The following is a 240,196-nucleotide window of genomic DNA, read 5'->3' as shown; positions in this document are numbered from 1 at the left end:
TGGAGAAGAATGTATACAATATTTTCTGTGTTCTCATAATTCTTGTTCTTCCCCCAGTCTTAACATTTATCACACTTTATAGATTTTGATGATTTATGTGACTGCAAGGAAGACTGAATCTCTCTCACCATTGTATCCCTATCACCTGTATCTGTACAATTTTGGGCAAGTCCTCAACTCTCACTGAATTTCAGATTCCTTTTACAGATTCATCTGTGAAAGGACAGAGTGGGCCAGATAATATCAGAGATCCCATCTAGTGTCAACATCCTTTGATTCTTAGTACTACTTTTTTTTTTTAGTTTTTAAACTTCTAAATAGATTTAAATGTTTGCAATTCCACAAACTATTGATACGTGCAACAACCTAGATGACTTTCAAAGGCATCATGCTGAGTGAAAGAAGCAAGTCTCAAAAGATTACATATTGTAAGATTTACTGTGTGATATTCTTGAAAAGGTAAAACTATAGCGACACAAAACAGATCAGTGGTTGCCAGGGATTGGGGGTGGGGGAAAGATGTGACCACTACAAGGACGTTTTTGTGGTAACAGAATTGTTCTATATCCTGATTGTGATGGTGGTTACACACATCTATACATGTATTAAAATTCATAGAGCTGTACACCAAAAAAGCTTACTGTATGACAATTTTCAAAAGTTTTTGCCTGGTCTCTTACTACCCTACTCTTAGAAAGGCTTCCTTAGCCTCATTCAGCATCATTAACATTTACTCTACACTTGCTGGGATTCAGGGAACTCTTTAGGTTCCTAGAGACATGGAAGTGGTTTCATCAGATGTATAATTATAAGAAGAGTAAGGGAGTACATGATGTATTCATTTTCTATTGCTGTGTAACAAATTATCACAAACTTAGTGCCTTAAAACTACACCCGTTTATTTGTTCACATTTCTGTAGGTCAGAAGGCTGGTACACGGTTCTCTTCCCAGGGTATCACAAGGCTGAAATCACTATGTTGGCAAGGCTGAAATCTCCTTAGGCTGAGGCTCTGGAGAAAAATTCAACTTCACATCCTTCTTGTTGTTGGCAGAATTTGGTTCCTTGCACTTGTAGGACTGGGGTCCCTGTTGTGTTGTGGGGGCCACCCTCACCTCATCTAGGCCACTCTCAGGTCCTCCCCACATAACCCCTGAGGACAGTTCGCACCACGGATGGTTGCTTTCTTCCAGATAGCAGAGTACCTCTCTCTGACTTTTTATTCTGCCACCAGCCAGAGAAAACTCTTTGCTTTTAAAGAGCTCATTAATTAGGTCAGGCTGTCTTGCCTGAGGGTTTTAGCCCTGGGCAAGTTCACTCCGGATTCAGTGAGATCTAGAAATGATAATGGAACATTCTTGGGGGTAAGAGGGTTTACACCTGGCTTTATTCTCCAAGTGATAGGTTGAACACTAGAATCATGTCTGCATTTAGCAGTCTGCAGGTCTGTAATCCACCTCCATCTCTGCCTCTGCCTAGAGGACTGGGCAGAGCTCTTTATATAGTGACTCAGTCAATAATAGCTTATTGCCTAGGGTGTGGAAGCATAAGCCTAGCAGTAAGCCAATTACATCATCAAGGTAGTTGAGGGGCAGGTGACGATCCTGGCCATAGGAACTTCCATTTTCCCCACAAAGGCTCACCCAGAGAATATCTTAACCTTAAAGTTAACTGTGCCATATAACAGGGGACTGATATCATATTTACAGCCCCAGGGATTTATGCAGGACATTTACACAGAGGGGGTGGGGAGGAAGGCAGTCCTGGCAGAGTGGAGAAAGAGAAGGTTCCTATGGCCAGGGTTCTCACCTGGCCCTGGTCGGCTTGCTCACTACATGAGTCTGGGCAATACGTTGTTACAGACTCTATATAAAGAGCTCCTCCCAGTGCTCTGGGCTACTGCAGGTCTTCAGGAGAGCAGAGACTGGAGTGGTGGCAGCACCAAGGACAGAGACTGAGACAGCTGTGGTGTGGGGATGTGGGGGGTGCAGAGAGGCCCAGAGTCAGAGACTGGCTTGCTGCATGCAGACTTGCTCTGAGCGAACAGGATTCTAGTGATTGCCCTGCCACTGTGGGAATAAAGTTGGGTATAAACTCTATCACCCCAGGAACATTTCACTGTCATTTTTCAGTCTTGTTGAATTCATAGTGAACTTGTCTGGGCTGAAACCCATTGGCAAGATGGGAGATTTTAGAATCCTGCCTGCCACAGGATATAAGGCAAAAGAAAAAAAATAGCTATTTTGGTGAACAGGATTATTGATCACCTTGTATAGTGTAACAAGCATGATCTGGGAGTCTAGGATTTATATTCAAGCTATAGCTACACCAACAAGCTGTGTTATCATGGTCAGGACACTTAATTTCTTTGGGCCCCAATTTTATCAAACTTAAAATGCTGATCATGTTACCTTCTTTACATATATCATAGAGTGATTGTGAGACTTAATTGAGGTAATGTAGGTGAATATGTTTTACTCAACTCTGAAGTACTATGTAAATATGTTAGTTATTACAGTTAACATTTTGGCTGACTGTGATCTGTTTTAACCTCTGCTCCAGTAATAAAAATGTTATTATTTCTAAAAGGAGAATAAAAGAGGAGCAAATTAGAGAAGGTCCTGGAAACCAAGATCAAGGAGCTTAGACTTAACTCAGCAGGTGATTCACAGCTGAAGGGAGACTTACATAGAGGGCTGGGTCAAAGAAATTGGCAAGAAAGAAGGTTCTTTAGACAATTGGTTTCTATGGTGATGAGAGACAAACGAGGCCACTGAGGACAAGGTTAAAATAATTAACATGGGAAATCAGTAAGATACAGACCAAGACTTGGGATGTAGGATTGAAATAAAGGTGGAGAAGAGCTTTTACAAAGCCTCTTTCATTTTTCACAGAGACATATCAGCGTGAGGCATTTTTACCAGCCATGGTCCCTTGCTGTCCTTGGGGTGTATAGAGAATAGTAACTGACTTTAATAGCAATCTTAGCAAAACATAATTAAGAAGGCAAATCTACTGTAAAAGTAATATGATATCATACCCCAAGGCCAAGTACTTTATTCAGATTTGTGGGGGAGGAGGTTTGTGTTCAGCTGTGCTGGATCTCCCTGCAGCGTCCACCCTTCATTATCATGGGTATTTAGCAGCTGCCTGCTCCTTATAGAGAATCCAGCACAGGCCAGAACTGGTGTCCCTCCAGGTTGCAAGGAACAATCGTCCTCAGGTGTTCCAGAGAGAAAGGTTAGGATTCATCCACAAAAAAATCTAGGGCCTAACTTGATTCCTAAGTAGCAGTGGCTCTGTAGCCACAAGCAGTTAAATGCACCAATTCTGGAGTCAGCTTTCCTGAGTTGCCACCCCAGCTCCCTTATTTACTAGTGTGCATCCTGGGCAAGTCACTTAACTTTTCTGTCTCAGTTTTCTGACTGGCGAAAAAACCTGGGAAAGTACATAAACCTAATTTCATAAAATTGGTGTGACAGTTGAGTTAACCATGTAAAGTGCTTAGAAGAATGTCCAGCATAGTGTGAGCACTCAAAAAATAATTATTTTCTGGCCTTAACTTAATTGGCCGTAACAATTATTAAGCTTCTTGAGTATCAGATTTTGCATTTGTATAGTGAGGCAACTGAACTCAATTTTATTTCTAGGGTACCTCCCAATTAACATTCTATTCTTCCATATGTTTTTATTTACTGCAATGCCCTTATTTTAGGCTGTGATGCCATTATGCTTTAGTTATTGCTACTTTATTTATATTCATTCTCTGATGAAAAGTAGCATTGCTCCACCTTGCTTTCACATGCCTTCCCAATCTATTTTTTTTAAGGATTTATTTTAAAAATTAAGGTATCATTGATATACAATCTTATGAAGGTTTCACATGGGCGACATTCACCCGTATTATCAATTCCCCCCCACCCCATTGCAGTCACACTGTCTGTCAGTGTAGTAAGATGCTATAGAATCATTACTTGTCTTCTCCTTGCTATACCGCCTTCCCCATGACCTACCTATATGGTGAGTGCTAATTATAATGCCCCTAAAGCCCCTTCAGCCTTTCCCTTTGGTAACTGCTACCCTTCTTGAAGTCTGTGAGTCTGCTGCTGTTATGTTCCTTCAGTTTTGCTTTGTTGTTAAATTCCACAAATGAGTGAAATCAGTTGGTACTTGTCTTGCTCCACCTGGCTTATTTCACTGAGCATAATACCCTCTAGCTCCATCCATGTTGTTGCAAATGGTAGGATTTTTTTCCTTTTACATGCCTTCCTAATCTTTAAAAAAAAATGTAAAGCAAAGTATTAGTTTGTATTAAACTATAGGTAAAACAGCCAGCCTTATAGATTACTGCAAGAGAAAAAAATGTACCTTTATACTTCCTTATAAAGTAATGATACGTCATTACTTTAGTATCACTACTAAAGAGACAATCTGACATTAGGTGATCTTAATTTCCCTAATTACCTGATCAAGTCAGACCTAACTTCCAGTTCATAAGAAATTCAAGAGATAGAGGAAAAAGTTAAATAGCATGACAGAAACAAACAGAAAAATCCAGAATGTGAGACATTTTACAGGACAATTGGCCTGTAGTAGACTATGTTACGGGATTTTTTCCAAGTTTTTCTTAGTTTTATTGACATTGTGGATAAGTAGGAGAATGACTTCATTCTTAGGAGATGCATGCTGAAGGACTTGGGGTTGAAATGTGTGCAACTTGCTTTCATACAGCTTAACTCAAAAATGACAAAAAAATGTATGTGTGTATTTATAGTGAGGCTGGGTGAGATGGGAAGGAAGGGAGAGAGAGAGACAGCAAATATAACAAAATGTTAAAAATTGTTGAACTTAGAGGGCACTGTATAGGTGTTTATTGAACTATTGTTTAAGCTTTTTAATATGTGTATGAAAATAATAAAAAAATCAGGCATGAAAAACAAAGAGGATTCACATTCCCCAATTTCAAAATCTACTGCAAAGCTATAGTAATCAAGACGGTGTAGGACTGGCATAAGGATAGATGTAGATTAATGGAATAAAACTGAGAGTCCAGAAATAAACTCACACACATGTCTGTGGTCAACTGATTTTTGACTTGCTACTACAGGGTGTTGCTACAGTATGAATGTGTTCATGTGTTGAAAGCTACCCCCCCCATGTGATGGTATTTGGAGGTGGGTCTTTGCGAGGGGATTAGCTCATGAGAGAGATAATAAGAAGAGATAATAAGAAGAGAGATAAGCCCTCTTGCATGGGATTAGTATTCTTATAAAAAAGAGATCCCAGAGAGCTCTCGTGCCTCTTCCACCATATGAGGACACAGCAATAAGGAGCCATCTGTGAACCAGAAAGTGGACCCTCACCAGACACCAAATCTGCTGGCACCTTGACCAAGATTTCCAGGCCTTCAAAGCAGTGAGAAATATATTCCTTTTATTTATAAACTATCTAATTTACAGTATTTTGTTGTAGCATCCCAGATGGAATAAGACAGGTGCCAAGACCATACAGTGGGGAAAGAATAATCTTTTCAACAAATGGTGTTAGTAAACTAAATATCTACATGCAAAAGAATGAGGCTGGAACCTTAATCTACACTACATATAAAAATTAACTAAAAATAGATTAAAAACTAAATGTAAGAGCTAAAAGTCTAAAACACTTGGAAGAAAGCAAGGGATAAATCTTCATGATCTTTGATTTGGAAAAAGATCCTTTGATATGGCACCTAAAGCATGATCTGTTAACAAAAGAAAAAATAAATTGGACTTCATGAAAATTTAAAATTTTTGTGCTTCAAGGGATGCTATCAAGAGAGTGAAAAGACAACCTACAGAACGGGGGAAATATTTGCAAATTGTATATCTGTGAAGGAGCTTATAGCCAGAATATACAAAGAACTCTTACAATTCAACAACAAAAAGACAAATGATTCAATTAAAAGATAGGGCAAAGGATTTGAATAGATGTTTCCTCAAAGGATACATATGAATTGCTAATAATCACAGGAAAAGTTGCTCAACATCATTAGCAATCAGGGAAATGCAAATCAAAACTACAGTAAAATACTAATTCATATTCAATAGGATGGCCAAAATAAAAAAGACAGATGATAACAAGTATTGATGAGGATGCAGATAAATTGGGACCCTCATATATTGCTGGTAGTATTGTAAAATGCTGCAGCCACTGGAAAACAGTGCAGCAGTTCCTCAAAAAGTTAAAAACAGCATTACTATATGACCCAGCAATTACACTCCAAGGTATATAACTAAAAGAATTGAAAACATGTCCACACAAAAACTATGCACAAATGTTCATAGCAGCATTATTCATAATAACCCAAAAGTAGAAACAACCCAAATGTCTATCAACTGATGAATGGATAAGCAAAATGTGATCTATCCATTCAATGGAACATCATTTCGCAATGAAAAGGAATGTAGTGCTAAAACATGAATGAACCTTGAGTGAGATTAACCAACATGTAAAGTTGGAGGGAGCAGTCCACAAGAGATTACCTCCACTTCTAACACCAACACCAAGTTAGGGGTTTCTTAAGCCATTCTGGATTTTGATAATTCATTAAAAGTGAACACAGAACTCACTGAGAAGTGTTTTACTCACAGTTTATTACAGGAAAATCATCCAAGGGCAGAAGGGCATACATAGGGTAGAGTCCAGGAGGATTCCAAACATGGAGAGTCCAGGTGTCCTCTGTCTGTGTGGCCAGGACATTACTCTCCTGGCATCAACGTGTGACAAAACACAGGAAGTACTGCCAACCAGGGATGCTTGTCTGAGCCTCAGTGTCCAGTCCCTCTAGATACCTACTGGTACGTGTGACCAAAAGCTCCCACAAGCAATCACATTACTGGGATTTCTAGCTAGTGCCAACACTAAGACAATGTGATGTAGTTAGCCCCTACCATAAATCATGTTTTTAGACTATCTAGTGACCCAAGGCTCCTAGGCAAACAAAGACACTCTTACTAGGCATGACATTTCAAGAGCTTAGAGATTACTTCCTAGAAGCTGAGGATCTCTGGGCAAGGTTAAATTCTTTATTACAGAAACCCTGAAAACATGCTAAGTGAGAGAAGCCAGTCACAAAAGGCTAGATATTGTATAATTCTGTTTATATACAATTTCTAGAATAGACAAATCCATAGAGACAGAAAGATTAATACTTACCTGGGGCCGGGTTGGTTGGGATGGGGAATGGGAAAGGTAAGTGACTGCTAATGTGGACAGGGTTTCTTTTCGGAGTGTTGAGAAATTACACAGTGCTGATGGTGGCACAACTCTGTGGATACACTAAAAGCCACTTGTGCACTTAAAAAAGGTGAATTTTATGGAATGTGAAATATATCTTAATAAAGCTGTGAAAGCAAAGTCAAGTAAAATGCAAAATTAATAAAATGAATAAAGTGAATAAAAAGTATGATGTAGTATCCCTTTATATTTTCCCTATGTTTTTTCTAGAAGGAATATTGATTGTCACTGAGTTGACCATAAATTAACTTAGAGCTGGTATCTTTACAGTTTTATGTCTCAGGAACACTGTTTAGGTTTCCACTTATTAAATCTTCTTTCATATCTTCCAATAACATTTTTTTTTAAGATAATTATTTTTTATTGAAGGGTAGTTGACGCACAGTATTACATTACATTAGTTTCAAGTGTACAACACAGTGATAAAACATTTATATACATAATTCTAGGTTCCAGCTATCACCCTACCAAGCTGTTACAATATCTTGACTATATTCCTTATGCTATACATTACATCCCGGTTACTTATTTATTTTACCATTGGAAGTCTGTCCTTTTTTTTTTTCTTTTTTTTTTTTGTGAGGGCATCTCTCATATTTATGGATCAAATGGTTGTTAACAACAATAAAATTCTGTATAGGGGAGTCAATGCTCAATGCACAATCATTAATCCACCCCAAGCCTAATTTTCGTCAGTCTCCAATCTTCTGAGGCATAACAAACAAGTTCTTACATGGAGAACAAATTCTTACATAGTGAGTAAGTTACATGGTGAACAGTACAAGGGCAGTCATCACAGAAACTTTCGGTTTTGCTCATGCATTATGAACTATAAACAGTCAGTTCAAATATGAATACTCATTTGGTTTTTATACTTGATTTATATGTGGATACCACATTTCTCTCTTTATTATTATTATTTTTAATAAAATGCTGGAGTGGTAGGTAGATACAAGATAAAGGTAGAAAACATAGTTTAGTGTTGTAAGAGAGCAAATGTAGATGATCAGGTGTGTGCCTGTAGACTATGTGTTAATCCAAGCTAGACAAGGGCAATAAAACATCCATGTATGCAGAAGATTTCTCTCAGAACGGGGGGGTGAGGTTCTAAGCCTCACCTCTGTTGATCCCCAATTTCTCACCTGATGACCCCCCTGCGACTGTGCCTGTCTTAGGTTGTTCCTCCCTTGAGGAATCTTACCCGTCTCTGGCTAACCAGTCATCTTCCGGGGCCATACAGGGAAATGTAAAGTTGGTAAGTGAGAGAGAAGCCTTATTGTTTGAAATGGTTAGCTTTTTATTTCTTTGCATATTTATGCCCTGTAACTTCTATGCCCAGCATTTGTCTTGAGGTATCTTTACCACTTGGAAGAATTATGATACTTGGTAAATTTGATATGAGGCACGAATTCTATTTAAGGGTTGTAATTAGGAAGGAAGAAGAAAAGCTATAGAAGTAACAGGCGGAAGAAAACATGGGAAGATTGATTATTTCTTTGACATATCTTCTTGTAGAGTAACTTCAGCATGTATAGGTTTTAAGCTACTACTTAAATTGTGCACACACATTAACATAATAGGAGTATAGTTACATAACCAAAGCATATCTGTAATTACCAGCCATCTCCAGTGAAACCAAGAAAACCAGTTAGGCACCTTAGGCATTTGTGAAAACTTATCTATGATATGGTGGATATTGTCCAACTGAACTTGAACAGTCTGAGAGAAATCAGACAAATTAAAACAACCCATTCCTGGGGAATGTTCACATCCCTTATGTTCTTTTAACAGTAAATAGTCTGTAGTTGTAAGATTTTGGAGTGCTACAATTTGCACTTCTCCTAATTCTTGGTTGAGTTCCAACAGTATAGATCCAGTCAAATTTGTTATTTTACTGTATGCACAGGCCAGCTTAGATATCTCCTTCATTCCCATGGCAAGTCCAGGAGCTGGTGGGATGAGTGCATCTACAGCTGTAGCAGTGCGTGGATCTTTGTTGGGGTTTTTTGATGATCATCTTCTGGCATGAGTCTTCCAGAGAGTGCTGATGTTGGAAGTTCTCTTTCATATCGTACCTTAGTTCATTTTCGGGGTAGCCCAATTAGGCTTTGATCTTCTGCATAAACGCAAACAGACCCTTTGCCTACACTTTTATATGCCCTTTATACCCTTGTGTAGAAATCATTGGAGGTTACCACACAGGAACTGCCCTTTTTTTGTTGTTTTTTTTTGTTTTGTTTTTGGTATCACTAATCTACACTTATATGATGAATATTATGTTTACTAGGCTCTCCCCTATACCAGGTCTCCCCTATAAACCCCTTTACAGTCACTGTCCATCAGCATAGCAAAATGTTGTAGAATCACTACTTGCCTTCTCTGTGTTGTACAGCCCTCCCTTTTCTCCTACCCCCCCATGCATGTTAATCTTAATACCCCCCTACTTATCCCCCACCCCTTATCCCTCCCTACCCACCCATCCTCCCCAGTCCCTTTCCCTTTGGAACCTGTTAGTCCATTCTTGAGTTCTGTGATTCTGGTGCTGTTTTGTTCCTTCAGTTTTTCCTTTGTTCTTATATTCCACAGATAAGTGAAATCATTTGGTATTTCTCTTTCTCCGCTTGGCTTGTTTCACTGAGCATAATACCCTCCAGCTCCATCCATGTTGCTGCAAATGATTGGATTTGCCCTTTTCTTATGGCTGAGTAGTATTCCATTGTGTATATGTACCACATCTTCTTTATCCATTCATCTATCGATGGACATTTAGGTTGCTTCCAATTCTTGGCTATTGTAAATAGTGCTGCGATAAACATAGGGGTGCACTGATCTTTCTCATACTTGATTGCTGCATTCTTAGGGTAAATTCCTAGGAGTGCAATTCCTGGGTCAAATGGTAAGTCTGTTTTGAGCATTTTGATGTACCTCCATACTGCCTTCCACAATGGTTGAACTAACTTACATTTCCACCAGCAGTGTAGGAGGGTTCCCCTTTCTCCACAGCCTCGCCAACATTTGTTGTTTTCCAATAACATTTTGAAGTTTTCTTTATATAAATTGTAAACATCTTTCAGGATATTGATTCTTAGGTGTTTCAATTCTTTGTTATCATGCACGTAATCTCTACTTTTATATCATTACTAGATTTAAGAGTAATTTTTACTAAGCAAGCCAAAAGTGTTCTGACATGCATCAGTTTATGAGTAGAATCCATTTCTTGACTGAGGATGACTTAAAAGTTAGAGTCAACTTGTATTTGATGAGAGCTGCTCCTACATCTTCCTCCTGAGACTGAAGAGTTGTTTGGGTTTTGATGCACTGGAAAGCAGCTTTGCTGTTAGCCTGCCTGAGCTCTGAGACTTCCTGTCTAAAAGCACTGTGAGACCTACTGACCCCATTTCGTTCCAGATTTAATTATTCTTTTTGAAAGTTGGATCTAACCTTAAGGGGATTTGAAACACAAGGCTCCAGTGGGGATGAAGCTTTAGATCCCAGATAACAATTCCTTTTTCTATTGAACAGCCTGGCAGGGGAACAATTTGCCCTTTGCCCTGAGCACTGTCATTTGTTTTGATCATTTTTATTCCTATCAAGTGTGCTGCTGGCTCAGAAGACAGCCATCTGATATCTAAAGTGACTCCTTACATTACTTCCTTGTCTTTTCTCTAATAACAAGATATTCCACCACAATATGCCTGTTTGTGGACTGGGGAGCTGCGGGGGGTGTGGATGGCTGTGATGTAATAACTCAAAGAGGAAAAATACTGGGACAATAGGAGAGTTATTATTTGTTGATGGGATCCTCAGTGCCTATTTATTTTAACCCTTAAAACAGCACTCTAAATAGTTAACTTTTTATTATCCCCATTTTACACATTGGAAAACAGAGGCTTAGAGAGGGTATGTAAATCGCCCAAGATGACAAATGGGAAGTGACTAATCAGGACCTTAATCCCAAAGAGTATGATTTTAACCACTCTTTCACACTGGTTCCCAAATGGAAGATTCTCCCTTGCTATGAAGTCTGGAGTCACACACACCTGAGCTGGAGTCCTGCCTCCCTTGCTTCCTAGCTCTGTAACCTTCAACAGGTCTACCTACCTCACACGGCTGGAAGGATGATGTGAGATAATGAGTGTAAAGTGCTTAGGTGCTTGACTCACAGTGAGTACTAAATATATATATATTTTAAATGTATAAAAAATGGGTGAAATTGCTTGTTATCAGAGAAATGCAAATTAAAACCACAATGAGATATCACCTTACACCAGTAAGGATCGCCATCATCAAAAAGACAAACAACAACAAATGTCGGTGAGGTTGTGGAGAAAGGGGAACCCTCCTACACTGCTGGTGGGAATGTAAATTAGTTCAACCATTGTGGAAAGCAAGATGGGGGTTCCTCAAAAAACTCAAAATAGAAATACCATTTGACCCAGGAATGCCACTTCTAGGAATTTACCCTAAGGATGCAGCACTCCAGTTTGAAAAAGACAGATGCATCCCTATGTTTATCGCCGCACTATTTACAATAGCCAAGATATGGAAGCAACCTAAATGTCCATCAGTAGATGTATGGATAAAGAAGATGTGGTACATCTACACAATGGAATATTACTCAGCCATAAGAAAAAAACAGATCCTACCATTTGCAACAACATGGATGGAACTAGAAGGTATTATGCTCAGTGAAATAAGGCAGGCAGAGAAAGACAAGTACCAAATGATTTCACTCATATGTGGAGTATAAGAACAAAGGAAAACTGAAGGAACAAAACAGCAGCAGAATCACAGAACCTAAGAATGGACTAATAGTTACCAAAGGGAAAAGGACTGGGGAGGATGGGTGGGAAGGGAGGGATAAGGGCGGGGAAAAAGAAAAGGGGCATTACGATTAGCATGTATAGTGCGTGGGGGGCCCGGGGAGGGCTGTGCAACACAGAGAAGACAAGTAGTGATTCTACAGCATCTAACTATGCTGATGGACAGTGACTGTGAAGGGGTATGTGGGGGGGACTTGGTGAAGGGGGGTATCTAGTAATCATAATGTTCTTCATGTAATTGTAGATTAATGATACCAAAATAAAAAAAATAAAAAAGGGGGGGAAAGTGGGTGAAGTGCTTTTTTCTGTACCAAACCAGATCCTGTGCTAATTTGGGGAAAGGCAGAGTTAAATACTGCATAGCATGAGTCTAAAAGACCAGGGGTTGGTAGATCTGGGGCTTGTGGGCTGAATCTGACCTTCAGAAGTGTTCTGTTTGTTCCATACAAACTTTAAAACTTTTGAGTTAGTTGCAGACACCTAAAAATGAGGAGACTTTAAGAAAAATCTGGATTTGCAGCTTCTTTAGAAAAGCAGAAATGCTGGCAACATTGGGTCTACATTCTCACGTGGCAGCAATCATCTAGAATGCAGTTTGCTAGGTGGGCATGTGGGCCGCAGTCCCCATCCAACTCCTGTTGTATCCAAAGCTGAGGAAGTGAGTCAGTGGTCATTCATTGCTCCCATTGCGCTGCTTTTCTTATGACAGAAGTAAAACACTTCACATACGTACAATGCTTTCAACAGAAAACAAAAGATAGGTCATGAAAACAGCATGATTTAAGAAAAATGGATGACATTTTTGTTTGTTTAAAAGCCAGCTTCACTTATGGAGGTATGCCCAAGATGCTTTGGAAGTACCCACTTAACCAGGCCTGGGGGTTCAAGAGATGCTCTCTGCAAGATCACCTGACCAGGAAGAGGTGCTCTTAGTAGGTGAGGCGCAGAAGGACAGCAGAGGTTTGGGCAGTGGGTGGAATGGGGGAGCCATTCAAGAACATGGAAGCAACAGCCTCTGTCTTCTTGACCTACTGTCCTGCCTTTGGTCAGCTTCCTCTCCAGACCTGTTCCCAGGAGGAGTGGTGTCTGTAGCTTTCTCATCAATGGCAGAGAAGAGACGACAACCCAGGCACTAGCTCCATACACCTGCTGGACGCATATCACCAGGTCTGCTTGACTCCCCAGGCACACATGTACCTGTGGGGATGACTTCAAAATCCCATCAACACAGGCTCCTAATGAAAAGAGTCTTTACACCTGTTACCCAGTCTGCACCAACAATAACATAGGGCTATTCAGATGAGAGGCTGAGAATATTTATTTTGAAATAATAAACTTCAGTCTGAGTGGCAGGTGGAATTTATATGCCCCTACAAAATGAACCACCTCTAAATAGTGTTCCTGACTAAAGCAAATTCAGTTCCTCCCAGGGCAATAAAGTGAAGCTTCCAGAGGTGAGTGTTTCTCTAGCAGGAATCCAGAAAAGTGGAGAGAGAAGGAATCTAGCTCCTGTCAACCTGGGAATGAAAACCTGTCTGAATGGGCAGTGCCAGGCTCAGCCCATAGGAAAAGTAAGTCTTTCTTCATAGTGGGTAGACCCTGTAAACTTTTTTTTTTTAGGGCATCCATTCAGCAGGCCTAGTGGTGGGAAGGTCAACTGAAAGTGAGGGACTTGAGCCTATCCTGCCTCACAGGCAGGAGCCCATTCTTGCCAGGGGTCTGAGAGACTTGGCAGAGGCTAGGTGAAGGCTGAGGATGGAGTTCCTTGTGGAGGTCAAGGCCAAGTTCAACTTAGAGTCAAAGAACTCTGCTCCAAGCTATAGTGAGTTACCACTCCACACTCACTAGGATGGCTCTAATAAAAAAGACAGACAATAACAAGTATTAGTGAAGATGTAGAGAAATCAGAATCCTCAGACTTGGCTGGGAGAAATGTAAATTGGTGCAGCCACTTTGGAAAACAGTTTGACAATTCCTCAAAATGTTAATCATAGTTACTATATGACCCAGCAATGCCACTCCTAGGAATATACTCAAGAGAAATGAAAACGTTTGTTCACATAGAAATTTGTACACAATGTTCACAGCAGCATTATTCATAATCGCTAAAATGTGGAAACAACCCAAATGACCACGAACTGATAAATGGGTAAACAAAATGTGGTGCAATCCATACAATAGGATATTGTTCTGTAATGAGAAGAAATGAAGTATCAATACATAATACAACATATATGCACCATGAAAACATTACACTAAGTGAAAGAAGTCAGTCACAAAAGACCAGATATTATGATTTCATTTACATAAATGTCCAGAATAGGCATATTCATAGAGGCAAAGCCACACAGAACTAGATTAGTGGTTGCGTGGGGCCAAGGCCAGGGTGGGAGGACAGAAATGGGGGCACTGGGAAAGAGAAGTGACTGCCAATCAGTATGAGTTTCTTTCTGGAGTGTTAAAAACTCCTAAAATTAGGTAGTGGTGCTGGTTGTACAATTCTGTGAATACAATAGAAACTGCTGAATTGTATCCTTTGAAAGGGTGAATTTTATGGTGTGTGAATTATATCTCAATAAAGCTGTTATTAAAAAAAAAATCTCTGCTCCAAGTTTCCTCAGGCTCCTTCTGAGATAACTGGAAACCACAATGGGCTCTCTGGTCCCTAATTTTAAAAATAATTTCTGAGTCTCACTTTACTTATTAACTCCTTACCTGCTAGTTTTTCTTAAGATTCTGCCTTAAACCCTTTTCTCGTGGTAATGCTCCATGAAGGCAGACTCCCTGCTTTACCACAACTAGTTGTGTGATCTTGAGCAAGGTAGTTAACTTCTTGACCTCAATTTCCTCATTTGAAAAATGGGGATAATAACTGTACCTTCTTCATTGGTTAACTGTGAGTATATGCTAAATATATGACTAAATATTTGGAGCCTGTTTAGAAAACTACTCAACACATAGTACATATTGTATTAGTATTTTTAATGATTACTTATATATTAAAACCCTAGAACAGTATTTAGCACATAGTAAATACCCTATAAGTATTAGCTGTAAATATTATTATTTACTTATTTTTATTAGAGTGGTTAATGGCCAACTTGTCCAATGCTCTCCGTTGGGCTGTTGATGAACATTTGAGCTGCTTGCAATTTGGAGTTATTAAGGAATGAAGCAGCTTTGAATATCTGGGCATCAGTTTCTCTAGGGTATACGCTTAGGAGTATGTTACTGAGTCATATGGTATGTGGCTCTTTCTATTTCCAGACAATGCCGAAGTGTTTTCCAAAATGGTTGATTCTTTTATTCATTTTACATTCCCACCTCCAACACTTGATATGCGCTTATAAAATTTTATATGATATAAGGGCATAAATTTTAATTCGCATTTCCCTGATAACTAATGAAGGGAGCGCCTTTGATTTCCTATTTGGTGAAGTTCCTGTTGGTGTCTTGTCCATTTCTTACTGGGTTATATGTCCTTTTCTTGTGGATTTGTGAAAATTCTTTGTGTAGTTTGGAAACTAGTCCTTTGTCTATTCCAATAGATCGAATCGGAGGGTAGTGGACAAAGAATTTTTCCTTCTAGAAGTGAAGCAAAAAGTATGTAGATTTAGTTATATCTCTTTTATTTGACAGCTGCTTTATTCTAGGGACGTCAGTATGGGGTTGAAAACAATAGAGAATGGCAGAGCCAAGGGAATCAATGAGACTCAGACTATATGTTTTGAATCCTTCTTATCTCTAGGTGCTGCAGCTCTATCAGTTTGACTTAGGGCTTCTTTTGAATGCAACCAAAAGCATCCTAACTTATCCATAAGCTATCTTAAATGCAGCCCTGAATGCAGAAGCAAGTAAAAAGCCCTCTTCATGAAAAGGAAAACAGCTGTCACAAAAACTGAATTTTATTCTATAGGAAGGCAATGTAGAATAATAATTAAGATGATGATAGTTATGGTTAATTATTATCAAGTAAGGTATTGGGCAAAAAAGTGTACAGATATTATATTTAGAATCTTATTCACTGGCTATGATATCCCAATGTTATTCTTTTCCCAGATCCAGAGATACTGACATTCATGATGTCATGCAGCTAATAGGATTCAAAGACAGGCCTGTCTGCTTCCAACACACTTATCAGTTGTTCTATTGATTTATGATTCTTTATTAAATTGGGAAAATTAAAAATTAAAAACCTCCAGAAGAATAAAGTTTTGGGAAAGGGGAAATTCTGCTTCACTACTGGCAGGATTTTCTAGAAAACAGCTTGGCAGTAAATTTTAAACACCTAAAAATGTTTATATTCTTTTAACTACCAATTCTATTATTAAAAAATGAATTGTGCCCCAAAATAAATTTCAAGGATGTTCACAGCAGCAAAATTTTTACTAGCAAAAATAGAGTTTTGATTAAATGTTAGGAACTAAAATACCATTGCAACTATGAGGAATAATGCTTTAGAATTTCAACAAGGAAAAATATACTATCTTAAGTGAAAGAAGCAGATGACAAAACAGTATTCACAGCAGGATTTCTATTACATTTATTATTTAAAAGGCTAGAAAGATGTACCATAAAATGATAGGAGTGATTGTCTCTGCAGGGTGGGATTTGGATGATTAAAACTTTTTTCTTTCATTTTTCTGAAATTTCCAAGTTTCAGCCATGAACTTGCAGAACATTTTATTTATGAAAATTTGGAACATATTCAAAAGTAGAGAGAATAGAAAAATGAACCTGGTGAATTCAGAATTAACAATTTTCAACACAGGGCCAACTTGCCCAGCATATCCTTTCCTACTCTCTTCTCTGGGTTATTTTGAAGCCAATTTCAAACATCTATCTCATTTCATTTGTAAACATTTCAGCATGTTTCTTTCTCTGAAAGATAAGGACTCCTTTTAAAAAACCAGAACCACAGTACCATCGTCATACCTGAATTAAAAAAGTAATTAATTCCTTAATATCATCAAATATTCAGTCAGTGCTGGCATTTCCCTGATTGCCTTAAAACTTCATGTGTTTTATATATATATATATATATATATATATATATATATATATATATATATTTACATATATAGTTTATTTGAATTGAGATCCAAATAAGGTTTGTCCACTATCATTGGTTGGTAGGCCATGTCTCTTAACTCTTTTACCTGTAGGCTCCCTTTTCATCTCTCTTTTTTTCCCATTTAATATTTTATTGAAAAAATCAGGTCATTTGTCTTACAGTTTCCTATAGCTTTGATTTTGTATCTTCATGCTGTTGCCCCTCTGATTGTTTCCTATAAATTCTTCATTGAATTTGGAGGCTTGATCAGATTCAAGGTTTTGTTTGGCTTTGTTTTTGCTGTGGGGTGAGGGGAGGGAACAAAGCAACTTCACAGACAGTGGTGTTTACGTCTATCAGGAAGATGCCAAGTCTGGTTATCTTTCCTGTGATGTTAGCGGCCATTAATGATCATTGCTACACTCATAAATTATTAGGAAACACGAATTGGTGATGTCTCACTTCTATCATTCCTTTTCCATTCTATTAGTTGGATCTTACGATGGTTTCACATAAACAACACTGTGGTTTCAACACTCACCCTATTATCAAGTCCTCACCTCCTCTATTGTAGTCACTATCTATCAGTGTAGTAAGATTCTATAGAGTCATTACTTGTCTTCGCAGTGCTGTATTGTCTCCCCTGTGACCCATTATATTATGATTGCGAATTATAGTGCCCCTTGATCCCTTTCTCCCTCCCCACCCATGCTCCCCCAAACCCTTCCCTTTGGTAACCAATAGTCCTTTCTCGGAGTCTGTGAGTCTGCTGCTATTCTGTTCCTTCAGTTTTGCTTTGTTTTTATACTCCACAAATGAGTAAAGTCATGTGGTATTTGTCTTTCTATGCCTGGTTTATTTCTTTCTCTCTTTCTTTATTTTTATTTTGGTATCATTAATGTACAATTACATGAGCAACATTATGGTTACTAGACTCCCCCCATTATCAAGTGCCCACCACATACCCATTACAGTCACTGTCCATCAGTGTAGTAAGATGCTATAGAATCACTACTTGTCTTCTCTGTGTTGTACTGCCTTCCCCATGCCCCTCCTCCCACATTATGTGTGCTAATCGTAATGCCACTTTTTCACCCTTATCCCTCCCTTCTCACCCATCCTCCCTAGTCCCTTTCCCTTTGGTAACTATTATTTCATTCTTGGGTTCTGTGAATCTGCTGCTGTTTTGTTCCTTCAGTTTTTGCTTTGTTCTTATACTCCACAGATAAATGAAATCATCTGATACTTGTCTTTCTCTGCCTGGTTTATTTCACTGAGCATAATACCCTCTAGCTCCATCCATGTTGTTGCAAAGGTAGTATTTCTTCTTATGGCTGAATAATATTCCATGATATATATGTACCACATCTTCTTTATCCATTCATCTACTGATGGACACTTAGGTTGCTTCCATATCTTGAATGTTATAAATAGTGCTGCAATTAAACATAGGGGTGCATATGTCTTTTTCAAACTGGGCTGCTGCATTCTTAGGGTAAATTCCTTGGAGTGGAATTGCTGGATCAAATGGTATGTCTATTTTTAGTTTTTTGAGGAACCTCCATATTGCTTTCTACAATGGTTGAATCAATTTACATTCCCACCAACAGTGTAGGAGGGTTCCTCTTTCTCCACATCCTTGCCAGCATTTGTTGTTTCTTGTCTAATAACCAGTTTTTAAAAATACTTAGGTGATTTAGCATTCTTTACAGATGACTTAATTTTTTGGAGTGTCAGTATAACCTCATGGAGATAAAGATTAATGTGCTTCAATCCATTGTGATTTCAGTCACTTTATGACCAAATCATAACATCTTTAGCAAGTGGGAGTTTCTTCGTGTTGACTTCTGAGTCCTTTTGTCCAGCCCCAGGTATTTTTGATAACATCCATGCTTTGTGGTATGACAAGATATTTCAGTATTTTATACATTCCATACCCAGATCTGGAGTGAGTCATTTCTCTAAGGAGCCCTGATTTCTTTTAGTGTGTCAATCTGTGTACAAGAGGTGGTAAATAAATGCTTTTTAAAATAAAAATAATAACCAACACTGGATGCTGAAAAACAGTACAAAATAGATAGGACTGTAAAAGTTTCACAGCCCAGGAACTCTTTAGAGAGGGGGACACAGTCTCATATAGCTCAGCCAGAATGTCCACACAGTAGCATGGGCATGACCCTCCAGTTAACCAAGAAAATTTGAAGTTCAGCAAACGTATTTTACAGGAATGCATAAAACTTTCATAGAAGTTGTATATGTGGATAAACTATAATAATCTGGAAAATTAATGAAAATAGAAAGCTTCATTCACCTTAACAGTGGTTCTCAGGCTTATGGTACAGAAAAGAATCATTTAAGGAACTTGTCAAAATACAGATTTCTGGGCCCCATGCCAGACCATCTGAATTCGGGGAGTAGGATTTGGAATTTGTATTTTGATAAGACTTCCAAGTGATTCTGAAGCAGCTGGTTCTAAAGACTACCCTGGGAGGAACACTGCCAGATAGATGACAGACAGATAAAGCAGAAGGAGGAGATATACCTTAAAAGAGTGCACCTTGGAGCATTCTTCTGAGAATTAAACAACATTAAAAAAATTTAGATTGAGAGAACCAAAATGGCGGCATGAGTAGAGCAGCGGAAATCTCCTCCCAAAACCATATATATTTTTGAAAATACAACAAATACAACTATCCCTAAAAGAGAGACCAGAAGACACAGGACAACAGCCAGACTACATCCACATCCACGAGAACCCAGCGCCTCGTGAAGGGGATAAGATACAAGCCCCAGCCTGGTGGGACCCGAGCACCCCTCCCCCCAGCTCCTGGCAGGAGGAGAGGAGTCAGAGCAGGGAGGGAGTGGGAGCCCAGGACTGCTAAACACCCAGCCTTAGCCATCTGCACCAGAGCACAGACACAGTGCATGCGTGGGGTGCTGGAAACTAGGGAAACAGGACAGTAAGACCTGTGAGCAGGTCCCCGCAGCTGGTGCATCTGGGACAAAGAAAAGCGAGTGCTTTTTGAAAGTCTTAAAGGAACAGGGAACCCACAGCTGGACGGAAGTGCCCCAGGACACTTAGCCCAGCAGCTGGGAATCACGGGGAACTCTGGGCACCCGAACCCCTGCAGCGCAGCTCCGAGGCCCCTCACCGCGATAAACAGCATCCCATCTGTTCCCCCTCCGATGCGGCTCCGCCATATTGGAGAAGCAGCCTGAGGCAGGCCACACCCACAGCAACTGCACGCTTAACTCCATAGCGGCCAGGCAAGATCAGAAGCCCTGTTTGCACACAGCTGCCCAGCACAAGCCGCTAGAGGCCGCTGTTCTCCCAGGAGAGGAAGGCCACAAACTGGCAAGAAGGGACTTTCTCTTATCCAACACACATGCCAGCTCCCCACAAATATATCTATCGCCATGAAAAGGCAGAAGAAATTGACACAGACCTCTTGGTCACACAGAGCAAACCCTGAGAAGGAGATAAACCTAACTAGTCTTCCTGAAAAAGAATTAAAAATAAAGCTCATAACCATGATGATGGAGCTGCAGAGAAATATGCAAGAGCTAAGGGATGATGTCCAGAAGGGGATTACAGAAATGAAACAATCTCTGGAAGGATTTATAAACAGAATGGATAAGATGCAAGAGGCCATTGATGGAATAGAAACCAGAGAACAGGAACGCATAGAAGCTGACGCAGAGAGAGAGAAAAGGATCTCCAGGAATGAAACAATATTAAGAGAACTGTGTGACCAATCCAAAAGGAACAATATCCACATTATAAGTGAACCAGAAGAAGAAGAGAGAGAAAAAGGGATAGAAAGAGTCTTTGAAGAAATAATTGCTGAAAACTTCCCCAAACTGGGGGAAGAAATAATCCATCAGACCATGGAAGTGTACAGAACTCCCAACAGAAAGGACCCAAGGAGGACAACACCAAGACACATAATAATTAAAATGGCAAAGATCAAGGACAAAGACAGAGCTTTAAAGGCAGCTAGAGAGAGGAAAAAGGTCACCTACAAAGGAAAACCCATCAGGCTATCATCAGACTTCTCAACAGAAACCTTACAGGTCAGAAGAAAATGGCATGATATATTTAATGCAATGAAACAGAAGGGCCTTGAACCAAGAATACTGTATCTAGCACGACTATCATTTAAATATGAAGGAGGGATTAAACAATTCCCAGACAAGCAAAACTTCAGGGAATTTGCCTCCCACAAACCACCTCTACAGGGTATTTTAGAGGGACTGCTCTAGATGGGAGCACTCCTAAGACTAAATAGATGTCACCAGAGAAAATAAAATCACAGCAAAGAAAGCAGACCAACAAAATACTAACTAAAGGCAAAAAATAAAATCAACTACCGACAAAAGCAGTTAAAGGAAGCACAAAAGAGCACAAAACAAAATACCCAACATATGAAGAATGGAGGAGGAGGAATAAGAAGGGAGAGAAATAATCATCAGACTGCGTTTATAATAGCTCAATAAGCGAGTTAAGGTAGACAATAAGGTAGTAAAGAAGTGAACCTTGAACCTTTGGTATCTACGAATCGAAAGCCTGCAATGGCAATAAGTACATATTTTTCAATAATCACCCTAAATGTAAATGGACTGAATGCACCAATCAAAAGACAGAGTAATAGAATGGATAAAAAAGCAAAACACATCTTTACGCTGCTTACAAGAGACTCACCTCAAACCCAATGACTATAGGAACAAAGAAAGACTGAAGGAACAAAACAGCAGCAGAATCATAGAACCTAAGAATGGACTAACAGTTACCAAAGGGAAAGGGACTAGGGAGAAAGGGAGGGAAGGGAGGGATAAGGGTGGGGAAAAAGAAAGGGGGCATCACGATTAGCATGTATAATGTGGGGGGGCATGGGGAGGGCTGTGCAACACAGAGAAGACAAGTAGTGATTCTACAGCATCTTACTACGCTGATGGACAGTACTGTAATGGGGTTTGTGGGGGGGATTTGGTGAAGGCGGACCCTAGTAAACATAATATTCTTCATGTAATTGTAGATTAATGACAACAAAATTAATTAATTAGTTAATTAAAAATAAAAAATAAAATAAAAAATTTAGTGATTCTTTTTTTCTGATTTCAAAAGGATTTTATTCTCTGTTGAAAAGTTTAAAAATAGAAAAGCAAACAGAAGAAAATAAAAACCACCTGTAATCCTATTACTCAGAGACAATGTCCATTAAGTTGGTGTATATCCTTTGAGACTTCTAAAGGGCATTTCAAATGCTCTTTCTCACCAGCACACACCATCAGTGATTTGCCTGGGGTCTCTCAGCTAGTAAGTGGGAAAGTCCATGCTGGACTCCATTATGTCCCACTGTAATCAGAACAGAGGAATTCACACTTCCTTCCAGTATTACTTTAAACATATGTCTATACAGCACTTTAAAAATTGATTGTAAAATTAAAAAAAAATCTGTGTCTATCACCAGAACTATGTGATAGTTCTGAGCAGGGCAAGAGCATTATCTTATTTATATTAGTTTCCTCCAAACATGGCCCGTTGCTTCATAGTAGCTCAGTACCTGGAACCTAGTAGACATCCAATAACTGTTCCTTCCAGGCAGGAGAGGGAGACAGTGAGGACTCCACAGCCTCTCGTGGGACTGAACTGCAGATGCCCTAGATTGTCCAAGACTGACCTGGTTTTCTCCCAAAGATACCACTGTAGCATCCCAGTATTCAAAAGACAGAATACCTCCCTGAAAGCATGATGTGTGGATGTGGGGATCTGTGAATGGGTAACCTTCCAGACATTTCCTGATGAGGCAGCTTTCTTCAGCCCTGTCAGTTTTCCAGAGAATGGGGCAGCTGAGAGCTGTTAGCAGCCCACACCCACAGTTGCTGAGTGATGGGTACTGGACTGCTAGCGGGCCCTGGGCAGGGCACTAACTGTGTGTCCTAGGCCACCTAAAATTACCTAGTGTGCCACTAAAGGTGCTTATACCACAGTGGAAAAAGTCCCAGTGTAGAGGATGGCACTGTGAATGTAGTGTTTTAGGTGGTGTTTTGTGGGGTATCTCTGAGGAAGGAGGACCAGATGGAAGTCTGTGGTCATGACATGGGATAGCACGGGATGTGTGGGAAGCTTGGCAGTGTTGTTGGTGGTTGAAGTGGTAAGGAAGGGAGAAATAGGAAGGGTACAGAGAAGGATGTTCAACAGGCTGGTTAGTGATGAAGGACTGAGGAGCATGAAGAGAGAAGGATGACCTGGGTTTGGAACCTGGGGCTGAGGAGAATAGTGGTGCCTGGGCAGGCATGGAGATTCGAGGAAGGGAAGCAGCTTGGTCCTGCTGTCAATACCAAGAGAGCAATTCTCTATCGCTAATGCTTGTGGGAATATCCTTAAAGATAAGGATTGGCTTCCCCTAGGATTTTAGCAAAAGGGGCAAGATAAGCAGACGCCAAAGCCCAACTGCCTCCTGCCTCTTCTTCCTACAGAAATGCCAACCTGCCCACCTGCCCATCAGCAGAGTAGGATCAGAGTGTCAGCAGCCTTCAGGGGAAGCTATAAAACCCTTTTCTCTATAAGGATTGAATTAGCCCTTGACATGTGTTACATTTCCGATTGCCTTTCTTTTCTGATGAGAGGGTACTTGCTGCCTCCCTTGCTCTCCTTTCTTGGCAACAGAAGGGTGGTGTGAGTTTTAATTTCTCAAGAAAACTAAAAAAGATACAAAGATTCCCAGTCTCCATCTCACGTGAGCCAAGATCTCTGAGTGTAGAGGGTCAGTGCAGACAAAGGCACTCTGATCACTTGTGATGGTTTTTCTCTCTAATTATAGAAAGTATTTAGCTATTGTTCCCTAATTGCTTGCTGCAGTTGGGTTTGAGCATTGTCTTTTTTTTTACAAAGGCTGATTTCTGATGAGTTGTTCTTTTCTTTTCTTTCTTTTTTTTTTTTTCTGCCTTGGTCCATTGCCATACAAGTTCCCGGCTATTCCGTTGGAGAACTGAAGGAGGTGGTATGGTGTTTCTGGAGAAGCCACTTTACCTCTTCGAATTGTTTTCATGGCTTCCCCTCTCCTCCTCCTAGTTGCCTAATAGAGGCCGGGAATTACCACTGACTGAGCATCTGTTTAGTAGGTGCCAGGCATTGTGCTAAGCCCTTGCATATGTGGTCTTCCTCAATCTTTGCAGCCTGAGAGGGAGCTATTATCCCCAGTTTAAAGATGAGGAATCTAAGGCACAGGAAGCTCTCACCACAAGTAAACTGAGCCGGGATTCAAGCTTAGGTTTATCGGACTCTGTTACTTCTCTCAAAAGAGCCTGAGAGTTTTTATAAACTTTGGCTACTGATGCTCCTACCACTATGGGAAAATGGGGGAATCCTGTTCCCTCACCCCAAAAGTGTCTATATCTGTGTCCCCTGCTAGTGGTTAGGGTTTGGTGGGGAGGCCTGAAGGTCGGGATTCCTGTGTTGGTTCATAACACGTGGAGAGATTTCCAATGCCACGGTAGCAGTGACACGGAGGAAAGCCACCTCACTACCCTGGGAGCTGCTGCAGTCAGGGTCCTACAGGAAATAGATGGCACATTCAAGGGTTTAAATACAATATTGAATGAATGGACTGCTTATAGGAGGTGTTGGCAATTAAGGGAACCAACATGCATGGGGAAGCAGCTGGGCACCTGCAGAGCAAGAAGCCATCACCACCCCTAGGTCTAAATAGGCATTGGCTGGGAAATGGGTTTCTGCAGCCCAGGGAATGCTGGGGCAGGGCAGAGGTGCCACAACAGGAACTGTGGCAGGAGAGGAACTCTGCCTGTGTCAGAAAGCGGACAGAAAGGGCAGGAGCACACTCAGGAAGGTGTGTGTGTGAACAGACATCTAGGTTTCTCTTCTTTGGCCTGCTTGTCTCCTGCTCATGCTTACCACTGGCTAAACCCAACTAGAAGAGAGACGTCAAGGGAGCCCGGGGCATGCAGCCTTGTCAGTCAGCCTCCTGGGCACCGGGCAGGGCAGAGAAGGGTAGTGACGACCTCAGGGAGGATACAGATGATATTTAGCACAGGGGCTTACTTGAGCACACCCTCTATATCCGTCTACTGGAGGTAGGACATTGCTTGCAGACTCAAAGAGTCATGGAATGTAAACGTTGGAAGAACCCTGAGATTCCTGCTCATAAAATCCCTTGATGCACAAAAGTGGATCTTGAGTCCCAGGGAAGAAAAATGACTGGTGCAAGGTCCAAGGTCAGCAGTGAATTAGTAGCATAGGTAGGATGGGAGCCCAGCTCACCTAACTTTCTGCCTCTTAATTTGAGAGCTGTGGTCAGTTAATGGTTGATAAGAAAGGATCATTGCTGAGCCAGCCTGCCTAGTCCCTGTTAAAACTGTTCAAGGACCTCAGGGCATAGTTTACTTTGGCCCCAGATATTTGCCTCAAATGATTGCCTATCTAATTGTATCTATGATGAGAGTAGGCTGCCCATTCTAGAGTGTGGACTCAGGTAGCTGAATCCCAGCTCTGCCCTTATGTAGTGATCTTGGACAAGTTACTTAGCTCTCTGTGCTTTAGTTTGCTAAACTATAAAATGAGAATAATAATGATATCTATCTCATGCATTATGAGGGCTATATAAGAAAATATACTCAAGGAACTTACAGTAGCACTTGGCAATAGTAAGTGCTTGATAAATTTTAGCATATATATGTACACATATTAGCATATATAAATATATGTGATATATACATTTATCTCCAATAACTTGACTGAGACTTCTGGTTAAGAATTCATATGGTTTTCACCCTTACTGAGCTGTATCAGCTTAAAAAAATTAAAAAAAAAATTTTGGTATCGTTAGTGTACAATTACCTGAACAACATTATGGTCAATAGACTCCCCCTAATATCAAGTCCCCCTCACATACCCCATTACAGTCACTGTCTATCAGCGCAGCAGGACGCTATAGAATCATTACCTGTCTTCTCTGCATACACTGCCTTTCCCATGTCCACCCCCTGCTACATTATGTGTGCTAATCGTAATACCCCTTTTTCCTCCTTATCCCTCCCTTCCCACCCATCCTCCCAGTCACTTTCCCTTTGATAACTGTTAGTCCATTCTTGGGTTCTGTGAGTCTGCTGCTGTTTTGTTCCTTCAGTTTTTTCTTTTTTCTTATACTCCACAGATGAGTGAAATCATTTGATACTTGTCTTTCTCCGCCTGGCTTATTTCACTGAGCATAATATCCTCTAGCTCCATCCATGTTGTTGCAAATGGTAGAATCTGTTTTCTTCTTATGGCTGAATAATATTCCATTGTGTATATGTACCACATCTTCTTTATCCATTCATCTACTGCTGGACACTTAGGTTGCTTCCATTTCTTGGCTATTGTAAATAGTGCTGCGATAAACATAGGGGTGCATCTGTCTTTTTCAAACTGGGCTGCTGCATTCTTAGAGTAAATTCCTTGGAGTGGAATTCCTGGGTCAAATGGTATTTCTATTTTTAGTTTTTTTGAGAAACCTCCATACTGCTTTCCACAATGGTTGAACTAACTTACATTCCCACCAGCAGTGTAGGAGCGTTCCCCTTTCTTCACATCCTCACTAGTTTTTGTTGTTGTTTGTCTTTTGGATGTTGGTCATCCTAACTGGTGTGAAGTGATATCTCATTGTGGTTTTAATTTGCATTTCTCTGATGATTAGCGATGTGGAACATCTTTTCATGTGCCTGTTGGCCATCTGAATTTCTTCTTTGGAGAACTGTCTGTTCAACTCCTTATTTGCTTTTTGTTTGTTGAGGTGCGTGAGCTCTTTATATAATTTGGATGTCAACTCTTTATTGGATGTATCATTTATGAATATATTCTCCCAAACTGTAGGATGTCTTTTTGTTCTACTGATGGTATCCTTTGCTGTACAGAAGCTTTTTAGTTTGATATAGTCCCACTTGTTCATTTTTGATTTTGTTTCCCTTGCCCAGGGAGATATGTCCATGAAGAAGTTGCTCATGTTTATGTCCAAGAGATTTTTGCCTATATTTTTTTTCTAAGAGTTTATGGTTTCATGACTTACATTCAGGTCTTTGATCCATTTTGAGTTTACTTTTGTGTATGGGGTTAGACAGTAATTCAGTTTCATTTATTACATGTAGCTGTCCAGTTCTGCCAACACCAGCTGTTGAAGAGGCTGTCATTTCCCCATTGTGTATCCATGGTTGCTTTGTCATTTATTAATTGACCATATATGTGTGGGTTTTTATCTGGGTTCTCTATTCTGTTCCACTGGTCTATGGGTCTGTTCTTGTGCCAGTACCAAATTGTCTTGATTACTGTGGCTTTGTAGTAGAGCTCGAAGTCAGTGAGCATAATTCCCCCTGCTTTATTCTTCCTTCTCAGGATTGCTTTGGCTATTTGGGGTCTTTCGTGGTTCCATATGAATTTTAGAAGTATTTGCTCTAGTTCATTGAAGAGTGCTGTAGGTATTTTGATAAATATTGCATTGAATCTGTAGATTGCTTTAGGCAGGATGGCCATTTTGACAATATTAATTCTTCCTAGCCGAGAGCATGGGATGAATTTCCATTTATTAGTGTCCTCTTTGATTTCTCTTTAGAGTGTAGTTTTTGGGCTATAGGTCTTTCACTTCCTTGGTTAGGTTTATTTCTAGGTATTTTATTCTTTTTGATGCAATTGTGAATGGAATTGTTTTCCTGATTTCTCTTTCTGCTAGTTCATTGTTAGTGTATAGGAATGCAACAGATTTCTGTGTATTAATTTTATATCCCACAACTTTGCTGAATTCAGATATTAGATCTAGTAGTTTTGGAGTGGATTCTTTAGGATTTTTTATGTACAATATCATGTCATCTGCAAACAGGGAGAGTTTGACTTCATCCTTGCCAATCTGGATGCCTTTTATTTCTTTGTGTTGTCTGGTTGCTGTGGCTAGGACCTCCAGAACAAATTGAATAAAAGTGGAGAGAGTTGGCATCCCTGTCTTGTTCCCAATCTTAGAAGAAAAGCTTTTATCTTCTTGCTGTTAAGTATAGTATTGGCTGTGGATTTGTCATATATGGCCTTTATTATGTTGAGTTACTTGCCCTCTATACCCATTTTGTTGAGAGTTTTTATCATGAATGGATGTTGAATTTTGTCTAATGCTTTTTCAGCATCTATGAAGATGATCATGTGGTTTTTGTCCTTCTTTTTGTTGATGTGGTGGATGATGTTGATGGATTTCTGAATGTTGTACCATCCTTGCATCCCTGGAATAAATCCTACTTGATCATGATGGATGATATATTTGATGTGTTTTTAAATTCGGTTTGCTAATATTTGTTGAGTATTTTTGCATCTATGTGCATCATGGATATTGGTCTGTAATTTTCATTTTTTGTGGTGTCTTTGCCTGGTTTTGGTATTAGAGTGATGTTGGCCTCTAGGAATGAGTTTGAAAGCATTCCCTCCTCTTCTACTTTTTTTTGTGTAATTTATTTCTAGTTTCATACCTTTGTAGTCTTAAAAGCTGGTTGCTACAATTTCAATCTTTTTGAATTTACTGAGGTTCTTTTTGTGGCCTAGTATATGATCTGTTCTTGAAAATGTTCCCTGTGCACTTGAGAAGAATGTGTGTCCTGTTGCTTTTAGATGAAGTGTTCTGTAGATGTCCGTTAGGTCCATCTGTTCTACTAAGTTGTTCAGTGCCTCTGTCTCTTTAATTATTTTCTGTCTGGTTGATCTGCCCTTTGGAATGAGTGGTGTGTTGAAGTCTCCTAAAATGAATGCACTGCATTCTATTTCCTCCTTTAATTCTGTTAGTATTTTTCTCACATATGTAGGTGATCCTGTGTTGGGTGCATAGATATTTACAATAGTTATATCCTCTTGTTGGACTGACCCTTTTATCATTATGTAATGTCCTTCTTTGACTCTTGTTACTTTCTTTGTTTTGAAGTCTATTTTGTCTGATACAAGGACTGCAACTCCTGCTTTTTTCTCACTATTAGTTACATGAAATATCTTTTTCTATCCCTTTACTTTCAGTCTGTGTATGTCTTTGGGTTTGAAGTGAGTCTCTTATAGGCAGCATATAGATGGGTCTTGCTTTTGTATCCATTCAGTAACTCTATGTCTTTTGATTGGTACATTCAGACCATTTATATTTAGGGTGATTATCGATAGGTATGTACTTATTGCCATTGCAGGCTTTAGATTCGTGGTTACCAAAGGTTCAAGGGTAATTCCCTTACTATATAACAGTTTAATTTAATTCACTGTATGTACTATTACAAACACAACCTAAAGGTTCTTTTTTTTGTCCTCCTTTTTCTTCCTCCTCCATTGTATATTATGAATCATATTCTGTACTCTTTGTCTATCCCTTGGGTGACATCTATTTAGCCTTAGGAATAGTTCCATCTATAGGAGTCCCTCCAAAATGCACTGTAGAGGTGGTTTTGGGAGGTAAATTCTCTCAACTTTTTCTTATCTGAAAATTGTTTAATCCCTCCTTCAAATTTAAATGATAACCTTGCTGGGTAGAGTATTCTTGGTTGAAGGCCCTACTGCTTCATTGCAGTAAATATATCATTCCACTCCCTTCTGGCCTGTAAGGTTTCTGTTGAGAAGTCTCATGATAGTCTGATGGGTTTTCCTTTGTATGTGATCTTTTTTCTCTCTCTGGCTGCTTTTAAAAGTCTGTCTTTATCCTTGATCTTTGCCATTTTAATTACTATATGTCTTGATGTTGTCTTTCTTGGGCCCCTTGTATTGGGAGATCTGTGCACCTCCATGGCCTTAGAGACTATCTCCTGATGTTGTCTTTCTTGGGTCCCTTGTGTTGGGAGATCTGTGCACCTCCATGGCCTTAGAGACTATCTCCCTCCCCAGCTTGGGGAAGTTTTCAGCAATTACCTCCTCAATGACACTTTCTATCCCTTTTTCTCTCTCTTCTTCTTCTGGTACCCCTATAATACGAAAATTGTTCCATTTGGACTGGTCACACAGTTCTCTCAATATTCTTTCATTCTTAGAGATTCTTTTTCCTCTTTGTGCTTCAGCTTCTTTGTAGTCCTCTTCTCTAATTTCTATTCCATTTACTGTCTCTAGTATGTCTTATCTGCTTTTAAATCCCTCCATTGTATTTTTCATTTCAGATATGAAATTTCTTAATGATTGAATCTCCGACTTAAATTTGTTCCTGAGTTCTTGAATATTTTTCTGTACCTCCATAAGCATGTTTTTAATTTTTATTTTGAACTGTTTTTCTGGATGATTGGTGAGTTCAGTTTCATTTGGCCCTTTTTCTGGGGTTTGTGAGATTTTGGTCTGGACCATGTTCTTTTGACATTTCATATTTCTGTGTGGTGCCCACTAGTGCCCAGAAGCTCCAGTCTCTGGAGCTGCTCAGCCCCTGGAGTGAGGTTGGGGGTCGTAAGGGAGCAGAGCTGGTGCCTGGGGGGAGGAAAGATCTGTTTCCTAATTCCTGCCTGCGGTGCCTGTCTCCAGTGTCAAAGCCAGTGGGCTGAGCACACAGGTGTAAGCCTCTGAGCTTTGCGTCTCTAGCTTTTGTAGGCAGGGCCTCCCTGTGGCTGGCCTGATGCCAGCACATTGACTACTGGTTTGGTGCCAGCAGGCTAGGAGGAAGGCGCAGCAGGCTGTGTATCACTGTGGGCAGCCTTGGAGCTGAGTAGGCAGCCAGGAGGATGGAGCACCTGAAGCTCCTCAAAGTTCCCAACCAGCTGGGCAGAGCGCCCTCAGATGACCTTGTCCTGCTCTCCCCTGCCCTGCGCAGCAAGCTCCGTACAAACCCCACCCCTTCAGCAGCCCTCTCGCTGCTAGGAAGCCTCTCAGACCTCCTGCCTTTCCTCTGACACAGAGCAGCCAGATGTGGATCCCATCCTCCACAAACGGCTGGAATCTCAGTCTCTCAAGCACTCTGCTTGTCCAAGCTCCCCAACGTCCAGACACCACACAATATAGGTTTCTTCTCATAAAGGAGACCTCCAGGGCCAGGTGTTCAGCAGTCCCAGGCTTCTACCCGCTCCCCTGCTCCATTTCTCTTCCTCAGGCCAGTGAGCTGGGGTGGGGGAAGGGCTCTGTCCACTGGATTAAGGCTTTCCTAGGTTACCTTGTTTCCTGAGGTTTGCTCTGTTCATGAGGTCTGTGTGCATTCTGGTGCAGCCTCCTTTCCTATTGCTGTTTTAGGGTTTGTTGTATTAATTAACTATATTTTCATTCTATTTGTGGTTTTGGGAGGAGTTCTCCGTCTCACCTCTCATGCCACCATCTTGAATCTCTCCTATCAGCTATTTTTTAGAAGGAGTTTTCCTCTCCTTATGACAGATAAGAAAACTGAAGGGTAAGTCAACTATATCTCCATAGAGCTGGAAAAAGAAGAGAAAACTTTGCGGCCCAGGTATTGTGCCTTTTGAGGGATTCTTCAGCCAGTCAGAAGAAGACTAAGAAATTCCTGTTCTCCATGTCCCTCCAGCCCCTGGCTTAGAAATTAATTCTAGATTACTTACCTTGATTTACTTCTTCCAAGGTATATAAAAAAAATCCCTTTAGCCTTCCATCAATTAAGTCCCGACCAGACCGACCACCTCATGGGGCAGGCCAAGCATGTTTCCATGCCATGTTCATTGATACCTAGAAGTGTGCAGAGCCAGCAGGCCTTGCTCTCTCTGTCCCACCAGACTGTCTGCTCTTCCACTCTAGCACACAAATGTGTATGGCACATAGATTGACCTGCCCATCCTCTAGCAAATGCTAAATTGCCCTCTTGGTAGCTGGACCCTGAAGTTCTGGCCCTGAGTAGAATTCGGGACCCAGAACATTCTCTGTCCAGCACAAGTGCTAAAATGCGAGCTTTAGCCCTCCACCTTGTTCTTCCTCTGCTGCTGTGGATTTGACCCCCACACATGGTGCTGATCACCTCTGGGATGCCTTGGGGATCCAAATTCTGCTTTCTGGATCCTTACAGATCCTAAGGCTTCTCCCTCCTGCATAGAACACAGTTCCTTTATTATGTTCCCTGAAGTGATCTTTTCTCATTGCCTTAAGAAAAAACTTTTAGCTTTGGTTTCTCTTGGTTTTCCTCTGGTTGGCTGTGTGATGATCTCTCCCAGATGGTCTGCTTCTGATGGAACAAGAAACACAGCATTCTGCATGAAAACGTCTCTGGGACAGCATTCTAAATACTCGATTTTCCCAACCACAGGTCTTGCTGCTCCAGAAATGCAGAACCCTGGCAGGTTCTGAAATATTTTAGTTGTTCTATGGTTTTAAAATCTTTTATGGCTCTGGTTGCTCAGTGAATTTTCTATTTAGCATTTTTGGTCATTCTATCTCAATTTAAAACCTTCAGTGGCTTCCTAGTGCATGTGGACTAAAATCTAAACCATTGAGCTCTCTCAGGACCTGTGTGGCCCAGCTCCTACCCATCCTTCCTACTTCCTCCCACATCATTCTCTCTGTTTCAGTTACACTGGGTTCCTTCCTGTTCTTCCAATATGCCAAGCTCTTTCCTACCCCTGGGCCTTTGCATTTGCTATTCCCTTCACTTGGAACATGCTTCTTTATCTTTTCTATGACTGACTTCCTTATCCATCATGTTGCACCTTCCTCAAAGCGGCCTGGTCTGACTACTCTAGTAAGACACCATCTTTGGTCTCTAACTCCTCTTTTTTTTTTCTTTCCACACCTCATGCTTTTTTCTTTCACAAGGTTTATTACATCATGCAACTATCCTGTTATTTCTTTGCTTGTCTATTTTCTGTCTCCCCTTCTCCCACCTCAGCCAAAAGACACTGTGCAAGGGCAGGGACTTTGCCTGTTTTAAGCACCATTAACATCTTCAGCACCTAGTACCTACTGTGTGTCAGGCACTGTTCTAGGCACTGTGGATCTAAATCTATGCTCTCTTGGAGCTTATATTCTAGTGGAGGAGACAGATAGAAGCCATCTAAACAAACATGATAAAATTTCAAGCATTTATGCATACTATAATAAATCAAGCAGTGTAAGGGGATAGGGTGTGTCTCAGGGAATGTGGAGGGATGGCATTGGTTAGATAAGGGTAATCTGGAGGGGTGACAATGGAATAGAGAATAGATTTCTGGGACAGAGCAGACCTTTGAAGTTATAGGGGAACACTAAGTGTAAGCGCTTCAAGGAGGCATCCAGCTTGGCAGGTTGAGGAGCAGAAGGGAAGCTGGTTTGGCTGGAGTGGTGCAAGTAGAGGGGAGAGAAGGGTAGGAGATGAGGTGAGAGACAAGAGGGAGCGGGAACAGCTAGGCAGAGCTGGGTGGGTTGGGTAGAGTTTGGATTTTCTTCTAAGTGTGATGGGATACATCTGCACAGTAATAGCCAGTTTCCAAAGCACACCTACCATCTCACTTGATCCTCATGAGAACCTCTGCAGTAGGTAAAAAAGATAATTTCTAATATCTTTCATCAAGAAGGTAACCAAATTTTATCAAGAAGGAAACTACAGTTCTGCCAAATTAGAGAATGTGCTTGAAGTCACATAATTCAAACAAGATTCTTTGACTGTAAATCAGTGGTGTTTAACCTTGGTTGTGCATTGAGATCTCTGGGAAACTCCACAAAATACTTATATATGGGTCCACCCCTAGAAAATGGATTTAAGAAGTCCGGGTGTGGCCTACGGAGGTTGTTAAAGGATTCTAATGTGCCCGAGAACCACTGCTCTCAATCCACCTGACCACTGCATGAACCATCTCTTCAGAGCCTTTCCACTAAGCTGTCCATTAAAATCACTGGGGGAGCTTTCTAAGAATTATAGAGGCCCAGGCCTCAGACTATAGTTAGCATACCATGTTGAACTGGAAGTTAGCTAAATTAAAAATTTTTTAATAATTACATTTTAATTATAAGTTATATACACATTCATTATAAAAAATTCAAATATTACAAAAGAGCATAGAGTGTAAACTGAAAGTACTCTAATCCCATCTTCCCCATTCCCATTCCTCAGGATTAACTGCTACCCTGCTAGTAACAATTTCATAGTTAAATTTAAGGTCCAACTGGAGTAATCACATTAAGTTTTTAATATATTTACTCTTTTGTCTATGGTTTAAAATTTTTCATCTTTCAGTATCTTTATGTCTTTTGCTGTATTCTATTGCATCTTTATGCTTTTTAATATGACTTTTCCTGTGCTTGGGCTGCTCCCCAACACCCTTCTCTTGGGAGCCCTTATTCATCCTTTAATTCCCAGCCTACAAGCCAGTTCTTAGTTTTTGGAGCATTCAAAATCTCCTGGGCAAAATGAATGCTCCCTTCTTTGTTTTCCTGTAATTACTTTGCTCATACTTCTATCCTGACACTTCTCACACCACTTACAAATTATTCATTTTCTTGTCTTAACATCTATACAGCACAAACTTGAGGTGACAGGGGCTGTATTATGCAACTCTACACTATCTCTGGGCTGCAATTGTCTTCTCCAGTTTGTGGCTTGTCTTTATCCCTCTGGTGAAGAGAGGTTCTTAAATTTAATGTGGCCCAATTTATCAAAGTTTTCTATACAGTTTGTATTTATGGCATTTAATAAACCCTACCCTGAAACCATAGGATGTTTTCCTTTATTTTCTTTCATAAATTCTGCTTTTGCTTTTTCCTTTAAAGTCTTTAATCTACAAGGAATTAGTTTTGTGAATTAGGAGTCTGTTAGATACCCAACAGATAATTGTTCCAGCTCATATGAATAATCTATCTCTCCCCATTGATTTATAACCCCAATTCTGTCATTTATCAAGATTCCATACATGCCTGAATCTGTTTCTGGGTTTTCTGGGCTGTTCCATTTTTCCCTCTGCCTATCTCTCTACTAATACCACATGGTCCTGATACTTATAGCTTAATAATAAATGTTGATATATGGAAACTTCTCAAGACATGTTAGTCTTCTTCAAGAGTACTTTGACTATGTTTTGCTCTTTGTTTTTGCATATAATTTTTAGGTTAGCTTGTGAAAGTCCAGAAAAAATCCTTTTGGAAATTTGGTTGGAATTGGGTAGCACAAGGGATGTTTGTAGAATGAATGAATGTCTGCGGAATGTCCCCAGATTAAATCTCATAAATATTCTAATAAGCAGAGGTCAATGAGTGAATGAGTAGGGGTCAAAGGTAACTTAAGGTTTATTGGCGCATTCTTAACGTCCATCGGGTGTCAGTAAATTTTCTTGTTCTAATAATCCAAAACTATCTTCCACTGAACACGAATATATGACCTATTTGGAAAGCCTTTGGAAAACAAGTTTTCAAGAAGATTCTCTGTCCGCAGCCCTGGCAAAAGAGGCCACTTGACAGGTAAAGTGTTTGTAGTCCCTCCGACTCTGCCCCGGTGGATCTTTCACCCAGGTCCTCCTGCTTAGGGAATCAAGAACTACAAGTCCCGGCAGGCCGCGCGGCGCTTCGGCTTAACCGAGCGCGGTCAGGGAGTGGTGGACAGCAAGGTTCTCTTGGTACCCCCGACGTGGAGGCGGCGGGAAGCCGGGCTCTGCGGCTCTGCTTCCCTCGGGGTGAGTAGGGGCAGCCCCTCGGAGGCCCGCGCGGAGCCAAAGGTTGCACAGCACGGGCCGCGCAGGGGAGCCAGTGTGGATAAGCCTGGTGCTCGCTTGTACTTAGGCCCTCGGGAGGAAGCCTCTCCCCCGCCCCCACCGGCCGGTGACCTTGTCACCTGACGTCCGGCGCGCGGTCACGTGGTTCGCCCGACTTGGCAGTGCCCCGCCCTTTCTGCGGAGACTCTCCCCCTCGTTCTCCAGTGGGGAAAGTGTGGAGTGGCTTCTGCGGGGGCGCAGTCCTGCGCGTAGGTAGAGTTGAGCTGGGGGAACGCTTGGGTGGCTCAGCCAGACGTCCTCACCCCACGGTGGCCTCTGGGCCCCGAGTCGCAGACGGCAGGGGCTGGAGAGTGATCCGTACGTGTGCAGCGCGCGACGCAGATACCCCACCTTCTGCCTGTATGTGCCCGGTGCTCCAGAGCGCTCCTTATCTCCAGCGCCTCGCAGGGCCCTTCGTAAACGTGTGCTGATGACAGCCCGGGTATGGAGAGCAGCCTTTAGAAGACACCTAGTACAGCCCTCTCCCCAGGTTAAGTGTCATTTACTTTCTACTAACTAGGAAGTCATTCAATTCAACAAATATTTATCGATCCAGGTCCATGATGCTTGCCATTTAGTGGGTACTTAAGAAATATTTGCCAAGTTAAAAGTGAATTAGATTTTATCTGTGTCTTTTCTTATGCAGTGGTTCTCAAAAGTAAGAATCACCCGGAGGGCTTGTTACAAAACACAGAATGCTGGACCCCATTCCCAAAGTTTCTGATTCAGTAGGTCTGGGGACATACTTCTGAATACTACTGTTTTTAGGAAAAAAATCCCATGAACTTAAAGCACTAACTCTTCACACTTGGTTATGGGCCTTTCTGTCCTTGTTTGCCAGTTTAACTTTTGTAGTTATAGTAAACACGTGCATATTACTTTGTACACTGTTAATTCCCCCCTAGATTACTTGATATACAGATTTTCATGTGTTTCCCCTGTCTACTCTGGTACCTTGGCATTAGTCAGGGATTCTATTTAATTAACATTGATTTGACTACCTTTTGGGCATCAGACATTACCTTTGGCAGATTGTAAACCTGCTCAGGCCAACTAGGTGGTCCCTGGCATAGACTCAGCATCTCTCCAGTCTTGAGACATGACCGTATCATCACGTTGTTTGCTTTTTATCTGTGTCAGTAACCAGCTTACCTTGAAAACCTCATCTCTCTATCTCCAGGGGTATTGTTGGGTCTTTTCCAGTCTTGGGAGCAGACCAGAAGAAATAATGCTTATTTACCTACTAGTTTCTCTAGGAAATGGCAGGAAGCTGTGGTCACTTTTTAGGATTAATGAAATCAGAACCTCGGGTGCCTTTCCTCTGTGCCTGTTTTCACCTATATACCAAGCAGGGGGAGGTGATTCCAGGCTTCTTGTCCCAGAATATGGCATGGACATTGGGCTGCAGATGGATAGTAACTGAAAAGGCCTAGCTGCTTCCTGGCCCAGGAACAGTAAGGGCTTAGAGCCCCATTTAGTTCTGTCCAGGGGATGGACCTGTCATGTGACCACCAACTTCCGTTTTGTAGAACTTGCCATACTCTCCTGTTGTCTTGTTTCATGACCTGCTGGGGTGTTCCTGTGGTCTAAGTGAGATGGATTCCATTCTTGTTGTAGATTTGACAGTAACAGCACTCCTAAATGTTTCATAGATTGTAACTGGTTGTTTCAATGAGGTGCTTTACTTGATAATGTGACAAGTAGTGGATTTCCAGAGCTCCAAGCAGTGTCTTCCACATGCCTGGCATTGTTGGGGGCTGGTAGAGGGTCAGAAATCATAGTCCAAGCCCAGAATGACTGATGCGGTTACTACTGATGCGAATCATGTGAACAGCGGTAAGAACTTTTGTGAATGGAGATTCTGGGAATACCTGTCAAGGAGGTCATGTACTCCATAAAGAGAAGGGCCCAAGCTCCTACTCTGCCCTTTACTAGCTGAGCCACCTGGAGCAAAGCAGCCACCCTTTCTGCTCCTTGGTTTCCTTTTTTCTGTCTGGGGATGGTAATAATATTTGCCCACCTCACTGGGTTGTGTGAAATATCTAATGAGATAATGAGCGCAAAGGACTTTGCAGAGGTTAGTTGTTGCTAATATTTTTATCTAGTGATTAGGTTTTAGGGTCTTGGTGAACTCAGGCCTTCCCCTACCTCCCTGAAAGTGTATGGTCTTATGAGAGAGAACTCAAGGGAAGTCATAAAGTCAAATAAACAGAACAGGACAGGTGATTCATTAGCAAAGGGTTTAATAATGAAAGGTGTTTTTCAACCACAGTCATATTTCACAGCTGACAGGATCTTTTAAGCTACCCAGAGGGAAGCAACTCATTTGCATGTTAAAGACTCATTGACACCTTATGGAAAACTTCAGCTCTGGTCTATTTAGACACAATTTGGCTCCAATATCATCTATTTTATGTTTTTCAATTTCCACCTGTTTTATTACTGAGGACATTTGCATTAAAATTGTGTCTTGGGAGTTGCATCTGCTTTGCTGACACTTCCCCATCCAGAGACATCTCAAGGCTGCTGGTGGCCTCAGTGCCTCCAGGGGCAGTCCTGGAGGAGGGTGCACCAGAGGTTGGGGTTTAGAGGAGGCAAGGGCTGGGAAGTGGTGCTGGAGGCGACTAGGAGAGGCTGGCTTTCAAATCGTCAGCCCTGGGTGTGTGAATCTATCTGGGAACCTGTGTTGTTAGTGGCTCTGCATGGCCTTCATGGGATATAGTTTATCGATTCATTGATTCATTCATTCGGGAAATACTTTTCGAGCACCTACTATGTGCTAAGCCAGGGCTTGGAAAACTATAGCTTGAGGTCCACACCCATTACATGTTGTCTGTGGTTGCTTTTTGTCTTGCACCACAATGAGGAGTTGAGTAGTTGTAACACAGACAGTATAACCTGCAAAGCCAAAAATATTTAGTATACAGCCTTCTCCAGAAAGTTTGCTGACCCCTGTTCTAGGCAGGGAGAGCAGCAAATGCAAAAGCTCTGAGGCCAGAATGTGCCGGGTGTGTTTCAGGAATGACAAGGAAGCCAGTGCTATTGGAGGGGAAGGTGGAAAGGCCTGAGACCCTGTGGGGCATTGGGGAGTCAGATCACATAGCCTTGGAGACCATGGGCTCTTCCTCTAAGTCAGGTGAGAGCCATTGGAGAGTGGAGAGCAGAGCAATGCTCAGTTGGACTTAGGTTTCAGAATAGACTGGGGAACATGTACTCAGTCATTTGTTCAATCATTTATTTATCAGCAGACTTATTAATTAATTAACAAATGCTGCCTTTTGCATTTAGTGAAACAGGCAGATGGGACCAGATCATTAGAGATAAAAGCAGTGCATAATAAGACCAGAGAGGAAGGAGTAACAGATTCAGAGTGATTGACTCATAGAAAGCTTCATAAAGGAATAGAAGGGGGTTGAGGGTGGAGGGATATTTTGGGAATTGAAGCTGGAAAGGTAGATTGAAAATGGTGTGGGCCTTGACCTCCTTGCTAGTGAATTGGACATTTTGGGTGGTGGTGGGGATGTAGGAGTGATCTGAATGCAGTGTGGGTTAGGATGAGGGTAAGTACAAAGTGAAGGTTGGTGGGATGGTCAGTTTGGAAGGGGGATGATTGAGTGGTTCAGGCAAGATGTGATGGCATTCCTCCCCACCTTTATTAATTGTACAAGGTTGTGCCAAATGCTGATCCCTGATGTACTTGGAGTTCTTCCACCCAAGCTCTTCAGCTTTTCACAGAAGAAGAAATAAAATTCAAAATAACATTAAGGAAAAGTCTCATGCTGAACATGTTGGGCATGATGTTAAAGTAGTGTCTCCATTGATTTTCACGATGACCTGTGAAATAGGTACTAACATTAATGCCCTTTATAGATGATTGCATGGAGGCTCCAAGTGGTTGTGACTTGCTCCAGGTCACACAGTGGTGAGCAGTAGAGCCGGGATTCTTCCCTGCTCCAGAGTTCCTGGCTACAGATGCTCCATACCACCTTCTTAATGTAGGCTTCTATGTAGGCCCCACAAGGAAGGTCCTTGGACCACCCCTCATGGACCTTGTCATGCTGATGATCTTGAAAAAGGAAAGTGTGAAAGGAGCTGAGGCTTCTCAGCCTAATTTAAGTCCTGCTTCTGGGTCCAGTTGGGCACCTGTATCTTGGCAGAGACAAAGTAGAGGGTGATCTAAGCATGCTGTCCCTTTTGATAGAAAATACTACAGGCGACAGTGTAGAGAGCAAGGTGAAAAGGGAGGGTTAGGCGGGGGCTTGCAGGATGTTAGAAGCAATGTGCGGCAGTCCTCTGGAAGCTGACAGGCAGGGGAGTAGATAAAATCCTTAACCAAAGCATGGCATTGGTGAGGAAATAACAGTGATAATAATAATAATGATGATAGGGTGAGTAGAGGACCATAACAGTAACAGTGTGGTCATAGTAGTTGCCCCTGTGTTCTTACTGTGTACATGGGTGCCTTGCTTAACATTTTGCATGCTTTGCTTGTTCCTTACCACCAGATCAAGTAGGCAGTGCTGTTAGGATTCGTGTTTTACAGACAAGGTCACGGGATTCAGAGGGAGTTAGCCATTTGTCCTGCTTACCCAGTGGTAAGTGACTGTATCAGCACTTCAACCCTGGCCTGGCAGGCATGCCCTCAGCATGCTTAAGTTGAGTAAACCCTTGGCTTACTAAAGTGTTGCAGAATGAGCAGTTTTCATAAATAAAGAGAATATAAAGAAAATAAAGAGTGTGTGACAAAGCAAGGTTGTAATTTACAAACCTTTTTTGTGCAGGGTTAGGAACCCATCCCAGGAGTTGGGCCAGAACACTTGTGTTTAGGAAACAAATGAGTTTCTTAAATTATTTTTTAAAAGTTAATTGTTTGCAGTCATACTGGTGGGTTGAATGCAGTCACCTGGGGTTGGGGATAGGTAGGATCAACTTGGAAGCCTTGGTTTTTGGGCATGGTTTCACTGATGGATTTGACCACATGAAGCCTCTCTGTATTAAAAAGAAGATACTTAGAAGAGTAGTTCTCAAACTTTAGTTTGCATATATACTACTATTATGTTATTAGAATATAGATTTCTGAGTTTGATCCCTGGAGTTTGTGATTCAGTGCAGCAGGGGGTGGACCTCAGAAATCTGCATTTTTGTGGGTTAAAAAATATTTTGATTGATATTAAATTTTTTTATTAGTATAATTGACATGTAACATTATGTTGGTTTTGGGTGTACAGCATAATGATTCAATATTTGTGTACATTGAGAAGTGATCACCATAATACGTCTATTTTAACATCCTTCAACACAGTTACAAATGTATTTTTTTCTTATGATGAGAACTTTTAGGATTTTCTCAGCAACTTTCAAATATGCAATGCAGTGTTACTAACTATAGTTGCCATGCTGTACATTACGTTCTCATGACTTGCATATGTTATAATTGGAAATTTGTACTTTTTGATCCTCTTTACCCATTTTGCCAACCTCCCACCCACTGTCTCTGGCAATCACCAGATCTGTTCTCTGTGTATGAGTTTGTCTTTTTTTTAGGTTCCACATGTAAGTAAGATCATACAGTACTTGTCTTTCTCTGTTTGACTTATTGCAGTTAGCAAAATGCCCTTCAGGTCCACCCATGTTGTCAAAAATGGCAAGATTTCATTATTTTTTATGACTGAATAGTATTCCAGTGTGTGTGTGTGTAGCACATTTTCTTTATTCAGTCATCCATCAATAGACATTTAGATTGTTTCTATGTCATGCTGTTGTAATGGTGCAATGAATATAGGGGTGTATGCATCATTTGGAGTTAGTGTTTTTGTTTTCTTTGGCTAAATACCCAGAAGAGGAATTGCTGGATCATATGATAGTTCTATTTTTAATTTTTTGAGGAACTTCCATACTGTTTTGCATAGAGACTGCATGAATTTACATTCCCCCCAGCAGTGCACAAGGGTCCCCTTTTCTCCACCCTTGCCAACACGTTATTTCTTGTCTTTTTATAATAGACATTCTGACAGGTATGAGGTGATATCTTGTTGTGTGGCCATTTGTATGTCTACTTTGGAGAAATGTTCAAATTGTCCATTTTTAATTGGATTATTTGTCTTATTACAGCTAAGCTGTATGAGTTCTTTGTACATTTTGGATATTAACCCCTTATCAGATAATATGATTTGCAAATATTTTTTTCCCATTCAGTAAGTTGCCTTTTCATTTTTGTCAGTGGTTTTGTTTGCCATGCAGAAGCTTTTTAGTTTGATGTAGTCCCACTTATTTATTTTTGCTTTTGGTGTCAGATTAAAAAAAATTATTGCCAAGATTGATGTCAAAGAGCTTACTGCCTATGTTTTCTTCTAAGAATTTTATGGTTTGAGGTCATATGTTCAAGTCTTTAATCCATTTTGAGTTAATATTTGTGTATAGTGTAAGATAGTGGTCCAGTTTAATTCTTTTGCATGTGGTTGTCCAGTTTGCCCTACACCATTTGTTGAAGAGACTGTGCTTTCCTCATTATGTATTCTTAGCTCCTTTGTTGTAAATTAATTGGTCATGGGGTGTGTGGGTTTATTTCTTGGTTCTGTATTTTGTTCCATTGATTCATGTTTCTGTTTTTATGCCAATACCATACCATTTTGATTACTATAACTTTGTAATGTAATTTGAAAGCAGGGAGCATGATTTCTCCAGCTTTGTTCTTCTTTCTTAAGATTGCTTTGGCTGTTCGAGATCTTTTGTGGTTGCTTACAAATTTTTGGGTTATTTAGATTTGTTCAATTTCTATGAAAAGTGCCATTGGAACTTTGGTAGGGATTCCATTGAATCTGTTCATTGCTTTGGGGTAGTATGGACATTTTAATAGTACTAATTTTTCCAATCCATGAGCGTGGAATATCTTTCCACTTATTTGTGTCATTTTCAGTTTCTTTCATCAGTGTCTTACAGTTTTTAGTGTACTGGTCTTTCATCTCCTTTGTTAAATTTATTCCTAGGTATTTTATTCTTTTTGATGCAATTGTAAATGGAATTGTTTTCTTAATTTCTCTTTCTGATTATTGGTTGTTAGGGCATAGAAACAACAGATTATTGTACCCTGCTACTTTGTTGAATTCATTTATTAGTTCTAACAGTTGTTTTGCTAGATTCTTTAGGGTTTTCTATATATAATAACATGTCATCTGCAAACAGTGCTAATTTTAATTCTTCCTTTCCAATTTGTATGCCTTTTATCTCTTTTTCTTGTTTAATTGCTCTGGCTAGGACTTCTAATACTATGTTGAATAAAAGTGGGGAGAATGGGGTTCTGTGTCTAGTTCCTGATTATAGAGGAAAAGTTTTCAGATTTTCACTGTTCAGTATGAAGCTAGCTGTGGGTTTGTCATATATGGCCTATGTTATGTTGAGGTATATTCCCTCTATACCTACTTTGCTGAGAGTTTTTATCATAAATGGATATTGAACTTTGTCAAGTGCTTTTTCTGCATTTAACTGATTATATGATTTTTATCCTTCATTTTGTTAATGTGATGAAGAAATCTGCAGTTTCAAAAGACACCCAGGCTGATTTTGCAGGTGTTCCTCTGACCATACTTTAGAAATACTGGGTTAGGAAAACAACAGAATTATAAAAAGTTCTAAGTCAGAAAGAGTCAAACAAGGACAGAAAAAGAAACAGAATAGGTAGGTAAAATAGCATAGATGGGAGACAGTAAAATTAAATTCATGTATACAAGTTATTATATTAAATACAAACAGAAAAGATCAACTACATGCTGTTCTGAGAAACTATACAAAATGTAAGTTAAAAGAATGGAAAAAGATGTACCTGTGAGTACTTACAAAAAAAACCCCACAAAAACTGTGGCTGTATTATGAGGCAAGAGTCAAAATCAACTTTAAAGAAAATGAAGACAAGGCTGTTTGTAGTAGTAGATTCCATTCAAAGGGGTGACAGAGAGGCATAGAACGGGGAGGGGATGGTCACAGACAGAGTCCAGAGCAGAAACAAATGGTGATGGCCCAGGTCTTCCCATTGTGTCTGTGCAGGGTTTGCATCTGCAGGTGGCAGTTGTCCTGGGTGGGACTTCTTCACTGGCAGCTGCAGCTGTGGTCAAGGATTTTAGTCTGTTACAGAATTTCCACAAATTGAAGGGGAGGCAGGCCATTGGGTGCAGTGATGCCAAAGAGTTCACCGGCTGAACTGAGCAGGTACAGGTTTGGTGGGGAAAGGTATCAGGGAAGCCAGGAGCCCACTTGATTCACTGACCTGGAGTGTGGATTTGGTTAAACAGATCAGCAGGTGGACACTGACTCCCAAACTGTAAAGCACCCTGTGGGACTGTGAGTGGGTAAAGAACTAAAGTCATTGTATTCATCCTCAAGGAGCTCACAGTTTAGATGAGGGGCAGTCTATTCTAACTGAAATAAATATACTGAAAGTCAGCCAGATGCAGCGAGCTTACCTGGCTGATTCTGACTAGCTGCCATTTTGGCTATGGTTTTAACCACTTCTACCCTAAGCACAGAGAGCTCATGACAACTGTGTGTACATGTTGATATAATAGTTACACATAATGATGGTTAATCTATATAAAAATAGCATCCTTTATCACATATTCACTATCCTTTCTCTTACCCTCTTTGATTTTCTTCTTAGCACTTAACCCTAGCTGCTGTTCTAATATATTACATGTCTGTTTGCTAATGATCTGTCATCTCATCTAGAGCGTAAGCACCACATGGGCAAGAATTTTGTCTGTTTTGTTCACTCTTCTTCCAGTGCCTAGAACAGTGCCTGGCACTCCTGAAGGAAGAATGACCTTGAGAGTTGTCTTGTGCCAGGTACTATACTAAGAATTTTATATCTCTATCAGATTTCATTTTATCAGCAATTTTGGAGGTAGGTAACATCCCATTTTACAAATGGGGAAATGGATATTAAGAAAATGAGTTTAAGAAAATGAGTTTTAGAAGGAGGGACATAATAAAGATTAGAGCAGAAATAAATAAAATCGAGAAGAATAAAACAATAGAAAAAATCAATGAAACAACTGCCACCTGCAGATGCAAACCCCCGCAGAGACACAACAGGAAGATCTGGGCCATCACCATTTGTTTCTGCTCTGGACTCAGTCTGTGACCATCCCCTCCCGACTCTATGCCTTTCTGTTCACCCCTTTGAATGGAATCTACTACAAACAGCCTTGTCTTCATTTTCTTTAAAGTTGATTTTGGCTCATGCCTCAATACAGCCACAGTTACTTATTCTTTTTTGTAAGTACCCACAGGTACATCTTTTTCCATTCTTTTAACTTACATTTTGTATAGTTTCTGTGAACAGCATGTAGTTGATCTTTTCTGTTTGTATTTAATATAACTTAAATATATGAAGTTACTTTTACTGTCTTCCATCTATACTTTCTATTTTTCCTACCTATTCTATTTCTTTTTCTCTCCTTGTTTGACTCTTTTGACTCAGAACTTTTTATAATTCTGTTGTTTTCCCCTTTGCATTCTCCTTTTCCTAATCCAGTATTTCTTCTTTGAGAAAATAAACAAAATAGATAAACTTAAGCCAGACTTATCAAGAAAAAAGAGTCTCCACACATAAACAGAATCAGAAATGAGAAAGGAAAAAACACTATAGACACCACAGAAATACAAAGAATTATTAGAGAATACTATGAAAAATTATATGCCAACAAACTAGATAACCTAGAAGAAATGGACAACTTTCTAGAAAAATCCAACTTTCCAAGGCTGACCCAGAAAGAAACAGAAAATCTGAACAGACCAATTACCAGCAACAAAAATGAATTGGTACTCAAAAAACTACCTAAGAACAAAACACCTGCAGCAGATGGCTTCACTGCTGAATTTTATCAAACTTTTAGTGAAGACCTAATACCTATCCTCCTTAAAGTTTTCCAAAGAGTAGAAGAAGAGGGAATGCTTCCAAACTCATTATATGAGGCCAGGATCACTCTAATACCAAAACCAGGCAAAGATACCACAAAAAAAGAAAATTACAGACCAATATCCCGATGAACATAGATGCAAAAATACTCAACAAAATATTAGCAAACCATATTCAAAAATGTATCAAAAAGATCATCCATCATGATCAAGTAGGATTTATTCCAGGGATGCAAGGATGGTACAACATTCGAAAATCCATCAACATCATCCACCACATCAACAAAAAGAAGAACAAAAACCACATGATCATCTCCATAGATGCTGAAAAAGCATTTGACAAAATTCAACATCCATTCATGATAAAAACCCTCAACAAAATGGGTATAGAGGGCAAGTACCTCAACATAATAAAGGCCATATATGACAAACCCACAGCCAACATCATACCTAACAGCGAGAAGCTGAAAGCTTTTCCTTTAAGATCGGGAACAAGACAAAGATGCCCACTCTCCCCACTTCTATTTAATGTAGTACTGGAGGTCCTAGCCATGGCAATCAGACAACACAAAGAAATAAAAGGCATCCAGATTGGCAATGAAGAAGTTAAACTGTCCCTGTTTGCAGATGACATATTGTACATAAAAAACCCTAAAGAATCTATTCCAAAAGTACTAGCTAATATCTGAATTCAGCAAAGTTGCGGGATACAAAATTAATACACAGAAATTTGTTGCATTCCTATACAGTAACAATGAACTAGCAGAGAGAGAAGTTGGGAAAACAATTCCATTCACACTTGCATCAAAAAGAATAAAATACCTAGGAATAAACCTAACCAAGGAAGTGAAAGACCTATCTATACTCTGAAAACTACAAGACACTCACGAGAGAAATTAAAGAAGACACCAATAAATGGAAACACATCCCATGCTCATGGATAGGAAGATTAATATTGTCAAAGTGGCCATCCTGCCTAAAGCAATCTACAGATTCAATGCAATTCCTATAAAAATACCAACAGCATTCTTCAACGAGCTAGAGAAAATCATTCTAAAATTCATATGGAACCACAAAAGACCCCGAATAGTCAAAGCAATCCTGAGAAGGAAGAATAAAGTGCGGGGAATTATGCTCCCTGACTTCAAGCTCTACTACGAAGCCACAGTAATCAAGACAATTTGGTACTGGTACAAGAACAGAAGTATAGACCAATGGATGAGACTAGAGAGCCTAGATAGAAACTCAAGCATATATGGTCAATTAATATATGATAAAGGATCCATGGACACACAGTGGGGAAATGACAGCCTCTTCAACAACTGGTGTTGGCAAAACTGGACAGCTACATGCAAGAGAATGAAACTGGATTATTGTTTAACCCCATACACAAAAGTAAACTCGAAATGGATCAAAGACCTGAATGTAAGTCATGAAACCATAAAACTCTTAGAAGACAACATAGGCAAAAATTTCCTGAATATAAGCATGAGCAACTTCTTTCTGAACGCATCTCCTCGAGCAAGGGAAACAAAAGCAAAAATGAACACTTGGGACTACATCAAACTAAAAAGTTTCTGTATGGCAAAGGACACTATCAACAGAACAAAAAGTCATCCTACAGCGTGGAAGAATATATTTGTAAATGACATATCTGACAAGGGGTTAACATCCAAAATATATAAGGAACTCACACACCTCAACCCAAAAAGCAAATAACCCGATTAAAAAATGGGCAGAGGATATGAAGAGACAATTCTCCAAAGAAGAAATTCAGATGGCCAACAGACACATGAAAAGATGCTCCACATCACTAATCATCCGGAAAATGCAAATCAAAACCACAATGAGATATCACGTCACACCAGTAAGGATGGCCAGCATAGAAAAGACTAAAAACAGCAAATGCTGATGAGGATGTGGAGAAAGGGGAACCCTCCTACACTGCTGGTGGGAATGTAAGCTAGTTCAACCATTGTGGAAAGCAATATGGAGGTTCCAAAAAAACTAAAAATACAAATACCATTTGACCCGGGAATCCCACTCCTTGGAATTTACCCAAAGAATACAACTTCTCAGATTCAAAAAGACATGTGCACACCAATGTTTATTGCAGCACTATTTACAATAGCCAAGATAGGGAAACAACCTAAGTGTCCATCTGTAGATGAATAGATAAAGAAGATGTGGTACATATACACGATGGAATACTATTCAGCCATAAGAAAGAAACAAATCCTACCATTTGCAACAACATGGTTGGAGCTAGAGGATACTATGCTCAGTGAAATAAGCCAGGTGGAGAAAGACAAGTGCCAAATGATTTCCCTTATTTGTGGAGTATAACAACTAAGCAAAACTGAAGGAACAAAACAGCAGCAGGCTCACCGACTCCAAGAAGGGACTAGTGGTTACCACAGGAGAGGGGTATGGGAGGGCGGGTCAGGAGGGAGGGAGATGAGAATTTAGGGGTATTATGTTTAATACACATAGTGTGGGGGGGTTACAGGGAAAAACAGTGTAGCACAGAGAAGGCAAACAGTGAATCTGGCATTTTACTACACTGATGGACAGTGACTGCACTGGGGTATGAGTGGGGACTTGATAATGTGGGTAAATATAGTAACCACATGTTTTTTCATGTGAAACCTTCATAAAAGTGTATATCAATAATACCTTAATAAAAATTGAAAAAAAAGTACGATATGTATAAAAAAATGAGTTTAAGAAAATGACCTGGGGTCATACAATCTAAGTGGCAGAGCCTGGATTTGAATCTTTGTCTAACTAGGAAGCTCAACTGTTCCTCTTTCTCGACTTTCCTTCTGCAGGGTCTGAGGACATGGCCAGAAGGGCTCTCAAGCTTGCTTCATGGACCAGCATGGCTCTTGCCGCCTCTGGCCTCTACCTCTACAGTAACAAGTACTTCGACCCTAATGACTTTGGTGCTGTCCGGGTGGGCAGGGCAGTTGCTACGGTAGGTTTTCTTATTTGGGGAGTAGCAGAGGATCTGCAATATTACTTGCAGGTGTTCATACTTGTAACAGGTAGACATGCTGGTCACACATTTGTGGAGATGCACATGTACCCATGCATGTGTAGACCTCCCTCTCTGCAGTTGCTTGGGCACGGTGTGCACCCTCATGCACCTGTAGTCCCATGTGCACATACTCGGCCATCCTGAAGTTAAACAGAATGGGATTGCACAGGGCCCCTGTTCCCAAGCCTTTACATGTAAGGTTTTGTATCTGATTGTAATGACAGACTCAGGGGTGGCACTGCTCAGCAAATGCACATGGAAAAAAGACTTTGCAGCTTTGATTAAATTCTACCAGAAAACTTGACTTCTCTCTAATGAGTTGGTGTGAATGGTGCCTGATGCAGGGTTCATATTTAGAGCCTCTAGGCCTCAGAGAACTTTGGGGATCCCCTCCAGTCCCCAAGCTAACAGAATCTGAATAGAATATTTGACAGAGGTTTTCTCCAGTGGCTCAGGAATGTCGTAGTGGTGTGATCATGTTCTCTTAACTCTGCAGAAAGCGACTGTCCCAGATGTGCCTCTGTCGTTGCCCCAGTGGTGGTAGGTTGCTACGTGCTTTATGCTCTCTCTCCTCCTCTGTCTGCTGCAGGAGGAGCTAGCTCTTCCTTTCTTCCCCTTGGTGTGGATGTGCTCTGATGCACAGTCTGTTTGGGTTGTTGTCTAAACATGTCCTGAAGTCTCAGTGTTGCCAGGTCTCCTCTTTAGCCTGGCTCAGAAGGGGAGGCCACTGATGTGGTGCCTGCTCTCAGGGAAACTGAGTCATAGAATCAAGGCAGACCAATAGATAAACAAGCCATGGAATGTGAAATGACTCCCAGGTGTTTCCTGAGTGCCTTGGCTCAGCATTGTCTTCTGTGTTTTGAGGGGTAGAAATGAACTGTCTCACCCAGACCCAGCTTTGAAGGACTTCTGGTTGAGGAGTGCTTATGTGAATGGGCCAAAGGACAATCTAAAACATGTGTTGGGTCAAGGTGTGTGACTCAGGTGCCTGCTGCTGTGGGACCTCAGACACAGGAGTGAGCACTGTGGGCTGGGAGTCAGGGTGAGTGCCCTGCGGGAGGCAGGGCTGGATGGAACCTCAGGGATTTGAGCAGTTGGAAATGAAGGAGGAAGGTATCAACCAGCACTTTCTAAACCAGCCACCTGGCTGTGCATTCTTTAAAGGCCAGGGCTCTGGTCTTGATCAGCCTTGTGCACTGCTCACTGATCAGGACTTGCTCACGGTTGGCCTTCAACAAGTTTATGTCAAATGGAATGAAGTTGGGGGTGTAGACAAAGGAATGGACTCCTCTCAATATCAGCCTTATAAATCCTTTAATTTCTAGGGGCCTCAGTTGCTCAGTTCCGAAAGGGAAGGTTGGGCTAGGTAATCCATGCCTGAGATATCTGAAAGCCTGTAGTTTTCTTCTTCTCCAAGGATAAGAGGGATTTCTCCTGGAGTTTTGGACAAGGAGCCCAGAACCAAAACTTATGCTAGTAAAGCAAATGTATGTATAAAATGATATTTGTTTGGGATACAGAGAGGTGGGATAAGTTTATCCAACACATTCATTCAGCTAGTATTTACTGAGCATTTGCTTATGTGCCTGACACTACAAAAGGTGCTGGGGGTATGGTGATGAACAGGAAGGACAAGTCCCTGAATGTATAGAGCTTAAATTCTACTGAAAGGGAGACAGTTTATATACAAAGAAGCACAAGAGCAAGGTAATTTTGGATGGTGGTTTGTCATGATAAGCAACTGGGAGTTCCTGGTAGGTGGGGCAACTTCAGATCAGGGCTCTCTGCAGAGCTGGCTTTTGTGCAGAGCCCTGATTGTCAGGAAAAAGCCAGCTAGGCTAAGATCTAGGGGCAGGGCATCTTAGGGACTGTACTCCTATAGACAAACCACCTGTGTCAGGGGCCTACAGCTGCAGGGCTTGGGCCGAGGAGTAATGTTTGATGTGGTGCTAAGCCTTTATTTTTCTTGGTTCATAGACAGCTGTCATCAGTTATGACTACCTCACATCCCTGAGGAGTGTCCCCTATGGCTCAGAAGAGTACTTGCAGCTTCGATCCAAGGTAAGGAATTCTTGGCACCCATCTGAACTAGGCCAGAACTGGGTAAGTCCCGATGTGGCTGCAAAGCCAGCAAGCTTCCCATGTGCAGCTGGAGCTAGGCAGGGGGCTGTGTGGGGATTGAGTTTGGGGGCTTGGGAGGAGAGAGGGGAGGATCTCCTCATTGGAGGTATTTTACTGCTGATCGGCTGGGCTGCCAGGTTGACGTAAAGCTGGATCCTGTGGGATTGAGGTTATTAATCTTACAAGGCACTGGCAGGGAGGTGTGTTTCTGGGCAGCACAAGTGTCTGGGATGACTAAGGAGGGATGAAGGCTTTCTCCCTGAGATAACTCAGCTGGCTTCCAAACTGTTTTGTCAGGCAAAACCCAATTGAAAGAGGTTAATTGCTTCCCTGTCCTTTGACGGCTACATTGGGGCCTTTTGTAGGCTTCTGAGTGGAGCTGTCCGCCCCACACACTGTCCTCACTTGGATTAGGGTAGTTGATTTTGATGCTACGACTAGATGTTCACAGAAAAGGACATCAAGCAAGAGGGCATTTCTGTTGGATATAAGTTAAGTTTAGGGTCAAGTGTAGATACCTTTGGTTCCTTCAGAGAGGTTTGTGATAGATCTGTGTGTTTTTGCTCAGCCTGGAATGCCTTTTGCCCTTTAGAAAATCCCTCCTCATCCTTCTGAACTCAGCTGAAACACCTCCTTTCTGTTATTATGATTTTTGTCTCAATCATCCTAGGTGGATGGAATAATTAGTTAAAATTTTCTTATTTAAACTTTTCATTATAGAAATTTCAATCATTAATAAGAGCAGAAAGAATAGTATAATGAACTCTTATGGAATTGTCATTGAGCTTCAGAAATTATCAATATTTTGCCAGTTTTATTTCATCTATTCCTCACTTTATTTATTCACTCATTCATTCTTAAAATTTATTTATTTACCAAAGTATTTAAAAGCAAATCTCAGGCATCATATTACTTCATTGGTAAATACTTCAGTATATATCTCTAATAGATGAGGATCTACAATACCATCATTATACTTAACAAAATTAAGAATAATTCCTTAATAACCTCGAATAGCTAGTCTACATTCAAGCCTTCCTTGTCGCAAAAATGTCTTTTTAAAGTTACTCTGTTCAAATCTGGAACCAAACAAAGTACATGTTTTGCATAAAGATTTGGTTTCCTAAATCTTTTCAAATCTATAACATCTCTAATATTTTCCCTCCCTCCCTCCTCTTTTTTTTTTTTTTTTTCTTGTAGCTATTTGCTTGTTGAAGGAACCAGATCATTTATCTTGTAGAATTTTCCACATTCAAGATTTGGCTGATTGCATCCACAGAGTGTCATTTAATGGGAAATAGATTCATAGCACACAATTCAAAATACATAACATTTGAACATACGAAACGATCCTTCTATCTCTGTTCCTCAGGTGCCCAATTTTCCTGCCTGGAGTCGACTGTTATTTTCTGTTCATCCTTCCAGAGATATCTTCCTACTTGAATTTAATCGCTCTATTTTTTTTATTCCTGTCACAGACGATAGTTGGTTAAATGTCTTTCTCTCTCTTTAGACTGTAGATTCCTTTAGGTCAGGGATTAGGTCTTCTTTTTTTGTATTTTCTCCCTCTAGTGATGATGCCCAGGACTGAGTTGATAGTATTAATGTTTGTGTCAATGCCAAGCTGTGCCCTGTTAGCTCCTTGCCTTGGGAGAGGCCTGAGGAAGGGTGCAAGGCTTTGTGGTTAGAAGGACTGAATTTGTGCCTTGCCTTTGGGATGGTCATTTAACCTTGTGCAGCTGCCGTTTTCCTTGTCTGTAGATTACAGATGCTTATGCCACTTAACTAAGGATTATACAGAGAATATCTGAGACAGTGCCTTGTGCAATGTAAGGGTAAAGCAGGTGTCATTACAAGTGAGTCAGATGTCTGCTGGCAGGTGTGCTCTGTGAGGACCAAGACTTGGTCTGGGTTGTGGGTCTCCATGTCTGCAGCACCTGCGACAGAACGCAGGACACAGTCGGTCCTGAATAAAAGTTTGTTGAATGAACAAATGAGTGAAATGTTTGTACTGGAAGCTCTCAAGGCCCTGTCTCTGAGACTTAAGGCCCCCCTGGCTTTCCCTGCCTCCCCTCCCCCTTTCTCCATGCACCAGAGCTATGGGCCCTGGAGCCCACCGGAGTGACATTCTGTGGAAGGGCTGAGGCCAGGGCACAGGGGCAACCCCTCCGCAGAGCAGAAAGTTGTCCTTCGCGTGTAAGTCATCTGAAAGGCAGTAGTGCTACAGTTTGTAGAGAAGCTGACAGCTTTGGGGGATGCAGTAGGGGAATTTCAGCCTGGCATTGGATAAGATGGGCAGTGTGTGGCAGCTGGCATCCGATAACAGGGGTTCAGTCTGGTGCCCAGGGCTTGTGCTGGGAAGGGGGAGCTGGCTGGCACTAAAGAGCATGAGTAAATACTGCAGGAGTGTTTCTTCCATCGGAACACTTCTCCTTTCTCATCTCCTTGACTGATAAAGGAGTGAGTGAAGGGGAAACATAATTATCTCTCCTGTCAAGCCAGCGTCCCCAGGTCCTGAAGTATGTCAGAGCCAGGAGATGAGCTCTGCAGACAGTGACTTAGAGAAGCACTTTAAAGGTTGGTGCTCAGCTGGCTGGGATCCAGTGACTCAGTTCCTCATCAGAGTGGGCTGGGAGTAAAGGAGTATTTTTTAGGGGCACAGTGGCACTTTGCTAGGCAAAGGAGGGAGTGGGTTAGGGCCTAGATGCTTTGGAGATCCAGACTCCTGGTGCCCACGATACCTATAAACAAAGACAATGGGTGTGAACCGGCCTCTCTGCAGCGCAGAAAGAAGTCATGGCTGGTACAGATATCCTGACAATAGGCTGGAGGAGGCAGAACTGAGTTGATTCTGACTGAGGGGTTGGGGTATAGTGGACATATGTTGATTTTAGAGCTCAGGAACCATTCTCATTTTGGGGAACAGCACCCAAACTTCCCTGTGGGGAACCACCCATATCTCATGTACTTGCCATAGGTTTGAGTGGGGCTCACCCCACCCTCAGCTCCAAGGGTGGGCATGTGACTTAGGCCATCTGTGGAGTCCATTCCTCTGGCCCTAAAGATGATTCAGGGTTGGGCATTCTGAGCCAGTGCTGGTCAGTGAACATCAATTCCAGGTCTTTTATGAGGGTCCCTCATAGGAAACTCTTTTCTGGTGGGTTAGCTAGGAGTATAGGATGTTTGCTTAGAGCTACTAGCAGCTGTCTGGCCACCATGAGGGGAAAGTCTGCCTGTGAATAGAGCCAGCATTGTAGAGAGATGAGTTGTTTGAGTACTTGTATCTTGCTGGAACTGAAGTCAGACTATCACTGGCCTTCTCAGTTACGTGTGCCAGGAAATTTTCTTTCTCCTTAAGATGGTTCGAGCTTGGTTTTCTGTTACTTGCAACCAAATGGGTCCTGTTATAATGGGGACTCTTGGAGAAGCATGCTGGATCTTGACACATAAATAGGATTTTGATAAGTCAAAGGACTCATGACTCAAGGGAGGAAATGAAATTCAGAAATCCCAAAGCCTAAACAGGGTAAGGAGTGGTATGGATGCTGCTGAGTAGAATTTGAGCCATTTTGGACCTTGAGCCAGGTCTGTAGGCTCTGGTCTGCCACTAAGTACCTCAACTTCCCTATCTGTGAAGTGGTGGCAGTGGTTTTGCCCCAGCTGAGTTTTTAAATCAGACTGAGAAGCTTTGCTTAAACACTGTGGATTATTTAATCTAGCCAGATAGGAGATCCAGAAGCATAGGTTTTCTCCCTATATTTTAACTAACATGATTTTCTGTTTCCCCTATTTCTACATTTATTTATTGGAATTATGCTATAAGGAAGAGCTGTACCTTCCTCCTCAGTTGTTCATTGAATCATTTTTTAATCAATACAAGTTCATGGATATTTTATTCTATGGGTTAAGATCCAAAACAATCATTATTTATTTTTATTGCTCAAATTGTTCCAACTGTGGACTGGAAGCTCCTTCAGCTTGATTCCTATGTCCTTTTGGTATAACCTTTTTATTTTTTGAGCACTATCTTAACTTTCTGGTACCATAAAATGTCCCAAACTCATTTAGTATTTTCCTTGCCCTAGCTCTGGAAGCAATTGCTTCTCCAAAGACCCTTGTTTCTGTTGTTGTAGAATGGTATTTAGAAACCAAGATGTGGGTGCTAGGTATGCATATTACTACTGGGAACAGTGTTAGGGAATATATGTATGTATTCTTATGCATACACATCTATTAAAAAACTGTAGGTTCATACTGATATCTCCAATTCTAATCTAATGTCACAGAGTTCATTTTAACTTTCTTTCCTTATATGTAACCTATTTCTCTCATGGTGAGAAACCTGCCTCATTATCTACAATTTATTTACTCATTTGTTCAACCCTAGTATACCCTAAAATACTTAAAACCCCTGGAGCATACAGGAACAGAGAGAGTGGCTCAGGCTGAGTGAGACTGAATGAGTTAAGTTATTTGAGCTGTGTTTGGAAAGGTGGGTAGGATGGAAATGTGCCATTGGGGACAAGTTGATCTTGGCTGATGTTGATGGGTAAAATTTGGGGGATTTACTGGAGACTAGGATTTGGGTGAGTGAAGGGGCATACTGTTAAACGGAATGAGGTAGGTTACAGAGGAACTAAAACGTCAGGTTTCATACCATAGACAGTGGGGAACCACGGAAAGTTCTTAAGTAAAGTTTTATTAGGGCTTCAATGAATAAGGATGCTTAATGTTATCAGTTACTGAATGTTTTTTTGAACTCTTACTCTTTCAGACAATGAGTAGAAGTGTGAGTGTGTGTGTGTGTGTGTGTGTGTGTGTGTGTTTGTGTGTGGAGAGAGAGATCTCATGTGCCTTTTCCTTTGTTAATCAGAGTCCTAATATCAGAGGAGTCCTCTGTTGCTGCTGTGATGGGGAAGCTTTTTAGCTGAATTCATTCACTTTCTTGTGTCCAAGTAGTTCACTGGCTCCTGTGGCATCAGATGCTTCAGGTCAGCAGGATATGTGTGTCATATTAGTTACTATAGTGCTTAACATTTGGGCTTGAGGAGGTAATGATTCATATGCTTTTCCTCTATGCCTGAGAAGCAGAACCAGGGAGATGCAAGACTGCTGGGTAGACATAAAAATGTCAGCTTTATTACTGATAAGTGCTGGGCTCCAGCATGTAGCTTGGGTCTGGGAGCAAGTAGGTTTGTTGAACTTCACCCCTGAATTTGACAGGCCTACCTACCTAGGCATAGACGTGGCAGGACGAGCCTCACATGGGGGCCGGGCGGAGCTGACTAGGAGCAGATCCCACCGGGAGAGGAGAGAGGAGGGCGTGAGCTGCGCATGCTCTGTTTCTTCTCCTAACTCATTAATCTGATTGGCGATTCCTCTTCCCACAGGGAGTAAGGGAGAGGGAAGAGAGAGGTCAGGAGCATTATGCCTCTAATAGGGCTCCCTCCACAGGCTCCTGTGACCCTTAGAGATAGAGTCACCTGTAGTACTTACCCTCAGACGGGGAGGTAGCTGTCAATTTGCTGTGTGAACCTTTGGAGCCCATTAAATCCTGCTCACCCTTATCACTGACCTTGCTTAGGGATACAGGCTGCTCTGGGCTGGAGTATGAGATAAATATTTAAGCATTACTGAAATCTGCGTTTAGAGGAAGAGGTCACATGCTGGCAACCTTTTGAGCCACGGCATACAGTAGGGTGTTCTGGGGGACAAGGGGTATTTCAGACGAGTGAATATTGGTCAGAGGAGTAGAGTAAGGGGCTAAGGTAGGGTGGTGACTCTATCTGTAATTACACAGTTGAACTTGAGGCAGACATCTTCGGCATCAGCCAGCTCAAGCCTAATGTACAGATGCAGAGCTGGAGGTCCAGAAGCATGAAGTGATATCTTTAAGCCCGCCCTGCAGGCTTGTGGCAGATCATGGACTTGGTCTTGGACATCCAGATCTTACCCAGTATCATGTTCTTTTCCCTTTGTCCTTGGTCTGTCTGTCCACTTGCAACTTGGGGAAAAGCACCAAGTTGGCAAGAAAGTGAACCCAAAGATACCTGTGCAACCGGTCTTGCCAACTAGTTGTTGCTGCTTCTGGGATTGCTTCTCCCCTGGCCCATCCCACAGGGTGTGAGCCCTGAGGCTGTAGTGCTGCAGGGGTGGGGGTGGGGGTGTTGGGAAACAGCGGGGAGGAGGGAGACTGGCAATAGAGCCTCCTCCCTGGAATTCCTTTATTTATTTAATCAATCAACCAAAGAGTTAATTCAACAAATATTTGGAATTTGCATTCCCCAGTGAGGGAAGTGTAGAACCCCCAGTAGCTCTTTGCTTTGGGAAAGGGTTTCAACTCTTAAGCTATTGAACAAATGCCAATTGGGGGATAACCATGCCAGTAGCAGCTTGGTGAAGATGTGATAATTCAATAAGCATTTTAAAGATCTTATTATTCTGCAGGGGAACTGGAGCAGTGCCTGGCTCTTTAGGAATATACTCTGAAACCTGGGGACTGTTCTGGCCAGACTGGGTCATGCCTTCACCAGTTTCCCACCCATCTGTTATTAACTGAGGCTGCTCTGTCCCAGGTCCCGTGTGAGGCTCAGGCTCAGAGGATAGAAAGGGAAATAAGGCTCCACCTCTGCCCTCCAGTTGCTTACAGTCTAGGAGGGCAAGCTTGTGAAATCACCACTTGGAGAAGGATCCATTTGTCTTCATCCCATCTCTGGCCCCTGACAGCAGCTAACTCCTAGCCAAGTGGAGCAGCAGCCAGAGCCCGCCCGGTGGGTTGTGGGGTGGGGTGGGTGCATGCCATGGAGGCCTCCTCTGGAGTAGTGGTCTCTGTGCCACTATTCTTTTGCATGGGCAGTGAATGTCAGCCTGGTGTGGAAGCTTGTCAGCAAGTTTTCATGCATCTGTCCCTCAGACTCCCTTTTATGCTTTCGTTCATCATCATGGAACATTTGCCTAAGAGTATTCTGCACCGAGGATGAGGGAAATTGAATCTTTGCTGTCTTGGTGACCAGCTTTCTCAGTTTGTGATAATTTCTGCAGGAGCATGAGCTGCATTTAATTTGCTCTGCTGGGATCATCTAAGGACAGGCCTGTGGAAAATGGCGACGGAGTCTGCGATGGAATTCAGTGCCTCCTTTTTAGCTCTATGTACCCAAACGTTTCTGAGTACTGCATCGCAAACCCGCACAACTTTCTGCAGTGGCCCTGACCCCAAAGTCTTTATGCTTCAGGGAGCATTCTGTAGTAGTGAGCTTTTGGGCCTTGGTGTGGTCTGGGGAGAGACTGGGTTGGGGTGCACTTCCATCAGTGGGGACTCTGGAGAGAATGTGGCGTGACTTGAGCTTCCCCCGGGAGATTGGGCTCACTGTGCAGCAGCTTCTCTGTAGTTCCCAGCAGTCCATGCGGATGCCAAGGTATCTTCTTGATTGCTCTGCACTTGTCAGTGATCTACGGATCATGGCCAACAACAGTGTCCCATTTTGCCATGGCTGCATACCCCTTGTATTTTTAAAAACGTGAAATATATAAGACCTAAGAAAAGGTATAAAAATAATTGAGTGATCACCTTTATGCTCACTGCTCAATTTCAGATATAATTCCTAACCCATATAATTGTATCCCATTGGGTATTCCTTGATTCTAGCCTTCCTCCCACATAACCAGAACTATATCTTGAATTTGTTCATTTTCATTCCCATGCACTTCTTTATAACCAACTAACTATTCATGTATTGTATATTTTTCATTCTTTTAACTTTTTCCTTTCTTTGGTTTTGTCCTGAGCAAACATCTATGAAATTACAGATTTGATAGACTAGCAATCTCTTTTTGGGGGTCCATGCATCTGCAAATAAGGAGTATTCTGGTTACTACCTGAAATTGCTTCTTGTACCACTTTTTTGCACACTGTTACTGGTACTGGGTCACACTTGGAGAAATGCATGCTGCACCATCTGTAGCAGACGCTGGGTCAAACTCTGGCTTGCACCCTCCATTTCCTCGGTCTGTCCTCTGCTGGGCTTGGCCACTGTCTTTCCAGCTCTTCTCCTAGCTCACCCTGTTTCTCTCCTGGGGCTGCTTCAGGCTTGCAGCTGTCTGATGGGATGGTATTTGCTGCTGCTGCTTAGAAGCAGTGATCCCTTTCCAAAGGCCACAGCTGAAATGAAACAAAATAAGCCCCTGGGTTTCCAGTGATGGGAGGCCATTGCCGTGTGCTGGGCATCTTTCCACCCTGATGAGCATGATTACGACCATTAGCCAGTTCATCATTTGCCAGTGTCTGTAGCTCCTTTGCATGCATGGGCTGCCTGGACACACAGGGCTGGCTTCCTGCTGCTGCAGGGCTGCTTGCCAACTGCCCTGCCACCTGGTTCTTGCGGGGCAGGTAGAGAGGGCAGAGAGCCCTGCTCCCCAGGGATGGTGCTGTGTTGAGAGTTGAGCCTGCACCTAATGGGACAATTGCTGGAGAAACCCTCACGTCAGCCTGTCCTTGCCCATCTCAGACCCCACCCTAGACCATGGCTGGGCTTCTCACTGCTGATAGCTGCTCACACTGAAAACCCCCCACAGTTTCCTTTCCTGCCTGGACTGGGTGCTTCTTTCTCGACTGAGCTATTTCTACTTTGCTGAGGGTAGCACAGGGAAATAGGATGAAGCCACATGATGCAGGACTTGGGGTAGACATAAGCAAGGACTTCCTTACCACTAAGATAGTTTAGTATTGAAGCAGGTTAACCAAGGACAGCTTTCCAGAAACAGGAGAGATTCTGTCTGTCTTTTATGGAGGTAGGAATGTGACAGCTCACCAATGGTTCCTTACTATGTCAGGTGGTCAAAGTCCAGATTCCTAAACTCTATACTCTTAAGATTTGTTTTCAGTGATTCTACAGTGAGGTCTGGAAACCATATTTTTAATGAGGTCCTCAGATGGGCTTCTGATGTGAAGAACAAGTGTTTACAGGGACTGAACACCATGGGACAGGTGCTGTACTGAATTCTCTATTATCTCCTTTAACTTCACAGCAACCTGAGGTAGATGCTGTTGTTACCATCCCCATTTTACAGATGAAGAAACTGAAGCACAGACTGAGTGACTTGTTCGAGGATCTGTGCTAGTCAGCAGGTATACTAGTAGCCTGTGATTGCCATAACCAATTACTGCAAATTGGGTGGCCAGGGATAAGAGAAATTAATTTTCTTACATTTCTGGAAGCCGGAAGTCTGAAATCCAGGTGCCAGCAGGGCCAATGTCCTTCTGGAGGCTCTAGGGAAGAATGCGTCCTTGCCTCTTCCTCTGGCTGCCGGCCTTTCTTGTGGTTGCCTCCCTCCAATCTCTGCCTCCATCTTCTCTTTCTTATACAGGTGCTTGCCATTGGATTTAGGGCCTGCCTGGGCAATCCAGGATTCTCTCATCTCAAGATTCTTAATTTAATTATTTCTATAAAGACCCTTTTTTCCAACTAAGATGACAATCACAGGTTCTAGGGGGCAGGACACGGGCATATCTTTTGGGGTACCACCATTCAGCCCACTACAGGGTCTTGGATTAATCCTGAACAGTGTGGCTCCTGGGCCTGAGGCTATAACCACTTGGCTTCCCAGCTCTCTCCTCTGGACTGGATGAGCTGCCAGGGTACCTCTAGGCCAGCAGTTGAGGCGTAGATTTCTTTGCAGTATCAGGGAGTTTGAGCTATTTGTCAAGCCGTGGCAGACCAGTGTTTCCCCCCACTCTCCCACCCCCTCAGCCCTCTGCCATTTCTCCTGAAGTCCTGTGGCCTGTCCCTCCCAGACTCTGAAATTCCCACACCTTAATGTGCTCAGGAGGTTAGGCCACAGGGACTATGAGGCCAAACTCATTCCGGCTTGGGTGAGATGGAGGCATTTCTCTTGCCTCAGTGTCTATGTCCCCAGAATGGAAGCTGCTGGAGTAGCAGGGGTAGATGGAAGGCCATAAGACCACTAATAAAGTTGATGGAAGGCACTTGGCAGCTGTAAGGGTGATCAAGATGCTTGTTAACAACACTAATAATCTAATAGCCTGTTCTTCATTTCCTGCTTCTCTCTGTCTTGGCCCCAAGCAGCTATTTTCTACCAAATTAAAATCCACTCAGCTCCCTTCCTGTCCCTGAATAAAACTATCCTCACAGCTCTTGCATGTTACAGCAAGACTTTTTAATAGAGTTTTCCTTGTAGAACCGTGAGACATATGTCCAATTAGCAGAATAATCTCACTTAAATATACTAATAAACTGCTGACTGATAATGGCAGGACATGTGGGGCTAATTTAAAGCAGTGTGGTTCGGGAACTGGGGCACTGCCCCCTCCCCGACTGTCTGCCTCCAGGCCTCTCCTTCCCTCCAGTGTCTTGCTTTTGCGACAGTCCTTCATGTTCCACACTCTATAGGATGAAGAGGGGTGTCCACGTGGTGCCCAGTCACAGTGCAGAGAACCCAAACCACTCACTATACATACAGTCAGTCGTGCAGCAAATATTTATTGAGTACCTACCCAGTGCTGGGCGTTTGCAAGGTGCTGGGTATACAGTGGTCTATTTTGGAGGAGTTAAGGGGTAACTAACAGTGGATGGAACTCGTAAGAACATCCGTTCCAGGAGATAGGGACTCAGTCTGTTGTGCTTGCTGCTATATCTTTAGCACTTAGAACAGTGCTTGGTACATGACGGGCTCAGTAAATACTTTTTAGTGAATCAATGAGATAAGTAAACAAGACATGTCAGTTCTTACTGAGTACCCCAAAAGAGATAAAACACCATTATGGGATTAAAAGCAATGGAAGCAGGGCAGGGGGATCAGCTGACATGAGGGTTTTCATTTGAAACTGAAAAGCAATGAAAGAACCAGGAGGAGCTGGGAGAATGTTGTTAGTGGTAGAGGCGAGGTGGGCTACGTAATTTATAGGGCCCAATGTGAAATGAAAATGCAGGGCTCTGGCTGGAGGTGGGGATGTCAATCTCGCCTTCCCAGGCTTTGCTGCCCCAGCCCTCAATGGATGGGTAACTCCCACGAGATTGCAGCCTGTGCTAGGGTGTGCTCGGGGTCTTATCAAGACCGGGTATGTGAGAGGTCCCTGCTGAGTTGCCTGTTGAACTTGTGATGCTGGTCAAGGATGGGGAGGGATGCTGCATGACATGTGTACCACCCTGACTCTTGCTATGCCTGCAGTGAGAACCACAGTGGAGGTGAAGGGCAGTGGCAGAATGCAGGCCTCCCCTTCCAGTGTGATCTGGTTGTCACCCTGGTGGAGAGCAGCTGTGACCGTGGGGTGGAGGCGAGGAGGTAGGGTAGAGACAGGGCATTGGGGGTGCAGTGAGGAGTGAGTAGCTGAGAACTCACTGTGGAGGTAGGAATGTGTGTGAGATGAATCGCCCAGTCCATACTCCATTATCCTTTCAGATTTCACTTGCAAAACACAAATTCAAAACTAAATTTAGGAATTTCAAGACAGCTACTGTATTAGTTTCCTATTGCTGCTGTAACAAACTTCCATCTAAATTTAGTGGTTTAAAAGGTTACAAATTTATTCTCTTACAGTTCCAGAGGTCAGAGGTCTGAAATGGTTCTCACTGGAGTAAAATGAACATGTAGAAGGGTTGCATTTCTTTTAGAGGCTCTAGAAGAGAATTAATTTCCTTGTGTTTTTGTAACTCTGGGGAGGGTGGGGTGGGGAATATTTTCCCAGCCTGGAGCAGATTACCTTTGAAACCAAAATCAGTCAATGGGAGAAATAAAGTGGGAGAAACCCACTTATTGCTTACAAGCAGCCGTCCACTTCTGCTCGCCCATGTGTGTCACAGATCAGCTGCAAAAAGGGACCCCACCCAACCTCTCTGGTCCAGATATACCCTCGCTCCCCCATGTAATCACCTATTGATATGGAGATGGACTACTTCTCTCCACCCCTCGGATATATCTGTCGATATGGAGATACACTAAGGCCAGGTGAGAGATTCTGGAAATACTGCAATTTTACCCACACTCTTTCAGCTCATAAAGGCTACCTGCATTCCTTGACTCATGTCACCCTTTCTCCATCTTCAAGGCCAGCAGCATCTGGCCAAGTCCTTCCCATGCTGCCTTCTCTCTGGTTGTCTTCTGCTTCCCTCTTGCACTTGAAAGAACCTTTGTGATTACATTGGGCCCACCTAGATAATCCAAGATAATCTCTCCATCTCAAAATTGGCTAATCAGCAACCTTAATTTCATTTGCAACCTTAAGTCCCCTTTGTTATGTAAAGTAGCCTATTTACAGGTTTTAGGGATTAGGTTGAGGGCATATTTGTTGGGTATTTTTCTGTCTTCCACATTCAACCACTGCAGGGCCCAGTGTGACTGTTGTGGTCACATGCCCAGGAAGCTGGCCCTGGAAGAGGAAATTGCAAGCCTAAAAGCCTTGAGATGGGAATGAGTTTGGCTAGTTCAAGGACCTGAAAGGAGGCCAACATGATGGAGAATAGTGAATGACAGGACATGTGGCACAAAATGAGACTGGAGAGGCTTTCACAAGACCTGCAGAGGGTTAAGAACAGTGGGCTGGGATCTGCCTTTGAATCCTTAAAACAAAAACTCTATATGAAAAATTTCAAATGCAATTAAAAGATAGAGATAATAGTAGACCTAGCACCTAGATCTAAAATACGTTGCCATACTTCATTTATTTATTTACTTTTGCTGAGGATCTTCAATATAAAAAAATCCTGGCATTTCACCTGTAATTTCAGTGTACATCTCTAACAACTGATGTTTTTCTAAGTATTCACATCTTTTTTATAATGAATGAAATTAGCAAGAGTTCTTCAACTTCATCTAATTTCTCTGTGTTCAGTGGCCCCGCCCCCAAGTGCCCCTCCCATTGCTTACATTGCCTGAGCTTTGTGCCTATTCCCTCTTTCTGAGATTAGAGTGAGGCCCTCCTTCTCTGTAGCTTTCAGGATTTTGTTTTCTGTTCCTTCCCACCAGCCTGCAAGATCTCACAGCTATGAGGAAATGAAAAAGACACTGTCACACACCCAGCCCCATGGTCCGAACAGGGATGCTGGGGAAGGGAAGGAAAGCAAGCTGGCTGGATATGTTATTCTGCTTGTGGCCTATCATTTGTTTTTCTTGTCTGTAATTGCCATTCCAGAAATGCCCTCACTCTTTTAGCCACAGATCAACTGTTGAGAACAAATTAATTATGCATCTTCTCAGTGTGTGTGATCAAGAGGCAGATGGAGGGAAGGGTTCTGTTCAGTTTTTCTGGCAACGAGGTTCCCAAATGGATGCTTTCCAGACCAAAGAGTATGTGTCCTGGGCTCCTGTGGGCATCTGGATTTGTCTGTATGGTGGTAGCTTTGCCCACTGGCAGGCAGAGTCACAAGTTGACAGTAATATTATTAATCTCTTAAATTTGTAGCATATTTTCTGTTTGCTGGGGGCTTGTACACTCACATCAGCTTGTTTGTTGGGATTTCAGAGTTGCTGGAACAACTTTCTTTGCTTAATACCTTCCTAAATCATTGCTGATGCTTGTAATTCTACCATTAGAGATTAATTCCTTTTGCTTATACTCTGTTCCATATTAAAATGCAAGTATCCTTGGCAGCTGTGTAACATGTTTTATTCATTAGGCTTTCTCAGCCACTAGCAGCTGCCCTCCTGAAATGTCCCCTCCTACAACTTTCTTTTTAAGATAGCCTTCTCTGAAGCATAATCTATATTTGAAACTTATCCCATTCCATAGAACTCTGCTCTCCATTGCTGAGGCTGGAAAAACAGAGAGGTAAAGAAACTCTTGCCAAGGTGGCAATGACAGATAACTCCCTATGTTACCACCTGTAGGGAGTATTTGCCTATTACCTAGAACTTTCTGGAAACATAGTGCTCAGTGCAAAGGAACCTGTACCTCTTCATCCTATCAGGTCAGTGGCTTTGGCCTTAGTTCTTCCCTTTATCATGTTCCCTCAGAGGAGCAGAGGAAAGAGAGGATCCTGGCAAGACCACATTGAGAGCAGATCTAATCTGTGAAACTCAGATTGGGCATTGGTCTGAAACATTAGATTGTTCATTATGGATAGGGGAGAAAGTGGAGCTGACCTCTTTTAACAATCAATGTCCATTTTACAGAAGGAAGATTGAGTTGTAAGGACAACAATATAGTTGGAGTGGGGCTAGAGTTTTACAATTTTGTCTTTAGAACTCCAGTAACTTAGTTGAAGATTTTGAGAGTCAGAAGACTCCTTAGAAACAATCTAGCTCAGGGAAAGCAAATGCATTTCATTTGCTGATTCCAATTGGTAAACAGTAGTTGTCTGAGTTCAGAGTAGAGAATAAGTGGGTCTTCACCCAGGCTCAGTGAGTGTGTTGAGGTTGATTAGTGATGTCTGATGTGTGCCATGGGTGTGATAATAGAGGGGAGACAAGTATGCCACACGTGCTATTCCTGCTTCTGTCCAGCCTCATTTTACTGATGGGCCTGCTGAGGTCCAGAAGGTGGGAGGATTTGTTCAGTGGGTGCGCTAATTTAGGGGAAGGATTGGCCTAGAGAACTGTAGGGTAGCCAACCTGAGGTGCAGAGAGAAAAAAGAATTTCTAAAAATGAGAAGATGCTAAGAGAGCTATGCTAAACAATATTTGCATAATAGAGGTCCCAGAATGAGTCTAAAAAATTCCCCAATCTGGGGAAGGAAATAGACATCCAGGTCCTGGAAGGCTGGCCTTGTCAAGTTGCTACAGTGGGAGACCTTATGTCTTCTGGGCCTACCTCACTTCCTTCTCCCAACAGCTCCCCAATCTCAGTTTGTTTGTGCTGGTACTTTCCAGGCCCCTGTGTGGTCATGAATGTCTTTCCTAATCTCAGTGTTTTACTGACTTACTGGAACAACTTCTAGAGCCCACACATGGCTAGGTGCCACGGTGGCTGCTTATTCCAGCCATGGGAAATAGCTGAAGCTCAGCAGGGGGTAGCAGTTGGGGGTTGTGAGCATGTTGGGAGGGCAACACTGAAGGCCCATAGCAGGCACTGGCTGCCTGGATTTTTTTCTTCTAATACATGAGGAATATTTAACAGTGTGTTTAGAGGAGTAGCAGAGTTTAATAGAGACAGGTTTTATAATCAGAAGACAAATGATGCAAACCTTAAGTCTTTTACTTATTGACTGAGTGATTCTGGCAAGGTCCCTTACTTTTCTGACCCTGTATTCCTGCGTCTGTGCAATGGGGAGAATGATAGTACCCTACCCCAAGGGCTCTTACCTGGATCAGGTAAGATGCTGTGTGTGAAAGGTTTCATGTAAAGGTCTGTGCATTCATTACAGAGTATGTGATGAGTAAGATTTTGTTTCCCAGCAGCTGATATTGTATGCTGGTACAGTGAACTAACAATTCAAATAGAAACTAATGATTATGGAGAAGAGTATGTGAAAATTATAAATCAGAGGGCTACTTGTCCTTGCATTGTGCTGACAAGTCATTTGGCAGCTTAAGTGTGATCCTCCTTTTAATATGAATTATGAACTGAGCTTAGATGTTAGTAAAACGTAAGATTGGAAACTTGAATCTTCACAACTTTTATCATCTGTAATTGAGTATTGCTAAATTGAATGAAGACAGCAATCTTTCATTCAAAAACTCAAGGTGGATATATATATATATATATATATATATATATATATATATATATATAGTATGACTAAAATAATTGATTTTTAGAAACAAAACAATTTATGTGTACTGGAATTAGATAGTGGTACTAGTTGCACAACTTAGTGAATATAGTAAAACCACTGAATTATGAATTTCATACTTTAAAATTAATTGTATGGCATGTGATTTTTATTAAGATAATAATCTTAGTTAAAAATGGAAAGACAGCTCAGGGGAGCCAAGATGGCAGCGGGAGTAGGGCAGTGGAAATCACCTCCCAAAACCATATGTATTTTTGAAAATACAACAAATACAACTATTCCTAAAAGAGCGACCAGAAGATACAGTACAACAGCCAGGCTACATCTACACCTGCAAGAACCCAGTGCCTCATGAAGGGGGTAAGATACAAGTGGCGGCCCGGTGGGACCTGAGCGCCCCTCACCCCAGCTCCCCAGCAGGAGGACAGGAGTCGGAGTGGGGAGGGAGTGGGAGCCCAACACTGCTAAATACCCAGCCCTAGTGGGCTGCACCAGGAGTGCAGACACAGTGCGTGGTGTGCTGGATACTAGGGAAGCGGAACAGTAAAACCTGTGAGTGGGTCCCCACAGCTGGCGCCCCTGGGACAAAAGAAAAGCGAGTGCTCATTGAAAGTCTTAAAGGGACAGGAGCCTCACAGCTGGACGGAAGCACCCCAGGACACTTAGCCTAGCAGCTGGGAAATCCCGGGGAACTCCGGGCACCCTAAACCACTGGGTGGCAGCGCAGCTCTGAGGCCCCTCATGGTGATAAACAGCCTCCCGGCTGTTCCCCCTCTGGTGTGGCCCCGCTGTAGCGGAGCAGCAGCCTTAGACTGGCCACGCCCACAGCAACCGTGGAGCTTACTCCACAGCGGCCGGGCAAGAATCAGAGACCCCGTCTGCGCGCAGCTGCCCAGCACAAGCTGCTAGGGTGTCGCCATTCTCGCAGGAAGGGAACGCGACTGGCAAGCAGGAAGGGACGTTGTTCTTCCAGCTGACACATGCGCCAACTGCCCACGACTACCTCTATCACCATGAAAAGGCAGAAGAATTTGATACAGACAAGAATAACCCAGACATCTCCTGAGAGGAAACCTGGGGAGATAGATTTAACCAATGCTCCTGAAAAAGAATTCAAAATAAAGGTCATAACCTTGCTGATGGAGCTGCAGAGAAAAATGCAAGAGCTAACGGGTAAAGTTGGGAGGGAGAATACAGAAATAAAACAGTCCCTGGAAGGACTTAAAAGCAGACTGGACAAGGTGCAAGAGGCCATTAATGGAATAGAAATCAGAGAACAGGAATGCAGAGAAGCTGACACAGAGAGGGATAAAAGGATCTCCAGGAATGAAGCAATATTAAGAGAACTGTGTGACCAATCCAAATGGAACAATAGCCGCATCATAGGGGTACCAGAAGAAGAAAGAGAAAAAGGGATAGAAGGTGTATTTGAAGAAATAATTGCTGAAAACTTACCCAGACTGGGGGAGGAAATAGTCACTCAGACCACGGAAGCATACAGAGCTCCCAACAGAAGGGACCCAAGGAGGACAATGCCAAGACACATAATAATTAAAATGGCAAAGATCAAGGAAAAGTACAGAGTTTTAAAGGCAGCTAGAGAGAGAAAAAGGTCACCTACAAAGGAAAACCCATCAGGCTATCATCAGATTTCTCAACAGAAATCTTACAGGCCAGAAGAGAATGGCATGATATATTTAATGCAATGAAACAGAAGGTCCTTGACCAAGAATACTGTATCCAGCACAATTATCATTTAAATATGAAGGAGGGATTAAACAATTCCCAGACAAGCAAAAGTTGAGGGATTTTCCTCCCACAGACCACCTCTACAGGGTATTTTAGAGGGACTGCTCTAGATGGGAATACTCCTAAGGCTAAATGGATGTCACCAGAGAAAATAAAAATGCAGCAAAGAAAGCAGACCAACCAAATACTAACTAAAGGCAAAAAATAAAATCAACTACCCACAAAAGCAGTCAAAAGAAACACAAAAGAGCACAAAATAAAACACCTAACATAGAAAGAATGGAGGAGGAGGAATAAGAAGGGAGAGAAATAAAGAATCATCAGACTGTGTATATAATACCTCAGTAAGCGACTTAAGTTAGACAGTAAGGTACTAAAGAAGCTAACCTTGAGTCTTTGGTAACCACGAATCTAAAGCTTGCAATGGCAATAAGTACATATCTCAATAATCACCCTAAATGTAAATGGACTGAATGCACCAATCAAAAGACACAGAGTAATAGAATGGATAAAAAAGCAAGACCCATCTATATGCTGCTTACAAGAGACTCACCTCAAACCCAAAGACATGCACAGACTAAAAGTCAAGGGATGGAAGAAGATATTTCATGCAAACAACAGGGAGAAAAAAGCAGGAGTTGCAGTACTAGTATCAGACAAAATAGACTTCAGAACAAAGAAAGTAACAAGAGATAAAGAAGGACATTACATAATGATAAAGGGCTCAGTCCAACAAGAGGATACAACGATTATAAATACATATGCACCCAATACTGGAGCACCAACATATGTGAAACAAATACTAACAGAATTAAAGGAGGAAATAGAATGCAATGCATTCATTTTAGGAGACTTCAACACACCACTCCTCTAAAGGACAGATCCGCCAGACAGAAAATAAGTAAGGACACAGAGGCACTGAACAATGCACTAGAACAGATGGACCTAATACACATGTATAGAACTCTACATCCAAAAGCAACAGGATACACATTCTTCTCAAGTGCACATGGAACATTCTCGAGAATAGACCACATAATAGGCCACAAAAAGAGCCTCAGTAAATTCCAAAAGATTGAAAAACTACCAACCAACTCTTCAAACCACAAAGGTATAAAACTAGAAATAAATTGTACAAAGAAAGCAAAAAGGCTCACAAACACAAGGAGGCTTAACAACATGCTCCTAAATAATCAGTGAATCACTGACCAAATTAAAATAGAGATCAAGGAATATATGGAAACAAATGACAACAACAACAAAAAAGCCCCAACTTATGTGGGACGCAGCAAAAGCAATTTTAAGAGGGAAGTACATAGCAACCCAGGCCTATTTAAAGAAGGAAGAACAATCCCAAATGAATAGTCTAAAGTCACAGTCATCGAAATTGGAAAAAGAAGAACAAATGAGGCCTAAGGTCAGCAGAAGGAGGGACATAATAAAGATCAGAGAAGAAATAAATAAAACAGAGAAGAATAAAACAATAGAAAAAATCATTGAAACCGAGAGCTTGTTCTTTGAGAAAATAAACAAAATAGATAAGCCTCTAGCCAGACTTATTAAGAGAAAAAGAGAATCAACACACATCAACAGAATCAGAAACGAGAAAGGAAAAATCATGATGGACCCCACAGAAATACAAAGAATTATTAGAGACTACTATGAAAACCTATATGCTAACAACCTGGAAAACCTAGAAGAAATGGACAACTTCCTGGAAAAATACAACCTTTCAAGACGGACCAAGGAAGAAACAGAAAATCTAAACAAACCAATTACCAGCAATGAAATTGAAGCAGTAATCAAAAAACTATCCAAGAGCAAAACCCCTGGGGCAAATGGATTTACCTCGGAATTTTATCAGACATAGAGAAGACATAATACCCATTCTCCTTAAAGTTTTCCAAAAAATAGAAGAGGAGGGAATACTCCCAAACTCATTCTATGAGGCCAACATCACCCTAATATGAAAACCAGGCAAAGACCCCACCGAAAAAGAAAACTAAAGACCAATATCCCTGATGAACATAGATGCAAAAATACTCAACAAAATATTAGGAAACCGAATTCAAACATGCATCCAGAAGATTATACACCATGATCAAGTGGTATTCATCTCAGGGATGCAAGGATGGCACAACATTCGAAAATCCATCAACATCATCCACCACATCAACGAAAAGAAGGACAAAAATCACATGATCATCTCCATAGATGCTGAAAAAGCATTTGACAAAATTCAATATCCATTCATGATAAAAACTCAACAAAATGGGTATAGAGGGCAAGTATCTCAACATAATAAAGGCCATATAAGATAAACCCACAGCTAACATCATACTGAACAGCGAGAAGCTGAAAGCTTTTCCTCTAAGATCGGGAACAAGACAGGGATGCCCACTCTCCCCACTGTTACTCAACATAGTACTGGAGGTCGTAGCCACGGCAATTAGACAAAACAAAGAAATACAAGGAATCCAGATTCAGAAACAAGAAGTCAAACTGTCACTATTTGCAGATGACATGATATTGCACATAAAAAACCCTAAAGAATACACTCCAAAACTACTAGAACTAATATCGGAATTCAGCAAAGTTGCAGGATACAAGATTAATATATAGACATCTGTGGCTTTCCTATACACTAATGATGAACTAACAGAAAGAAATCAGGAAAACAATTCCATTCACAATTGCATCAAGAAGAATAAAATACCTAGGAATAAACCTAACCAAGGAAGTGAAAGACCTATACCCTGAAAACTATAAGACACTCTTAAGGGAATTAAAGGGGACAATAACAAATTGAAACTCATCTCATGCTCTTGGCTAGGAAGAATTTATATTGTCAAAATGGCCATCCTGCCCAAAGCAATCTACAGATTCAGTGCAATCCCAGTCAAATTACCAACAGCATTCTTCAACAAACTGGAACAAATAGTTCAAAAATTTATATGGAACCACCAAAGACCGTGAATAGCCGAAGCAATCCTGAGAAGGAAGAATAAAGTGTGGGGGGGGATCTCGCTCCCCAACTTCAAGCTCTACTATAAAGCCACAGTAATCAAGACAATTTGGTACTGGCACAAGAACAGACCCACAGACCAGTGGAACAGAATAGGGACTCCAGACATTAACTCAAAGATATATGGTCAATTGATATATGATAAAGGAGCCATGGACATCCAATAGGGAAACAACTGCCTCTTCAACAGTTGGTGTTGGCAAAACTGGACAACTACATGTAAGAGAATGAAACTGGATCATTGTCTAATCCTATACACAAAAGTAAATTTGAAATAGATCAAAGACCTGAATGTAAGTCATGAAACCATAAAAATCTTAGGAAAAAACATAGGCAAAAATCTCTTGGACATAAACATGAGCAATTCTTTCATGAACATCTCCCTGGGCAAGGGAAACAGAAGCAAAAATGAACAAGTGGGATTATATCGAGCTGAAAAGCTTCTGTACAGCAAAGGACACCATCAATAGAACAAAAAGGCATCCTACAGTATGGGAGAATATATTCATAAATGACAGATCCGATAAAGGGTTGACATCCAAAATATATAAAGAGCTCACACACCTCAACAAACAAAAAGCAAATAATCCAATTAAGAAATGGGGAGAGGAGCTGAACAGACAGTTCTCCAAAGAAGAGATTTGGATGGCCAACAGACACATGAAAAGATGTTCCACATCACTAGTTATCAGAGAAATGCAAATTAAAACCACAATGAGATATCACCTCACACCAGTAAGGATGGCCACCATCCAAAAGACACACAACGACAAATGGTGAGGTTGTGGAGAAAGGGAACCCTCCTACACTGCTGGTGGGAATGTAAATTAGTTCAACCATTGTGGAAAGCAATATGGAGGTTCCTCAAAAAGCTCAAAATAGACTTACCATTTGACCCAGGAATTCCACTTCTAGGAATTTACCCTAAGAATACAGCAGCCCAGTTTGAAAAAGACAGATGCACCCCTGTGTTTATCACAGCACTATTTACAATAGCCAAGAAATGGAAGCAACCTAAGTGTCCATCAGTAGATGAATGGATAAAGAAGATGTGGTACATATACACAATGGAATATTATTCAGCCATAAGAAGAAAACAAATCCTACCATTTGCAACAACATGGATGGAGCTAGAGGGTATTATGCTCAGTGAAATAAGCCAGGCGGAGAAAGACAAGTACCAAATGATTTCACTCATCTTTGGAGTATAAGAACAAAGAAAAAACTGAAGGAGCAAAATAGCTGCAGACTCACAGAACCCAAGAATGGACTAACAGTTACCAAAGGGAAAGAGACTGGCAAGGATGGGTGGGAAGGGAGGGATAAGAGAGGGGAAAAAGAAAACTGACATTACCATTAGCATGTATATTGTGGGGGTGGGCATGGGGAGGGCTGTGCAACACAGAGAAGACTAGTGATTCTACAGCATCTTACTACGCTGATGGACAGTGAATGCAATGGGAATTTTGGTGGGGACTTGGTGAAGGGGAGAGCCTAGTAAACGTAATGTCCTCATGTAATTGTAGATTAATGATACCAAAAAAAAGTGAAAAACATAATTTATAAAAGTAATGAGTATATTACAAACAATTTTGGGAGTCAAGAAAAAATTACCTATAATTCCACCAATTCAAACGCATGATTTTTATATCCTTTCTCCTAACCCTTTTGTCCTTTATCCATAGTGTTCTGCCAATTTAATGAACTGTTTTTCACATTTAACATGTTATCCTTAGATTCTTCCCATGTTGTTACAGTCTTTATTTAAAATGGCCACTTTTAATACTCCATTGTGTGGCTGTTACATAATGTACTTAACTATATCATTTGTCCTCTTTTAGTATGCATCTACCTATGTTTTTCATTATAATTAACATGGTACTGAACATCTTTGTACATAGGGTTTTTACAAGTCTTGGGTTTATTTCCTTAGGAGAAATTTCTAAAGTGACATATATGAATCATGGTGAGAGAAATTAAAGAGAATCTAATAAATGGAGAGCGATCATCTTCATGGGTTGGAAGACTCAGTAATATTAAGATGTCTGTTTTCCTCAAATCTGTACATTCATGGTAATCCCAATCAAAATCTCAGTAAGCTTTTTTTTTTTTTTTTGTAGAAATTGACAAACTGATTCTGAAATTCACATGGCAGTACCGAGGGTTTTAGAGTCAATGCTAGAAAATAACACTGAAAAAGAAAAACAAAGCTGTAGGACTAATATTATCTGATTTCAAGACTTACTATAAATTATAGTAACTGGGATAGTGTGGTATTGGTGAAAAGACAGACAAACTGATCTGTAGAACAGAATAGAGAGTCTGGAAGTAGACCCACACCTATATGTACAATTAATTTTCACAATGGTGCAAAGGCAATTCAGTGTAGAAAGGTTTGTCTTTTCAGCAGTGCTGGAATAATTAAATATTCATATGCAAAGTTGAACTTTGATCCATACCACACTCCATATATAAAACTTGATTCCAAATAGAGCACACACACAAATGAAAAACCTTTTTAAGAAAGCTAAAAAACTTCTAGAATAGGAGAAAATAGTTGTAATTCTGGGTAGGCCAAGATTTCTTAGATACACCAGAAGCATTATCCGTAAAAGTAAAAATGGTAAATTTCACTTTGTCAAAATAAAAAACTTTTTGAAAGATGTTAAGAGAAAGAAAAGACAAGCCACAGTTTGGGAGAAAATATTTGCAAATCGTTTATCTGATTAAACACTTATACATGGAATAAGGAATTCCTAAAACACAGTAATAAGAAAACAAATAACCTATTAAAAAATGAACAAAAGCTTTGGACACACATTTCATCAAAGATGATACAGAGATGGCAAATAAGTATATGGCAAGATATTCAACATCATTAGTCTTAGACAATCATAAATTTAAACCTTAATGAAATAAAATAATATTACATATCTATTAGAATGACTAAAATGAAAAAGACTTATACCAAACCTTGGGAGGATGTGGAGGAATTTTCTTACACTGTTGGGAATGTAAAATGGCACAACCACTTTAGAAAACAGTTTCATCTTTTAAAAAGTTAAATATATACTAGCCATACAAATTGACCATTACATTCCTAAGTATTTACCCAGGAGAAATAAAAGCATATGTCCATACAAAGACTTGTAGGAAATGTTTATAGCAGCTTGATTTGTACCCCAAACTGGAAACAATTGAAATGTACATCACAAGATGAAGGAATAAACAAACTGTGGTCCATTTGTACAATGGAATACTACTCAGTAAGAAAATAAACAAACTTTTGATAAATGCAACAACAAAGGTGGATCTAAGAAAAGTTGTGTTGAGTGAAAAAGGCTAGACAAAAAAACAGTGGGTTGTATGATTCCACTTATATAAAATTCTAGAAAACTCTAACCTATACTGACAGAAAGCAGATCAGTGGTTGTCTGGAGATGGAAGGCATGTGAAGGGATGGGGCTGGAATTACAAAGGGTCATTGGGACTTGTGGGGGATGATGGTTATGTTTACTAGGCTGATTATGGGGATGGTTTCATAGGTGTATACATATGTCAAAAAGTATCAGATTGTACATTTAAATAAGTGTAGTTTATTGTGTGTCAGAATACCTCAATGAAGCTGAAAAACAAATAATGATAATGGCTTATGATCCACTGAAAAAGCAGAAGTCCATGAGTCCAAAATGATACAAATAAATGAATAAGTTGAAAATTTGATACAGAAATGGTTATTTATAAAATTTGAAAGTATTTCCCCACAAAATAATTATAAAGAGAAAACAAATAACTTTAAGTGAGGAAGTGAGGTAGATAACCATCATAATGAAGGGATCTCAGTTAACATTGCCTGTAAGGAGACAAATGAAAATTGTGCACCACCTGATAGGATGCAGTGAGAAGAATAGAGCTTTTTATAAATTGTTGGATTTGATTAGCTAATTTTTTTTCTCTATGCTCATGTCAAGATGAATATTGGTATATAGATTTGTTTTTTTCTTTGCTTTGTTTTTTTCTGTCTGGTTTTGATACTGGGATAATGTTGGTGTCAGAATGAGTTGGGAAGTATTCTGTCTTCAGTTTTCTGGAGTGTTTGTGTGGAATTAGTAATATTTCTTTCTTTAATGTTTGGTAGCATTCAACCATGATGTCATCTTGGATTGAAGTTTTCTTGTTTAATACAAACATATTTCAATTAGTGTTGGTATGATAAATCTTTTTTCCATTCTTTAACATTTAACTTGTTTCTGTTTCTTGTTTTTAAAGAACTCTTTTTTCCAGGCAGCATATATTTGAATATTTTTTATCCAAATTGACAGTCTCTGGCTTTTAACTGGAGAGGTCAGACCATTAATATTTAATGGAATTAATTGATATGGTTAGATTTTATGTCTTTCATCATGTTTGCTTTTTCTTTTCTTTTTTTAAATTTTGTTATCATTAGTCTACAATTACATGAAGAACATTATGTTTATTAGGGTCCCTCTTTCACCAAGTCCCCCCCACAAACCCCATTTCAGTCACTGTCCATCAGAGTAGTAAGATGTCATAGATTCACTACTTGTCTTCTCTGTGTTGCACAGCCCTCCCCATGCACCCCCCCCCACAATATACATGCTAATCGTAATACCCCCTTTCTTTTTCCCTGCCCTTATCCCTTCCTTCCCTCCCATTCTCCCCAGTCCCTTTCCCTTTGGTAACCGTTAGTCCATTCTTGGGTTCTGTGATTCTGCTGCTGTTTTGTGCCTTCAGTTTTTCTTTATTCCTATACTCCACATATGGGTGAAATCACTTGGTATTTGTCTTTCTTTGCCTGGCTTATTTCACTGAGCATAATACCCTCTAGCTCCATCCATGTTGTTGCAAATGGTAGGATTTGTTTTCTTCTTATGGCTGAATAATATTCCATTGTGTATATGTACCACATCTTCTTTATCCATTCATCTACTGATGGACACTTAGGTTGCTTCCATTTCTTGGCTATTGTAAATAGTGCTGCGATAAACATAGGGGTGCATCTGTCTTTTTCAAACTGGAGTGCTGCATCCTTAGGGTAAATTCCTAGAAGTGGAATTCCTGGGACAAATGGTAAGTCTATTTTGAGCATCTTGAGGAACCTCCATATTGCTTTCCACAATGGTTGAACTAATTTACATTCCCACCAGCAGTGTAGGAGGGTTCCCCTTTCTCCATAACCTTGCCAACATTTGTCGTTGTGTGTCTTTTGGATGGTGGCCATCCTTACTGGTGTGAGGTGATATCTCATTGTGGTTTTAATTTGCATTTCTCTGATAACTAGTGATGTGGAACATCTTTTCATGTGTCTGTTGGCCATCCAAATCTCTTCTTTGGAGAACTGTCTGTTCAGCTCCTCTCCCCATTTCTTAATTGGATTATTTGCTTTTTGTTTGTTGAGGTGTGTGAGCTCTTTATATATTTTGGATGTCAACCCTTTATCGGATCTGTCATTTATGAATATATTCTCCCATACTGTAGGATGCCTTTTTATTCTATTGATGGTGTCCTTTGCCATACAGAAGCTTTTCGGCTTGATGTAGTCCCACTTGTTCATTTTTGCTTTTGTTTCCTTTGCCCAGGGAGATATGTTCATGAAGAAGTCACTAATGTTTATGTCCAAGAGATTTTTGCCTATGTTTTTTCCTAAGATTTTTATGGTTTCATGACTTAAATTCAGGTCTTTGATCCATTTCGAATTTACTTTTGTGTATGGGGTTAGACAGTGATCCAGTTTCATTCTCTTACATGTAGTTGTCCAGTTTTGCCAGCACCATCTGTTGTATAGACTCTCATTTCCCCATTGGATGTCCATGGCTCCTTTATCATATATTAATTGACCATATATGTTTGAGTTAATGTCTGGAGTCTCTATTCTGTTCCACTGGTCTGTGGGTCTGTTCTTGTGCCAGTACCAAATTGTCTTGATTACTGTGGCTTTGTAGTAGAGTTTGAAGTTGGGGAACGAGATCCCCCCCCCCACACACACTTTATTCTTCCTTCTCAGGATTGCTTTGGCTATTCAGGGACTTTGGTGTTTCTATATGAATTTTTGAACTATTTGTTCCAGTTCATAGAAGAATGCTGTTGGTAATTTGATAGGGATTACATCAAATCTGTATATTGCTTTGTGCAGAATGGCCGTTTTGACGATATTAATTCTTCCTAGCCAAGAGCATGGGATGAGTTTCAATTTGTTAGTGTCCTCTTTAATTTCTCTTAAGAGTGTCTTATAGTTTTCAGGGTATAGGTCTTTCACTTCCTTGGTTAGGTTTATTCCTAGGTATTTTATTCTTTTTGATGCTATTGTGAATGGAATTGTTTTTCCTGATTTCTCTTTCTATTAGTTCATTGTTAGTGTATAGGAAAGCTACAGATTTCTGTGTGTTAATTTTGTATCCTGCAACTTTGCTGTATTCCAATATCAGTTCTAGTAGTTTTGGAATGGAGTTTTTAGGGTTTTTTATGTACAATATCATGTCATCTGCAAATAGTGACAGTTTAACTTCTTCTTTACCAATCTGGATTCCTTGTATTTCTTTGTTTTGTCTAATTTCCGTGACTAGGACTTCCAGTACTATGTTAAATAACAGTGGGGAGAATGGGCATCCCTGTCTTGTTCCCAATCTCAGAGGAAAAGCTTTCAGTTTCTCGCTGTTCAGTATGATGTTAGCTGTGGGTTTATCTTATATGGCCTTTATTATGTTGAGGTACTTGCCCTCTATACCCATTTTGTTGAGAGTTTTTATCATGAGTGGATGTTGAATTTTGTCAAATGCTTTTTCAGCATCTATGGAGATGATCATGTGATTTTTGACCTTCTTTTTGTTGATGTGGTGTATGATGTTTATGGATTTCCGAATGTTCTACTGTCCTTGCATCCCTGGGATGAATCCCACTTGGTCATGGTGTATGATCCTTTTGATATATTTTTGAATTCGGTTTGCTAATGTTTTGTTGAGTATTTTTGCATCTACGTTCGTCAGGGATATTGGTCTGTAATTTTCTTTTTTGGTGGGGTCTTTGCCTGTTTTGCTATTAGGGTGATGTTGGCTTCATAGAATGAGTTTATGAGTATTCCCTCCTCTTCTATGTTTTGGAAAACTTTAAGGAGAATGGTTATTATATCTTCTCTGTATGTCTGATAAAATTATGAGGTAAATCCATCTGGCCCGGGGGTTTTATACTTGGGTAGTTTTTTGATTACTGCTTCAATTTCTTTGCTTGTAATTGGTTTGTTTAATTTTTGTGTTTCTTCCTTGGTCAGTTTTGGAAGGTTGTATTTTTCTACGAAGTTGTCCATTTCTTCTAGGTTTTCCAGCTTCTTAGCATATAGGTTTTCATAGTAGTCTCTAATAATTCTTTGTATTTCTGTGGGGTCCATCGTGATTTTTCCTTTCTCATTTCTGATTCTGTTGATGTGTGTTGATTCTCTTTTTCTCTGAATAAGTCTGGCTAGAGCCTTATCTATTTTGTTTATTTTCTCAAAGAACCAGCTCTTGATTTTATTGATTTTTTACTATTTTGTTATTCTCAATTTTTTTTATTTCTTCTCTGATCTTTTTGTCCCTCTGTCTGCTGACCTTAGGCCTCATTTGTTCTTCTTTTTCGAATTTTGATAATTGTGATGTTACGCTATTCATTTGGAATTGTTTTTCCTTCTTTAAGTATGCCTGGATTGCAGTATACTTTCCTCTTAAGACTGCTTTCGTTCTGTCCCACAGAAGTTGGGGCTTTGTGTTGTTGTTGTCATTTGTTTCAATATATTGCTTGATCTCTATTTTAATAAATTTGTTCGTTAATCCATTGATTATTTAGGAGCATGTTGTTAAGCCTCCATGTGTTTGTGAGCCTTTTTGTTTTCTTTGTACAATTTATTTCTAGTTTTATACCTTTGTGGTTTGAAGAGTTGGTTGGTAGTTTTTCAATCTTTTGGAATTTACTGAGGCTCTTTTTGTGGCCTAGTATGTGGTCTATTCTGAAGAATGTTCCATGTGCACTTGAGAAGAATGTGTATCCTGTTGCTTTTGGCTGTAGAGTTCTATAGATGTCTATTAGGTCCATCTGTTCTAGTGTGTTGTTCAGGGCCTCTGTGTCCTTACTTATTTTCTGTCCAGTGGATCTATTGTTTGGAGTGAGTGGCATGTTGAAGTCTCCTAAAATGAATGCATTGCATTCTATTTCCTCCTTTAGTTCTGTTAGTATTTGTTTCACATATGCTGGTGCTCCTGTGTTGGGTGCATATGTATTTATAATGGTTATATCCTCTTGTTGGACTGAGCCCTTTATCATAATGTAATGTCCTTCTTTATCTCGTTACTTTCTTTTTTCTGAAGTCTATTTTGTCTGATACTAGTACTGCAACTCCTGCTTTTTTCTCCCTGTTGTTTGCATGAAATATCTTTTTCCATTCCTTGACTTTTAGTCTGTGCATGTCGTTGGGTTTGAGGTGAGTTTCTTGTAAGCAGCATATAGATGGGTCTTGCTTTTTTATCCATTCTATTACTCTGTGTCTTTTGATTGGTGCATTCAGTCCATTTACATTTAGGGTGATTATTGAAAGATATGCACTTATTGCCATTGCAGACTTTAGATTCGTGGTTACCAATGGTTCAAGGTTAGCTTCTTTAGTATTTTACTGTCTAACTTAAGTTGCTTACTGAGCTATTATAAACACTGTCTGGTGATTGTTTATTTCTCTCCCTTCTTATTCCTCCTCCTCCATTCTTTCTATGTTAGGTGTTTTATTTTGTGCTCTTTTGTGTTTCTTTTGACTGCTTTTGTGGGTAGTTGATTTTATTTTTTTGACTTTAGTTAGTATTTGGTTGGTCTGCTTTCTTTGCTGTGTTTTTATTTTCTCTGGTGACATCTATTTAGTCTTAGAAGTGCTCCCATCTAGAGCAGTCCCTCTAAAATACCCTGTAGAAGTGTTCTGTGGGAGGAAAATTCCCTCAACTTTTGCTTGTCTGGGAATTGTTTAATCCCTCCTTCATATTTAAATGATAATTGTGCTGGATATAGTGTTCTTGGTTCAAGGACCTTCTGTTTCATTGCATTAAATTTATCATGCCATTCTTTTCTGGCCTGTAAGGTTTCTGTTTGGAAGTCTGATGATAGCTTGATGGGTTTTCCTTTGTAGGTGACCTTTTTCCTGTCTCTAGCTGCCTTTAAAACTCTGTCCTTGTCTGTGATCTATGCCATTTTAATTATAACGTGTCTTGGTGTTGTCCTCCTTGGGTCCCTTCTTTTGGGAGTTCTGTGAACTTCCATGGTCTGAGTGATTATTTCCTCCTGCAGTTTGGGTAAGTTTTCAGCAATTATTTCTTCAAAGATACTTTGTATCCCTTTTTCTCTCTCTTATTCTTCTGGTACCTCTATAATGCGGATATTGTTCCATTTGGATTGGTCACACAGTTCTCTTAATATTGTTTCATTCCTGGAGATCTTTTATCTCTGTCTGCGTCAGCTTCTCTGTGTTCCTGTTCTCTGATTTTTATTCCATTAATGGCCTCTTCCACCTCATCCAGTCTGCTCTTATGTCCTTCCAGAGATTGTTTCATTTCTGTAATCTCCTTCCAGACTTCTTCTCTTAGCTCTTGCATATTTCTCTGAAGATCCATCAGTATGGTTATGATGTTTATTTTGCGTTCTTTTTCATGAAGATTGGTTAGGTCTTTCTCCTTCTCAGGCATTGTCCCTGTTATTTTGGTCTGGATCAAATTCTTCTGCCTTTTCACAGTGATAGAGGTAGTTGTGGCATGTGTCGGCTGGGAAAATGTCCCTTCTTGCTAGTTGTGGCCTTCCTCTCCTGGGAGAACAGCGACCCCTAGCAGCTTGTGCTGGGCAGCTGCGCGCGCATGGGGTGTCTGATTCTTTTTTTTTTTTTTAATAATTTTATTTTGGTATCATTAATCTACAGTTACATGAAGGAAATTATGTTTACTAGGCTCCCCCCTTCACCAAGTCCCCCCCACATCCCCGTTCACAGTCACTGTCCATCAACATAGTAAGATGCTGTAAAATCACTACTTGTCTTCTCTGTGTTGCACAGCCCTTGCCGTGCCCCACCCCACACTATACATGCTAATCATAATGCCCCCTTTCTTTTTCCCCACCGTTATCCCTCCCTTCCCACCCGTCCTCCCCAGTCCCTTTCCCTTTGGTAGCTATTAGTCCATTCTTGGGTTCTGTGCTTCTGCTGCTGTTCTGTTCCTTCAGTTTTCTTTTGTTCTTATACTCCACATGTGAGTGAAATCATTTGGTACTTGTCTTTCTCCGCCTGGCTTATTTCACTGAGCATAATACCCTCTAGCTCCATCCATGTTGTTGCTAATGGTAAGATTTGTTTTTTTCTTATGGCTGAGTAATATTCTATTGTGTATATGTACCACATCTTCTTTATCCATTCATCTGCTGATGGCCATTTAGGTTGCTTCCATTTCTTGGCTATTGTAAATAGTGCAGTGATAAACATGGGTGTCTGATTCTTGCCCAGCCGCTGTGAAAGAAGCTCTGCCTCGTTGTTGTGGGTGTGGCTGCTGGTGCTATGGGGGAGTCGCCCCAGAGGGGGAACGGGTGGGAGTCTGTTTATCACTGTGAGGGGCCTCCGAGCTGCGCTGCCCCCTATGGGGTTAGGGCGCCCGGAGTTCCCTGGGATTCCCAGATGCTGGGCTAAGTGTCCTGGGACCCTTCCTTCCAGCTGTGGTGTCCCTGTCCCTTTAAAATTTTCAAAGGGCACTCGCTTTTCTTTTGTCCCATGGACGCCAGCTGCGGGGACCCACTCACAGGTCTTACTGTCCTGTTTCCCTAGTATCCAGCACACCACGCACTGTGTGTCTGTTCCCTGGTGCGGATGGCTGGGTCTGGGTGTTCAGCAGTCCTGGGCACCCTCTCCCTCCCCACTCCAACTCCTCTCCTGCCGTCAGGAGCTGGGGGGAGGGGCGCTCGGGTCCCGCCGGGCCGGGGCTTGTATCTTACCCCCTTTGCGAGGCGCTGGATTCTTGCAGGTGTGGATGTGGTCTGGCTGTTGTCCTGTGTCCTCTGGTCTCTATTCTAGGAAGAGTTGTATTTGTTGTATTTTCAAAGATAAATGTGGTTTTGGGAAGAGATTTCCGCTGCTCTGCTCACGCCGCCATCTTGGCTCCACCCCCTGTTCCCTTTTGTTTTCTTTTTATTTCTGCAGTTTCTCATTGTCTCTTGTTTCCTCATGACTTATTTTGGAATGAATATTTTTTTTATGGTTACATTTTACCTCTCTTGTTGGCTTATGAGCTACAGTTCTTTTTGTCATTTTAGTGATTGCATCAGTGTATAGAATATGTCTTTAATTTGTCATAGTCTACATTCAAGTGACATTATACCATTTCCCAGAGTATAAGAATCTTCTAATGATATACTTTCCTTTTTCCAGCCTTTGTCCAATTGATATAATACATTTTGCTTTTACGTGTGTTATAAACTCCATATTACTTTGCAATTATTTTTAAGCAGTCACTTATCTTCTAAAGAGACTCAGAATATAAGAAAAATTATGTGTTTATGAAGTTACTATTTCTGGTCTCTTTTTTTCCTTTATGCAGATCCATGTTTCTCCCTATGGTATCATTTTCCTTCTTCCTGAAGGAAGTCTTTTAATATTTTCTGTAGTACAGGCAGATGAATTCTGTCAGCTTTTCGATGTCTGAAAGGGCTTTTATTTTACCTTTGTTTTGGACAGATGTTTTGGCTGGGTATAGAAATCTGGGTTTTCTTTCAGTGTTTTCAGAGATGTTCTATTGACTTCTGCTTGTATTGTTGCCAGTGAGAAATCTGCTATCATTCTTGTCTTTGTTTCTCTGTCCAAAATGTGTGTTTTTTTCTCTGGATAGTTTTAAGATTTCTCTATCACTGGTTTTGAATAATTTCATTATGTAGTTTCTTTCATGTTTCATATGCTTGGGCTTATTGAGATTCTTGGATCTGTTGGTTTCTAGTTTTTCTTCTAATCGAATTTGAAAAAAATTTCAGTCATTATTTCTTCAAGTATTTTTTCTCCACCCCCTCCCATCAGCTGTCCTTTCGGGACTCTGACTACATGTATACGAGGCTGCTTGAATTTGTCTCATAGATCACTGATGCTCTTTTCATTTTTTTAAAATTCTTTTTTCTCTGTGTGTTTTGTTTGGAATAGTTTCTATTGCCAGTTCTTCATGCTCACTTATTTTTCTTCTTCAGTGTTGTCTTCCCTTAGTCTCATCAAGTGTCTTTTTTTATATCACACATTACAGTTTTTTATCTCTAGAAGTTTCATTTGTATCTTATTTGCTTTCTCTCTCTCTCTCTCTTTTTCTTTTTAGATAATTATTTTTTATTGAAGAGTAATTAACACACAGTATTACATTAGTTTCAGGTGTACAACACAGTGATTCATCATTTATATGCATGATAATTCTAGGTACCAGCTATCACCCTACCAAGTTGTTACAATATTTTGAGTATATTCCTTATGCTATACATTACATCCCGGTTACTTATTTATTTTACAATTGGAAGCGTGTACTTTTTTTTTTTTTTTTTGTGAGGGCATCTCTCATATTTATTGATCAAATGGTTGTTAACAACAATAAAATTCTGTATAGGGGAGTCAATGCTCAATGCACAATCATTAATCCACCCCAAGCCTAATTTTCGTCAGTCTCCAATCTTCTGAGGCATAACGAACAAGTTCTTACATGGAGAACAAATTCTTACATAGTGAGTAAGTTACATGGTGAACAGTACAAGGGCAGTCATCACAGAAACTTTCGGTTTTGCTCATGCATTATGAACTATAAACAGTCAGTTCAAATATGAATACTCATTTGATTTTTATACTTGATTTATATGTGGATACCACATTTCTCTCTTTATTATTATGATTTTTAATAAAATGCTGAAGTGGTAGGTAGATACAAGATAAAGGTAGAAAACATAGTTTAGTGTTGTAAGAGAGCACATGTAGATGATCAGGTGTGTGCCTGTAGACTATGTGTTATTCTGAGCTAGACAAGGGCAGTAAACATCCATGTATGCAGAAGATTTCTCTCAGAACATGAGGGGGGAGGTTCTAAGCCTCACCTCTGCTGATCCCCATTTTCTCACCTGATGGCCCCCTGCGACTGTGCCTGTCTTAGGTTGTTCCTCCCTTGAGGAATCTTACCCGTCTCTGGCTAACCAGTCATCTTCCGGGGCCATACAGGGAAATGTTAAGTTGGTAAGTGAGAGAGAAGCCTTATTGTTTGAAAAGGTTAGCTTTTTACTTCTTTGCATATTTATGCCCTGTGGCTTCTATGCTCAGCATTTGTCTTGAGGTGTCTTTACCACTTGGAAGAATTATGATACTCGGTAAATTCGACATGTGGCACGAGTTCTATTTAAAGGTTGTAATTAGGTAGGAAGAAGAAAAGCTATAGAAGTAGCAGGCGGAAGAAAACCTGGGAAGATTGATTATTTCTTTGACATATCTTCTTGTAGAGTAACTTCAGCATGGATAGGTTTTCAACTACTAATTAAATTGTGCGCACACATTAACATAATAGGAATATAGTTACATAACCAAAGCATACCTGTAATTACCAGCCATCTCCAGTGAAACCAAGAAAACCAGTTAGGCACCTTAGGCAGTTGTGAAAACTTATCTATGATATGATGGATATTGTCCAACTGAACTTGAACAGTCTGATAGAATTCAGATAAATTAGAACAACCCATTCCTGGGGACTGTTCACATCCCATATGTTCTTTTAACAGTAAATAGTCTGTGGTTGTAAGATTTTGGAGTGCTACAATTTGCACTTCTCCAAATTCTTGGTTGAGTTCCAACAGTGTAGATCCAGTCAAATTTGTTGTTTTACTGTATGCACAGGCCAGCTTAGATATCTCCTTCTTCATTCCCATGGCAAGTCCAGGAACTGGTGGGATGAGTGCATCTACACCTGTGGCAGTGCGTGGATCTTTGTTGGTGTTTTTTTTTTTTTTTTTTGCTGATCATCTTCTGTCATGAGTCTTCCCAAGAGTGCTGATGTTGGAAGTTCTTTTTCATATCGTATCTTAGTTCATTTTTGGGGTAGCCAAATTAGGCCTTGATCCTCTGTATAAACACAAACAGACCCTTTGCCTACACTTTTATATGCCCTTTATATCATTGTGTAGAACTCATTGGAGGTCACCACACAGGAACTGCATTTTTTTTTTTAATCATTAATCTACACTTACATGACGAATACTTTGTTTACTAGGCTCTCCCCTACACCAGGTCCCCCCTATGTACTCCTTTACAGTCACTGTCCATCAGTGTAGCAAAATGTTGTAGAATCACTACTTGTCTTCTCTGTGTTGTACAGCCCTCCCATTTCTCCCACCCCGCTATGGATGCTAATCTTAATATCCCTCTTTTTCTCCCCCCCCCATCCCTCCCTACCCACCCATCCTCCCCAGTCCCTTTCCCTTTGGTACCTGTTAGTCCATTCTTGAGTTCTGTGATTCTGCTGCTGTTTTGTTCCTTCAGTTTTTCCTTTGTTCTTATATTCCACAGATGAGTGAAATCATTTGGTATTTCTCTTTTTCTGCTTGGCTTGTTTCACTGAGAATAATACCCTCCAGCTCCATCCATGTTGCTGCAAATGGTAGGATTTGCCCTTTTCTTATGGCTGAGTAGTATTCCATTGTGTATATGTACCACATCTTCTTTATCCATTCATCTATCGATGGACATTTAGGTTGCTTCCAATTCTTGGCTATTGTAAATAGTGCTGCGATAAACATAGGGGTGCATTGGTCTTTCTCATACTTGATTGCTGCTTTCTTAGGGTAAATTCCTAGGAGTGCAATTCCTGGGTCAAATGGTAAGTCTGTTTTGAGCATTTTGATGTACCTCCATACTGCTTTCCACAATGGTTGAACTAACTTACATTCCCACCAGCAGTGTAGGAGGGTTCCTCTTTCTCCACAGCCTCGCCAACATTTGTTGTTGTTTGTCTTTTGGATGGCAGCCATCCTTACTGGTGTGAGGTGATACCTCATTGTAGTTTTAATTTGCATTTCTCTGATAATTAGCAATGTGGAGCATCTTTTCATGTGTCTGTTGGCCATCTGTATTTCTTTTTTGGAGAACCGTCTGTTCAGTTCCTCTGCCCATTTTTTAATTGGGTTATTTGTTTTTTGTTTGTTGAGGTGTGTGAGCTCTTTATATATTCTGGACGTCAAGCCTTTATCGGATGTGTCATTTTCAAATATATTCTCCCATACTGTAGGGTTCCTTTTTGTTCTATTGATGGTGTCTTTTGCTGTACAGAAGCTTTTCAGCTTAATATAGTCCCAGTTGTTCATTTTTGCTGTTGTTTCCTTGCCCAGGGAGATATGTTCAAGAAGAGGTCACTCATGTTTATGTCTAAGAGGTTTTTGCCTATGTTTTCTTCCAAGAGTTTAATGGTTTCATGACTTACATTCAGGTCTTTGATCCATTTTGAGTTTACTTTTGTATATGGGGTTAGACAATGGTCCAGTTTCATTGTCCTACATGTAGCTGTCCAGTTTTGCCAGCACCATCTGTTGAAGAGACTGTCATTTCGCCATTGTATGTCCATGGCTCCTTTATCAAATATTAATTGGCCATATATGTCTGGGTTAATGTCTGGATTCTCTAGTCTGTTCCATTGGTCTGTGGCTCTGTTCTTGTGCCAGTACCAAATTGTCTTGATTACTATGGCTTTATAATAGAGCTTGAAGTTGGGGAGTGAGATCCTGCCTACTTTATTCTTCTTTCTCAGGATTGCTTTGGCTATTCGGGGGTCTTTGGTGTTTCCATATGAATTTTTGAATTATTTGTTCCAGTTCATTGAAGAATGTTGCTGGTAGTTTCATAGGGATTGCATCAAATCTGTATATTGCTTTAGGCAGAATGGCCATTTTGACGATATTAATTCTTCCTAGCCATGAGCATGGGATGAGTTTCCATCTGTTAGTGTCCCCTTTAATTTCTCTTAAGAGTGACTTGTAGTTTTCAGAGTATAAGTCTTTCACTTCTTTGGTTAGGTTTATTCCTAGGTATTTTATTTTTTTTGATGCAATTGTGAATGGAGTTGTTTTCCTGATTTCTCTTTCTGTTGGTTCATTGTTAGTGTATAGGAAAGCCACAGATTTCTGTGTATTGATTTTGTATCGTGCAACTTTGCTGTATTCCGCTATCAGTTCTAGTAGTTTTGGGGTGGAGTCTTTAGGGTTTTTTATGTACAGTATCATGTCATCTGCAAATAGTGACAGTTTAACTTCTTCTTTACCAATCTGGATTCCTTGTATTTTTTTGTTTTGTCTGATTGCCGTGGCTAGGACCTCCAGTACTATGTTAAACAACAGTGGGGAGAGTGGGCATCCCTGTTTAGTTCCCGATCTCAGAGGGAAAGCTTTCAGCTTCTCGCTGTTCAATATAATGTTGGCTGTGGGTTTATCATAGATGGCCTTTATTATGCTGAGTACTTGCCATCTATTTCCATTTTGCTGAGAGTTTTTGTCATGAATGGATGTTGAACTTTGTGAAATGCTTTTTCAGCATCTATGGAGATGATCATGTGGTTTTTGTCTTTCTTTTTGTTGATGTGGTGTATGATGTTGATGGACTTTCGAATGTTGTACCATCCTTGCATCCCTGGGATGAATCCCACTTGGCCATGGTGTACCATCCTTTTGATGTATTTTTGAATTCGGTTTGCTAATATTTTGTTGAGTATTTTTGCATCTATGTTCATCAGGGATATTGGTCTGTAGTTTTCTTTTTTGGTGGGATCTTTGCCTGGTTTTCGTATTAGGGTGATGTTAGCTTCATAGAATGAGTTTGGGAGTATCCCCTCCTCCTCTATTTTTTGGAAAACTTTAAGGAGAATGGGTATTATGTCTTCCCTGTATGTCTGATAAAATTTTGTGATAAATCCATCTGGTCCGTGGTTTTTGTTCTTTGGTAGTTTTTTGATTACCGCTTCAATTTCGTTGCTGGTAATTGGTCTGTTTAGATTTTCTGTTTCTTTCTGGGTCAGTCTTGGAAGGTTGTGTTTTTCTAGGAAGTTGTCCATTTCTCCTAGGTTTTCCAGCTTGTTAGCATATAGGTTTTCATAGTATTCTCTAATAATTCTTTGTATTTCTGTGGGGTCCATCGTGATTTTTCCTTTCTTGTTTCTGATACTGTTGATTTGTGTTGACTCTCTTCTCCTCTTAATAAGTCTGGCTAGAGGCTCATCTATTTTGTTTATTTTCTCGAAGAACCAGCTCTTGGTTTCATTGATTTTTGCTATTGTTTTATTCTTCTCAGTTTTATTTATTTCTTCTCTGATCTTTATTTTGTCCCTCCTTCTGCTGACCTTAGGCCTCATTTGTTCTTCTTTTTCCAATTTCGATAGTTGTGACAGTGGAGCATTCATTTGGGATTGTTTTTCCTTTTTTAAATATGCTTGGATTGCTATATACTTTCCTCTTAAGACTGCTTTTGCTGTGTCCCACAGAAGTTGAGGCTTAGTGTTGTTGTTGTCGTTTGTTTCCGTATATTGCTGAATCTCCATTTTGATTTGGTCATTGATCCATTGATTATTTAGGAGTGTGTTGTTAAGCCTCCATGTGTTTGTGAGCCTTTTTGCTTACTTTGTATAGTTTATTTCTAGTTTAATGCCTTTGTGGTCTGAAAAGTTTTGGTTGGTAGGATTTCAATCTTTTGGAATTTACTGAGGCTCTTTTTGTGGCATAGTATGTGGTCTATTCTGAAGAATGTTCCATGTGCACTTGAGAAGAATGTGTATCCTGTTGTTTTTGGATGTAGAGTTCTGTAGATGTCTATTAGGTCCATCTGTTCTAGTGTGTTGTTCAGTGCCTCTGTGTCCTTGCTTATTTTCTGTCTGGTGGATCTGTCCTTTGGCGTGAGTGGTGTGTTGAAGTCTCCTAGAATGAATGCATTGCATTCTATTTCCTCCTTTAGTTATGTTAGTAGTTGTTTCAGGTATGTTGGTGCTCCTGTATTGGGTGCATATATATTTATAATGGTTATATCCTCTTGTTGGAGTGAGCCCTTTATCTTTATGTAATGTCCTTCTTTGTCTTTTGTTACTTTCTTTAGTTTGTAGTCTGTTTTGTCTGATACCAGAATTGCAACACCTGCTTTCTTCTCTCTGTTGTTTGCGCGAAATATCTTTTTCCATCCCTTGACTTTAAGTCTGTGCATGTCTTTGGGTTTGAGGTGAGTCTCTTGTAAGCAGCATATGGATGGATCTTGCTTTTTTATCCATTCTGTTACTCTGTGTCTTTTGATTGGTTCATTCAGTCCATTTACATTTAGGGTGATTAATGAAAGGTATGAACTTATTTCCATTGCAGGCTTTAAGTCTGTGGCTACCAAATGTTCAGGGTTAGGTTCTTTACTATCTTACTGTCTAACTTATCTCGCTTGTTGAGCTGTTATAAATGCGGTCTGATGATTCTTTATTTCTGTCCCTTCTTATTCCTCCTCCTCCCTTCTTCATATGTTGGGTGTTTTGTTCTGTGCTCTTTTTAGGAGTGCTACCTTCTAGAGGAGTCCCTGTAGGATGCCCTGTAGGGGTGGTTTGTCTGAGGCAAATTCCTTCAACTTTTGCTTGTCTGGGAATTGTTTAGTCCCTTCTTCATATTTAAATGATATTCATGCTGGATATAGTAGTCTTGGTTCGAGGCCCTTCTGTTTCATTGCATTAAGTATATCATGCCATTCTCTTCTGGCCTGTAGGGTTTCTGTTGAGAAGTCTGATGATAGCCTGATGGGTTTTCCTTTGTAGGTAACCTTTTTTTTTCTCTCTGGCTGCCTTTAATACTTTGTCCTTGTCTTTGATCTTTGCCATTTTAATTATTATGTGTCTTGGTGTTGCCCTCCTTGGATCCCTTGTCATGGGAGTTCTGTGTACCTCTGTGGTCTGAGGGGCCATTTCTTCTCCTAGTTTGGGGAAGTTTTCGGGTATTATTTCTTCAAAGACACTTTCTATCCCTTTTTCTCTCTCTTCTTCTTCTGGTACCCCTATAATGCGTATTTTGTTCAGTTTCGATTGTTCACTCAGCTCTCTTAAAATTCTTTCATTCCTGGAGATCCTTTTATCTCTCTCTGCATCAGCTTCTCTGCGTTCCTGTTCTCTGTTTTCTAGTCCATTAATGGTCTCTTGCATCTCGTCCATTCTGTTTTGAAGTCCTTCCAGAGCTTGTTTTATTTCTGTATTCTCCTTCTTTAGTTCTTGCATATTTCTCTGCAAGTCCATTAGCATGGTTATGACTTTTGTTTTGAATTCTTTTTCAGGAAGAGTTTCTAAATCTATCTCCCCAGGTTCCTTCTCAGGGGAAGATGTAGCAGATGCCGAAGCCGTCTCGGTTAGTCTTGTGTGGATCATATTTTTTTGCCTTTTCATGTTGACAGGTTCTATTGACTGTCAGGTGGGAGGGCCAACCTTTTCACTTGCTACTTGCCTTTCTTTACTGGGACAACTGCGACCCCTAGTGGCTTTTGTTGGGTAATTGCGTGTAGGCTGGGTCTTTGTGTCTTCCCCGGCCGATATGGAGGAGTGGTTTGCCTTAGGCTGTTTTTCTGCTTTTGCAGCTCCCGGAGGGGTAATGGACCTGGGGGAGGGCTGTTTGGCTGTTTCCCTCTGTGAGGGGTCTCAGAGTTGTTGCCCAGGGGGTTAGTGCACCCAGTTTTCCCTGTAATTTCCAGCCACTGAGCTGTGACCTGTGTTGTTTCCGTCTAACTGTTAAGTCCCTGTCCCTTTAAGACTTTCAAAAAGCACTCGCTTTTCTTTGTCACAGGGGCATCAGCTTCGGAACCCGCTCAGAGGTCTTGCTGCCCTATTTCTCTAGTTTTCAGCCCTCTACGCATGCACTGTGTCTGCGCTCTTGTGCGGGTGGCTGGGGCTGGGTGTTTAGCAGTCCTGGGCTCCCTCTCTCTCCCGCTGGGCGCTGGGGGGAGGTGTGCTCCGGTCCCGCCGGGCCGGGGGTTGTATCTTACCCCTTTCACCAGTCGCTGGGCTCTCGCACGTGTTGATATTGTCTGGCTGTTGTCCTGTGTCTTCTGGTCTCTCTTTTAGGATTAGTTGTATTTGTTGTATTTTCAAAAATATATATGTTTTTGTGAGGAGATTCCCACTGTCCTACTCACGCCGCCATGTTGGCTCCGCCTCCTCTCTCTCTCTTTTATATTGCCCAAGTTTCTGAATAACTTTTTGAACATATGAAATGCAGTTATAAGAACTATTTTAATATCCTCCTCTACTAATTCTAATTTAGTTTCAGTTCTGGTTTGTTTTTGATTGATTGTTTTTTCCTCTCAGTGTATGTTGGAAATTCCTGCTTCTTTGTATGTCTGAGAATTTTTTTTTTATTAAGTGGCAGGTTTGATATTTTACATGTTTGTATTCTTAGAAATATTCTTGAACTTTGTTCTGGGACACAGTTAAGTTTACTTGGAAACAGTTTGTTTCCACCCCCATCCCCCCAAGTCTTTCTTAAATATTGTTAGAATGGAATGGAACAGTATTTAGTTTGTTATATTCTCCATTACTTAGACAAGCCCCTTCTGGGTATTATAACTAAAGCCTCAAATATTATATTTTTCTGTTCAGGCTCGTGGAAATAGGCCATAAGTGAGCTTGCTTACTGTTAACCCTAGTCTTTTTGAGTTGGTCTTTCTCTGACTCAGGTAGTTTTCTCATGTGCACTTGCTGATACTGAATATATGGGATGGACCCTCTGCTGATGTTCACTATTGCTTCTTAGCACAGCTCTATGTTCTCCAGTCCTCTGTTCTGTGAACTCCAGCTGCTGTGTTCTCCCCAGACTTTCATCTCTGTCTCCTCTACTTAAGGAGTCCTCTGGACACTGCCTGGTTTCCCCTTCCCTGCACTGTGTCCTGGAAACTCTCAATGCAGTGAACTGGGGCAGTCAGAGGATTCACCTTGTTTGTGTCCCATCTCTCAGGAGCCACTGGCCCTTGTTGCCTGATGTCCAATGCCTTAAAAACCATTGCTTCACATGGGAAAGGTAATTTTGGTCCCTGCTTTGGAAGAGATGTCAAGAATTACGTCAAAATTTATGACTTCAGCAACCCCAAGTTTAGAGTTTCAGTTTCCTAAGATGGGGAAGACTGGGAGGAGTATGTTTGGTGGTGGAGTGGGGGAAAAGTCATGCCAGGTTTGGGGAGCTCATTGGACATTGGAGTGACGTCAGGGAGGCAGTTGGGTCTATGAGTCTGGAGTCAGGGGAGAGGTCTGGGCAGGGGATACCCATGTGTGTGTCATCAGTGTGTAGATGATTTCTATAACCAGTGTACTGGGTGTGATCCCCAAGGGAGTATACCTAGAGTACTGCTGTATTGATCATGTTTTTTCATTTTCTGTGTTTTCTTATGCTTTGACAGCTTGGGGCCTTCTGACAGTGGAGGGACTGCCTTTCCCAGGGTTAACTAATTGCTAGAGATAGGAAACCACTCACCTTTGAGCATGCCTTTCATATGCAAACCAACCCACCCAGAGGTTTACTCACCAACCACCTTTTTTATTGAGCTTTTATACCCTGGGCCACTATCACTGCTTCTATCAGCTGCCCTAATCCCTACAGGGCCAGATACCAGACAACTAGGGACATCCCTATGCCCTAAAGCCCACTGAAGTTATTTAAACTACTTATTCCTAGGGCTGCTTACCTTGCCTCACCAATTCTTACCTATAGAATCCACAGTAAGAGCTCTTGCCCACCCTTTCCCCTCATTTCTTTTGTTTTCTGGCCAACTCTGGTGCTTCCCTGTGTGGTCCTTCATGGCATGCCAAGTTTTCTGCTTCTAGGGAACTGTGAATACAAACTCCTTCCTTTGTAATAGTCATTTCCAAGTCTGTGTGTCTTACTATAACTGATTAAAACAAATCCTAGGTACTCTTACAGTGAGTATAGAGATAGATGGCCTCTCTGGCTAAGTTGAGTATATACATTACCTCATCTCATTTAATCTTCACACTAGCCTTAGAGGTGGGTACTATTATCTTACTCATTTTATAGATGAGCAGACTCAATTAGACAAAGGTCATGTAATTCGCCCAGCTTTTGAATGGTGAAGCTGGGATATAGACTGCAGCAGTCTGATGGTGGCCCTGTGCTCTGAACCAGTCTATCCCACATGTGATCAAGAGAGACAGAGGGTACTCCTAAGGAATGGGATTCAGTTTGTGATCAAGCTCCTTAAAAACTTTTATAAACTGCAACTTGTTTTATTCCAAGATGTGATGAGTTTTACTGTGTTGCCTAAATGACAGCTTTAAGCAAAGGGACTTCAGAGGCAGTCCTGGCCCGATTTCTTGGGAATTAGGGAGGAGTTGCAGTTCCCTTTCCATAATGAAAAACACTCATGTGGATCATAGCACTCTGCTGAATTAGGGAAGAGATGCTGTTTTCTGCACTTAAGCTGGTCCAGTCTGCATGGCAGAGTCTTGTACATTTATTTATTATTTTTTAATTTTGGTATCATTAATATACACTTACATGAGCAACATTGTGGTTACTAGATTCCCCCCATTATCAAGTCCCCACCACATACCCCATTACAGTCACTGTCCATCAGCGTAGTAAGATACTATAGAATCACTTTTTGTCTTCCCTGTGCTATACTGCCTTCCCCATGCCCCAACCCTACATTATTTGTGCTAATTGTAATGCCCCTTTTTCCCCTTATCTTTCCCTTCCCACCCATCCTTCCCTGTCCCTTTCCCTTTGGTAACTGTTAGTCCATTCTTGGGTTCTGTGAGTCTGCTGCTGTTTTGTTCCTTCAGTTTTTGCTTTGTTCTTATACTCCACAGATGAATGAAACCATTTGTTACTTGTCTTTCTCCACTGAGTCTTGAACATTTAAAGCTGAAAAAAATGAGCTGGACTTTTTCACTTCCAGAAGATGTTGAAGAAGGGATTATTTTAAAAAATTCTCCCCCATTATTGCTATGTATTAGTTTTAAGAAATATGAAAATTACAGAAAAACCTATAAAAAATACTCTTGTAATGTTGCAGCACAGAGAGATACCACTGTTTACATGTCAATGCATGTAATAGGGCACTGGGTCTTGAGTTTTTGACCAGAAAAATTAATCAAAGGTCTTTTTCTGTTCTGCGATCTGTGACCTTCACTTTCACTTTCTCTCTCTTCCTGTGTTTTGTGGGGTATGTATGTGTGTCTGACTAACTGTCTCCTTCCTCTATGCCTTAACACACAACCCTAAACTCCATTGGTGATATTGTCCAGCTGGGAGAACCCTGTTGATTCGGTCTGACTTTGGTAACTTTCTGCTCTTGAGGATTTAGACATGAGTAAAGAGTTGCCCTCCTTGGGCCTTTGCTCCATCCCTCCCAATCAATAATTAATCAGCATGGAGTTGATCTTATTAGCTATTCATTGCTCCCCCTCCCAAGCCCCAACCCAAGCTGGCTATTGACAATGCTTTTAATTAATATGAGGCAGATTAAAACTCATTACAGCAAGGTTATTGGTAATGAGGTAATCATAAGGCAAGTTACTGAGCTGGGAGTGATAATGAAGTTGGAGGAGGGACAGGGAGACTGCACCAACTGTTCCTGACATATTTTGGCAGGGATGAAATGGGGAAGTTGGGGTTTTTCATTGAGGCCAGGCTGCAGTGACATATCCAGCCAGCCAATGAAACTAGGTGCTGGGTAAGGGCAGGACTCAGGGCCAGTGAGAAAATGGGTGGTTGGTGTTAGGGTAGTTGCAGAATCAGGGAATCTCTTGGAAGAGAACCCAAAGTCAGTGTATTTAGACCAAATACTCTATAGTTATTTGCATTTCTTATGCATGATGCTTTGCAATTTAGATGACGGATCATGAAATTCTTTCTGTCAGATTGTTGTCCAGACTTGTTGGACCAAAACTAAGTATAGGAAGTGGATGGTCCAGGAGTGTTTTGATTTTTTTTCCTAGGAAGATCGATCCCACCCCACCCCCTTTTCTTTACATTCCTTTTTTGAGCACTGACCATGTACTGGGCCTGTGCTGAGCTCTGTTTTTATGCATTGCTCCATTTGTTCATCACTGACAGTTACCAGTTTTTTCCTCCTTTTACTGATGAGGAATCTCAGGCTCCAAAGTTAATCAAGTTGCCCAATGTTTTATGACAGTTAAGTAGCAAGTAGCATTTGAACCCAGGTCTTTTTGATTCCAAAGGCAATGCTATTAATCTTTATATTTTGTGACCTTTTCTTGTTATATTCAAGATCAGCTGCAGGTTCCATTGGCCTTTTAAACTGTATACACTGGATTCAACTCCTATGGCCACTGTGGTGCCCAGCCTGGTAACCTCTCCAGCACACATCAGACCTGGGAGTGACTGGGCAGCTGTGTTCACTGCCTGCCATTGGTGATTCTCATTTCACGGGTGCATGCCCATAAGCTCCTTGCTTGTGAGGACCATGGCCATATTCCTTGCATCCCTACTACAATGCTTATACACAGAGAAATTCAGTTAATGCCTGCTCCCTGGCGTGTGGTTGAACACACCAGTGTTTCACCATTTACTGGTTCTGGGACCTTGAGAATGTGACTGAATCTCTCTGAGGTTATTTCTTCATCTTTAAAGATGCATACTAAGATCTATTTCACCAAGATAATGGACAGATTTAAAAACAACAACACCCCCACCACCTATATTTGTTTACTATGGACCAGAAATAATACTTAGAACATACAATAATAATAAATAATTCTAAATAATACTTAGAAATGGTTATTTATTTATTTATGGCTATGCATTTATGAAGCTGAGTTGTCTAATATTGTAGTTACTAGCCACGTGGTGATTTAAATTTAAATAAGATGCAAAATTCAGTTGCTCAGTCACACTAGCCACATTTAAGTGCTCAGTAGCCACTTGTAGCCATGTGGTTGGTGACCACTGTATTGGACAGTGCAGATGCAGAACATTTCCACCGCTGCAGAAAGTTCTATTGGGCAGTCCTGTTATAAATGAACTCCTTAACCTGCACATCCCTCCTAATGCTGTGCCTGTGTAGGTGCTCAAAGATATGTGCAATATGAAGGCCCAGATTCAAGGGCACACAGAAGTCAGGAGGCTCTGGAAGCCTTGCTTTTTTCATTGAGCAGACCCACATGGCTGGGGAAAGGTGCCTGGGTAGCCACCCAGAGAGCTGTGAGATTCTTGTAGATATTGCCTGCTGCCAGCAAGCTTAACCCCTCAAGGTGCCAAATTAAGTAAGTGAATGCTGATAGAGGGAGTTTGCACCAAGCCAGCAGTTTCTTGAAATTTTGAGTGGGACCTGCCTTCTGATCTTAGAGGAGCTGGAAAGAGACCCTGGAGATCTGAGCATCTGCTCTCTTATTCAGCATTTGTGTCTTTTGGCCTTAAAATAATACTTTAATTTTTTTGGTGGGTGGCAGTGTCCCTTACCTCCATACGACTGTGTATGTGTGTGTTTATTTAGAAGCTGGTTGAAGGTGACTTTGGGGTGGCTTTAGTTGAAATGTGGGTGCCATTTGAAGTAGATGCTCAGTTTCTTGTATGACTGTTTTGTGTGTGTGTGACCCATAGTCGTCATCAGTCTCTGTGTATGGCTCATTCATGGCTTGCTGAGGTGCACAGAACGCACAGGGGACACACATGTCTCTGTCCCCAGTGGCTGATGTGCCAAGTAACCAGTGAGTTGGAGGTAGACCAATCTTCCTAGGCTTGTGTGACCTGCATTGCCCAGTGTCCTGAAGGTTATGACCAGTTTGTCCCAAGAGACATTCTACCTGGGAATGGCTCAGGCCACAGGTGACGGGCAGCAGAGCTCTGACTCTGCTCCCTCGTGGGAGGTCTTGGCAGGGTGAGGCAGATGCTTTCTGAGGGTGGCACAAGCAGAGACAAATGCAGATGTGAGTCTAGTCTAAAGAAGTGGTGGAACAGATCTGCATCATGCACACATGTGCACACACACACGCACGCACACAAACACACACACATACACACAGACATCTTGACCTGAGATGCCCTCTTTTTTTATCCTAATCTAGTCAAATTCAATTTCAGGGGCTAATCCTGTGTATTAGCCAGGAGTCAGTCACCCATGTAATTTGAATGAGGAAAGTTTAATATGAAGACTTACTAATAAAGACTTAATTAATTAATTAATTAATCGAAAGGTAGTTAACTCCTAACAGGAGTAAAAAAAGATTCTAAAGGTACAGAAGAAGTAAACGCATAAAGCAGCTGCTCCCCCAGGGCCAACGGTTAGTGAACAAGGACAGAATGGAGGGCTCGGCTGAGATGCAGGGCTGCGCTGGTGGTGAGGAGGCTTGGAGGAAGGCATGGGCCATGGGAGCTGCCTGCTGGGTGCAGAGAAATTTGGAGGAGGGTGTAACCTGGAGTTGATGGGTAAGAGCCACCTGCTAGGTGGTCAGAATACTTGCTTGAGGATGTGGGCCTTAGCTGGTCCATGGGAGGGACTCACCAGATAGCAGAGAAAATTAGTGATGGAGGGGGCTGGTCTGTGAGGGCCACTGAAGTGGGCACCCTCAAGCCACTGACCTGCTGGTTGTGAGTTGAAAATGGCCTCACAGTGTCCCTCTACAGCTCCCTGTTGATTATGCTTAATAGTGAGTCATCTGACAAAGGAGTAATAACACAGGGTCCACCTCCAGTACCAGTGAAGGGCAAAGAAGGATGGATTTGGAGCTAAGAGGCCACATACTCATGAGTGGCTCCTGCCGGGCTCCTCTATTGTGAGCCAAGCTGGTCCTCTAGTTGCAGCCCTCTTTGTTTCTTCCACTCGTGAGCTTCCACCATTCTCACTGCAACCCTGCTGCCATGTGTCATTCTCTGTGCATGAGTGGCTGTGTTGCATTGTCCCAAGTGATATAGGGCACAGGGCTCAGCCTGCTGTCAGGCCTTAGTGCATACACCACGGTTGATGTCTTTACTGAGAGGAGAAGAATGTGGGGTGTGTCTTCACCCTGCCTTCCAGTCCTGTGACAGCTTTGATGTGGGGGCTGAGCGCACCTCCTGGGAGAGAAGGCTGCTAGTGCCAGGGCAGCCTCATGGCAGCATCTGGCAGGATCTCGGCTCTGGTCACACCGTACCTTGGGACTAATAGCTCCTGCCTGCCTTTCTGGCTGCCTGTTATTTTGCTGGGGATTGTGATCTCTCTTCTGCTGGGTTGGAACTGGGGGATGATTATTTGAGCTGCAAAAAGTCATTTGTTCACAACAGCCTGGACCCTTGTATCATGAGGAAATGCCTGGTTCCATGTTTGACCCTGTTTGTCTTCTTTCTCACTTCCCTAGAACGAGGGCTTGAGTGTGGCCTTGGCCAGCTGCAGAGCTCACCTGCCATCCGACACTGGCCAGCTCAGACACCAGTTCTTAAGAGGGAGCTTCCACCCCTCCCCCACAGTCCTTGACTCCACCTTGGGCTGTGCTCTCTCTCTTAATTCTTAGAGTTAATCTCCCTGCACCCTCCTTCAGAGAGGAACCCTCCTAGGCCCAGCTTGAACCTTGTATCCACATCCAGGTTGGAGGACTCTGCCCAGGAGGATGGAGTCATGTTTGTGTACACAGGGTTTCCCTAGAGTACAGAAGGGTGGAAGGCAGAGTCAGAAGTGGGTGGTCCTCGGGGGCGTCAGGACAGCCTGCTAGTGCCTGGGGTCCGGTGTCTGCCCTGCTGCGGTGGGAGGGGGAAGATGGGCCTCTGGCAGCCGGGAAGAGGGTGTTCAGGGCTGCTGCCTTCTCTTCTTAATTTCTAAAGCAGCAGCTTTCTGTATGGTTCACTTGGCAACTAATTATATAGGATCTTTGAACATTTCTACCATCTTTGTTGGCAACCGTTCTTTAACTCTTCAGTTGGTTTATTGCCTCTGATATATACTCAATCATGTCAGCATTTTTCATAGCACTTAAGAGAGTGTAAGTCCACCACAGATGTTCACACTGACTTGGTTGACTTCCCAGGTGGGAGAGGGCCCTGGGCTCCCTTGTCTCCTGTGTGTGCCCAAGCCCCCATCCTGCCTCAGAAGCTACAGCTCTTAGAAGGCAGGACCCTCATAGTTCCAAGGTCCTCTCAGCTGAGCTGGAGTGAAGACTGAGGATGCAGAGCCTTGGGGCAGATGGGGCCACCTCCCAGCTCTGGAAGGACAGTAGGCATCAGGCTGCAAGTTAAGCCGGCCCTGCCCTGGACAGCTGCCTACTCCATGCTCCCTATACTCCGAGTAAAATGTTTCCTCCAGTTAATAGGAGACCCCAGCTAAAGTTGGCTAAGTTAAAAGAGCTCTAGGTTTGGAGGGCTTTCTAGACCTTCCCTTGACATTTATTAGCTATTTCTTTGTAAGCAAAACATCTGAGTTTCTTATCTTTAAAGATAGCAATACCTTCCTCCCTGGGTGGCTGTAAGGATCAAAAGAAATAATGTATGTGACCAGGTTTTATAAATCGTAGACCTCCAAACAAATAGTATTCTTAGTAGGTCTGAGGGTTGGGTGGCGAATATGCTAACTCAGCATACCCTTGAATGAATCATTAGTAGGTTAGATTTGGCTAAAAGCCTTGAACAAATACTTGCTGCTGAGGGAGTGGGACCTGGGCCAGGTAAGTTTTGATGGAAAGATCAGAAGCATCAGGCCATGGGAGAGGCTGGCCTCGGTGTAAGGGTGTGATTGACTCTTCTGGGCACCTAGACCAAAGGAGAACACTGAGGGAGAAGGTGAATGAATGTTTGTAACTGGGCTGTCAAGCAGAGGCAGCAAGAAAAGGGAACAATGTCCAATGGCTAGTATGCACTCACACCTCTCTGGCCCTGGCCTTCTCTCCGTAGGTGCACCTGCGTTCTGCCAGGCGCCTCTGTGAGCTCTGCTGTGCCAACCGGGGCACTTTCATCAAGGTGGGCCAGCACCTGGGGGCTCTGGACTACCTGCTGCCCGAGGAGTACACCAGCACGCTGAAGGTGCTGCACAGCCAGGCCCCGCAGAGCAGCATGCAAGAGGTCCGCCAGGTCATCCGCGAGGACCTGGGCAAAGAGGTAGCTGCCTGTGCGGGGCGGGGTGAGCCCTGGATGGCCTGCTTCGGCAAAGGCCCTGGCAGAGTTCTTGCTGCCAGGTGCTGGGAACCCACTGCTGGCTCAGGGCCATACTTCACGGCAACTTTCAGTACTGAAATCAAAGAGGCTGGAAAGAACCTCAGTGGCCATCAGTAAAATAATACTAGTTGGACCATGTGAAATAGTTGATACTTGACCTTTTGATCTGCAACCTCATATGATTCATATGGTTCACCCTAATAATATTTATCAATTACTGAGGGTTGACTTCCTGCTGACAGCAATGCTGTATTCCATACATTATCCCACTTAAGCCTCCTGGCAAGCGTGAGGGAGGTACTGTTATTAACCCATTTTGCAGATGATGGGTGGAGGCTTTGGTGATAGAGTATGCAAGGGCACTTCAGGAAGTGATTCTGTGCACTGCTGTTTGATGCCATCAGTAAGCTGTCCAAATCATTCATTGCATTGGCTTTTCTGGGATGTCCCTGGCAGGCATTCATCCAGCCTCTTCTTGATTATCTCCAGTGATAGGAAGCTTATTTTTTCATCTGCTGCCCTAAGTGTTCCCTTCTGCCAGTATTCTCTAAATGTAAGTGCTTCCTCCTATGGGCTAAAACCTACCTCAAACCTCACCTGTCTGATCTTCATTCCACCTCCTGGGGCAACAGAGGAGGCGAAGGGCCCTTCTGTCTTACCCCTTTAGACTCATGCCAGTGCTCTGTAGGATATGTGGAACCCAGCCCGGGCACAGTGGTGTGGGTCCTCACTGCCTGTTTGGTCATCATGCTTCTGGGGATTGGGAGGGCTGTGAGTGGCTGTCTGCAGGCTGCTGATCTGTGGGTCAGGCCCAGCCCTGTGCTGTAATTTGAGGGTACCTCAGAGATCTCTACTGAAAAAACTTCCTCTCCACCTCACCTATTTGTGTATTTGAAATTTTCCTCTTTGAAAGAGAATCCTTTGGGTTTTCTAGAGTTTTTCTGAGCCAAATTATCTTCACGTTAAGCCTTGATCAGCTGATGCCTTTCCTGAGATTAGTTTACAACTTTTGATGCCTTCCAAGTTTCCCTAAAATAAAATCCTCAGCAGGGCTTTCAAGGGCCACCCCATTCCCTTTCAGCCTGCCTGTTTGTTCCATAACATAGGAGTGGCAGTGGAGTTAGAGCTCTGGAGCCAGAAGCTTGGACCTTGCACAGATTATTTCTCCTTTTGGCTCCTCACTTTCCTAATCTGCAAAAAGGGGCATAGTACTCACCTCGTAGGGTTACTGTGAGGATTAGAAGAGAGAATGAATATAAAGTGCTTAGTGCAGTACTAACCTGGAGCAAATGCTCAGCAAATGCTAGCTACTGTTATTGTTGGTATTTCCCTATGCTCTGGTCACACTGAGCCACTTACATTGGATTTGCTGTGTACCCTTAGCTCCAGGGCCTGTGCCATGGTCTTCTGTCTGCCTGGAACATCTTTACCCCATTCTGTTCCTGGCAGTAATACCCTGTGTTTCTAGGCCACTCACCCATCTATCCATCCATCTACCAAATGCCAGGCACTGTGCTGGCGTCCCAGCCAAATTGCCGCTCTTCGGTGAAGTCTTCTGTGACCCTCTGCACAACCTTGTTTCCTTCACTCTTGCATCCTGTGGCTTGCTTAGTAGTGTCTAGGTAGTTTTGCTGCAGGTAAAGTCATTAGGGATGAAGACTGTGACGACTCTTTTGCCCTGTTTGTACAGCACCAGAATAGTAGCTGGTATATAGCAGGTGCCAGTGTTTGTTTAATGAAGCAGTGGAGGAATGAGTGATGGCTTTGGCTTCCTTGCCCACTAAGGGCAAGTGGAGACTAGGGCAGAGGTTTCCTAAAGACCCGTTGCTCATTTTCACTGATCTGCATGGAGGTGGCCCAGGCTATCAATCCCTTAATGTAGAACTGGTATCAGGTGTCCAGCCAAAGATGTCCCACTCCTCAGTGGTAGCCTGGTCGGGAGGGGGCTTCATTAACTGCTCTGGGGAGCCTGGATCACACAGGAGGTGAGCATGGAAACCTCTGTCGGCTCCTTTCTTACTGAGGATCATCTACTCCAAAGTGGAGGAGATGGAGGGAAGGGTAAACCTGATTCAGGACTGGAGTCAGGAGCAGGCCACAGGCTGGCAGGAGCTGGGCTAGGATGGATGGACCCCAGGCAGAGGGGAGGGCATTAGCATGGTGTGGGCCTGTGTGTAGCTTTGCTTCTTGCCAAGACTATTGGCCTCCTGCTTCCTATAGCACGAGATTCACCCCCGAATTAAAACTAAATAAATCACTGTAATAACAGTGTGAAGTGCATCATTGCTGGCATGTGGCAGCTCAGTGGGGGCAGATGAAAGGGAGGGAAGGCAGCATGTTAACCCTTGGAGGCTGACTTGTCTGTGCAGAGTTAGAGGGGGAAGACAAGAGCAGGTCAGTGGCTCCCTCTAGGCCAGGGAGGAGCGAGATGAGAACTTTGGAGTGTCAGCAGTTGTGGCAGGCCCATTTAACTGGCCAAAGGATGTTTTGGATTTGGAAGATTTTGCCTGTGTCTTCGGGCATCTTCTCTAGGCCCCCCTGGCCAAGTAGTCCAAGTAGTCCTGTGCATGAGCCTCTGGGTCCAGCCCCACAGGTTGTCTTCAGCCCTCTGAAAAAGGGAGGTGAATATCAAAGTCATGGTTCTGAGGGGGTGTCCCTCACAGCTGGGAAGCTCAGAAACCTCTGGTTTCTTACCCCGGCCCCCAGGGCATACAGTCAAAGTCTTCCCTCCCCCCTTCCTCCTCCTCCGCCCTCCTGGGAAGATGGCATTTGTTCCCCGGTGACATACTTTCTCAGTCTGTGGGTGGAGGGAGGGGAAAGGGGCTGTGTGGGAACAGTGTAGGTGGGTGTGGGGGTGTGAGGGCGGGGGAAAGTCACTCACTTTGCACTTCTCTCCTCCTCCAGCCCCTCCTGTGACACTTCGCAGGGAGCAGCTCTCCCCACAGGAGGATGGTTGAGTGTGCCCCACTAATTCTGGGCTCCACACCTGCACTGGGACCCTCAGTGGAAGGCTCTGTTTTGTGCCTGGTTTCAGGAGTGTGGTTAACGGAAGCCAAGTCTGTCATGCACCACTATCTGCTTTCTTAACCTGAGTCCTTGGATGGGCTCTGAGGTTACCTGGAGCTCAATGACTGCATAACTGCCCCTAAATCTCAGCCTGAAAAGAGGAAAGAGTGGCTAGAGAGAGCTCCAGACTGGTGTGTCCCAGCCTGTGCTGGCTGATTGCATCTCTGCCTCCTGGGGCCCCCTCCCATCAGAAGAGGCCTTGGAGGGCTACTGGTGTCCTCAGGCCAGTTCCTGTTCCAGGCAGATGGAGCTGGCCCTGGGGGGTGTCCCTAGCATGGGGGTGGCAGATGAGAGCAGGGCTGTGGCGTTTCTGGATCCTATGCATTTAGTTCTGGGTCAGTCCAAATCCTCATACATCAGCTAGTGCCATGTGTAGAGATGAGAGCAAGTGATGGTACACTGTCCTGGCATAGGGGTTGGCTTAGGCAGGAGTGTGACTTAGGCTGGGATGGGGCTGGGGGCCACATAGCTGAGGGAGGGGCATGTGAACGACGGATGGGACCTCAGATCTTCTAATTCCCAGGCAAGTTCTTTGTCCCCTATTAACAGAGCTTCTGTTTTCAGAAATCCTTTAGGAAATCATTTTTCTGTGTATCTGTGTGACTATGTCTTGGAAATTTCTCAGCTAGTATTACCGGAAAGAAACCTATTTTTTCCTTTTTATTTTGAATGTTAGGCCTTAATTCTGAAAGACAGGCTCCAGGAAGCAAACAGAAACTCAAACTCTAGGAGGTGAGGTAATTTCTGCTGCCCCCAAATTGATCTGGGTCTGGAGGTGGTAAGGGATTTTCTCAGTCTTGGTCCTGTGATTGCTCTTGGGACTATGGGCCCAGGTGCAGTGCTGACCTTGACCAGCAGATGGCACCTGAGCTTGAGAGTCTGGGAGGGGTGGTGTTGAAGACATGGCCCTGCCCTGCAGAGGGGAGCCCTAACAGGTGGATGAACCTCAGATTCCTTCTGCTTCTGGGCCTGGTCCATGCTGTGGAAGGAGAATGGACTGATACCTCTGCACCTGGAATGGGGCATACCTAGGCCTCAGACCAAGAGGCTGTTGACCAGTCTAGTTCCCAGGAGCTCTTGGCTCTGTGCTGGAGGACCTGGCAGTGTTCTTCACATTGACCCCCCAACCCATCCTTATGCCTCCTTCAGGCTCTCACAGTTTGAAATTCTGTGGTTCAACATCTTTTCTTCATTCTTCCATTCCTTATTTCTGTTGTCCAAACAGCTGGTATTTAGTGAAAAAGACACAGTTGAGGAAGCTGTGGGTTTAGCCAAGAAGGAGTGAGAACTCTTTCTGGCCCCCATAATGTGGGGTCACCATGAGGTACACTCCTCATTTGTAATACCTGGCCATTTTGCAGGAGAGAGAGGTTACGTTTGGGTAGAGGGAGGCTCTTGAAGCAGGCAGCATCTGACCCAAGGCTCTCAAAGAAGGGTGAGCCTGAAGGAGGTGGAGGTCAGAGGAAGGGACTGCTGACTGACGAAGTGGGTGAGCAGGCGCTGGAAAGCACAAGGCATGGCCGGTGGTTGGTGGATAGTCTTGTTGATGGGCATATGGGCTTAGGTTGGTGGACAGTGGAGCTGAGGTTGTGTAGTGGGGGCTGAGGTCACATTATGAAGAACCTTTTTGTTCTTTTCATAAAGGGAGCCTGAGGAGAAGGAGAACTTGGAGAGGAACCTGTGCAAAGAAGGATGGAGTGGGACGAGGTTTTCTTAGTAATACGAGACATGAGGTCATCTTTTACAGGTGGGGGAAGGTGGAGGTAGGGGGGTTTGAGGTGGGTGGAGAAGCTCAGGTAGGAGTTACAGTGGGACCTGGGAAGAGGTGATAGAATTGCCAGCTGCACTGGTACAGTTATCTTTGGTTGTGGACACCCTCTCCCCCAAACACATACAGACAAGTCCAGTCTCGTTGCAGTATATTTCAATAACGGGCCAGTTTTATTTGTTGTTGTGGAATATAGTTGTATCAAATAAGGTTCCTTCTAGCTCTGAAATTCTATGAAAAACTGAAGGAAATGAGATCAGCTGCTAGAGTGGAGCACAGAGTACCTTCGTTAGGGGCAGGGCTAGGACTGTGTTGGGGTGTCGGGGTTTGGTTGTGTACTCTGAGACCTGTATTAGTCTTTTACTCCTCAGCTTCTGTGGGGTGGGGATCTAGACTTTGTTGTAATTTTCCACAGTACCTGGGGATAAGAGCTGTATGTCACAGGTGCGCAGTGTTCTTGGTGAACTGTCTGCCCACTGGGGCTCTGAGAATGCATCAGAGAACCATTGTTCATCAGGTGGGAGACTGCGCACCCCCTTGTTTCATGTGGACCCACAGGTACAGATGGAGGGCGACATTTTGTCTTCTTTCCCTCAAGGTGTAAGCAAGAATTCAGAAAAGAGACAAAGGAGCTCTCCCCCAAGAGCATCAGTAGTTTGTCAGGCTTGGTGGGGGTGGTCCAGAGAAGGCATTCTGGGTGCCAGGACCAGCAGGAGCAAAAGAAGGTGGGAGGTGAGACAGGAGAACACCTGCCCATGGGTGGGGTTCCTGGCGGGGTGATGCAGAGACAAGCAAGGGGCTTTTGTGGAGGTCTCAGGGCCGGGAGAGGGCATAGTGAACGGCAAACTCCGGGATGACCCAGATCATTCCTGTATGCCTGTACACAGGACCTCTGGTGGCCCATGGAGACCTCTGTAGCAACTAGGGAAAGGGACCCACTCTGGGCATCCCTTCCTCTAGGCTGTGGCTGCTCTGCCAGCGTTGGAACTCATTTTTCTATTAGGGTTTGCCAGAGAAATAGAGCCAGTAGGGGTGTAGGGGTGTGTGTGTGTGTGTGTGTGTGTGTGTGTGTGTGTGTGTGTGTGATGAACAGAGATTGACTGATTGATTTTAAAGACTTGACTTGTGCATTTATGGAGACTGACAAGTCAAAATCTTCAGGATGAGCCATTAGGCTGGAGGCCCCGGAAGAGCTGATGCAGTTTGAGCCCCAGGCCATCTGCTGGCAGAATGCTCTCTTGCTTGGGGAGGTCAGTGTTTTATTCAGGTCTTCAACTGATTGGATGAGGCCCACCTACATTATGGTGGGCAATGTGCTTTACTCAAAGTCCAGTGATTTAAATGTAAAACTCATGCAAAAACACCCTTACAGAAACGTCAGAATAATGTTTGACTAAATAGCTGGGTATGTGGCTCAGCCAAGTTGACACATAAAATTAACCCTGAGGGTTCTCCAAATGGCCTGTGGCTGTGACTCCACTTTAGTACCATCAGTCCTACTTTCATAGGACAACTTGAGCTTTACATTGAGCCTTTGAGGTGGGCAGGAACTTTGTGACCTTGGGCATGTTTCTTATCTTCTCTGTCCCTCAGTTTGCTCATCTGTAAAATTGGGGTTTGAGCAGTACTTGCCATATAGGCTTGCAGGGGTAAATGAATTAATGAATGTGGGGCACAAAGAGCATGTCTGGTACAGAGCCAGAGGCCAGCAAATGTTGGCTATTGTTTCTGTGTTATGATGATGCTTTATATGTGCTAGGAACAAAGGTTCTGAGAAACTTTCAATGGTAGAGTTGAGCTTAACCAGGTTTTCTGATACCTAATATGGTTCTGTGTCCCAGATGCTGTTTTGCTGGAAGAATCCCCCTCTCTGCACCTTCCCTACCACTGCTAGACTCTCCCGCAGGCTGCCTTGGGAGTCTGTCCCTGGGCTACTTGAGTGCGCCCCCAATGAGCCCCTCACCCTGGGCGCTGCTGGCAGCTCAGCCAGGCAGTTTTGACTGGCAGTTCCCGAGGTCCATCCGAAGCACCTGCTCTGTGCCCTTGCTCCCCAGGGCTGACCATGGGTGAACGCCTGGAGGTGGAGCCATGGGCACCCAGGGTCATGAGTCAGTGGCTGTATTGTGTGCCGGACTCACCTGGCCCCCTCCTCACTGGCAGGATGGCAGCGGACTCAGCTTCCCTCAGCTTGGAGGAGTTGGGTGTGGGGCATATGCAGGGATGAGCCGCCCTGGGTTGGGCTACACTAGGGAAGTGCTCAGGGCAGAGGGGCCAGAGGAGGCCCTCCCAGTCCCAGGGCTGACTCCACCTCACAGTTCTTTAGTGAATGCTCCTCTGTGCCAGGTATGGTGCCAGTCCCTGGGGGTCCCTGCCTTTTGGAGCTCTTGCCCTTATTCTTGCACACTAGGAGAGGCCTGGCCCCTTTACCACCCCCTAGGCTGCTCCCCCGGCCAGGAGCTGAGGACCACCTTGAGGGCTTCAGCTGTGTTTAGATTCACTTTTTCTTTGTCCTCAGCACAACCTTTGTTCCGGCGTCTGACTGCCTCCCCAGAGAAGGCTCTGGTGTAAGTGTTCTAGGAGTGGAGCTGGTGGCTGCGGGGCTGTGCGGGGAGCACTGCGGGGCCAGGGAGAGAGATTGTTCTCCCTCTCAATTTGACCTCATCCAGCCTTCCTGGCAGCTCTCAATAAAAAATACATTTATATTGAAGACATAATGAATAATAAAAAAAAGACTTTTCCCCCAATAATGCCAAACATTGAAAGGAGATTTTTATCAATTATGAGAGAGATTTTGGCCATAAAATGGTAATTTAAGGAGTGGGAGATGGATGGCGGGAAGCATTAATGTCAGGCGGGACGGATGGTGTGCCATTAGTCACGGGGTGGGGGGACCGCGGTGGCCTGGTGGCGCTGGCTCCTCTCCCCCAGGCGCGCAGGCCCGGTCCCAGCCCCGCAGCCACTGCCACCCCTCAGGCTCTGCACCCTTCCCTCCGGCGAGGCCACCTCCCTGGGGGCTCTGCTCAGACTCTGAGGACCCACAGTCTGTTACTCCAGGGCTGCCACAGCTTGAGCCGTGTCCCTGTCATGGCTGTGGAACAGTGACCCCCAGAGAGCCATGCCAGAGCTGCTCCCACCTTCCTTCCAGCCCCATTGCCTTCTCCAGTCGTCCCAAAGCTGGGCCCTGGCCGCATGGGGTGGGGGCTCACTCCGTAACCTGCACTGCACCCAGCCTGCCCCCTTATTTCTGCTTCTGAACTCGTTGGACTTGCTCATCCTTTAAGCTCCAGGTCTAACAGCGACCACACACATGCACGCACACACCCACACCCTCTCGTTCTCTCTCTCTGTCTCTGTCTCTCTCTCTCTGAAGGCTTGCCAGGTACCTGTTAAGGGCTGCACCAAGTCACTTCTCACTAAAACCCTCTGAGTTCGGTACTGCTAGTACTTACTTTGCAGATGGGAAACAGGCACAGCCAGTGAACGTGTCAGTGCTGCCTGTCTGCTGCAGCTCCCATTTAGTTATTTGCTGCGTTAAGGTTGGTTGCTTCTCCATCTTGGATCTCTCAGGGGGCTGAGTGTGGGTTCTGCCCACAGCAAGTGTTAGTAGATGTGGCTGAGTTGAACTGCAGGCTTATTCCCTTGAAGCCGTCACTGACCTCCCTGGCCAGGCTGGGCTGTGGCTCCAGAGCACTTGGTTTGACCACTGTGGTCCTCTCACTTAAGCCTTGTCATCTCAATGGTGAGGTTATGTTCTTGGGTTGGCTGGTCTCCTCCCACTCATCTTAGGGTTTCCTCAGAGCACTGCCCAGTGCCTGACATGCAAAAGGTGCCCCAAAATAGCGTGTTACATGATCAGACACACTCCCTCCAATGCATGACATCATGACATGGTGTCATGGGGCCTAGAGTCCTCAGGGGGGCCAGCTCTGCCCCTGCCTATGTAGGGCTGTGTGAGGGTGTGTCTGGGGCTATCCAAACTGTGGGCTGAGGGCAAGGGCATGGTCTGGCTTCTAGAAGGGGCAAAAGGATCATTTCTGATCCTGTATGGCGTTAAGGTTAATAAAATAAGCTTTGGAGTTAGAGAGCCTTGCAGAAATCCCAAATGCTACCATATTTTAACTGTATGATTAACTCTTCCTGAGACTTAGTTTCCTCATCTATAAACAGGGATGATGCTAGAACCTTTGCATTAGGAGGGCTGTGGCAAGGATTGAAAGGTACAACCCATATAGAATGCAGTGCCTGGCATGTAGGAAATCCTGGTAGCTGTTAGCTGTGCTTGTCATGTGCACATGTGCTTGTCGTAAGTGTTGGGTCCATGCAATCGACCTCCAAATAACCGGGAGATGCGTGGATGCAAAAGCAAGAGCGTTTATTGGGTGGCCAGCATGCTGGGGTCTCACACTCGCAGGTGGAGACCCCAAAGTACAAGTTCATTCTTCTTTTATACACAGGAATGGGGTTGTGCACAGAGCGGGCCATGCGCAGAGCGGGTCGTGCGCAGAGCAGAATGGGCCATGTGCAGAGCGGTCCATGTGCAGACTGGGCCATGTGCAGAGTGGACCGTGCACAGACTGGGCCATGCGCAGAGTGGGCCGTGCGCAGACCGGACCATGTGCAGAGCAGAATGGGCCCTGTGCGCAGACCAGGCCCAGATATGACCTGACCCTCATCACAACCAACCCCCTCACCAACCACCTGGACCAGTTCCCTCCAGGTGGAGCGACACTCCCAACTGCTGGGTGGGCGAGCCGTCCACCTTGCACTGGCCGGGAGCATCTGGCCAGCCCTGGCAACTGTGTTGGCCAAATCCCTGCAATTCCTGCAACCTCCCCCCGATGTGACCCGTCTCTCACAAAATAAAGTCACCTACAAAATGGAACAGCATTAGTCAGGACTCTTCAGTAAGGATGGAATGAAGTAGTAAGACCAGAACACTCACATTATAGCCAGCACCTCACCTGGTTTGCCTGGGGTTTGACAAACACTGGCTCTTCTTGTTCCCCTTAATCATTGTTCAGTGGTAAGTGCTTTAGGCAGAAGTTATCCAACAGAATCACTCACTCAGGCTATAAGGGCTTAGAAATTCTCTCTTTCAATCCGTGTGTTTCAGGTGAGGAAACAGAAGGGAAGTCACGGTCCCAGAGTGGCACAACTGGGTGGTGGCAGAAGCAGGATTAGAACTCAGGTCTCCTGACTCTCGGTCCAGTGCCTGTCCTCCTGGATGGTTCTACTCGGGGCTGGAAGCTTAGTGCCTGGAGTGAGAGGGCCAGCACTCAGGGAGAGGCTGGTCTTGCTGTCCCAGAACCCCAGAAGGCCTCAAGGAGCTTTCACCCTGCTTGGACCTTGTAGTACCCTGTGAACTTAGAGGAAGCCATATTTTCCTAAATTCTTCCATCATTGGTGATAGGATTCTAGAGTGTTCTTTGTGTCTAGTCTTTGGCCGGCCTTCCCACTTACCAGTGGTTTTGGGTGATTATACCCATGCCATTACCAGTTCATCTTCAATCCACAGACATGCTTGGGTACTTCCCCCGCTTTGGGATCTAACCCTCTGCTCAGCTGCTGTGTTTGGGCTGTTCTGTGGGGAAAGGGCTTTGGCTCATGGTGGCCCCATTCATTGACTCGGGAAGCTTGGGCCCACTGCTTGCTGTTTTGCTCACTCAGAAAACACAGATTTGTTGAGCAGCTGATATGTTCTTACCTCTGTGCCAATGCCTGGGGATATAGAAAATGTCAAAGCCACAGTCCTCCCTCCCTCCCAAAGCCAGGCAGACGGAACAACACAGAGAGGGACTAATTAGAGAGCAACTAAGTACTCAGCTGTGGGGCTGAGGCAGGAAAAGTTTAGGGGAAGTTCAGAAGGTTCTGGAGGAGGTGGGTCTTGAGCTGGCCTTTGGAAGATGAGTAAGATTTAAGGAGCAAAAGTATGGGGACATTTGAGGCTGGGTGTGGGGTGGTGAGTGCTGAGCACAGCTCATTTGGTGCCAGAGAGCAGGCCGGAGGGGCTGGAATGGCAGGGCACTTTGGTTGGGGGTATATGAGTTTCCTAGGGCTGTTGAAACAGAGCACCACAATCAGTGGCTTAAATAACAGAAATCTATTGCCTTGCGGTGCTGATGGCTGGAAGTCCAAGATCCAGGTGTCGGCAGAGTTGGGTCATCTGAGGTCTGTGAGAGAGAGAGTGTCCCAGGCCTCTCTCCTGGCTCCTGAGGGTTGCTGGCAGTCTTTGGTGTTCTTGGCTTGTAGAAGCATCACCCAGATCTCTCCTGAAGATGCTTACCTGGCATTCTCCCTGTGTACATGTCTGTCTCTGTGTCTGAATTTATCCTTTTCATAAAGAGATGGCCATATTAGAGTAGGGGCCCGACTTATGCCAGTATGACCTCATCTTGACTAATTACATCTGCAATGACCTTATTTCCAAATAAGGTCACATCCTGGAGGTTAGGTACTGGAGGTTAAGGCTTAAACATATGAATATTTGGAGGACATGGAAGGACATGGAGACAGGAGGATTTGTGGTTGTGAGGATCAGAACCCCAATGTGAATGAGCTGAAACGAAAAGGCAGATGTGCTGTGTCATGTAACCTCAGTCTGGGGAGGGTTGGGGTGGAGCTGTGCCCTAGGGGTGCTTTCAGGGCTCTTCCCTCTGTCCCTCAGCTTCTTCCTGCAGGTCAGCTTATTCTCAGCTGGTTCCTTCCAGAACCAGCAGCATCGGCAGCTCTCAGCCCCACTTCTTCCCAGCATTGCCCCTAGGAGGGTCTCCCGCCAGTTTTATTTTATTAAATTCTGGAACAGGACTCTGACAGCCTAAGTCAGACTGTGGGTTGAACAGTGTCTCCATGCCTCCCCACTCCACCCCAACTCCCCAGGCCAAATTCATATCTGTCTGGAACCTGAGAATGTGAAATAAGGTTTTTGCAGCAGATATAATTAGGTAATTTAAGATGAGTTTGTACTGGATTGGTCCTTATAAGAAGGCCATGTGCTGAGGAAGGCATAGGTTTGGGTGATTTGGCTACAGACCAAGGAACTTCTAATGACTGCTGGCAGCTACCAGGAGTCAGGCAGAGGCAAGGAGCATTCTCCCCTAGAGCCTTCAGAGGGGACATGGGCCTGCCAACACCTTGATTTCAGACATCTAGCCTCCAGAACAGCAAGAAAATAAATTCTGTTGTTTTAAGCCACCCAGTTAGTAGTAATTTGTTATGGTAGCCTCATGCACACAAATACAGATGTTCATTCTCAGACCAGTCACTGTGTTCAGAGGAGTTGGGGTCTGTATGATGTCCTCCATGTCATTAAACCAGAGTTGGGGTGGGGCAGCAAGGCAGAAAAAGGCATAAAGAGGGGTAAGGCAACAATACTGCAGATATTCATGTCAGTGGATAAATATGTTACAGTTTCTGTTTATTTGGTACAAAAAAAGTGTACATATTGGCTGGATGTTTTACAGATGTTTTTTCTAACACTTACAATAATTCTGCAAGGTTGGTAGAGTTTGCCATTCCAGTTTTGCAAAGGAAGAAGCAGAGTCCCTGAGAAGTTAAGTAATAGCCACAGTCACATAGCTACAAGCAGCACAGGCTTTCAACTCTGTTGCCTAAGTGCCTGCCCCTCCCACTGTGCAGCTGCTGGTTTCTAGAGGGCACTAGTGTGGGCCCAGGCATCGGGTGGTGATGTTCACATCAGCTAATAGTGTGTGTGCGCCAACCCCCATGGCTGGTGCACAGGGACATTTCAGGCAGAGGCAGCCAACAGTGCAGGATGGATGGAGGGGCCCATGGCAGGAGCTGAGCCGGGAGGCTCTGCCCACCATCTGTGCCGGGTAAAGGTGAACTCTCTCTTTGGAGCCTTTTTGCGCTGTGTTCTGGAGGAGTTAGGTGGCCACAAGCCCAGAAAAAAAATGTCACAGTTAGTGCTCTTGAAGGAGCTGATCCCACTGCAGAGGGGCCGCAGTGCCTCATCTTCTTGAATGGAACTCGAGGCCTTCCCTCCCCTCCCCAGGGAAGGGCGATGGGTCTCCCTTTGCAGGCTGCCCAAGGCTGGGGTTGGTGGCATGGGTGGGGGTGAGTGATTGCCCTGGTTTCAGATGCCTTCTCCCTGGTTTTGGGTGAGCCAGAGGGTTACCTTTCCTGGTGACGGCTGAGGTCCAAGCAGTGACTTAGAGGAGTCAGTGAACCTAATTGCCAACGTAAGCTGCGTGCTCATCTGTGAGAGGTGCTCATCCGTGTCAGGCGCTCCCAGGAGACCCCAAGAAAAGTATCGCATTGAGAGTGGTTTGTGGGAACCTCAGGTGCTGCCTGGAGGGAAGTGGGAACGTGGTTCTGGTTCGAGTAGGCAGCTAGTGACTATGTTCTTAGGCCAGCTGCCACAGTGGGAAGACTGGGAGATGGTGCCAAACTCTAGCCTTACAATCATCCCAGCCATGGGCTAAGGGAGCAGGTAGGGTGTTGGTCCTTCATGGGGGATGGTTGCTCCCAAGAAGTGTGAATTCCTGTGGCCATGAAGAAAGAGCCCCCGGGCACCGAGGGAGGTGCTGAGATCGGAAGCGGGAGCAGGAGGAAAGAGCTGAAGGGATCAGGCGGGCTCTGGGCATGCTTTGCAGGCATCATCTGTGGTCCTCGCAGCTGCCCTTAAGGGAAGTACTACCATTCGCATTTTACAGAGGAATGGGCCAAGGCCAGGGAGGCTGAGCCATGGGCCTGAGGTCACACAGAGAGTAAGGCCAAGTCAGCAGCAAGAGCCAGGGCTGCCTCCAGAGCCCAGGCGCCTAAGCCCTCCATCCTGCCGCTGTCTGGAGGGTCCCTGGGTGCTTCAGATTTACTTCCCAGAAGTTTATGGCTTCTCCCAGCAGTCCCGAGAGGGAGGTGGGACTGGAAGATGGGGAACCCCAACAGGGCAGGGACTGAACGTTTATTAAGGTTTTTATTCTTCCCTCGCATGTGTTAGATGTTTTCAAACACAAGGTCTCATTTTAGTCCTCACTGCAGCTCAGTGAGGTGGGTAACCTTTCCTCACCTCTGGAAAAGGTGCCACCCCTTGGTACTTGCTGGCCAGGGGCTGGTGATAGGGCTGAGAAGTGGCATGCTGTCCCCAGTACTTTCTTAGAGCCAGGCCTCCTCCAGGGAGGAGCCTCTTCTCCTGCTGCCCCCAGAGCACATCTCCCGACTTGCCATCTACTTGATGCTGCTCCTTGGCAGCAGAGGCAGGCAAGCCCTCCATGTCTGGCTGATTTATGTTCATCGTTGAAACAATAATGTTTAATCTGGAAAGGGCTAATCAATTTTTTATGCTGATTATGAATAGGCCAGCTGTGCCTGCTTCTTTATTCATGGAGCAGGAACAAGCCCCTGTCCCAGGCCAGGCTCCCTGGGTGGTTTCTGCCCTGGGGGTCCCTGCTTCTAGGGGAGTCCCTCAGGGGCCTTGCCTGTGTCACTTTGGAAGTGACTCCTTGGGTGTGTGTGCATGTGTGTGTGCCTGTGTTTGTCACCAGGACTCCAGGTGGAGAACCAGATTTGAGTGTGTATGTGTGCACACATGTGTGTAGAGGGTGGCAGGATGAAAGGTGGGAGTTACTGGGTCAGAGAATTAGGAAGGCTGTTAAGGGTCTAGTACTCCAACACCCTTCTTTTACAAGTGAGGAATGATGATCCAGAAAAGGTGAAGTAACTTCCCTAAGGTCACATGGCTAGTTGGTGGCAGAGGTGGGACTGAACCCCAGCCCTCGCTCAGAGGGCAGAACTTCTTCCGCAGAAGTACAGACGAGGCGAGAGAGTCAGCAGAAGGTACCACGGGACTCTTCTACTTGAGTTACCGACTCATCACACATATTTGCTGCCTCTGAGGAGCTGATATTTTAGGAACAGACCTAATAAGAGGCCCATCTGAGATGAAAGTTACCTGAGGTCTGGGCTACAGATTTCAGGAGCTCTTGGAACCCACAGTAGGGTCACAGAGAGGGGGACTTAGGGCCTTCTTGGGTGTGGAACCTGAGCAGGGGTGGAGTGCTGTCTAGAGGAGAATGAGCAGAAAGGTCTGGAGAGGGCCTCTGGGGTGGGTGGAGAGGCCTGAGCTCACGAGTGGAGGCGGGGCTAAGGTGGTGGCTGTGGTGGGTGTTGCCCAGCTGGATGTCTGGATGTTGAGGGAGACCAGGGGACCTGTCCAGGTGGGGCAGGTGCTGACTTGGACTGCTTGGCTGTCCCCCAGGCAGGGCTCTTGTGTGTTTGGACCCTCCGCAGCCTTTCTCCCTCCTGGAACTTCAGTCTTTTGTCTGTTCATTTATTGGCTCTGCAGATGTTTATTGAAGCTTTTGTGGTACACACCTCAGGGGTTATGTGGGTGAATAACTTGCCATAGTGATGCTGGTTGTCCTGGTGAGAGGTGGTGGTGGCTTGGACAAGGACTGGATGGTTACATTTTGGAGACTGAATCAACAGGATTCAAGGATGAACTCAGTGGGGGGGAGTGGAGGGGCTGGGAGATGCCACAGTGGGCTCCCAGGGCTCTGGCAGGGACAGTGGGGACCTCAGAACTGACCACAGCACTGGAGGGGACCGTGTCCTAGCAGGTCATCCTGTTAGCAGTTTGGGGAAGGATTTTTCTACAGGACTTGGATTTGCAAGTGACCCCTTCTCTCCTTACAGGCAGTAGTCAGAGGAGGCTGGCGAGCCCATGGGGGACCAGGCAATTTGAGGTTCAGCATTGGGAGGCTGGGATCCAGCATTGGGTTCCTGGTTTCCAGATATTTTTCTAAAAAGTCACCAGCACTCTGATCTAATGAGAGCTGTAGGAATATGTGTGTGTGTGAATGTGCACAAGTGTGTGTTGTGTCCCTGTAACCTGGTTTGTAGAGGAGAAGCTGTTACTTCAACAGCTGGAGTGACTCCTGCAAATTGGCTATGTTATCATCACTGTAATGAGAAATCTCTCATTGGCCCCCACCTTGGGGGGTGAGCTGATGACTGGTGGCTCCTGTGAGATTTAAGAGGAAACTGGGCATGTTGGGAAGACGAAGAGAAGATGTCATTTCAGGCAAGCAAGTCTTAGGATTTGACCTGGGGGCTGGGAAGGTACAACATGTGAGAGGCAGCCAGGGCAGCAGAGGACTCCTTGCCCTGTGCCGGGAGCAGGACTGGTTCTAGGTGTTGTCACTTGGCTGGCACTGCAGAACCAGAAGCCATCATGTGCCATGCCTTGAGGCTCACACTTGACCTGTGTTCCCCACATTGCCAGTGCAGCCTGGTGTTGCATTCCCCAGCTTTCTAGTCCCCCACTGCTCTGAAAAAATACAGTAAAAGAATAAAAATGGATGTATACTGAGAGTGTAACATGAATGTGCTACATTAGAGGTCAGTAAACTTTTTCTGTAAAGGGCCTGTACTTAGGTTTTCCCATTACTGCTACAACAAATTGCCGTAAATTTAGTGGCTTTAAACAATATACATTTATTATCACAAATTTACTATTTTACTGTTCTATGGGTCTGAAGTCCTAAAATTCAGGTGGTGGCCAGGCTGCATTCTTCCTGGACGTTCTAGGGAAACCGTCTTCCCTTGCCTTCTCCAGCTCCTGGAGGCTGCCTGCATTCCTTGGCTTGTGGCCCTCCCTCCATCCTCACGGCCAGCAGTAGCCCCTTTAAATCTGTCTCTCTCGTTCTTTCAGCTCTGCTTCCTTTGTTATATCTGTGCTCTGGCTCTGACCTTCCTGCCTCCCTTTCATAAGGGACTCTTGTGATTACGCTGGGCCTACATGATAATGCAGGATACTCTGTCCATATCAAGAGCCTTAATTTAATCACACCTTTGGGGACTAGGATATGGACATCTTTGGGGGGCCATTTTGCTGCCTGTCATAATCTGGAAAACTTCTTACTGGGTGAAACATACTCAGGTATACTAGAAAGTGCAAGGGCTTTGGTACCTGGACTCTTGTTTGGGCTCTGAGGCGTTGGAACTTGGCTTAGGCCCATTTGCTGTGTGACATTTTGTCATGTCTGAGAGGCTAAGGAAGTCTGTCCTGACAGCAAATGCAAGGATGTTTGTTGTTTATTTTCCCTTTTCCTGTATTTTTTAGGGTAGGAACAGCTGAAGGTTGTTGGGAAAGGCCTTTGGGGTTTTGTGAGGGTGAGCCTCCTGGGCCTCACCAGAAATGACTGTGAGCCTCTGTGCCCAGGCTTTCTTCCCAGGCCTGAGCTGTGGGTGAGGACCCTTCCCCAGGCAGAGACCCGGGGAGCCCATGTCAGCCTGGCCTCCAGCTTGGGAACTGCTGGTCCTCTTTCTGCCTCTCTCCCATCACCTTATCCCCCTTACGTGTGGTTCACACAAGCTCTTTGCTCTGCCTGGAAGGACCCTCACTCCTTTCTTCCACTGTAAACTGGCTTCTCATCCTTCAGATCTCAGTGCTTGGTCACCTCATCAGAGAAGACGTCCCTGACAGGGTTAATCCTCTGAACCCAGGCTATTAGACTTAGGGTACCAGCTGCCGCTCCCTTCATAGCACTTGTCAGAGCTGGCCTGTTTCTCCCCACTGGACTTCAAGGTCCGGGAGGTGGTGGCTCCAGTTTGGACTTGCTCCCTGTTGAGTTACTGGTGACTAGCATAGTGCCCTGTGTATGTTAGTCACTCAGTAAATATCTGATGGGTAAATAAATGAGTGACCATTAGCAAATATGTTCCTCTCTATCAAATGGGGGCAATTAGATCTCCTCTGTCTAATCTCGAAAGGAGGTTGAATATTAAAGAAGAGCACTTTTGAGGCAACAGCACTGTGCAAACTTTAGGAATCACCCATGAGGTTGAACATTCCGTCCCGAGAGAACAAAGATATTCTGACATCCCTTATACCAAATCAAGCTCAAGTTCAAGGCAGAGGTGGTGAGTCCTCACATGGGCAGGCTTGCAGGGCAGGTGGATCTCAGCCTGCCCAGTTCATGGGTCTGAGCTCTTGGTACACCACCTGTTTCTCAGCTCTGTGATGGGGAGTGAATGCTTGTCCCCTGGGCACTCTGTGGCTTTAAGGATGGCTCATTGCTTCTGTACTCAGAGCACCCAGAGATACCTACTGGGCGCTGCCTGTGGGGGTCCCCAGCTTTATGCTGTACTGTCTAGGATCTCTGGTCTCTTCGATCCCAGAGATCTCTGTCACAGGCAGAGACATAGACATGTCACCCTGTGAGGCTGTACAAGTTATTAAGATGGGGAATGTTGAAAGATCAGATTTATCACAGCCAACAGTGGATTATGAAGAATAATTTATCAAATGTCAGCGCCTATAGCCTACAATTTATAGAAGGTTTGCTTAAGCTGAGGAGATCTGATTGGACTGCCCCCTCCTCCACCTCTAATGAGTGACAGACCTAATGGATAGCTTCCCAGGCTGACCAGCCACACTGGGTGTTTATCTGATTTTTATTAATCATTATTATCATAATATTTCCATAGAGTCCCTTCACCCACAGCTCCGAAAGTGCCCAGTACCAAAGAGTCCCCTCAGCTACCTTGAAGGAGCTGTAGCCTCTGCTAGGGGGTGTTTTAGCTATTCCGGGTCAACTGGAAGGCCCGAAGGCCCCTCACCAGGCAGAGGACAGGGAAAAATCAGACCTTGCCTGCATTCATTCACTAAAAAATACTTACTGAGCATCAATTATGTGTCGGGGGCCTTCTGTTTGCTGAGCCAAAACAGAAGTCCATTGTCTAGAAGGGAAAGGAGATTAAGCTAATATAAATCAAGACAAAGTGCAGCTATAGTAGTTGCTCTTGAGAAGGGTATGTGAACTCTGAGAATGTACACAGGGAGGCTTCCCTGGGGAGGTGGCAGTTGAGCTGTGATTTGAAGAATGAGTAAGAGTTAACCTTCATGAGCAGGGAGAAGGGGAGCCTTCTGAGTAGAGGGGAAGGCATATACAAAGGCCCTGCAGTGGGCAGAGAGGGAATGTGCTGGTGGTTGAATGAGGCCGTCTGGTCAGGGTAGAGAGAGCTGGGGGCAGAGGGAGGAGACGGGTCAGGAGAGGTAGACAGGGTCAGACCCTGTGGGTTGTGTGAAGGATTTTGGCCCTGGGAAGCTGGTGAAGTGGCTTAGGTAGAGAGAGGTGACACGATCAGCTTGTTTGGAAAACTCACCTTGGCTGCCTGTGCTGAATGGATTGCAAGAGAAAGGAATGCAAATGAATGGGTCAGTTAGGAGGTCATTACAGTCTCTGGGTACAGAACAGAGCTGAGAGCCTAGAATTGCTGACTGTTTGTCCAGTGATCTTTTCCTTACTACTGTGTCCTCTTCATGGAGGCAGTAGATGAGGCGCCTGCTACACCAGCTACCATTATTGGGGGTCTCCTATAGGCTCTATTCTAGACCCTTTCTATGTGTTTAATACAACGACTCTATGAGGTAGGTACCAAAATTCCCATATTACAGTTGAGAAAACGTAGATATGGAAGGTTATTTAACTGCACAAGCTGGTATGCCATGGAGCCAGAATTGGCCTGGGTGGTTTGGTCCAGAGCTTACACTGGAATCACTATGCCCTACTGCCTCTCGGGTCTCCCTGCCCTGCCCAGCTGGTGGGCATTCTTGGGAGCCAGCCCATGGCCTTCCTAGGGTGTGGCTGCTCCTGGCTTCTTGCTTATCTAGCTGTCAGCTGCTTGTCACCATCCTGTGGGAGGAAAGCAATGTGGTCTGACTTGTAATGCCCTTGGCAGAGCCAAGTAGATTGGCTCTTCAGCAAATTGGTAAGAGTTGAGCATTGTGCCAGCCTCCTTGTGGAAATTTAGACAGGAATGCTGTTTTGTAATTTCTGGGGCTGACCCTTATCAAGAAGGGCCTCAGGTTCTGCCACTGGCCTTTCATTCTTTTTCCTCAGCTAGGCAGTAGCAATAGCTGATGGCTCTGCAGTTTGATCTTTCAGAACTTCAGAAAGAACACAGATTCTATGGAGACAGGGACTGTATGTCTTTGAGCTGTTACTGTTATTGTTATTTTTATTACAATTGTGCTGAGTGGGAAGCTGGAGGTGGGGGTATTCCTACCTTGAGGCAGGGCAGTTATGGAGTGGGAACACGGAGACCCTTGGATACCTTGTCCTCTCCCCTGACTCCGCAGGGTCTACATGGTAATATTGGAGGTCTCCTCTTCTTATTTTGCCAGAAAGTCCCTCAGGATTGGGTGAAGTCACACTGGGAGGGAGGCACTGTCTCCAGCAGGCCCTGTTAAAATGCAAGTGTGTTTTTCTTTGGGTGTTGCCTCCTTCTGCAGAACTAAAGTCTCCTCATGGCCAAAGACTATGTCTGTTTTGTTGACCCATATACCTAGCATGGTTTCTGTCATGTGACAGGCTTGCAGTAAATACCTGTTGTCTGATTGGCTTTAGCAAAGGAAATGGCAAATTGGTTTCATTTCATATATTAACTCTGGTCAATTGGGAGTGGCTGCCTGGAGCACTGGGTTGAGAGGGATTCTGAGGCATCATCTGGGCCCAGGAGAAATTAATGCTGTGATCAAATGGTGGTTTCTGGCATGGGTGTGCTTGGGGTGTATTTGTTAGCTATTGCTGTATAATAAATTACCCTAAAATATAGCACCTTAGAACAAAAAACATTTAATGTATTACACTTTCTGTAGGTGGGGAATTTGGGAGTGGCTCACTGGATGGTTCTCGCTCAGAGCCTCTCATGAGGTTGTAGTCAAGATGTTGGCTGCAGCTGGAGTCATCCGGGGGTTCAAGTGGGGAAGGAGGACCTGCCTCCAAGGTGGTTCACTGTTGGCAGGAAGCCTTGGTTTCTTACCACACGGTCCTCTCTGCAGGCTTTGGGAGTGTCCTCATGACATGGCAGCTTGCTTCCCTGGTGCAAGCGATAGAGAAGGCAAGGAGGCTGTCATGGTGACAGTCAGGAGGTGTACATTGTCATTTCCTTCTTATGCTGTTCGTTAGAGGTGGGTCATTAAGTCCAGCCTGCACTAAAGGGGAAGGGATGAGGCTCCACCTCTCAAAGAGAGAGTATTTAAAAACCTGTGAACATATTTAAAAAACACCACGGGGGAATGAGAGTGCATGTGCCACCTATTTTCTGTTACTGTCAGGTACTACCTTAGCAGGCACAAGAGTGACCCTGAAGAGGTGGGATACGAACTAGGCGTATTTAAAGGGCGGGAGCAAGACTTGCAGCGGAATAGGGTGTCAGCTGGTGGGTTGACTGTAAGATGTTGGGGTGCCTGGGGCAGGTCCCTGGGAACGTGGCTGAGAGGAGGGGGTGGGTTTCAAAGAGGGGCATGTAAAAGGTGATGGTGGGTTTTCTGTCCGAGGCAGATGTCAGTGTCCTTCGGAGTTCGGAGTTCTAGCTAGCTAGAGCTACCTTGTCTGCCTCAGGATGGGGGTGGGTTGGGGTGGGGAAGGCTTGTTCCATTAGTGTGGGGACCTGCTCCTGTCCCTGTCAGACTGCAGTGGGGGGCTGCTGGCACCCAGCCAGGTGTGGGGTGGGCCATCTCCAGACCTCAAGCCAGGCAGTGTTTGCTGGTGATGCTGTGGTGACTTGCCCCAGGTGCTCTGGGCAGTCTCACCGGCTCCCAGGTGGGGACTGCCTGGCCATCATGTAGGCCTGGACTTGCCCGCTTTGAGGAGGCAAGCAGCTGCCCTCACGTGGAGCCGGTCCGTTTGGGGTTTGTTAACTTTACCTTACAGTAATGTAGTTTCTGGACCCAGAATAGATCTGATGTGCATGATGTGGGGACAACAGGACGGCTATTTGAAATTGGGCCATCTTGGAAAATCCAGGGCACCCCCCATCCTGTGACTGGCAAGCCTGGTCCCACGAGGGGCCTGAAGCTGGTTGGCTGCAGGTTCTGGTGGGGCTGGCCAAGTGACTCAAGTGAAACTCCCCCCAGGAGTCATACTGTGGCTTCTCCAGAAGATCGCGACTTCCTGTCAGCGTCTTTTGGGTGGAATGAGGACCCTGGCCAGTGCCTTGCTGCTCAGTGTGGCATTATGGGACATCGCTCAGTGATCTGGTGTCATGGGGCTCTGCACAGCTTACCTTCTGGAGAGTCTCTCCCCCGCCCTGTACCTGGGTTTTTCACTGGTCTTCAGATTCCTGGACCCCTGCTGAAGCCAGGCTGCTGACGGCTTAACCTGAGCCCCTGGGGGATGATATCTTTCTTTGGGCCCTTCTGGTGTTTTCTGCCATAAAAGCCAAACTCCCTGCCTCCCTCCCACCCCCACCCCGCTTTACACACACATCCTGAAAAAAACAGACCATACTAGAGAAACTTTCTTCCTGATTATCTTTCTTTGCCAGACAGGGCCATCGATATACTTGAATCATGGACCAACAGTAATTAAAAAACACATAACTAGTCATTTTAAAATGCACTTGTTTTACTTAATTGATTTTGCCGCCAGACCCAGAGGAAAAAACAAAAAGGAACGGGGACAGAAAGCCTTAGAAGGGAGACAGGTTTCTGTGAGTGACTGGAGGCAGCTGAAGGCCCTGCTTGAATCTAATTGCTGCAAATTCTGCGGTTTGTTTCTGCTAATGGTTTTCTGCTGAAAGGCCTGGGGGACGAGGCCTGATTGGAGGGGGTGGCCATCATTTCAGCTGCACGGGGGTATAATTCTGTTTCCGGGACAGGGCCTATTTTTCCTTACTATCTATCAGCATGAAGTACTTCCACTGAACACTTTGAATCAAGGTTCCATTTAGAGATACTTTATTCATATTTAATTACAGGCTGCAGCACCAATCTTTAATTACCTTTTTTATAAGCCAGCTAGGAACATTCACTAGCAATCAATTATTGTGTGTGCGTGTGTGGAGTGTGTGTGGAAGCCCAGGAGGGTGTGGGTGTGTGACTTGCTTTCTGATAGAAGGGAAAGGCTGGCTGCAGGAGCACTGGGGAGGTGGTGGGTAGGCAGGGATGGGGTGGGGGTGGGTGGGGTATCTGCCCCACAGCTTCCCTGTGCAGAGTGAGTGGGGCATCTCATTTTCCATGCCTCTCTTTGCTTCCAGTGGCTGCAGAGTGAGATTGGGGCACATCCTCACAGCTGGGCCTTGTTCAGGGTGCTGAGTTGGTACCTGGGCTTGGGTGGTGTCTTGGGACCCCCTCTGTCTCCTGGTGGGAGCAAGGCATTGTGGGAAGCCCCCTTCCCATTCCCTGGGGATGTGGTGGGCCAGGCTTCCTCTGACCCTGGAGGTAGGATTGTGCTTGCCTTGTCCCTTTCCTTCCTCCACCTTCCCCTGGAGGGCTCCCTGCAGCTGTTGTTGCCGCACAGCCCTGGTGCTGCTATGTCACTCTTCAGTTGCAGTGACTCTGCAAACGTCCCTGCAATGACACTGCTTTGAATACTGGTGTCCTTCTCAGAGAATGACCAAATGTTCCCAGGAAATTAGGTGGAGGCTTGGGGTACACAGTGGGGTCAGATGACCCCCAAATTCCTTTGCACCTGGAATATTGAGCCATTCCTGTTCACTGCCTGAGAGGTGAGGGTCTAGGTTCACAGCTCTGCCTCAGAAAACATCTTCCTGGTCTCCTACCAGAGGGTTTTCAAAGGAGGCTGGTGTGGATCTCATTATGTAACAGCCAGAAATATTGCTGAAGCTCTACCTCCTTTCTGTTCCTGGATCCCAGTCCTGGCAAGAGGGTGAAGAGGGGATTTAACTCACACTTACTGAGCCTCTTGAGGGTACCAGGCACCAAGCCCATGTTTCTTTCATCCATCCCAGCTGGGACCTCAGAACCCACTGTATCATCAGAGCCCCTTTAGTTGTGTGTGACAGGAAATAACTCAAACTGACTTAAGCAAAAAAGGAGTTAAGGGTAGACATTCAGGTATGGCTAGATCAAGGGGCTCAACAATTGTGACCAGGATTCATTCTCCCTGTCCCTTGCTTCTGCTTTCCTCTTTGTTGCTACTGCATGACCCTTGGAGCTCCAGGCTTCAAGTTCAGTTTTAAGCTTCAAGATCAGCAGAATGAAAGAATCGCTTCTCCTATAGTTCAAACAAAAGTAAAACAATTGGGTCTGATTAGACAAGTTGGGTCACATGTCCATTTCTGAACCAATCAGTGTGGCCCAGGACATTCAGGGTTGTGATTGGCCATGCTGGGGTCTCACACCCACCATGGATTAACAAGTGGAGTCCACCTAGGTAAGTCTCATACATGATAAGTATTTTTACATTTGAGGTGTGTGTATTAGTAGGAGTGTGGGAGTAGGAAGTTCCACCATTTTGAAAGGAAGTATGAATTGATACAGTTCTTTTCCAATGGAAAGGATAGTGGATTCAGCAAATATTTGTTTGGCCCCAACTAGTTCTAGCCTTTAAGTGCAGGGAGTTCAGCAGCAAACTAAGCAGACAAAAATCCCTGCCCACTTGGAGCTGACATTTTAATGTAGTTTGTAATAAGGATGGTGGTCCTTTTGTTCTCCTATTCCAAGCCCAGGTCCAGGATAAAGGGTTCTTGTATGGAGTGACTCAGGGTTCTTTGGGGCAGAGGACATGGGAAAAGCTGGCCCTCAAGGAGCCTAGAACTCATGAGGGAGGGAAAAAGACAAGTGTGTGGTTGGGGGAAAAGCAGGAACGTTAGTACTGGGAGGGGCACAAATAAAAACCCAGTGAGGAAGAAGGGGGACAGGAAAGCCAGTCCAGACCCACACCCCATGACACAGAATTGGAGGCCCCTCCCATGTTGCTTGGACCTTTGGTCTCTGTAGGCTGTTGATAGATGGGATGGTGTTCAGTGAAAGCTCTCACACTGATGACAGGGCTGGAGGGATGATTTATGAGATGTTGCAGCCCAGCAAGCAGAGTGGCGGGATGGTGGCTGTGGTTACCTGGCTTCCAAAGCCCAAGGAGAGGAGGGGGGCTGAGGGGCAGGACCGAGTGGCTGCTGAAGAAGGGGAGATAAGGAGGCTGGAGGGTGTGGACTAAATAGGCCTCAGCAAGAGAGCCGGGGCTGGGGGTGAGAAGGAGGGGAGACATGTGACTAATTGCTCATACACACATTTGTCTGCACTTGTGTGTTTGTGTCTGGCCTTTCCAGAATTGTGGGGCTACCCAGGGACTTCAAGAAATGGAGGGGATGAGAATTTCAGCCTTGGTCAGTCTTGCAAAAGGCTTTTGGGGGACACCTTCCCATCTGGTAGACTATTCATATCTGGACCATTTAGGTGTGACCACTGAAGTCAGAAATTTTCCTCAGGAAAATTGGCATGACATTTTTAAAAAGGAAGGAAGGAAGAAAGGAGGGACGAAGGGAAGAGAGGATGGATGAGTAAGGGGTAAACCTTCCGTTTCATAGAGAAAGCGAGCGTAGAGAGGACAGGAGAGGTTCCCAAGGTTGCTTTTGGGCGGCATTGCTGGTTAGGACCGAAAGCAAGGCTCAGGTTGCAGTCCTGGGCTCTCTGCCAAGTGGCTGGGCTGACAGTGGGCTCAGGATCTGTGTTGAGGCTGCTGCTCAGGCAGGAACAAGAGGTGGTTTGGGGCCTCCAGCCTAGGGCTTCTTAAGAACATCTTCTGTCTGATCCCTGTCTTGGGCTGTCCTAGGCCCAGGTTCTGTTAACTTCTGATTATATCTGTACGTAAGAGCCCAGTGGTTCAATGGACAGATGAAACTCAGTTCTCAATACTCTAGACATTACTTTTTTGGCCTTAAATGGGGGTGCTTAGGGCACCCATGCATACATATGAGGACACACCCAGCATGTGTTTTCAGTCTTGCTCCCACCATATGCCTGGTGTGAATCTCCATGGCAGCAAAGGGCCCAGGCAAGGTGCTAGGTTGGTATACAACTGACAGAGCAGAAAATCCGTGGGATATCATTAGCACTGGCTCCAGCCAGCACGTCTTCCTGGGATCAGTTGGGTCGTGTGTCCAACCAGCATGGCCCAGGATATTTAGGGTTCTGATTGAGACTCTGTCCCTGAAGTGAGTGATCTAAATTGCTCTGTTCTCTCTCTACTCTTGACAGATTCATGATTTGTTTATGAGCTTTGATGATACCCCTCTGGGGGCCGCCTCCCTGGCTCAGGTCCACAAGGCGGTGCTGCATGATGGGCGGACGGTGGCCGTGAAGGTCCAGCACCCAAAGGTGCAGTCTCAGAGCTCAAAGGACATTCTCCTGATGGAGGTGAGAAGCTTCCCCTTTCTCCCTTCTTTGTCCTCATTCTGTATTTTCTGGGATCCCGGAACCCTCAGTGAACCTGGTTCAAGGCTGATGGGTGGAGTATGGGCCTTTGAGCAGCACAGTAGGAGAGGAGAGCTTGATACCATGGCAAAGAAGGTGTCAGGACAATGCTGTGGCCACGGGACCCATGACTGGGTTGGTCACCTCTTGATTTGCTCCTGGTCTCAGAGCACAGTGAGTAACTGCTGGGGCCAAGGAGACTTGAAGGGGATGTTGTAGAAATGAGATGAACCAAAGGTGATTTGCTTGGGGGGTTAAAAAAAAGTTACCCTTAAATTGTTAAATTATAACAGAAGAGTCAACCAAAGGGTATAAAAATGACAGGAAGATCACATAGAAATATGCAGTTTGTGTGCTTGCTTATCTGGTATGTTTTGAATGAACAAACTTGCATGCCTAAAAGCATTTCTGAGAAAAGCCCTAGTAGAGACCGCCTCTGGACTTTTCTAGCTCCATCCCTCGAGCAAGGGAGAGAGGGTGAGCCAGCCACTGCCTGGGTGATGGGTATCACCTCTATAGGGAGGCAGGGATCCATTTAATGTGCTGGTAAGTCCCTCTCCCCTTTCCCTTTCCCTTTCCTTTCTTTTGTCTTCTTTTCTCACTCTGGACTTGAAGTTTATTCTTTCAACTTGCTTTGCCTAAACATAACACATAATGAGGGTCTCTTCTGCACCATGCACTTGGTGGGTACTGGGGACACAAGAGTGAGTGAGCTCCATCCCCATCCTCAGGGGAGCCCCCTGTTTAGTGGAGGAGCAGGTCTTACACAAACAGCCATAGTGTGGGGATGTGAGCTCCGTCAAAGGGCTATTTGCCCAGTGCTGTGGACTGGTGAAGGCATCAAGGGGGCTTCACTGAGGAACCCATGAGACAGCCGGGCAATGGAAGGACAACCCAGCCTGTGCAACGGCCCCAGATCTTAGAGGAACTGAGTGTGTTTAGAGAGCTTCAACTGGTTCAGATGGTATGAGTTGGGAGTGGTTGCAAATGAGGTTGGGAAGGTAGGCAGGACAGAACACGGAGGACCTTGTTTTCCAGGCTACACATAGAATGGGATACGTAGTAAATATATATTTACTATGGAACTCAGCAGCTCTGATTTTCTCCTGTAGTCAGTGGGGAACCACTGAAGAATTTTAAATCAGAGGAATGTCATGATCAGATGTGCATTAGAAAAATCTGCGGGCAGTCTGGAGGATGTGTTGGAAGGCAGAAAGACTATAGCCAGGGAGACTAATTAGGAGCTGCTGCATTGGTCTGAGAGAGAAATAATGATGTGAACCAGGGCAGTGTAATGGGAGTGGAGGAGAGGAATGGGAATCTTCAGGACTTTGTGACCAGCTTTATAGGGGGTCGGGGCAAATACTGGTATGAATGAAAAGGAGGAGACTAAAACGAACTGTAGGTTTCTGGCTTAAATGATGAAGTTTGGATTCCTTTAACCATGTGCATCAGTCAGGGTCCAGTTGGGAAAAAAGAAGTTATTCTAGATATTTCAAACAGAGAGAACGTAAAACAGAAGATTGCTGAGAAGCCAAATGGGATGGTGAGACAGTTACCAATAGCAGGAAGCCACTGCCACCATCAAGGTGGAGGGACAAAGAGAAGCGGCCATTCTTTGGAGCCCAGGAGCTGGGACGTCCAGGCAGGGCTGGCGCACTGTGAGTTGGCCCTGTAGGAGGTGGATCACAGATGTGAGGTCTGTCACTGGGAGTGGGAGCCGTATAGATAGTGTTGGAGGCGGCAGGTTTTCATCTCCCTCTGTCACCCGGTATTCCACCAGCTGGAAGCCAGTTAGCAAGGGAGCCTGTGAAATGTACTTTCTTATGAGAGTATGGGGGTTGGATGGATCTCAAAGCAAAGTCAAAGGGTGATGGAGCAGCCATGTTGGATGAGATACTGGGGTAAGGAGTTCTGGACTGAGAGAGCTCCGTCAGTTTGCAGTTCATGCTGGAAGTACAGACTCAGGATCAAACAGCAAGGAGATGCACAGTAGCTGAATCTGGGGGAGTAGTTGAGATCACTTGGAAAAGGTATGTAGAGTAAAACAAGCAAGAGGGCAGGGAAAGAACTGTGAGGAGTGTCGTCATCTGGGGAGTGCGCCCAGGAAGGTAGGTTCCCAAGGGAACTCTGAAGCCGTGGTCTGAGGGATTGGAGGAGAGTCAGGATTGAGCAGAGCTACCACAGCCACTGAAAATGACTGTGAGAAGAGAGCATTCTCAGTTATCTAGAGCTGCATAAGGAACCACCTCAAAACGGAGTGGCTTTAAACAGTCATGTGTTTTGCTCATGAATCTGCAATCTGGGTAGGGCTTGGTAGATTCTGTTCTGGTTTATGTGGTGCCAGCTGGAGTGGCTTGACCAGAACTGGGGGACCCACTTCCAGGTAGCTCGCTTGAGTGGCTGGCAAATTGGTGTGGGCTGTGGGCCAGGGCCAGAGATCCTCTCCATGCAGGCCTCTTCATGGCTACTTGGGCTTCCTCACAGCATGGTGGCTGGGTTCTCAGAGTGAGTGTCCCCAGACAATAAGGCTCAACGTACATCACAGTTTTGTGACCTAGCCCTGGCAGGCATATCACATTACATCCTCCTTACTCTATCAGTACAAAGGCCCCCTTAGTTTATGAGGTGGGGTAGTAGACTCTGCTTATTGATGGGGGGCATGGCTAAGTTCTAGAAGAGTATTAGAATGGGAGGTGCTGTTGCAGCCATTTTGGAAAATATAGACTGCCAGAATTCCTCAATGTTGTCAAGTGGAAGATAAAATTAGTAAAGCTCTGAAAAAGGGATTTTGGATTTGGTGATTTAGAGTCCCTGGGAAGAGCACAGACAGTGGGTTAAGTGGGGAGGAAGAGAATTGAGGCTCCCGGGAATGGAGGCAGTTTGGACAGTGGAGTTAGAGCAAAGCCCAGGAGTAGAGGCTGGGGTCTCCAGTGGGCTACAGCTGATGGGGAAGGCGGCAGCGGAGCAGGGTACTGGCGATTCAAGAGGGAAGCAGCTGATAGGTCTGATCCACGAGGGCACTCCAAGTATTGGGCTCCAAGGACACAGGTGGAGACATTAGCCTTTGGTCAGCCTTTATTTTGAGATTAGAGGGAGGTGGCAGGGCTGGGAATGGATGAATGTGTGGGACAGCAGGGGAAGGCAGAGGGGGAAGGTGGAGGGAAAGTGGGCAGCTGAGTTGTATGAGCCTGATAGCCTCTATTTTTTCTCTGAAGTAGGAGGCAAGACCATCTGCTGAGAGTGAGGGGGTAGGAGGTGGCACTGGAGGCTCGAGGGTGGGGGGTGAAGGTTTGGAATAGCTGCTGTGTGTCATGACAGGAAAGGGAGCTGACCAGGACTAGGGACCAGGGTTGCTGAGGGGCACTGGGCTTTCATCTGGAAACTGGAGTTGTCTGGAGCACCTGTCAGTGGCTGTGGAGTGGCCATAACTGGGAGGGAACTGGGAGTCTCAGAGGATCCCTGCATGTCCTGAGACCCAGCAGCCACTTCTGCATCAGGTGGGAACCTGCCTCTGCTCAGTGATGCCATCAGGACCCACTTGGGCTGGGAGGACACTCAGAAAGAGCTGACACTGTTTCTCTGCTCAGAGCCTCACTGGCTCCCTGAGTAACGGTGGCCATAAGGTCAATAGCAATAATAGCAGTAATAAAGATTTGGCACCTTCCTCCTGCAGATAAGCATCAGATGCATTCCTTGGGAAGTACAGCCTAGCCGTGTGCAGAGTACAGAGTGGCTTCCTCACGGTGGCCGAGGCAGTGCTGGGAGTGAGGTTGTCAGGTGGATCAGAGACCTTACAACCTTCAGAAGAGAAACTGGAAACAAGGCCCGAGGTCACCACCTCCGTGGACCATCAACATTAACAGCAGTGTCTGATGGCACTGCGTGATCCCTGGACTTGGTCTCTGGTAGAAAAAAATCCTACTTGGGGCACTCTTCTTTGTAAAACTAAGAAGAGCCCAAATAGAAAGCTCATTTTATTTTTTATTTGAAATGAGTATTATAATTGTTTTTTCTGAGTCCAGACCTAAAGTGGTTCCTTGATTTTAGGAATGAAAACCCGAGAAAGGTGTTTGGGTATGCTTGGCAGAAGAATGATTTCTAGGGGACATTAGGGCTACCTTAGCCACCAGAAATTTGGAGACAGAAGGGAGGGAAAGCTACTTTTCTGCATAGCTTCTGGTGCTTTCTTTCATGACAATTCAGGTATTGTGTGCCCTCATGCTTCTCTCCCACTGCCCACTATTGTCCCTCTCTCCTCTCTAACAGTGATGGAACGCAGCATTGTGTTGAGAGGAAGACAATCTTATTAGAGTAATTCTTACTAAATAGAGAGTGACTAATAGGTTGAATCTCTGGATATTTGCAGTTTAAGAGGTGAGCTTATAAATCTAAACATGTATCTGCTGTAAGGATAAGTCTGCAGGAGTAAGACTTCTGAGAATGAATATGTGGGGACTACTGGTTGTATTAAGGTGCTTTTGGCTGCAGGTACCAGAAAATTCAACTAAAAGTGATGTAAATAATAGTAACCTATTATTTGGTAATTTCACATTTTAAGCCATATGGAAGTAGTGTTGACTATTCCAAGGCTGACTAATCCAGCACTTCATTGTGATTTTTAAGGACCTAGATTCCTTTTGTCTTCCAATCTGCCATCTCAGCTTCCTGGCTTGTCCTTTTAAGGCAATGGCCCCTATGGTCCCACAACAGCTGCGGCAGTTCCTGCTCTTACAAGTAGATGATATCCAGATGCTAAGAGGTCCTATTTCTTCCCCCAGATTCCTTATCAAAAGAATCCCCTCAGTAGAATTCCCGTGATTTCTCATTGATCGGAAGTAGGCTACCTGCCTAAGCCTAAATCAGTCTTGGTAACAGATATGAGACCACTTCGATTGTCCTAGACCAATCATGACTCACCTTCTCAGGTTAAGGGCTACCTTCTTGGAAGGACATGAAAGATGTACAAAGTTGAGGTTCTGTTAACTAGGAAGGTGGGGGAGATGGCTCTTGGGTTGGTACCTAATAGCAAGTGCCACCCTTAGTATTTTGTGTCCCTTGCAAAATTAAAAAAAATGGGGGGCACTCCTCTTGGGGAAGGGGACAGTCTGTGGGGTAGACTGTTGAATGGTGGCAGAGAAGTAGAGGCCAACTGTCAGTAAATGGTGCTTGATGAACCTGATGGTTGGTGACTTTGCACAAAAGAGAAAGGCACAGCCACGGGTGTTTTCAGCTTTGTCATTATCACCTGATATTGTCCCTTTAATAGTTGGGGCAACTCTACTTCCAGATGCACGGCCAGTGACTCTTATTGATTTGAGTGGCTGTCCAGAGCCAGACTAATTGGGCCCGAGATTGGAACAATGATTCAGCAGGAAGGGGTGCGCTGACAAGGCAGAGTCCAGCCGTCTGCTGGCGGGCTGGCTTTGCAGCAGTTCTTGCCTGCCCACAACAGCAGGGAGCTTGGCAGGCTGCATCTCACTGCCATTCTCACTGTTTGAGAGCAGGGTAGGACTCACCGGACCTGTGAGCTGGTGGTTAAATCATAATCCCTAGGTCCCAATAGCACTGCCCCATATCACTCTGTGTTATCTCTTAAGCTTCTGAAATTGATGATGAACACCTCCTTGCTCTATCCTTCCCTAAATCTATCTCATGGCCAGGTACCTGTCCCAACAGCACTCTTCAATATTGGGGTGGGACTCTGGTCTGAGTACCAGGATCTGATCCACTGTTTGATAGCATTTGGCCCATCCCATCTCTAAAAATCAAGATCTGTGACAGTTCTGTTTTTTACTTTTTTGAACAGTGTTTTCAGTGTGTGCTGTCATCTCGTTTCTTTTCTGAATGTGTTGATTGAATAGTGGGTGGCTAGGTAAAGTTTGTGCGGGCATGGAACCCAACAGCTGATTTTTATTTTTTAAAATACATTAAAAAAAAATTCAGAGCTGTAGACCATCCTATGGAAACTTCTCTTCACCCTATAATTCTGTTTTCTAAAACGTGTGTACTTTAATAGCTTATCAGAACAAAGATAAACCCCATGAATGGCAAGCTACTTACGTTACTCTAAATTGATTTTCGATCCTTGTCTAATATCCATTTTTACCAGATTTGATCCTTGCAGATGTTCTATTTACTGTGCTGTTTTCCCATAGAACATATTTCTTTTATAATATCTAATAACTTAATAATAGTAACTCACATTTCAGTTGCAGTTAACAGTTTACAAAGCTCCTTTTATGCCTTATCTCAAGCTGCATTGTATTGTCCTGCATGTATTGCATGAGGCAGGGCTGCAAAAGAAGGAAGTGAGAAAACCCTGGGTCCAAGTCCTGCATTTGAAATTTCCAGCTATGTGACCTTGAGAAGTACTTGAACCTCCTGAAACTGGTTTCCTTCTCTGTAAAATGGGCAAGAGGATTAAATGAGAGCATGTATATAAAGTGCCTTGTAGCACAGTGCCTGGTGTATAGTAGGTATTAAATAATGATAATTCCCATGTTTTTGTTATATCAGTAGCAGTCACTAGTTTTCAAACTTTTATGTGGCTCTCAATTTTTCCATTGTATTTCTGTCTGGCCCACAATGATTTTTCCTCCTGTGAGCTAGTGACCATCTAGGAAAATAATTTCATTACTTTACTTTGAAGGAAGTATTAATTGTTGAATATATCTCGATTGATTTAAAAGGTTCCAAATCAAGTAGAAAATTCTCAGACATTCTGAAACTGGTTCCTGAAAATTCCGAGGTAATCCCTTCTCCCACCAAAACATTGGAAACAGAAAAACCTAATCCATTTGAATAACATACAAGGGAACATATAATTATCTCTGGGGAATGACAAACCCTTTGAAATGTTCATTCATTTATTCATTCACTCACTCATTCACTCGAGTATTCAATAAACATCTGCTGAGTATTGTATGTGCTAGGCACTCGTGAAAACATTGGCTGTTGGAAGAATTTTATGGAGAAGATAGATTTTGGGAGAAAAATAAAAAAGCCAAATTGATAACAACACCTGTTTTATTTTAGTTGATTGCATCTGTTGTCAAAAAAGAAAAACTTAAATGAATCTACTTAGGGCAGGATCTTAAGAAGGGAATTGAATGAAAGCAGAAGGCGAAACTGAGTTTTATTTTATTCTCCTCAGCCAAGAAAAGTCTAAAATAGCAGCAGCCTAAACCATTTAGACTTGGGCCAGATGACTCTTAACCTGGCCTTGCTCCCTACCCCCCTTGAAGTTGAGAGGGTTGGTACACCCCTGAATTATGTGAGTATGCACATCTCCTGGGCTTCATGTCTGACATCAAATTTTCAAGTTGGTGACTTCCTATAAGGACAATGGTGTCCTCCTATAAAGCTAAGAACCCTGACTTCCATTCAAACAGACTCTCTTTTTAAAGGAAGCAAGAGAGTGACTCACCCATTACCCACATAATGCTTTAGAAACAGTTTTAAGAGTACTGTAAAGTTTTTTGGGGTTATGAATTAGTTTACTAATTAGTTACAGCATTTATTTATTTATTTATTATTATTATTATTTTTTAAATAATTATTTTTTATTGAAGGGTAGTTGACGCACAGTATTACATTACATTAGTTTCAAGTGTACAACACAGTGGTAGAACATTCATATACATAATTCTAGGTTCCAGTATCACCCTACCAAGCTGTTACAATATCTTGACTATATTCCTTATGCTATACATTACATCCCGGTTACTTATTTATTTTACCATTGGAAGTCTGTCCTTTTTTTTTTTTTTTTTGTGAGGGCATCTCTCATATTTATTGATCAAATGGTTGTTAACGACAATAAAATTTTGTATAGGGGAGTCAATGCTCAATGCACAATCATTAATCCACCCCAAGCCTAATTTTCGTCAGTCTCCAATCTTCTGAGGCATAACAAACAAGTTCTTACATGGAGAACAAATTCTTACATAATGAATAAGTTACATAGTGAACAGTACAAGGGCAGTCATCACAGAAACTTTCGGTTTTGCTCATGCATTATGAACTTTAAACAGTCAGTTCAAATATGAATACTCATTTGGTTTTTATACTTGATTTATATGTGGATACCACATTTCTCTCTTTATTATTATTATTTTTAATAAAATGCTGAAGTGGTAGGTAGATACAAGATAAAGGTAGAAAACATAGTTTAGTGTTGTAAGAGAGCAAATGTAGATGATCAGGTGTGTGCCTGTAGACTATGTGTTAATCCAAGCTAGACAAGGGCAATAAAAAATCCACGTATGCAGAAGATTTCTCTCAGAACAGGGGGGGTGAGGTTCTAAGCCTCACCTCTGTTGATCCCCAATTTCTCACCTGATGGCCCCCCTGCGACTGTGCCTGTCTTAGGTTGTTCCTCCCTTGAGGAATCTTACCCGTCTCTGGCTAACCAGTCATCTTCCGGGGCCATACAGGGAAATGTGAAGTTGGTAAGTGAGAGGGAAGCCTTATTGTTTGAAAAGGTTAGCTTTTTACTTCTTTGCATATTTATGCCCTGTGGCTTCTATGCCCAGCATTTGTCTTGAGGTATCTTTACCACTTGGAAGAATTATGATACTCGGTAAATTTGATATGAGGCACGAATTCTATTTAAGGGTTGTAATTAGGAAGGAAGAAGAAAAGCTATAGAAGTAGCAGGCGGAAGAAAACCTGGGAAGATTGATTATTTCTTTGACATATCTTCTTGTAGAGTAACTTCAGCATATATAGGTTTTAAGCTACTACTTAAATTGCGCACACACATTAACATAATAGGAGAATAGTTACATAACCAAAGCATATCTGTAATTACCAGCCATCTCCAGTGAAACCAAGAAAACCAGTTAGGCACCTTAGGCATTTGTGAAAACTTATCTATGATATGGTGGATATTGTCCAACTGAACTTGAACAGTCTGAGAGAAATCAGACAAATTAAAACAACCCATTCCTGGGGAATGTTCACATCCCTTATGTTCTTTTAACAGTAAATAGTCTGTAGTTGTAAGACTTTGGAGCGCTACAATTTGCACTTCTCCAAATTCTTGGTTGAGTTCCAACAGTACAGATCCAGTCAAATTTGTTGTTTTACTGTATGCACAGGCCAGCTTAGATATCTCCTTCTTCATTCCCATGGCAAGTCCAGGAACTGGTGGGATGAGTGCATCTACAGCTGTAGCAGTGCGTGGATCTTTGTTGGGGTTTTTTGATGATCATCTTCTGGCATGAGTCTTCCAGAGAGTGCAGATGTTGGAAGTTCTTTTTCATATCGTATCTTAGTTCATTTTCGGGGTAGCCCAATTAGGCCTTGATCCTCTGTATAAACACAAACAGACCTCTTGCCCACACTTTTATATGCCCTTTATACCCTTGTGTAGAACTCATTGGAGGTTACCACACAGGAACTGCCCTTTCGTTTTTTTTTGCTTTGTTTTTGGTATCACTAATCTACACTTACATGACGAATATTACGTTTACTAGGCTCTCCCCTATACCAGGTCTCCCCTATAAACCCCTTTACAGTCACTGTCCATCAGCATAGCAAAATGTTGTAGAATCATTACTTGCCTTCTCTGTGTTGTACAGCCCTCCCTTTTCTCCTACCCCCCAATGCATGTTAATCTTAATACCCCCCTACTTCTCCCCCCCTTATCCCTCCCTACCCACCCATCCTCCCCAGTCCCTTTCCCTTTGGTACCTGTTAGTCCATTCTTGAGTTCTGTGATTCTGCTGCTGTTTTGTTCCTTCAGTTTTTCCTTTGTTCTTATACTCCACAGATGAGTGAAATCATTTGGTATTTCTCTTTCTCCGCTTGGCTTGTTTCACTGAGCATAATACCCTCCAGCTCCATCCATGTTGCTGCAAATGGTAGGATTTGCCCTTTTCTTATGGCTGAGTAGTATTCCATTGTGTATATGTACCACATCTTCTTTATCCATTCATCTATCGATGGACATTTAGGTGGCTTCCAATTCTTGGCTATTGTAAATAGTGCTGCAATAAACATAGGGGTGCATCTGTCTTTCTCAAACTTGATTGCTGCGTTCTTAGGGTAAATTCCTAGGAGTGCAATTCCTGGGTCAAATGGTAAGTCTGTTTTGAGCATTTTGATGAACCTCCATACTGCCTTCCACAATGGTTGAACTAACTTACATTCCCACCAGCAGTGTAGGAGGGTTCCCCTTTCTCCACAGCCTCGCCAACATTTGTTGTTGTTTGTCTTTTGGATGGCAGCCATCCTTACTGGTGTGAGGTGATACCTCATTGTAGTTTTAATTTGCATTTCTCTGATAATTAGCGATGTGGAGCATCTTTTCATGTGTCTGTTGGCCATCTGTATTTCTTTTTTGGAGAACTGTCTGTTCAGCTCCTCTGCCCATTTTTTAATTGGGTTATTTGTTTTTTGTTTGTTGAGGCGTGTGAGCTCTTTATATATTCTGGACGTCAAGCCTTTATCGGATGTGTGATTTTCAAATATATTCTCCCATACTGTAGGGATCCTTCTTGTTCTATTGATGGTGTCTTTTGCTGTACAGAAGCTTTTCAGCTTAATATAGTCCCACTTACTCATTTTTGCTGTTGTTTTCCTTGCCTGGGGAGATATGTTCAAGAAGAGGTCACTCATGTTTATGTCTAAGAGGTTTTCGCCTATGTTTTCTTCCAAGAGTTTAATGGTTTCATGGCTTACATTCAGGTCTTTGATCCATTTTGAGTTTACTTTTGTATATGGGGTTAGACAATGGTCCAGTTTCATTCTCCTACATGTAGCTGTCCAGTTTTGCCAGCACCACCTGTTGAAGAGACTGTCATTTCGCCATTGTATGTCCATGGCTCCTTTATCAAATATTAATTGACCATATATGTCTGGGTTAATGTCTGGATTCTCTAGTCTGTTCCATTGGTCTGTGGCTCTGCTCTTGTGCCAGTACCAAATTGTCTTGATTACTATGGCTTTATAGTAGAGCTTGAAGTTGGGGAGTGAGATCCCCCCTACTTTTTTTTTTTTTTTAATAATTATTTTTTATTGAAGGGTAGTTGACTCACAGTATTACATTACATTAGTTTCAAGTGTACAACACAGTGGTAGAACATTTATATACATAATTCTAGGTTCCAGCTATCACCCTACCAAGCTGTTACAGTATCTTGACTATATTCCTTATGCTATACATTACATCCCGGTTACTTATTTATTTTACAATTGGAAGTCTGTCCTTTTTTTTTTTTTTTTTTTTTTTGTGAGGGCATCTCTCATATTTATTGATCAAATGGTTGTTAACGACAATAAAATTCTGTATAGGGGAGTCAATGCTCAATGCACAATCATTAATCCACCCCAAGCCTAATTTTCGTCAGTCTCCAATCTTCAGAGGCATAACAAACAAGTTCTTACATGTAGGACAAATTCTTACATAATGAATAAGTTACATAGTGAACAGTACAAGGGCAGTCATCACAGAAACTTTCGGTTTTGCTCATGCATTATGAACTCTAAACAGTCGGTTCAAATATGAATATTCATTTGGTTTTTATACTTGATTTATATGTGGATACCACATTTCTCTCTTTATTATTATCATTTTTAATAAAATGCTGAAGTGGTAGGTAGATACAAGATAAACGTAGAAATCATAGTTTAGTGTTGTAAGAGAGCAAATGTAGATGATCAGGTGTGTGCCTGTAGACTATGTGCTAATCCAAGCTAGACAAGGGCAATAAGACATCCACGTATGCAGAAGATTTCTCTCAGAACAGGGGGGGTGAGGTTCTAAGCCTCACCTCTGTTGATCCCCAATTTCTCACCTGATGGCCCCCCTGCGACTGTGCCTGTCTTAGGTTGTTCCTCCCTTGAGGAATCTTACCCGTCTCTGGCTAACCAGTCATCTTCTGGGGCCATACAGGGAAATGTGAAGTTGGTAAGTGAGAGGGAAGCCTTATTGTTTGAAAAGGTTAGCTTTTTACTTCTTTGCATATTTATGCCCTGTGGCTTCTATGCCCAGCATTTGTCTTGAGGTATCTTTACCACTTGGAGGAGTTATGATACTCGGTAAATTTGATATGAGGCACGAATTCCATTTAAGGGTTGTAATTAGGAAGGAAGAAGAAAAGCTATAGAAGTAGCAGACGGAAGAAAACATGGGAAGATTGATTATTTCTTTGACATATCTTCTTGTAGAGTAAATTCAGCATATATAGGTTTTAAGCTACTACTTAAATTGCGCACACACATTAACATAATAGGAGTATAGTTACATAACCAAAGCATATCTGTAATTACCAGCCATCTCCAGTGAAACCAAGAAAACCATTAAGGCACCCTAGGCATTTGTGAAAACTTATCTATGATATGGTGGATATTGTCCAACTGAACTTGAACAGTCTGAGAGAAATCAGACAAATTAAAACAACCCATTCCTGGGGACTGTTCACATGTCATATGTTCTCTTAACAGTAAATAGTCTGTAGTTGTAAGACCTTGGAGCACTACAATTTGCACCTCTCCAAATTCTTGGTTGAGTTCCAACAGTATAGATCCAGTCAAATTTGTTGTTCCACTGTATGCACAGGCCAGCTTAGATATCTCCTTCCTCATTCCCATGGCAAGTCCAGGAACTGGTGGGATGAGTGCATCCACAGCTGTAGCAGTGCGTGGATCTTTGTTGGGGTTTTTTGATGATCATCTTCTGGCATGAGTCTTCCAGAGAGTGCAGATGTTGGAAGTTCTTTTTCATATCGTATCTTAGTTCATTTTCGGGGTAGCCCAATTAGGCTTTGATCCTCTGTATAAACACAAACAGACCCTTTGCCTACACTTTTATATGCCCTTTATACCCTTGTGTAGAACTCGTTGGAGGTTACCACACAGGAACTGCCCTTTCTTTTTTTTTTGCTTTGTTTTTGGTATCACTAATCTACACTTACATGACGAATATTATGTTTACTAGGCTCTCCCCTATACCAGGTCTCCCCTATAAACCCCTTTACAGTCACTGTCCATCAGCATAGCAAAATGTTGTAGAATCACTACTTGCCTTCTCTGTGTTGTACAGCCCTCCCTTTTCTCCTACCCCCCCATGTATGTTAATCTTAATACCCCCCTACTTCTCCCCCCCTTATCCCTCCCTACCCACCCATCCTCCCCAGTCCCTTTCCCTTTGGTACCTGTTAGTCCATTCTTGAGTTCTGTGATTCTGCTGCTGTTTTGTTCCTTCAGTTTTTCCTTTGTTCTTATATTCCACAGATAAGTGAAATCATTTGGTATTTCTCTTTCTCCGCTTGGCTTGTTTCACTGAGCATAATACCCTCCAGCTCCATCCATGTTGCTGCAAATGATTGGATTTGCCCTTTTCTTATGGCTGAGTAGTATTCCATTGTGTATATGTACCACATCTTCTTTATCCATTCATCTATCGATGGACATTTAGGTGGCTTCCAATTCTTGGCTATTGTAAATAGTGCTGCAATAAACATAGGGGTGCATCTGTCTTTCTCAAACTTGATTGCTGCATTCTTAGGGTAAATTCCTAGGAGTGCAATTCCTGGGTCAAATGGTAAGTCTGTTTTGAGCATTTTGATATACCTCCATACTGCTTTCCACAATGGTTGAACTAGTTTACATTCCCACCAGCAGTGTAGGAGGGTTCCCCTTTCTCCACAGCCTCGCCAACATTTGTTGTTGTTTGTCTTTTGGATGGCAGCCATCCTTACTGGTGTGAGGTGATACCTCATTGTAGTTTTAATTTGCATTTCTCTGATAATTAGCGATGTGGAGCATCTTTTCATGTGTCTGTTGGCCATCTGTATTTCTTTTTTGGAGAACTGTCTGTTCAGTTCCTCTGCCCATTTTTTAATTGGGTTATTTGTTTTTTGTTTGTTGAGGCGTGTGAGCTCTTTATATATTCTGGACGTCAAGCCTTTATCGGATGTGTGATTTTCAAATATATTCTCCCATACTGTAGGGATCCTTCTTGTTCTATTGATGGTGTCTTTTGCTGTACAGAAGCTTTTCAGCTTAATATAGTCCCACTTACTCATTTTTGCTGTTGTTTTCCTTGCCTGGGGAGATATGTTCAAGAAGAGGTCACTCATGTTTATGTCTAAGAGGTTTTCGCCTATGTTTTCTTCCAAGAGTTTAATGGTTTCATGGCTTACATTCAGGTCTTTGATCCATTTTGAGTTTACTTTTGTATATGGGGTTAGACAGTGGTCCAGTTTCATTCTCCTACATGTAGCTGTCCAGTTTTGCCAGCACCACCTGTTGAAGAGACTGTCATTTCGCCATTGTATGTCCATGGCTCCTTTATCAAATATTAATTGACCATATATGTCTGGGTTAATGTCTGGATTCTCTAGTCTGTTCCATTGGTCTGTGGCTCTGCTCTTGTGCCAGTACCAAATTGTCTTGATTACTATGGCTTTATAGTAGAGCTTGAAGTTGGGGAGTGAGATCCCCCCTACTTTATTCTTCTTTCTCAGGATTGTTTTGGCTATTCGGGGTCTTTGGTGTTTCCATATGAATTTTTGAATTATTTGTTCCAGTTCATTGAAGAATGTTGCTGGTAGTTTCATAGGGATTGCATCAAATCTGTATATTGCTTTGGGCAGGATGGCCATTTTAACGATATTAATTCTTCCTAGCCACGAGCATGGGATGAGTTTCCATCTGTTAGTGTCCCCTTTAATTTCTCTTAAGAGTGACTTGTAGTTTTCAGAGTATAAGTCTTTCACTTCTTTGGTTAGGTTTATTCCTAGGTATTTTATTTTTTTTGATGCAATTGTGAATGGAGTTGTTTTCCTGATTTCTCTTTCTGTTGGTTCATTGTTAGTATATAGGAAAGCCACAGATTTCTGTGTGTTGATTTTGTATCCTGCAACTTTGCTGTATTCCGATATCAGTTCTAGTAGTTTTGGGGTGGAGTCTTTAGGGTTTTTTATGTACAGTATCATGTCATCTGCAAATAGTGACAGTTTAACTTCTTCTTTACCAATCTGGATTCCTTGTATTTCTTTGTTTTGTCTGATTGCCGTGGCTAGGACCTCAAGTACAATGTTAAATAACAGTGGGGAGAGTGGGCATCCCTGTCTAGTTCCCGATCTCAGCGGAAATGCTTTCAGCTTCTCGCTATTCAATATAATGTTGGCTGTGGGTTTATCATAGATGGCCTTTATTATGTTGAGGTACTTGCCCTCTATTCCCATTTTGCTGAGAGTTTTTAACATGAATGGATGTTGAACTTTGTCAAATGCTTTTTCAGCATCTATGGAGATGATCATGTGGTTTTTGTCTTTCTTTTTGTTGATGTGGTGGATGATGCTGATGGACTTTCGAATGTTGTACCATCCTTGCATCCCTGGAATGAGTCCCACTTGGTCATGGTGTATGATCCTTTTGATGTATTTTTGAATTCGGTTTGCTAATATTTTGTTGAGTATTTTTGCATCTACGTTCATCAGGGATATTGGTCTGTAGTTTTCTTTTTTGGTAGGGTCTTTGCCTGGTTTTGGTATTAGGGTGATGTTAGCTTCATAGAATGAGTTTGGGAGTATCCCCTCCTCCTCTATTTTTTGGAAAACTTTAAGGAGAATGGGTATTATGTCTTCCCTGTATGTCTGATAAAATTCCGAGGTAAATCCATCTGGCCCGGGGGTTTTGTTCTTTGGTAGTTTTTTGATAACCGCTTCAATTTCGTTGCTGGTAATTGGTCTGTTTAGATTTTCTGTTTCTTTTTGGGTCAGTCTTGCAAGGTTGTATTTTTCTAGGAAGTTGTCCATTTCTCCTAGGTTTCCCAGCTTGTTAGCATATAGGTTTTCATAGTATTCGCCAATAATTCTTTGCATTTCCGTGGGGTCCGTCGTGATTTTTCCTTTCTCTTTTCTGATACTGTTGATTTGTGTTGACTCTCTTTTCTTCTTAATAAGTCTGGCTAAAGGGTTATCTATTTTGTTTATTTTCTCAAAGAACCAGCTCTTGGTTTCATTGATTTTTGCTATTGTTTTATTCTTCTCAATTTTATTTATTTCTTCTCTGATCTTTATTATGTCCCTCCTTCTGCTGACCTTAGGCCTCATCTGTTCTTCTTTTTCCAATTTCGATAATTGTGACATTAGACCATTCATTTGGGATTGCTCTTCCTTTTTTAAATATGCTTGGATTGCTATATACTTTCCTCTTAAGACTGCTTTTGCTGTGTCCCACAGAAGTTGGGGCTTAGTGTTGTTGTTGTCATTTGTTTCCATATATTGCTGGATCTCCATTTTGATTTGGTCATTGATCCATTGATTATTTAGGAGCGTGTTGTTAAGCCTCCATTTTTTTGTGAACTTCTTTGCTTTCTTTGTACAGTTTATTTCTAGTTTTATGCCTTTGTGGTCTGAAAAGTTGGTTGGTAGGATTTCAATCTTTTGGAATTTTCTGAGGCTCTTTTTGTGGCCTAGAATGTGGTCTATTCTGGAGAATGTTCCATGTGCACTTGAGAAGAATGTATATCCCGCTGCTTTTGGATGTAGAGTTCTATAGATGTCTATTAGGTCCATCTGCTCTACTGTGTTGTTCAGTGCTTCCGTGTCCTTACTTATTTTCTGCCCAGTGGATCTATCCTTTGGGGTGAGTGGTGTGTTGAAGTCTCCTAGAATGAATGCATTGCAGTCTATATCCCCCTTTAGTTCTGTTAGTATTTGTTTCACATATGCTGGTGCTCCTGTGTTGGGTGCATATATATTTAGAATGGTTATATCCTCTTGTTTGACTGAGCCCTTTATCATTATGTAGTGTCCTTCTTTATCTCTTGTTACTTTCTTTATTTTGAAGTCTATTTTGTCTGATATTAGTACTGCAACCCCTGCTTTCTTCTCACTGTTGTTTGCTTGAAATATGTTTTTCCATCCCTTGACTTTTAGTCTGTACATGTCTTTGGGTTTGAGGTGAGTTTCTTGTAAGCAGCATATAGATGGGTCTTGCTTTTTTATCCATTCTGTTACTCTGTGTCTTTTGATTGGTGCATTCAACCCATTAACATTTAGGGTGACTATTGAAAGATATGTACTTATTGCCATTGCAGGCTTTAAATTCGTGGTTACCAAAGGTTCAAGGTTAGCCTCTTTAGTATCTTACTGCCTAACTTAGCTCGCTTATTGAGCTGTTATATACACTGTCTGGAGATTCTTTTCTTCTCTCCCTTCTTGTTCCTCCTCCTCGATTCTTCATATGTTGGGTGTTTTTTGCTGTGCTCTTTCTAGGAGTGCTCCCATCTAGAGCAGTCCCTGTAAGATGTTCTGTAGAGGTGGTTTGTGGAAAGCAAATTCCCTCAGCTTTTGTTTGTCTGGGAGTTGTTTAATCCCACCATCATATTTGAATGATAGTCGTGCTGGATACAGTATCCTTGGTTCAAGGCCCTTCTGTTTCATTGTATTAAATATATCATGCCATTCTCTTCTGGCCTGTAGGGTTTCTGTTGAGAAATCTGACGTTAGCCTGATGGGTTTCCCTTTATAGGTGACCTTTTTCTCTCTAGCTGCCTTTAACACTCTTTCCTTGTCCTTGATCTTTGCCATTTTAATTATTATGTGTCTTGGTGTTGCCCTTCTTGGATCCTTTCTGTTGGTGGTTCTGTGTATTTCCGTGGTCTGTTCGATTACGTCCTCCCCCAGTGTGGGGAAGTTTTTAGCAATTATTTCTTCCAAGATACTTTCCATCTCTTTTCCTCTCTCTTCTTCTTCTGGGACCCCTATAATACGGATATTGTTCCTTTTGGATTGGTCACACAGTTCTCTTAATATTGTTTCATTCTTGGAGATCCTTTTGTCTCTCTCTATGTCAGCTTCTATGCGTTCCTGTTCTCTGATTTCAATTCCATCAATGGCCTCTTGCATTCTATCCATTCTGCTTATAAACCCTTCCAGAGTTTGTTTCATTTCTGCGATCTCCTTTCTTGCATCTGTGATCTCCCTCCGGACTTCATCCCATATCTCTTGTGTATTTCTCTGCATCTCTGTCAGCGTGTTTATGATTCTTATTTTGAATTCTTTTTCAGGAAGACTGGTTAGGTCTGTCTCCTTCTCTGGTGTTGTCTCTGTGATCTTTGTCTGCCTGTAGCTTTGCCTTTTCATGGTGATAGGAATAGTCTGCAGAACTGGGACGAGTGAAGGCTGGAAGGACTTCCTTTCTTGTTGGTTTGTGGCCCTCCTCTCCTGGGAGAACAGCGACCTCTAGTGGCTTGTGCTGCGCAGCTGCGCGCAGACAGGGTTTCTGATTCCTGCCGGGCTGCTATGGAGTTAATCTCCGCTGTTGCTGTGGGCGTGGCCTGGCTCGGGCAGCTGCTCCAAAATGGTGGAGTCGCGTTGGAGCAGGAGCTGCTGGGAGGCTATTTATCTCCGTAAGGGGCCTCCCTGCTCCCTGCAGCCCAGGGGTTAGGGTGCCCAGAGATCCCGGATTCCCTACCTCTGGATTAAGTGACCCGCCCTGCCCCTTTAAGACTTCCAAAAAGCACCCACCAAAACAAAACAACGCCCACCAAAAAAAAAAAGAAAAAAAAATTTTTTTAATTAAAAAAAAAAAAAAGTTTTTAATCAAAAAAAAAAAAAAAAAAAAGGTGGTCGTTCGTTTTTCTTTATTCTCCGGTGCCAGCCTCAGGCCTCTGCTCACCGGTCTTTCTGCCCTGTTTCCCTAGTATTGGGGTCCCTATCCCTTTAAGACTTCCAAAAAGCGCTCGCCAAAACAAAACAGCAAAAAAGCAAAAAAAAATGGTCGCGCGCTTTTCTTATGTCCTCTGTCGCCCAGCCTCCAGTGCCTGCTCACTGTTCTTGCTGCCCTGTTTTCCCAGTATCGAGGGCCCTGCACTCTGGCCCGGATGGCTGGGGCTGGGTGTTCGGCAGTCCTGGGCTCCGTCTCCCTCCCGCTCTGCCTATTCTTCTCCCGCCGGGAGCTGGGGGGATGGGAGCTCAGGTCCTGCCGGGCCGGGGCTTGTATCTTACCCCCTTCGCGAGGCGCTGGGTTCTCTCAGGTGCGGATGTGGTCTGGATATTGTCCTGTGTCCTCTGGTCTTTATTCTAGGAAGGGTTGTCTTTGTTATATTTTCATAGATATATGTTGTTTTGGGAGGAGATTTCCGCTGCTCTACTCACGCCGCCATCTTCTGCCCCTCCTAGTTACAGCATTTATTATCAGTCAATAAAACTTTGACTGCTTCTATGATTAATGACATTAGGAATTAATAACCAATAGTACTACTAATGACTAATTATATAATCGATTAATAGAAAAATCCTTAAAGTGCTTTATAGTGCTGTTTGGATGTGAGTGATAATTAAACATTTCACAAATAACAGGGAGCATACAATAAATAATGAGGATTTATTGTTTGGCCAGAAGCTTCTTCATCCCCAGGTATAGACCTCACTAGGCTACATGTCACTCCCTGCTATACCCTGTCTGGTTGAGAGTAATTACCTAAGAGGTCATTTGTAAATATCGATTGAACAAATGAGTGAGCCTCATTGTGGCTCCTTCCCTTGTTGCTCCTGGGTGAGAACCTCTGGATTTTAGGCTGGAGCAAAAGGCCCAAGTGGCTTTTTGCCTGAACTTGGAGCTCAGAGAGTGGAATTCAGGTGTGTCAGGTGATAGGTACGCCTTGCCCTGGCCCAGGTGAGTTAAAGGAAGTAAGGGAGTGACTCAGTCACTACCCACATGGTGCTTCAGAAATCAGTTTGATGAGTACTGTAAAATTTTGGGGGGTTATAATAAGTTTATTTACTCTGTTTACTATGTGCCAGCTCTGCCTCCCCTCTGGTGGCAGCCGTGGGCCATCTGAGGCCACAGGGACGAGATGCGATACCTGGAGGCTGCTGTCCAGATGCCTGGGGTCTGATAGGTGCGGTCCAGGCCCTTCTGTTGTCACCTCTCCCTCCTAGTTTCCTGTGACACAAACAGAAACAAAACATAAACTAAGTCGATTATCATAAGGTCACAGGTCTAGCCCATGAACGATGAGACACGATTTAAAAGAAATTAGACTGCAGCCAAATGTAATTAAAAAGGGTTTTGATAGAAATTGATTATAATAACCCTGTGTGATGATTCTTTTAAAATGGCATCTGGTACATCATCTAGGACAGTGGAGTTTAAAAACAAAGCTGTAAATGCCTTGTAGTTAATGGCCCTGCTTTAGATTTCTTTCTTTTATATCACAATGTTTGTCATAATATTATAGACCAGGGCAAAAGGAAGCATAAGAACGGCTCATAGCTGGGGCTCAGTAAGCCCTCTGGGTGGTTGGATGGTGTCTCAGTCAGCTTGAGCAAACATACCATAGACTTGGGGGTGGCTTAGACAACAGACATTTACTTCTCACAGTTCTGGAGGCTGAACATCCAAGATCAAGGTGCTGTAAGTTCGGTTCCTGGTGAGGACTTTCTTCCTGGCTCGTAGATAAGCCTCCTTCTCTCTGTTCTCACATGGCAGAGAGTGAGCAAGCTCTGGTCTCTGCCTTTTTTTATCAGGACACTGATCATATGGGTCCCACTTTCATGACCTCATCTAAACCTAATTACTTCCCAAAGGCTCCACCTCCAAACATCATCACACTGAGGATTAGGGCTTCAACAGAAGAATTTGGGGGGATATAGACATTCAGTCCATAACAGATGGGGAAGGCCTTTTGGTCCCAGCAGCCCCCTAGTTTTTAAATTTTTGTTCATTGCCATCTGCTGTTACCAGGGGGTAGAGATGGGTGTTCTTGGAGAACTTGGATAATCCATAACAAGAATTACTGGGAGGGTTGGTCACTTTGAACACTGACTGGAGGGCTTGTAGGAGAGCAGGAGAGCTGCCTTCTGTGTTTCCCTCCTAGAATGCTGGAGCATCTCCCATGGCTCTGGCATCATCACCCTTGGTCACCCACTGCAGATCCATTGTCTGTGAACTTTCACGATTGTTTCAATCCAGAGCCCCAGTGGTGGGGTAGCCTCAGAACTGCATCCCAGTCCATGGAGAGGCTGTGGTGTGCTCTGCAGATATCATTAGGCTCTTGTTCTCTGCCAGTGACATCTAATTTCACATCCTTAAACTGAAAAATGCCAGAGTAGTCTTCTAAAATCTCCTTTTTCATTATGTCCTCACTCACATATCCACAGTGGAGTCAAACTGCCAAAAATCCAAGCTTTTCATCCCAGTGCTCAACTCCCTCCTCTTATCTTGTCCAACCATGCTTTCTTACTTCAATTTAGTTTTTTATTATGGTGTATTTTAGATGTATGAAAAATATAGAAAATAATATTATAAAGGCTCAGTTTCCAGTCACTCAGCTTACATAAACAGAACGCAGTTCCATTGCAGTGCCCTGCAGCCCTTGGTAAATGGGACCACGAAGAACAAATCTGGGAGCAGCACAGACAGCAGGCGGCATTCCAGTGCCGGGTGTAAGAGCAAGCGCTTGGGGCTGGGCAGAGCCAAGGGTAGTTCTGGCTCTGCTTCCTTGCTGGGCAAATTGACACAATTGTCTAACCCCCCAGATCCTCAACATCCTCATCTATAAAATGGGGAGAAGAATGTATACTGTGTTCTCCTGGGGCTGTGGAGACCAAGTGGAATGATAATGTGAGTAAAATCCTTAGCTCAGTGCTGGGCACATGGGAGGCTCAGCTGATGGTAGTTGGTGCTGGTGGCTGTTGGGCTTTTATCATCTTTGTTGTAGACTACAGAGGTGGGTCCCAGGGGAGCAGTTTTCCCACCTACCTTGACTCTGGGGAGGCCCAGGTGGTTGTCAATGTCTGGACCCAGGCAGGAAGGCAGCGAATGTACCTCCCTTGGTGGGTGCTGTGATCCAACTGATAGGGTGCTTGGTGGATTTCAGGTGCTTGTCTTGGCTGTGAAGCAGCTGTTTCCAGAGTTTGAGTTCATGTGGCTGGTGGATGAAGCCAAGAAGAACCTGCCTTTGGAGCTGGATTTCCTCAATGAAGGGAGGAACGCTGAAAAAGTGGCCCAAATGCTCAAGCACTTCGATTTCTTAAAGGTAGGAGGGCAGGGCAATGAGGGCATGATGGTCTGCTGGGAGAGTGCAGGGGAGATGTGGTCCCTGCCTGAGCATCCCCCTTTGTAGGACATGATATGGGACATCTCCTTCTAGAGTCTTCTTTATGAGGATGAATGATTTGTTCCTGGTAATGCACATTAAAGCCCTTGAAGGCAAGGTTACAAAGAAATACCAAATGTGATTGTTGACCTGTCAGTCAATCCAAAAGATGTTTATTGAATGATCTACAATTACAAGATGCTGAGTGTTACCCAAGGGCCAGTAAGCCGTGGTCACTGCTTCCATGAAGCCTGGGATGGGGACATTGATGATGATGGTGAAGATGATGATCACTAATGCTCCTGGGCTCTGGCACTGTTCCTCATGCTTCATGTATGTTATATTAGCTCAATATACAGTCAGTTCTGCTGTAACACAACATAGGTGTTCCTAGAAATCTCCCTAGAACGCAGAACCACACAACAGAAGTCACAAGGCTTATGGGGAAAATAGTGTTAGATTTACAACACTCAAAAATGTCTCTGTGGCACAGGAAATAAAAGAAGATAGGAACCTAATGAAAATAGCATGATTTTACACATTGAATGGCTGAGAAATACATAAGACCACAGTACACTTGGCACTTTGCCTTGACATATGCTTGTGGAAGTGGGCATCAAAAGGGTTGCTGCTTGTGAGTTACTGTGAGGTGGTGGAAGGAGGGCATCTGAAACAGGAAGGAAAATAGTAATGCCAGATGTGTTATAACACACGTGGTGATGTTTGAGGTGTGCGTGTTTCGTGTATTCCTATGTGGTACGTGGTTCAGCTGGGGATAGTTTTCTGCATTCACATGGTGTTTTTGTGGATGATAGTGCACATAAGCAAATGCAAAATTTGTGTCATGGTCAAACTGTTCCCTAACTTATCAGTTGACTGGAACAAATTTGCATTTTCAAGTATTAGAGCAGAACTGCCTGTGTAATAGAAGACGCTTACTGTGGGAAAGAGTATCACATGATACAGAGTGGCAGCTTTGTGTGAGGTCCTGCTGGTAAGTGCTCTGAAGATTCAGAAGAAGGGACTCCTGTGATGGATCAGGGCAGGGGAGGCTCTGTTAAGCAGGTGGCACTGGAGCTGGCCTTTGAGGATGGTCCTTATGTTCCCGATAGGGCACATGGGGTTGGACCGAGAGAGAAGCATGCCAGCACTGCTGTTCTCCCCCCACGTCCTGTCCTTAGCAGGGTGTGGACCCTTGTACCAGGGGCACCTCTTCATGGGGCAAGGGGTGGGCCCCTCAGGTAGTCGTCTACACAGAGAGCTTGGCTTTAGCTCTTGGTAGAGATCAGCCCATCTGTCTTCACTCAGGAGGCCTGGAGAACATGGGAGGGGGTGTCACAGAGCCCCTAGGAGCTCTGCGTGCTAGTTCCGGAGCCAGCAGTCAAGCAGTGCCCTCCTCTGTACACTGAATGGGAGGGCCTTTTGCTCTGAACTGAAGTATTCATGTGGCCTCTGAAAGCATCTTAAGAAATAGAGGTAGTGTTTATACTTCTGCTGTCCAAATTGCAGACATGTAGTGAACTGAGGGAGGGTCTGCACTAGCCCCCTGAGAATCCTAAAGCTCAGATCATGGGGCAAAAAAAACACAGCTGTGGATATCAGTGTAGTGTCTTGACACACTGATTTTGTTGAAAGGTGTTGCCGTAGGCAAAGTTGAGCTCTGAGTTGAGAGGTCTGTCTGGATGCCCCCATATTATGCTTGACTGGCTTTTCTTTGGCCCCCATCGCAGACCTGGAGGTACAGATCCTCTTGTGCCTATAAATCCGGATGTGCAGACTGGGTCTGGTAACACTGTCCAGCCTTGAAGTTCAAACCACCAGTTCAGTGAACACTTACATGGCTCTCAGACCAGTACTAATATTAATGAATTAGCATAATGTTCTCCTCTTGCATAGCCTGTTTCTTTGGCTCCTTTATTTCACATTTCCTGAGCCTGTTGCTGTGCTAGGAGCTGGGGGGTACCTAGATGAGTAAGGTATCATTGGCTCCCAGCCAGCAAAACTTTCCATCTAGTGTGGGACAAACTAGAAATGTGTTGTTACAGTATAGGTTGGTCATGCTTGTCTAGGACAGAGACTTATCTGTGTTTCTATGGATGCCTGAGAGAAAGTGCTTAATTCTATCCAGATGAGGAGCTTCAAGGGGGCTTCCAAGAAGTGCTGATTATATGAAGGGGTGGGTAGTATGTACTGAATGATTCTTCTGCTGCATTGAATCTACGAAGGTGCGATGACATTGAATCCTTCCAACTATCATCCCATTTTACAGATGGCAGATGTAGAGTAGAGGAGCGACGGCTATAACCCAAATTTTCTGACTTCAACTCTGGTGCTCATTTAAGGACATTTTGTTGCCTCTTCACTGTCAGGGGTGCTCCTCAGCACCAGAACGATAAGCCAGACAAAGAGAACCATCTCCTCTGCTGTTCCCATGGAAACAGCAAGATTGTCCCCTGACTGGGGCCAGCTAGCATCTGCCAGACCAAGACATGTAATAATAATAATAATAACAAATTTTTTAAACAAGGATGCCAAATGGGTAAATAATTAATATAACAATTCGAACTGCTGCTTCTAAAACCTGTACACCATCCCTAAGACAGTGTTGGAACGGAAAGCTCCTGAGTAATTAATTTTGCCTAAACACATAACAAGTAGGATGTGAATTTTGCACTGTGAACCCAGTTCAGCTCTTAAAAATGGAGATAGATTGCTTTTGCATGCTGGCATCCCATCACAACATCTGTGTGTAATTAAGCCTCAGCAAAGAGTTTACCTCTCAGTGTGTGAGGCATCTTCCAGGGGGGCTTTAATAACCTCAGCCCTATGCTATAAATCTCAGAGCCTCAGGCAAGCACTGAATGCAAACATGGTGTTGGGGAGACTAGGAGAAGGTGAGAGGCCAGCCAGCTGAACAGTCAAGACCAGGGCATTTGTGGATTTGGCACCAGAGTGTGTGTGTATGTTGTGGGGAGGGAACAGGGCGAGCAGTGCAGTTTGTGACTGGCCTGGGAGACAGCTCGGACAAGGTAGGAGGGAGAGCCCTGTGACCACCCGGTCTGGGGCTGGAAGAGACGAGAGGAGTGTGTCTGTGTAGATGGAGGTGAAGATGGATGTAGAGCTCATCTCTTGAGCAGGGTCCCTCCAGGTTCTTAGTGTGAGGTCAGGAGCCTGGGACTCTCTAGAAATTGGAGGCAAACCTTGAGGATATGTACATGCTTGGAGAAGTACCATAGCTTACCAAGAATCTCAGCGATTGAGAACCACAGGTGTATAATACTGACTAATATTTATATATATTTTTCTGACTAATGTTTTTTACATGCTTGTCCTGCTAGACATTTTTTAAAATGCTTTACATGTATTTACTGTTTAATCCTTACACAGTCCCACAAGAGAAATGCCATTATTCGTCCCATGTCAGCAGTGGGGAAGCTGAGGCCCAGAGAGATTAAACTATTTGTCCACAGCTTCCTGGTAAAGAGCAGAGGCAGGCTCTGCATGGAGGCAGCCTGACTCCGGAGCCTGCACGTTAAACCACTGTGCTATTCTGCCTTCATAATAATTTATGAGCAGACGTGAGTTATGCTGAGCTGTGTGTGCCATTACATCTCAGCCCTGATTGTGCATCATGTGAAACTCTACATGGCTGTCATACGGCAGCTGATGTTCGCTCAGCAGGTTCTACATGTGTGGTGCTGTGCCGAGCACAGGACTCCACACATACTAGTAGGAAGTAGGGATTCTTCACTGTAAATGTCATCACCATTTTACAGGTGAGGAAACTGATGCGCAGAGAGGTCATAAACCTTACCCACTGTCACACAGCTTGGAGGTAGCAGAGTCAGGGTCTAGCCTGACGCTCTGACTGCAGGTCTGTGCTCTGCTCCCTTGGGCTCAGGTGGTGGGTGCTGGCCCAGACAAGCCAGGGCCTGCTTCCCAGGGGTGCCCACAAAGCACAGGAGCAGGAAGCATGAAGTCAGGGCTGGACGCTGAGACTGAGGCCTGGGGTGTTGGTCTGGAACTTTCCGTAATCTGTGCCCTTCTTCTTGGGGTGGAAATTGGCCCCAGAGTGGGGGCAGGTGGAGTCCACAGGAGCAGGGCCTTTGCCTTGTGGCAGGGAGATGGACCCTAGGCCCAGAGGCCCTGATGGCCAGGGTGTGCCCTGTCTGTGGGGTCAGCAGGCACTCTGCCCTTGGGTCTCCCAGGGTTTAGTTTTGTTTGGGAGGGTGGGGGAGTTGGAGTGGTTCTTAGTGCCTGTTTAAAGTATTTCTCTTTCATCTTTCCCTTCCTTGAGAGAGGGAGCAGAGGAAGGCATGGTCATGGTGGGTGCTGGGATAAAGTGAATTTCACCAGGCATGCCAACCCTCCTCCCCACATGGTGATTTAGGGTCAAGTCACTTGACCTTGTATCCCCTTGTCAAGCCAAATTTTGCAATTTTTAGTCATTCCCATGTTCTAGCCAAGGTGAATTGCAGTTCTCGCTGAGGTCCATGACAAACCCCTCTGTTGCCCAGATTTGAATTTCTGTCATTTCAGATCAAAGCACCTGAAGCAAGGGGAACATTCTGTTGTTAGCCTGGGATGGTTTCATTTGGAGGGAGTGTTGGAGGGGACAAGATGGAAGAGGGGGAGCCCAGCACACCCGTGACCCTGATTGACAAGCCCGAGAGTGTCCGGCCTTTGGGTTTTCTCTCTGAGTCCTGTGGTTTTCATGGCTGTTTTCCAGGTTGCTCCAGGCAGGCTCAGATGGGGGTCTGACTTGGGTCTCCAGAGTCCCAGCTGTGTACTGCCAAGCTTAGGTTTCCAAACAGGCTGAGGGAAGAACTTAACCCCAAAATATGTCCCTGTCATTTGGAAGCCACAACAACAGCAAACCAGCACTCAGAATACTTTCTAAAAAATGCCAAGCAAAACTGAGTCTTAAGTTCAAAGTAGCAGAGAGTCATGGATTTCTTTTATTTTGCCATTTTTCAAATGGCAAAACTGCAGGGAAGTAACAACCCAAACCACACCTGGAGTTCAGTTGGAAGCTTTGCTCCAGGGGTCCCAGAGAATCTTCAGTTCTGTGTTCAGCCCCAGTTACCCTAGGACCCTTACCAGGGTGGTGCAGCAGCAAGCTCCTTTCACAGTAGGAAAACCGAGGGAGAGAGGACTTAAGTGGCTGGGTTAAGACAAAGCAGTTGTTAGCAGAACTAGGAAAGGAAACAGGTTTCTTGACTTGAGGGGCCATTAGCTTCCTGCCTGATTAGTTTTGGGGGTCAGGATGAGAAAAGTCCTTATTCCCCTAAACACCTGAAATAGCTGCCCTTGTTTTTCATTTGAAAGTGGAAGCAAGTCCATCAGGCTGTCGGGAAAACCTGGCCTGCTGCTGTCCAGGTAATTCTCCCCCCCTGGGCTGTGGTGGTACAGTACCGATTGTGTCGCTCACTCACACGGCAGCCTAGCTGCCCTGGTGCAGTTCGGTCTCTTGCCTGTTGGTGGGGAAATCTGTTCTCTTTTTAGCTGTTGGGTTTTCTCAGAGTCACAGGGGGTGGGAGAGCAAGTAAGTGAGGAATCCATTTGCCTGCAGGTAACTGACAGTCCAATTTAAAATGTCTTAAACAAAAAGGACTTATTTTCCTCATGTGATGAGAAGGCTTGCAGCAGTTGCCTGCTGGTGCTGTCTCAGTGCTTTGACAGTATCAGGGCTGGTATCCCTGTGACTTTCTTGGACTTTATGGTTGTAAGATAAGTGCTGCAGCTCCAGGTATCATATTCACTTCCAAGGTAGGAAGAGAAAGGTGAGAAGAGTTGCATTATCTACAAAAATCCCTTCTTATCAGGAAAATAAAAACTTTCCTAGACCCCCTAGCACACTTTCACTTATGTCTCCTGAGCCAGAATGTGTCACGTGACCATGGGTATGTGAGGCAGGTAAGGAAAGTATTTAGGTTTTCCTGTCTGTGGGGAAGAGGAGGGTTGGGAATAGGGAGTTAGAATGCATCACTGTCAGCCGCAGGGGGCTTGGAGGAAATGGGTGTGAGCAAACTCATGACTTCCTGACTGAAAAATTATCATCCAGTAAACATACATTCATGCATTCATACAAAGTTCCATATAATACACCCATTGCACAGATACAGAAACTGAGACAAAGTGTTGAGATTCACGTGAGGAGGGCCTGGGGAGAGGGAAATAGCTTTTAATGCCAATGCTGGCTCAGATATGAGGGGTGGCATACATTTTCCCCTAAGTACCAATTTCAGTTTCGGTTCTTAATTGTGCCTGGAAGGCACTGAGGAGGGCAGAAGCCATTCTCTGGCCCCCACATGGGAGAGTCTCTAGGGAGACGGCTGGGTCCTCGCTGGCAGAGGCAGTGTGTGCGCTCCTCTCCTGGCCTGCCTCCTGCTTTCCCCACTGAGGTCCCTCTGAGGCCTTCTCTCCTGCTCCTGGGGGGAGCAGCTGTGCTGTCTAGCTTGCTCTGTGGTCCTCGCCCCCAGCTCCAAGCTGCCCAGGCCCTTCTGACCTGCCCTTTCCTGTTCCAGGTCCCCCAAATCTACTGGGAGCTGTCCACCAAGCGGGTCCTTTTGATGGAATTTGTGGATGGTGGGCAGGTCAATGACAGAGACTACATGGAGAGGAACAAGATTGACGTCAACCAGGTGAGGTTGAGAGCTCACAGTTGCGGTGCAGGGGACACAGGCTTCGCTGGGACTGCCCAGCAGGGCAAGTGTGTCCAGGTGAGGTCTCACTGCCTTGAAAGGGGCCTGTTGTCTGAAGAATTATGAGATCACTGAGCATGAGGCATCCTCCAGATCATCAGTACAAGCCTCTGTCCCATCTCCTAAGCTGGGGCTGGCAGCACGCAGCAGCCACATGCTGACCCCTCTTTGCAGATCTTGCCCGGACAAGTGATTGCCATCTGTCCTCTTGCACCATCTGAGGCCCGCAGAGCTGAGCAGCCACAGAGGACTACAGTGTAAAATCCCCGCGACTTCATCATTCTGTCCCTGTGGGGTCTGGACACACCTCCTCCTCCTTCCTGCTCTCCCCTCTCCCTGCTTCTCCCCAGATCTCAAAGTAGCAGGTGAAAAGGGGACAGCAGTAGCCTACTGTTCCCACATCATAAAGCTAGGATGAAGGGGGGCTTCTGTCTCCCATGTCCCACCCCACTGGTCTCAGGGAAAGCAGGCCAGTGGGCTGGGGACTGTGCCCCATCTTCTCCTGGGTTGCCATGGGGTCCCACAGGTAGGGATGTAGTTGTACTTTTTCAACAATTTCATTGTCCTTATAGTCCCTATTATGTGCTAAGTAATGGGTGTTTCAGAGGGGAATCAGACATAGTTCCTTTCTTTAAGGGGTTCACAGCTTGGCACTGCAGTTAGACACACAGCAAAAGCCTTAGAGCTATCTCTTAGGCAGCAGAAAGGGTGAGAGAAAATCCAGGGGGCTGTGGGGAGGCGTGCTCTTCTCTGTCACAGGTCGGCTTCCCCAGGAAATGAGTAGAAATTTGCCTGTGTGTGTGTAGGGGGTGGAGGAATTGGGGGCAGGGATGGCATTGCAAGGAAGGGGAAGGGAACGGTGAGGGTTACCAGGGCTCAGGTCAGGGTTTCCAGGGGACTATGGAAAAATAGGGTGGGGCTGATGGTGAAGGCCTTGGGCATGACCCTAGTGTACTGGGGAGTCACTGAAGGGTGTTGAGGACTGCAGTGACATAATCTGTCACTCCAGCTGGGTGGGAGGAAGGAATGGAAGGGATCAAACCCAATAGAGGTAAATGCTCTTTCCTCCTCTCCCAGGCAACACCCAAAGATGAGCCTGTGGTCTCAGTGGTGTCATGGCCCAGAGGAGAAAGTCATACCTTGGCTCAGCAGATGAGCAAGTTGGAATGGCAGGAGGGTGTGAGGTTGTGAGCCCAGGTTTCTAGGTGCCTGTGTGGCCTCTGTCAGTGGCGATGATGATAGCCCCTACTTCTAAGAGGATTGTAGGACCATGTGAGTTAGTGTACAAATAGTGCTTAGCACAGTGCCTGGCACGTGCTTAGTGCTCCAAAATGGCAGCAAGATTGTTGTTGTTTTCATTTTTATCTGTGGGCTCTGCCCTTTCCTCCTTCCTCCATTATTTCCATTTACCATTAATGTTTATGGAAGGCCTAACTTCCCGAACTAGGCCTTTTTTACCATAATAAACTTAGGAGGGAGGTCTCATTGCTCCATGTTGCAGATGAGGAATCAAAGATTCAGGGAGAGAAGGTAACTTGCCCAAAGTGACACAGCTAACAGGGCTGGGACTGAAACCCAAGTCCCTCTGACTCCACTACTCACTCCATGAAAAGAGGGGGTGCATCTGAGTAGATGGGGCTACTGCCAGGTGCATGGCTGAGAAAGGTGCCAGCCTGGCTGGCCTTGGCCTCCTGGGGTAGCTGTTGTCCCCTGACTTAGGGAATGGCGCTCCTGGAACCCTCCGGGGGCCTCAGGCCGTGTGTGGTGTGTGGTTGGGTGGGGTGGCTGGACAGCACAGGGCCCACCCTGCTTCAGCGAGGGCAGTTCTGCCATCGCCTGAGCTGCCTGTGGGGCTTTCCTGGACCCATTCTGCATAGAGGTGGCTGGGGGCAGGGTAAGAAAACTACTGTTCTAATTCAACCCTCCACTTTATAGATGGCGGGGTGGGGGAGCTCAGAGAGAGAGCAAATGTCTTTCCTGAGGTCCTGACTTTGCTTCCCTCACTGTTGGTGTCTAGGATGGGCCTACGGAGCGTCTCAGGGCAGCGCTTCCTGCAGAGGAGGGAGAAAGACCTGCTTGCCTATCTTTTCCACTATTGGTGGCAGGGTCCCTGCAAATAGCCAGGGATCTTTTGCCCACCAGGACACTTAAGTACAAAGTCTTTGGCTTCAGTGGGTGTTGAGGGAGGGGAGGAGAGGGGAGGTGACGTCAGGCATTTCCTGATCTTCCTTGAAGCAGGGTCTCTGCTTGCTGATCAGGTAAGCCCAGAGGCCTCACACTCCCCTCAACCCCCACCAGCTTACTGACATTCCTTTACCACCAGCTGCCGTGGGATTTTCATTCCAGGAGCACTCCCAAATCCATTAATCGCTTTGGATCCAGTGAGCCCAGGGCTGGAATGGCGTTTAATCTGAGGCAGCTTTGATTTTCAAAGACAAATGCCAGCAAAGATGTGCTGTAATGTAGTCACTTGCTCATGGCTGAGTGAGGTGCCTGGGAGGAGGGGCAGCTGGTCTGGAGTGGTCTGTGGGAGTGGGGCAGGGTGGTGTCCTCTGAGGGCCTGGGCTCATCTACTCCTGCCTCCACCCTTCTGTAACAGCCCTCTGTACAGAATGGCTCCCTCAGGCCTCATGCTCTGGCTTGGCCTCTGTGAGGCAGGGCCCAGGCAGAGTGTTTTCATGGACATGCAGAGCTGTGCAGGCTTATAGGAGTGGTTTGGGAGAAGTAATAACAATAATAATTATTATAGGCAACTGATTTGTGCCAGGCATGTGATATGTACAATCTCATATGCTCTACTCTTTACAGCTGTCCTGCCAAGGATATATCATTAACCCTATTTATAAATGAGAAAGCTAAAGCTCAGTGAGGTTAACAACTTTCCCAACATCACACAGCTAGTGGGGCAGAGCCGGCATTTGAACTTAGGTCTGCATGACTTGAAAGCCCTGGCTCCTCCACCTGCTGCATCTCCCTCGCAGGGATGTGCCCCAGGCTGCAGGGGACGGCTGCAGGGGCCGCCTGGTTGACAGCCTCACCACTGGCTCCTTGGGGGAAGCTGGAGTACTGACTGAGAAGCTTTGTCAGCACCCAGGGCACTATCTGAGTGTGCCCTTTCTCTCTCTAGCTTACATTAAGGTGGTTTTATCCATTTTATTCAATCATTATTCTATTTTTATAGAGATGTGAGGATTAGGTAAGTTAATGCTTAGCCCAGCACCTGGCATGTGGTTAGTGCTCCAGATTGGTAGCTAATTAATCACTATTGTTGTTTTCATTATTATTATAATTCCTGGACCCTGTCCTTTCCTCCTTTCCCTCCTTTCATCATTAATGTTTATCAACTGCCTGACTCCCTGTGCCAAGGCCTTTCTGCATTTTCAACTTATAAGGGAGGTCTTATTGTCTCCATTTTGCAGATAAGAAATCAGAGACCAGAAAGGGAAGGTAACTATGGAAGGTCCAGGTCTTAATGGTATACTTTGTAAGTTTTCATATGGATATACTGTGTAGTCCATATAATTTCTAGTCCTCTGGCAGTCTCCCTTATTACCCTCATCCCCCTCAGAGCTACTGCTATCTGACTTCTACCCCACATATCACTTTTGATCATTACCGAACTTCATATAAATGGAATCATACAGTATATAGTCTTTTGGGTCTGGCATCTTTGTCATCAATCAGCTGTGGGGCTTTTCTAAAGGTCTGTTCTCTTCCATCGGTCTCTTGGTTTATCCTTGCAGTAATACCATACTGTCTTTAATTCCTTGATCCCCTGCCCTTGGCTTCTAGGGTTTGCATGACTTGGGAAGCTCTTTGGCATTCTGAGATGATGTTACTAAATACTTCCACAGAAACATCAGGCTGGGCCATGGGGTGTGGGCCATGTACTCTACTGTGCTGTCACTGACCATCAGTGGTGCTGGGAGTAGACCAGGGACAGACCCGACTTTGCAAAAAGCATCTATTATGTCCGTTACCAACGAACACCAAAGCCATGGCCTCCTGGAAGATGTGTATGTGTGTGCTTGGCATATGAGAGACTCCACATTACTTCAAGTTTTGAACAGAGTTTTAAAGTTTCCCAAAGACTGTGGGACCCAGCAAACTCATTGCTGGAGTGCCTCTTCCTCTTCAGGACAGCCTGGCTGTGAGTATTCCTTGGGGAGGGAGAGACAAGGGGCAGAGATCTCAACCCAAATCCCCAGTAGGGTGCCTCCTAGCATCTTGGCTGCTTCAAGCTGGTGACTTAGCTGGAAGGTGAGGCTCAGCGGGACATGGTTGCAGAAGAAATTGCTCTTGAGGTGGGTGGGGACAGCCCTGACTCTTCCCACCACTTATTAAGTTGTCCCCACTCCACTTTGGAGAGTTCCCCTCACCCTACAGCGTCGTGGCCCAGCTGGGCCTAGCCTGTGAGGACCTGAAGACCAGTCTAAGTAGTCAGTTCTCCACCAACTTAGGTAGGGACCTGCCAGGTTAGGAGGCAAGAGACCTGGGATCAAGTTCTAGCCCTGCTAGTGGCTGACTGTGATCATGACAAGTCACTCCCCATCTTTGAGCCTCAATTTTGCTTATTGAAGGCGTTGGGTTACCTGGGTTCTAAGGGTATGTCCTGCTTGGATAATTTACATAGCATTGATTCTTGGCTTGCTGAGAACTAAGACTCAGAATCACCAGGAAAGCTTATTTAACAATGCACATTCCTGGGCCCCACCCCAGATTTACTGATCAGAATCTGGAATGGGAAGGGTTGTAATAATCTGCATTTTAACAAAGTGGTTCAGACACTGACTGAAATTCAGGAACCACCTGTTGCAAGGCTGGAGGACCAGGCACCTCTGACCTTAAGCCCTGCCCAGGTGGGCTCACCTGCCAGGGAGCATGAGGCCTTGGGGAGCCAGCAGCCTGCAGGAGCCCTCATTTGTTTGGGTCTGTAGCCCAGCAGCAGCGTATTTCTGAGGCCCTGACCCAGTTGATCATATTTGCCAGTCACTTTTAAGAGCTGGTGACAATGACTGTCATTGATTTCATTAAAAGTAAAGGTCGTGCAGAAGCGTGCTTTCCCAGGCTGGATGGAGCCTCCTCAAACACAGGATGACTATTGATTGCAAGACCTTTATCGAAGGTTAATTGGATTTTAGTGAGTGTGTGGTTAAGACCCCTCCTTGGCTGAGGCCCAATTGAATTTGTGTGAAATTAGCTAAGAGAAAGGTAACAAAGTTCAGACTTTGTGGGAGATGGGGACAGGAACTGGAGGCCTGGTGGGCAGACATCAGTTATTTGAAAAATGGGGGTAGACACAGGGATGGGGGTCTTGCAACAGATGCCAGCTTGTCTGTTCTGGAAGCCTGGGAGCAGCTGTGGGGAGAGGGCCTGGAGCTCCCAGTGGTGTATACTTTTATTCAGTCCTTGGGGTGGCCCTCTGGTATGTGGGATGGCCTCCAGAGCCTCTCTTTTTACCTCTCCAGAGGTAAAATCTTGTCTTTTATCAGAGTCGGGAAGGGATTTCAGTTTAGCTCTTACTTTGAAAGTCTTTCCATTGCTCCTCCTTTTTCAGGACCTCCAGCTCCTGTTTTCTGAGGAGCCAGGGGCTTTCCATTGCCCAGCCACTCTGGGCTCAGAGATTGCAAACATCAAGGTCCCCCGTTCCCAGCTCCCTGTTGTCTGGCCTGCTAAGTCATTTCTCAGTAGCTGTCTGCTCCCCCAGCAAGAAGTCTCTTTTTGTCTGCCACTGTAGGCCCATCTGTGCTCTCTGTCGGGGCGGGTCTTTGTCTTCACCTTTTCCATTAGATTCATCTTAGTGGGGTTGGTGAGGGAGTGGGGTCAGTGCAGGGATTCAGGCTGCCACGTTGAGCCAGAAGCCCTTGCCATGTTTCTTCTTTCCAGTGGTTTTAAAATCCATTCTGTATCACTCTAGGAGCAGTGAAAGGGTCTCAAATGTATCTTTCAGCAAACATTTATCAGCCCCTACGATGTGTGGGCACTGCCTATATGTGCTGTTATAGAGGTGTGGACAGAAGATGGGCTGGACAAGGCTCCACTAGGCTGGGTGCTGCAGTGGGGGCTCAAAGTTGGGGCACCTGGGCTTGTTTCTGGCTCTACCATTTATTGGTCCGGTGCCCTTGGGTAAGTTACTTAGACTCTGAGTCTAAGCTTCCTTATCTGTACAGTCATAGTGATAACAATACATATTTGATAGGATCTTTGCGTAGGCTTTGCAGGCTGTGAAGTTCTGTTTTTAAAAAAAGTCATTTCTAATTCATGAGGTTATTATTCACAGAGGCTCGTCTTCCTCCCTTGATTTCCAAGACTCTTCTTTGCTCTCCTCCTGTGCACTACCTCGGTTGTCCATGAGTATGAAGTCTTGCGGGGAAGGGGTCATCGATCGATCATATGGTGACTCTCCTTCCTCATTGCTATAAGCCTTGCTGCAGCTAGGCCCAGATTTCCAGTGTCCCCCGACGCCACCTCGGGGTGATGTTTGGTGTCTGCTCAGCATCACCTCCCCCTTACTGGGCCTCTCTGGCTCTGTGGTAGAAGGTGCTCAGAACATCAGGGAAGAGAAGCTAAAGAGGCATGAAGACCCTGGGTACAGAAATCACTAGAAGAAAATCTCTTCTTCCATCATCCACCCCTCCCTAATTTCTCAGACCAAATCTTGAGAGGCTCTGGATGTACAAAACGGGTTCCTGGGGATTTGTTTCCTCAACAGCAGAGATGTCAGGAGTGGAGCTGGCCTTCCTGGATTCTGATGGTGGCTCTGTGATTTACAAGCTCTGCTGCCTTGGTGATGCCAGCCACTGTTTGGAAGCCCCAGCTTCCTGTTGTAAAGTGGGGTACAGAGAGTAACCTGTGGGAGTGTTTGATGATTGAAATGTGAAGTGTTTGGCACAGTGCTTCCAGTACGAGCTCAACACATGTTGTTACTGCGCTGGATTTCCAATCCTCAGCCCACTCTGTGGTGCTAGCTGTAAAATGTTTGCCAGAAGGGGGAATCATGTGGGGAAGAAACCCTTTCCCACCTTGTATATTAACCCAGGTAAGGTGGAAGGATATGGAAATACTTCTTTGGAGTGAGTTGTTGCCCGAGGTAAGGGATGTCAGATGGCACTAGCTCTTCCTCCCTTCACTGTGTCCTCCAGTAGTCACGACCCATGGAGCCCAGTCCCTCTGGTAGCTGTGACCTTTCTCTGCCTGGACAGGAGCCTTGAGGCAGCCTGGTTGGCCTTGTGGTGCCCCATGCCCTGGCTCCCAGGTGATGCCCTAGTTCAAGCCCGACATAGAGAAGCTTCCCCCAAGCACCTAGAAACTCCCCGGTTCCTGTAATTAACCTGGCCCCTCTTCCTCACTACCTCTCCTGGTACTGTGTGTTCTTGGCGGAGATTCCCAGTGCCTTCATGTTCAGGGATTTCATGCTGTGTTTCCTAGTGGGCTTGACACACTCCATGAGTAGACTTGATCTCGTGATCAGAGGTTTATATACCCCAGGGAGGTTCCTGGGGGTGGCGTGGGGGCAGAGAGTAACATGCTCCAGGCAGTGGTCTGGTCTGGACTTTCAGGCTGTTGTGCCTCAAGAAGCCTGGACAGAAACTGGAGGAAGGGTGAAGATGTTGTATATTAACCTCTTTTTATTTTATATTTGGGCTTCTCACGTGATTATTGATATCCTGCAACACTAACCTGCTGTTTCTTTCAGAAATCTTGGCCTTCCCCTCATGACAACCCCCAAGAACATAAATAGATTTTCCCTTGGGTGTGGGAATAAATTAATCCATGCAATTATAGAATAATTAAAGTGCTTTCAGCCAATTCCAGTTTTGAGAAAAATCCAAAAATAACTGCTTGATTTAAATTTTATTTACTAAATTAATTCTTTCCTCAGCCTTTTTATAGATTCCTGTTTTTTCCCCCTCCCGACTGTTAGAGAATAAAGGCATTGCATAGTTACTGAATTGCTTAACGTGAGTAGCACATTCTTTTTACATGGATTAGTTGAAAGACTTGTTACTGGCTTCTTTTCAGAAAAGACTTATACCATGGCTTGAGTTACCAGTGAGTTTTTGGTTAGACAGACAGTCCTGGATTTCCCACTGAGACTCTCCTCCCAGTGGAATGCCTTCTTGGATGCCATGGGGGCCTTCCGAGGGTTTTCCTGTGGCCCGTCCTCCAGGCAGGAGCTTCCCTGGGAGTGGACAGGCAGGATGGTCTGGCAATGAGGCGGTTGTTCTTTGGGCCCCAGCCACCTGGGTTCAGAGCCTGCTTTCACTGACTCCTGCCGGGGTGACCGAGCTTCTTCCCCTTTTTTGTATCTCGCCTCTTTCACCCGTCTGCTGCAGAGGGGGGCTGCAAGTTCATGGAAAGTGCCTGGAACGGTGCCTGTTACCATTACAAAAAGGTGGTGCTCCCTTATCTTTATACAGATGCCACCATCAACAGGGCAAGGGGCAGCCTCAGAGGAACTGAGCAGACATTTTTCCAAAGAAGACGTACAGATGGCCAACAGGTACATGAAAAGGTGCTCGATATTACTAATCAAACCAGAACCACAGTGAGAGAGCACCTCATTCCTGTTAGAATGACTGTCATCAGGAAGACAAGAGATAACTCTTGGCCAGGGTGTGGAGAAAAGGGAACCCTTGTGCACTGTTGGTGGGAATTTACGTTGATGTAGCTGCTATAGAAAATGGTATGGAGATTCCTCAAAAAATTAAAAATAGAGCTACCATATGATCCAGCAGTTCCACTCTGGGCATATTGCTGAAGGAAACGAAGTCAGTATCTGGGAGAGGTACCGCATCCCCATGTGCTCTTCAGCTTTACTTAAAATTGTTTGTTCTCAGTCATGAGACAGAGCTCAAGTATCACGGAAGGGCTGGGAGACAGGGTTGTGTGCCATAGGTTCTCCTGGGGCCCTTAGTGCCCCTAGTAGGAGGGGATGGCTGCCTTTCTAGGGGCAAATTCCCAGGGATTTAAGTGCAACTGTTGAAAGATGTTATGAAAATTACCCCAAATCTAGAAATAAGGCCAAGAGTGTACAGCGTGTCCTTTCAAAGTCATTCTTAGGCATTGCTCAAGAGGCCCACCCAAGGATTTTTTAACATCTGAGGGAAGGTACTTCTGTTTGCCTTTGCTATTGACAATTAATTAAGGGCTCAGACTGAAGTCATATGTCAACCTGTAGATCTTATCTGGTAGAGATACAAGTAATTTTGCCCTGTGGAAAACATAACTGCAAAGGTTATGATTTCCTTATTGTTCTGTATAACAATAACCAGTTTTGTATCTAATCTAGGAATCTTAGTTTTTTATTCCTGATTAAATGCTAATAAATACCTAGTCCCTCAAAATTCTCTTTGAATCAACTCTACCTTCTTACTTGCTCCTCATTGATGAGTTAAAGTGTTTGACATGCTCATTCTAAATTTGTATGAGAGTTGTGTTACTAACTTTTGAAAATTACACTTTGATGGTGATACTGGGTAAAATTTTTTCCATGTTTATATTTTAAAGCTCTACATTTTGCAAAAAACATGTCTGTGTGTCTTACATAGTATATAAGCACATTATAGTATAGAAAGTGCTTTCCCATATGTGATTGTATTTTGACCTTGAATCTTGAGGTTGCTGTGTGAGGAACTAGAGCAGATGGGGTTAGTCGCACTTTACAGCTAAGGGAACTTACACCCAGATTGAGAAGGGAGATGACTTGTCCACCAGGTCATCCATACCCTAAGTGGCAGTACCTCGATGGTCCAGAGTGAAGCTGGCAGCATAGCCTAGCTCCCCCTCCTGCCTCTCTGCCTTCCATACCTGTCTATGCTGGTGAAATCTGGTTAAAGTGAACATTAAGAGAAGCCCCCAAATGGAAAGACACCCAAGTAGGGCCAGCTAGATGGAGCATTGAAATGGGGGATGCTGTTCTGGTGTGTTTTTGACCTGGCTACCAGAAGCTCACTGCTCATGAGCAAGGGCTCCCCCATCCTGAGTCCCAGACCCCTAAGGTCCATCTTTCAATGTAGTAAAAGGGGGCCCAGAGCGATTAGCAATATTTCAGAAAGCTTAAGGGAAATCATACATCTCCCCATGACAGGTCTGCCCAGACTAAATGAAATGTCATTTCTCTGCTTTTGGCTGGAATTCTGTCAGCTCAGTCTGGCTGCGCTGCTTATCTTGGGCTGATCAGGAGCCCTGATTGGACCTTATATGAGTCCTTGACAAATAAAAATGAATTATTACTTAATAACTGCAATTGGTTTGGCAAATGCAGCCTTTCAGCACATGGCTCCATAGAGCCTAACAAAACGACTTCTGAGTGGTGCAGAGTGGGGACTCGCTGGCTTCTCCAGAATCAGCTCTGGCTGGGCCCCTCACCGAAGAAACAGCAGTGGTCGTGGGACCCTCCCACAGCTCAACCTGAATCTGAGAACTTGATGTGGGTCAAAGTCCTGTTCCGAATGCCAACAGACACTGAGTATGGGCATTCATTTTACCCAAGGACGTCAGGAGCTGGAGAACTGGCATGCTAGCAGGGCACAGTGTGACATCAGATAAATGTCAGGACTTTGGGAACCTCTTATACGATGGTTTCTTCATCTCTTAAAAAGGTGCAATGAAACCCAGTCTGCCATCCTCCCAGGAGTGTTAGGGGCAACCAGTAACAACAGGGGCATTTATGAGAGGTCACTAGGTTCCAAGTACTGTGATGTGCTTTTTTACCCCAGCAGTAGCCCTGGGGAGCAGCACTGTTATTATTTCCATTTTACTGAAGCGAGTGTTTAAAATCAACTTGTTTAAGGTTGCAAAGCTTAATGGAGAAGTGCAGGAGTTGGTGTGAGCCAGTATAGAGTAGTGGCTACTAGAAGGCTGTGGAGTCACATCTGGTTTGGGTCCTGGTTCCTACCTCTTTGTAGCCATATAGCTCTGGGTAAGTTAAACCTCAGTGAATCTCAGATCCTTATCTGCAAAATGGGGATCAGAATTGTACCTACTTTTAGAGCTGTTATAAGGATGTCAGATATTGTTACTAAAGTAGGGTTATTCTTGATGACTTTTTGGGAGGGTCAGTAATAATTGATTGGTATTCAGAGCAGATTAGTGGTATTAGGGTAAGCATCAGAGGTGGGAACCTCAGCATCTCAAAAGAATGCAGAGAGAAGGGTCTCACTCATGTTGAAGGCTTAGTCCTCTAGTCACATGTTTAGCCTGTTACAGGCAATTCTGTGCATAATAAACCAATCTATTGCATATAAATTATTTCTCAATAAAACTATTTAACAAAATAAAGCCAGTCCCTGCTGTCTTGGGAGCTTAGGTGGTGGGGTTACATGGTCATTAATCAAATAATGGCACAGATAGTATGCTGGTGTCATGAAAGGAAAGGGCTGTGTCTTATGAGAGTTTATGGCAGGAGAACCTCATCTGGGCTGGGAGGTCAGGGAAGGCTTCCCCAGGAAGGTTGCTGGGCTGGGATGGGAAGGAAGAGAGAAGTGAACCAAGTGAAGGTGAGATGGGAAGAATGCTCATGACAGAGGGAATATCATGTGCAAAGGCCCTGAGGTAGGAAGGCACAGGGATTAATGGAGAAGAGAAGGAGAGCATATGTGGCTGGAGTATCAGCATGGTACAAGATAGGACCAGGGAGGGAGGCTGGGTCTGGTCACGTAGGACTTTGTAGTTGGAGTTGAATCTTTTTTTTGAGATGCTGATCCTTTGTTCCCCACCCCTGGGCCCCAGTTCCTCTCCTTTGGCCAGGATATGTTTGTTAGTGACCATGGGGTCCGCCTGAGGCTGAGAGGAATGCCAAGGGCAGTGTGTGTCCTGGGGCATCAGCCTTTAGGTTGAGCATCCCTTTGTCCCACGGAAACCCATTGGCAGACCATCTGTGGGCCACGGTCTGGCTCTATTCAGCAGCTGTTCCCTAGCTGTGAAGAGGCTTTTAGTTTTAATAAAAAGGGAGTAGAGATAAGAAGACTGCTTTAGCAGGGAGAGCAGCAGTGACAGGATGATTTAAACGGTCTCTCCAGTGTCATTTCTTCTGTGCAGACATCATAAATCAGATTAGCATTGGGTTCTGGCAGGGAGGGGAGTAGAGAAAGGCGCCTGCAGGAAGATTGTGACTTGGTCCTTCTGGGCCTGGTTTGGAGTTGGTTGGGCAGCCCCAGAGGATGGTGGGGTCACCTCTTCCTAATCCTCACTAGCTTTGTCCACACAACCCCAGCTTTCTAGCCCATTTCAGCTTTGGGGTAAAAGATGAAGAGGGATTGATAAGACAATAGGGGGGAGAGAAATCAGGGAAGAATGGAGGGGTGGGCATGGGAGGTGGGAGTTACAGCCTTCAGAAAACACAGAGGCAGTGTTTCTTTTACCTTGCCATGCATTAAAATCACCTTGGGGACTTAAAAAAAATTACTCATGCCTGGGTACCATCCCCAACATTTCTGAGTTCCAGGTGATTCTAATGTGTGGCTAAAATTAAGAACTGGATTGGCACTCAGCTTCTATCTTAAACTCAAGAACTACACAATCTGAAGCCGTCACTTCCACCATGATTGCTCAGGTCCACCCAGTGCTTCTGGACTTGCTCGTGAAAGTGACCGGGTTGAGGGACCAGAGTGGAAGTCTGTGATAGGTGTTAATGGGGCACCACTTCCACCCACCTGCCTCCCTTCTCTTTCAGATCTCAAGCCACCTGGGCAAGATGTACAGCGAGATGATCTTTGTCAATGGCTTTGTGCACTGTGACCCCCACCCAGGCAACGTGCTGGTGCGGAAACGTCCGGGCACAGAAAAGGCAGAGATTGTCCTGTTGGACCATGGGCTCTACCAGGTAGTAGAGGTCTTTCACACCCAGCCAGCCCCAGGTCTGGTCTGGCCAGGTATCAGAGCCTGCTGAACTCCCCTATCAGCCACGGAGTTGGGGGGCCAGATAGCTAAGGGAGCTGGAGAGGGCCCTGCCCTACCCTTAGAGCTATCATTTTGTGCAGGTCAACAAATTCTCTGAACCTCAGCTTCCTTCAATCAAGTGAGGTTGATGATACCTCTGTTACTGGCTATTGTGAGGAGTACATGGGAACATGTGCCTCCATACTTGAAGGTGCTTTTTCAACTGTAAAGAAACCTTGCTACCCAGGGAAGCCCAGGCTAGCCCAGCCCCTTGGACATGAATTGCCCTTCGAGGACCTGGGCCTTCAGGGGGAGGCTGACTCAGCTCCAGCGAGGAGGTGATATATAGTGGAAAAGGGGATGGGAACTGATAAGAGGCTGGATGGCCCCGGACTCTGTCCTCTGGAGCTTGGAGCACAGAGCTGGTTGGGATGAACCATGAGTTCCTGCCTAGAAGCTGGAAGTTCACTGCCAATCCCAGAACCCAGGGTCTGGCTTGATTCCATGAGACAGATGATCCAGGGGAGGTTTCCCTGATGGTCTGCTGCTCTTCCTCTCAGGGCCCTGATCCCACAGCCCAAATCTTGGCCTCCTCTGAGAAGCTCAGTGATGGTGGGTACATTAGTTTAAGGTAGGCTAGCTGGTGTCACACACAGGCTGCAAGCAAATGATGGCCCAGCACACAGACGTCTCATTGCTCACATCCCGATGCCGAGTGGGTGGAAGAGTCTGAAGGCGGGGGCTGACTGAGGCTCTGCCTCCCAGGCCTCCCATCTGCCAGCAGCAGAGGTAGGGCGTGGGGGAGCATGCGTGGGAAGTTTTTCAGGAGCTGGGCCTGGAAGTGGAGCTTCTGTCTCACTGAAGCTCAGGCAGAGGGCCGTATCTAACTAGGAGAGAGGCGGGGAATGTGATTTTGGTGGGCAGTTGGTAGTCTGTGCTGCTCAGGACCAAGGCTGGCCAAATAGTGGCTTTGAACTTGGACCTTCAGGGATGGCTGGACTTTGGGCCAGAAGCACAGGTTGTGCAGGAGCCACGGTCTTCATCCACCGCCCCCCTTCACCATGGCCACGTGGGTCGGGGACCAGGTCTTTCACGGGGAGAGGTGACTCAGGTTCTGCTGCGGTTGCCCCGCCACAGGTGCTCACGGAAGAGTTTCGCCTGGATTATTGCCGCCTCTGGCAGTCGCTGATCTGGACTGACATGAGGAGGGTGAGGAAGTATAGCCAGCGCCTGGGAGCGGGCCACCTCTACCCCTTGTTTGCTTGTATGCTGACAGCCCGGTCGTGGGACTCGGTCAACAGGGGCATCGGCCAAACACCAGTCACCGCCACTGAGGTAGGTGGGCCGCTCCCGGCCCTGCCCTCTCCCGAATGCAAGGGGCAGGCAGGGATGGCCCTCGGACCCCTTCCAACCCAGGGTCTAAGATTCTAGACTGGTGGGCTCTAGGGGTAGGTGGTTGGCAGAATTGGAGGTATGCTGGGTGGGAAAGAGAGCAGAGGAGAAACAGTGTCCATCGATGGACTGAGGGGAAGGGAACTGTGTTCCGCTGTATCCTGCAGAGCCTCATCACCCGGAGTGGGGACGGGTCCTGTTGACTGTGTCATCCAGATCTCTGTGGCTTTTGCTTCAGTCTGCTTGTAGGTTCTTCTGCCAACTTCTCCCCCAGGACTTGTGGGACAGCCCAGGGACTGTCTCCTAAACAGGCTGGCACCCCCTCCTGTGTCTGGGCACTGTCTCCCTTGTGTGGCTCCTCTAGGGCACCTGACTTGGTGGGGGCGCTGGGTACGCTCCAGTTCCTCAGGCAGTGCTTCTTGTCCTGGTGTCCAATGGTTTTTAGGGAAGTGACTTTTCCAGTCGTCCTTTGCAGCTTGTTCTCCCTTGACTCTAGACAAGAGTGCCTTGGAGTCTGGGCTGAGACGAGCCCTCCCGGGATGCATACCCCCCTCTGCCCCCTCGGCAGGGACCTGCAAGGTGGCTCATTCTTCTGGCTCAGGGTGAGCTCCCTCCCTGACTTCTCAATCTCTCATGGCACTGACTGTCTTCCCAGTCTGTCAGTTTGCCAGACCATGTGCACTTGTCCATATGCACATGCAGACGGGTTCAGGCTCAGCTCAAGTCCCTTCTCATCACAAGGGACAGGGGCCTGCATGTATAGTCAGAAAGACCTGGATTCTAGTTCTGGCACCTGCTCTTCCTAGTGGCATGACCTTGGATAGATAGCTCTTGTCACCTCTTTGAGCCTAAGGGCCCCATAAGCTGCCTATGGAAGGGGGCTTTAAAAATGACTGGATCCAGGTGAAACAGGGGGCGGAAGATGGCGGCGTGAGTAGAGCAGCGGAAATCTCCTCCCAAAACAACATATATCTATGAAAATATAACAAAGACAACCCTTCCTAGAATAAAGACCAGAGGACACAGGACAATATCCAGACCACATCCGCACCTGAGAGAACCCAACGCCTCGCGAAGTGGGTGAGATACAAGCCCCGGCCCCGCGGGAGCCGAGCGCCCCTCCCTCCAGTTCCCGGCGGGAGAGGAGCGGGCAGAGCGGGAGGGAGACGGAGCCCAGGGCTGCCGAACACCCAGCCCCAGCCATCTGGGCCAGAGTGCAGGGCCCTCGATACTGGGAAAACAGGGCAGCAAGAACAGTGAGCAGGCACTGGAGGCTGGGCGACAGAGGACATAAGAAAAGCGCGCGACCATTTTTTTTTTTTTTGCTTTTTTGCTGCTTTGTTTTGGCGAGCGCTTTTTGGAAGTCTTAAAGGGACAGGGACCCCAATATTAGGGAAACAGGGCAGAAAGACCGGTGAGCAGAGGCCTGAGGCTGGCACCGGAGAATAAAGAAAAACGAACGACCACCTTTTTTTTTTAATTAAAAAAATTTTTTTTTTTTTTTTAATTAAAAAAATTTTTTTTCTTGGTTTTTTTTGTGGTCGTTGTTTTGTTTTGGCGGGTGCTTTTTGGAAGTCTTAAAGGGGCAGGGCGGGTCACTTAATCCAGAGGTAGGGAACCCGGGATCTCAGGGCACCCTAACCCCTGGGCTGCAGGGAGCAGGGAGGCCCCTTACGGAGATAAATAGCCTCCCAGCAGCTCCTGCTCCAACGCGACTCCACCATTTTGGAGTAGCTGCCCGAGCCAGGCCACGCCCACAGCAACAGCGGAGATTAACTCCATAGCAGCCGGGCAGGAAGCAGAAACCCTGTCTGCGCGCAGCTGCGCAGCACAAGCCACTAGAGGCCGCTGTTCTCCCAGGAGAGGAGAGCCACAAACCAACAAGAAAGGAAGTCCTTCCAGCCGTCACTCGTCCCAGTTCTGCAGACTATTCCTATCACCATGAAAAGGCAAAGCTACAGGCAGACAAAGATCACAGAGACAACACCAGAGAAGGAGACAGACCTAACCAGTCTTCCTGACAAAGAATTCAAAATAAGAATCATAAACATGCTGACAGAGATGCAGAGAAATACGCAAGAAAAATGGGATGAAGTCCGGAAAGAGATCACAGATGCCAGAAAGGAGATCGCAGAAATGAAACAAACTCTGGAAGGGTTTATAAGCAGAATGGATAGAATGCAAGAGGCCATTGATGGAATTGAAATCAGAGAACAGGAACGCATAGAAGCTGACATAGAGAGAGACAAAAGGATCTCCAGGAATGAAACAATATTAAGAGAACTGTGTGACCAATCTAAAAGGAGCAATATCCGTATTATAGGGGTCCCAGAAGAAGAAGAGAGAGGCAAAGAGATGGAAAGTATCTTAGAAGAAATAATTGCTGAAAACTTCCCCACACTGGGGGAGGAAGTAATCAAACAGACCACGGAAATACACAGAACCCCCAACAGAAAGGATCCAAGAAGGGCAACACCAAGACACATAATAATTAAAATGGCAAAGATCAAGGACAAGGAAAGAGTGTTAAAGGCAGCTAGAGAGAAAAAGGTCACCTATAAAGGGAAACCCATCAGGCTAACGTCAGATTTCTCAACAGAAACCCTACAGGCCAGAAGAGAATGGCATGATATATTTAATACAATGAAACAGAAGGGCCTTGAACCAAGGATACTGTATCCAGCACGACTATCATTCAAATATGACGGTGGGATTAAACAATTCCCAGACAAACAAAAGCTGAGGGAATTTGCTTTCCACAAACCACCTCTACAGAACATCTTACAGGGACTGCTCTAGATGGGAGCACTCCTAGAAAGAGCACAGCACAAAACACCCAACATATGAAGAATCGAGGAGGAGGAACAAGAAGGGAGAGAAGAAAAGAATCTCCAGACAGTGTATATAACAGCTCAATAAGCGAGCTAAGTTAGGCAGTAAGATACTAAAGAGGCTAACCTTGAACCTTTGGTAACCACGAATTTAAAGCCTGCAATGGCAATAAGTACATATCTTTCAATAGTCACCCTAAATGTTAATGGGTTGAATGCACCAATCAAAAGACACAGAGTAACAGAATGGATAAAAAAGCAAGACCCATCTATATGCTGCTTACAAGAAACTCACCTCAAACCCAAAGACATGTACAGACTAAAAGTCAAGGGATGGAAAAACATATTTCAAGCAAACAACAGTGAGAAGAAAGCAGGGGTTGCAGTACTAATATCAGACAAAATAGACTTCAAAACAAAGAAAGTAACAAGAGATAAAGAAGGACACTACATAATGATAAAGGGCTCAGTCAAACAAGAGGATATAACCATTCTAAATATATATGCACCCAACACAGGAGCACCAGCATATGTGAAACAAATACTAACAGAACTAAAGGGGGATATAGACTGCAATGCATTCATTCTAGGAGACTTCAACACACCACTCACCCCAAAGGATAGATCCACTGGGCAGAAAATAAGTAAGGACACGGAAGCACTGAACAACACAGTAGAGCAGATGGACCTAATAGACATCTATAGAACTCTACATCCAAAAGCAGCGGGATATACATTCTTCTCAAGTGCACATGGAACATTCTCCAGAATAGACCACATACTAGGCCACAAAAAGAGCCTCAGAAAATTCCAAAAGATTGAAATCCTACCAACCAACTTTTCAGACCACAAAGGCATAAAACTAGAAATAAACTGTACAAAGAAAGCAAAGAGGCTCACAAACACATGGAGGCTTAACAACACGCTCCTAAATAATCAATGGATCAATGACCAAATCAAAATGGAGATCCAGCAATATATGGAAACAAATGACAACAACAACACTAAGCCCCAACTTCTGTGGGACACAGCAAAAGCAGTCTTAAGAGGAAAGTATATAGCAATCCAAGCATATTTAAAAAAGGAAGAGCAATCCCAAATGAATGGTCTAATGTCACAATTATCGAAATTGGAAAAAGAAGAACAGATGAGGCCTAAGGTCAACAGAAGGAGGGACATAATAAAGATCAGAGAAGAAATAAATAAAATTGAGAAGAATAAAACAATAGCAAAAATCAATGCAACCAAGAGCTGGTTCTTCGAGAAAATAAACAAAATAGATAAGCCTCTAGCCAGACTTATTAAGAAGAAAAGAGAATCAACACAAATCAACAGTATCAGAAACGAGAAAGGAAAAATCACGACGGACCCCACGGAAATGCAAAGAATTATTGGAGAATACTATGAAAACCTATATGCTAACAAGCTGGGAAACCTAGGAGAAATGGACAACTTCCTAGAAAAATATAACCTTCCAAGATTGACCCAGGAAGAAACAGAAAATCTAAACAGACCAATTACCAGCAACGAAATTGAAGAGGTAATCAAAAAACTACCAAAGAACAAAATCCCCGGGCCAGATGGATTTACCTCCGAATTTTATCAGACATACAGGGAAGACATAATACCCATTCTCCTTAAAGTTTTCCAAAAAATAGAGGAGGAGGGGATACTCCCAAACTCATTCTATGAAGCTAACATCACCCTAATACCAAAACCAGGCAAAGACCCCACCAAAAAAGAAAACTACAGACCAATATCCCTGATGAACGTAGATGCAAAAATACTCAACAAAATATTAGCAAACCGAATTCAAAAATACATCAAAAGGATCATACACCATGACCAAGTGGGATTCATTCCAGGGATGCAAGGATGGTACAACATTCGAAAGTCCATCAACATCATCCACCACATCAACAAAAAGAAAGACAAAAACCACATGATCATCTCCATAGATGCTGAAAAAGCATTTGACAAAGTTCAACATCCATTCATGTTAAAAACTCTCAGCAAAATGGGAATAGAGGGCAAGTACCTCAACATAATAAAGGCCATCTATGATAAACCCACAGCCAACATTATATTGAACAGCGAGAAGCTGAAAGCATTTCCTCTGAGATCGGGAACTAGACAGGGATGCCCACTCTCTCCACTGTTATTTAACATAGTACTGGAGGTCCTAGCCACGGCAATCAGACAAAATAAAGAAATACAAGGAATCCAGATTGGTAAAGAAGAAGTTAAACTGTCACTATTTGCAGATGACATGATACTGTACATAAAAAACCCTAAAGACTCCACCCCAAAATTACTAGAACTGATATCGGAATACAGCAAAGTTGCAGGATACAAAATCAACACACAGAAATCTGTGGCTTTCCTATATACTAACAATGAACCAACAGAGAGAGAAATCAGGAAAACAACTCCATTCACAATTGCATCAAAAAAAATAAAATACCTAGGAATAAACCTAACCAAAGAAGTGAAAGACTTATACTCTGAAAACTACAAGTCACTCTTAAGAGAAATTAAAGGGGACACTAACAGATGGAAACTCATCCCATGCTCGTGGCTAGGAAGAATTAATATCGTTAAAATGGCCATCCTGCCCAAAGCAATATACAGATTTGATGCAATCCCTATGAAACTACCAGCAACATTCTTCAATGAACTGGAACAAATAATTCAAAAATTCATATGGGAACACCAAAGACCCCGAATAGCCAAAGCAATCCTGAGAAAGAAGAATAAAGTAGGGGGGATCTCACTCCCCAACTTCAAGCTCTACTATAAAGCCATAGTAATCAAGACAATTTGGTACAGGCACAAGAGCAGAGCCACAGACCAATGGAACAGACTAGAGAATCCAGACATTAACCCAGACATATATGGTCAATTAATATTTGATAAAGGAGCCATGGACATACAGTGGGGAAATGACAGTCTCTTCAACAGGTGGTGCTGGCAAAACTGGACAGCTACATGTAGGAGAATGAAACTGGACCATTGTCTAACCCCATATACAAAAGTAAACTCAAAATGGATCAAAGACCTGAATGTAAGCCATGAAACCATTAAACTCTTGGAAGAAAACATAGGCGAAAACCTCTTAGACATAAACATGAGTGACCTCTTCTTGAACATATCTCCCCGGGCAAGGAAAACAACAGCAAAAATGAGTAAGTGGGACTATATTAAGCTGAAAAGCTTCTGTACAGCAAAAGACACCATCAATAGAACAAGAAGGATCCCTACAGTATGGGAGAATATATTTGAAAATGACACATCCGATAAAGGCTTGACGTCCAGAATATATAAGGAGCTCTCACGCCTCAACAAACAAAAAACAAATAACCCAATTAAAAAATGGGCAGAGGAACTGAACAGACAGTTCTCCAAAAAAGAAATACAGATGGCCAACAGACACATGAAAAGATGCTCCACATCGCTAATTATCAGAGAAATGCAAATTAAAACTACAATGAGGTATCACCTCACACCAGTAAGGATGGCTGCCATCCAAAAGACAAACAACAACAAATGTTGGCGAGGCTGTGGAGAAAGGGGAACCCTCCTACACTGCTGGTGGGAATGTAAGTTAGTTCAACCATTGTGGAAAGCAGTATGGAGGTACATCAAAATGCTCAAAACAGACTTACCATTTGACCCAGGAATTGCACTCCTAGGAATTTACCCTAAGAATGCAGCAATCAAGTTTGAGAAAGACAGATGCACCCCTATGTTTATCGCAGCACTATTTACAATAGCCAAGAATTGGAAGCAACCTAAATGTCCATCAATAGATGAATGGATAAAGAAGATGTGGTACATATACACAATGGAATACTACTCAGCTATAAGAAAAGGGCAAATCCAATCATTTGCAGCAACATGGATGGAGCTGGAGGGTATTATGCTCAGTGAAACAAGCCAAGCGGAGAAAGAGAAATACCAAATGATTTCACTTATCTGTGGAATATAAGAACAAAGGAAAAACTGAAGGAACAAAACAGCAGCAGAATCACAGAACTCAAGAATGGACTAACAGGTACCAAAGGGAAAGGGACTGGGGAGGATGGGTGGGTAGGGAGGGATAAGGGGGGGAGAAGTAGGGGGGTATTAAGATTAACATGCATGGGGGGGTAGGAGAAAAGGGAGGGCTGTACAACACAGAGAAGGCAAGTAGTGATTCTACAACATTTTGCTATGCTGATGGACAGTGACTGTAAAGGGGTTTATAGGGGAGACCTGGTATAGGGGAGAGCCTAGTAAACATAATATTCGTCATGTAAGTGTAGATTAGTGATAGCAAAAAAAAAAAAAAAAGGGCAGTTCCTGTGTGGTAACCTCCAACGAGTTCTACACAAGGGTATAAAGGGCATATAAAAGTGTAGGCAAAGGGTCTGTTTGTGTTTATACAGAGGATCAAAGCCTAATTGGGCTACCCCGAAAATGAACTAAGATACGATATGAAAAAGAACTTCCAACATCTGCACTCTCTGGAAGACTCATGCCAGAAGATGATCATCAAAAAACCCCAACAAAGATCCACGCACTGCTACAGCTGTAGATGCACTCATCCCACCAGTTCCTGGACTTGCCATGGGAATGAGGAAGGAGATATCTAAGCTGGCCTGTGCATACAGTAAAACAACAAAATTGGACTGGATCTATACTGTTGGAACTCAACCAAGAATTTGGAGAAGTACAAATTGTAGCGCTCCAAAGTCTTACAACTAAAAACTATTTACTGTTAAAAGAACATATGGCATGTGAACAGTCCCCAGGAATGGGTTGTTTTAATTTGTCTGATTTCTCTCAGACTGTTCTAGTTCAGTTGGACAATATCCACCATATCATAGATAAGTTTTCACAAATGCCTAAGGTGCCTAACTGGTTTTCTTGGTTTCACTGCAGATGGCTGGTAATTACAGATATGCTTTGGTTATGTAACTATACTCCTATTATGTTAATGTGTGTGTGCAATTTAAGTAGTAGCTTAAAACCTATACATGCTGAAGTTACTCTACAAGAAGATATATCAAAGAAATAATCAATCTTCCCATGTTTTCTTCCGCCTGCTACTTCTATAGCTTTTCTTCTTCCTTCCTAATTACAACCCTTAAATAGAATTCGTGCCTCATATCAAATTTACCGAGTATCATAATTCTTCCAAGTGGTAAAGATACCTCAAGACAAATGCTGGGCATAGAAGCCACAGGGCATAAATATGCAAAGAAGTAAAAAGCTAACTTTTTCAAACAATAAGGCTTCTCTCTCACTTACCAACTTCACATTTCCCTGTATGGCCCCGGAAGATGACTGGTTAGCCAGAGACGGGTAAGATTCCTCAAGGGAGGAACAACCTAAGACAGGCACAGTCGCAGGGGGGCCATCAGGTGAGAAATTGGGGATCAACAGAGGTGAGGCTTAGAACCTCACCCCCCCGTTCTGAGAGAAATCTTTGCATACGTGGATGTTTTATTGCCCTGGTCTAGCTTGGATTAACACATAGTCTACAGGCACACACCTGATCATCTACATGTGCTCTCTTACAACACTAAACTATGTTTTCTACCTTTATCTTGTATCTACCTACCACTTCAGCATTTTATTAAAAATAATAATAATAAAGAGAGAAATGTGGTATCCACATATAAATCAAGTATAAAAACCAAATGAGTATTCATATTTGAACTGACTGTTTATAGTTCATAATGCATGAGCAAAACCGAAAGTTTCTGTGATGACTGCCCTTGTACTGTTCACTATAACTTATTCATTATGTAAGAATTTGTTCTACATGTAAGAACTTGTTTGTTATGCCTCAGAAGATTGGAGACTGGCGAAAATTAGGCTTGGGGTGGAATAATGATTGTGCATTGAGAATTGACTCCCCTATACAGAATTTTATTGTCGTTAACAACCATTTGATCAATAAATATGAGAGATGCCCTCACAAAAAAAAAAAAAAAAAAAAAAAAAAAAAAGGACAGACTTCCAATGGTAAAATAAATAAGTAACCGGGATGTAATGTATAGCATAAGGAATATAGTCAAGATATTGTAACAGCCTGGTAGGGTGATAGCTGGAACCTAGAATTATGTATATAAATGTTCTACCACTGTGTTGTACACTTGAAACTCATGTAATGTAATACTGTGTGTCAACTACCCTTCAATAAAAAATAATAATTAAAAAAAAAAAAAAATGACTGGATCCAGAGTCTCAAATACTATCATGAGGAGGCCACCTCTCATCATCTCTTGGCTCTGCTTTCCTCCAAGTTGACATTATTCCCCAGCAAGCTTGGTGGTGAAAATGACCACCAACTGCTACAGGCTTAAGTAGCTTTAAAGCTTGTCACCTCAAAAGAAGAGAGACAGTCTCCTTCCTTTGTTGATTAGGGATGATAGTTTTTGCTTTATTGATAAGGCATGTACAGTACCTCCCCGTAGTTCCTGAAGTTTGTTCATTAAACAAACATTTATCTTTGCCGGACCCCAGACTACATGCTGAGGATCTGGTGATGAACAGGCAGACAGGCCTTCGTGGAATTTGCACTGGAGTTGAGGGAGACAGACAGTAAACAAGTGAATAAACAGGTAAGTGGAGTAACTGCAAGTTGTAGGCGCCAGGGAAGAAACAAGCAGGGGGCCATGGTGGTAAGTAATGGGGGTGCTCAGAGAAGATGTCACTGAGGAGTTGACATTTAAGCTGAGGCTTGAAGGACAAGAAAGGTACTAGCCACAGGGAGAGCTTGGAGAAAGAGCTCCAAGCGGAGGGCACCCCAGGCACTCAGCCTGCTGGAAGAAAGACCCTGGTGTTTCTGGAGCGCAGTGGGGTGGATGGCGGATGAGGAGGACTTGGGGCACTGGGTGGGGGAGCACCACACAGGGCCTCATATGCCATAGGAAGAGGTTCAGATGAATTCTCAGTACAAAGCAAAGCCTTTGACAGGTGTTTAGGGAGAAGGACATGCTCAGACTTCCTGTTTTAAGTACCTCTCTGGAGTAAGGTGAGATGAGCAACAGCACAATTAGTTAGGAGGCTGGGGTGGGGCTGCGGCCAGAGAGATTTGGGGGCCCAAACTACACCAGTGGTGGTGGAGGTGGACAGAAGCAGATGGAAGATAGTATGTGTTCTGGACAGAAGATTGAGAGGCCTTTCTGTTGGCTGGGGTGTGGCACGGAGGAAATGGAGGGGCCAAAGTTGTTTCCTGTTTCTTTGGGGTGAGTCATAGGGCTGGGAATGGTGCCACTTCCTGACATAGGGAAGACTTTGAGAAGGACACAGTCGGTAGTCAGTAGTTCTCTTGAGCATTCAGGTAGAGCTGTGTGTGGTTAAGCCTGGAGTTCAAAGAAGATCCAGGCTGAAGATATAAATTCAGGAGTCCTCAGCATATAGTTCGTATTTAAAGCCACCAGGCTGGACAAGACCATGTGGCACACAGTGGGCACTTAGTAAATGATACCTATTTTTATTAATAAAGTAAGAATTTTATTTTGCATTCTTATTCACTCATAAAGACCCAGTGTACATGCTACTGTACTAGTCTCCTTGGGTTGCGATAATAGAATACTACTGACTGGGTGGCTTAAACAATAGAAATTTATTTTCTCACAGTTCTGGAGGCTGGAGTCCAGGGTTAAGGTGGTGTCAGTGTTGGTTTCTGGTGAGGCCTCCCTTCCTCGTATGCAGAGGGCCGCTTTCTCGCTGTGTCCTCACATGGCCTTTCCCGTGTGTGTGTGCTCGCTCCCATGTCTCTTCCTCTTCTTATAAGGACTTCGATCCTATTGGATTAAGGCCCTACCCTTATGAATTCATTGAACTTCGATTTAATTTGTTTATAAATATGGTCACATTGGTGTTAGGACCTGAACATAGGGATTTGGGGTTGGGGAGCATAATTCTGTCCAGAGCACCAACCCAGGAAGCCTCTCCTCACCACCTTTGCCAAAAGTGGTCCCTTCGTACTTGTATCACTTCTGGGCAAGTACCTTATACTCCTCACAGAGTAGTTACTTGTATCTTTAAAATAACTCTAACTAGTTGGTGTATACCTGGAGGGTAGGGGTCCTGTCTTGTACATCTTTTTATAAGGTCCCTGCAGCCCTAGGACCAGGTCTGGTAGAGAGGTGTTTGTGTAGGTTCTGGAGACACGGACTCCATTTGCTCACTGTGGACAAAAGCCCAGAGAGAAGAAACCTGGTTACTCCGGGCCAGCAGCCTGAGATGTAAGGGCTCAGTTCTTCTGTGTCCTAGTCTTATTGAGAATTAGGGAACCTCCAACATGGTATCACAGAGGATATTTTCCCAACCAGAAGTGGCTTAAACAATCAGTGATTTGGTCTCTCCATAATAAGAAGCCTGGAGGTGGGTGGGTCCAGGTTGGTTTTTGAGTAGATCAAGAGTCTCAGGATTCTGGGCTTTCCTCTCTCGACTCCAGGATGACCATGGCAGTTCCTAGTTTTATATCTTCATTCTGTGGTGAAAATAAGGGGCTATTTCTTCTCATGCAACATTTCTTAAGAGAAAGAAAAGCTTTCCCAGAAGTCCCCAGCTGACTCCTCCTTGTGTCTCATTGGCCAGATCAGAAGCACAATCACTTGGCAGCGGCATTGAGCTCAGAGTGGTCATCGGTTGAGATCAATCAATCAAGATTCTCTCCTTGGGGCTGGGCACGGGCTCTGCTTCCCTGAAGGGCATGCCCCAGGGGTCAAGTGAACAATAGTGGGTTCTTTTAACAAGGAGAATGGGGGTGCTGTGTAGGCACCCAGCAGGGTCTGTTGCAGATACCCACCATTAGGATGTGTCCACCCTTGGAGGCTGTCCTCTGAGAGATGCTCTGCAAGGTAGCCTGGGTGGGCACATGTACTCTGTTTGGGCAGAGAGGGGCTGCCACAAGGCCAGGCCTGACCTTGCTGAGAGGTGGGTGTCTGTGGTGAGCAGGGCCTTGATCTTAGCCCTACAGCTATGGCAGAAGGCACTGAGGAGGGAGATGGCCTCTTGGAGTCTGGCTTCGTGGAGATGTTCTAGTCTGATAGCTGCTGCCTGAGGGACATTTCAAGTTCCACATCAACTCAGCAGCAGCTCACACATGTTCCTGAAGGGGCTGAGAGTTCTGCTTCTGCTGCAGAAAGCAGGCAGGTGGTGGAGCCTCTGGCAGTACTCTGGGGTCCTCATCGTGACTTCGATTGGCACCGACCGCCTCCCCATCCCTTACCTCTGATGACCCTCTTGGTACTGCTGGGAGGTGGACGTGGAGGGCAGTAGCATTCCGTTTTTAGGTGAGGACATGGGTTGGAAAAGATGGAAGGACTTACCGAGGGTCACACAGTCCCGCTGTGAGCTGAGAGGCAGGATAGCCTGGTGGTGAAGGCATGAGCTCAGGAGCTAGACTGCTAGAGTTTGAATCCTGGTTCACCACTTACTAGCTGTGGACTGTGAGCAGCTTACTTAACTTCTCAGTGCCTCAGTTTCTCCCCCCCAAATAGGGGTGATACACTCCCTGATAGGGTTGTTGTAAAGATTAACTGAGCTGATACCTGTGCACAGCTCACTTAGTGAATATTCAGTGTGTGTTGGCATTGTCATCACCATTGTCATTTCTCTGGAGGCTGAGAAGGGTCAGAGCTGTACTGTCATGTTCAGTGTCTGCGCAGAGCCAGGCAAAACTCAGGGACAGGAAAGAGTGGGAAGCCAGACCCCAAACTTGTACAACAGGCTGGGTTGAGGGCTAGCCTTGGATCCTGCTCTTTGGGCATCACAACTTCAGCACTTGGTGGGCTGAGACAGCTTCCAGCACGGAGGACAGTGGCAGGCCTATGTGGGCAGCACTAGCCCTCGGTAGGCCTGGTGGGCATGGGATCAGGCAGGGAAAGGGCAGGATGTTGGAGTTGGGTTGGGTCAGGAGCTGAGACCTATGAGCTTTACCAGCCTGGGCTTGGCTGAAGGGATGGTGGGGGCCGTGACTCAGCCAGTTCCCACTTGCAGACCTCCTTCCCGGCCTGGCCTGAAAGTGTGGCTAGGGAAGAAGCCTTGGAGAGTAACAGGAGGGTGGCCCCCTGGCCTGAGAGGCTGGCCGACTCCAGCCTCATCGAAGGGTTGGTGGGGAGGTGGACTTCCTGCCCTGATCAGTGCTGGTTTCCGGGATGGGAATCAGGGGCCTTGGCTGAGGGAGACAGGGACAACAGAGGCAGCAGAAACGCAGCCTGGCTCCACTGATGTGCTCCTGTAGTGCGTTCAGTGATGGGCCAGAATTTAGGTGAGATGTCCCATCCAGGTTTGTCAGGCTACAAAGCCCCTGGTGCTAAGAGTCCCTTTGGGGAGGATTCTGGGGTGCCAGGGCAGCAGTGCTAGAACTCCCTTTTGGAGCTTCCTTGTAGCCCCTCAGGTCAGAGGCTGCCTGGACACCCACCACCCTGGGCCTCACCTCCCACACCAGCTGTCCATTTCTGTCTCTCTGTTGCTGTTTCAGGACTCAGAGATCCGCAACAATGCAGCCAACTACCTCCCCCAGATCAGCCAGCTCCTCAACGACGTGCCGCGCCAGATGCTTCTCATCTTCAAGACCAATGACCTGCTGCGTGGCATTGAGGCTGCCCTCAGCACCCGTGCCAGCTCCAGCTCCTTCCTCAGCATGTCACGTTGCTGCATCAGAGCACTGGCTGCGTGAGTGTGGGCTCTGGCCTCTCCTCTCCTCCCAGCTCTCTGGCTGGCCCCAGGGGTTCCATTTGCCACCACTTTGTCCCACCAGTCCCCAGGGCCCTGCCTGAGCTCCCCAGTCTACAGCTCTCCTTGCAGGGAAAGTTAGGGGCAGAAACTAGGTCTGGTGAATTTGCTGATGCCTCAGGGCACTGTTTTTGGGTGGTCCACAGAGCCACCTACACTTGTCAAAGATGGCGGTTTCCAGGACCTCACCCTCCTGGTCAAGCTTCCCAGGCTATTTATACCTTCAGTAAAGTTTGAAATGTTTTCTGAGAGTCTCAGCCCCATCTAAGTGTTCCTGGGCTTGGGATCAGAAGGCCTTGATGTACAACCTGTCTCTGATTGATCCCAGGACCTCTCTCCCCAGGACTGGCCAGGCAGTGGGGCCAGCGTTCTTTTCCCTGCGGGTGTGGCTGTGACTCAGGAAAGTGTCGCCAGCAGGTTCTCTTGGGATCTCAGAGATCTTTTTAGATGCCTCAGCGCTGTTGCTGTGTTGATGAGGGAGGGAAGGGTGCTTCCTCAGGGAGGTGGTTGGTAGAAGAGTGACGGTTCTGGGTCCTTCTGCCTGTGTGTGGCAGGTACATGGGAGGGCCATGCTCTGGCTGAATGTTCTCACCGGAGAGAGGAGGCCTGGACTGTGGTCGACTCCTGGCCCATCCCTCCGAGGCGGGAGTGGGTCCTTCTGGCAAACTGGTGAAGGGAGAGTTAAGCACATGCATCATGCCCACTCTCAAATATCGAATTAGAGTACACAAAATAGACTGCACATGGGAAAGGCTGGACATGATTTATTCTTCCTCTGAGGGTTCAGGAAACAAAGTCTCGAATACCAGGTAATCTTCCTAAACACCAATTTTCATCATGTCCTTTTGTTGGTGCAAGAAGGCATTGAGCTGGGCTGAATCCATAATGGCTTCAGCCTCTCTGACCTATCTTCCACGTGACTCTTACCCTCAGAACATTTGGGAAGGCTTTGTATTTGAGTTTGTGGGATTGCAGATTGGCGTATGTTGAGTATACGTTTAGAAAAAGAGCAACATTGGAAAGTTGTTCCCAATGGGTCCATGGTCCTTTTGATACCCTGTGAAACACCTCCTTTTGCTCTCTCCACTTAAAGGAAAACTCCTTTGGGATAGCTGAGCTCCTCTGGTCCCTGTTGGGCAGTGGTATAATGGTATGAACAGGAGTCACCCACTGGGGCAGGGAGCTGGTGAGCTGGCAAACCTTCTGTTTTTCTAAGTGGTACTGAGTGCTGTTGCCTCTTCATCTCTCGTTCTCTCCTTCCTTCTTGCCCCTCCTGCAGGCACAAGAGGAAGCGTACCTGTTCGTTCTTCAGAAGGACCCAGATCTCCGTCAGCGAAGCCTTCCGCTTATGGCAGATCAACCTTCATGAACTCGCACTGCGTGTGAAGGGGCTGAGGCTGGCTGGCTGGCTCTTGGCCCTGCTCTGCCGGCTGTTGCCTGCTCCACACTGAGGACTCGCTGCTCCTCCTTTCTGGTGTGTGGCCTGTTGCGGGCAAGCAGACTTCACATTCCTCATTCTTTGGTTGTGTCTCCGCCGGCTTGCCTGGTTTCTGTCACATGGTGGCCTGGAGCCCCACAGTCACTGTCCCTGGCACCATTATACCCCACCTCCGAACGCCTTGTCTCTGGGTCCCCAAGCTGTACCAGGCAGTAGGTTTCTCTCTTTACCAGGGAGATAGTACGACAGTCTGCATTCCCACTCCAGGGGTGTGCCATAGGGTTGAATGTCCCCCCACGCCCAATAACCTTTCCTTTTGTCAGGGTGGACCATGAATCCCACTGAATTCCTACATGCATTCCTACATTCAACGTGTAGGAAGTTTGACTTTGTCAGAGGAGAGCATGGTTTCTGAGCTGGCTAGAGAACAGATTCCCTCTCTTTGCCCTGCCACTCCGCAGAGGCATTACACTTCAGTGAGGTGGCTTGGCCTCTGAGGTGTGCTCCACTGCAGCCGTGAGCTCACTGCTCTCACGGTGACCCCTTTGGTGTTTTATGTACTGTGTCTCAGTAAACACCTTGGCACAGTTTCCGGCAAGGGCTTAATCGGTGAGATCACTACCACAGGTTGGGAGTGAAGCCACCTTGGCCGGTAAGTAAGAGTAGGCTTGGACCCTATGCTCCGTCGTGGTCTGCTTGGCACCTTAACCCTGTAATCCTACCAGCTTTCCACTGTTGGCCACTTCCTGCATTTTCTCACCTTTCAGGATTCTGAGACCGTGGTCAGAGAAGCTAAGAAGCCCAAGGCCAGGACCCGAGAGGCTCAGCTGAAACATGTGATTTTGGTTCTCCTGGGTCCTCACCTTGCCTGTGACCTGGCACCTGATTTGTTCTAATTGCTTCCTGATGTAGCTCTTTGGTTCTTCATTCACCCCTAGCCCTGGAGATTCTAGTCTAAACTTTGGTCACTGTGGTTGGGGTTCCCCTCTGAAACCCCCATGTGCCCTGTCTGGACTCTGAACTTCCACCTTATTGCCTGCTGCCAGCATGGCATCACCCCCAGCTCACCCACCTGCTCCCGTGTCTGGGACATCCCCAAATTCTGCTCTGTCTTCTGCATCTGGGTGGTCTCCACATCCCCAAACCCCAGATTTGGCAGGTCCTACCATCACTGAGCACCTGTGCTCACAGGTAGTAATTGTACTTAAGTCTCTTTAATCTTACTTCACCCCATTCACAGGGGCAGAAAAACTCTGAATTTGAGTCTCATTTTCTATGCTCTTTATTCACAATACAAGCAGATTTTCCACTGACCAGAGACTATTTGCAATCACTTCATTTCCTGAAAGAATTAATTGTTCTTAGTGACCAGTTGGATGCACCCAGGGACCTGAGAGAATAATTTGCAAGATCTCATATTAATCATGAGGATGCCTGCTGCATATTATATTTTATGGTGTCTTTTACAGCCACTGAAGTAAATATAAATGTCCTTTTTGTTCAAGGTAATGGTTACTTGCTTTCCACTTTTGGTTTAATGGTTGGTTTCCTTGTGTCCTGGGATCTAAACCATCAGCATGTTGTCAGTGGGCCTGGCACTCTCAAAACAGTTATCTAGGGATAGTAGAAAGTTTGGGAGAGTTTGGGGTACAGGGCAGTTTGAAAGTCGGAGGGGAGTTGGCTGGTGATTACTGAATGCCTTCCACATGTGTGAGACCATGTCTGGCTCTTTGTAAATAAGTTACATCACTGAATTGTACCATCAGCCCTATGAGGGGGAGGGCCCACTAGCCTCATCTCACAGAGATGTGAACTGAGGCTCAGAGAGGGTTAGTAATTTGCCTGAAGTCAAGCACAGCTGCTAAGCGGTGGCCCATGCTTCGGTTTGTATTCCACAGTGCTGTAGTGGTGGGTCACACTTGCTCCCTGAGCTGTCACATGTGCCTGAACTGGTTCTCAAAAACCCTGATTACAGAGGAAGTTGGATTTTCAGTGGAGGTAGGGGAGAGGATAGGTAAAGGAGACAGAAAGTCCTGGAAATGCAGATGGAGTCCGGGATGTTCGCTGAGACCTAAGATAGGATGGACCTGGGGCACTACAAACTGCTATGCAATTCTGACACCACCCAGCATTGGTGTAGACTCCACAGGCTCCAGGACACAGTCCCCATGTGACTGTCCTCACTGCAGACCCAAGCTGCAGGTTTGGGGGTCCCCAGGATAACTGTACTTCTGACCAACCGACTACAAATGTGGGAGTTCCTACAGCCCCCAGATTCAAAAATTTGCTAGAATGACCCACAGAACTCAGGAAAGCACTATACTTGTGATTCGTTTTGTTATAAAAGCTACAAATCAGTCAAATGAAGAGACATAAGGCGAGGTCTAGGAAGGTCTGGAATGTAGAGCCTCCAAGTCTTCTCCTGTGGAATTGGGGCACACCCTCTCAGCATATCTATGTTTGTTGAGCTTCAGCATTCAGAGTTTTTATCAGGGTTTCATTACATAGACATGATTGATTGAATCATTGACCACATGATTGAACTCCATCTGCAGCTCCTCTTCCCTCCCTCCCTCAGAGAAGGTGGGGCTCATTCTGAGTCATCTAGTATAAACTTGGGTGTGATCTAAGGGGCACAGCATGAAAAACAAATGTACTTCTGTCACTGAGAAATTCCAAGGAGTGAGAGATTATCTCCTGGAAACCAGGGAGAAAGGCCGGATTCTCTATTACATAGCAGTCACCCTGGTGCCTTCTCCTCCTGTGCTGCTGGCCTATGTCTTTGTTGACTGTGTCTACTGCTTGACCAGGCGGGGCCATCCCTGGAGTCCAGAGCCATAGGAGGGGATTTTCTCCCAGTCTCTGTTATGCAGTTCAGAGATAGCTTGGATGAGTTTCTGTGTGGTACCTTTGCCCTGATCCCTTCTCTGTCCTGTGAAATTTGCCATGAATTGATTTGGGTTTGGTGTATCCCAGTAAAATCCCATGACTTTTTTTTCCCAGCAAAGACAGGGTGTCAGGAAGTCACCATCAACTCTGAAGAGTGTTTCCTTTTTTAACACTTGGATACTTACTCAACTTAGGTGTTGGCTTCTTTGACTGGGGCAGCATGGCTATTCCCTGCCCGCCTCCTCTTTTTAGGTGGAGGGGAAATTCCAGCTCTCTGGCACATTCTGTCTAGATCCTCTCAGATATGTGCTCAGCTCATAGTAAGTTCAAATGTCCTAGCTTTTAGTAAACGCTTAATAAACATACACTTATTTAGAATCTCATAATACTTTGTTTTTAGGGATGTTGAAATCTGTGTATTAAAAAAACTACATGTGCCACTCAGCTTCCATGAGGCATGTGGCCTTATTTGACTGCCAGGTTAATTTCCTCAGAGTCTGAGCCGACTCCCAAGTTCAGAGATGCCATTTTCAGCATTATAGGCAGCCCAGGGCCCTCCTGTTACAGCTGAGGCCTCCAAGAATGTGAGCATCTAATGACATTGCAGGGAACCAAAGTGCCTCCAAGGGGCACCCAATCCAACACTTAGGGGCAGGACTTGGTAGGAGGTTCAGAATTACCCTCAGTATAAGCAAATATGAGGAGGGTCAAACAGAGCCAAGCAGAAAGACCCTGGGGTTTCAGTGATCTCGAGATACAGCCATGAGGATGAGCTAGGGTCTGCATTTGGGCGCTGGTGATTGGGCAAGATCCTAATTGGACAAACAGCCACAGAGAGTGGTGTGTTCTCTGCAGCCTGGCCTGTTGGAGCAATGGTATGTTGGGCTGCATCAGAAGGATCTTGACAGTTAAGGAGAGGCTTTGAATGCCAGGTGACTGGGGGTGGCTGCTACTGATAACTGGCCAAAGGGAACTGTGGGAGGCCCAGTCTCCTAAGCCTGAAGTCTGCAGACATTTTGGTGAAAGCCCATTTGTTCAAAAAGGCTGTTCTCACCTCATTTCCTCTGTCCTTCCTTCCTGTGAAGTGAGGCCTGTTATAAGCTGCACTGACTAGTTGGCCCTCTCCCCTTTTGTAAAGGGGGTGGGGTCAGCCTTCAGCAGAGTAAGCATTAAATAAACCTTGGGCTATAGCTGTGATGCCCATTTTCCTGCAGCGACTGCTCCTGGCCTGGTTTTTCTGGAGGCTGCCTCAGCACCTCCTATCAGCTCGCCCTGCCCTGCCAGGTCACCGTGCCCCTGGCCAGCACTGCTGGGGGCAGAAAACACTCTGTCCGGTCTGCCTTTGGCTTAATAGTGACCTGGTAGTTCCTCTGATGTGCCTTCCGATTTTCTCTTTCCCATAGGTGGGAGGGAAGGCAGGCTGCTAAGACCGGCAAAGTGTTGGGTAGTAAACCCTTGACCTCTGCCATTCCAGCTCCCATTTCTCCATCCTCTCTCCCTGCTCCTTCATTCTAGAACAGTGTTTCTCAAACTTTCATGTAAAAATCAATAACCTGGGCTCTTGTTCAAACACAGAGTCCGACTCAGTGGGTCTGGGTGGGTCTGTGGCCCACACTTTAAGTTGTAAGGATACAGGCAAGTGCCCCTGAAGGTGTCCTGGACCAGCAGCAGCCAAACCTGGGAGATGATTCTTCTGAATCAGAAACAAAAGCCCAGCAATCTGTTTTAATAAGCCCTCCAGGTTCTCAAACCTACCTGCACACAGGAATCACAGGAAAGCTTTGATTGCCCAAGATTGTGGTTTAATTTAAGGTTTGAATGAGGGCTGGGCATTTTGAATTATATTTTGCTTTGCTTTTAACTTTTCATTTTGACATAACTTTAAAATTACAGTAGAGTTGCAAAGATAGTTCATAGAGGGTCCCTACATACCCTTCCCCCTAGCTTTTCCTGATATTAACATCATATATAACCACTATACCTTTGTAACACTAAGGAATTAACATTAGTACAGTACTATTAGCTTCTCGATTCAGATTTCACTCATTTTCCCACTGATGTCCTCCCTGTGTTACCATGTCACATTCAGTCGTTGTGTCTCCTTGGTCTCCTCTGCTCTGTGAGAGTTGTTTAGGTTTCCCTCATTTTTCATGGAAGAGGACAGTTCAGGAATTTGGTACAATGTCTCTCAATTTTGGTTTGTCCGTTGTTTTCTTGTGATTATAATAGGGTTATGGATTTGGGGAAGAATTCCACAGAGGTGAAGGGCCAGTCTCATCACATCATATAGGGGAAACATGACATCATGATTTCCTGTTTTTATTCTTTAAAGCTCCCCAGCCAGGGTGGGGTACCCTGCTCGCACACCTACCTGGTGTCTTCTGGGGAAGGAGGAAGTGCAGCTTATGAACTCCTCCACATGTGGGCATAGGCACAGTCTCTTTGAAATTAAGGCCTGGCTATTTCCAAATTAAAAGGCTTCCAGGAATTTTTTAAAATGGAGACATGCCAACACAAGGTAGTAAAAATGGCAGGGTAGTATAGTTTGAATGCTGACACTCACCACAAATTAACACTTTAAGCATACACCCAAACAGAATGACAAATGGATACAACAAATGGATCCAGAAGTGTGGATGTTGAGCCCTGTCCCCCACAACATAGGCCTGGCACTAGAGTTTTTGTTTTCCATGTGCACTTGCTGTTCTAGAAATGGAAGTCATCAGTGGGGGTGTTGGCCAGGAGCCCTCTGGTCAGTTACCCCTGAGTGGTGGGCCTGGCATCCTCTGCACCAGCCTGAGCTGGCAGCTACCTTCCTGTGCCCAGAGGGGGCAAGTCAGAGTCTCATTGACTTTCAAACCATGACCCCTAGCCACAAATGGTGGAAGTGGTTGGTGGCCCTTTCTCTAGGTGGGTGATAATGGAGAGGGAAGGTCGGAGGGCTGGAGTGTCAGCAGCACAGACTTCTTCCCAAGGCTAATGCTGGTTGGAACATGAAGTCTTTCAGACTCCCCAGGCTGGTGAGTTAGCGACAGAGGTCAGGGGCTCTGGCTATTCCCTTCCCTTTTGGAGCTGCCAGGTCTGTGTATGGTCAGTGGGGGTTGGCGGGGGCTCCCTGCCTGGCCTCTAGGTGCTTGCTCCTTTTTGTGCCAAATGTGAGCACATCAGAGTATCGACAAACATTTGTTGACAGTGGCTGTCATCCACTGAGGGAGGCCATTTAAGGTAGTAATTAAGGGCCTGTGCTGTAGAATTGGCCTGAATTCAAATCCTGTTGCCCTCAGAGTTCTGTGTGATCTTGGGCAAGGAACCCAATCTCTCTGGGCCTCAATTCCTCAATTTGAAAAGTGGGGATGATAGTACCTATCTCATAGGGTCATTGGGAGGATCAAGTTAGGTAATATATGCAATGAAGTTGCAGAAGTTCTTGGAGAGTAGGTACATGGTAAGTGCTCAGTAAACGTTGTTTATTTTTATTAGCTCCCATGGCTAATGAAACACTATTCCCAACACCCTTAGCTCTTACCTGCCCTCTACTTGAGAGACTGGAAAAGTGAGGTCTTGCTTTCCCAGGCTCCCTTGCAGGTAGAGGTGACACATGACATGAGAGGTGAAGGGGAATCTTCTGGAGAGCTTCTGAGAAATTTTTCTTTAGAAATAGATAAGGGTATAGTTAGTGGTTTCCTGTTCCTTCTTGAATGTTGTATGGTTTTGAATGTCTGGAACTATAGCAGTTATCTTGTGACTTTGAGGCAATAAGCACAATATGATTTATTTGGACACCTAGTATCCCCTGCTGAATGCTAATCAGGTTCCTATGGAGGCATTTGTGGATGTTGGAATGAATGACACATAGGAATTGATAGATGTGAAATAAAGTTTATTACTGATAATAACTAGCAAAAGGTTTCCCCAAGAAGGGCTTAGGTTTGGTCTGGAGTGAAATGTGAATGCGATATGGAGGGGTGACTCTGGCTTTTATTGTGGTGGTGGCGGGTTGGGACCAGGATGAGGGCTCCCACATGTGGGCCAGAGGGTAAATGGTTTGAACTTCTCCCACAGGTGCCAAGGGAGCCAGCATTTGGGCTTTCTTACCGGCTTGCCTAGACTTGGGGCAAAAGAGAGAGGGAGGGGCAGGGCTTGAAAGCTGTCAGTGGTCAACATGAAAAATGGACTCAGACTCTTTCACCCATGAAAATCCAACAGGCTTGGGACAGCCCACCAGAAGGATGGAGGGAGCCCGGGTGTTGGGCAAGCCCCTTGTTGAGTGTCGCCATGGGCTATTCGCAAGAGTAGACATGTGATAAATATGTGATGAAGACATAAATGTGAAGGGGATGCTTTTAGAGCATGGGGAGGCTTTCTTCTGAGCGTTCTTTAATCAAATGCTCCCTGCTCCCTCCATCCATGGCTTGAAGGTGGTGGTCAAGGTCACAGTGATCCTCATCACTCAATAGCTTAAAACAACACAAGCTTGGTATTTTACAGTCTGGAGGTCAAAAGTCCAAAAATCAAGGCATTGGACAGGTTGCATTCTTTTTGGAAGCTCTAGAGGAGGAGGCTTTTCCAGTTTCTAGAGGATTCCTAACTTTCCTCGGCTCAGGGCTGTACCCCTCCTACCTCTGCTTCTTTTGTCATAGCTCCTCCTCTGACCCTGACCCTCTGCCTGCCTCCTGTAAGCACCTTATGAGTACTTTGGGCCCACCTGGATAATCCAGGAAGATCTCCCCATTGTCAAAGCCTGAATTTAATCACTCCTGCAAATTCATTTGTCTGCCATGTAAGGTTGCATTTGCAGGTTCCTCTTTGGGGGAGAGAGGAGCACCGTTCCGTCTACCACACCACTGAGTCCTGTGGTAGGCTTGAGAATGCTGAGGTCAGCTTTGTTCTGAGTAGAAGTAGTCATCAATATGTAATAAAATAACAACAGCAATAATAATAGCTATATGTATTGACTGTATGCTAATATGCTCTGACCATATGCTCACCTCTTTGCATGGATTCAGTTTTACTTACTTCACATGACAACCCTATGGGATTTATGGGCCACTATTATCCCTTTGTACAGGTGAGTAAACTGAGGCCCAGAAGGCTTAGGTTGCTTGCTGGAGGCACACAGGCAGTGAGCAGTGGAGCCTGGCTTTGAAGTAAGGTGGTCTGCAGCCAGAGCTTGGGCTCTCAACCCTGACTTCCCAATTTCCTCATGAGACTGGACTGTTTTCACTGAGCCTGCTAGAGCCTGGACCCTCCCTTCCTTCCTACAGCCCCCTCAGTCTAGAGCTGGTGGGTTCCTACAGTGGTAGGTTTCTGTGCCTCCTACAGGACTGCAGCTGGGCAGGGGCACCCCATGAATAAGTCATCTCTTTGCAAAGGATGGGCCTGTATGGCTGAGAACTCATCTGGCCAGTGGGACCTCAGACACCAAGCCTCTTGGGCTCATCTAGATACTGGGATATCCCCACCCCCTACCCCACCAAACCCAGGGAAATCCTTGTAAGGGGAGTTAATGTGGACAGAGATTCCATTTTGCCCATAGTCAGTAGGAATATAGAGGAGTTCTTCCATTTTTTACGTCTTCCTCTCTGTTCTAAGTATCAGGAAAAAGTGACAGGACTGTGAGGGGGTTCAGGAGAGAAACCATAAACATCCGGGATATTTTAGTGAGCTGATTAAAAGTGAGTTCTGACTTGTAACAGTTTGTGTCCATAATAATCTGATGGCAGGGTATGTCCAGAATAGGCCCTGATCTTCTTCGTACCTTTGGCCTGCACTGGGTTCTCTGGGCAAGGGTCAGTGCCACCCCCACTGGGCCAGGCAACTAGAGGTCAGATCCATTGTCCTAGTTCTGCTGTTACTGGACAGGCACCTTTGGTCTCTGAGCCTCCACTTCCCCCGCTGTGAGATGGGGTGGCTATCCATAGCCTGCCCTTCTCAGAGGGTTGTGGTGAATGTGAATAGATAGTGCCCATGAAAGGGACAGTGGAATGCTGACTAAAAGTCTTAACAGATACACAGCACTCAAGTGGACAGCTTATCTACCCAGCACCCCTTGCAGTCTTAGAACTTTTTCCTGCAGGGACACCCATTCCTGCAAGTGTGCTGATCCAGGATCTCCCACAACCATGGGCATAGACAGATGACTACCTTTCTGGCTACAGAGATTGGTTCTGGTTTGGGCTCAGGACTCCAGGGACCTTTCTGCAACTTTCAGAGCTATGGAGAATAACTACCTTTGTACTATTGCTAAATTCCAGTGTCAGTCTCACCTGCCTCATCCTTTAAACTGCTAGATCCAGCCATTCCTGCAAGCCAGGTTCATCCTTGATTTTTTTTATTACATGAGCTCATAAATCTGCCTCCCTCTCTTTTGTATAAATTGGTTTAAGTTGGGTATCTTATTTTTAAGCCAAAGAGTCCTTCTTCTTACAGTTATTACCTTGAAGGGCCCTGGACCCATGTTTGGAGGACATGGAAAGCCTGGAGGAAGTCTAGAGGAAAATAATAGAGACCTACAGGGATAGAAAATAAAGAGATGATTATAGATTGGACACTCTCCAGAGAGCTGAACAAGAGCAAATGGTTAAATGACAGTAAGTTCTTGCTACTGTGGTTGAGACAGTGAGAGTAAGGGCTACTTTATAGGTCATTTTCTGGTCAAAATCAACCAAAAGGCCTATGCCATCCTGGCAGGATGCCAGTTTTATGGATAAGTTTTTTATAGTAGTCATGCCTGTTTTCTAATGACCCATGGGGTTTTTAGAAACTGGCTATGTGGCTGACATAGGCTTAATTCTTATTGATTATGCTTGTTGCTCTCCACGGGTTACCCCCAGAGAGCTGGTGGAGCTCTTTCTTTAATTACAGTGTTAGTTTGATAGAGACAACCCTGGGAGCACTTACGGTAAAGGCAGGTGTTCCCTAGTGGCCTGAGGACTGAGCTCTCAGTTCACAGAACCCATGCTGGACCAGGGACCAGTTTGGGAACTGGACTGTGTGTGCAGAAGCTTCTCTTCTCTGTGTCTCCCTATTTTCACATGTCTGGTTGAGTGAGTTGAGAGCTCATGTAAGGGTTTCTTTCCTTGTCTGGGTTGTGGAATTCCTAAGCAGGCTGATCTTGATGTTTTACAGACACCAGGCTCACCCCTCTCCCTGGCCTTGTTCTTGTTCACTCTGCCTCTCTCTGCTTTTCCTTATAGCCAAGCCATCTGCTTTCTACATTTGTGACAGCTCTCAAGCCCTGCCTTCTGTAGGGCACCTCTTAAGACCAGTCTGATATTGCTGATCAGCCGCCTCTTTCTCCCAGTTGTCCAGACTCTTCTCTTCACTCCCATCATCCACATGCTGTTATCTACCTGCCCTGTGCATTCCCTGGAGGGCAAGGAACACAGATTTGTCTCTTGCAATCTCTGTGACAGCAGGACAGTGGAGGCCATAGTAGGCCTTTTATTTGGAGGTTGTGTGGTGACTTACACATGCCTTAATTCATGCGTGTAGCATGCATTCCTTCAACGCCCATTTGTTGGGGAGAGGAGTGGAGAAACAAAATGGACTGGACTTGATGCCTGCCTGGACAGGCCTGTGGCCTCTCTGACAAAAGGAGCTGGCTTTGGGTAAGGAGGGAGGCTATTCAGGTGGAGGCAGTGATGAGCTGGGTGTCTGTGCTCGGGGAGGAGAAGGAGGAATTTAAACGACTCTTTGGGACAAGTGATGCCGGTTGGCAGCTCCATCTGGAATGGAAGCAAAATTTAATCAGACCAGCTCTGTGTTTCTCTTTGGGCCAGTATTTCCCCAAATTTCATTTTGACCAAGCGGCATGCATTCACTCTCTCGGCGTGTGGCACCACCAGCAGTTACCCGGGTCTAAAAGGCAGGAGTCAGCCTTTATCCCTCCTTGACCCTCATGGAATCCCCCCAAAGACTCCGCTTCCTTGTGTGTCTTCTATTCAGCAGTCCCCCCACTTCCCTACCACCGCCATCCTGGTTCAGATCTGGCCCCCTCCCTGTCCTCCTTGCCTCTGGTTTTGTCCTACCAAACTGGCTCTTATTCATTTCACCTAAAGCCAGCTTGCGCAGTCATGTTGCCGAAAACCCTTTTGCCTAAGGATCGATTCTCCCAAAGACCAGTTCACCTTAAATTAAGTATTCTTCAATATTTTCAGATCCATTTGACTTACTGATTATTTTTTGCCTTTTTTTTCATTTTAAAACCAATTCATGCAAGAGCATTTGACCTAATTTTGTATTTATAATGAGTATTTATTAAGCAGGCAGCTTTTTTGAATGACTAGTTTGTATTCTTATAGATGTCTTTTTCTAGGTTACATACTTTCATTAACTTTAAAGATAACCGATATTCAGCCATTTGTCTAAAGACACTTTCCTCAAAACATAGCTGTCCTAGCAAGAAACATTCAAGACACTGATTACAATCAATTGTTATGCACTGTGTCATCTTGATCTCTTAACTAAGGGCACATCAATTTCAGATGGAAAATGGTGGGTATTAATGTTGAGTTTTGTGTGATGCATATTATTTTATGAATTAGGGACCTTGAAAAAGGATGATTCTTATATGCAGTATGACAGGCCTGCCAATGACTGGTAAATAACATGCTCAATTCGTGTGTACTGAGTTGAGTGAGTGAAATTCTGAGGCAAGGTCCTAATAATACCACTTGTAGCAATTTATCTCAGGATTGAACTGTGTCAACAACCATCAGGCAGGGGGCATCTGCCTCAAATTTTAAACAAAAGAATCCAGAGGAATGAAATAGACCATCATCGATAAAGGTAACAAACTTTTGACCTAGGAAAATAGGTAGGATTTGCCTGGGGTTCTAAAAAAGGTATGGCAAATACCTGGCATGGTGCTGCCAACCCTTACCATGATCTATGAATGCCAATTCTACACACTGATTTCTGTGTCCTTTTGGGTCAAGCTGGGATATGACTCTAGAATCCTTCTTACCATAGCGTAGCAGTCAACTGCTACTGAATGACTAGTGTTGGCATGTAATGGCCAGTTGCTGTTTTTGTTCTCAAAGTAAGATCCTTTCTTTACCTGGCATAGTTTCAGGGCTCTCATTGATGCACATGGACAAACAAGCTCACTACTCCACAGTGACAAAACATGCCTAGCTTTCTGGTGATGGGGAGGAGACATCTTGGGCTCATTTCAACAGATTGATTTAAAGGCATTGGGACGTCATTCCCTAGCTTAGAGGCCTTTCTGATACTGGCCAATTTTTCTTTTGCAGGGAGTTTGATCTTCTGGGATGTGGGAAGCCATCCTCAGTCCATACATTAGAACCCAAAGGATTTCTGAGCAACAGCCGGATCTCCTCTGACAGTGTTCAGCTTGGAAAGCTACAGCATGGAACTAGAGGGCTCCTGGGCTGGGAGTCCAGAGAACTGTGGGTGCTGGCTGGCTGGTCACTTAGGGCAAATGTCCTCCTCCCTCACCCTCTTGTTTCTCAACTGCAAATTAAGGAGACTGGGTTACATAAATGTTTCTGGAGGGGGTGGTGCTGGTCCCCCCCCACCCCCAGGTACTTTTTGGAGATGTGTGGAGACATTTTTAGTGATCACAATGACTGGGGGTATTTTCTGGCATCAAGCAGTGGAGTCAAGGACACTAGATGTATTCCTATGCAGAGCACAGTCTTCACTAGACAAGGAATTTTCCTGTGACCTGTGTGATTTCCAGATGCCTCACAGGATATTCACGTGGTGAAAGTACTGATGAGTAAACCCTTATGATCCTTCTAATGAACTGAACTACAAACCATCTCTGTTTTACATGTAAAGGCAAAGCATTTTTGCATGGTTTTAATACCCATTGAATTCTACAGGAATGCAATCACCAGGAGAATTGATGGATGATTTGTTTTCCTTAGGATTATTGTTCACCAGTTTAGAAAAACACATAACCAATGGCAATGTGGAATCTGTGTTTGAATGGCCAGTGTGACCCACCTATATCATATTAATCTGACTTAAAAAATTATATATATACATAACTATATAATGAAGTGGATTTATATTATGATGTGAAATCCACAGAAACTATAATATACCTACACAACTATATATATATTGTTGGGTCTGATCGGTATGAAAACCACTGGTCTAAAGATGCCCTAAAGTTCCTTTTGCTCGAACACCTCTGAACCTGTGAGAGTAGAAAAGAGATTCATGTGGCATGAAAAGTGGAAAACACTCAGCTGTAGAAACAGATCAAGGCAAATGAATGTCCCCCGATTGACCGAGTCCACTGCTTGAGAGTGCCCACCACTGCATAGACCTGGGACTGTAGTGAAGTCCTTGATTTTGGACTCTGTTCAAATGGGATTCAGGATCGGAACCTGCTAGTTAACACAGCCAGGTGAATCTTTATTGTTGGCAGAGAGTCCAGCGCAACGTGCACCTGCTGTACATGGAATCTTTTCTCATAGCTCCTTAATTTCTATCAGCAAACCTTCCTCTAACCCCGTTTTCAGGATGTAATTTTAGTAAAATTCAACTTGAACGGCACCAAATTACATAATTAATTACATTCAGCTTCAATTACAATCACTAATTGATCAAAGCCTGCTAGCACAACACGTTCATTATTTGGCACACAATTATTGAGTGCCTACTTTATGCTGAGAATAAAGTAGAAAACAATTTCTCCTGAGGAGGGAAGATGGGGGTGGGGGTTAGGATTGTCATGAAAGGCCTCATAGGGACAAGGGGTAGTAGTCAAGGATTTGGTGGGGGAAGTGGCAGGTGGGTAAGTCCACTGGCTTTCTAGTTCACTTATGAATGGTTATATGCTGAAAATCACGTGGGCCACACTCTGGGATCAGCAGGATAGTTTTGGCACCACGTCACACATTGTAGTCTCTAGGTCTCTAGTTTTCTTTCCTTGACTGTCAGATAATAATTGGTTAAGAAATTAGTAGATGCAATGAACACCTGCCATCTAAGGTACTCTTAAATGACCTCACTGGGTCTTTCTACTCTTAACCCTCTCTGGGCTTTTTCCTGTCTCTCTGCAGTCAAAGGCCTGCTACTCCTGGATATGCAGTCTTTTAAAGACAGAGTCTGATTTAGCAGGGCTGGGTGGGGTCTGAGATTCTGTATTTCCATCATGCCCCCAAGGTGAGATTTTTGCTGCTGGTCTGCAGACCACATTCAGAGCAGCATAGTACTGGGTCTGCTAGATCACCCTTCCTTCAGGTGCTATTATTCCTTGAGGGAGAAGGCAATGCAGAGTTATTAAACACCTAGTTTCCAGAGAGTGTACAGTCATGCTTCTCCCAGAGCAGTGCCATTACTGTCAGGTTGCACTGGGGGTCACGTCCTCCCTGTCCTTCCGTGTTCTTGTTACAGGACAGGGCATGTTTTACTTCTCCTGGTAGTAGTTGTATTAAGTAGCTTACTAAGTGAGTTCACATACAGCAATGAAGGTGACATGTCCCAGGGGTTGGTTAGGCCTTTGTTAAGTGATTTATCCATGTAATACTTCCCTTTCCACCTAGGAGTTGCTGGGTCCTACAAAAAACGGAGAGGAAAGGTAAAGAACTATATGCCCTGGGGTGGGGGAGGCAGGCATGCAGTGTGAACTGCACCCCATGTGGAGCAACCTGTCGGGTGTCTCTGTTCTGGGGACGCTAAGGGCCAGCAGGGCTGGCTTTGGGGTGATTGTATGTCCACTTTACCTGGGATGCGGGCAGTCTTGTCCACTTGGGAGCTTGAGTGGGAGGGCCTTTGGGAACAGCCTCTGAGTTTCATCCTGCCCACTACCCCTCCTCAGCTTCCAGGGTAACTGAGGAATCTAGCTGCCAGACTGAAAAAAGGACAGGGGTGCTGACAATTGGGCTGTTTCTCAAAATGAAGAGCTGTAATCACGTCTGTTGTCATGGAAGCGGGTCTGATGCCGGCTCATCAGGCTGAGAATCCCTGGGCTGTGGGACTCCTTCTCTTCCCCACCTCTCCCTTCCCTCTGCAGCACAGCCAGAGCACTTTGCCAGGAAGTGCCGCTTAGCCTCCCCACCCGGGCTCCCTAACCTGTGCTCCAGAGCAGTGTCCTAACTCTCACATGGAGGCTGGGGTCAGGAAGGCCATGGGACCTCCCCACTTCAGACTCAGGCCCAGTCAGCCAGGAGGGAGACATTTCATTGTAGTCGTTTCTCCCCTGCTCTCCTGAGTCCTCAGGGTTTCTGTGGGGCCAAGACATCCAGAGGGGCCACTTGTCTTTGATGCTGTGCAGCCACACAGGCATCCCTGGACTGTGCTGGTCCTAGGTCAGTTTGAGCCACTGCCTGCCTTTCCTGGAGAAGGTTCCCTTGTGGCCTCCTAATGCTGTGATCGCCTGTGTGATGGCCTCCATCCTCCCTGATCCATCCCATCAGCACTGCCATGACTTCTCTGTGGAATTTTGTTCCTGAACCATGCTGGGGCTTGGGGAAGCTCTGAGACCATCTAGGGTCCATTTCTCTCTGGGGTCTTGCCTCCAGTCCAGAGGCAACTCTATAGTCGCAGAGGAAATGGTCACAGTGTCCTCCAACCTCACACCTCTCTGGACCCTTGAGATTTAAAATAGGAGCAAGGAAGAGGGTACAGGGCTCCTTCTCTGGGACCCAGTGATGTGTCCCCTCCTCCCATGCTGGAAAAAAATTTTGTAGTTGGAATTGGGTGGGTGGGGGGCAGTGGAGGGTGCAGAGGGGAGGAGGGAATCTTGCTCTTACTCCTCATGTTTTCTCTCAAACCCTTTACTTTTGAGTCTATTGCATTCCCTGAAGAAGATCCAAATAGTTAGCTTTTTGAAATCCAAATCCAGTAAGAGATTCCCTCCATCCACCTTCCGCAGTCTTCTCTTCCCAGGCAACAAGCAGAGAGAAGCCTGGTTGATGCTTGATGGTGGGGGTGGGGCAGAGGAGGGTGAACAGGAAGTGAGGAGGGGGCTCATCACCGAGGAGGGGGGCCGTCTTTCTCTGCTACAAATACACCAAGTCTTCCATTTGCTAAAGAATCTATAATGAGGTATTTCTGATGTTTTTAAGTTCTCTCTTGGCTTCCAGGACCACTCAACTGCCAAAGGGTATCTTTCTCATCCTTCTGCTCCTTTTTCTCCCCCAGAAGATATGCCTGCAGGCCCACCCTCGCTGCCAGCAGAGACTCATGGGGAGTTTGGATGTGCAAGATTGCTCCTGGGGAAGTTTTTTTTCTTTTTTTACTTAACAGTGATTTTGAAGTTTAGGCATTCTCTCTTCCAGTTATGCTGAGGGTGTGTTTTTGCTCAGCTTTAATTTTTCTTCTTGTTCTCTATTTGTGTCTGGAGGAAATTTGGGGAGACAGACATGGATAGCCACCATTGTCTCAGTAAAATGAAAGGGAGAGGCATCCTCTGGCAGGTGGGTAGTGAAGGGGATTAAAAACAAAAGGGACCATTTAAGGTCCAGCAAGACAAGACGGTAGGTTTTCAGCAGAAGTTTGTTTGCATGGAAATTGCTGGACAGAGCTGGATTAAAATTCTGGTTCTGCCAAAACCAGCTCTGTGTCTTTGGGCAAATCATTTACCTTCCTATTCCTAGTATCTTCCTCTGTGACCTAAAAATAAGAAAGATAACAACTTCCTACTTCTTAATGTTACAAAGAATGAATAGGAAGAGGCATAATATAAAGTGCTTAGCATATACTAAGCACTTAATAACATTAGCTGTTATTATCATATTATTATTGTCATTGTTGTTCATTCACTCTCTCAAACTCTTATCCTTGGGAAGCATAACCTCTTATAAGAATGTGTAAGGAGGCTTTATATTTCAACATTTAACATTTTCCCTTTAATTCTTTTACGTAGTAGCGGTAACAAGTTTCCAGTTTTGGTTTCTGATCCTGATTACATTCCACTGCCTTGCATATAGTAAATAGGTATTCACTCAATACCTGTTGAATGAATGATAGTCCATATTTTTAATTATAATCCAAATATAGTGAGGCCATGTTTCTAAATCATTCTCTCCCTCTCTCACATCAGGCACAGCCTGTTTTTAAATGAGTCAAGGCTTTAAGCAGACAGTGTATTACTGTTCTATTACTGTGTAACGAATTACCACAAACTTAGTGACTTAAAATGGCACACATTTCTCTCTGACTTTCTGTGGGTCTGGAAACCCACAGCTTAGCAGGGGCTTCTGCTCAGGGTCTCAAAAGGTTGCAGTCACAGTGTTAGCCTGCCTGTTCTTTTCTGTAGCTTGGGATCCTCTTCCAAGTCCCTTCAGGCAGAATTCAGTTCCTTCTGGTTGTAGGATTGACACCCTCAGCTCTCAAAAGTTGCCCCTCTCTGCAGGCAGTTCACAACATGGTTGTTTGTCAAGGTTGGCAGGAGAGTGTCTCTCCAATCTAAGAGGCAGGGCCTCTTTTAAGGCCTCACCTGATTAAGCCAGGCCCATCCAGGATAAGCTCCCTTTCGGTTCACTCCAAATCAACGATGCTGCAAATCCTTCCACCTTTGCCTGGTAATATAAATGAATCATGGAGTGACAGCCCATCACAGCCACTCTCAGCACATTTAAAGGGAGGGGGTTATACAAGATGTGCAGTGGTGGGGGTGGGGTGGGAATCTTGGAGGTCATCTTAGAACTCAGACTGTTCTGCACATGTCTATTTCAGCCAAGTAGATATTTTTAAAAACAGAAACTCCAAAATGTGTTGGTGGGGACTTTGTTGAGGGCAATCCCTAGCCATGTCACCCTAAAGTCAATGACAATCATTTCTCTATGCCAGGTGTTCTTCAGGATTTCCTCCACTGCCTTTTGCAGAGGAACCCGTTCTCTCAGACCCTGGGCCTGCTCTCCTAACTCCTGGGACCTAAACAGAATTTAGAAAAATATGCACCCACAAATCTCGAAATGGCGATCATAAATGATTGAAAATGGTGATCGTGAGGGCAAATTTTGTGCTCTGCTTGATTTCTGTCTTCGGCTCTCTCCTTCCCTGGCTCCGCTGTCTGACATTAGATGCTTGTTTACCCAAGACCACAGGATGCTAAGTAAACAGCCCACCCCCTTTTTTTTTTCGAGCGAGAACATAGAGAAGTTAGGGAAGGGGGCTTCTCGGAGCATCTGGAGGCCATGCGGGGGCTGTGCGCGCGCCTGGCCCCTTCGCCTCCCAGAGGTCATGGCAGCGCGGAGCGTCCCCTCGGAGGAGACTCGGTGTCGCCCGGGGCTCCCTCCTGGGCGCCAGGATGTCCCTGTCCCGGGGCGTGTCTGGAATAGGCATCCGAGCAACACTGCGCTGGGGCCTCAACCTGGCCCCTGCAGAAACAGAATCTGGACACAGAGGACCCGAGGTCAGCCAGATGGGGCTCGCCCCTGCCTCCCTCCGCTTTTCGTGCCACTGTCTCCCCTGAAACCAGCGCCGGGCTTCTGCCCAGCCCCCGACCTCTCGTGACCCCACCGGAGTGGGCTTCCCCGCTTTCCACCTTGCGTTCCCAGAGTGACTGCAGTACTGGGTCTTGCTCACCAGGGGTCGCAGAGACCCTGCTCGCTCACCCTGGCGGGGCAGGTACCACTTCTTAAGGCCAGCTACTGAGGGAATTTACACACATACATATAGTGCATGAATATTCAGCCAGTATACTTTTTGCTTCCGTAAAGAAATATGAGCTCTCCTATGTTTTTTTCTAGGAACATGAAGCTCTTTTTAAAAATCCTTCTGAGTACACACAAAAAAATAGCCCTTTTCCACCCAGAGACTCATTCGACGTGGTTTGGGTAGAGCCACCTCCATGGGCCCACTGCCAAAGCACAGGAGCGGGAGCACAACTCAGGCCTCACCAATTAGATAATCTTACTTCTCTGGCCACAGCCATTGGGCAGGGATGGTTACATGACTGTGCTGGACCAATCAGAATGCTCCCTGGGACTTTCCTCCTCCCAATTTCTGAGAAGGCGGGGCTCTTCCTTCCGAGGCTAAGTGGAACTGGCTGCTGGAAGCTATTTTGAGGGCTAAAGAAAGCTTGTGTGAGAAACCGAAATACAGGCAGAGCCGTAGTGACATCAATTGGGCTCCTGGATCCCACTATGCCTGAAGCCTAAATACTGCTGTACTTTGAGGTTATATATACCAATAAGCCCTTGCTCTCTGCCCACCTCCCTCTTTTTTTTTTGCTTAAGTTGGGATCAGCTGGAACTCTGTCACTTGTGACTGAAAAGTCCTTATTTAGGAGCCAACTCTCCAGAAATTCTACTACATTCTACCATGTGCCAGGCTCTGTGCTATACATTTTAAATACTTACCTGTTTTAATCCTTTGTTTAAGGACCTTGTATTGTATGGTAGGTATAATTACCTCAGTCTTACAGACTGGGAAAGAGAGGCTCAGAACAGGTAAGTAAATTTCTCAAGAGCTCAAAGACAGTGGCAGAGCAGAAATCCTGTGCTCTTTTGCCCTGACCTCCTAATGCTGTCTGGGCTACTCACTGGTATTTGGGCTCATGACACCTGATAGCACTATATCACTTCTCCATGGATTTATATCTGACTAAACCATCTAAATTGTAAGCTCCTGGATGGCAGCAATCGTGACACATGCTTTGTTTGCTGACCCCACTGCCGTCGCCACTGCACAGGCCCCTAGCCAGCCCCTAGCACTGAGCGAGGCACACGTCATAAATCCTGAACAAACCCTTGCTGAGCTCAGACATGCCCACGGCCCTTCACAGGAGGCTTGTCAGAGCCTGAGACATGGGGCAGAGTGTGCAGTTGTCCCTGCTGGGCTAAACATACTCTTTGCAATAAGTACAACCAATTCTCCCCAGGAACTGACCACAATAGTTGCCATTTTCCATTCACTCAATATCCATCCATTCTATTTTCAGTAAACATTTTCTGAACATTTGTCATATACTAAACATACTGTAAAACTCAGGATTCTAAGTGCATACAACATGACTTCTCCCTTTAATTTCCCTGAAGCAAATTTCTCCAAACATTGGCAAGTTGCTGTTAGAATTGTTGACCACCTCCCTGGATCGTTCATCACTGGGACTCGAGCACTGGCTGGGAGGGGAACATCAGCCTGTTCTCACTGGCCAACTTGGCCCCCCTTCAACCAACAGGGCTGCCATGCAGCACAGCTCCAGGGCACCGTTCACGCACACCGAAGACATTCTCAGAAGCTGAGCACTGCACAGCCTGTCAGCTGTGCACAACAGCCTTAATAACTGAAACAGAACCCATTACTGACACCTCTTCCCATTCACAGTCACATTTGTGGAGTACTTTACAGTTTACAAGGAGTTTCACCTGCCTGATGTTAGTTGAACTGTAAAGTTCTATTTGGATTCCCATAATGCAGTCTCTCTCCTCTGCCCTTCACCCCATGGGGTTCTCTGTTGACTCCATGGGCCCCTGTTGCCCCTCTCAGATGGTGACAGCCCAGCTGAGCCTGTGACATTACCAAGCACCGAGGTGCATTACCAGTCCCGGGCTTTCTTCCACCTCTAGCACTTACCTGGGCTTAGCAGTGGCCGCAGCTTGCAGAGGTGACTGTGCCGGTGATCACGAACATACTTCTTGTTTGTCTTTTCAGCCCCGAAATCCTGTCAGTGAGGAGAAGCGATAATAACATGTTATTAAGTTCTTTCTGGGTAATGCAATTCAGGAGTCAGGAGGCACTTTGGTCATTTATGTCTTTGAAAAGCTTAGAATAATTTTCAGTGTCATTATCCCCCATTTTAAAGGGCCGGGCTCCAATATCTAAAGATATATCTGGCCACTCCTGTGAATATATATAGATACCCATGTACTCTTAGATGTGCACATGTGAATGTGGGCACAAGCATGTGCACATGAGCACAGGATGTGTGCAAATCAACACAAGCTTCAGCTGCCTTAGCAAGCTACGTATATGCGTTATAAACTCGTCCTTTTTAGGATCATGGCTTCTGTCATCCAGGTTTCCAGGAATTAAGTTTTACTCCTGGCTTCTCCCATGTCCATTTTTGCTCACCATTATAATTCTAATACCAGAAGGAAGAACCCTGGTTATAAACACACCTCAAGGGGTGCAACACCAACCTGGAGGGACAGCATTTCTGTTGCCCAGTCTCCATAACTCCCGTTTTCCAAGTCCCTAGTTCCTAGTAACTTTCTTAGGGCTTTTGATTCCATCAGAAGAAGTCTGTCTAGCAGACAACAATTATTTGCTGATTTTACCCTAACACCTGGTACCTGCTGTTCTAGGAAAGGGGCATCTATGCCTTGATGGTAGACTGTTGAATTTCTGAGCCACAGTAACTCATGAGATGATGTGAACTGGTTCCCTCTTTGCACAATGAGCAAGGAATGGTCAGAGTGGTACGTAACTAGACCAAGGCTCCTGAGAGCTAGTGGCAAAGCCAGGATTAGAACCCCTGCCTGCTGGTTCTCCACCAAGAGCTCTTTCTGGTAATGTGCTTCAGCCTCCTCAGAAGTCCACTTTGCCTCACTCCAGGTATGCTCTTTTTCTATTTCTTGGTGAGCACAGAATTGGGGATAGGAGATGGGGTCCTCTGTAACCTAGGTACAGTCCCAATCAACTCTTATCTAAGCAGTTATTGTGAAATGGTGAAAGCACCAGACGAAGCTCAGCTTCTAACGCCAGCTTTGCCAAATGGCCTTGGAAAAGTTCTCAAACTCTCTGTACTCATTTAATAATTGTCTGTAACTTAAGAATAGTAGTACTGAACTCATAGGGTTGCTGTAGATTAATACATATAAGGTGCCTGATGTGTTTTACATGTTGGCTATTACTGTTAATCCTTAACCTGTCCTACAGCATTTTCATTTTGTTCTTACTAAACTCTTCATCTCCTATGCAGATGCTTACCTTTTAACATGGTTTGTGACTTAGTATTTTCCATCTATAGCTTTTCCTTCTCCCTCCAAGATAATTTCATCTACTTCCATGGCTCCCCAGATTTGTATCTTCTTTTTCCATTTATGTGAATGCCCCACAGGCTTTATATTAGCTCAGTCATTCATTTATTCATATAGATATTTACTGAATGCCTTTTATGTGCCAAGCACTGTTCTAGGTACTAGGGATTTAGCAACGAATAAAAGCACCTAAATCTTTGTCCTATTGGAGCTTACAGTCCTAGTTGGGGGGTGTGGTGGTAGAAGCTCAAATCATGTTAGGTGCTGTGATGAGACAATAGGAGAGGGGATAGGGGGTTCTGGGGATACTGAAGTTACCATTTTAAATAAGAAAGGCCTGCTTGATGAGATGGCATTTGAACACTGAGGAGATCAGAGAGCAAGAAGCTTAGCTATTTGGAGATCACTGAGGCAGAGGGAACAGCAAGTGCAAAAGCCCTAAGGCTGGAATGTGTTTGGTGTATTTGAGGTTCAAGGAAGCCTGTATGGCTGCAGTAGGGTGAATGAAAGGGAAGAGAGTAGAGAAGATCAGAGAAGTACTGGCCATGAGGGCAGATCAAGAAGGGCTCTGTAAGCAATTTCAGGAGCTGGACGTTACTTAGAGTAACAGGGGAATCCAGTGGAGTGTTTGATTAGAGTGACTTGAAATAAGTTTTAATGGAACCATTCGGGCAGACATGCTGTGAGTGGATTGTAGGGAGCAAGAGTTGAAGCCGGGAGATCATTTGGAGGCCACTACAATAAGTCAGGGACCATGAAGGGTCTGAGGACATCATGTTGTGGATTTTTAAAGTAGCTGATAGGTTGCTGAGGATTGGGTGAGGGGGTAATGAGGTAGAGAGGGGAGTCAAAGATGTCTGGTCTGAGGACTGGGCAGCTGGCAAGATGGTGTTCTGCTATTAACTGAGATAGAGTAGACTGTGGGAGGAGGAGGCTTAATTTTTTTTTGGAAGGAAGGAGTTGAGTTTGATTTGACATGGGTAGTTTGAGATGAATTTTAAGCATCCAAGTGGGGATTTTGAGTAGAGAGGTTGGAGCTAGAGATATTAATTTTTTACCCCCAGTGTAGACATGGTTGAATGCATAAGACTGGACAAGATCACATGTAAGTGGGTGACAACTAGAGGGGGTCTGAGGACCAAGGCCTGAGGCATCCCAGTGCTGCAGAGTTGGGAGATGAGTGGAACATACAAAAAGGACAGTGACTTAGAAGGAGAACTAGCAGAGCATGGGCCCTGGAAGCCAAGTGCAACAAGCGCCTCAAAGAAGAGGCATGACCATCTTTGTTAAATGTTGCTAGTGATACGAGTGAAAAAAATCAAAGATTGATCATTGGATTTGGTGATGTTGAGGTCTCTGGTGACTTTCATGGGGGTCATAATTAGGGGCCTGGGGTCTAAGCCTTGTAATCGCAGCTGTGTGACATAGCAAGCGTGGCACAATGCACAGAAAAACAAATCCAAATGACTTCTAAACATATGAAAAGATGTTCACCCTCATGGATAATGAATGAAATGCAAACTAAAACTGCACTAAGATACCTTTTTCACCTATCAGATTAGTCAAAAGACAAGTAATTTAGTAATATACTGTGTTGCTTAGGGCACGAAGGAAATAGACACTCCCCAACTTTGCCAGTGGGAATGCAAATTGGTATAAACTCTGTGAAGAGTATTTCAGAGTTCAGGGAATCAGAAACCATCTTAGGTATTTCAAGCATAAAAGGATTTAATATAGTGATTTAGATGATGGCAAAAACCACTGGCAGGACTGGAAGAGCAAAAGTTAGGATTATAGGATTATGCCATTATTTTTTAATTTTGGTCACACTGCCCTGAGCTGTGGTCAAGAGGTCTGGAAAGCTGTAGCTTCCATCTGGAGACTAAAGTTATAGCTGCCTTGCAGCTCTGAAGCAGTGATTTGCAAGCTACTGCTAAAACTCACAGTGACCAAAGCCTGTGTGTCAGCTGCCTTCAGAACCAGATTAAGAATGGCTTCTACCACCTTCAGTCTTTCGCATCTCACGAGCACATCTCATTGGCAAAAACAAACTGAATTTGTATGCCAGTTAGGTAGGAAGTCTGGGAAGTGTAGTTCCCAAATTTCTATCCCCTGTGATCTTTATCATATGTCCCAAAGGGAGCGTATACAAGGGGATTGAAAGGGTGCTGAGTGCCAGTGCATAGTTTGAATATGGTCTACCCCTGTGGTTTCTCAGCATCCATACCTAAGCTTTTATCCATATTTAAATTTCCAACAGCAACATTAATGACAGCAATATGCTTCCATCCAAAAGAAAGCATAAGTACATAAAATAGTGTGAATGAGAAGGTAGCCAATCTCTCTCCAGAGAGGGAAGACCCAGTCTCAGTCATTGTGTGCATCTCTGGCTGATGTTCTTTCCCTTCTAGTTCAGTCACAATCCCATTTGATACCTTAAAGTCTAAATTATAAGATTAGCCACTGCTAACATGCCTTAGAATAAAATAATAGGGGAAAGAAAGAGGAAGAAAATACCTAATGAAACAAGGAAGAATATAGGCATATTTACTACATTTTTGCAACCAGCCTTTGTTGTTTTTTTTATACCAACTTGTTCTGCCATCTAACCCTTGTTCTTTTTACCCTCTGCCAGCATTCAGCTGTTCAGGGCTCTCTATATGGTATAATGACCCAAGGCTTCCTTCCTGAAGGATGTGCTCTCCTGATGGTTCTGTATTAGGTTTCCATAGTTTTCCACTAACTTTTACTAATGGGCATATAGTAGTCATCCCAAAGAATCCTATGGGTTCTAGACATATTTCTCTCAGGTCACCATTGAGTAGCATCAGTTTCATTTTCCCTTGACAATCAAGATCGGTCAGATTTGAACTCTGCTAACAACTTTAATGAGGTTGGAAGAGGACCTGAGGCTCCAGATGAGAATGTAGTCAGCCGACACCTTGACTTTAGCCTTGTGATACCCTGAGCTGGGAGCCTAGCAATGCTGTGTCTTAACTTCTAACCTGCAGAACTGTGAGCTAATAAGTAGGTACTGCTTTAATCCACCAAGTTCATAATAATTTGTCACAAGGCAATAGAAAACTTAATAATAACACATTCAGAGATCAGAAAGCTACAGGAACCCGATGTTCAAAATTGGTATCATTAATAGTGGGACAACTAGACATTATGTGCCTGCGGATGTGACATGAAGTTCAATAGGAAGTTCACAGAATCACTTTAAAGTATTTTGATCAACTGTATTAACTCTGAATCAAATAAAGCTTTTAGATTATGTGACCATTTGCATTTGTCAAAATTCATAGAACTGTAAAGTAAGAAAGATGACGTTTTCTATATATAAATTATACCTCAATAAATCCAGCTTTAAAAAACCCAAGTCTTTAGATTTACCTCATTTTCCAGGAAATACTATGGATAATTAAATGAAAGCAAGAGGAAATAGACATATTTAGAATGTGGGACATTCTACATGACAGCTGGCCTTTGTCTTCAGAGTCAATGTCATGAAGGGGGAATTGTCCTAGATAAGACTTAGAAGTCATAATAAACAAGGTCATTGCATAAAATTTATTGGTTCCTGGTTTCAAAGAAACAGCTATAAAAATATTTTGAAGGACAATTGTAGAAATTTGAATATGCAATGAGTTTTAGTTGATATCAGGGGATTATTGCTCTTTTTGTTAGTCATAATTTGGTGGTGTTAATTGGAGAAATATCCCTACTCTTTAGAGATACAGGTGGAAATACTTAGGGTTGAAGTGCCATGATGTTTTAAATCTACTATGAAATGATTCAGTGATGAGGCAAAAAATGGCAAAATATGAATGATGGTTGAAACTAGGTGGATGGTACATGGGTGTTCATTGTATTCTTTCCTTTCCTACATGTTAGAAATTAGAATAGAAATTACATTGAAACAAACAACAAAGAAGAGAAAGCTGCTCCTGGACCCACATAGCTGCTCTTTACAGCCCATAGACCCACAGTGGGTGATGGACTGTAAAATACGGAGCCTAATGGCCACTGCAAAAACCCGTTATCTGCTGAAACTGGCACCTTGGAAACAGCCACAGGCAAAGGAAGAAGGGCTTCTGCCTCCTTTCCACCTTCCAAATCTCATGGGTACATGATTGATTAGATCAAATCCAGAACCCTGCTGGCTGGGGGCATTATACCATGCAGGTAATGAAGCTTAAGTTTCAGAGCCCCATCACTTGACACAGGCATCTTCCAAGGCCCCACGAGGGCCTTAGCAATGTGTTCATGTACTTTTGTAACCATCTTTGTAAAAGGAAGATATTTCAACTGCAAAGAGTTGAGACTATTTCTACTCTCATTCTCCCTGTGTCACACTTTCCCTTGTGTTAGGTGGTATTGGAATGGCCATGGGAATTTTGGGGACCCAGTTAAGAGGAAGTTGAACTGGGGATGCTTTTGGTTGTTGTTTAGCAGGATATGCTTCTATGGTTTGCAGTCATTTACTCGTCATCCTGTTCTAGGAATGGCTTCTATGAACACTCCTACCGCTTACTGTGCCAACTCCCCTGGCTTTGTTGTATCAAAATGTGGGGTCATAGGCCACACCACGATGTGAATGCATCCTATGCCCAGCATCAGAAGTATTTGGTTGTGGAGGAGGAAAAAAAGGCTAAAATGCACAGAGCCAGAAGCTAGTCTGTGTAATATTCTTCCACTTGTCAGATGTATAAAATTGTAAGTGGATAATTTGGTACTCACTGCTACCTATTAAAATGGAAGATTTCATCTATCAGGAACTGCTCAATAGCTTAGCTTATACATTTAAAACACAGCAGATACTTTTTGATGGGCATTATGAATTATAGAGTTTATCAGAATTCCTATACTGTGAGGCAAAACCTGTGGTACTACTAAAAATAGTATGTCTCACATGTTTAATGCATATCAACCATCAACAATAAAAATAAATTTTAATGAGCCATGCTGAAGGAAAAATTCAATTACATTTTTATTTATTCTCCAGGAGATATTAAAAAATCTTGTCCTATGAAAAAGTAATCAATGATCACATAGCCAAAAAAACTAGGAAAATAACCTATTATAAAGATATATTGCTCTGTTGAGTAATTATAATATTCTTTTTCTCAAATGTTGTGATTTATTTGTGGTATTTCAGCTTTTAAACATTTATAATGTGTTATTTGTGATTTTCTTCTCATTTGAAATAGAGTTTTGTAATTTTGCATTCTTTTACTTAATGAAGGCCTCCACAGTTGTATAAGCTTTGAGCAGAGAATGGCAGAGCAAGAAGATAGAATCCTGGTCCCTTATGACACTTGGAAACTCATGTCAACTCTAGATGGCCCACTGCCAGATCTTTATTTCAGGGAGAAATAAATCTCTATCTTGTTTAAGTGACCGTTATTTTGGCTTTTCTGTTATGAGGAGCCAAACAGCATTTTAACTGATATGCCCTTTGACTCAGCAGTTCCATTTCCAGGAATTTGCCCTACAGATATGCTGGCACATTTGCAAAACGATGTTTTACCAAGGTCATTCACTGCAGCAAAAGATGGGAAACAATCTATATGTCCATCAATGGGGACTGGTTAAATAAATTATGTACACCTATATGGTGAAATAGTAAACATTATATATTAGAAGGAAGCTTGTCATCTAAACATAGGATTATCTGTAAGGTATGTTGTTAGGAGTAAAAAGTAAGTGTAGAACAGCATGGATACTGTGCTGTTATTTGTATAAAACGAAAATACCTATATATGCCATTGGTTGCCTCTGGGGACAAATATGTGTCTGAGGGCAATTGTGGGAGGGAAACTTTTCACTGTGTTTCTTTTGAATAAGCATCTGAGCTTTTAATCTATTTAAAAAAATTAACATTAAAACTAGAAAACTTTATATTTAATAACTGTGTAACAAAATATATTATTTGTGTTTTTTTGTTATCATTAATCTACAATTACATGAAGAACGTTGTGTTTACTAGGGTCCCCCCTTCACCCCCACAAACCCCATCAGTCGCTGTCCATCAGCTTAGTAAGATGTTATAGAATCATTACTTGTCTTCTCTGTGTTGCACAGCCTTCCCTGTGCCCTTCCACATTATACATGCTAATCGTAATGCTCCCTTTCTTTTCCCTGCCCTCATCCCTCCCTTCCCCCATCCTCCCCAGTTCCTTTCCCTTTGGTAACTGTTAGTCCATTCTTGGGTTCTGTGATTCTGCTGCTGTTTTGTTCCTTCAGTTTTTCTTTGTTCTTATACTCCACAGATGACTGAAATCATTTGGTATTTGTCTTTCTCCACCTGGCTTATTTCCCTGAGCATAATACCCTCTAGCTCCATTCATGTTGTTGCAAATGGTAGGATTTGTTTTCTTCTTATGGCTGAATAATATTCCATTGTGTATATGTACCACATCTTCTTTATCCATTCATCTACTGATGGACACTTAGGTTGCTTCCATTTCTTGACTATTGTAAATAGTGCTGCAATAAACATAGGGGTACATCTGTCTTTTTCAAACTGGAGTGCTGCATTCTTAGGGTAAATTCCTAGAAGTGGAATTCCTGGGTCAAATGGTATTTCTATTTTGAGCTTTTTGAGGAACCTCCATACTGCTTTCCATAGTGGTTGAACTAATTTACATTCCCACCAGCAGTGTAGGAGGGTTCCCCTTTCTCCACAACCTCTCCAACATTTGTTTTTGTTTGTCTTTTGGATGGTAGCCTTCCTTACTGGTGTGAGGTGATATCTCATTGTGGTTTTAATTTGCATTTCTCTGATAACTAGTGATGTGGAGCATCTTTTCATGTGTCTGTTGGCCATCTGAATTTCTTCTTTGGAGAACTGTCTGTTCAGCTCCTCTGCCCATTTTTTAATTGGATTATTTGTTTTTTGTTTGTTGAGGTACATGAGCTCTTTATGTATTTTGGATGTCAACCCTTTATCGGATCTGTCATTTATGAATATATTCTCCCATACTGTAGGGTACCTTTTTGTTCTATTGATGGTGTCCTTTGCTGTACAGAAGCTTTTCAGCTTGATGTAGTCCCACTTGTTCATTTTTGCTTTTGTTTCCCTTGCCCAGGGAGATATGTTCATGAAGAAGTCGCTCATGTTTATGTCCAAGAGATTTTTGCCTATGTTTTTTTCTAAGAGTTTTATGGTTTAATGACTTACATTCAGGTCTTTGATCCATTTCGAATTTACTTTTGTGTATGGGGTTAGACAATGATCCAGTTTAATTCTCTTACATGTAGCTGTCCAGTTTTGCCAGCACCATCTGTTGAGGAGACTGTCATTTCCCCATTGTATGTCCATGGCTCCTTTATTGTATATTAATTGACCATATATGTTTATATTTGTGTTTTTTAAAAGCTCTTTTCAGAGTGTAAAATAAGTGAATACATATCTCTTAAGTCACCCATTAATAGAGATGCCATAAGCCTGGCTTGCCCAGGACAGTCTCAGTTTATGCAACCAGCCTACAAAGTACATCACAGCCCATATGAAGTCCAGCCCAGCTTGTGATGAAACCGATCCTGTTACTTTGGCTGATGACTAGATTAGTTGGCTTGAGTTTAGGGTTCTGGAGTGAATAAAAATATGTTTTAAATGAATGTTCGTGAAGTGGGAAATGATCATACCAAGAGAGGTGACAGGAAGTGGAATACACTTTAGGCACACTAGTTTCACCTTCTGATCTCATGCCAGTGCTAGGCATTGTATACTGGGATGAAAGGTGGATGAACCCATGTTATTTATCTGATTATTTCCTCTCTCTCTTTAATGTATGAATGCATGCACAAATGCTACATGCACAAAAGTCATGACTCAACTCTGTAGCACTTACAACACTGTATTTACTGTCTGCCTCTACCTAGACTGTGAACTGTTTGAAGGCAGGGACCATGTTTGATTTCTCTGTGTCTTGGCACTCAGTCAAACTCACTAAAAGTTTGTTGAATTAATGAATGAACTCCATGGAAACCTATGCTGACACCTGGCACTCTCTTCTTCACAGATTCTGGTGGTCATATCTTGAAGACTATAATCTTTATGAAGGCAGGAACTAGATTTACTTGAATTAACACTGGAACCCAACACAGAGCATATTGTAAGTGTTAATGAATATCAGTATATGCCTGTTATATAGTAAGTACTAACAAATATCAGTTTGATGAATGCATGCATTCATGAATGAATGAATGATTCAGTTTTTGCATCAGCCACCCAAGGGCCATTCTTTATACTGATCATTCCCATCACTGGTTATGGAATGAATGTCTGTGTCCCCCGGATTCATATGCTAAAGCCCTATACCCCCAATGTGATGGTATTAGGAGATAGTATCTCTAGGAAGTAATTAGGGTTAGATTATATCATGAGGGTTGAGCCTTCATGGTGGGATTGGTAGCCTTCTAGGAAGAGGATGAGAGAGATTTCTCTCTTTCCACTTTGCACTCACCAAGGGAAGGCCACATGAGGACATAGCAAGAAGGTGGCCTTCTGCAGTCCAGGAAGAGTCCTCACCAGGAACTCAATCTGTTGGCACCTTGATCTTGGACTGCCCAGACCCCTAGAACCATGAGAAATAAATTCCTGTTGTTTAAGTCACCCAGTCTATGGTATTTTGTATGGCAGTCGAGCAGACTAAATTAGGTAGTCTATGTGGCGCTGTCATAGGACTGTGAGTTCTCACACTAGTGGGGGAAGAGCTCACGGAGGAGGCTGGGTTTGGAGACCTTCCAGGTCAGGGAGCATCATACAAGCTGTCATGGCTTCCTAGTGTCTCAGCAAAGCGCCCTCATGTGTCTGCAGTTGCTCCAGAGCACCTCTTCTCAGCTGTTGCCTTCCTGATGGATGATGTTCCTGTGTCTGGGAACATATTCCCCTGAGGGTACTCAGGCTTTGATAAATCTTAAAAAAAAACCTGGGAGAAAGTTAAGTGCTAGAAGAATTCCTAAATGTCACAATTACTAATAATACACCCATCCTAATTATTCACTTAAATTGTGCCACATTCAAAATGGGCTGTGAGTTATGCCATTACTAGTGAACAAGCTGTCACGCCATCCTCTCGCTTGCACTTAAGAAGACGTATCAAAGTCAAGTGACTATGATGATGTTTCAGGGAAGATCTTAAATTTACTCTAGTTCTCCAAAAAATAGCTAATTCACAAATTTTAGTATTTTCAGTATTAATAGTAACAAATCACCTTACAACTGATTGAGATACTCTACAGTGGGGAGCTAATGGTCCTTGGTTCTGGTATTGTCTCCTTCAACGTCCACTTTAAAACTGTAAGGATAACACGTCCCTACCACTTCTCTACATAACGATGGAGTAGTGTCAGGTGTGAGATGGAGGTGTGTGTGTGTGTGTGTGTGTGTGTGTGTGTGTGTGTGTGTGTGGCTAGAGGGAAGGTGAGGGGAAGCAGGTAGGGCTGCTAGGAAGGGGATCCAGCAGAGAAGGGGGTCTCAGTGCTCCAAAGCCTCACAGTTTTGCTTTGATCCCAGAACAAGGCTCAGAGGAAGGCATGGGACCATCTAATGGTGGCAATTCTGTCATATGTGGCAGTAGTCCCCACTTCTCCTTGCCTGTGTATCATCAGGCCTATTGTCCTTTGATAATTAATTGGCTTTGGGACGCCATCTTCTGGAGAGTTGTTGGTGCCTGGCCCACACCTGGCCTGCCTTTTGGTGTCTGGATCCTGGTTGATCTCTGGAAAAGGGTGAGTGGTTTGGCAGTGGAAGGAAGTTGAGAGTTTGGGTCAGAAGGACCTGGGCTTAAATTCCAGTTCTGTCACTTACTAGCTGTGTGGCTTTGAGCAAGTCACCTGACCTCACTGAGCCTGTTTCTTCATAAGTAAATGAGATTGATAATAAAAATTTCAACCTCATAGGGTTGTTGTATTAAAGCCAATATAGTGCTTAAACATAGGTCTTTGCATATAATTAGTCTTCAATAAATGTGAGCTATAATTTTTTTCTGTATATTTGCTCATTCTTCTGATACACTGAAGGCCAGGTGTGAAGACCTTTGGTTGGGCCACTATGCAGTTGCCATTGACAGTCTGCCACTCAGCTTGGGATAAGGCAGGCTTATTGCTAGAACAAAACTAAAAAGAGTAGGGGGAGCCTAGTAAGTGTCAAATGGGGAGGCTTGCCTTTACTATCTGAGTCCCATCTGGAATGCACAGAGCACCAGGGAGTGCTGAGCTGCTTTGAGGGTTCCTGAACATGCAGAAATAAGGCAAAAGTCCAACTCTGAAAGAGGTTGGTGGATTCCAAAGCATGAGTTCTAGAAGGCAGGAGTCTGAGTGGTCTCCTCAGAGCCGTCCTTCGGTGGGAGTGGCAGGCTACATGGAGGGGGGTGGAAGCATCCCACCAATCACTGCCTGCTGGTACACAGCCTGGAAACTGTCTCTCCTAGAACAGTGAGCTGCTCACAGTTGAGGGCAGGGCCATGGACAGGCATGGTGCTAGGGGCAGAGGATCCAGTGAGTGAAATGGCATGGTCTTGTTCTTGTGGAGTGCACATGACAAAGGAGACAAATCTGGTGACAGGTGTAATGAGAAAGGAGGAGGCTCTGTGAGGACCAAGTTAGACAGGGGAGGGGCCAGGAGATAAGATCTCCTTGAGGATGGGACATGGAGCTGAGACTTTAATGGTAAGTAGGAGTGAGACAAGAGAAACAAACACACGTGTTGGGGGAGAGAAGGGATGTATACAACAGAAGAGGGACGTCAGCTCCAGGAGGGCAAAGATTTGCCTCTTGTATGCCTCTATATCTCAATGCCTGGAACAGCAGGCACTTAACAGGTAGCTGTTGAGTGAAAGAACAAGTTGAGTCACACAGGTAAAAGTCCCTGTGGCATGGAAGAGGCTGAAAGAAGGTGGGTGTGTCTACAGTGCTGTCTTTAGATGCTCAAAGCAGCAAGAGAAGTCTGGGGGCTGATTACGAGGCTCACCTAGTTTGGATTCCTCCAAAGCAGAGTCAAAGATTTGGTGCAGGTAGATTTTGGGAAGCACAAGTGAGGGAATGGGGGAATCGAGAAGAAAAGAGGGAAAATCCTATAAATAGAGTGTGTACTGGTCAATGGACCACAGGGGCTGAAACCCACTGGGGACCTCTGAGGAATCTTGTGGAACAAGCCTCAGCAGGGTCCTCCTGATGGGGATGGTTATTTATCTGTCTCTTGCCCTCACTGATTGAGGAGTGTTCCTGGCAGGGTTAAATCCCTGTTAGGGGCTGCTAAGCGAGGTGCTGTGCTGTCAGAAAAAGCCCTTAGTCGCAACCCTCTCCCATGGCTGCAGGTGACCTTGGAGGTTCTGGGGTGGGCATCAACAGTGTCTGCTGCAGGGGCCATACAGGGCTCCTGCAAGAGAGGGTGGGAGCTTTGGATGTGGGGAGAAGTAGGGAAATTTGAGATGCCTTTTGGAGGTGGAAGGTGACCAAGAGTAAAGTGTCTAAGCTCTTTTTCTTCCTCTCTCTCTCTCTCTCCTCTTTCATCCCACGAGTACGTATTGTTGTGGTCTGGCTTCCTGGAAAGCTGCCTCTGAGGCTGAGTTTATGGAGCAGGCTGATTAAGGAGCGTCCCATGGAAAGGCAGGAACAGAGGCAGGAGTGGGCCAAGGGAGGATCACTGCCCCTTCAGCCAACCCACAGGCGCTCCTGAGCTAGACCTGCCTTTAGAGTTGTCCAGGGCGGGGCCCGGATGCCACAACTTCAGCAGTTCAAGGTTGTAGGCCAACCTGCGAAGGGCCCATGTGACTCTGGGCTAGGCAGCTTTCTTCAACAGAGGCCATTACTATCAGAGTGTCCACCAGAGATCTTAAGAGTCTTTTGCTTGTCAGGTACTTGTAGATGCTGGAAGAACAGCAGGGAATAAGAAGGGGGAGGTAAGGGCCAGGCAATAGACAAACAAACAAGTGTATAACAGCAGGCAGTGAGAAAGGCAAAGCATAAAAGCGAGCAGGGTTAGCTGAACAATGGCGGGACTGGGAGGATGAAGGTGGGGGTGGAGGTGACCAAATCTTGAAAGACAAAAGCACCTGACTATGACAGCCTAAGGGCAGGGCAGCCTCTCCCCATCCAGGCTGTCCGGGAGCTGCAAGCTGCCCGTCTCTTGGCCACAATTCCCAGCCTCTTTGGATGGGGTAGGGCAGCCCCTTTCCCGTGAGATACTTGCCATGGGACCCTGTGCTTTCTTGTTGGCAGTCAGCCTGGGGCTTTAGGGGGTGGGGAATGGTGCAGGGTGGTAGCCGGAGATCGGCTTGTCTTCTTGCTTCCAGCCAGAACCACCCTCACAGCGCAGGGCCTGCTCAGTAACCCAGCGACGGGGTGGAACAGGCAGCTGGGCTCAAGGGAGGGCTGCGATGAGTGTGTGTGCACATGTGTGCATGTGTGTACTCACGCACTCCTGTTTCCTGCTTATTTGACCAGCCTCACCTTGGCAGGTGTCTGCAGGGTGAGGGCCAGGGAGGGGGGAGATACCCCCAGGCAGGCCAGAGCTCCTCCTGTGCTCCCTCAAACCAGACCTTTGCTTTTGTGAAGCAAGGTTGAGCCTCCCTGCCAGCCACTGGAGTCTGAGAGGTCCTGGATCCTTAGGGGTGCAGAGCAGCAGGTGGCGGGCTGGGAGCACTGGCAGGGAGCATGCTGCGGGGGACCCTGGGCCCAAGGGCACCGAGGCCTGAGAGTGGAGCTCCCCCCTGGGCTTGGCCTCAGTGGATACAGCATCTGTGGATAAAATTGTAATATTTCCAGAATATCTCACCTGGCTTTAGTGTATCTGCATATCGATGGGCGTTCGGGGTGGAGAGAAGTATGGCTTTAGTGCATTTGCATATCAATAGGTGTTCCTCAGGGGTGGAGAAAAGTTCGTCTCCATATCAATGGGTAATTACCTGAGCAATGGAGAACTTATCTGAACCTGAGAGTTTAGGGGGAGTGCTAGTTTTCCCTCTGCAGGGGCAGGAAAGAGAGACGGCCCAGACTGCAGTTGCAATAAATGGGTTTTAAACTTTATCACTCCCTTTGACTGATTTTGGTTTTAGAGGTATTTTGCCCTGGGATTTCCTCACCCTGGACTTACCACATCCAAAACAACACAAACAATGAATCAATTGGGACCAACTGCTCTGTGTCCACCACATCTGGTGGGCTTCCTGGTGACTGCAGAAATGGAGCTGCAGCTGGACTGGATGAAGGCTTTGGAATCCCGAGCACTTGCCCACAGCAGGAAATAAAAACAGTATCAACTCATAAAACAGGTGTAAGGAAGACAAAGTTCTAATGTCTGTGGTGGTGTTTGTGGTCATGCTGGGCTGTTTTGCTGCTGTCCTGAGCCAGAGCTCCTGAACAGCCCTGGCCTAGGGGCTCCTCTGCCTCCCCTTCTCTGGCTGCCTTGGGAAGGGCCAGCAGAGGCCCCTGGGACCTTTTAGAGTTACAGCATTAGCCAAATAAAAGTACAGGACAGACAGTTAAATTCAAATTTCAGATAAAAGATCATTTTTTAGCATAGGTATGTCTAATGCATCGTTTAAAACATATTTATAATAAAATAATTCATTATCTGAAATTTGATGAAATTTTAAAGTATGAGCATGTCCCAAATAATACATGGGACATACTTATACTAAAAATTGGTCATTTACTTGAAATTTACCTGAAATTCAAATTTAACTGGTATCCTGGATTCTATCTGGCAACCCTATTTGAGAGCCACATCTCCTTTGGTCCAGCATGTCCAGGGAGCCAGGGAGGGCAGAGCCCTCAGACTTTTGGCACCATATCCTATTGTTGCTGGGCAGCTGCATCTGGGGAGGTCTATCCCTGTGCACTAGGAGAAGCACTAGGAGAAACCTCAACCTGGAGAGGGGAGGGTTCTTGACTCTGAATGAGAACAGAGAAAGAATTCTCCAGCAGGTCAGATTAGTGTAGGTAAGGAAGGAATTCATTAAAGCAAGAGCAGCAGGGAATGGCAGCTGCCTTGCAGGCAGCAGAACAGGAAAGTGCAGAGGGAAAGAGGGAACATTTTTGGCCTAGGGCAGATTCCCTTGCCAATTCTTTTTTTCTTTTTGAGAGGGCATCTCTCATATTTATTGATCAAATGGTTGTTAACAACAATAAAATTCTGTATAGGGGACTCAATGCACAATCATTAATCAACCCCAAGCCTAATTCTCAACAGTCTCCAATCTTCTGAAGCATAACGAACAAGTTCTTACATGGTGAACAAGTTCTTACATAGTGAATAAGTTCTTACATGGTGAACAGTGCAAGGGCAGTCATCACAGAAACTTTCGGTTTTGATCACGCATCATGAACTATAAACAATCAAGTCAGATATGATTATTCGTTTGATTTTTATACTTGATTTATATGTGAATCCCACATTTCTCCCTTATTATTATTATTATTTTTAATAAAATGCTGAAGTGGTAGGTAGATGCAAGATAAAGGTAGAAAACTCCCTTGCCAATTCTTAAAGCCACGGTCATTTGACGTCCTGTGTCTGCTTGGATCTGCACAGCATGGGGACTGGCCCCTACTACTCCAGGATCTGGGGGAGCCACTGAGCACAGGATGGAGTAAGATTATGTTCTGAGAACTTCCCAAAGAAGGGAGATTTTCAAGTAGGCTACTAAGAGCAGATCGCACAGCTGCAGTTCCTTCCGGGGTCACCCAGGCAACAGGAACTTGCAGGCACAAGTTTGAGCTCTTAGCAGCCCCTTCCTACTTATCAGGAGTAACGTGGAGAGAGAGTGACGACTTGGAGGTAAAATGAAATAGCAAAGAGACAAAACACAATAATCTGAACATTGAGAAAGCTTTATTTTAAAGTACACACCTAAAGAAAGGAAAGTGCAGGTGTCTTCAGAGAGGAGGTGTGCTGAAAGGTTGGAGATTCTGTCTTTTAAGGCTTTCAAGAATGGGGCAAAGGGCAGAAGGGGTTTGTTGGGTGTAGGCTTGACTTATGGTCTCAAGATGCTTATCTCTGGTGAGACACCATGTCTTCTCTACTATCAGTCCTCCAGCTAATTCTGCTAAATAAACACAACACAAGGGATTTATTTATCCTGTTCTTCTCCAAGATAGCGGTTACCCTCAAGCAGCGAGGACATATCAGTTAAGACTGCCTCCCCTGCCTTAAGGTAGGCTGTTGGCTGATTACTAAAAAGTATGTTAGGAATCTTACTTCTCAACTCTCTGTTTTTTAAAATGGAATCTTAGCCTTAAGATGGGGTCCCTCGTGTTCTTACCGTACAGTTTACATCTCAGCATTTTTCATCATAGGCAGGAAGAGTTCATCATGATGTTTGTTCCATGTCCCTGCCCCACTTCTCTACCCCACTCCTAACTCCGTGAGCACACACACCCTAAGCTGCTTCTGAGTGTATGCTCTTGTCCAGGGTCATGGGTGTTGAATTGGGAAAGAGAAGACCTGGGCTCTGAGTCCCTGCCTTCCAAACCTGGTTGAGGCAGTTAGCCTCTCCAAAATCAACGTCCTCCTCTTTGAATGGGTGTAGTGAGGCATGTAAAGCCTGCTAGATGAGTGTGTGGCTGGCACATCATTCATCCTAGTACATTCAATCCGTGCATTTTAGGAAGCAGAGAGCAGAAGCCTCAAACTTTGATGCCAGTGGGTGCTGGGTGGGGGAGGGGCAAAGTAAGTGAAGTGAGAGCAGTTCTCCAAAAAGGCATAATCCACAGAGTTGGGGGGTGCAGGGCGACTGGGACCTGGCTCCAGCTGGTTATTGCCGCATGGTAAAGTGAGGTCAGATCTCACAATTTTTCAAAACAATCTAGATATCTGGATTTACATACAAATATATGATAAAAAAATATTGGCAACTAATTCATATTTTTCTTTAAATGGCTTTTTAAACACTGTGTAGCCCTAACTAACAAGTAAAAACTAATAGTTACATAATACTTATCATGTACCAGGAATTATTCTAAGAGCTTTATGTGTGTTAATTCATCCAACTACCCTATGAGGTAGATATTATGATTCCCATTTTACAGATGAAGAAATGCAGGTACAGAGAGGCCAAGAACTGATGCCATATTTGGCCTCATGGCAGTTTGTTATCTTTAAAGACTATTTCCTTCTGATCTTGCCTGGCACTAGTTATACTGAACTGAACATTCAATCTGTGCATTTTAAGAGGCACAATTGCTAAACACATAAGCTCAGGAATGAGAGAGACATGGGTTCAAGGCCCAGCCTTTTCATTTTCTTACCAGCTATGCTGGTAAATGTCTAACAACTAGCCCTCCAGAGTGTTTGCTCATTTCCGTGGTGTAAATACTCCCACCATAGCTGATCTGAAGCTTCCAGGGTGAGGTCCCTGAATGTTCGTTAGGAGGAGGTGCACAGCTCTAGAACTTTGTTGCTGTTGTGCAGCCTTAGACACGGTGGTCCACATTTGCAGCCTCCTTGCCTGTAAAACTGAAATCTGAATGCCTCCCTCTCCAGTGAGAAGTGAAGAGATCATGTGAGTGATGTGCTTGCACTAAGCCTGGCTCTCAGAAATCATAGCTGCTGTACTGTGATTACTCCCCAAGGTGACCCTCTCATCCGTCACCGGGCTTTGGCCTCAAGCTCATGTACGTAAGAGGTAACTTCACCAATGGTGAATGAATCATTCGCCTACTGAAATCCTCTTTTCAACTCCAGGCCAGTCTGCTTCTTCCAAGATGCCCTCCTGACTGCTCTTACCCACATAGCTCTTCCCCTGCATTTAACTCTGCCAGCTAAGGTGGGAAGGTCTCTGACCAACAGATGCACCCTGGCCCCAACTCCTCTGCAGGAGTGCCCTCTGTGGTAAGGAGCAGCAGCAGCTTCCGGGGGGAGCAGGCTGACCTGCTTGCAGACAGGTGTGAGGCCTTAGGTAGATCTTGCATGTTTTCTGGCAATGGATTTTTCTGCCTATAAATCATGGTGGCAACCCCTTTCTTGTCTCCCAGGTGCCAAAGGGCAGGTAAGCGACCACTGAAAGCAGAAATTACGTTCAAAGTTAAATCATCATATGTATGTGGTACTAACTCCTCTGACCTCTCTGTGCATTCAGTTTTGTCATCTGTAGAGGGGGAATAATGACCAGGGCTATTTCATAGGGTTTTTGTGAGCATTAAATGTGTTAATTTACGCAAAGTACTTACAAGGGGCCTGACATATATTGCATAATAATATATTAGCTATTATTACAAATAATACCTTAAGTAACAAATAATATTATGAATAATATTGAGGGGTGGTAAACTGTCACTTTGAAAGTCCCTTTCAGGAGTCCTGAGAGGTCCTTTTGAGTGGGATTCTGCTGGTGTTTCCTCCTTGCTGGGGGTACTCTGAAGCCAAAGCCACCAGGGGCCTGAATCACCTCTGCTCACCCCGCCAGGCAGACCTCTGTGGGTGTGCGTGCCTCATGATTTGACTCCTGAGAAGTCAGAGGCAATAGCAGTAGGTTAGACACCCTATCTGTGACTGTGACCTGGTGAAACACTGAGATACCTCCATCCAAGTATTTCTTCCTTTCATGCAAAGATAGTTTTTAAGCCCAAAAAAGGCCAAAGGCCTATGCTGGACTTGTTCTGATCTCAGAGGAGCAATGTAACTATGATGAAGTGCTACACTGGGGTCAGAAAACCCTAAATTTAGGGTCTGGCTCTACTAGTCTTTGCCTGGGTGCTCTTAGAGAATTTAATCAGTGCTTCTGGCACATTAACTGTGGGCTCATGGGGGACATCAGCTCCCTTGTGTTTTGCTCTGCATCCTTTCATTTGGGAAACTCATTCCCCCAAACCTGTGCTTCTGGTGAAACTATGAAACTCTGACCAGCAGTGGGGGTATGACCTGAGCTGGGGAAAATGAGTCAGCTTCGAGGACCAAAATATGGATGGTGAGGGAAGGGCAGGCTTTTTTCTGTGGCTTCACTGGCTGTTCACTGAATTCACTGTGTGAATTGGGGTAAGCCTAGAACTGCTTGGACCATCTTTGTTGCCACACAGAGACAGCCTGCCTGAAAATGGAGCAAACTCAAGGGAATCCAAAATAGGAACAGGAGGTCCTAGTTGATATAATTTGAGCTCCTGGATGCAGCCATGCCTAAAGCCAGAACATCCTTGGATCTCCCATTTATTTGTACCAATAAATTCTTCCTTTTTATTATTCCAATTTGAGTTGGATTTCTATGGATTGCAATTGACAGAGTTCTGGAAAGTATAGTGTCCAATAAATGCAGTAGCACTTGAGGACAATATGTGAGATCCTTTCTACTCAAAGTCGTCCATGGACCAGCAGCATGGGCATCTCCTGGGAACTTGTTAGAGATGCAGAATCTCTGGCCCATCCTAGACCTAAAGAATCAGAATCTGTGTTTTAACACAACCCCAGGCTACTCATATATGTATTGAAGTTTGAGAAGTTTACTCTAGACCAGTGGTCCTCTGCTCTAGTTGTACACTTAAAAGTCCCAATCCCCAAGACACACCCCAGACCAATTAAATCAGAATCTCAGGGGGTGGACCCTGGCATTAGCATGTTTTTAAAGCTTTCCGGATGATAACAATGTACAGCTGAGGTTGACAACGACTGCTCAGGTGTGATTTACTTGGTGGGAGCAAAAGGTCTAATGCTTTGTGAATTAGCCTAGAGCAGAAGACTGCTTCTGTGGGGGACACAGAAACGGACTCCTTGGTAGTGGTGGGGAACCCTTAGGAATTATGTGGGAGCTGCCTCTGCCTGGCAGAAGGGTCAGACTGGGTTGTATCCCACAGGCACCCCATGGGGGATTTTTACTAAATCCTGGAATACTTTCTTTTCCTACTACCTCAAATATCTTCTTTTCCCCTGAATTTGTAACTAAGCACTACATGAAAATCTCTTAAACTTTCAAAAATTCAGGTCCCTCTGACAAAGGGACTTGAACATAAGCATAACCTGAATCTCAAACTGAACCCAAATGTTACTTTATTTTTTTTATTGAACCATGACCTGCTCCCAAAATATGTTGTGAGTTTTCATTTTCCTTCTGTAATTCATCATGGTGGTGAATCAGTTCACTCTGGAACTAATCCAGATGCCTTCTAAAACCAGTCAGCTGGAAGAAAACGGGGGTATCAAAATATTCTCTGACTTCGACTTGAGCAAAATGTTTGCAGTGAAAACTTTTCTTTCGTCACTGTGGAATTTGGCCTGTGGTCTCAAGTTTCTGGTAGCTGGTCAGATGCTGTGTTCTCAGGCCTTTCCATCTCATTCTGAGTGAGGACCTCTCCAGGGCCCAGGGGGCCTGTGTGACCTATTATGAATAAGTCCAGGTGGCATCATTAGGATGTGAGCAGGTGGTAGCCATCAATATGCCTGGAAAAACAGGTAAGATGGGGGGTTTCCTCTTTAGGAGGGGGAGTAGAGGGATGGGCAGGGAGTTTCTGGGGCTGCTTTGTGTTTGTCCTTTATGGTGTTACCGGCTGGCAAAGAACCATTTCCTGCCTGGCGCTCTGCTTGGGAGCAGGGAGAGGCGTGGGAGGGGTGGGGAGAGAGCTGGAAGCTGGCCTTCCCCTGCTCACGGTAGCCAGCAGCTCATTAGGGATTCTAATCAGGCAGAAATATTTTCCCGTCAGCTCATTACAAACTCTAACAAGGTCCCAGCTCCAGGTCGTGGCTGCTTTTCTCCTGCTGGGCATAACGATGAGCAGCTTGCCGGAGCCTTTGGTAACTCATTTGTTACAACATGCGATTCATGGCAGCAGGGGCTCTAGGGTGGAGGAGGCGGAGGAGAGAGCCAGGGAAGAGATGGACGGAAAGTCCCCTTTGCAGAGGACAGGAAGGCCAAGCCCATTCCCTAATGGGCACCTGGAATCTTCTGGGAATCTGGGCCCAGCTGTGTGTGAGGCGCAGACCAGCTCTAATCGTGTGTGGAAGTAGGTGGAATCACAACCACTTGCTGGCTGAGGACAAAGGCAAGCGTTTTATCCTGTGGGGACAGTTCTCAGGGCCTCTGCTTTGCATGCCTGTATGGCCCCAGAGGCCAATCCTTACCCAGTGAATTGGAAAATATTTCTCTGCCATAATTTTCCAGCTCAAAAACTATCAATGGATCCCTGATTCCCACTGTGTTACATCTAAACTTTACTTCTCTATCAAGGCTCTCCATAAAATAACTCTACTCAAACTAGCAGTATTTCAAGTATTTCCTCTATCCAAAAATCCTCTCTTTGAAATTCTTGAGGGCCTGGTATCTTCAATATCTCATAAAAATTGTTAATTTTACCTTCTTCTTGGTTGTTCTTCCTTCATATTCAAGTTCCATCCATTCATCCAAGCTTAACCAAAGCATTGTCCCATCTATGAATCCTTTCACGATTATGCTAAGTTTCACTGGTTCCTACGGCATGGCTGAGAGCAGGGATCAGCCAGCTACACGTAGCCTGGGGCCGAACGTGGCCCACCACCTACTATATAAAGTTGCATTGGAACACGCAGCCATGCTTATGCATTTATTTACTGTCTGTGACTGCTTTTGCTCTACAACAGAAAGCTGAGTAGTTTCAACAAGAGACCCGATGACCCGCAAAGCCTAAAATATTTACTATCTGCCACTTTGGAGAAAAAGTTTGCCCACCTCATATTAAACTATACAATTTATAAATTAAATAAATCAAAAATTTAAATTAACATGTTTCCTTAAATTATTTCAAAATGGCTTCCCAGAGTCTTTTTTTCCTCCACTCTCTTCGCATATTTCCCTGCTCTGAACTTCCATCTCATTTTATGTTTGTTTCCTGTAATGCTTTTCTCTTTCTAAAATTTTCAAAGAGTCAATTTATTTAAGCACTTGTTTTGTGTAACCCTCTAGTCTACAACCCCTTTGAGGGCAGTAGAATCTCTTCAGACCCATCTCAGCAAGCCCTCAACTATTAGTACAAGGGTTCAGTAAGTGGGGAAAGACCGTATTGGTTGCAGTCTGCCGTGGCTCCTGAATGGCCAGGGAAGAGCTTACTTCCTGCTGGAATAAGGCTGCTGTAATCCTGCCCTTGAATTGGGAGCTAGATCCTGCTTCTGTAGTAGTGAGACCATCATTTAATGGAGGGAGGGATGCCCTACAACTTCATGGATGAGGTATGGGATGCTGTTGATTTTGGTTCATTTCCCTCCCTCCCTTCTTTAACATGAGCCCATTTTAAAGAATTCCAGTGTAGTCCCATTGAATCTACAGAGATGCCCAAGAAAAGGAAAAACTTCCTGCCTCTCAATCTTTATTATACAAAATCACAGCAGAATTGCTGTAGGCAGAATAACAGCCCCCAGAATGTCCATGTCCTGATCACTGGAAGCTGTGACTGTGTTACTTTACAATGCAAACAAGGAGTTTGAAGATATGATTAAGGTTAAGGACTTTGTGATGGGGAGATTATCCTGGATTATCTGATTGGGTCCAGTTTAATCACCTGAGGCTTCAAAGGTACAATAGGGAGGCAGGAGGGGTAGGTGAGAGAGACGAGGATGTTAGAAGGACTTGATCAACTCTTGGGAGGGTGGGGGGGTGTCATGAGCTTACGAATGAGGACAGCCTCTAGGAGCTAGGAGGGTAAGGAGCAGATTCTCCCTGTCAAGCTTCCAGAAAGGAAGGTAGCTCTGACAACACCTTGATTTTAGCTCAGCAAGACGCATGTCAGACTTTTAGAACAGTCAGATCATACATTTTTGTTGTTTGAGACACTGAGCTTGTGGTAATTTGTTACTGCAGCAGTAGAAAACTAGTACAGATACCCCCTGCTCCTTTTTTCTTTTAACCTGGAGTGGCTGACCTTGCCTCTCATAGACGGTTCAGTGACTCAGAGAGGCAGAGTGGGGAGGTGTAGATCACATAGGCATCTGCCCATCCATCAGTGTTGTCCAGAGTCCTGGAGCTAAAGCTGGGCTGGTTGTCATGGAAATCATGACCTTTGCCCCTAAGAATGAGTTAAATTGAGCAAATGTGAATGACCTTTTGCTGGCAGTCTGTTTGGGAAAGGGATGAACTGGGCTTGTGGATTTTTGTTGCATGTGTATAGTATACAAGCTTTAGGATTTTAGCACCAGCTGGTAGAAATCAGGTCTCAGAACCCTAAAGTTTAGGGCCTGCAGTGATTTCTTCCAGGCCTTGCTTTGATTTCTGAAATGATTGGATGAACCATGTATCAATTATCTGTTGATGTAATAATGCTACATAAAAAACCATCCCCCCAAACCTCACTGACTTAATGCAAAACCGTTTATGATTGCTCACAGGTTTATGGATTGGCCGACCAGTCTGCCGATCTGGGCTGGGCCCAGCTGCGCTTGCTTACGCTCTGTGGTCAGCTGGCAGGTGGGCTGGAGGCTGATTGGTCTAGGATGGCCTCAGCTGGGGACACTTGGTTCTTCTCCACATGCTCCCTCGTCCTCCAGAAGGCTAGCTGATCTTGTTCTCATAAAGGAGGCAGGGGGACTGGGGAGAGAAACAGACACAGAGAGAGGAGTGGGTGAGGGCTCTTGAGATCTAGGCTTGGAGCTGGTATGTCTCTATCCACGGCTGCCTCGTGTTCTGTTGATCAAAGCAACTTAAAAGGCAACATCGATTCAAAGAAAAGGGAAACAGACTCTGCCCCTTGGTGGGAAGAACTACCAAGTCACATTGCAAATGGTGTGGGAAGGATGCCACTTTTGCCGCAATCTGTTGCAAACATTCTGGGAAGGGAAAAATGTCCTTAGCCCCAAATAGCTCCTGAAGGCTGAAGTCAGCTAGGCTACTGCCCACTTCTGGCCCCTCTCTGTAGGCTGTGAGCCATCAGATCCTCTAGATGCGATCCTCTCTTCACTCCCTGTCCTGGCCCCCAAAGAAAGCCATAATTCTCCCTATGAATTGCCAGCCACCAGTCCCTCCCTTCCACTCTCTCTGCTCCAAGCCGGAGGGATGTTGTGGGCAACCAGCCGGCTTGATGAATGTGGCTCTGTGAACCTTCCGCTGGCCTCTGCTGTGGCATAGGCATGAAATGAACTTGCTATAACTTCGAGAGCCACAAACCTTTTCCTCTTCTTCAGCACGACACAGCGAATTGATCTGGCTGGGTGAGCCACGACAAACCTCACGGAAAAGGGCATCAGCAAATTCAAAGCCTCGTTTGAGGTCTTGATTCACCATAAACTAAGCTGCCGGCAGCAGGCACTGACATTCCTCCCACTGCGGTTGATACTGGGATTTATCGACTTGCTGTAAGAAGTTGATATTGACCAAAACTGAGTTCCAACGAAAAGGCCCATGGCAGTATATCTTTATTGCTCAAGTAATCCAAGGATTTGCTAATCCTTCCTTGTCCCACTCAGTAATGTTGCAGAAATTCTTTTGGAACTGAGAGGCCATCACTTAGACGCAACAAGATGCTCTTTCCCCACAAGGCCTCCTGAAAGAGGGATGGAGGCATAAGCAGTGTGCTGAGAACACAACCAAAGTGTTGGAAAATTTATTCATGCTCACACTTTAAACCATCATACCTTCAACTTTTAGAAACTCAGCTCTATCCTCTTGCAAAATGGCCCAGAAAAACAACAGGACGCCCCATGGGACCTGCTCATGAATAATATCCCAGTCTCTTCGCCCACTGCTCCTCAGCCTTGCCTACCTCCAACCCAGTCTATTGAATCGCAGTCCCAGGGGATACTATGTCTTCCTTAGCAGTGAGGAATTAATATGACATTTGGTTTTTACTTATTTCAAGGCCCACTAGGAACACAGAGAAAGAGGGAAAACTTATTGCTTGCTAATTTATTTTTGCATTGAAATACAGTCTGCAACCCTCCTTCAGGGGTGGGGGTATGTTTGCAGTAGAATTGCATATAGTGACTTTTGAGTTATTTTGAAGGTTGGGGTCCCTGGAGAAACCATCAAAGAGACGATGAGCAGATAGAACAGGGCCAACGAAGTGGCCCAGAGTGACTGGGTCAGGGAGTGAGTCAGGCGGGCAGAAGAATTGCCAGTCAGTTTCCCCACCCAGCTCTGTTCCCCCTGGTAGTCTCTAAAGGCCCATTCAAGCAGGAAAACAGAGATCAGCAGCGAGAGGCCACGGGGGGCAGAACCACAGGATGGTGGGGCACTCACGGACTTGCTGTCACCTATGGTCAGGGAAGCATGCAGGACGCCAGGTGCTGGTCCACAGAGGGACTCTGTCTGTTCTCTGCTGACTTGTGTTTCATTAGCAATGCAAATACTAGCCCTCGGGGCTTGCAGCTCCAAGGAGGGAAGAAATTGATCACAGCACCAAATGCGTCCTGAAGCAATATCAGTTTTGCTCAGGTATTATTTCCCATCATCTTGGAAGGTGGGCCCAGTTCCTGATCCAGGAGTGAACATGTGATTAGTTCTGGTCAATAAGAAGAAAAGAGAACAGTTCTGGGATGGCTCCAGGAAAGATTTTCCCTCCCTCATAAGAGAAAGTGGACAAGAAATATCTGTCTGACACCTGTCGCCTTGACATGAAGTAGGTGGGTGGGAAGAACCTCCCTCCTCATGTTGCCCTGTCTTGTATAGTGGAAATTTATTGAGTAATACGATAGTTTTGGCAGCCATTTTATTGTCAAGAGATGAAGAGAATGTGGGGACATCTCTCCAGGGTCCCGCCATCATGGGGCAGCTAAAACAAAGCCATTAACGGTCCATATTTCATGTGAAAGAAATGGATCCTTGTTGGTTCATGCCATTGTGAATTGATTACTCTGTTTCTTGCAGCTGAAATCATTCCAAAATGATACAAGTACCTAATTCATGGTTTGATGAGATAAACAAATGAGACAGAGAGTCTCCTAGAAAGAGACCTGAAAATTTCTCTAGTCTCTCTGCAACGACTTGACAGTAGGTTTGAAATGTGTTCCTTGGGTATAATGAATGAGAGAGTCTGGGAAAACGAGCAGAGGAGTGGAATCACTTCACTTTTCTTTCTGTTTTGGGGAGAAGGCAATTAAGGTCTTAGTGGGATGATTCTCATCCCATCAGGGATGTGCTTTCTGCTGAATCAAACCTATTGAATACATCTTGCAGGCAATGAAAGGATTTTAAAATTTGTGTGTACCTCATATATGGGTAAATTTCATCCAATTTTCTCATTGCTTTACCTACTAATTTTAGAACTGAATAGGGCATCATTTTAGTTTGAGTTCAGTAAGCAGTGGATCCCATTGTTTTAGTTTTCTATTTCTTTGCCATTAGGTCTGCAATCTTTACAGACTCAAGGGGACCGGATAGTTCCCTTTTGCAAAGGAAGCTTCTGGTAAGTGAAGAATCCTTTTCTAATGCTAAGAATCATCTTCCAGTTGATTGATTGACTGAAATTCTTGAGACCTCAATTGATGAATTCTCTAATGGGGCATGTATCTGCCCCAGCATGGCTTCTGAACCCTGAAGCTCAAGTGTCATGGTAACCCACAACCTGAGAGAACCTTGCAAGCTATTAGCAAGAATAAGGGAAGGGACTGAGAGGTAATGTATTCTTGGCTTTGAGTTGTTATAGCTTGTCTGTCTCATAGGTAGATATTCCTTTTTAAAATTTGATTTAAAAATTATTACATAGTAAAATTGATGTTTTTGTGTATAGTGCTATTAATTTTAACACACGTACAGATTTATGTAACCACCGCCACAATCAGAACAGTGTTTCTGTGTGCTAGCACTTTCTAGTCCCATTCTTGCCTCACCTCTAACCCCTGCTACTCCCTTGTCTGTTTTCCATCACTATAGGTTTGGCAGTATAAGTGGAGTTATATGGTATGTAACCTTCTGAAACTGGCTTTTTCCACGTTAGCATAATGCCTTAGATTCATTCAAGTTATTGTGTGATTTAAAATCTGTTTATTTTTTTTGCTGAGTGGTATTCTACCACGTATCTGTGTGGCTATACCACAGTGTGTTTAAACATTTACCTACCGAAGGACATGTTGTTTTCAGTTTTTGTTAATTATGAATAAAGCCACTATAAACATTTGTGTTGAGGTTTTCGTACGAACGTAAGTTCTCATTTCTCTAGGGCAAATAATCAGAAGTGGAATTGCTAGTATGGTAAGCATATGTTTGACTTTATAAGAAAGTGCCAAACTGTTTTCTGGTACAGCTATACTATTTTGCATTCCTACCAGCAGATTCAGAGAGTTCTATTCACTCCACATTTTCTTCAGTATTTGCTATTTTCAGTACTTTTTAATTTTATTTTACCCATTTAATAAGTGTGTAGTGTTAAGTAATTGTGATCTTAATTTGTTTTTCCCTAATGGTTAATAATGTACATTTTTTGGACATCATATGTCCTTTTGTGGAGTGTTTATTATGGTCATTTGCCAATTTTTAAATTGCGTGTTTTCTTACTGTTGAGTTTTGAGAATTCTTCATATATCCCGGATGTAAGTCCTTTGTTGCTTATGTGATTTGAAAATATTTTTCTCCAGTTTGTAGTTTGTCTTTTCATTCCCTTGATGAAATTAAGGGTCTATTACAAACCAAAATAATTTTGAAGAAGACTGATTTTCATCTTTTTCTTTTATGGATTATGCTTTGGTGTCATATCTAATAAAGTTTTGTCTAACTGTAAGCGTCAAAGATTTCTGCCTGTCTTTTTCTATAAGTTTTATAGTTTTACATTTTATATTTAGAGCTGTGATTTATTTGAGTGAACTTTTGTGTATGGTGTGAAATTTAATTTGAAGTTCATTTTTTAGGGTGTGGATATTCAGTTGTTCCGCACCATTTGCTGAAAAGACTATCCTTTCTCCATTGAATAGCTTTTGCACCTTTGTCAAAAACCAGTTTGTCGTATTTGTGTGGGTCTGCTTCTGGTCTCTATTCTGTTTCATTGATAGGTATGTGTACTGTGTCTTTGCTAATACCATGTGTTGACTGCTATAGTTTTATAGTGAATATTAAAATCAGATAGTGTGATTTCTCCAATATTATTCTCCGTTTTCCAAAATTGTTTTAGCTACTTGTCTTTATCAGTTTGGGCTGCTATAACAGAACACCATAGAGTAGATGGCTTAAACAACAAACATTTGCTTCTCGGTTCTGGAGGCTAGAAGTCCAGGATCAGGGTGTCGTCATGGTTGGGTTTTAGTGAGGGCCCTCCTCCTGGTTCATAAATGGTGCCTTCTCACTCTATCCTCACATGGTGGAGAGAAAGAGGAAATAAGCTCTCTGCTTCCTCTTCTTACAGGGCACTAATCCCATTGGGGGGGTTCCACCCTCATGATATAATTACCTCCCAAAGGTTCTTTCTCCTAATACCATCCCACTGAGAATTAGAGTTTCAACATATGAATTTGGGGGGAACACATTCAGTCCATAGAACCATTGTCATTTCTTTGCTTTTCCATGTAAAACTTAGAATTTGTCTACACAAATCTATACACAAATCCTGCTGGGATTTTGGTTGAAATTGTATTGAATCTATAAATCAGTCTAGAAAAACAGGCAACTTTACTACATTGACTTTTCCAGTTCATATCTCACCCTTTATTTAGGCCAAATTTGAATTCTTTCTTCATCATTTTGTAGTTCTCAACATACAGATCCTGTGCATATTTTGTTAAATTTATGTTTTGAGTATTTATTTATAAGTATTTCATTTTTGCACTACTGTAAATGGTACGTATTTTTAATAAAAATACGATTGATTTTTGTGTGCTAACCTGGTAGCCTATGACCTTGCAAAACTTACTATGTCTAAGAATTTCTTTTGTTTTTGTTGTTTATTCTTTAGGATTTTCTCTCTTAAAAATTATGTTATTTGTGGATAAAGAGTATAATTTCTTCCTCTCCAATTGTGTGTCTTTTGTTTCTTTTTCTTGACTTGTTATGTTAACTGTGATTTCCAGTATGATGTTGAACTGGGTTGGCAAGAGTGTGTCTTCTTCCCAATCTTAGGGGGAAAGAATTCAATCTCCTACCATTAAGTATGATGTTTACTGTAAGGTTTTTATAGATGTACTTTATCAGATTGAGGAAGTTTCCTTGAATTCCTAATTTGCTAGGATTTAAAAAAAAAGTGATTAGATGTTGAATCTTGTTAAATGTTTTTCTGCATCAGTTGATGTGATCATAAGGTTTTTCTTTTGTAGACTTGGTATGGTGGTTTGCATGGATTGGTTTTCAAATATTGAATCATCCTGGAATTTCCAGAATAAACCCCATTTGTTTGTGGCATATTATTCTTTCTACATTTTCCTGGAATAATTTGCTACTGTTTTTTGAAGATTTTGCATCTATTTTCATGAGAGATATTGATCTCTAGTTTTCTTTCCTTTTTCCTTTATCTTTTTTAAGGTGGGAGGTATGAGGGTAATGGTAACTTCATAAATTGAGACAAAATGCTCCTTCTTCCTCTGTTTTTTGAAGTAGATTGTCCAAAATTGGTATTATTTCTTCTTTGGTAGAATTTGTCAGTGAAATCGAGTAGTTCTGTGGATTGCTTTTTTTTGGAAGGTTTTAAACTATAAATGCAATTTCTTTAATAGTAGTAGTAGTATTTGGGTTATTTATTCCATTTTGGGTGAATGTGGATAGTTTGTGATTTTTGGAGAATTGACACATTTCATCTGAAGTTTTGAATTTGTATGCAGAATTGTTCATTGTATTTCTTTTATATCCTTATTATGTCTGTGGGGTTTGTAGTGATAGCACCTCCTGAACTCCTAATATTGATTTTGTATCTCTTTTTTTTTTCTGTCAGGCTTTCTAAAAGTTTTCAATTTTATTGATCTTTTTGTATAGGAAGCTTTTGGTTTTTATTGATTTCCTTTATTTGTTTTTGTTTTCATTTTCAATTTCTGCTATTTTTATTACTTCCTTTCTTTTGCTTGTTCTTTCTTTTTTCTTTTTTTAAAGTTTCCTACTGTGGAAACCTAGATTATTGACATGAGAGCTTGATTATATTCTAATATAACCATTTAATGCTATACATTTCTCTAGAAGTACTGCCTTAGTTACATCTCACAAATTTTGATATATTGTACTTTGATTTTTTAGTTAAAATATTTCTTAATTTCCCTTGAAATTCCTCTTTGACCCATGGGTTATTTGGAAGTGTGTTGTTTAATTTCCAAGTGGAGATTTTCCTTTTATTTTTCTGTTACTGATCTAGTTTAATTTCATTATGGTCAGACAATATTCTTTGTTTGGTTTCAATTCTTTTAAACTTATTAAAGTTTAACAAGTTTATCTTTGTGAATGTTCCAAGAACATATATTCTGCTATTCTTGAGTGGAGTGTTCTATTGAGAAGACATGTGTATTTTTCTGTTGGGTGGAGTGCTTATAGATGTCAATTAAATATAGTTAGTTGATGGTGGTGTTTCTTTCTTCTATATTCTTCCTGATTTATGTTTACTAGTTCTATTTATCATTAAAGTGTTCCAGTCTCTAGTTATAATTATAGGCTTGTCTATTTCTCCTTTCAGTTCTTATGTTTTTACTTCACATGTTTCAAAACTTTGGTGTTATGTACATGTTTAGGATTGGTAGTTCTTGGTGAATTGACTCCTGGTAATTTTTAAATTTCTGAAATCTTTTTATCCGCTATTAACATAGTCACTCGGACTTTTTTGTTTAGTGTTTGTATGGTATACCTTTTTTCCTATTTTTATTTTTGTATCATTATATTTGAAGTGAGTTTCTTGTAGATGTCATGTATTTGGGTCATTGATTTAAAAAAATCTATTCTGATAGCTGTTTTTTAATTGATGTGTTTAGATCATTTTCACTTAGTGGAGTTATTTTTGTGGAGTTATTATAAATTTTGATTTAGGTCTACTATTTTATTATTTGTTTTCTGTTTATACCTTCTTTTGTGTTCCTCTAATTCCCCTTTCCTGCCTTTTTAAAGACTATTTAAACAATTTTTAACATTTCATTATAATTTCTTTATTTTTTTGAGTATCTCTCTGTACTTTTTTTTAGTGGTTACTCTAGGAATTACAATATACATCTTAACTTTTCACAACCTACTTACAGTCAATAACACAAATATTAGACTTGCAGTTAATGTACCACAGATTCCTAAGACTCTGTTCATTTTTTTTTCATTTTATTTATTTGTATTGTTTATTTGGAAAATTTTATTCATCTATCTTACAGTTGGTTGATTCTTCTGTCATCTCTATTCTGTTATTGAGCCCATTCTGTAGTTTTCATTTCTAGACTTTCCACTTGTCCTTCTTAATGTCTTCCATTTTTATGCTCAACTTATTTCCAGTGTATTAGTGATAATTTGTTGGAGCATTTTTACAACAACTGCTTTAAAGTCTTTATCAGGTAATCTCAACATTCGTGTCATCTAGGTGGTGACAACTGTTGATTGTCTTTTCCCACATGAATTGAAAATGTTCTGGTTCTTCACGTGTCAGATAATTTTGTATTGTATCCTGAATGTTTTGAATATTTTCTTATGAGACTCTGGGTCTTTCTTAAGTCTTATGGAGAATATTGATATATTTGTTTTAGTAGGTAATTGATCTATCAGGTCAGGTTCAGTGGGCTATAGTTCCCATGCCGTTTTGGCTTTTAAATCTTTTGTGTGCTACTTAAGTCTCTTCTTTTTGTGTGTTACCCAGTGGCTAGTGTGGGACCTGGGTAGTGGTCTTTTAGTTCAGTGCAAAGTTTTTCATAAACTGATTGGGGCCAACTCCATTCATGCAGAGCTTGAAGACAATCCCGGAAATTCATAATCAATGTTATGGGATCACTTTCCTAAGCTCCCCCTTCTCCATACCTCTCAATTACTTTCTGGGACTCTGGGGCACCATTTTCTGTCCTCCAGTCAGGAATCTAGGGCTTTATTTACTCTGTTTTGCCATCCACTTTCACAGCTGTGTCTGGAGCCAGGCGTGAAAAAGCAGTGGAGGTTCACACTATTCTCTTGGGACCAAAGCTTCACCAATCATAGAGGACGGTTCCTCCCTCTCTTCAGTTTGGTTCCTGTGGGATTTTGTTGCTAACACAGAATTGTGTAGGGGCCAGAATATGAGAGAGCGGAGGTAAAAAGGAAAAAAAAAGACTCAGGGATTTCTGCACTGTCTCTGAGTATTAGGAGTTCCCTTTCTTGATCCCTAAGCCAGTGCTAGAGGCTTGTCCTGGAACTCATTCACTGTGCCCCGGTGCCCCTTCTGGGTTTTGAGCTGCACCCAGTTCAGGCTGGGGAATACCAAATGGAAAAACTGGTAAAACTCCCATTTACTTTTGAGAGTACTCAAATAGCTGCTCTATGCATTCTGTCCAAGATTTATACCTGCATTCAATGGGAGAATCAGGGTGAAGTGTGCTTACTCCATTTTACCTGGAATAGGTGCCCCAGTATCCTCTTTCAGATTTAATAACAATTACCATTTCTTTACACCATGCTGAAGACTTTACATGGCTTATCTTATGCATTAACAATCTGACTAATAGAAGGCCTTCTTTTATAGGAAGAATAGTCTATTCTTTCATGGGCTCCTAGAGTTTATTTAAGTTGTTTTTATCATTTTGTTCCTTAAGTATGTATTGATAGACAACTAGGTCCCTGCTTCATATGTTTACAGTGTTTAAACTGTAAAACAAATAGAAATTTATAAGTTAAATGCAAGTAAAAGTATGACACAAAACAATTCAAATCAGCATCATTTATTTCATGAGACAGATGATGATGTTTGTTGAAACTAAATAGCTGTTCATACTGTGAACTGTAGTGGATAGCTGTGGTGCAGGTTCCTGTGTCATATTACTGCTCCTTGAGGTTGAGTGATGACTCAATTCTCCCACTAATTTCCCTATTTAACCTCGGGACTATGCTGAAGCTTCCATTTGTACAGTGTGATTGTGACATCATTTGCCCTATCTTTAACTCAAAGTAGTATTTACATATAAGTCAGTCTTTCTTTCTTTCTCTCTCTCTCTCTTTTCTTTACCAGCCTAAGGTCACTGAAAAGTAGTCACTGGTGCTAACACTCATGCAAATGGCATTGAAAATTTTGATACTGAAATCTTCCAGCAGGATGCCTATGAGGCAGTTGGCCAGATAAGGTGGAATGCATTAATATTAGAATTGTAAGCCTGCCAACCAATTGAAAACTCATATTAAAAAATGTAATTTGAGAAAATTCCTAAGACTCAGAACATGTAATTGTGGATCCCCATTTGAGAAACGTTGCAATATTATTTAATTTAATCCTTTCAACAAAAATCATTATCTCCCTTTTACAGCGAGGAAGCTGAGGCTCACAGAGGTTAAGTGACTTGGCCAAGGTCTCGTAGCTGATAAATGACAGGGTCGGCATACAAGGGGAACAGCAAATCTATCTCCAGAGCCTCCACTTGTAGCAGTGACTCAGTCAAGCCTGTTTCCTCCATGGAAGTTCAAGCCTTGACCTGTTTTTCCAAAGTGGGCAGAGGCCTCATGAAACCCTCTAGACTGCCTCACCCAGGCCCCCTTCGCTCCTTGATCTAAGGCCTTTATGTTCCCCTGCATTAAAGGAAGACTTGTTTTATTATGCCCTCAAGACAAGCAAGAATACAAGGAACCTAGAACTGGATAATTTATTTCCCAGAATTCCCTTTATGCCCATGTCACTGCACAGAAATGCGTTTTTCCATGGGGGTAATCAGTGCACACATTCATGTTACCTCTGAGAAGCTTCTTCCTAGACACAATTAATCACTTCCTTTCCTCTTCAACATAATAGCATTCTGCTCACAGGCTGAAGGTAGCACCTTATACACTGTGTCATGCTCGCCCTTCCTTTCCCAAACTGTGAGCACCTTAGGGACAAGGAGCTGGACTTCTTCATCTTTGTGGTACTGGGGGAGCATCAACACAGTTCAATGTGCATTTGTTGAGTTGAATTATGTCATGATCTCATATATTAATTGGCCATATGTTACAATAAAACCACTCTTGATTTTCTCCCTGAATGATGTCTTCCTCAGTTTGTTTTTGTTTGTTTGTTATGTGGCGGCTGTTTCCATCTTCATCACAGTGGAGAGGTAGTTTTTGCTAAGAACTGTGAGAATGCCTGGGCCACTAATGGGCTGGAGAGAGTGGCCATAATAATGATTCCTGCTTCTGTCAGGGCCTTAGATCCTGCAAGACACCGAAGCATCCTACTGGAGGCCTTCACACATGGGAGCTCTCAGGAAAGGCCCAGAAACACTGCTATGGTGGCTTTGGCCCCACTGCTCAGTGGTCTGCAGGTTCTGGGCTGAGAAGGCCAAGCTCTTTGGAGGCTTGGAAGTTGAATTCTCTCCATTTTGTTACTGTTGACTTGGGGATTGGAAGAGGCAGAGAAATGGGAGGTTCCTGGAGGAAGTTTACATTTGCTTAGTGACTGTCCACTCTGGTGGAGTGTGAGCTGGGCGGGCAGTTAGGTTCCTCGAGATGTTTGATGTGAGCTGTGAGGGGTAAATACTTCTGGGTTGTCTGAGGGCAGAGCAGGTCTCTTGGAAATCTCTCTGCTAGCAAAACAAAATAAAGGCTGCATTGTTAGCAGTACACTGGTGTTTGTCTTGGACATTTTGACTATTTGTCTATTTGTGACTTTAAGGAAACTGAAATTGATATTAGTTAACATCTTGATAAAATCTGTGTTAGTAAATTGTGAATATATTTTATTAGGTAGCCATGGGTTTTGGTGTACCTGGCACATGACTTGTCACAAGGGTGAGAGAGAGAAGAATAGAATGAAGATACATAGAGTCAACTTAATGCTTGGCTTGCTACATGTGTCAAGACTTTCTTCTTTTACTTTTTATAATGGAAAATAGTAAACAAGAGATTGGATTAAAGATGGTGGCATGAGAGGAGAGACAGAGGCTTCCTCCTAAAACTGGATACAATTATAAAATTTAATTGG

The 240,196-nt window shown here is 44.0% G+C and overlaps 1 protein-coding gene across 8 annotated transcripts; it reads left to right on the top strand.

Moving 5' to 3' along the window:
- Window positions 1-35,585: 35,585 nt before the first annotated feature.
- ADCK1 (aarF domain containing kinase 1) lies at window positions 35,586-200,286 on the top strand. Of its 8 annotated transcripts, none has more exons than XM_057488270.1 (12): window positions 35,888-36,261; window positions 48,512-48,657; window positions 50,698-50,781; window positions 100,177-100,380; window positions 126,234-126,392; window positions 148,297-148,455; window positions 155,043-155,159; window positions 167,896-168,045; window positions 169,239-169,436; window positions 182,811-183,004; window positions 184,344-184,538; window positions 196,649-200,286. In XM_057488270.1, exons 2-11 carry the CDS (start codon window positions 48,523-48,525, stop codon window positions 184,513-184,515), a joined length of 1,572 nt encoding a protein of 523 aa, XP_057344253.1. In that variant the 5' UTR covers window positions 35,888-36,261; window positions 48,512-48,522; the 3' UTR covers window positions 184,516-184,538; window positions 196,649-200,286. The 8 variants fall into 8 exon arrangements, with proteins under 8 accessions (XP_057344251.1, XP_057344257.1, XP_057344255.1 ...); XM_057488271.1 differs by lacking the exon at window positions 196,649-200,286 and adding an exon at window positions 185,270-185,815; XM_057488268.1 differs by lacking the exons at window positions 35,888-36,261; window positions 196,649-200,286 and adding an exon at window positions 35,586-35,693 and having other exon boundaries at window positions 184,344-185,815.
- Window positions 200,287-240,196: the final 39,910 nt, after the last annotated feature.

The sequence above is a fragment of the Manis pentadactyla genome, chromosome 11 (assembly GCF_030020395.1).
Source record: "Manis pentadactyla isolate mManPen7 chromosome 11, mManPen7.hap1, whole genome shotgun sequence".
Classification (NCBI taxonomy): Eukaryota; Metazoa; Chordata; class Mammalia; order Pholidota; family Manidae; genus Manis; species Manis pentadactyla.
This window is presented reverse-complemented; position numbering and strand designations above follow the sequence as displayed.

What these genes read in the sequence shown, in the direction of transcription:
- ADCK1 (XM_057488270.1), top strand. Translation starts at nt 48,523, where the DNA reads ATGGCCAGAAGGGCTCTCAAGCTTGCTTCATGGACCAGCATGGCTCTT. An exon ending in GCGAGGACCTGGGCAAAGAG is followed by an intron (nt 100,381 to 126,233) that starts GTAGCTGCCTGT and finishes TACTCTTGACAG; the next exon opens with ATTCATGATTTGTTTATGAG. An exon ending in TGCATCAGAGCACTGGCTGC is followed by an intron (nt 183,005 to 184,343) that starts GTGAGTGTGGGC and finishes CCCCTCCTGCAG; the next exon opens with GCACAAGAGGAAGCGTACCT.